The following is a 246,235-nucleotide window of genomic DNA, read 5'->3' on the forward strand; positions in this document are numbered from 1 at the left end:
TGCCCCTTTCTATGGCTCTAGGCCACCGGCACCTGGAATACTGTGTTCATGCTGGAGTGCTTATTAGAGACAAATTGGGGGAAATTGGGAAAAGAAAGATATAGAAGGTCCGAGTGATCATGACAGCTTACAAATACCTAAAGGGTGCAAACACTAAGGAGATACACTATCCTATATGATGTAAGTGGGCATTGCTAGGAGCAGTGATATGAACTTGAAAAGGGGGCAGTTAAGCTGAATGTGTTTTAGGCAGGGCAGGAAGAAAAGAGGAACGTCCCATTGCTTGGTCCATTAAAAACTCAACTGAGTTCCCTATTCAATAAGCTCTAGAGTCTGTCTCTTTCCTCCTGTCCTCTCCCACCTCCAAGGAAGCGCGGGTGGTAGTTACTACTCCTGAGTATCCTTACTACTCACAAGGACCCTGCTCCAGAAAAGGATTTAGGCACATGCTTAGAGTTACAGACATGTTTAAGTTGCTTTGCTGGATCAGGAGGACACTGAAGAATTAGAGGAAACTGGTGGAGTGGGCAGAGCAGTGTAACCTATAGTGTTGTTTGGGTTAAGAAATTACTTCTACCTAAGTTAGCCTCTATTTTTGGGCCTAAGTGTAGAGGAGTCTGGGAAATCGAAGTAGATAGTGTGAAAAAAGTCAAACATAAGTTGGAGACAAAATGTTATGGGAAAGTAAGAATCAGCAAGGACATGAGCCAAGGTTATGGTATGGTGATGTTTTTGTTACAACTATTTTGAGCAAGGTTTTAAAAGCGTTTTTAAGAACTGTAAATGTTTTATTAAAATGCTGTCTATATTGATGGAATGGGAAAGACTTTGGTGCAGATGTTAATTTAAATAATGTGTAATGTAAAACGCCAATAAGAAATGATGGAAATGTAACTGTGGTAAAGGACAGTTTAATATTAATTAGTATTATGATGGGGTATAAAAAGAATAGTTTTGTTAAACTGGAGAAAACTTCAATTAACATCCACAGGGTATAGTTAGCTCCCAGGCTGTACTTTACTCTGTTGTCAATGGACTGATGACCCATTGATACATCATTTCATAATCTAGTGCCAGTGTAATTGCACTATTGTGTAATGTGACAAAGTTCCTCCTCTGTCTTGGTGGGTCCTGCGCTTTTTGGCGGATTTGCTCGCCTCAGAGGTTCACGGCAGCCCTCAGTTTGGCCACTTCTGCTTGAGGCTCAAACGGGTCGTCCACTCAGCTAACCTCATCACTGGCCAGCATGGGGGAAACAGAGAACAAGCTCCGCAGTCTCTGTTGTCCCACCTAGTGGGTCGGGGCCAGACCAGATCCCTTTCCAAATCAGACCTTCCCTTCTGGTGTTTCTCACAGACCAGGTCAATTCTTCCTGTGTTCGATCAGGAGATGGGGGGGAACCCGGGACCACCCTCTACACAGGGTTCCAGTCCAGGGCGCTGTGGATAGCAGCTGTCTACAATGTCTCCTGTATCAGCTGCGTGACACCTACAACTCCCTGGGCTACTTCCCCATGGCCTCCCCCCAGCACCTTCTTTATCCTCACCACAGGACCTTCCTCCTGAAGCCTGATCATGCTTCAACTCCTCAGTCCTCCAGCAGCACACCTTCTCACTCCCTGCTCCTTGCACCCCACTCGTCTGGGTCTGTCACAGTAAGTAGTAATTGTATGCCTGCTTGTTTAACAAATCATAATTTTACATAAAGTTTGGTCGTGTCATTTACAGTGTTGCCGAGTTGTCCTCTACTAAATAAATTTCCTGTGACCAACCTAGAGGCTCGACCCTGAAAACTAAGTTGGGTTTTATTGCACCCTCATCTTTAACAACTTAATATTAAGTGGGAATATTTCAACCTAAAGGTTACAGCAGCAATTTTTGTTGCCATCCAATATCTGGGGTAAGCGCTGTCAGCAGCAGCCTCCGCTCAAAGGGTTGTATAGGCCTTGGACTGGCTGACTTTGAAGTGCTGAGAGGCCTCAGGGGCCTTGTGGGAAATTTCCTTGGAGCGGGATAGATCATTCCAAACCTCGTTACAGCTTGCTTACTTTTAAAACACAAATATATGGCCAGATGCTCTATTCCAATGATTCTGGAACAGAGGCACTAATTGGGAAGTATCTCTGCTTAGAGTAACAAACAGCCATGAAAAGAGCTTCTCCCTTATAATTCCATGGAAACCCCACTGTAAGTAAAATGTGGGACTGGACTCTAGGCTTGTCAACATGAGGGATTTTTTGCACTGAATTGTAGCTACCCTGGGGTTAGTTCCCAGGTATGGATGTTCTGCACTGGTGTTAAGAGGGTGGGGGAGGATACTGGTGTTAATTACCTTGGTTTCAAGCCCTGCTTTAAGATGATGCAAAAATGCCTGTAGGGGTGAAGCAGGGGTGTGACTAGGCTAGAAGGAGGCAGGACCAGGGCATGGCTTCATCAGCATTCTCCCTGCTCAGTTTTGTGAGATAGATGACCTGTCAGCAGTCTCTTGAACTGCATCACTCTCCACAAGTTGTCTTAAAGAGCCAGGGGAAGTGGTGAGAAGGGGCTGAGGCATTTTACAAAAGTTGACTCTTCCCCAATATAGCATGTTTATCGGTCTGACAATTCTGTTCTTTACTATAGTTTCAACCAATTTATCAGGTACTGAAGTTAAGCTTATTGGCCCATAATTGCCAGAATCGCCTCTGGATCTTTTTTCCTGCAAGTTCAGAAGCCCAGCACCTTACTCTCAGGAGCAAACCCAGGCCCCCATTGAAATGATCAAGGAAACTCCAAGAGTTTAAATGTATAGCTTCTAGGCCCTTATTTTCCTTTTTGTGTGTGTAAAGAACAATATGGTTCTTTTAAATTAATTCATGAGATATGGAAACAAATTATAAAAAGGCAGTATGTGAAAGTGGAAAAGTTTTTATTTATCTTAATTTACATCTAAGAATAGACATTTATCCTTGTAATTCTCCAGATTAAGTAACTAACTTGTTTGGTAAAATGTTTTAAAAAAAACCCTTTTAATAAACATGCAAAAACTTTAACCTAATAACTTCTCAATATATGAAAATGACCAGAGAATTGGGTCAGAAATACTTATAAAATTTAAAATGGCTCCCTTGAAACATTTCACTAATTTAAAAAATAGCTGCAGTAAGACTCTCCATTTAATTCAAAAGAATTTAAGACGAGTTTGCCCATCACGTCTTCCAGGGGCTTTTTCAAATGTTAGTCGCCTTTTTTTGAGCTGTGGTACTTGTGCAAAGCCTAAACCTACGAAAGAAAGCGGGGAAATAAGAAAGGAGCGATTAACTACAAAACAATGTCATAGTTGTGTAGACTTGGCAATGATTTTCTCAGTAGTAATAGCAGGCTGTAGCTTTTCCTAGCGTGCTACTGTACAAAGAATGACAAGATTGTAACCAGACTGAGATCTGTACAGATTACTATTTTTAGAATAAATTCCATTAATAGAAGTATCTTCACAAACATCTTGTGACTTTAAATTGGGAATTAATTTACACAAGCAATCTGTGATATACTTAAGGACTGCAACACTTTAGCATGCTTTTAATGTTTCTTTATATTAGATGAGTAATACATTTGAGACTCTTCAATAAATGCGTAATTAGAAATTTTTCATCAGGAACACACTGTTAATGTTCTCAAGTTAAAAATGTCTACACTTAAAATTACAAATAATTTTAAAAGCAAAATATTTGAAAATTTGTTCCTTAATCTTGCATAAGTCTTTCGTGCAGGAGTCTGTTTGTCCCTAGCAATACATAATATGGAAAAACAAAAAAAAACGTAGCTAGGAACTTCATCTGTTACAGAAGAAAAAAATAACTTGGTGCATTGACCCTAAGTGTTTTTAGATTTAATAAAACTTTATCTTCCCACGCTGATTTTTTTAAGGCCTATTTTGATTTTGTAGGAGCTTCTGAAATATGGAAGTTGCATGATATTTTCTTTAATGGGACAATGCTTTGTGAGCTAGTCTTTTATTTTTCCTCATGAATAGTGAATTAAAAATAACTTTTTCTGCCAAGAGCCAAGACAAAACCACGGCTCATCTCCTCCTCTTGCTTTAATCAAGTTTCATCGTTTTATGTATGGATTTGATATGACAGTTCTTGGTATTACACAAATCTGTTCAACTGGAGATCAGTGGTTTTCAGGACAGTGGGATACCTGGAGGCAGGTCATTGGTTCCTACCGAACTGGTTTACGGGAGTTAAAACTTTCTCTTCCGACTAGACAATTTCCTTTACAGTTACTGAAGTACTGCTAACCACCACGCTGTACCTCAGACTTACCCAGGTAGAGAGGAGTAGCAGCAGATTTGTTTACAACTTCCTTATGATCACCTTAATTCCCAAAGGTTGAGAAATAAAAGCAGTGTACCACGTTTCAAATAACTTTTCCCCTGTTCACTGCCAGCTTGCCTTAACCACCCCATGAACAAGATATCAATTAGTTACTCAGGTTTTCATAGATGATTTTGGTGTAATTACTTAGGTATCTCATCAGCTTCACTGGACAATGAAGAGATCAAAATGTAAAATAATTGTAATCAGTTATTACATTTATGAATACTGCAGGACCTCTCCTTGCCCCTGAATGTATTAGGAATATGTCTGGGACTAAATTTTCAAAAATTAGGGGTTAATAAAGAAAGTCGCATGCATGCATCCATATTTAAACATACAATGGTCTTATTTGTACACACAAAGCTGCCAATTCACATATAACAAAACTGATTTAGCTAGTGATTAGTTTGCATGAGGACTTAACCAGGTTTGTCCAAGAATCTCAGCTTTGGTGTTTTTTTAAAAATTTGGTCCATAATATCAAAATTAGATTGTAATTATCATTAATGGGCCAGATTTTGCCACCCTCCTACTTGGGACTTACTTTGCAAGTCATCTTATTGATTTCACTCTCTGAGTAAGGGTGGCAGAGAGAATATTTGAAGAGGAGAGGCATAATTTTTAAAAGGTTCTGTGGCGCATGGTACAATGAGAGTTACTGATAGAGATCAGTAATTACTATTAAATTATTACCTTTAAAATGCCATGGATATGCATTACACTTTACAAAAGAGAGAGACCATGCCTTAAAGAACTTACCACCTAAAATGAGAAAATAAACAGAAGATGGCACACCCAAGGAGGGGATGGGAGAAAGAACAGAGTGAAGACAATAAGGATATGAAGTCTCTTCTGTGAGTACTGTATGTCTTCAGGGTTAACAGGGTATTTTAATATTAATACATACATTAAATTTCATTGAAGAAGTGGGTTTTCAAAAGCACTCAAGAACAGAGAAGGGGTAGGTGCAGGAGGCAAAGCTAAGAAGGGGGCTCCAAGCATAGGATGCTGCATAAAATAGATATCATAACAAATATATGTCAGAGAACACAGTGTCTGGGTGAAATCTTGACCCCATTGAAGTCAGTGGCAAAACTCCCATTCATTTTAATGGGCTCAGGATTTTGCCTTCTGTGGCTGCTAAATTTAACACGACTGGTGAAAACAATTTCAGCCCGGGGTTGTCTTTATCCTAGGTCTATGTTTATTAAAATATATTTGTCAACACTTCTAAAAATAATTCTAGTAAGTTTATTAAATGAATTTCAAACACAGGTCGTGGGAATAAGTAGAAGTTTTGTGAAATCTGAGCACTAGTGCTCTTTCAATATTTTGTCAAAAGAAAAAAAAAAGGAATGATAATTAAAAAAAAACACTATTCCCCATTAGAGTAAAAAATGCACATATTTAAAATGCTAGGAACTCCTGCTTGCATTAAAAATACAAATAATATTTAGAATTTTCTACAAATTAGCTAATTAAAATGAAAGTGCAACTGATCTGTTTTGAAAACTATTTTAAAGAAAAATCTGTGACCTAGTCTTCCAGATATTCTGATTTTTAGTTTAATTAGAGATTAATCTCAGCACTTGTGTGTGATTTTACCACACCTGCTAAAACTTCCTTTTCTGTTAAGTTTGATAATGATGCACTGGGCCTTCTCTTTCCTGAAAACTCTCCAGCTATTTGGTGAAAATTCAGATTACGGTATTCATCTGGGTTTGCAACTGAATCACAGAATCTGAGGTCAGGTGTAAATGAATCCAATGCAAGGCTGGATGGATATTCACTCCAAAGTGTCTCCTCAACCTGAGCTTCTGGACAGCTATATGCCAAGCCTCCAAATTCTCCTTGAAAATTCTTAGAGCTTTGCTGGAATGGAAAGTCATTAAATAAATCTTTTTAGAGACAAGATACTGTGCATGTTTGGAAGCCTAATCAGAATTATAATGCAGCATGAGAGGTGGTCTTTGTACATCAAGTAAATTCTTCTTGATGCAGGGGTTTTCAAACATTTTTTACTGGGACCCCCCTTTGAAAGTATTTCAGGCTGTGACGACCCCCTCCAATAAAGTGTTGACCTAACACCCTCCGCCCCAATACCACGCCACACTTACTTCTGCACTGCTGCTGGCGGTAGCACTGCCTTCAGAGCTGGGCACCTGGTCAGGAGCTGCCACTCTCCAGTCGCTCAGATCTGAAGGCAGCACTGAAGTAAGGGTGGCAATACTGTGACCCGCCCCCACCCCCACAATAGGCTTGTGACACCCTTTTGGATCAGGACCCCCAGTTTGAGAAATGCTTCATTAGACAATACTTCTGCCTTCCCACAGAGAATGTATCTACTAGAGAGGCTTATATTTCTCTATGTATATGCTGTACATCTTTGTGTCCTTTCATGCATTAAAGTAGAGCCTAGAACCTACTATTGACTACATCAAGAGCAGAATCAGTCCCTTGATCCCTGAGAATTCACTATAACTGAGCACTTGAGGCTTCAAAATATAAAAAAAACATATGGTGCCTTCTAAAATGGTAAATAAGGATTTAACTGCATCTTTCTGAATGATCAGCTATAACATTTTCTGAACAGTCATCTTAATTGAGCGATAAAGCTAGGTTTCATTTGCAATGTCACTTAAGATCATTCAAGTATTATAAAGGAGCTGATTGATTTTGATATTTTTCTTTTCTGAAAATGTATCCTTCTTAATTCCGTCCAGGTTCTTCTAAATGTCTAATACCTTAAGATTTCTTCAGATTCTTTTTACCAAGGACACTCTCTTTACCTTGAGAACACAAAGCCCAGCTTTTTCAAACTGTTTTTCTTGGTCCTTGAATTCCTGACAGTATAAGTCTCCTTCTGAGATCTGGTAATGCATTTTGGTAACCCTTATCTTGTCTTGGAGTTTTTCTGGAGGATAATTAATTTCCAGTCGGCCTGGACACAAGTAACAGGATATATAATAATAATATAAGATTTTCAGATTGTTAAACTCACCCCAAATGCAGAAAAGTCAGTGGAGGAGGAAGTTAAAATTTTATTTTAGTTGCTTAGTTAAGAGAGAGGAGTGTTACATATTTTCCAAAGCAAGTTGTTTGGGTCATCTCGGTCCAGGGTGCTCCTTTACAGGATCTTTTGATGAGGGCAGTGATGACTTAGGAATTCTACTGAGGGAGGTTGGGATACTCTTTTTTTCTTTTGTGCTGTAAGGATTAACTGCTTATTGCCAGTAAGTAGTGAGTTTACCGTTAAATTAGATGTACTTTTAAGATTTCTGTTTTAAAAAACCATCAAGGACACTTGGGGCCGAATACAGAGCTCACAGAAGTCATTGGAAAGGCTTCCGTTGAGTTCAATGAACTTTGGATATGGATATGGACACTACCGCTGGGGTTCTCAACCTTTTTCCCCTCCCGCCCGCAACATGATATAAAAACTCCACGGCCCACCGTTTTTTTTTGCATCTAAAGCCAGGGCCGGTGATAGGGGGTAGCAAGCAGGGCAATTGTCTGGGCCCCTGCTACAGGCGCACCTGCAAAGCTACATTGCTCAGGCTTCAGCTCTGGGTGGCAGGGCTAAGGGCCCTGGGCTTCAACCCCCATGTGGTGGGGCTTTGGCTTTCTGCCCTGGTCCACAGCGAGTCTAACGGTGGCCCTGCTTGGCGGACCCCCTGAAACCAGCTCGTGGCCCCCCAGGGGACCCCGGACCCATGGTTGAGAACCACTGCACTACAGCATCTGTCTACATTCTTGTACATTTAAATAAAGTAACTATCTGTCCAGATCTAGAAATTCTTTAACTGATTCAAATTTGCTAAGGACTTTACAGCTTACATTTACATTTGCTGAATATATTATGCCTGTTAAATCAAGTTCTACCAAAGGAACTAATGAAAAAAGTCAGAAGCAGAAGAGACACAGGATGTATCCTCTTCACTGTGTATCTATCTTTTATACCATGGAACCCATTTTAAATGACCATCCAAATGACCAGGAAAAATGATTGCCTAATAAGGGTGGCTTTTAACTACAAGCCAAATAAAACTGACCTGGAAAACAGGGATATTTCAAAGACAGGAAGTTGCCCATTGAGGTGGTCTTTGGTACTGGTTTCAAATTAATTGTTGCAACTCCACTGAAATCAATTAATTTACTTAATTGACTTCAGTAATTTTTATATTGACTATTGACATCACAGTGCTTGATTCACTCCCACCAGAGCAAGTCTGTCTGTGGAACCCTGATAGCAGTAGGTATGCCAGGAGGGGAGTTGCAACAAGCTACTTATAAAATACGCAGGACCAGCTCAGAAAGGATATGCACTGATTCCACACATTTTCTAGGGAGTCTAAGCTGTCTGAGCCTTCAGGCTGCCTTTCCTAGTGGAACCACTAGAGTGAGGGCTGGCAGCACAATCACGTCTGCCTCCAATAGCATAGCTAGCCCAGTAGGATAAACTGCAACCCCCTGGAATCTTGCACAGTAAATCAACTGAAGTCAACAAACTAACACACAGTCTTTCAAGGCTTTGCATAGCGCCCATTACCATAGTATCTAAGCACATGGATTAATCTGACCCTACTGTATATTCTTCATACATACGTACTTGACAATGGTTATCATGTCCCCTCTGTCTTCTCTTTTCCAGACTAAACAAAAAGACTAAACAAAGATTGAAGTTTAGTCAACCTTCCCTCATAGTTCATGTTTTCTAGACCTTTAATCATTTTTGTTGCTCTTCTCTGGACTTTTTCCAATTTGTCCAAAACTTTTCTGAAATGTGGTGCCCAGAACTGGACACAATACTCCAGTTGAGGCCTAATCAGCACGGAGTAGAGTGAAAAATTACTTCTCGTGTCTTGCTTACAACACTCCTGCTAATACATCCCAGAATGATGTTTGCTTTTTTTTGCAACAGTGTTACACTGTTGATTCATATTTAGCTTATGGTCCACTATGATCCCCAAATCCCTTTCCGCAGTAGGCCTTCCTAGGCAATCATTTCCCATTTTGTATGTGCAACTGATTGTTCCTTCCATAGTGGAGTACTTTGCATTTGTCCTTATTGAATTTAATCCTGTTAACTTCATACCATTTCTCCAGTTTGTACAGATTATTTTGAATTTTAATCCTATAGTCCTCCAAAGCACTTGCAACCCCTCCCAGGTTAGTATCGTCTGCAAACTTTATAAGTGTACTCTCTATGCCATTATCTAAATCATTGATGAAGAGATTGAACAGAACCGGACCCAGAACCAGTCCCTGAGGGACTACACTCGTTATGCCCTTCCAGCATGATTGTGAACTCCTGATAACTACTCTCTGGGAATGGCTTTCCAGCCAGTTATGCACCCACCTTATAGTAGCTCCATCTAGGTTGCATTTCCCTAGTTTGATTATGAGAAGGTCATGCAAGACAGTATCAAAAGTTTTACTAAAGTCAAAATATACCACATCTACTGCTTCCCCCCTATCTACAGGGCTTGTTACCCTGTCAAAGAAAGCTAACAGGTTGATATGACAATTTGTTCTTGACAAATCCATGCTGACAGTTACTTATCACATTATCTTCTAGATGTTTGCAAATTGATTGCTTAATTATTTGCTCCATTATCTTTCCGGGTACAGAAGTTAAGCTGACTGGTCTGTAATTCCCTGGGTTGTCCTTATTTCCCTTTTTATAGATTGGCTCTATATTCCCTGCTTCATATTTATTTTTATTCCCTTAACTTCACTAACCTTCTGACTGCAGCCGTTCCTCTTGTTTGGCTCTATTATTCTCTTGCACATAACACAGTAATTTTTCGATCATAAACACTGCATCGATTATGGCACCAGGAGGACCTTTAATCTTTAATCTTGCTTTTCCACCAACCACTTCTTCGAATATGGATACACCGAAACGCTGCAGATGAGAAAGTTCTGCATGCTCTCTTTTGCTAAGGTTAAAAATGTGATTGTTTTCTATAACAATAAGGTGACTTTCCTGGACTTGCATTATGTCTTCAATCCATATTTTTGCTGCTTCCAGTTTTTCAGAGCAGTTCCCAATAAGTTCAATGGCTGGTCCAGTTTTTTGATTTTCTATTTCAGCTTGTCTGTCGGAGCGTGACCCTGTAAGAAGTACAGTTTATACAAGTACAATCAGTAGACTGAAAAGTTCACAAGTGCTGTCACAAATCTCTATATGCAGCCTTCAGACTCTGCAGCACAAGGAACCTTACTGCCTTTCTGGTATGTTCAGAATGGGGATATTATGACAGACACTAAGGGGTAGATTTTTAAAGATACAAATGGCAGTTGGGCATCTAACTCCCATTAACTTTCAATTTTGCCTTTGAAAATCTCCCTGTAAGGGCCTAATTCGGATTGATTTAAGTGGGTCCAGGATTTGCCCATAGTAATAATACAGTTCCAATCCAGATGTATAAACATCATTATATTTTGAAGTCAAATTAAATGGTAGTTGTTCTTCTGTGAACCATTTAGAAACTTGTTCTTAATTTTCATGTTTTCCCACATTCTTCTAATGGGTGGTTTAAGCAGAAGTTGCTATTTCAGGAGATACTGGAGATCATTAAATTAAATATTTACACAGACTGAAAATGTTAATGTTGCTTTTAAGTCTCTACTTAGGACCGTTTTTGTGTTAAGAGAATACATTGTAGTTCTCAGGGAAAATGAAGGAGAAGACACTGTCCTATTTACAAAGAAGCCCTTTTTTTTAAATCCCTGCTGGTGTTTGGCTCTGGATAAATGAGTACCTTTTGCATTTTAACTACATCTGTGTTCTCCCTGTGTTTTTTTTTTTTTAAGTAGGATGTAAATCAGTGCTAAAATCAATGTGTTTCACTCACACTGGCGTTGCATTGGCTAGTTAGAATATGTTTTAAATGACAACAATCTCAGCTTGACATAAAGAGTCCACTGATGGAAATGGTAAGGGGCTGGAGTGCTGCCCGCAATAATTTGAACATTGGAGACACAATGCAAACACAACTCCCCTGCCTGCAAGGAGGGAAGGAATGTCACCCATCACATCATCCTCACCTTCCTTGAACTGAAATTTTACCCTTTGGTGCCAGGGGCCCAGTCACATGAAGTACTTTGTGCCGTCAACTCCCACTGATTGCAGTTGGTAGTGATGGCCCTAACCAAAAGTTGAACAAAACTGTGCTGCAAATTTAAAGTGGTAACTGAAGACAGGGCACTGCCTACTGCAGGGGAACTTTTTACTGTGTTAATTAACCTTATACAATAAGCTCTGGAACTCTGTAGTAGCTACAATGCACTCAGCCAGGGTCCCCCAAGTTTAATTTATTTTTTTTTAAAGTTAAAAGTCAGGTGCACTAAACTTCTGGGCCTGGTTCTAGGAAAACTCTGAGAAAACCCCCCCCAACAACTTTCATCACCACCAGGTTGAATAGGGACAGCTGTGTTCATGTCCTCTCAGCAGCTGGCATCTGATAAAGCTGTCTACTATAACCTAGCCGGGTTTTCTCTCAAATCAACTAATTATGATGATTTTCACAAGGACCCCTTTCAGATTAATTAGAAACTACAACACAGGGCACGATTCAGCCCTGGTTTATGTCTGCAGCAGGGGACCTCTTCCCTCCCTCCCTCAGAGGTGGGGTGTCGCAGTGGGTGAATCAAACCCCACCATACCTAACAAAGGGTTCTGTTGGTCTTTCTCTTGATTTGAACTGGTTAAAGTTTATTTTTGTTCATTGGATCAGTGACAATTAACTAGGCTGAGGAGAGAACTGGTTAGATAATTTCATGGCCACTAACTAGACTTGTAGCCACAGTATACACAAGGGTGATTAAAACTTGTGCTTCAGGGTCAGAAAGGAACTCCTCTTGCCCCAGAAAAGGCACTGCACAATTATTGGAGCCCAGAAGGGTCATCTTCCTCTGAAGCATCAACTACCCAAAGATTGCTAAGGGAAGCAAGGACCTGAGCCTGGTATGACAAATCCTGTTTGCATAAACTGGAAAAAAAGTGTCAAAGCACAACAGTTAGAACCTTCTTTATCATACCCATTAGCTCCTTAAATAGAAGGAACTGGGATGCAGATGATTGATTAGAGAGAATAATTGATAACTGTCATAGTTTAGCTTCCTCCAGTCTATATTCACAGTTAAGAAATCCTCCTTTTGAGCTACCAAACCCTAAGATCAGTTGTATTCTCAGCACTCACACATAACATCAATGTGAATGCCATGGGTCTTTCAAGGGGCAAAAGACTGCAAAGTGTCTGAAGAGTTGAATAGTTCGCTCAACAGTTACATTTTTGTGTACATGAATGAGAATCTGATAAAAGTCAAAAGCAATCTAATTAAATATTATCATAACACTAAAACAAGTTTTGCAAAACACAACTTTATTAAAGGTAACATATTTTCCCCATTATACCCAAACCAGTCTTGTCTTTTTCTCTCTCTTATCCCCCAGTTTGACAGGCAATGAAACAGAATAAAAAAATTAAATGCAGAACTCCTATGTGATGGTTTCACCCCCAGATAATAGATGTTTATTAGGAGAATATAATTTTCAGAACCTTATTCATCCTTTGTGCTTCTTACTTACCCAAATAATCCCTTGTGTTGCATTCCATGTCTTCTATCAGTTTGTTTTTTGCTGAATCTAACTTGGTTTGGAAAGCCTTGAAAAAGAAAGATTTAGAATCAGTTCACAGCCAGCTATGTATCAAACCACTAACAAGTGAACAGAGTCTGTCTCTCCAGATTTCTGTTAGGTAAGCAATTTTAGTCAATCTTTTTTCACACAGGGCCTAATGGTGGTTTTCTATGCTAAGCCTGGTTCCAGGGTTTTGTACAGGGACATGGATGGCATCTTCTCCAATTCCATCTGCAGGCAGTATGTGGGGAACTCAGGCAGCCAGGCTATGGCAGCTATTACAGCTTATGGGCAGGAGTAGAAACTGCCCATAAGCTACTCTCTTCTGCTTGCGGTTTTATGCTGATGGATCCATGCTGTGCATTGATGCACTGACTATCCCCCTACCTAACTCACAGTCACAAAGCTCCTCTCCATAGCCTCATGTTGAAAGCCACTGAGGTGCACTGCTCTGTGCTGTGCAGTGGGTTTGGGCTTCCTGCAGATTGGCGTCCCTGAGCAGTGAAAATACAACATTCATGTTGTTTTTTTAGCCTTGAAGGCCTGTGGCGGGGAGAGGACAGGCTTTGGCACATTAGTGAAACAGCTGGCAGTGTGAGCATGTGGTCCAAGGAAACAGAGACAAATTACAACCAAATATAATTTGTCAGAGTTCTGGTGTATGGAAAAATGATAAAAATAATCTTCAGACAAATACCGAGAAAAGTACATTGTAAATTAATACTACACTAGAATACAAGATTTTACACTGAGCTATACTGACAAAAAGGTGAAGAAACTGCACAGCAGGTCTACAGCATAGATGAACAAAAGTCAATTAATTAAAATTGGAAATTCTTATTGTAAATACTTCTAAAATGGAGGGGCAACTTCAGAGTTTAGATGCAAGGTGCTGTAAGTTACATGTCAATGAGAGGGCGTAAGTTGGTTTATTTGAACCTAGAAGTCAAAATTGATGTAACCTACACATCAATCGCATAGAAGAGATGGTGTATCAGGAAAAGCAACTAACACGAAAGAGGAAGAAGGCAGGAGTGGCTATACCTTTTTTCTGTCCTTCAGCATGTAAGTTACACTAAGACTCCCTTACACTCAGTTACTGATACCACATTACATTTCACATCTGAATTTGGTCCTGAGTATGATTCAATTGTCCATGATAGCCTTTTAGAGCAGAAGTAAGAGCATAATGTTACCTTTTTACCAGTCCACTCTATTGCTTTGTATGTTACTTTTGCTACAGTATACAGGCTCACTCCTCACCTGCTGAAGTCAGTGGGAGTTTTGGGTTCAGAGAGAAAACGAGCAAACCTTATGTATGGATACCTAACACAGCCATATATAAATCACTTGGGCCAAATTCTCTGCTGGCATAAACTGGTACAGTTCCATTGAAATCACCAACAGAGAATTGGCCTCCTGTCTACAGCCTTTTCTACCATGGAAGGCCAAGCCCTTTGTGACAAGACATTGCCATGGGAGATGATGTGACAGAATTTGCTAAATGCATTTCCTGTGGCTTAACTTCAGTAAAAAGTCCCCACTAAGTGGGGAGCAGCACCTTCACTGTATGCTCCCTACCAGCCCCAGGACATACACCGGAGGCTTGCTATCTATTTTTACAAATGATATGTCTAGTTTGGTATATGAAGTACTTTAGCTTATAGCAATACACAGAAACTTTCTTCATGGCTATTGTGGGTTCTTCTACTAACTTATAGTTAATGCTAAGTTTTACCTTATAGACATAACTGTCATTTGGATGGATCACAAAATACACATCTGTCTTCTTCCAAGGATGTTCCTTTGCAAAGCTTAAAACTTTGTCAATCATAATATCTGCCACTTCATCATTTGGCAAATTTAACACTCCAGTCCCAATTGCAGGGAAGGAAATTGAGGGAAGTTGATACTCCTGAATCTTAAGCAAACATCTTGACATTGCAGTTTTTAGTCCCTGCAGAAAAAAAGGAGAGTTTTTAGACCTCACTTTACTTTTTGACCTGAAAAAGAGAAGTGAAAATCCACTGTAACTGAATGTCACCTTGCATGAATCACTACTGCTTTGTGAGGACCATACTATGTGGAGCACAGACTTGCAGGCAAGATTGTATCCTTTTGTCAATATGAATTTCTCACAATATGGAGGAAGTTTTTGTAACTCAAACAGAAATTCCTTCTGAAGAGATAGGCCTGCTTTTTCCAGAATTGCTTTTGAAATGTTTCCTCTTGAGAGATCATCATTCATGACCACAGAATTAACAATAACTGCAGTCTGGAAGAAAAGAACACAAGCTTTCAGTATATTTCACTTCAGCTAAATGCATATTTTATCTGCACTGCAGTCAGATCCCCACTTCAAATGTACCTGTGCAGCTGGTGAAGTTTTTCCTTATTAAAAATACCATCCCACCCAGACACTCCCCCTTTTAAGGTACATCTTCACTGCATGCTTCTTTCGGCAGTGTGTAGAACACATACCAGCATACCCCCCGCCCCACCTGGGTATAACTAGCAGTGTTGCTGGTAAGGCATGTAGAGTAAAAAACATAGTTGAAGCCTGTGGATATGTACATAAGTATATCCCTTAAACACTTTCTACTCACCCAAGCTGTGCCTCCCCGTCTACACTGGTATTTTTATCTGCTGAAACTTTCCCGCTCTGTCTCCCCCTACCAGAGCCTTTCATTGACAGGAGTACACACCGCAGCAGGTGGTGGAAACAACAGGCTTTTTGGTGTGGTGCACAGCTACACGTAGCCTACATGCCACTGACAATGGTGCATAATATAAATGTAGCCTTAGAGTAGTAAGCTCTGCCAGCCACACTAATAGTCCTCGCCATCTTGTGTACTCAGGAGGAATTGCAAAATTATGGCTGCCTTCTGTACAGGAGCACTGTGGGAGGATGGAAATCCGAGCTTTTTCCTTCTGCCCATCACGTACTCCCTAGGGCTGCTATAATTTGGAACTGAATTTGAGAAATGCAAAACTTTTGCTTATGGTATTTTGATCACAGAGATAATGAGTTGAACCTTAGCTTGATTGTTTAAGAGTAATTAAAAATACAAGGCTCTCGGCTACACCCATTCAGTTGCTCGGAAGGAATGTAACTTTTTATAGTCAGTCGGTAGAATTTCTCCCCCATCAACCAAAGGTCATAATTGCTGCCCTTTATTTCCACATCTATAAAAACAAACTTCGTAAGGAGTCAAGATGTTTCTTTAACACACAAAGTATGGAACATTTTGTAAAATACAGTATTTGTTAGAAACAAACTATCATTAAAGCTTTGATGCAGCTACCAGTCTAATCACCCTTTCTGGTTTGCCCATAACTAGGATTGCCATATTTTTTACCAGATTTTCCAGTTATAATAAGTGAAATAAGTCTATTTAAATCTTAAATCTGGTTAAAGATGATATTTACATTGTTTTTAGAAAATATCTTCAACTGTTGCAGTATATGCTGAATGCCTCAATAGTGAAAGAGGAGCATTCGTCCCATTCCTGAAAAAAAAGCAGGATCCATAGAATTATAGGACTGGAAGGGACCTCGAGAGGTCATCTAGTCCAGTACCCTGCACTCATGGCAGAACTAAGTATTATCTAGACCAGGGATGGCCGACCTGAGCCTGAGAAGGAGCCAGAATTTACCAATATACATTGCCAAAGAGCCACAGTAATACATCAGGTTTTAGAGTAGCAGCCGTGTTAGTCTGTACTCACAAAAAGAAAAGGAGTACTTGTGGCACCTTAGAGACTAACAAATTTATTTGAGCATAAGCTTTCGTGAGCTACAGCTCAGTTCATCGGATGCATTCAGTGGAAAATACAGTAGGGAGATTTATATACACATAGAACATGAAACAATGGGTATTACCATACACACTGTAAGGAGAGTGATCACTAAAGATAAGCTGTTATCAGCAGGTAGGGAGGGTGGGGGGAAGGAAGAAAATCTTTTGTGGTGATAATCAAGGTGGGCCATTTCCAGCAGTTGACAAGAACATCTGAGGAACAGTGGGAGGTGGTGGTGGGGGAAATAACACGGAGAAATAGTTTTACTTTGTGTAATAACCCATCCACTCCCAGTCTCTATTCAAGCCTAAATTAATTGTATCCAGTTTGCAAATTAATTCCAATTCAGCAGTCTCTCCTTGGAGTCTGTTTTTGAAGTTTTTTTGTTGAAGAATAGCCACTCTTAGGTCTGTAATGGAGTGACCAGAGAGATTGAAGTGTTCTCCGACTGGTTTTTGAATGTTATAATTCTTGACATCTGATTTGTGTCCATTTATTCTTTTACATACAGACTGTCCAGTTTGACCAATGTACATGGCAGAGGGCCCCCCCGATTCCTTTTGGTAATAGCTCATCTTAAGTGATAACTTTCCCTACAATGTGTATGGTAACACCCATTGTTTCATGTTCTCTGTGTATATAAATCTCCCCACTGTATTTTCCACTGAATGCATCCGATGAAGTGAGCTGTAGCTCACAAAAGCTTATGCTCAAATAAATTTGTTAGTCTTTAAGGTGCCACAAGTACTCCTTTTCTTTTTAGTAATACATCAGCAGCCCTGCATCAGCTCCCCCTGCTCCCAGCACCTCCTGCCCACCGACAATCCCACTGGTCAGTGCCTCCTGCTCCCTCCACACACCTTCCCATCACCTGTTTTGTGGCGTGCAGGAGGCTCGGGAGGGAGAAAGAGGAGTGAGGGCATGGCAGGCTCAGGGGAGGGGACGGGAAGGGGGTGGAGTGGGGGCAAGGCCTGTGGCAGAGCCAGGGGTTGAGCCGTGAGCACCGCCTGGCACATTGGAAAGTTGGTGCAAATAGCTCCAGCCCCGGAGTCGGTGCCTATACAAGGAGCTGCATATTGACTTTTGAAGAGCCGCATTTGGCTCCGGAGCCACAGGTTGGCCACCCCGATCTAGACCATCCCTGACAGGTGTTTGTCTAACCTGCTCTTAAAAATCTCCAATGATGGAGATTCCACAACCTCCCTAGGCAATTTATTCCAGTGCTAACCACTCTGACAGTTGGGAATTTTTTCCTAATGCCCAACCTAAACCCCCTTTTCTGCAATTTAAGCCCATTGCTTCTTGTCTTATCCTCAGAGGTTAAGAAGAACAATTTTTCTCCCTCCTCCTTGTAACAACCTTTTATGTACTTGAAAACTGTTATCATATCCCCTCTCATTTTTCTCTTTTCCAGACTAAACAAACCCAGGTTTCTTAATCTTCTCTCATAGGTCATGTTTTCTAGACCTTTAATCATTTTTGTTTCTCTTCTCTGGACTTTCTCCACTTTGTCCACATCTTTTCTGAAATGTGGCATCCAGAACAGGACACAATATTCCAGTTGAGGCCTAATCAGTGCAGAGTACAGCGGAAGAATTACGTCTCGTGTCTTGCTTACAACACTCCTGTGTGATGTGATAGGAGCTAGGAGAGTAAACTTCTAGGGGATACATGAAAAAAAAGTTAACTATTAAAATATTATATTAAAAAAGTAAATGTTAACATAACTTTATTGTATTGACTGTCCTGACTATCCGTTGTTTTCTCCTATTCTCTCATAACAGGGCTCACTCACACTTTTCATAACTCAATAGTATTATTATAAGAAGAGATCTGGGTATATAATGTATTGGTCCACTGATTCTAATGTTGGGTGGCTAAAGGCAAAAGGACAAGATGCACGTTTACTGGATCAATACAACATGCCTTCTAATCTCCTTGTGTCCAATCCTGCAAGGTGCAGGAATGCAATGCCATGCTCAGCACTTCACAAGATCAGGCGCCATTGGGAAGACTTACTTCCTGATCTTCAATGTGTCCTCTTATGATGTGTAGGCAGAGACCATTGATTGTGATGGAATCTGAAAGCCAGTTCGCTGAAGCTGGTGGAGTCTCCTGAAGTGCGTTGAGGTCACTCCTGCCCAGCAACTCTTCACAGGCCTTTCTCATTGCTGTAGCTGTGGATTCAGCAATGTTCACCAAGTGGATTTCTTTGAACCAGCCAAATAATGGAGCCAGCTCAACAAAATTCTTTACAGTCCGTACCATCACATGAGCACATAAATCTAGTGGGAAGCCAAAAATTCCTGAGCTCACTGCAGGGATTGCAACAGACTTTATATTATTCTCTGGAGTATTAACATATTTCAGGACATTTATAATGGCTGTCTCAAGCAAGTGACAACATCTCTCACTTTCATTTGCAGACCATCTTGGACCTACTGTGTGGATAACTTTCTTACAAGAAAGCCTGCCTCCGCCTGTCACTGTTATCTGGCCAATGGTGAGAGTTCCATGGCGCTCAATGTAACGTTTACTCCCTTGCTTAATTTCTGGCCCACCAGCTTTCACCAGGGCAAGAGCAAGGCCTCCAATATGGTGCAGATGTTCATGGGTTACATTCACCAAAGCATCAGCATTATGTCTTGTCATATCATCCATCCAAACAGATATCTCAATTCCTTCTTTCAGGCTTTTCCTGTATACTTCAAGGGGACATCTTATAGTCTTAAGGAGAGACATGCAACCAAACTTCTTTTCAATAAGGTCACGTAGACAGCTCTCTCTTCTTGTAAGGATTTCATAAACATCTTTACTGATGGGAATTGTTAAGTTCTCCTCTGTATCCTTGCTAGACACTAGATAATAAATCAATTTGAAGAGAAATGCAGTAATCCAATGAAAACACATTTTTAATGCAAAACATATTTTAAAGCTTTCAATCATTTTTTAAATTGAGTTGGGACGATAAAGGAAAATTACTTACTGATCATTCCTTTTGTCATAGTCTTCTCTTCTCCTATTCTACCTTAGAGACACAGCAAGGACAGATAGTTTGTGGCTCCCTTTACCAGTAAAGCAAGGAGGCAAAGGCCGTACAAGTGAGAGCTTCCCTATAGAAGCCCCAGTCTGGCCCCATTCTTGCCCATGTCAGCCATGACTAACTCTCCTCTTAACCCAGCCAGGCCAATTCTTTGTCTCCTACATCAAAGTGCAGCCTATGAGGACACTGTTGTATGGGCCAGTTTACAACTTACACCCTCACCTTTGTTCCAATCAGATGCCATTCCCTGACTTCCTAGGAGAAACTCTTCTTTCTTCCTCTGTCCATATGGACTTCCTGTCTGGACCCTGGGTCATCCCATTATCCCACCCTTCCAGGCCTTTTCTCTTTCCCTCCCTCCTTCCAATCCAATCCAAATCACCACTGATGAGAATTTCAGAGACGTGGGAAGCCCATTTTGATTGTGAAGAACAGAAAAGGCTAAGCATCAATATTTTGGAGCTGCCAGATATCCACCTCATCCTACAAACCTGTGGACACTTCGTTTTCCAGTCCCAGTTTTTAACCCAATAAGCTCACTCTTTAGTTCTGCAGCTTCTCAGAGGCCCTTCCTTTTTCCCACAGCAGAGCGTCCACATTCTCCCTACAAGTTTTAACTTTAAGTAGCGCAGCAGGAGAATAAAATGGGCCACCATCTCACCGTTTCACATAAGACACCAAACAGCTTTCAGATCAACATTTTTTTTATCACAACCCACTGAGAGTGAATCTCAACTAGCAACATAGAACTGCAAAGTTCTTTATACCATTAAAATATTATATAACCCCTGAGTTATATAATCCTCTGTATTAGTAGATTTTTATAGAACTACATACAGGAGATCTCTTGTTAACTTGTTTGTGTAAATCCTTACAATTTGCATGAGTTTACCATACTTTCCATCTGAGCTACAGTATCTAGTTCTCCTCTCAGTTATAGTCTAAAAATAGACTGTTTTGCATCTCATTGTTACTAAGGTGCACTGAATTTAAACTAAAAACAAAAGGAGTACTTGTGGCACCTTAGAGACTAACAAATTTATTTGAGCATAAGCTTTCGTGAGCTACAGCTCACTTCATCGGATGAATCCGATGAAGTGAGCTGTAGCTCACGAAAGCTTATGCTCAAATAAATTTGTTAGTCTCTAAGGTGCCACAAGTACTCCTTTTGTTTTTGCGAATACAGACTAACACGGCTGCTACTCTGAAACCTGAATTTAAACTGTTTTTCATCCAGGCATTTTTTCTTTAGCATACCTGTACTGTACTTTTACAGGTGTGGGGAAATCATGTAAAACTAATTAAACATAAAATTGACATCCTCGTCCAGGTTGTTCATTTTGGTTTACTTTCAACTAAACCATGTACATGCTTTCAAGTGTACTTATTTTAGCTGCAATGAAATTTAAGTTCAAAGAAGAAGGGAATAAATTCATAAATTCTTATTTGCTCCATAAAGTGAAAAGAAAGCTTACCTGAATCGTAATCCTCCTTAATGGTCTCTGGTGGTGAGATTCTGGTTTCATAATTCACATGGTTTGATACCAAAGAAAATACATCTGAATCACTCTGTTTTAAGAGTGAGGAACTAGCTTCTCTCTCTGTTCCCACATTTTTCAGAAAAGGAAGGTACTGCTGACCACTGATATTATGGTCTGTCTCAAAGCAACTGACCTGTCCACAGTAAGGCAGCAAAGATGTTAACTTGCTGTGCCTCTCACTTGATCTCAAAGGAGAACAAGAATCATTTTTGTAATAATTTAAGGACTGACTTGGGCTGTTCTGTATGTTGTCAAGCAATTCTGAATACTGATAATCTCCTTGAATATTGGAGAGCAAAGACTTGGAAAATGAAGCCTGAGGAAAGGTCATGTTGAAGCAGCTCCATTGTTCTTGGGGTGATATGGTTTTCTTGGGTGATTTTGGAGGAATGGAAGAATTTAGGTTGTACAAAGAAGTGATGTCACAAAAATGCTAAAATGAAAGGAACAGACTTAAGGAATGTTTATGGTAGAATTCAACACTATAAAATCCAAATATGAAAAAAAGTTAACTTAGTTTTCAAGATCCTAAGATCTAGATATATTTATCTGTCTGCCAAAAAGAAAAAGTTACCATTTCTCTGGTGCCCTTTCTGCACTAACGGGGGCATGGAGTATTTCATGCTGTGAGAAGATTTAATGGACAGGGGAGAACCAGATGAAAAGAAGAAAATGTAAAAGGAAAAAGGTGAGGAAACATTTCATTGTAAAAAGCCCCAAAATTAAGATTAACATTAAAGTAAACATAGGCTCTAGGTCAGGAGTGGGCAAACTTTTTGGCCCGAAGGCCACATCTGGGTATGGAAATTGTATGGCAGGCCATGAATGCTCACAAAATTGGGGGTTGGGGTGCGGGAGGGTACTCTGGGCTGGGACCGAGGGGTTTGGAGGGTGAGAGGGGGTTCAGGGCTGGGGTCAGGGGGTTGGGGTGTGGGAGGGTGTCAGGGGTGCAGGTCTACACAGAGGCACAGCCAGGCAGCTCTGCGTGCTCCCTGTCCGCAGGTGCCACCCCTGCAGCTCCCATTGGCCGCGGTTCCCGGCCAATGGGAGCTGTGGGGGTGCTGCTTGGGATGGGGGCAGTGAGTGGAGCCCCCTGGCTGCCCCTAGGCGTAGGAGCCAGAGAAGAGACATCCTGCTGCTCTCCCCGGAGGGAGCGCCGGAGCAGGGCAAGCCCTGGATTCAGCTCCGCAGCGGGAGCTAGAGGGCTGAATTAAAACATCTGGAGGGCCGGATGCGGCCCCCGGGCCATAGTTTGCCCACCCCTGCTCTAGGTAATAAAAGACACCTTGTTCTGAACACTCCAGAGAAAATGTTGATGGTTGGGGTATACACTGCCCCTCTTGAGTAACACTTTTAGAAGCCTCCAACACTGATGTAAAGGGGATCCAACTCAATGGTTAAATATTAGTATATATGCCAATTCAGATATGAATAAAAATACTCTAAAGCAATAAGGACTAATGCAGCTGGCAAGCAATGAAAAAAACATAATAACTTAGTTATCTGATTAGTTTTTAAAATAATATTAGAAAATATAAACATATAACCTCAGAAACCCTTATTTACTACACAGACAGCAGGACTGCTAGTAAAATATATAAATTCACTATGCCCAACCTTTAAAACTTTTTCTGGAACCTCAGGCAGGAGTTCCTGAAGTTGGTCAAAAGTTGCCAACAACAGCCACTTCAGTGAAGACCCCTTCTTTAGCAGGAGCTGAGCTACTAGAGGGTTTATACATGGAAAAGTAAGCAAACACTTCTCTGCCTGGGGGGAAAAAAGTCACTGTCAGCTTCCAAAATGATCCATTTGGGACATTCAGCTTGCTCTGTCATTAGAAGGCAAAGAGAATATCATCTTTATATAATCTCTGGACACAGAATCTGTCACAGAACCACAATTCTGAGCAGGCAGGCCTTGTATACACCACCTAAACATCTATAAATAGAATATCTTTCTAGTGGGGGAACAAATTATGCACAACTGTATGGTAAGAAAGGTGTATAGGAAGATGAAAGTAACAGCTCTATACCTAAGGTTAACAACAATGATCCATTTAATCTGGATTTTCAACACACATTCCAAATTTACTTACTTTGGACCCAAAAAGTCACATGTTTACTCTCAGGTTAGAATAGATTTTTTTTGCCTCAAGTTCAAGGGAAACTGCCCAAGCTGTGTGTTGTACTCTACATAAGGCCCTTCATTTTCAGGTTTTATATGGCTTAAAAATTTCTGGGAATTTAGGGGGAAGCGAGGGGTGCCCGGTACTCACGGGCGGCAGCAGTTGGGAGGTCTGGGCTGCCAGGATCCGGCTGCCTGCACATCTTGGTCCCCACCTCAGCAGAAGTAGATGAGCTGTGCTTAAGGCCTGGAGTCAGGAGGTGGCTCTGCCCGACAGGGAAAGCAAATGGGGACTATCACCCAGCTCCCCTGCCCATCATGGTCCCCCACTACACACTGGACTAGCTGGCAGGGACCCACCTGATAGGGGAGCCCCCACTCTCGGCTGCAGGGGCTCAGCTCCTTTCCCATCTTGTCATCTCACTTCCCCATGCATATAGGCTGATCAAGCATGTAAATATCTATAATCATTATCTGATGAGTAAATAAACAAACTTACTGTCTTGGGCTCCATACTGCAAGCACGTGACGAGTCCCATTGACTTTAATGGTATAAAATACATACTTATAGTTAAGCGTATGCTTAACTGCTATGTTGGCTTGGAATCTAAGTGTTCAGAACCCTGCAGGATTCAGCCATTGTTCTGTAATCTGGCTCAGTTTAGTTAGCTTTTAGAATTTGGTGCACAGGATTATAGTGTCACAATAAACAGGATGAGTCTTTTCCAGCCAAGATATTCAGATTGATTTGCTCCCTGGGATATTCTACTGCCTCTTAACACTGAGGATGAATCCCTTTTCCAGCACAGCTGCCCCTGAAATCACTGGGGAATGAAAATTGCATCTACTTGTGCCTGTATGGATGATTCAGGCCCATTGTGTTTATATTTGACAACAAAACAATAGAAAACTGGAATAATGAAAACAACCTAGCATTTTAAATTGCTTACAAACAGTAAAAGAACTGCTACACTTAGCACAAACAAACCTCAGATGGCAAGATAGAAAGCCAGGATTTGTCCAACCATTCATGAGGATTTGTTTTAGAAGACATCAAAATGTTGTCAGAAATCTGACGAATTAACAATGCTGTCTCTTCAACCCCTGGCACAAGAGCGACCTAAAATAATGTAAAATACTTTAGCTCAAAAGTTATACTTATACATTGGTTTGCAGCAAGCAAGAAACTAGAAAACTTAAAGATGGTCTTGAAGCCAAAGGCCCATAGCCATTAAAATTGTTCCATGCAAGTGATATGAAGGGCTATAGCCTCCATCTTCAGCCCTACACACTGGCTCTGGATTACTCCAACTTTATGTAGGTAAAATTAATTTCACTTCAACACCTTTTAGATATGATCAAGTATGTAGCTATATCAATTCTCCCTTTCAAAAAAGGTAATTCTTGTGAGCCTAAATTTGATATGTTATAGTAAAGTTGTAATAAGTTCCAGGAATTCAGGATATTTAGCATTTTGAATGCCTAAGTAATTTTCTAGTGAATTACTGAACATACATATTGAATTGTACAAGGACAGACTTTCAGATATGTCATTTCCCTACAGCTAATTTGACTAGGATAACTTTGCAGCAGATTTTAATGTATCTGTGACTTATCTTTGCAATTTATTTTATGCATTTATATCAGCTAGTCACACATACCAACTTGATGAATCACAAAAACTTTCCCCTCTTATTTTAATTTCTACTACTCCAAATATTGGTAAAATTGTTATAGGAAAAAAACATTTTTATAAATTTTCTTCTTAGTACACAATGGATAAAATTTCTTCTTAGTACACTTAGTATATCCCTCTGCCCAAATTATAAAGTTTGCTAGTGAAATGACACCCGTAAAGAAAGCTTTTTTTCTCTTTTAAAACAATAGATTTGTCTCTGAAGAATCTTGTAAATCACCATCTTTAGTATCTTTTTATAAACAGTGACATTGACTTTGACTTGTGAGTCAAAATGTAGAAGCCACACCACACTACAAAAACTAAGATAATACAGCTGTGTTCACATACACAATAATGGATTGATAAAATTATATTTTCTGAGTATTATGACCTCTAGTGGTAAAACAGCTGGGTTCACATACACAATACTGGATTGACAAAACTATATTTTTTGAGTATTATGACTTCTAGTGGTAAAACACAGCTATTTCTGATTCTTAGTATAAGCCCTATTCAATGTCCATTGAAATTAATCCGAGCCTCATCCAATGGCAGTGATCATGCTCCTACACCTCATTTTAATCAGGTATTTAAATTTAAACTATTTCATAAGTTTGATTTTGAGTACATGCTTTATCAAATGTTTTGGTAATGGCATAGAGGTGGTTTTATGATACTGAAGGTAAAAGTAGACTTACGGACATCTTTACTAAAGAAATTACCTTCACTTCAAAGTCTTCTGATTTCTGTGAAAATGGAACCAAAGCAGCATAAATTAAGGATAGATGATGCAGAGTCTTTCCTGTGAGGCTATACCTGAAACAGAATTGCATTATACTCGCTATAAATACACTGTACAAGGGGCAGCTTTCGCTTGGGTTCAATTGCACCTACAGAAAATCATGAAACTAAGGGTGCCGAAACTGAGTGGCACTGTGACCCTGTGTGCCACGTCATAACACCTGGAGTGGGGCAGTAAGCCCAAGCCCAGACCCACAGGACTGGGCTGTGGCTGTGGGGTGAGTGAGGGGCAGGCTTGCTCGCCAGGCCATCACCCCTACCTCCGGGGTTCTCACCTCTGCACTAGGCTGTGGGTATTTACTGGATTATTATCCAATATTATGCTTCCTAATTTTGTTCTTATTTGTTGAAATAACACATAAATGATAGATCATGCTCTCTTTGTATTTATTTTTTGTTTCGTTTCATACGGCAATGACACTAGAGTTATTGAATCAGGAGGTTGCATCCGCCCCTGCACTATACATTACAGATATTTGATAGCTGCATATAATATTTTCAAAATGACAGACAAATTCTTCTGGGACTATGTAGTTTGCCAACCAGAATTCTGAATATTAACTAAAGCTCTGTGAACATTAATTAATAAATAGCTCTGCAAGGAGCAACCGGAATGCAGCTGAATCACTCAACAGGAGAGGCTGCATGTGGGAAATACTGAGTATCAGATGTTTTAGAAATGTGTACCAAATAGTGGAAAAGAGCAGAACAAGAGTCGGGGCTGCGGGTAACAAGAGATAAAGGACAAGGCCAGAAAACTTTGGCTGAACTGAGGACTGATGATCTAAGCAGTGTCTGAGAGTCTTCACTACAACAAGATAATGGAACCGAAAGATAAGAACGTTGGGAACATTGGGTGATAAACAACAGAAAAGGAATAAACAAGTGCTGTATATATATGGCTGTGGGAAGGGAAATAAAGTGCTTTTTACCAGCAACTGTTTCAGTTGTCCTGTAAGCCAGCCTGCTAGCAGCAACAAATGGTGACCCCGATGTGATAGAATTCTGTGAATTTGGTACCACGGATGGAGGAAGAAATAGCAGGGACCGCCGCTGCCGGTGTCCTCCGTTCAGGTGAGGGACCAGGACGCCCTATTGAGGCGGGGGAGCTCCCACTGAAAGGTGAGTGGCGGGGAATATCTCTCATAATGGGAGCGGCAGCATCGGCAGATGAGCAGGCCGTGTTTAAGGTCTTAAGCAATCTGCTTAATAACCAGGGAGAAAAATTTTCCCCAGAAGCTCTTCAAAAATTGCTTCGGTGGGGAAGGCGACGGGGTTTCCTGGTTACTGCAAAGAATGTGTTTGACTTTTCTGCATGGAAAGCATTGGGGGAAGACATGTGGGACTCGGTGGGGGCCGGAAATAAAGAAGCTACTGCCTTGAGCCCTACCTGGCGGACTGTTCATCGAGCCGTTACCATCGCAGCAGCTCAGGCAGGGGCGCGTATTGCATTACGCGAGGCATTAGAATCATCAACGAAAGAGGTCTTCACGGTAGGAGCGAGAGACTTTTTTGGTAAAACAACGCCTGCGATTCCTTTGGCGCCATTGGAACCCAGTGAGGTACCATTGCCCGTGGAGGCTGACGACTCGGATCAGGACGAACCGATGGCCGTGGATCGGCCATTGTCGGGGGAATCATCATCGGGCAATGTAGAGAACCCGTTACAAGGGAAGTCAGGATTGCCACCCGCGGTTGTGCCATCAGCCCCTCCCCGACAAGTTCGGATTACCGACTTACCTGAAAATGGAGAGTTTGATAACTTGACGCAGGAGCAGATAATTCGGCGGTTCTATAAGGAAGGTATTGCGGCTCAACAGATGATGGACGAGCTGGATAGAAAGGAAAACAGATCGCAAGGATCGTCACGATCGCATTTGCTGCAACAGCTTCAAGAGCAGGGCATACCTGACCCCTCACAATAGTCCCGTGGTTGCCAGCTGTGTGGGCTTTATGATTGTACGGAGCACCTCACTCCCGAGGGAGAGTTGCGACTGACAGCAGAAGAAGAATATCGTAAAATTCATGCCCCCGCTACGCAACCGGTTCGACCAAAAGTGAAACCTCCGCTGCCTATGTATTCTTCCATTAAACGAGGACAAGAAGAACGGGGGACGGGGGTGATTTGGAGGGATGGGGGGGGAGGAGCGGGGCCTCCTGACCCAATTAAGCGCTGGCATGGATTGATAAAGGATGCTATAATTGAAGGGGAATTTTTGGATGCTATGCCAGCTACGTTCCCGGTTTCAGTATCACAGACCGGGGCTAGAACATGAGTACCGTTAGATTGGAAACTGATGAGGGAGGCTCAGAAAGCTATTATGGCGTACGGCTTGAAAAATCCCGTATGTACAAGCGTTATTAGAACAAATATTCTCAGGGCAAGCGATGTGTCCCTTTGATGCCCAGAAATTTGCAGATATGTTATTAACACCCAAGCAAAGATTATTATGGAAGGATTCATGGAGAAAGAAGGCTGAGCACGCGGCAGTGCTTAATTTAGACAGACCCCGGGACGACCCTCTCCAGGTAGCATCAATAGACATGTTGTTGGGACAGGGGCGATTTGGAGATCCTCAGCTACAGGCGCGATTGGTACCCCAAATATTACAACAGTCTCAACTTTTAGCATTGGAGGCATTTAAGGAGCTCCCTGATTTGGGCACCCCTTCACCCCCATATTTAACAATCACGCAGGATATGGGCGAATCCTTTGCCCTCTTCTTGGATCGTCTAAGAACGGCATTGGATAGGACCCCTAATTTAACACCAGAAGCCCGATCGGTGCTAGGATTAGATTTAGCCCTTCAAAATGCTAATCCCACGTGTAAGAAGATTTTGGTGACTTTACGAAAATCGGCCTCCCTAGTCGAAATGATTGAAGCCTGCACTCGTGCCCCCTTGGTGGAGGAGGAGGATAAGGCAAAGATTCATGCATGCGCCTTGGCGGTAGCCTTGAAAACCTCCAAGCCGAAATGGCGAAAGGGAAGGGAGGGGGCGTGTTATCAGTGTGGGAAGATGGGTCATTTAAAACGGGATTGCCCAAAGAAAAGAGGTCAGCCACAAAACAATGCACTTCCCTCCCCGTTTCCTGGGACGTGTAATAGATGTGAAAAATTCGGTCATAAAGCTACTGAGTGTCACTCCTGGTTTAAAAAGGATGGGACCCCTTTGTCGGGGTTGGGAAACGCCTCGCGGAGCGCCAACCGGCAGGGCGTGAGGACAAACAATCCTCCGGCTGCTTGCACAGCCTCTGCAGGGCAACTTCCGGCAGTGCCGGAGTTGATTTGGCCACCGCCACCGACGTTACATTAGAGAATGATGAGGTAAAACTTGTCCCTTCCGTGGCCTCTGGACCGCTGGGGCATGGGCTAAGTGTGTTGTTGATTGGCAGATCATCTTCTTCCCTTAAGGGGCTCTTTGTGCTTCCTGGGCTAATTGATGCTGATTATAGAGGGAACATAGGGATTATGGTACGAGCTATATGCCCGCCTATTACAATAATGGCCGGAACTAAAATTGCACAATTAATACCCTTTCGAGCGATTGTTCCTGTAAAGTCATCCCAGATAAGAGGAACTGGGGGCTTCGGGTCGTCCAGTCAGGTAGACCCCACACCACTCACAACGGCATTTGTTTTGTCAGTGGGATGGGATCGTCCCACCAGATTAGTTCAATTTAAAGGCCCAGATGGTGCTTCTTTTGAGCATCAGGTCCTTGTCATACTGGGGCAGATGTGACGGTGTTGCCCCTGCAAGGTTGGCCGGCGACATGGCCACTTCGACCGGTAACCACACCTCTTCAGGGCATTGGCGGACAGCGTGAGCCCATGCTGAGTGAATTTTTTATTGACATTACTGATGCAATCGATAATACGTTAAGGGGGTCAGTCCGCCCTTACCTTGTCGATACAACTATTTGGTTGTTGGGGAGGGATTGTTTGAGTCAATGGGGGGTGGTGATTAGCTCCCTCCCTTTCTACTAGCGGCCGCTGAGGAGCGGCCAACCCTGGCATTGGAATGGAAATCCGATGAGCCAATTTGGGTTGCTCAGTGGCCGCTGCCAACAGAAAAACTTGCCGCATTAACAAAACTAGTAGAGGAGCAGGTACGTCTTGACCATCTAGAACCCTCGGTTAGTCCATGGAATACACCTGTATTTACTATCCTAAAGAAATCAGGAAAATGGTGCTTGCTCCAAGATTTGCGTGCCATTAATGCTATTATGGTCGATATGGGTGCTCTACAGCCCGGTTTACCTGCCCCGTCCATGCTCCCCTCGGGGTGGCCATTACTAATCATTGACTTGAAGGATTGTTATTTTACTATTCCATTACACCCGCGAGACAGAGAGCGCTTTGCTTTCTCTATTCCGATGGTAAATCGTGAAGCACCTTCCGTACGGTATCAATGGAAGGTTTTGCCCCAAGGAATGAAAAATTCCCCTACCATCTGCCAGCTCTTCGTTGCATGGGCAATACGCCCAATCCGAATGAAGTATCCCCAATGGAAAATATATCATTACATGGATGATCTTTTATTTGCGGCACCCGTAGCTTTTGAACACATGGTTATTACGCAGATCACCTTTATGTTAGCAGAAGCTGGTCTGTTTGTGGCGCCAGAAAAGGTTCAGACTAAAGCCCCTTTTTTGTATTTGGGACTTCGGGTCACTGACTGCACCGTACGCCCCCAACAATTACAAATCTCTCCTCATGTTCGCACACTGTATGGTGCACAGAAACTGCTAGGTGAACTGCAATGGCTTCGCCCCCTTTGTGGCATCACAAATCAGGATATACTTCCTCTTCTTCCTTTATTAGAAGGGGGAGAGCCCCGGGAGATAAACGACAACTGTCGGTATTACAGAAGCAAGCATTACAACGAATAGGGCAGAAGGTGGGGGATGGTTATTCTGGGAGATATCGGGAAAACTTACCCCTCGTGGTAGCGGTCTTTAGCCTAGATGCAGTATTGGAAGCGCTATTATTTCAATGGGATACAAGGGATAAAGACCCCCTAGTCGGTTTAGAATGGATATTTCCACCGTGTAAAAATGTGTGTACGGTAACTTCCAGAATTGAGGCAATAGCCATGCTAATAGTGCAAGCACGGAAGAGAGTAACTGTAATGACAGGATGTGATCCGCATCAGATTTTGTTGCCATTTTCCAAAACGATGATTACACATCTGTTGATGTATAACACCGTGTTTGCTGTTGCCCTAGCAAATTATCAGGGACAATTGAGTTGTCATTACCCTCCCCACCACCTGTTTTCTTCCCCGTTGCACTTGGAAAAACACCTTATGAGACAGGAGAATCCAGTGACAGGAATAACAGTATTTACCGATGCGGCGGGGCGAACAGGGAGAGCAGAGGTAGTCTGGTGGGATGGACATACTTGGGCCCATAAGAAGGTTATTAGCGAGGGGTCGGTACAGATATTAGAACTCCTAGCTATACTTTTGGCATTTGACCACTGGAACCAAGAATCGCTCAACGTGATGAGCGATTCTAAGTATGCCGTGGGGTTAGTAAACAGGTTGGAGAGAGCTATGCTGGGAAAGGTTCATAATCCAGCATTGCAAAAGATACTCTTGCGCCTTTGGCATCGACTCAATGAAAGAAAGTATCCATACTTTGTAGGCCATATAAGGAGCCATACTGGCCTGCCTGGATACTTAAGCACGGGCAACAATCAGGCGGATGCACTGGTGGGATCCGTGGTAGTACCCAATCGGTTTGAGCAAGCTCGCCTGTCTCATGGATTTTTCCATCAATCTGCGAAAGCCCTAGCGCGACAATTCTCTCTACCTATATCCCAAACCCGAAGTATTGTAGCCTCTTGCTCAGAATGTAATAGGTTGACACCTACCTTTCCCGCCGGGGTCAATCCCCGAGGTCTAGAGGCTTTAACATTATGGCAGTCAGATGTCACCCAATATAACCAATTCGGAAAGCAAAAATACATCCACGTGTCAGCAGACACCTTCTCTGGAGTTAGCTGGGCTACACCCCACGTGTCCACAGGCAACAAGGATGTGATAAAACATTGGCAGGCATGTTTTGCTGCATTAGGGGTGCCCCGATCGATAAAGACAGACAATGGAGCTGGATATGTGGCCAGGTGCACCGCAACCTTTTTACAAATGTGGGGGGTAACACACAAAACAGGGGTGCCAGGCAATTCGACAGGCCAGGCCATTATTGAACTATCTCATGGTACTTTGAAAGGAATGTTGGATAAGCAGGCACAAACTGGACAGGATGCAGTAGTTCAGACACCAGCTGGGCGATTAGCTAAAGCGGTATATGTCCTTAATTGGTTGCAACCTAGTAGTGCTGATAACAATCATGTTCCAATGCAAAGACATCTAGGAAGTATTGGGATAGAACATGAGCAGAAGAAACCTAAGGTGAAATGGTTTGACTATGCCTCTCAACAATGGAAGGGGCCAGCACAATTGCTAACCTGGGGACGGGGTTATGCTTGTGTCTCCCTTGATGTAGGTCCTCGGTGGATACCTGCGAAGTGGGTGTGGCCCTGGATAGAGGTCCTGGGAAAAGATGAAACTGCAGCTCCTGTTGATAGCCCTATGGCTGCTTTGGCCGGCCTCTTCTCTCCCTACTCGAATTGATCCACGCCAGAATGTGTGGGTAACATGGGCAAATCAGACGGGGCAGTCATCATTTTGTTTGTCAATGGCAACACCAACAGACCCCTTTAGCACATGCCTTATTGGTTACCCTAGTATAAATTTGGAAAGGTTTCAAGGTTATGTAAATAATAACACTATTTTACAATCAAGTAATTATAATAATATTAACATTAATGCTACTTGTTATAAAATGTATAATGGAGCACCAGGAGCATTATGCCCGGAAGTGGGTTGGGAACTTCTACAGGGAACTATTATAAACTCATTAAACCGATCTTTGTACAATCCCCCGCAAGAGTTAACCTTATTGGGGTCCCTACCAGCTACAATTAATAATACTAATAATTATTCGATGGGTTGCATTGAGTTTGGAGGGCAATTTCCTGTATTATATTACAAGTATGGATGGAAGATGAATATGTCAATGTATCATAATATGCAAAATCTCACTCCTGTGGCTTCGTTTGTGGTAGGCAATTACTGTCACACTGGTGGGGCTAATATAGGTATTCAACTACCCCCTAAAGGAATTTGGAATAATGGGTCTGCAAAGGCCCTACCGCCGGGTACCTTCCTTATTTGCGGGAATCGTGCCTGGCAAGGTGTTCCTAGTTACCCTATAGGCGGACCATGTTATTTGGGCAGGCTTACACTTTATGCCCCTAGTCGTAGAATACTTGAGCCTACAATTAAATCGTACAAAAAGGGCACTGGAAGATTTTACCCCGGATTGTAAGGATACGGTGAATTTTTGGGACACTCCTTCAAAAGTATTTGCAGCGTTTCTTGCCCCTGGTGTTGCTACTATGGAAAATGCTTTTAATTTAGAGAAATTAGCTTGTTGGAGTATTAAACAGTTTAATTTAACATCTGAAATATTAACTGCGTTATTAACCGATATAGATAGCATTCGCCATGCAGTTTTACAAAATCGTGCTGCAATTGATTTTTTTGTTATTAGCACATGGACACGGATGTGAAGATTTTGAGGGTATGTGTTGTTTTAATTTGTCAGATCATTCTCACTCTGTTCATGAATTACTTGCAAAATTAGAACAAAATATTCATAAGCTGACAAAGGAGACCAACCCTATTTGGGATTGGTTGTCGGGATTTGGATGGCCTGTTTGGATAACATCGTTGTTGCACACCCTTTTGTTAATTGGTATCTGTATTTGTATAATTTGTTTGTGTGGTCCATGTACAGTTCAATGTATGCGTTGGGGAATGTCACGGATGATTCAAGCTGCTTTTAAACAAAGAGGGGGAGATGTGGGAAATACTGAGTATCAGATGTTTTAGAAATGTGTACCAAATAGTGGAAAAGAGCAGAACAAGAGGCGGGGCTGCGGGTAACAAGAGATAAAGGACAAGGCCAGAAAACTTTGGCTGAACTGAGGACTGATGATCTAAGCAGTGTCTGAGAGTCTTCACTACAACAAGATAATGGAACCGAAAGATAAGAACGTTGGGAACATTGGGTGATAAACAACAGAAAAGGAATAAACAAGTGCTGTATATATATGGCTGTGGGAAGGGAAATAAAGTGCTTTTTACCAGCAACTGTTTCAGTTGTCCTGTAAGCCAGCCTGCTAGCAGCAACAGCTGCATTGTGAGGGAGAAAAATGATCTCAGTCTTCAGTGCACAGGCAGTGCTATGACACAACTGGACTGGAAGGGAACCCAGTTAATAAGGGAAAGATCCCAAAAAGAAGGTAACCAGTGCAGGGAGAATGTACTGCTTACCATTAGCTTACAGGAGAAGGCTTATGGGAAGAAAATGGTGGTTACATGAGACAGCAGAATCAGAGATTCAGGTACTACTTATGAACGAGGCAGAGCTTCTGGAGCAAAAGCAGAAGGGTCACTGGAAATGACTGATAGATTTTGAGAATACATGCATAGCTGCCAGGCAGGATATAATGCTGATGCCATGATTAACGGGCATGCACTTGTAGGACATTAGTTTATTGTAGTGCATTACAATGCGCAGTTCCAATGGTTATTGTTGTCAAGCCAGTATTGTCTCCAGATATGTTGATTTTCCCTTTTTTAATATCAAAGGATGTCTGATCTAAGTATTAACTGCTTAGAAAAGTAAATTTCTTTTTAAAACTGAATAGTTTATCTCTTGAACATGACCAAAAATAATTTAAAAACTCAAAATACCCTGTTTTGATCCTTTAGGGTACCAAGAAATTAATTGCCATGTAAATCAGTCTACTGAGTCCCAAGATAAAAGTATGACAACACAGAAATTGAGTGAAAAGTCCAATGCAAACTAGAAACACACTGGAAGTTGAATATGTCGCTATTTATATTGTTGTAAAAGCAGTGCATGACTTGCAATTAAATTTTAACATTTTGTTAAGTTACTTAGTTCTAGTAAATCATTTCGCATAGTGCCAACTCTGCTTTATAACACCATGCTAGTAGAATGAATGTTTAACTTACTCTGAATTCAGTCTTTCTCTGGAATACAAAATGATCCAACAGCAACTGTATTGGAGTGATAGTGCCATCAGTCTTAGTATGATATTATCAGAGGATTTCTCATAATTCAGCTCTTCCAAAGTCTACAGCAAAATTAGCACAAAAAAGGTAAATAAATTGAATATATTTACAAGGCTGCTGTAAGATTTAAAATGTGCATCACTGTAATGTAAACTTTACAGTTGAGAAGGAGCCTTATTAAGTGGATAAAGCTCACTGGACTGGAAGCCAGGAGACCTAGATTCTATTCGGACTTTTATTCTGTGTGAATTTTGGCAAGTCAATTGACCTCATCATGCCTCAGTTTCCCCTTTTGTAAAATGGGGATATTTATGTACTGCACAGGTTTGTTCTTAGGCTTACAGAGAACTATAAAAGTGCAAATTATTATTATTACTCTTTACTTTAATCAACCTATACGGATTACACTATGGATATACTGGATTTATAAAGTACAATGTGGCTAAATACTACGCTGTAAGAGGGTGTAGATGTGTTCTGTTTTCAATATTAATATATGATTTTATACTCAATTTATCTTGCAATATCAGTTTTTCTAGCTGTAGAGTTTCAGTCGTACACTGACTAGATGAACAGACAAAGAATTTTAATAACAAAGTGCATATGATCATGTTCAGTTGTTCAGACCGTCGTGCAGGGCAAAGTCTTCTCTACATAAGTATGTATATCTTGTTTACATGAAAGGAATTAACATTCATATCAATGAGAGGATATAGTCATGTATAACTTGAATTGTTCACTATATATTTTCAATTATACAACCCCTTTTTCAAGTGTGGGGTCTTTAATAATAAATATTCTCAAAATCACTTCAGGAATTTTAGAACAGAACTGATGACAGGGATAATGCAGGTCAACATTGCAGGTATTCTATTATCAAGCATAAGTGTAGAAAGAAGATATAATACAAGATCAATCAGTAAATACCTCAATGACGTAAACAGAATTTTGGATTCATTCAACTATGGAATAACTTCTGGGATGAGAAGCTATTAGGATATGAAACTGTCATCTCAAGGAGGGGGTTAAAAGGAACAACAAAAATGGCTAGATGGCTGGAGAGACTGGCTTACAAGGAAAGATTAAGAGATGTAACTGAGTGCGGAATTTGACCATGTTGGTCTAATTTTGTACCTCAATAATTATGGCAGTGCATTCATCTATTGTTATCACGACATATCGATCTGTACCTCCAAAGAGCTGTAATGATTCACTGCAACTTCTCTCAACAAAAGTAATATTGTACCTACAGAATTCACAAACTGTCAGTAAATTTAATTTCAGTGAAATGATGAAATCTTCCTAAAAGGAGAGGAATGTTGTTGTGAACCCCCCAACTATACTTCAATTAAGACATATATATTCAAAGGTCAAAAATCAATATAGTGAGACTTAAATATTTCAATATTTATTCTGTTAGGTTTAATTCCACATTCATTTAATATTACCTTGATGTACTGCCATATTCTGCACAGGAGGTTGCAGTTTCATGAAACAACATTATGTAATGCAGAGACTGATATTTATAAGTCAGCAAAACATTCCGATGTTGAAATTTGCAGTGTAGCAAAGTCAATCCTTTTAACTTCTTGTTGAGAAGCTATAGCTGTATTACATTGCCTCTGACAACTAAAAAAGATTTTAGCAACCTGATAGCCATTCCTTCCTCATTTAGGGCCATATCCCTCCTCTCTACCACTGTGCAGCACAGAGAGACTGAAAGGAGTGAAATTCCCCTCTAGTGGCCCTCAAATTGCCAGAGTGAGGGAAGTGAACCAAAATAGCATCCACACTCCTTGTGTTAGTGAAAGACCCTTTGAATGAACACCACCTGCTCAGGGCTCTGAGAGAGTCAGTTGATTAGAGGGGGAGCCACTCTATGGGGCATCATCCTCAGCAAACACAAGGGAGCTAAAACTGACCCTGCCAGCATTAAGTCACATAAGAAACTTGCACCTTTTATGATATCCAGTGGAAAAAACGTATGTGTCCAGATATTCTTATCTGTACACTTGGAGGCAGTGTGACTGGTGGCCTGCTGTGAAATTCCAGAATTCTTTGCTGATCCATTCAATGGTTCCCCAATTCCAGGGAAATTTAGGTAAAAAGCACTGACTGGGTCTCGGGCTACTCTGCCCACAGTTAGTCTGTTGGGATCCTGGAGATGGGCAGGCAGAGCTCAGTGCTAAGAAGAACTCATTATGTAAATTATTAAATTTTTAAATACCGAAATTAAAAATGTTGGTTTTGGACTGTTAAATTGTTATTAAGAACAAGCTAGAAACTGTTTTGTCGTTCTTCTTCATTGTGCCTCACAGTCAATATCAAACCCGGCAATGCTTTTCAGCAAGATGCCACCACTAGCACTAGGCTTAAAAGGGCAAATTGTAATTAAACACTTCACAGAAATACACTTCATAATTTTTTTCCATAATGAAAAGTGCTGTTTACTCTGTGAACTTTTAGACTGTTGGGGAAAACAAAATGGATACTGACTGGTTTCAGAGTAGCAGCCGTGTTAGTCTGTATCCACAAAAAGAAAAGGAATACTTGTGGCACCTTAGAGACTTAACAAATTTATTAGAGCATAAGCTTTTGTGAGCTACAGCTCACTTCATCGGATGCATGCAGTGTATCTCACGACAGCTTATGCTCTAATAAATTTGTTAATCTCTAAGGTGCCACAAGTACTCCTTTTCTTTTTAAAATGGATACTGTTTCTGTTAAGAATAACAACACACCTATGCAGTGCACTATTTTCAAACCTTCAGAATTTTGTTATTGTTATAAAGGTATTTAAAGAAATTGAAGGCGCTAGTACTCATTCAAGATTATGTAAATGCCCAGTATCCTATCTTCTGACAGTGGCCAATGCCAGGTGCCCCAGAGGGAATGAACAGAGCAGGTAATCATCAAGTGATCTACTCCCTGTTGCTCATTCCCAGCTTCTGGCAAACAGAGGCTAGAGACACCATCCCTGCCCATCCTGGCTAATAGCCATTGATGGACCAATCCTCCATGAATTTATCTAGTTCTTTTTTGAATTTAAAGTAGAAGGGACCACCAGATGATACAGTCTGACCTCCTGTATATCAGAGTCCACTAAACACCCCCCCCCCCACTAATCACCCACCAAGACAACAACCAGAAGTAGACCAAATTATAACAGTCCTCAGGAGACTAAACTCTTTGCATGCCACAGGGTGAGAATACAAAGTTTGAACATCCAAAACAGTTTTTGACTTTGCTAACTTTTAAAATAACATTAGAAAAATGGGTAGCATCAGAAAAATGGAACATTTTTGTCTTCTAATATTTAAAGTAGTCCTGGTAATTAAAAAAAAAAGCAACAAGCAAAATACTTTTATGAAAACTTTTTAAAAAAATATTAAAATTTTTTTTTATTTTCCTAGGCAGCACCCAAGCATAACATATTTCAGCTCAAAGGTGATTTTTGGAGAACATTGTAGGACTGAAATAAGAATTTGGAATAAAAGCGCTATTTCACTATTAACATCTCTTTTATCAATATCAGTAGGCCACATTCTGCTCTGATTCACACCCATGTAACACCACTGACTTCAATGAGCCATGAATGTGATTGTCAAATTTGTCTTGTCGTCTTCACTATAATGCTAACACTGTAATTGCTAAGTGAACAGATAGCCTCATCAACCAACGAGATGATAAGTGCATTGGAAATACCTAAAATAAATAGAATTGATTAAATTCAGGGGCCTCATTTCAGAAAAATTCTAGGGGAAGAAAAGTTGTGTCAGCATATAGAACATTGTATGTGATTATATTATATCCTGAAAAATCAGTGGGGAGGGCCAAAGGGGAGCATACAGACCTATGAAAAATCAGGAGGCAAACACCTGTCTGGTGGAAGGGCAAATGCCCACATTGTCCCATAGCAAATGAGGCCCCTAATTAAATTGACAGATAGATGCATCAATAATCAGGTCAATTTCACTTACTTGGATTCTAGAAGCTGAAGGATTTCTGGTGCGTTAAGAAGTCCTTCAGATGTCAGAAACACATACGGAATTTGTACCTCTAGAAGGAAGCAGCCAAAATTTTCACCTGAAACATTTTCAGATTTAAAGATAAATAATGTAACAGTTTCACAAAACAGGGAATGTAAGAGGTGATAGTTTTAGGTATTCAAATGGACGTATCTTTTTGAAAATGTAGACTATATATATCTTCATTAAAAATATTTCTGTTGAATTTTCTTCTTGTGTGAGTAGTTTCAGATTCTAGAAGACCCTTCCTAGTTTTGTCTTGTATTCCCCCAGAATTGAAGCAAGGCTCTCACTGCATGAAGAACACTGGATACAGCCTCTATCAATGCTGAACTACCAGATATTCAAAGAGGTTCTCTCAGGAGCTCAATGCAATTCACTCCTTATCTTTGCCAGGATTGGGCTCAAATCAAAACTTCTTCCTATCTTACTCCTGTTATGTACATAATTCAAGAGACGATCTAGCTCAATATGCTTAGCTTTAGTCATTATTATTATTATTATTATTATTAATTATTATTATTCTCTCTCTCTTTCATGGGCACATATTTGTAAACATTTTAGAGAATACAAATCCCTTTTTTAGGTGCAAGACCAACCTTTCATTTGAATTCTAGGAGGCATTTACTTACCCACTACAAGTGTTTCTGGAAGAGTGGTTTTAAAAGTTATGTAAGTAATATTCAAATTTTTGCACAGCTCATTCCAACAGGAGTTCTCTGTATAATCATATTCCACCACTAATGAGAAAAGTGTCCAAGGAAAGTCAGCTCCAATGTGCTGATTATGTACAATAACACAGGAACATCTACTCAGACTGAAAGAGAAATATCCAGAAAATTATCTTTCAGCCTGATTACTCCCAGTACAAAATAAAAACTCGCAAACGTGTAACTTGAATAGACAATGTCAGTTGTTTAAAGGATAATTTAAAAACTGATTTTATCCTTTATTAGAAAATGTTAATAATTTTTATTAATTACTCCACCAACTCCAGTTATTTGCATTAGATCTTCATATTATCTGCTATCACCTTTCATTTCAGGCATGAGCTAACAAGTTAGGAGAGTTTCTACAACCTCAACTGGAAAGGGGTAGGGGGTCTTGTAAATTAGCTTTTCATGTTGCATCATCAGTATTATTAGAATGCCCATCTATATCTCCTTTTTTCCCTGGGGATTCTTCACACCAGTGATTGCAGTAGGACTACTCATACTTAAAGTTACTACTTAACTACTATACTTAACTGCTGATTTGGATTGGGCCAGAATGTTCGTCACCTTACAGAAAGAAACACATAGGCCCAAATCATGAAATACTTACCCAAGCCTTCGGCAAAACTCACTTTGAAATTAACAGGAGTTTCTCTGAAGTTAATTTTGATTAAAGATTGTAAGATTTGGGCCACAAAAATTATGAATTATACTCACCTGCTTATGACATTGTGCTTTAACAAAACTCCCATTTTCTCAGGATTCAAAACCATGGCTTTTAAACCTGTTTAAAAAGAATTAAACATCAATTAAAGAGATTGGAACTGATCTTCTGCAGGTGTAAATTGACATATAATGATAAACAGCAAACATGGGCTGAATCAGAAATTATAACCTCAGGGATGCAGCCTCGATGACAGTGCTGTACCTGAGGCAGTCATCAATAATTTCGCATTTCACTAGGAAGACAAGTTGTGACCCTGCCCATACTGAAAGCCTTGTATATTTAGGCCCAAGATGGGGTAAAATTCTGGACTCCTGTTGATAAGTCAAGAGCAGTCATATTGCTTAGCTAAATAATGTTTCTAATTAACTTAAAATGGGAAAACAGTGTTTTTTTTTCCCCTGGCATTTTAAAATTTTATATATGACAGAAAATATGTCAGAAAGAGATGTAGCTAACAGGTTGCAGAGGATGAAGAACAATATGTATTTTGTATAATATAAATGTCCTCAGAAGGTCAATGAGACAATCAGATTGATCTATGTTTCTAAGCCATTTAATAAATAGATATAAAAGAGCAAATGTTTATTTTCATTATTTATAGTATTGCAAATACACCCATCATTTATAAAACACTTTAGACACAGGGTCGCTGGTTCTAAAGAGTAAGCAATCTAATCTTAATACAAAACTCAAAAGAATAATTCAACACAAGATGGCACAGATATGTTGTTGGTGAGGCAATCAACCGAGTGAAAATCAGGGATTTAAGGAGGGATTTGAAGGAAGAGAGGGGTGTGCTTGATAGGCTGTTCTGATCATAAAAAGTATCAGGAATGAAAGCCTGGAGACAGAAATGGCAGGAGACAATGGGAGCAAAAGGGGACTTTATACAGAAGTGAAAAAGGGGCAGTATAAGATGAGATGCTGTGATAATTTGGGAATCTGTGTGTACAAACTTATGAATTCTGGCTGGATGGTATGAAGTGTTACTATGAAAACTGCATTTCTGTAGGTATCTTTACCAAGTGGCAAACTCCAGTTTGAAGGTGCAGCCTTTTGCTTTCTCCATTGTCTGTTTGCTTCTATGTTGGGCTGAAATTCTAAAGGTTGGGGGCAAAAGATTAGCAAAGGAGAACTGATGTTATATGGAATAGGAATAGCATCAAAATGGAATAGCTCTAAGAAGAGACTGGCTTCCAACCAGGTGAACCGGTTTAGCAGGGCAGAGGTTGTCTGAGCAATGCATTTACCTGGAACAAGTTTGTGATCACCTGTTGAAGTTGGCAAGGTATAGGTAAGCTGATAAAGGGGCTAAAAGTTGTAAAAAGGGAGGTACTGAGCTGTCTGGGGTTTTAGCCATTATTTTCCAGCTCAAGAGGAGAGAGAAGCAGCCCAACATGAAAGGGCCTGCATGAGGCAGGAGCGCCTACCTGATTTCTGAGCCCACTTGGTTGCCCAAGGGATGGGTGAGCTAGTAAACAGTATTGTGTGAGACTCTCGGCAAAGTGTCTCTGTATGTAATATGCTTCATTCTTACCCCAGGCCTCTTGAGAGAGTTCAAAGGGAAACCAGAAGGCTACACCTTCGGATGGGATTCTGGAAGAGGGTGCATTTCAGCTGAACTCAGCAGTGAGCTTGGGGATTAGGCAGCTGGATAGTGGGTTCCACGTCTCAGGAGAAGATGGTAGATAGTCTGTGCTCTGAAATAAGCCTAGGGACCGCAAAGATTGGGGTAGTGGCTAGACTCCATTCAGTCTCTGGGAGGCTTAAAAGATCCAGGGACCTAACAGCTATGTCCTTTCACAGCAATCTAGTGAGTGACCATGAGGGAGAACTTGAGTGGGATCTGTGACAGATACACACAACGATATAAGCAAGCAGAGTGGAGCACAGCCTTGATGTTACCTTTCTCATCTTCTAAAGATTTGCACAAAAGAGCAGCATTTACCTTCTACTGTACTAAGGGTTTTAGTGATGGCAGCTTTTTCATGATCAGAGTCCATTCTTGTTATGATTAGTACCTGATGTAAGACAAGTAAAAGAAATTAACATTTTAATTTTTTTCTGTCTACACAACTTTTCCTGGAACAATACATGAAAGATAGTATTAATTTTTTGCTGTCTGCTGAATCTGTTTCCTAAAGGATAATTGTGTGCTTACTACTAAAAGATATTAGAAGAGCGTTACTATGAAAGGAGATGCAGTATCAGCAATAAAGATATTCTAGAAAAAAAATTTCACACCTGAGTATTAACACACAAAAAGAAAATAAACTATTTAAAGGCAGTATTTAAATTGCTGTCATGGAACTGAATTCCTACTGCAGCACCAGATAGACCATCATGGGGAGGAGATTTTTCAAGCCAATCCCATACTCTATTTGCAGGTAAAACTCACACAGAAGATATTTGGAGTTTTGCTTGTGCTACAACAATGTGCTGAATGGGCTTTTAGGGACTCCTGAGAGCTCCTTGTTAAAATTATGACACCTCCAAACTGAAGAGCTGTTTGGAAAGATTTCCATAACAGAGCTCACTAAATAACTTATGTGTGAGGCTCATTAAACACTGTTGATGACCAAAGTCTTTTATTTTCAAATGGATCAGATTGCAGCAAAGGGCAGGTCTTTTTAAAAGATTCTCCCATGGGAGGAGATATTCAACCTTGTCTCCCAACCCAAATGAAACAAAGTGAACCATGTGCTATACGATCAATATGCTCAGTATAATTTTCAGCAATAAGCTAAAAAAACTTGACAAGTACACAACCAGTGAAAAGACTATACATTCAGCTCTACACAGGATTATCCTAGTAGATTAATGCCATTTTACTGGCACTGTCTGGGTACATTTATGGACCTGATGTTTAAGAGGTCGTCAACTGCCTCCATTTTTGTGGGCCCAATTCTGCACCCAAAATTAAATGTGTGAGCAAGGGGTAATATTTACAAGTCCAACTTCATATTTATGGGTCCAATGAGGTAGTTGCATGTGTAAATGTTATCATTGTGCTAAATGCTGTCATAGCAGAAATAGTTTCTGAATATTTGTCCCTTTGGATAAATTTTTAAAAATGGATGTTTAAAGTCAGGTGCTTAAAATAGTGGCCTGGTTTCCAAACCCCGCATATCTTCCACTGAGTGTAATGGGAGCATCTAGATGTTCAATACTGTTGTTGAAGGTTACTTAAATTTGTATTTAGAGGACTAAATAAATGGCCTAATTCTAAAAAGCTGAGCACCCAATAGTTCCATTAAAGTCAAGGGGCCTAACTCTGGGCACACATTTTTAAAAATTTTCATCGGTTTTCTTCTTAGTTTTCCAATGTTGTCTCGCTCATTACTACATCAATTGCTGACCTACATGTTGTACTAATATACTGCTGTTCCTGTGTAATCATGGATGCAAATGATGATGGAATAAGAATGGTAGAGTTTATAAGGTTTTTTTCTATGAGGTCCATCATATTCTATTTGTAACTTTTTGCTTATAAAGGAAATTTTCCATTATATCTTGCATCAATGGGGGGAGGGATAGCTCAGTGGTGTGAGCATTGGCCTACTAAACCCAGGGTTGTGAGCTCAATCCTTGAGGGGGCCATTTAGGGATCTGGGTCAAAAATTGACGATTGGTCCTGCTTTGAGCAGGGGGTTGGACAAGATGATCTCCTGAGGTCCCTTCCAACTCTGATATTCTATGATTTTATGAATAGCAATTCACTAATATGATATAAAAGTATAACCAGATTATCATACTTCACATCATATTAGCCAATGCTAATATGATACAACAGCAAATGGCTTATGCAATAGAATTTATACATCTTATTAATACAGGAATACTTCTGTTTGTTCTGGGTCACTCTAAAAACTGCCTCTGAATGTAAGTGAACTAAAGTCTTTACAAGTTTAAATTCCACTCAAAATATTCTAAAATATTTTTTTACTATCTTTTTTGCCTTCCTACTTTTATTATGTATTATGCTGCTTATGCACTATGTAAATAAAATGATCTGGTGATAAACCTGATTTTTGCTTCTGTTTTTTGTGGGGGATTTAAACACAGGAATGATATCACCAAAAATATCCATACTGCCAGGAAGAATACATTTTGGATATTTATGTCCAATTCCTCTGTTTACTCCCCACAAACCTATCCCACAGTGATCCCCAGCTGTTTTATGGCCATTTGTAACCGGTGTAAATTACAGTAGCCTGAAGGCTGCTCTCACTTATGTCGGGCAATTGGCCTTCTGCACAGGTGGCCAAGGAGCAGAGGAATGCAATGGCGGTTTAAAACCAATGTTGTACTTCAACCCACACGCTTGCGTGTTCTTTAGCCAGAGATTGGGATTGGGACTTTAGTGGCTAAAGTAATATTAAAAAGAAAAGGCGTATTTATGGCACCTTAGAGACTAACAAATTTATTTATGCTCAAATAAATTTGTTCGTCTCTAAGGTGCCACAAGTACTCCTTTTCTTTTGCAGATACAGACTAACATGGCTGCTACTCTGAAATAAAGTCATATTGTAATTTTCAACAAATGATGCAACATAGCAAAGGAACAATGTGTGCTTAATTCAAGAGCAAAACCATTTGGGTTCATATGGTCCTTGTTTCCTATTTGTGCAACTGCTGTTTCAATACAATTGTATGTCCATATTTAATTGATGTATCTGTACACAGGTAGACGTGCAGAGTGAGTAGCACCTTGTCTCTGCCCCCCACACCTCAAAAGTACCAGCCCAGCTGAGTTGGCATAGGAGAAATCTGTGCCTAGTAACAAGCTTGTGTAGATTACTTCACCCTTAGAGCAAGTGGGGAGTCAGCAGAGAATCCCAGGGCTATTCCTGAGGTGGTGCAGCTTCACACCATCCTTTACTCATAAGTATTCTCAAGTGGAGAGTCAAATAAAAAATTTCCTGTCGTAAGCCAACTCTTATTTAAGTAAGGTAGTTTTATAATGATTGCTCTAAAGTAGTTTTGATTGTTTAAAGAACTTGCTTAAATTGTTAACCTTATGATTCTGTTCATCTGTATCACTCTGCACCCACTTTAACATCTGACACTGAAGCTCTGTTATTTTGGGACTCATTTCATTCTTTTTCTGCCTGCTATACTGTACAATCTCCAGCTGCCTCCAAATAATATCCAAACAGGAACCTAAGATGCTTGTATAGATATCCTTTGCCTTGGACAAATACCCTGTTTAAAAACCAAAGCAAGAAACAATTACTTAAATTTGACATTCCAAAAACTGCATTGGCAAAAAGAGAAAGAAAATGGTAAAGATTTCTATTTGATCTGCACACACACTTTAGCTACATGTGAAAGCAACTCACAAAGGAAAGCTGAAAATTTAGCCAAAGACAGAAATATGTGCAGAATGCCCCCACTAACCAGACTTTGGAACCAGTTGTCATGTAAATAAATCTAAAATCGTAAGTAGCCTACTGGAACCTGAGATACCAGAAAATTGAGCTGTTACACTTAGCCAGCCGAGAAGCTACCAGCTAAATCAGGCTTTTTCTTATATGCCACATTTTCCGAAGTTTAATCTTTTAATTATTTTTTTAAAAGTGCGTTTACAAGATAAATGTGACAAATCTGGGTCCGTACTAGTTAGCTCATATTATTTCAAATATTTCTGCTACCTGTAACATCCCTGTGTGATGTATACTGTGGATCAACAGTGAACCTAAAGCAGGCCAAGAAATTGAATTATAAATAAAATATGTATGTATATATGACTAGTTTCCACTTATTTATGTGCTGAATGCTACCACAGCCTGACTGGTGGGGACATATAATATTTCTGTGCTTGGCTCGATTTTCAAATTTCTTTTTCAGTTCACCTTTAAATATGCTGACACCTCACAGAACTCTTAGACAAACATTATGAGTAGAGATGGTTCTGTTTACATATTCTATTTTCTGCATTCCCCTTCCCCATCATTTATTACTAGAGGCATTTCAATGAAGACATAATCGCTTTTTTAAGAGTTAATCTGCTCCTGTTGTTATGCTCTACATGAAATCATAATTTTGTAGAGTGTAAATTTTTCATAATAGAGATCATATATGCTCTAAATTCGGATAAACCTGTGTGTGAAATTATGATAGGTAGATGTGGAAATGAATGTGTGACAAATGGGATTATGACTTCAGGGGTGAAATTAGGAGCAGATGAACTGTTATCTCCTGAACCTTATCTGCATATGTAGGGGACTGCGGAAGACTTTGTTACTTTGTTACGGCCTAGCTAGGGAATTTCCACTTTCTCAAGCCGAGAGGTTACTGTAGGTCATAGATAGTTACTGAAGGACACAGAAACATAGATAGAAAAGGAGTACTTGTGGCACCTTAGAGACTAACAAATTTATTAGAGCATAAGCTTTCGTGAGCTACAGCTCACTTCACGAAAGCTTATGCTCTAATAAATTTGTTAGTCTCTAAGGTGCCACAAGTACTCCTTTTCTTTTTGCGAATACAGACTAACACGGCTGCTACTCTGAAACCAGAAACATAGATAGTTACTGAAGGATACATGAAAGCAGCTGGGACCAGTCCCCCTCTTTGGGAAGTACCTAATTCTATATTCATGAGCTGTTTTTCTGTAGTGCTTATTAAAGCTGATCACCTGCCCCTGTTGGACTCCGTCCCAGGCAGGGCTCCGGTGTGCTGGGTTTCCCGCCTCCGGGACTGCAACGCTTGGAGTCCTCGTTGTGGGTGGGTCACTAACTTTCAGTAAAGCCAATAATTCACAGCTATATGTAAGCCTTGTTTTTTTCAGAGTACTCCTGCTAGGCCTGTGGTGCTTCGAGCACCTTGGCCCAGAACACCATATTACTAAAAAATGGAATAATCTCTGAGGTTAAGGGCTACGGTTCAGCCTTTAGTCTTTGGTATAGCTTTACACAGGTCCAAATGTGTTAAATAATATTCCACATTTGTGCTTCAACCTGCCCCACTCTTTGTGTCTTAGACTCAAAGGAGTAGATGGGAAACTAATTTCTTAGGTATAAATTATTCCAAATGCACAGCATAATAAACAATGCACAAAGTCTCAGAATGTCAACAGGGAGTTGTCTGCCTATATGTCCTTTTTATATGTTTGCCAGCTAACTTGAAGATTCACATGCAAAATTCAGTGTTCAGGGAGACTGAGCAAAATCCAGACATGATGTAAGTGGGTGCAACTCCCATGGAAGTTTCTTGGCCAAACTGTGCAGTGACATAAATGGTGATATAAACTACGTGTCGGGTATTAATCGTAAAGAAATACAATTAGCACTGAATTGGCATTTAATGAGTAAAGGGTTACCAACTTTCTAATTGCACAAACCTGAACACCCTTGCCTGTCCCTTCTCCAAGGCCCCGCCCCCACTTACTCCATGCCCCCTCCCTCTGTTGCTCGCTCTCCCCCACCCTCACTCACTTTCAGGCTGGGGCAGGGAGTTGCAGTGTGGGAGGGGGTGAGGGCTCTGGCTGGGGTGCAGGCTCTGGGGTTGGGGTGCAGGAAGGGGATCCAGGCTGGGGCCAAGGGGTTTGAAGTGCAGGAGGAGGCTGAGGGCTGGGGCAGGGGGTTGGGGTGCAGGAGGGGGTGAGGGGTGGGAGCTCAGGGAGAGAATTTGGGTGCAGGCGGGGGCTCAGGGCTGGGGTGAGGGAGGCAGTGAGGGATGCTGGCTCCGGCCAGATGGCACTTACCTTGGGAAGCTCCTGGAAGTGGCTGGCATATCCAACTCCTAGGCTCAGGGGCAGCTACGTGGCTCTGCGTGCTGCCCCTGCTTGCAGGCACTGCCCCTGCAGCTCCCATTGGCTGCGGTTCCCAGCCAATGGGTGCTGTGGAGTCGGCGCTCAGAGCAGGGCACAGGGGCAGTGCGCGGAGAACCCTGGCCACCCCGGTGCCTAGGAGCCGGACATGCCAGCCGCTTCCAGGAGCCATATGAAGTCAGGGAAGTAGGGAGCCTGCCCTAGCCTTGCTGCATCACCGACTGGACTTTTGACCTATTAAAATCTCCACGTTTGCTTTTAATAGTCACCAGGCGATTGAGGCCGATTTTGGTAGACTCCCGGCCAATCCAGGAGGGTTGGCAACCCTAAATGAGTATGTAGAAATAGGCAGGCAGACAGGGGGCAACTCTCAAGAAGCTGTAAGTTAAGGCGTGATAAGTGTTTAGTTACACCACACAATCAAAAATGACAAAATATGAGAGAGGGATTGTAGAATTTCATGGTATATTAATTGTCATTCAGTGGCCTTTTGGATATTGCATTCCATGTTGCAATGACAATAAAGAGAGAAAACATTTTTATTGTTAAAACTAACCTAATGCTGTGTCCAAGCTACACATTAATAGGAGGTCTCGAACTGTTACCAACAGATGCACCAGAGCAGCATGTTTGAACAACATTATCTCTTTCTCACTATTTTTACCTATACAAAGGAAAAAAAGTTTTATATATATATATATGGTTTGCATAGAAACATCAGAAGCTATACTGAGTACATGAATTCATATAAAGGGTCCTGGCATCTCAGAACATTAATCTCCCACAATGAAATATATATATAAATATAAACATGTCATTGCTGCGGACCTCAGCAAGGCAAACACTGACTGTACATGAAGGAAAGCAGAAATTTTGCCTACCTTTTCTTTCTTTGAGCTCTTCTATACTAGTCTAAGTTATTTGGGTTATGTATACTCTCATACAGCAGATGGAGACAGATTACTAAATCTTTTGATGACATCATACCTCTATATAGAAAGGTCTAACAATCTCTGTGCAAATGACTATTTCAAAGCAGTTCCCAAGAAATCAAATTGACTCCATCCTCTGATAATCAGTAAATAACTTTAATTCAGTGATAACATGAACTTGAGTTTTCCAAAGAAACTTTGCATTAAAGTTTGAACCAGGGATACTCAATTATTTTTTTGTCAAGGTCCAAATTTCTTGGTCAAGCTCCAGACTCCAGAAAAAAAAAATGATAATAAGTAAACAAAAAGATTTCAGGATTTGTTCAAAAGCATCTGGTGGTCTGGATTTGGCCTGCGGTCCACCTATTGACTACCCTTGCCTTGAACCATAAAAAAGACATTGTTTTTCACTGGAGATTATCTGGGCTAGCATATAATACTTTAAAGGAAGAAAATTAACAGAGAGGAAAAATGTCCTCTTTAGTCTTCTGTACTATGCCGGATACTTGAAACCTCCCAAAGCAGCTCACATAAAGCTACAGGAGGGATGAGGATTTGACAGTCGCTAACCACACTCTCCTGTCAAAGACGGCCTCTATGGAAGCCTGTACATCTATCCTATAATGCTTGGCAAAGGTGTAAGCTGGTGCCCAGGTGTCTGTCTGTCTTACAATCTCTATTAAAAACAGATTCCTCACTTTCTGTCCATAACAATTGTACTAAGTGTGCCTTAAATGTTTCTGATAGCATCTTACCTATAATAAAGTAAGTTTTCCTGCTTAATACCTTAGTCCACTTTCAAGCGGTAGATTTGGAGTTTGATTGTTTTCTAATTTGGCCCTTGGTTCAAAAGAAATAGTCTCTGTGATCCATTGACCTCTGCGAGCCACTCTATGTAAATTTGCAGGGACCTTTGAATGTCCTGGTAATGAAGTCTTTGGATTCAGATACTTTGGATTGGGGAAGATTGTGAATAAGGTAAAATCTGCTATGGAGAAAAAATGCCTGAGGAATTTTAGGCTTGAATTTAGGCAGAGCTCTTGTGAAAAATCAAATACAGCTCTTTTCAAGAAAGCACTTGCAGCTTTCCCACCATTCTAGCCAAACATACTTCTGTAAGTGCCCATTGCTTGGGCCCTGTCTGGGCCCAGTCATGACTGTTATTTCTCAGCCTTCCCCTCATGACAGGTTCTGGCCCTGGGCTCTCACAGCATTAGGCTCCCTTCTTAAAACTCTGCCACTTGTTGCCTCTTCAGTGTGGGCAAGACGAGCTATTTCAGGGGGCCATCTTGGGGCAGACTCTAGTTCTTTGGAGCAGATGGGGACTGGTGAATCTTCTCCAACTCTTCCCGAAAGAATAGCCTGTTTTTAAAGGGAAGGACCGGCAGCCTGGCCCTGAAGGATTGTTCCACTGCCCACTATTTTAGCCACAGGAACCTCTTTACTGACACAGATAAGGCCATGGTTCTAGCTGTCATGTGGATAGTAGCACATCATTGCAAACCAGTGAGAGAGCAAAGACCATAAGTGGGAGCACCATGGCTAGGCTGGACCATAGTATCTGATTTCCTGGGTCCTGCTAAATTTCTGAAATCATCTGTCTTTCATAATATATAAACATTTTTGAATTCATCTTGAATTAAATTGAAGACTCTTAAGGATCCCTCACTCCTTCTGTTAGGATGATCCTGTAATGCTACACCTACTCATCTTGAGATTGTTGTCCTTTTTGTGATTCTCTTGATGGCAATATATTACCCTTGGGTTCTCCCTGAGCTTTCTGCATCCCACAAACTGAGAGATTAGTATTATAGCTTGCTTTTCTTGTACCAATCTGTGGCCTCCCCATAAATGTTCCTTACTAACATTTTGTCACTATATTTTGGTTTTAAATTTTGAAAAACATATTAAGCACAAAAAGAAGTAAACTTTAGAAAACTGAAGTTTATCACATAAACTGTACTGTGAGATAATATAGAAACTAAAGATATATGTAGTTATCCATCAGAGCTAATTTGTAATCGCGGTGGATTAAGCCTCCAAAATCCATCCAAAATACAGAGCCCTAAAGCTGTTTATGGTTTCCTGAGAGGATGCTTGTATTCTTCTAGGGGTCATTTCATTTATGCATGAATCTCCAGAGTTTACAGCCTAAGAATCCTTATTGAAGCACAGTGGGTATTTTTTCGAATCCCAGATCAGCCAAACCATGTGGTCCTGCCTTAGCCTACTTAGTTTTAGTAACATGAATGTTCATAGCTTATTTTGCCAGTTTTAAAAAAAGAAAATTTAAGGGATCTCTTTGCTGCTACAGTGATGAGTACATTTACAAATGCCAGACAGGAGAATAAGTAGATTAGAATTAGAAAAAAATGCTTAGTCATTCATCTTTTAGGTCCCTTTGGCCACAGGGACTGTGACCCTAAGCACCCCTGTATTCACACTGTAATAATCTTTGTATGGAATATGCTTTGTGAGGTATCATTTGAAAATTAATAACTCACTGCTCATTAATATTTTTGTGCCATGTATGTACATAGGGTGTATTAAGAGTTATGCATCTATGCTGAAATTATGGCTGAAGTGTGTTTAAATGAGGCATGTCAGGCAGTGCTGATAAACAGGTCTGCCTTAGACAAATGAATGTGTTTGCTTCCCTGGCCAGCCCAGTCATCCCAGGCAAAGACAATGACGATCCATTTTTACATATTAGGTAAACAAAGCTAACAAGTGGGGAGGAGACAGTATGGTGACTACACCCAGCAAGAGAGAGAAGCTTGGGTCTGGATTTTACTTTTCACAGAATACACTGCAAAGATTTAGGGACGATCTACACTACAAAAACTGTATTGGCGCAGCGGCACCAATGAAGCTGGGCCGCTGTAGCGCTTTGATGAAGATGCTCTAAGCTGATAGGAGAAAGTTCTTCCATTGGCTTGGTTACTCTACCTCTGCCAGAAGCGGTAGCTATGTTGGCAGGAGAAGCTCTCTCACTGACATAGCACTGTCTACACAGGGGGTTACGGTCGGTATAACTATATCGCTCAGGGGTGTGGATTTTTCGCCACTGAAGTAAGTATGTCATGTAGACCTATTGGTCTATAAAGATGAGGGGAGGGGGCTAAACTTCAAGTGATAAGCAATTGAATCAACTGAGGGCAAGTATACACTTAAAATGCTGCATGGGTGCAACTGCACCCATGCAACTATGCTGATGTAGCACTTTAATGAAGATGCTCTAAGCAGACAGGAGACAGCTGTCCCGTAGGCATAATTAATCCACCTCCCCGAGGGGCAATAGCTATGTTGGTGGGAGAAACTCTCCCGCAGACATAGCGCTGTGCAGACAGCGGGTTAGGTCAGTATAACTACGTTGTTCAGGGTCGTGGATTTTTCACACCCCTGAGTGATAATAGTTATATGAATATAGGCCTGTAATGTAGACCAGATTGTATACAATATTATTGTATTATAGTAGGCTATTGCATGAGATCTTTTATTAATATCATTGTGAATTGTATGTATTAACACCTTCTAAGGAATTATGAATACTTATTAATATTATGCTATACAGTCTGTGACCCAAACAAGTATTCATAATTCCTTATGTAGTGTTAAGACATGCAACTAAATTTCTTATTTCTCTGAAATGTCCAGGAGAGGGCTGTACGTTGCAGAACACAAGGCCTTGGAAAAATTTGGGACTGGGAGTGTGTTGGGGTCACCTTGCTGGTTGTAACCAAGGCTGGTGGAAGCCAGAGTGGGGCTGGAAGGCTGTAGACAGACTGCTGGGGTCAGAGTTTCTGAACTAGGGTTGGCTGTATAACACACAGACCACTCAGGCTGTGGCCTACATGTTTGTTGCTGACTGTGAGTGTTCCAGGCTGGAAGCTACTGTAGCAAAGTATTGTGAGGCACTCAGGGTTACTGGGTTAAGAGTTGACAACTGCTTCCTGGTTTGGAGTATACCATGAACTCCATGACACGGATATGACAAAAACAGCCACTGACCACAAAGAAAAGGACAACAAAAACATACTGGTGTTTTTCTCTGTAAATTACACATGTGGGAATGTCATTTAAACATTGCCTACAATGTATGATTAATTATGACCAACATTTCTGAAGCATGTGAAATTTAGATTTGGATTTGAATACTGTTTAGTATTCTGATATTCAAGTTATTAAAAATAACATGCCTAACTAGGACTGTATTAATGGAGACCTTTTGGAAGCAAAAAAGCAAGTCTGTTACCATCAGCCCTTAAGATGGGAAATGCTTGAAAGTTTGTGAATAATTTGCCAGACTTATTGAACCACAGTTACATATGAAATCAAATCAACTTTACAGATGAAAAATACAATGTATTTTACCTTGTTTAAAAATATCACAGATCACTTTCTCCTGCTGTTTTAAGAAAAATCTAGTGTGATCAAATTTAACTGTGGCAAACCTCCAATTCACTGCGGCAAGTATGCCAAGATGCATCAACTCTTTTAGAACAGGTGTGGCTGTTGCTTCTAACAGATGGTATGCCTGGCACTGGCTTTCTGGTTAATACAAACAAACGTACACAAGATAACACAATTTGGTTAAATATGCCACTGTTGGATAAAAGTACTCAAGTGTCTTGCAAAACAAAAAAGCATTATTTTCTTCAAGAGATCTGCAACAGGAAGTTCATTCTCTTCACATTAGTAATTCTTAATAACTTCTGGATGGCTGTTTTGTAACCCCTTATAAGGGAAGGCCTAACTTAAAACTCTCCACTGATACAGCTGTGCCACTGTAGCACTTAAATGAAGATGCTCTAAGCTGACAGGAGACCGCTCTCCCATCTGTGCAATTAATCCACCTCCTCGAGAGGCGGTAGCTATGTCTGACGGGAGAAGCTCTCCCGCTGACATAGAACTGTCTACACCGGGGATTAGGTTGGTATAACTATTGTGACAGGGTCGGGCCAGATGGCTACAGGAGAGTGACAGAAGGCAAACATATTAGCCCCAGGTTAAGCAGGTCCCTTTTCCTTGGGTAAGGTAACAGGGTGGTTCCAGAACAATCAGGAACTTGCTGGAACCAATTACAGCAGACAGGCTAATTAGGACACTTGGAGCCTATTAAGAAGCTGCTAGAATCAATTAAGACAGGCAGGCTAATCAGGGCATCTGGTTTAAAAAGGACCACACTTCAGAAGGGCGTGCAAGGAGCTGAGAGCAAGAGTGGCCAAACTGCGGGCTGCCGTGAATCTCTGAGGCGAGCAAATCCGCCAATAAGTGCAGGACCCATCAAGGCAGAGAAGGAACTTTGTTACACTATGTTGCGCAGGAGTATGGATATTTCACACCCCTGAGCAACATAGTTATACTGATGTAAGTCTGGAGTAGACCAGACCTAAGGCTCTTTCTACACGTAAAAGTTAAGTCGACGTAACTATGTCAGTTTAAAAAATCCACCCCTTGATCAACGTAGCTATATCAACCCCACTGCCAGTGTAGATGCAGCTATACTGGCGAAAGAATGCTTCGGTCAATGTAGATACCATCATTTGGGGAGGTGGTATTCCTATCTGAATAGAAAAAACCCTTTTATTGGGTACTCACCCACAAAAGCTTATGCTCCAATATGTCTGTTAGTCTATAGTTAGTGCCACAGGACTCTTTGCCCCTTTTGTTGGTGTAGGCTGTATCTACATTACATGGCTGTGGTGGCATAGCTGTGCCAGCACAATCTCCATAACGTAGACATGCCTTCAGAGATAACTGAGTTTTCATGACATCCAAGTAGGATGACATCCAGCAACACAGTAGTCTGAAGAACTCAAATATACCACTGATACTGAATTAACTGGAAGGCACGACTTGTTTCTCAATGGGATTCCTAGATCTCTTGAGTATCAATTTTTTCTTTTATGTGCTTAACATTATAGTTGAGTTAATCACATCATCAATGTTAAAACTCTATTATCTCCCATGTTCAAGGGTTTATCATTTCATTTTTAAAATATCTCAAGCTGACAGATAAGGTTGCCAGACTGGGCTGCGTTTCAGTTGCAGGTCTCACTACATTTGGTCATTTATGTCCTCATAATTATTAACTAATTAGTTAATATTTGTAAAGTACTTTGAAGATGTGGAGCACTATGTAAGTGCTCATTCTCATCATCTCCAGTTCTTCATGCTTTGTCAGGATAGATCAGATGCTATATTGTTTTTGCTACTCAGTGTAATTTCATTCATACATTCATTGACGAATCATTTTCTTTTTAAAGTGCTTAATATTTTCAGTAAGGTATCATAATGTATTGTTAATATTTCATTGTTGTTAAAATGTTTGTGTTTGTCTTTAAGTTCTCAATATTGTATATAGCTTATATCTGACTGAGAAACTCTTTTAATTCTTTCACGTATGATGCTACCATGGTGAAATATAGGGATTGTTATACAACAGTCTGCATGAGCATAAAGGTTCCCATATTGAATTTTTGCAGAATAAGAACCGTAGAGAGCAGAGAATAAAATGGATATTGGTTTTGTATACATGGATATTATTTAATGTAAGATTGCAATATTACAAAAAAATAAACAGACCATTCACAACAAAATTCTATACCTGATGCTTGAATTTTGACTGAGATGCTGCCTTGATTCTCCTGTTCTGTTTTCTCTGTCAATATAGCCTTACAAACAGCAGAACTGTCTTGCTTAAGAACTTCTGGACACTCTTTAATTTCCAGTGCTAAAACATTGGACGTAGATTATATAAAATTATCACAAGACGAATCCACAGAGTAAGTAAATTCTCTAACACGTTCCTCCACTTGCTAATTAAACATTTCAAATTCAGGAGGCTCCTGTGCCACAGAACAATAATTGTATATTTTACTTTGGAAAAAGAAAGTGAAAATATTTTATATTTTCTTTATTTCCTCCAAGTTCCCACACTTCCTTGCTGCAGCCACATGATACATTGGTCAGATTATGTTTGCCAAAAAGTGGGTGCTGTCAGGTCTGAATGGAATCAGACACCTCCCCTATCCATACCCTATCCACATCCTGGCAAAGTTTAGAAACTGCTCGGAGCGGCTTCTATAGCCTATTGTTTGTATAAAGGGAGATTCCTACATGAGCATTAAGGCAGGGAAACTGCTGAGTGGAAGAGCATCTGAGAGCAGGAATTCAATTGGACAGGAAAGATCAGGAACACTAGAAATAGGGTAAGTAAGAGAAGGGCTGGAAACAGTTTACTTAAAAGAGGTCGTTCTCACTCCCTTCATCTTTACTTGTAGCTGCACCTCAGCATTGATCCCTTCTGTGTTTTTTTTTCTCCTTCTCCAATACAAATAAGAAGTCACAAGCTATCCTAAGGGTCCCCCAGCATCTCTGTTCCCCTCTTCCTGGCAAAAGGGGGAGCAAGTGGCAGATTTGGAGCTAGCAGCCCCCACTTCTTGGCAAACTGAATTGATCCCTATATCATATGGCTGCAGCTGTGAAAATGAGACACTTGGGCAAAATAAAGAGGGAAAAGTAAAAAACTTTCCATCCCACAAAGGTAAAAGCCAAAGTTCATATTCTATTGTCAAGGAGCCTACTGAATTTGAAAAGTTTATTAGGGTTCAAAATTATGCAAACCAATTACTTCTACTAGTTCTCTCCTAAATACTAATTGGGTTAAATAGTACATATAACTGGTGTCTATAAAAATAACCCACAACAGCACTGTAATTTATTGGGAGACAGTAGGCCTTCAGCTAAAATTGGAACCATACTTAAGAAGGAATTGACATAAAATCTACATATGTTTGGATAGGCTAAACATTTATCAATCATCACTAACATACAACACTTGAGGATCACTGTCTACATTTACTTGTTTCAGAGTAGCAGCCGTGTTAGTCTGTATTCGCAAAAAGAAAAGGAGTACTTGTGGCACCTTAGAGACTAACAAATGCATCCGATGAAGTGAGCTGTAGCTCACGAAAGCTTATGCTCCAATAAATTTGTTAGTCTCTAAGGTGCCACAAGTACTCCTTTTCTTTTTACATTTACTTGTTTACACTATATTTAACTCAGCCTCTATCCATAGTACTACTCAGAGATGCAGTTCTAGTTAGAGTTCACTAGATGGTAACATAAGACCTTAGTTCATGTCTTGAGTTTGTACTTTTAGAACTGGGGTTGTCAATTTCTCAAGATCTGCATGTGTATCAACATAAAACAATAATAAATGGTTTTATTTTTAAAATTTTATTAAAATGTCTTGCATATTTTTTTTAAAATTATGTAAGGATACAATTAAAATCCATATTAATCTGTTACATAGCACCACTTCATGCTATTATAATTAGTGCTGTAACAGTGTTTATATTACAAACTTATTTTCCAAGGGATATATAACTCATGCATAATCTGTGTTGAAGCTCTGCTAACCAGAGTCTGGGTCCTGCAGCATTTTATTTTTTAGCGAGATTCTACTCTGAAAAGAGACTGACCTAACATTTCATTGTCTCTCAATGACTTCTGTAGCAAAGGTGGTCAATTTATAAGTAAAAGTTTTTTCTAAGTGTCAGTCCTGCATACACAGTCTATAAGCTAAGTTTTCTTTTTGCACATCATCAGCAGTGATAACAGATCTTCAAACCATATTCTGTCTTCACAGACAACTGTTCAGCCTCATTGCGTCACTGGGTTTGCACAGGTGTAACTAATTGGAATAGTTCTGCTGGGATAAGAAGAAACAGAATATAGCTCCCTCTTAACTGTGCTAGCTCTGCAGGACTAACAAGAGTAGTAAGCAATAGAAACTTACTTTTGTCACAAAAATCACCAGACTTGACTCAGAACATGCCAGGGGGAGCAGACAGTCTTAGTAAAAGGGTACCGTTTTCTTTTCAGAGTGGAACCAAACTTTAATGCACACTGTCTAAAAAAACAACTAAAAAGAAAAATACAAAATAAATACCATGGATGAAATACTGGATCCACTGAAGTCAATGGGACCAGGATTTCACCCCACGTTATTAATTCTATTGACTTGAATGGAGTTATACTTGATTTACAGAAGTGTAAGAGAGCAGAATTAGACCTAAATTACAGGACAGAATGGTTCACCTACCCTCTTTCTGCCTTTCCAAATTATTTTTTTCCTCATTTTGGGTGAACACGTGTTTAGATCTTAGCATGATAAAACTGCTCAGAAGGTCAGAATCATCATCACATTGTCTAGACTGTTCGAATGGTAGAGTCTTCTGGCTTTTTGTTGAGCTGTTTGGTTCAAAAGATCCTTCTTTACAGTTAAGTGAGTCAGACAAATCTTTTCTTTTCTTTTCTTGATATAAGAAATGCATTGGTCCTTCTGTCTCACTGTGCTGATTATCCTGTCTTGTTAGCCATTCAACAGATGTATTTGCATCACGTATGTTGACATGAGGTGCAGTTCCCAAATGTAATGGAGAGAATGGGCTCTTCTTTTCAGGTGAGAAATGAGAATTCGTTGTTTTGTCCCAGTGATATGCACTGACAGAAAGCAGTCCTTGATTAGTTAGGGAACTCTTCTCTTCAAGCCACCCTAAAAGATAAAATTAGTTTTCTCCACTGCAATTTTGATTACTCCTAGTAGAATCTACTGTTCTGGATAGAATATATAACCCAAGAATGTTCTTGTCCAATCCAATTGAATAGAACTCTGCAGAGTTCTTTTTTGATTTTTTTTTCTTCCTTCCTTAGATTGTTAGAATCCACTGCTGGCATGTTTGAACTGATATGTTATTCCCACATCAGAAATTCCAAAGTTGAGAAAACAGAAAGCTCCAAAGCCGTTATATCAACTCCGAAGTGAAGCTATACACAATTAACTTATAGATGGTGATAGATTTAATGCAACCTAGCATGATGGTTCTATCACCAATGCAGTCTACCGTAGTGTCACTGACATTTTGAGAACCTGTTTGACTTTCCCTTTCAACCTTACATGAAAGAATGTAAAAGACGATTCTGTGATCAGAAATTAATAAAACACTAAATAAGCACAAGGTTAGTCTGCCCAGAGTAGTGGCTCCATATTAGAAGAAATCAAAGTTAAAGGTAAGAAAACTCTTACTTTTTACCTATGCTGGATCCACTGCTCTGGACAAAAACCATAACTCATGGAAAGGAAGCAGGGACCATAATCCTCTTCACCAAGTAAGGAAGGTTCTGGTCTCCCATGTTTAAAAAGGATGAATTCAAACTGGAGCAGGTACAGAGAAGGGCTACTAGGATGATCTGAGGAATGGAAAACTTGTCTTATGAAAGGAGACTTAAGGAGCTTGGCTTGTTTAGCCTAACTAAAAGAAGGTTGAGGGGAGATATGATTGCTCTCTATAAATATATCAGAGGGATAAATACAGGAGAGGGAGAGGAATTATTTCAGCTCAGCACCAATGTGGACACAAGAACAAATGGGTATAAACTGGCCACCAGGAAGTTTAGACTTGAAATTAGATGAAGGTTTCTAACCATCAGAGGAGTGAAGTTTTGAAATAGCCTTCCAAGGGAAGCAGTGGGGGCAAAAGATCTATCTGGCTTTAAGATTCTACTCAATAAGTTTATGGAGGAGATGGTATGATGGGATAATGTGATTTTGGTAATTAATTGATCTTTAAATATTCAGGGTAAATAGGCCTAATCCCCTGAGATGGGATATTAGATGGATGGGATCTGAGTTACCCAAGAAAGAATTTTCTATAGTATCTGGCTGGTGAATCTTGCCCATATGATCGCCATATTTGGGGTCGGGAAGGAATTTTCCTCCAGGGCAGATTGGAAGAGGCCCTGGAGGTTTTTCGCCTTCCTCTGTAGCATGGGGCACAGGTCACTTGAGGGAGGATTCTATGCTCCTTGAAGTCTTTAAACCACGATTTGAGGACTTCAATAGCTCAGACATAGGTGAGGTTTTTCGTAGGAGTGGGTGGGTGAGATTCTGTGGCCTGCGTTGTGCAGGAGGTTGGACTAGATGATCAGAATGGTCCCTTCTGACCTTAGTATCTATGAATCTATGAAGGTAATAAAATAGCAAACAAATGAAAAACGGGTCACTAAAACAAAAGGTCAGAGGTACCTGTGGATAAAGAATAAGGAGTGAGGGTGTGATCCACAAAGATACTTAGAAATCCAAGTCCCATTTTTAGGCACTACTGAGATCAAGAAAACTCCCACTAGGCCGCCACCTAACCCTGTAGGTGCCCAAACTCACTAGGTGCTTTAATTAAACAATTCAATACTTAAATATTATTTGGCTACAGAAAGAGTTACTGACTCTATAGCCTAGTGGTTAGCACAATCACCTGAGAGGTGGCAGAAGGAAAGGGGACTTAAACGGGGGTGTCCCACATCCTATCCACTTGGCTAAAGATTGTAAGGGAGGTCCTGCTCCTCCTCTTCCATTTTGTTTCAGGTCCTGCATGCATCTTGGATGGCTGAATGCCTATTTTCCTACAGTTCGTGGCTTGCTAGCAGTTAGGTGCCTCCATGCAGCCTAGATTTAAGAGCCTATCTCTGAGAGAGGGGAAGGGCTTAGCACATACCTCTGCTCAGCGTCTCCCACTGGCTAGCTTAGGTGGCTCCTTGCCTTGTGTGCTGGCTTAGTGGACTGCAATCTATGGTGCCTCTCTCTCTTAATTCATTGTATAGGGACCTTAGGCACCTAACTCAGGCTTTAGGGATTCTGGTGTTCCTGTGATTTTTCTAGGATCCTTCTCCACAAAGGTGTTTAGGTTCCTAACTTCCACTGATTTGGTATTAGCATTAGAACTATGCTCTATTAGAAGGACTTTCCCTCTCACTTATGTTCTCTTCTCCTAATTTTTTCCTACTTTCTTCTGTTACTGATCCTTTACTAGCAGGATTACTGCAAAAAGGATGGACCAGAGACACTTGTAGGCTGATGATATGAACTGCTAGACCACTTTGATGCACTATTTATGGGCCTACCAGCAGTGTTCCTCAAAAGATAGCACACTGGGCTAGGTTGAACTTCTGTACACACAGAAGGACCCTGGGGGAGAGAACCAGGCTTAACTATTCAGGTTTGAGTGAGAGGGAACAACTGATGGATTGTTGAGGGAAATGGTGCTCAACCTGGGTCCCCAATCCTGCAGTCTCCTGAGCAGACTGGTAGTACAAGTTGGGCTTGCAAAGGGTGTTAAACCTCTCTCCTGGGGACTGGGGACCAAATAAGCTAGAAACTGTGGGTAGTGGAGAGGATCCAGAAAACCATTTCCTGCTCTTGTAAAGAGGATGAGGAAAATTGTGAAATGGGATCAGCACCGATGATGAGAGTCTTTTGGGGCTACAGGACCATAGAAACCAGTTACTGTGACTCATGACACCTTCTTAGCCTCTCCTACTGACTGTATTTCCATGCTATAAGGCTCCACAAGGTGCAGCAGTCTGGCTATGCCTTGCTAAAAAGTTCTGCAGCTCTGGATTAATAAGGACCCAGATCACTGCTGCTGTCAATGGGAGGAAGGAGTGGGCTCTTCCAAGTCCGACTGCAAGCTGCTCTCACCAATGTTGGCAAAGAGGTGCTGGGGAGAGTGCGGAGCAGGAGGAATCCCTTCCCAGTAGTCCTTCCTTCATGAGTGAATGATTTAGTAGGAAGGAGATGGGGCAGTTCAAACTTGAATCTGTTCTCCAAAAAGAGCTCCAGCTGGTGAGAGGAGACAGCAAGGTGGGTGCTACTAAGCTGCTGCTTCACATGATGCTAGACAGGGGAAGCCAGTGGAAGTAGTTCTTTCGTCTACCCAAAGCTGCTGTTGTAACAGGAGCATTCGGTAAAACTGCTGCTAAAGGAATCCTCAGCAAGCTCCACACTCCATATAAGAGAATCTTTGCTGCAAGATGCTGGCATTTCAAGAAGCCAAACAGAGACTAAAGAACCCAGGCTTATAGAGAGAGTAGAAAAGGAACTGCTGCTGTTCCAGCAGAGGTACAGAAATACTGGGGATAACATGGTCAGTTCAGCACACACATAAACTAGGGAAACTATCAACCTAAGGGAAAAAAAAATCCTGTGAGATTCCTGACCTCCCATTTCCTATCAACTGTATTGGGCAACAATACCCATAAGCTATGACTTTTATACAGAACAGTGAGTGCTGTGTAGGAGAACACAAGAATGATCTAGAATGGATTCTATTGTACCTGTTACATGTTCTAGTTGAAGGGACATTGTAAGATTATGAATGCATGAGAAATATAATATACTGTACTACCTATTCAGTACAAGCATATGACAGCTTCATACTAAAAATCCCCATAATGATAAACTGTGTGTGAAATAGCAAGGAATTTGACTATGAATGGGGGTAACTGTGCTTAATGCAAGTGTTTGTAATATAAGAAAATAAAAATGATGTGATTTGATGCATTTTAGAGCTGCAATTTCCCAAAATTATAACCTTTTGTATTACTTCTATATATTCATGTTAACAATACTGTAGCTAAATGCACTGCAATATGTTCTGTCTCTACAGAGCTGCCACAGTTAGGTGGTAGTGTTCTTCCATGTGAGTTGCACGCAAATAGCCTTGCAAATCTGCATAGTGAATGAATCCATGCATAATATTGTATACTGATGAATCTTCACTATAATAGAAGCTGAGTTAACTACAACAGGTCCTGTGCCACTGGCCTATCCTAGAAGAAGCTTGAACGATATAAGAGTCTGCTACATCAACATATTCACTATTATGGTGATATTAATTAATAATAGTAATTAATAATACTTTGAAATTATTATATTCCTTTCAAAAGTTCTCCTGCCAGGTATTTTATTAGAAACATTAAGGGCCTGAAGTGGCTAATTTGTGCTTGCAACTACCGTAATTTGCATATGCAATCATGGTAACCACAAACTAAGTATGCAACTGCACACATACTTTTATCCACGCAACTGACAATCTTAGCTTTTTGTAAATCAGACTTTAGAGTAATAGTGCTGACTAATTTATGCGTTTCCGAGTTCTTTTCTTTTTGAGAATGAGAATTTTTCTGATTCCTTTCTTTAGTTGGTGCTATGCTAGTATCCATCACTGAACTGCATGACGGATCTTCCGTTAAAAAAGATCTCCTTGCCATTCTTGTCATTGAACTTTTCTATCAAAAACAAATATACTTACTTTCTAACTGAAATTGTGTAATTTGTGAGAATACTTCCTCTTCAGTAGAAAACAGGCTATTTGCACTACCCAAATCAGTGCTTAGTTGCTCCAAAGAATCTGGTAATACCAGATTTAGTCCTGAATGAATCCACCAGTCTGATTTTAATGGGCTAAACACTGGAGCTTCCACATGGATGGACAACATCTTTTTCAGTTCTGTAACTGTATGATGTTGAAATGTAGGTTCAACAGTCTGATTCTCTATAAAAGACAAGACAAAAACTAGTATAAAGTATTAATGGACTAGAAACTTGAGAAAAGAACATTTTTGACAGCAAAATCACAAAAAAATATTCATGACTTATGTATATCCCTTGGTATATCTTTCCATTACTAATTCAGTATCATCACTTGCCTGAACAGCAAAGAAAGAAACACTTACATAGCTCAGTAAGATGTAAATTTTTTCACCTTGTTTTGTGTGTTCAGTTCCCCAGCTGTAATTATATCTCTAGTCTGTTGATATAAACCTGCATTACCCGGATTACAAATGATCTGAGATTTATTCATTATCTATGAGTTTACCTTCCATGCTTGCAAGCATCTATTATAATGATTATCTGAAAACTCTAAATAGTAAATAGACTATTTTACAAATGAGGATGTAACTCACTTATCTCACAGAAGTCTTTTGGTGTTGTTTCTTAACACTAACCGTTGGGGTCAGAAATAATTTATGACTTATTTGTTTTTGGTTCCATGTTCCACTTCCTAATGTGTGTGTTTGGCACTGGAAACTTATCACTTAGTTCTCCATGAATATGATTCCACTAAGGAATTTATTAGTATGGATTTTTAAAAATTATTTGAGGATAAGAACATACTCTATAATAAAAATTAATATTTCAACAGAGCTTGTTAAAAGCTTTGTTACTGAATTTTAGAAATTACTATACCCAGTAAAATAATTATCAGGAGGTGAACTGAAGATTTCCAAACTGGGGGGAAAGCTGTCATTATATACAAACTACCACCGTGGAAAGATAAACTAGTTATCTGCCTTACAAGAAGATTTATATAAAGGAAAAAATAAAACATCCCGCTTTAGATGAATTGGGATATATTTTTATTGTGCAAACAGGAGTTGTATTCACACATTCCTTGCATTCTACATTCATTTTATCGACATTGAAAATGTATCATCAGATATCTGCATTGTATTTCTTCAAGCACTTCCCAGATTAATTTCTATGTTGTTGTAATATTTCACATACAGCTCTTCTATATCAATTCAGTATATCGGAATTCATGCTTCCTTACCTTCAAGCAAAAGAGAGTTCACAGCATTTTGGTATTTCTCTGACTGCCACACCAGGCACTCTAAGTACTCCTTAGTCGACTCTGTAAGCAGAATACTAAAACAAAGAAACAAAAAAGGAGACACGTGGTAAGCTAAATCATAGCTTTAGATTTGCAAACCAACTTTCTTCCGGTAATACATTTAGAGAAAGTAATTTTGCAAAATTATTTACTTTCTCTCCAATCTTCTACTTTCTCTTATTGAGTCATTTGGGAAAATCTTTCCTCCTCATCTGTGGGTGCAGTGGGCTCTCTGGCTGCAGGACCAATGTGGTTCCACTCCTCAAAGAGGGGGAAAGAGTAGGGGTATATATACCCCTTGAATGGCCTGGAGGCAAGCAAGGGGAAGCTAGTGTGGATCACAGTGGTAGGGAGGGAGACTAGAAGTACCCTGTCAAGAGGATGCTTTAGTCCTTCCACGTCTGTGCACGGAGGATATTAAGACTGTGAAGGCTACTCTAGCAAATATAATAGAGAAGCAGCCATGAAACAGTCCTGCTGATACTTCTGTCACCACATGGATATCCCCAGTACTCGGCCAAGGTACTCACTGGGTGCTTCTCTGCTGAGGACTTTGGAGGATTCACTGCCATATAGGTATGAATCCTCACCTTCCCCAAGGAGGAAGCTGGATCTTCAGGATATTAAGCCTCCTTACAGGAGGACAGCCTTAAAGCAACTCTCTTGGTTTTTTCAAGCTCCATGCACTGAGACCATGCACAGGGTGTATTCCCTGGAGTAATGTTTCTCTCCAAGGCAAAGTACACAATGGACAAAACCATCGGCAATGAACATCTCACAGAATGAGGCCATAAATTAACAAAATCCAATGGAGCTAGTTTTGCACTAATTTGGAGGAGGTTGTACCAGTTGTATTCTCATTAAACTTTTACTTACCTGTTACCAACAGGAGAAATAGGTTCTGCCTGAAGTCCTGCATGAAGTGAATTCACATGTGATCTTTGTGGTCTGCATGGTGGAGTTAGCGGTATTTCTACTTCATATTGAGGATATAAAGCATAACTAACTGGGAATTGCAGAAAAATGACATCACATTTCACAAAAAAGTGAAAAATGTAAATATTTATGTATAACTGACACCAGTTACATTTTGTGTTTCAAAATTATTATGAAGATTTTATGTTTTATCACTTGAGCAATAAAGAGCAAATTGTGGTACTTTAATATCTAGACAATGGGGTAATAGTAATGCATAAGTCACACTTTTTTACTGCTTTTCTATGTGATTCTGGGAATCTCTGCACACCTAGCCAACCATTCAGAATTTAAAATCACCAGCTATTATTTTGGGGCATTTTTTAAAATTAAATGTTGATCAGCTGTGGCTCAGTTATGTAGCTCTTACATAGATGGAATGGCTCTTTCAGATTATATTTGTGATGGTTCTAATATCACTCACATTGACAGTGAAACCAGCAAGTCTGCAACTCAGATACCTCAAACTCTGAGGGAGTCAATTATTGTTTCATATGCAAATAAAATTCAGTGCTATTTACAGTCCTAGTCTTGTAAATGTCACAGAAGACTACCACTGAAATCAATTTCAATTGACGTTCCATATGCAGAGCACTTGCAAGATCAGACCCTATATTTTTAACCAGCTATGCAAACAAGATTGGGGAGTCAAAGCAATCTCTTGTAGGTCACATTTACTGCCCTATTTTTTACAGTAAAATGAATTTCAGACGTACTTATTGATTTTTCTAGCTTACAAGGAACTTGTTTTTTTTCTTTATTTTTTTAACTAATTTTTTTTACTAAGCTAGTTACAAACAAAGCTAGCCAAGTGCAAGCGGTAAGGATGTTCCATGCAGTTCTGTCTTGCAGTCACAGGTGGTAAAAACCTGAAGAACGACTGGCCTCACTCTGCCCTTTATGTACTCAGGAGGGGTGAGAGGCTAGGGTGCGAACTCATTCTGGGCACAAGTGCATCCCACCTGACATCTCTGGCCATAGAGTCTGATCTCAGATGCACAGGATATGTGTGCATCAAATAATTGAATACATATGGATAATCAAAGAATAATAGTTCTTAAAAACCACCACTGGATTTGCTTATATAGCACTTCCTACCTGTCTCACTGCATTCCAGTGGATTTCTGTTTTGATTGAAACAAACCTCTTCCATTGTGGGACAGTATTTTGAAATTTCTATTTCATTTGTAATATTTGCAGTAAGATCTGAAAAGAGATAAAAAAGTGCCACAAATGATAACCATTTTATTTCCTTTTTTCCTCAAAGCTGTTTCTTGAACAATGTTTTGTTTCTGTTTTTATTCATCCCCCATTATAATTTTGAATTTATCAATACAAAGTAGTGCAGTTACCATCAGTTACCATGCAAACAGCAGAAGGTGTTCATAAGACCATAACAATTGCCATATGTGATCAGGCCAGTGGTCCATCTAGTCCCATATCCTGTCTCTCACAGTGATTAGTACCAGCTGCTTCAGAGGAATATGTAAGAAACCATGTATTAGCTAGATATGAAATAACCTGTCCTTTGGGAAAGTTTCCTCCTAACTTATGGAACACCACTCCTATGGGTCGCTTGTCAGCAGCTGGGATCAAACAGACGACCTCTAGACATAAAAGCATGAGCCTCTACTGCCTGAGCTAAAAAAAACCCCTTTTTTAATTCTCTCATTTGCCAAAATGAATTAAATAGTCATTTTTTTCTGGCCAAGTTGAGACTTCAGCCACAGTCTACATGGCTGCACAGGTAAGTTACTGCCACAAGCACTGATTTAAGAACTGAGCAGTGTCACTGAAGATGTAACACTAATCCTGCAAAGCCAGAGGGTTTCTGATGCTTCCAAAACTCTTCTTTTTTAATATTTACTATTTGACTTTGAATATTCTTGTTATCCATATAAATATCTAATCCTTTTTGGAAACTTGCTAAGATCTTGGCCTAAATTATACCCCATGACAATAAGTATCACAGGTTAACTGTATTTTGTGTGAAAAATGATTTATTTTATCAGCTTTGTATGTCACTTTTCAATTTCACTGAATGTCTGTTTGTTCTTTTATTTAGAGAAAAAAGCTAATGCTTTAAAATGTCAATCCAAATTCTAGACAGATGTTGTTGATTCCTGGTAAAGGACTTCTTTGAGAGAGAAAGAGAGAGAGAGAGAGTTCCCTCCCTGTCCTGCCCTAGCTTCCCAGGGCTGAAAATAGATGTACTGACCTACCATATCAGAGCAGATACATATCATCCCATCCAGGGATGTATGAAAAGCTGCTCTGCTTTGGATACAAGAGGAAGGATATAAGATGTGCAGTGGGAATCCTGGGAAACAGCAGGTTCATGAAAGAGTTTACCTTGGTCTGTGTTTAAATTATTAATCATGTTATTCAGTTCATGGTAAACATTTGATAGACATATGGGAAGAATATTGGTCTTTGGCAGGGTTGTAGTGTTTTTATCTGAGCCACTAGAAGCCTCAGAAATACAAACATTGTAGAAGGGTATTTTACTAATTTTTGTTTTTCACTTAGATGTGTTCTGATGCTAATCTCAGGCTTTCCATAAGGTTTTGAAGGAAAACTCTAATATGCATGCTAAGTAATAACAACAATTCTTAGCACTCATGAAGTGTACAATTGAGATTACATTTTAACATGCATTGACAAAAGTTTGCTATATACATTTGTACTGTGAAAGTGCTGCCATCACTATTTATTATTTTGTTTCTCTGGTCTAATGCTTTAGATGTTGATTTTTCTTTTACTCCTTTGTATGTACAATTGTGAAAATTACAATTAGTTTACAAACATAGAAAATCCGATGTTTATAATAATAAGTTTATTTGTGTTTGGTAGATTCTACAATGCACTATTACATACAAAATATTGCATAAAAAGAATGTTGTTTAGGTTGCAAAGTCAAGGACTGAAAAGTTAGGAAATTCCAGATTTATGGTTGCTTGTACAGTTCTTTTTCATTTTTGTGGGTTATTTCTTAGAGTTATTTTTTAAAGGAAAAAGATGAAAAAATAATTCTATTACGTACAACTGAGGCATCCCCATGTCACGAGCAGGGTTTGACTCCTGGACCTTCAGCCCTGTAACACAAGCTACTACCACTGGAGCAAAAGGACTAAGGCCTAACTAGGTTAGTTGGCAGCAGGAGAAAGCTGTTAACCAAGAAAGTGATGGACCACTGGGTTCTGTGGATAGTGGTAGGGGGAACCCAGCTGGCTCTTTCTCTCCATGGTGTGAGATTAGGATGTCTGATCCCATACGGTATTCTTGGAAGATGAGGAGAAAATGGATCACTGGTCAAGTGCTGGGGGTTGCTCTGGGAGAAGCTGGCCTAGCTCTCTTTCCTGCCAATCAAGAGGTGGTGGGTTTCTGCCCCATGCAGCACATACAGCACTGGGGTCATGGACCAGGTCCAGAGGATATGGAACCCCGTCCATCTCTTACTTCCCCTCCATCACTACAGTTGCTTTGGTATTCACAATATAGTATCATCTGCCACTACTACTTTGGCAGCCTACAGAATATTTGTATTTTTAGTGATTATTTGGCAGGCTGCCAAAAATTTCCTGAGGCACAAAAGAGAAAATAAGGATTTTTAAAAGTTTAATAGAAAAATGCAAATGGAGTTTCATGGGATAAAGAAAAGGCACTTCAGCAGGGGAATAACTATCAGGCTACTGAATATCAAAGATCTGCTGCTAACAATGGAGGTGGGAGAACTTCTCAAAGAAAAGGTCATAAGAATATTTTGAAATAGAGATGGTAGTCAAAGTAAATACAGAGGCTGTTACCAACTCCCCCTGTGATATTGTGGACAATTTATATGGAGTGACTGTACTGCATGAATTATTGTAAACTACTCTGGGATGTCTAAAAAATTCATCTTAGCTTGGCTAACCTATTCAGTTATTGTCATTAGAATCACTCTTCCACCTCAATAACAATATCTCCTTCTGAAATAACATGGGCCTGAATTGAGGTGTACAGTATGTAAGAGATCACTTCCTTTTGGCTGCTTACAAGAAACTTTAATACTTTGAAATTTGATATGCCAAACCTGATCCATAATTTCATACACAAAATGGGCCTTATTCTCATCTGATTTGTACTAGTCTGAATCAGTAGTAATGGAAGTGAAGATAATGGAGTTAAAAAGATAATGGTGTGAAATCTGTGCAAATGAGAGGAGAATCGGGCTCAGCGTATCAAGAAAATAATTCTCACCTTTGATTTGCTTTTCACTCCTGCTTTCATCTGCTATAATTTCTGGTGCTAATTTTAATAACTCTTTCAGTTCCAAGCACGATGGAATCTCAACTTTCCGTCTGAAATTTATTGTCTTGTTGGATTCTAACTCAACAGGCAGCATTAATGACTGAAAAAATAATAAATAGAGTATACTGAGATAGGTAAGTTTTAAATTTGTGATTTTTTGCTTTTACTATTTAATTTTGATTTTTTTTAGTTTTAAATAGGTTGCAGAAATTTAGACTAAGACTGGCTTAAGAGTAGAAAGAAGGCTCAATTCATGGGAAAAAGAAATCAAACTAAAATAAGTTACTTTTATTCACAGAAAAAAAAGTCCAAGTCAAGTGCGGTACTGGTGTAAAAATAACTGGAGGAACTGATTAATGCTACAGGCAGTGCTGACATGATGCCTGCTCTTGGTGGTATGGTGTCAGAGAGGGACTATACCCTCACTCTCCCTTTGCACCATGGTTTGGCTATGCTGAAAAAGCACCAGATATAAATACTTGAATTAGGTTTAATTAGTCCTGCTATTCAGCATGCTCCCTGACTACTTTCTTCACTCCTTCAGTGATGCATCTACTCTGCCCTCCCCAGTGCCATTCTGCCTCTGCAGAGACATAATGTGCCTTGAAGTGTAAGAAATATTATTTTTAAAATGTTGCGAAACTGAGCATAATAGTAAAAAAGACACTTACCTGAACCTTCTCTTCCCCCTCCACCCACCCATCCAAGACATACACACAGAGGCTAGATCCTTCTCCACTTGGTTTCCACTTTTGATCTGATGTCACCAATCTAGCATGTGCTGATGCATCTGACCATAGCAGAAATAGACACCAAAAGTGGAGCTTCCCATCACAGGCCTCCAAGAAAACAAAACCAAAAAACCTGATTTAAACTAATACTCTTTTTTAAAAATCTTGGCTAATGGAGGCATTTGGCACATTTTGCAAAAATTAAGGGAATTCTATTTAAGTGACTTACAAGTCACTTTTAAGTCAGAAGACAATTACGTATATTGATAAGTGTATTAGGCAAGCAGTCACTAAAATCACTGTGATTAAACTTATTTATAATACCTCCTCATCCTTTAAAGACATTCGACAAAAAATTTCCTTAGTTACATGTAGTTCTTTTTCATTTTTGTGTGTCTCTGAGTTGCTTTGGAAAGTCAAACATTCCCTATAAAAGATCAGCAAAATAGCACAAGTGACTTCTCTTTAATTTGTTGTTTTATATTCATGATGCAAAGTTTTAATAGTAACCTTGATGACAATACATGTCAGAAAAATGATTAAAAACCTACAATTTTCTAGGAAAACAATTCTAAGGCATGCTGTAATAATTTGAACATTAAACTGACATGATACCTGTTCATCGTACTTTCCAAGAATTGCTACTTTTAGGATAGACCAGTTTCAGAATTAATCATTGTCAAAACATTCAAACTCCCCAGTCATTTGAAATTGCTTTACATTGCAAGATTGTAGAATCTCATTTTCTTACCAAATACGTTTTTCTGATATATGAAGAGCTTTTATGGTTTTGTACAAATCAAAATTTCTTGAATCCTTCAGTTTTTATAAACTTTAACTTTTCTTTCTGTGAATCACTGTGTATGTATTAATGCAATGAAATAAGACAAAGTCTGTTTAATATTAAATAAAATTAAAATCTAAAAATGTTCTTCAAAGGTGAACTGATAGGCTCTTAAATACAAAAGAAATAAAAAGGAAGAATTAGATTAACACTTGCTCTGTGAAGGAGTGCAGGAAGAAGGAGAGAGTGCATAGAGTCACTTCCCAGTGCCTTGTCCCCCAAGTTTTTAAAGGCTTTATGATTGTGAAATGCACTATTGTTCAGGGAGTACACTTCCTCACCAACTCTGGGGCACCACTACCTCCCAGAAATAATAATTTTGATTTAAGAGTATAAATTACTAAAGCCCAAATCCTGAGATCTTTATTTAGTTTTAATTTCAGTGGAAGTTTGCCTGAGTAAAGGATGGCTCTCCTTTGTGGATACTTCTCCCTAACTGTTCCACGGAGGAAGCATTGTTCCTCAGCTGGAGCAAGCTGCTCGGACTGCCAGCAAACTGTATGGATCAGCAGGAGGCCAGTGCCATCCACATGAAGTCTGCATGTCTTCATACCAGTTCTTGGCCTCCGGTTACCACCCTCCTCCTTTGCTTTCTACATTTTTGGCAGCATATTTCCAGTGGAGACAGTTGAAAAAGAAACTGACCTCTCACACAATCTGAGTGTCACATCTAGGAGCTCAGCCAAGGACAAGAGACAGGATGATGCTGAAAACTCCTCCCAGTCAGCATTGGAGGGAGAAGGAAAAAGGAACACATATAAACACAAACACTTTAAGGGCCAGGACATCTAGTAACTGGGGCCAGGATCACTCTCTCCAGCTGTTGGGGATGAATTCCTCCCCAGAGGAAGAACCTCTATTTTATTTATGGAGGGGTTTTTATTAATCCTTACTTCTCAGAGCATCATTTAAAAAACAAACAGCAGAAATGTCATACTATATTTTACCAAATGTATGTTTCATATAGTCAGTGTGAACCAGTATAAATGGATCTGCTTATATAATAAGATTAGTAAATGTTATGAATCAGACATGAATTATGGTGGCTATTGGATTACATTCCATACAAATGAAAGATGAATTGTAACTAAACTGCACATACTTTTAGAGATTGTACTCTCAGATATAAATACAGGTGTCCTTAACTGTATAAAATAAAATACTATAGCTGATTGTACAATATACGTATTAGTATGGTATACATATACTTATATGTATATATTGGTGGTATACTATTACTATAAGATGCTGAAAATCCAGCAATTCAGTACACAATTGGAAAGATTTTATAAAGACTGAGGGCCCAATATATGCACCTTAAGATATGCATATTATTATATTATCTAGAACTAAAAAAAAGGATTGAATTCCTCTTGCCCAACAGAGATGTGTGTGTGTCATGAATAAGGCGGCGATTTAGTCATGGAGGTCCTGGATTCTGGCAGACGCATGAGGCAGGGGAGACTCTCACAGCTGGGAGCTGCCAGTGGAGGGGGACCCTGGAGCTCGGAGCCCCCACGGGTGGTGGGGGCCCCTGGAGCTCTCAGCCTACCTGCAGCTGCCGAGGCTTCTCATTTTATCATGGATATTTTTAGTAAAAGTCAGGGTCAGGTCACAGGCTTCCATGAATTTTTCATTATTGCCTGTGACCTGTCTGTGACTTTTACTGATGTAAGCAGAGTCAGAATGAGCTCTACCTTGACCTCTGGTAGTGAGCTGTGGAAAAGGACTTCAGGGGCTGATCTCGTTTGCATGAGCACACCCACCCTGCCTAGCATGATGGACTGCTTGCCCAAATGGTCACTTTGGCTGCTGTGGGATCCCCAGTCTCTTTGTTATTGGAGCAGGAGTAATAAAGGGTTGTTATCCTGGTTATGTGACTCAAGGACAGTAGAACTGTACTTGGCATTTGATGACAGAGGGACTCGCCCTCAACTAAGTAGCACTGACTAGGCAAGGGACATGGGTTCCAAAACTCAGTGAATTGAGAGAGGTTGGGGATAGGGATCTGTACTTGATAGTGTGGGTGCCCTCTGAGGGCCTTGAACAGTGCTTTGACCCCTCTGCTCTCCACTGTGTAATAATAGAGCTAATTTTGACTCTATTAGGAGTCTTGTTCCATGCTGCAGAGCTGAAATCACTGATATCTAGGTCTAAGCATTAGACCTACCTTGAGCTAGTGGTGCACCAGCACTGAGGCTCCCCTACTAAAATCATTGAGAGCTGAAGTTACTAAGAGCTGAGCTCACTGAGAGTTGGGGCAGGGCTGAAGACAAGTTGGTGAGCGGCTAGCGGAGAGCCGCGTGGAGAAGATGGCAGGGTGGCTGGCGGAGAGGAGCGGCCAGCAGGACGGCTGGTGGAGAGGCGCAGCTGGCGGTGAATCCTGCAGCAGAACCCCACAGAGAGGTGTGGCAATCGGCCATCAACCTGAGCAGCAGAACACATAAGAGGCCCCCCCATACCTCCCCTCACTTCCACCCAGGCTGGGAGGTAAACTCTGCAGATGAACGTCTGAACTCTCGGGGCTACACTGACCAAGGTCAGAAACTGTGGGTGGGATGACTGTTGGGTTGCTGGACTTAAGACCCTGAGGGGAAAAGGACACTGCCAAACTTACTTGGGGGTGGGTCTTTTGCTCATGGTTTGTGTTATGAATCCTGTTTGTGATGTTTCCCCAATGTAATATCGCATTGTTTCCCTCCTTTATTAAAAGGCTTTTGCTACACTCAGACTCTGTACTTGCAAGAAGGGAAGTATTGCCTCTTAGAGGCACTCAGGGGGGTGGTATGTAATTGTCCCAGGTCACTGGGTGGGGACTCGAGCCGGTTTTGCATTGTATTAGTGAAATGGAACCCCTAGATACTGAACCCGGCCCTTGTTGCTGCCAACTCTGATGGGCAGATGGGTTACACTGAAAATATCTGTGACAAAATCTTAGCCTTAGTCATGAATACCGAATTAAAAAAAAATTAGGGACAAATTTTAAAACTTTATCTCCATTTGTATACAAGCAATTCTGTATGCACAAACTTCTGCTTGCACCGTTTTCAAGTGCTAACACATTTAAGTGAATTTTTCAGGTACTATCAGCTGTGCATACAAATAATAAATTCTAACACTTGCGCACACATAGGTGATTGGATTTGCGTAGGCAAATCCAATTTCAACAAACAGTTTGTGCATGTAAGTCTATATGCCTGCACATACAGTTAGCATTTAAAAAGGGCATGCACAAATCTGTGTGTGCACAAATGTAAGCCAGACTTAGACCCCTTTGAGAAAGTTTCACTGAATTAAAAGAGAAAACAAGGTATGTAATGATGTATCTGAAAGTACCCATATCGGAGGGCAGATTTGAACCGTGGTTGGTGACAGTCATTTGATTCATCTCTAGCTGGTTTCATTTATTCATGGTAACAAAGAGTTTTTTCTTTACTGTTATGCATAATCATAATGCCTAGTATGGCAACAGGAAATACTGATGCCATTATTTTTTCCCAATATCCATGCAGTTGCTTTCTTGAAACTGTATTCTTAAGCTCCACTGGTATAAATTCCAGAACAACTGCCATGCCACTGAAAGGAGAGAGTGATGTTTCTTGACACCACCTGCTTGAGAGGCCTTTTTCTTAAGCATTAGCTTGGTGGATATCTATGTCATAACACTACCTGCCTTTTAGGGGTTTCCCCATTGCACCTAAAGTCAGAGAGCATTCTAGCTTTTGAGTCAGCAATTGCTAGAGTCTGCAAATAGTTCCTTCATCTTCCTCCTCACTTCTTAAAAAAAATTGGCTCAAGTATTTTTTCTCTTGAACATTGTCAGAACTTGTGTAACTCACCTCCCCTACATTTTAATTCCTCTATTCTGTTGGTTTTGCTTTTTAGTACTTTATATTCTTCTATACACACACACAACCTGTTAAAAGAACATTATTTAGGATGGACCAACTTCTGTTGGTGAGGGAGACAAGCTTTGAGCCACACAGAGCAGTCCTTCAGATCTGGGAAAGGTACTCCAAGCATCACAGCTAAATCCATGTATGTGTTAACTACTTATGCTAAACAATCTGTTCCATCTTGCATTTAGGTGTGACAGTCAGAGTACCTTTCCCAGACCTGAAGAAGAGCTCTGTGTGACTCAAAACACTGTCTCTCCCACCAACAGAAGTTGGTCCAATAAAAGATTTTACCTTACCCACCTTGTCTCTGTAATATCCTGGGACTAACATGGCTACAACTACACTGCATTATTTAGTTTGCAAAGTCAAGTATTCAAAAGTTAGAAATGTGCAAACTTAATTAAGTCCCTTTGTGCATATCCATTCACAGTCTTTAATGACTATTTTTACTCATATTTTTTCTACAGTACCCCCAGCCTTGTTCAGTGCACAGAATGGATAATCCTCACTTAATAGCTATTAAACATTTTGTTTTCTTATTGTTTAATGGGTGGCCCCCGGCGTTACTGCATCCTATTCAAACCTTGCTCTGAAGACAGAATTATTCATCTCATGGGTACCTAGCCTCTGTTTGCCATAAGCTGGGAATGGGCAACAGGGGATGATGGATCACTTGATCATTTCCTGTTCTGTTCATTCCGATTGGGGCATCTGGCATTGGCCACTGTCAGAAGACAGGATACTGGGCCTGATGGACTTTTGCTCTGACCAACTATAGCCATTCTTATCTTCTTATACTGTTCATCAGAATAATGACTTAATTTTCACAACACCCTGTCAGATAAGGGGATATTATTATTATCCCCATTTTACAAACGGGAACTGAGGCATCGAGGGCCAATGGGAATGCGGTGCTTAGGTGCTTTTGAAAATCCCAATAGGTACCAGTCTGCATCTTTAGGCACACAAATACACTTAAAAATCTGTCCCAAAGAGGTTTAAGGTCAAAAGAATCTACTACATTGGATGCCCAATCTGAGATGCCTAGGACGTGACTTTTCAGATTACTTATATAGCACTTTATATGCTCAAAGCACAATTCCCATTGACTTCAGTTCCAGCTGTAAATGCTCAGCACTTCTGTAAATCAGACCCCTGGGTCTCAAGTTGAGCACAAAGAAAATGAGGAACATACAGCTAGTGACTGTTTTTGAAAAGTTTGGCTTAAAAGACTTGCCCAGCATTACATAGGAACTCTTTGGCAGAGACCGGGATAGAATCAAGGTCTCTAGGGCAGCATTCAACTGACTTAACCACAAGACCATCCTTTTTCCTCCTGCAGTCTCCTGCCTCATTCACTACATACCTTCCAACTTCTGCAACAAAAGGCTGGGTTCCTGCAAACAACATTCTCTTTCATTACACAACCCTGATTTATTGCCAGAGCATGTGCACTGAATGAGGCAGAGGTCCTACAGAAAAAGATTGTACAATAATGCATCTGCAAAGGGGGGTTGAATTACAGTTGCACAAGCTACCTTAATTCTGGCATTTCCTAACCTTTGAGTGCTTGCCTTTGTAATCTTAATAATGATTTTATTGTAGTTGTTTGAGTGTGTAATTTGATTGCTTAAAAAAAAAATCTAACTGAAAAAAATGGAAATTCCATCATGTGATATCATATTGACAGCCACATGTTTCATCAGCACGGTTGGAGCCTTTAGATCCACCCCTCAGATGTCTTCCACATCAGCATGATTTAGCTGCAAAGCTCTATTTAGCATGTGTGAACTGAGATTTTTCAAAGGCTTATAACTCGGCCAAATTTGTGTAGATATTAATGGGGATGACAAAAGACACATCCCTGGCAGAAAGGCAATCCCCCTGCCAAATTTCATATCCCTGAATTTTTCAATGTGAACAAAAGAAAAAAACAAACAAACATATTTTTCACTAGCCTTGTTCTCAGAAACAGGTGAACCATTCTGGCTGAAACATTTGCAAAAATAAACAGCCTGAGGCAGAAACTTGGTATGGAATGTTTCAACCCAAATGGTTAAAATTCGACAAAGATACAAGCAACTGAAAACAAGTTCTTATAATGAGGAGTATTGGAAAACCTTAATAATAGGCCTATAATATTTTCTTAATCATGGAGTATTTTAATTATTTGTTCTGTGCTTTTTCTGAGGAAAGTTGAGTATTTAATAAATAAAATTATTATATAAAAAGGTCAAAACATTAAACTAGCTAATGAACAATTTCAGATAACTTGGTGGGCAAATGAAGAGTATTTAATAGTCAATTGGATAAGTTTTGCATACTGCCCTACTTTTCTTTTTTCTTTTGTTTAAGTTAAACAGCAAGTTAAGATCTCGATCTGCAGTGAACTTTATGCAGGCATAAATCCAAATCCTGCCCATTTAACTCAGTGGGAGTTTTGACTGACTGAGGAGGACTGGGTTCTTTTAAAGCTGAACATTGTTTCAGCACTGCAAGCTGTATTTAAAAAACCACACAGAAACAATCAGACATGTTGGGCCCTAAAATCATATCACCTCTCTTATTCTATTTTCTTTAACAATGTATTTAACCTCCATCCTACACATTCTTCTTTCCATTACAAAGAGATTAAGTTTTTTAAACCAATTACATATCTTATTTCATTGCAATTACAAAGAAATCACAGCTGAACAAAATCCATAATGAAATAACATGAGTTAAGATGCTAAAGTGGCAATATTAATCACACTTATAATCCAAAAACAAGAGGAAGAGGTTTTATGTTCAAAATTATATAACAACTTTGCAAGTACCTGAAAAGGTTTTCTTCAGTCAAAATCTGTCCTTTAGAATTTAAGAGGGGATCCTTCACTAAGAAATTTTTTAGTCTAGACAAGAGGGTATGCAGAGTAGGTAGTTGTTTACGATATTCTTCCAAATTATCAACAAAAACAAGTTCATCTGCAATATATAAATCTTGAACAAGATAAGAAAAATAATAATACAATAGCAAGAAATGTAAAAGGGATAAGAAAAATCTAAACAGTTAAAATTGTGTAAAAGAACAGCTAAGTATTTGCAATTTTTAAATTTATTTTAAATGTTCATTGTTTGTAAAGCATTTAGAATCTTAAAGCAACGCTTTTTATGTTTCATTTGGCAAATACTGATTTCCCAGCCCCCTGGCTTATTTTAAAAAAAGCATATACTAACAAGATTTCTTTCTATTCACTTTCTTGTTTGTGTAGTAGCATCTGTCAGGTAAAACTTTACAAATAGGGTTTTGTTGGGTAATTTACACATATAAATGAAACCAGTGTCTAGGTACTGTATTCCCTTTGCTGGGAATGAAGTACTCTTATGTCCTTCATCTCTACAGTATAATGTGTATATATAGATACAACATAAAATTTACCCTTCCCATTCTTAAAATTTGGCAACAGCAGTGGATTTATTTAAAAATCAAGAAAACATTTAAAATGCTGAAGTACAGAACATCAGAATATAGCCGTTTTAAGATACTTCAAATTATGGGCCTTAATTATTGGATAAGGTCCCTTTTCATTCATACTTTTACACTTTTTATCCTGAGAAGTTAGCCAATATTCAGCACTATGAGTTGTTTCTGTTAGGAGGAGAAAATCGTGATGAAGTCAGGTATTTCTTTGATGCAATACTGTTTATTTACAAATAATGTACACAAAGTCCTGTATCTAGGGTGACCAGACAGCAAATGTGAAAAATCAGGACGGGGGTGGGGAGTAATAGGCGTCTACAGAAGAAAATGCCCCAAATATCGGGACTGTCCCTATAAAATAGGGACATCTGGTCACCCTACCTATCCCTGACCACAGTATGAATCAAAGAATTGGACACAATTTCCTTGCTTAGAATTATAAGTCTCTTTCCAGCCAGCATGCTGTCCAGAAAGCTCTCTCTCTCTCTCAGCTTTCTCTTAGTGTTGTGTCCAGTCTTGGATGTCTGCCTCTTTCTGACTGCTTCAGCTCACACAGGTTTTGTCTACACTGCAATAAAATAACCGCAGCCAGGCTGTGGGGCTATAAAACTTCACGTTTGGGCTCCAGCCTCTGAGATCCCACGATGGAGGAGGGCCCCAGAGCTTGGGCCCCAACCCGAGAATCTACACTGCAATTTTATATCTCCACAGCTCAAGCCCCACGAGCCTCAGTCGGCTGACTTGGGCCAGCCGTGGGTGTTTTATTGTAGTGTAGACATAGCTGCAATCAAATCAGTCCGCAGTCCCTGTCTTTGCATTCCGTCTAGTCTTTGGGCAGTAGCTTCCATTGTTTCATCTATTACTAAACAAAGGGGCACTTAATTTGTTTCCTCATAGCCTGAATGGAAGGAAGGGGGCCAGCATATCCAATAGTTTGAATGAGATTTGTGATTGCCCACAGATCAAAGACAAGCTTGCTGGGAGGCAGCCAACAACCTCCAGCATAACACCACTACTTCTAAAGAAAGATCTGACAGGTCTAGGGCTGCTTTCCACTTGCAGAGAGGCACAAAGCAGCTGGAGTATGACTCACAAGGGGAACATTTAAAGGAAGCCACTTTCAGTAACTTTAAAGCTTTGAACATTTAAAAATATCAATTTTGCACTTTCACATTAGAACTTTCCTAGACATTCTACTTTTCCTAAGGCCTTTTAAGGACACTCCATTTTGGGATACCATAGAGAGTTGCCAAAACTGTGCAGAGTTTGTCAGCTAGACAAAACAAATCATTTCATATAAAAAAACCCACCAATTCAACAAGTAATGCCTTACTAAGAGACACCTCATTGAAAGATGGCTCATTTAAAAATGGCTATGAAAGCTGCTAGGGCTGCCTACAAAGTTTACAATATCTCCCAATCATGGACTTACAATCTCTGCTGTAAAGCTTGTAAGATCCCCAACCAAATGGCTCTATATTTATTTATTCATTTATTCATTTATCAAACAAAGCATTTAAATGCAAAAAAATCCCCCAAACATTAATGCAAATTAAGGCTGAGAAATTAAGCACTCAAAAGTCATTCAGAAAGTTGTTTGTTCCCCAACATTAATTTGACTATACTGCACCAATGCAATATTTTCTATTACTCTTTTCCTTGCTTAATATACAAGTAGGGTATGAATTCAATGAAAAGATCCAGAAACACCACATACCCTAAAACAAGGCTATGCCAATAAGGCATAATTGAGTCCTCAATTTGCATAGCAATGCTGCATTTATAATCCTGATGTAGTTATTTTTCAATGGTCTGTTTTCATCAAATGGTTCTAAAGGGCTTTAAAGGTATGAAAAATGGCTTAGTTTCCAATTAGTCTTAATATTTAATTACTTTAATGCATTTTAATAATTTTAATTAGCATATTTGCTTGTTAGCTTTAATAACCTTGTTATCATTTAACAATTAAGCATGTGCTCAGCTACTTTACTGAACAGGGGTGGATATAAGCACATTCTAAATTGCTTTATTGAGATGGGGCCTTATAGCTGGAGCAACCTGTAGTTAAGGACACATAAATAAATGTCTGTTAAAAACTCCTATTTTAGCTTACAACTACTCAATTTTTATCTAGGGAGTTAAAATTTTCAGGCTTTACTCTCTACCAAAAATGAATATTTTGAGAACGGTTTAGTGAGGAGTTCATTTGTTTCCTCCATCTTTGAGTACTAGGAGAGTGGGGGGAAAAACATACATTTGCCATTTAAAAAAAATATTATTGCAATCAAATTATATTGCATTCTTTGAGACATAGTATAACTAAAAATTGTATCATAATGCATACGCACAAGAGAACATGGTTAAGGTTACCCATGGAACTTTCAAAAAATGGCATGAATAATCGTAAACTGTAACTGTGCAATCTTAATTGTAGTTGAATTATAATTCTGTAATATATCTGCTGTGTTATCATACACACTTTAGTCTTGATTCAGCATTCCATTCCTATTGATCAAAATACTAAAATTTGTGGGTAAATCCACTAACTTCATTGGGACATAAGCATGGGCTCAAGTGCTTCGCTGATTAGTTATAGATTTAAGCACATATTTAAATTAGGGCTGTTGATTCATTGCAGTTAACTCACGTGACTAACCCAAAAAAATTAATCACGATTAAAAAAAATTAATCATGATTAATTGCACTATTAAACAATAGAATGCCAACTGAAATTTATTAAATATTTTGCATGTTTGTCTACATTTTCAATATATCTATTTCAATTACAACACAGAATACAAAGCGTTATTTTTTATTACAAATATTTGCATTGTAAAAATGATAAACAAAAGAAATAGCATTTTTCAATTCACCTCATACAAGTATTGTAGTGCAATCTCTTTCTCATGAAAGTGCAACTTACAAATGTAGGTTTTTTTGTTACATAACTGCACTCAAAAACAAAACAATGTAAAACTTTAGAGCTACAAGTCTACTTAGTCCTACTGCTTGTTCAGCCAATTACTAAGAGAAATAAGTTTGTTTACATTTACGGGAGATAATGCTGCCCACTTCTTAATTACAATGTCACCTGAAAATGAGAACAAGCAATCGCATGGCAGTGTTGTAGCTGGTGTCGCAAGATATTTATGTGCCGGATGCCCTGAAGATTCATATGTCTCTTCATGCTTTGGCCATCATTCCAGAGGACATGCTTCCATGCTGATGACACTTGTTAAAAAATTAATGCGTTAATTAAATTTGTGACTGAACTCCTTGGGGGAGAATTGTACGTCTCCTGCTCTGTTTTACCCACATTCTGCCATATATTTCATGTTATAGCAGTCTCGGATGATGATCCAGCACATGCTGTTTGTTTTAAGAACACGTTCACTGCAAATTTGACAAAATGCAAAGAAGATACCAATGTAAAATTTCTAAAAAGATAGCTACAGCACTCGACCCAAGATTTAAGAATCTGAAGTGCCTTCCAAAATCTGAGAGAGATGAGGTGTGGAGCATGCTTTCAGAAGTCTTAAAAGAGTAACACTCTGATGTGGAAACTACAGAACCCAAACGACCAAAAAAGAAAATCAACCTTCTGCTGGTGGCATCTGACTCATGATGAAAATGAACATGTGTCGGTCTACACTGCTTTGGACGGTTATCAAGCAGAATCTGTCATCGGCATGTTCCCTGGAATAGTGGTTGAAGCATGAAGGGACATATGAATCTTTAGTGCATCTGGCACGTAAATATCTTGTGATACTAGCTACAACAGTGCCATGCGAATGCTTGTTCTCATTTTCAGGTGATGTTGTAAACAAGAAGCAAGCAGCATTATCTTCTGCAAATGTAAACCAACTTGTTTGTCTGAGCAATTGGCTGAACAAGAAGTAGGACTGATTGGACTTGTAGGCTCTAAAGGTTTACATTGTTTTATTTTTGAATGCAGGTTATTTTTGTATATAATTCTACATCTGTAAGTTCAATGTTCATGATAAAGAGAAAGCACTACAGTACTTGTATTAGGTGAATTGAAAATGCTATTTCTTTTGTTTTTTACAGTGCAAATATTTGTAATCAAAAATAAAGTGAGCACTGTACACTTTGAATTCTGTTGTAATTGAAATCAATATATTTGCAAATGTAGAAAATGTCCAAAAATATTTAATAAATGGTATTCTATTATTTTTAACAGTGCGATTAATCATGCGATTATTTTTTTTAATGGCATGATTAAGCGCAATTAATTTTTTTAATTGCGCGATTAAGCGCAATTAATTTTTTTAATCGCTTGGCAGCCCTAATTTAAATGCTTTGTTGACCTGGAGCTTTTATGCTAGTACAATTTGCACTGAACTGGACACAGCTGGAGTTGGGTGCAAAACAATTTATAGTCATCTCGATGTGACCTCTTGCTGAGAACAGACATTATAAACACAACAGAATGGCTATTAACATTTTAAACGAACAGGACCTGATTCTAATCTCACACAGAGATACATTTGGAAAAATTCCACTGAAATCATTGGTTTCAGAGTAGCAGCCGTGTTAGTCTGTATCCGCAAAAAGAAAAGGAGGACTTGTGGCACCTTAGAGACTAACAAATTTATTTGAGCATAAGCTTTCGTGAGTTACAGCTCACTGTAGCTCACGAAAACTTATGCTCAAATAAATTTGTTAGTCTCTAAGGTGCCACAAGTCCTCCTTTTCTTTTTACTGAAATCATTGGCTTTCTACACATAAAGATGATATGTGAGCCCTGGTTTACACTACAAACTTATATCAGTATAACTACATCATTCAGGGGTGTGGAAGATCACAGTTATACTGACCTAACTCCCAGTGTAGACAGTGCTAAATTGATGGGACGACTTCTCCCCTCTCGGGGATGTGCATTATCTACACCAATAGGATAAGCTCTTGGGGAGGTGCATTACCTACACCAATAGGATAAGCTCACCCATCGACAGAGGTAGTATTCATTAAGTGCTGCAGTGGCACAGCAAGTGTAGACAAGTCCTGAAAGGTGAATTGGGACAATTCTGTTATGCTAAAATGGAATACCGGACCCAAATTTGATTTTCAGCACGTCTACTCACCCTCCAGTTATGCCAACAGAACTGTACATCTTTTAATGATTGTCACAGGATTTCCCAAGTTTTACTTTGTTTATATTTATTCATGCTTACAGAATAATAATTCGGAAGTCAATGTGCATACATTTTTAAAATATTTGAGTAATTTGCTATGCTATGCTTTATATTCTTCATGCTGAAAAAGTTTGTTTTAAACAAGTATCTTCAAAAGATGCACATTGCTACATTTTTTATACTTGTCAAAATTAAAAATGATTAATAAAAACCTATGTGGGTCTGTGAAATTAAGTGTAGTATTAGAATCTGAAGGATAACCATAATAAATATTTAACATGCACAAACAGGCCTGGAAGGAATACTGCATTAATAAAACAAGTTCTTGAGGAATAAATCTTGGCTTTACTTTATTTGAATTACAAATTCAAAGAGGCGATTCAGAATTCCATCTCAGGTTTTCATTAATTTGACACTATGCATCTTTTAAAACCAAGGTTAGGATAACTATGTCATTAGAAGCATAATATTAATTCCTAATTACTTCTACTTATCCATAATTTTCTCTTTTTTTTTTTTTTTTGGCACTCTCTGCACAGATCTAAAGCCTCAGAGAATGCAAGCTGGTATTGCACTGCACACTGAGCGCTGTGCACTACTTCCCAACATTAGCAGTCTCTCTAGTAAGCCACTGATGAATTACTTTGTATGCCTTTCAAATACTTCAAAAGGGCACAGGAAGGTAGTTTATTAAAATGAGTCCGAAAAAAAGTTTTCCTTAATAATTAAATTGGTTTCTTTTTAAGTTTCTTTCTCAAAAAGCAATAATTGAGCAATATGTTTTGCTATTGGACATAATCATGTCTTAATTACTTTGTATACATTAATCAATGTTGAACTGTTAATTCAGTATAAGATTCAACAACATACAGAATAATTTACAATTCTCTCATATCAAAATACGTTTAATCTCTTTGGCTTGTCAATTCATTTTTGTATAAGTATAGTTGTAAATTATTTTTAATTTGCAGTTAAGTATCATTAAACATTTTTATTGTCCAAATTTCATAGTCTTCTTTTTCTCTTTCACAGACAGTTATATATGGAAATCTAGCTCTAGTAAAGTTGATTAAAGTGTCAAAGTAACAACTAGGTAATATAAAACTTGTAAAGTGATTGACCAAACTATGGAGCAAGCAGTTAGCCTCTCTTTGAACTCCTATAATGTGTATAATATATACAAATATTGAAGAGTAAATTAGACTGTGAACAGAAATAAATATCCTTGACAAAGTTTTCTGATATATGTAATATAACTTTAGGAATCTGATTTTTTTTAATGTGTATTTTTTAAAAAGTGCTTTTAATGTTATCAGGTGAATTAAGATTAGTGTACTTTCAATTATTAACCACAATATGCGTGCATTATTGATAAGAATAGTATCTTTACTAGTAAGCATTATCTGGATATCTTGTACAATGCTGTACCAAGAGCCACCTGGGTCCTCTGGGACATAACTCCGTTTAAGTGATCGAATTATTTCACTTTCCCAAAGTGGTAAACTTCTAGCAACTGCTTTGGATGGTGTTCATATGCAAAAACCTGTGATGCAATCTGAAGCAATAATTATAATGTGAATCATAATTTCAGATTAATTAATGAAGCCCTTATACATAATATTTGGGGTGTTCTAAGCACATTGTACTGTACATGTTGAGGCCTCACTAATCTGAAAGTTTATGAGAAGACACAGTATTATCAGGGAAGGAATTGCACTGTCTGAACCACCTTTCTCTCCAGTAGAGAAGCAAAAAAATAAACTGATTGGTCTTTCTCTTCCTTTAGGGAGAAAATGTGGAAGGGGGGTGCGGGAGGAGGAAGAATGTACAGTAGGCATCCCCTTCGTCCTGTACTCCAAAAGAACCTAAGTACTTTGAAGGGGCCCTAACAAGACCTATCAATTGCCATTCCTTTTTCCACAATGTACAACTGGGCCAGTCAGCCTTCAGGTTTATCTTGATATGCATCTGGTAGACAGGCTCTGCTTCTCCAGAAATAAGGGATTCTCGTGGCTTTATTGTTCATATTTGTGCTCTTTGTTCCTCTTTGGCAGTTTTATATATGCCACCATTTCCCATCTGTTGCTCACACTGTGAAATGTGGAGACATTCCTGGGAATTTTGTGAATCAGGACTGCAGTGGCATTGCTGATCGCTATGGAGCAGGCACTATGAGAGAATTAAGTAAGTTAGTCCCAATTATTTCAGGAAGAAAATTTAAGTAAAAAGAAAAGGAGTACCCGTGGCACCTTAGAGACTAACAAATTTATTAGAGCATAAGCTTTCGTGAGCTACAGCTCACTTCATCGGATGCATTTGGTGGAAAAAGCAGAGGAGAGATTTATATACACACACACAGAGAACATGAAACAATGGGTTTATCATACACACTGTAAGGAGAGTGATCACTTAAGATAAGCCATCACCAGCAGCAGGGGGGGGAAAGGAGGAAAACCTTTCATGGTGACAAGCAAGGTAGGCTAATTCCAGCAGTTAACAAGAATATCAGAGGAAACATTTCTGTCTGAATATCTGTGTGCACAATACCAATGAGAATTGAACTGCAGACACTGGGAGGCAGCTGCCTGAACAGAACATTAGAGGGATTAAAAATTGAGGGCCTCATTCTCCATTCAGTTACAGCAGTTTTACATTGCTGAAACACGATTGGTTTTGGTGGAGTTACATTTATGTAAAACTGGGGAAGTGGAGTGGAGAATCAAGTCCTGGATTTTTAGAAATTAAAATAATTAGAGAATTATCAGTTGAGATGTTTTTAATTGTAAGCTCCCTGCTAGACAAGACCTGGAAATGATATCAAGGAGGTTTTTCTGTTTATGAATTCCCATTAGCACATTTACTGGACTATGTGGAAAGAAAGTTCCTTTAAGTAAATTTTCAACAGTAGGTCATCCAAATAATGCAGATGTAAATGCTCTCTTTCTTCATTTGAGCTAACAAGACCTCATCAATTTGGACAACACTGTAGCAAAACATAATATGCCAGATGACATGGACATGAATAGATATAGTTTTCCCTTTAATTACAAGCTAATAGCTGGGAAAGGAAATGTAGTATTCTTGATCTGTTGAGACGTTTCTTGAATAAATCAAGGAATATATTCTGTATATAATCTTGTTTATATTATATAAACTCAAAAAGGTCTGAAACCACCTATCACTGCAGGCACTACATGAATAAAATACCTGGATGATGTTTTGAGTGTCATACTGGGATTATGATCCGATGTCTGAATAAATTTATTTCTTTATTTTTAATATACATTCCCTGGCATGGAAGATAGGAAAAAAAGAGAAAATCTTTGTTTTTTTCTGTCAGATACCACTTTTTTGTATAACACTTAGAATGCTTCGGTCTGATACAGCAGGAGAAAGGGAAATGCTTAATGGCAAATTTTCTTTATCTGTTGCTTAAGTTGTTGAAGGAGGAAATGTGTTGTCTTCTGTTCTGCAATGTTAGAAAAACGCATACTGACTGCAGGACATCAAAATGCTTGAAGAATTGGATTGCTGGACTGAGAACCCATCTATACTTTTGGTATAAGGATTTTTTTCATCCCCTATGAAAGAGCTGGACTGAGAAGGCAGGTTGTTCCATTTGAATCAGTCCTTAAGAGCTTTTTTCAAGGGATTGTCCAGATAACTTAGTCCAACTAAAAAGGGCATGATACTACTATTATCAAGATATTGTGACAGTTCAGGGTCTTGTATTTCAGATTTTTGTTGGTGGTGGTCTCTTTGGCTACAAGTAATAATGGCTACATAGTATCAGTCAAAGTTATGTTGCCTGAGTCCAATTTGGCCATGGAATAAAGGATTTTTTTTGCTGTTTTTTGTTTTTATTGAAGGAATACAATAGTAGTTAAATATATCTTAGTATTTTTTCCGAAGAAATTGGGAGCTCCTGCTTCATACGTTAAGATAATTTGGGGCTGATGGTGGATCAGGGTAAAAAGAGGAGATTACCACTGAGAAGAGAGGAAAACAGAGGCATGAGATAATTGGGAGAAACTCCTACTTGTTTTGCCCATTGATGGAAGAGTTTGCAGATGAAAGCTGATGATAATCCTTTGGGTCCTGTTAGGTGTTTGGAAAAGGTCACCATTTCTACAGCTAGTCACTACTGACCCAGTCAATGACCACCTTGTAGGGACAGAAGAATGTCTTCTGCCAAAGCAGAAGTTACTTGTGGCAGACTAGAACAGCTGAGCAGCTGTGTGAGAAGCTTCTCTTGCTCTAAAATGAACTGCCCAGTTTGTAAAGTGCCTAGCACAGAGATGGGCAAACTACGGCCCATGGGCCACATCTGGCCCACGGGACCCCTCTGGCCGGTCCCTGAGCTCCTGGCCCAGGAGGCTAGCCCCCACTCCTGCCCTCCCCGTGCTGTTCTCCCTTCCCCCACAGCCTCAGCTCATTGTGCCGCTGGTGCAATGCTCTGGGCGGCGGGGCTGCGAGCTCTTGCCAGGCAGCACAGCTGCCCAGTGCTCTATGCTGCACAGTGGCATGGCTGGCTCCAGCCAGGTGGCGCAGCTGCCTGTCTCAGTGCTCTGGGCAGCACGGCTGTAGCGCCACCAGCCACCGGTGCTCCAGGCAGTGCGGTAAGGGGGCGGGGAGGATGGATAGAGGGCAGGGGAGTTTGGGGTGATGGTCAGGGGGCGGGAGTGTGGATAGGAGTTGGGGTGGTCAGAGGGCGGGGAGCAGGGGGGTTGAATGGGGTCAGGGGTCCGGGGAGGAAGTCAGGAATGAGAGGAGGAGTTGGATGGAGCGGCGGGGGGCCCGGTGGTGATCAGGGGACGGGGAGGGGTGAATGGGGCAGGGGTTCCCAGGGGGCTGTCGGGGGACAGGGAATGGGGGTGTGTGTGTGGATGGGGCAGGAGTCCCAGTGGGGCCATCAGGGGGCAAGAAGTGGGGGAGGGGTTGGATGGGGGTGGTGGCCGGACCACATCTGGCTGTTTGGGGTGGCACAGCCTCCCCTACCTGGCCCTCCATACAATTTCGGAAACCCAATGTGGGCCTCAGACCAAAAAGTTTGCCCGCCCCTGGCCTAGCACAATGAATTCTGGTATTAACGGAGCAATCATATTCTTGAAACACATCATACTCCTTAGTTTGAGGTGTGTGTACACAGTATTATATTAGTATGCAGGTAATATTTTAATACTGCATTTGAGTGCTCTATAAATATGTTTTAAATGACTGGTTGGCCTAAATTGTTTATTTTTTAAAAAGTAACTTTAATGCAGATAATAAGGTGACAGCCTGGAGTCCCAAGTCAGCAAAGCATTAATTACATGAGTAATTTTAACCACATGAGTAGTCCTGAACTCAAAAGGGCTACTCATGTGTTTAAATGCTTTGCTGGATTAGGGCCATAATAGCAGTCTTCTTTTTATTCAAAGAGCACTGCAACATGGTGTGTCAACCTAGGGTTGCCAATTTTGGTTGGATGTATTCCTGGAGGTTTCATCATGAGACATAATTTTAGTTAAAGATTAATCTTTAATTCCTGGAGGCTCCAGGACAATCTTGGAGGGCTGGCAACCTCGCTTCTGCAAGACAAGGGTTAAGGAGCTTTTCTGTTTTTTTTCCACCAAATGCATCCGATGAAGTGAGCTGTAGCTCACGAAAGCTTATGCTCTAATAAATTTGTTAGTCTCTAAGGTGCCACAAGTACTCCTTTTCTTTTTGCGAATACAGACTAACACGGCTGCTACTCTGAAATTTCTGGACACAGGAAGCCACCCCCATTTTGCCTCTGCTGGGCATGCTCCCAATGGCTGGAGCATTCAAAAGAGAGCAGTGCAACTCAGTTTGAGCTGACTGTGGAGGACAGCAGTCCGTTGAAGCAGCCTCCCACCAAGAAGCCACCAGGACTCCAAGCTACTACCGGGATTGAGCATCATAGCCAAGCCACTGGAAGCCTGTTGACTATGGTAGCTGAAGATGAGGACTCACCATTGCCACCAGAGGAGATTCAAGACATGGATCAGAGGTGAACACAGTAGGGACATTGGAGGGACTGGAACAAGGGGTAGGAAGTGACCCCGGGAGCACACTTATGGATATCAGGCCGTAGTCCATGTACAAGGACTACTGCTTTGAAGGGCCCTGGATCAGAACCTGGTGGGGTAGTGTGAGCCTGGGTTTCCTACCTCCCCATCACTCCCACCAGAGGATGACACTACCCCAAATTATAGCCAATAGGCAAGGCAACCTTTGGACTCTCTCCAGTGGTCCTAAACTGTAGCTGCCAGGGAAATCGCCCCTTGGAATCTTGCCATGAGGTGTTACACTTTGGAGTACTGCTATCCCAGAGCACATCATCAACCCTCCAACAAGCAAGTACAAGATAGACAATGTCACTGCATGCTTCCTGATTCCAACATGAGTCTCTGCCTGATTTGGGGACCACCACTTAAGATTGTAAGGTAGTTTGTTATCCATTGGCCATTCAGTTCTTGGGTTGCTGAGGCTGCCAATTCATGTGAACTTTACAGTGGTTTCTGTTAAGTGGATATCAGTTCATTAAGAATTGAGCTGAGAATGTGACTACCAACTCCTTCCATACAGGTCAATAAACAGTGGTATTATCTTTCAGTCATGGCAGACGATTGTTCTAATCCTGCAAGCATATTTGAGTGAAAGGAAGTACCCATGTGTAAGGTTAAGTAAATGCATGTGTGTTTGCAGAATTGGGGCCTTGATCTGTTTTCAAACCAGTGACCTACAGATGAAAAACTATGAATGAATTAATCACTATAAGTAAGGGATAGTTACCTTGATCTTGTGCTTTAAGTACCGGGACATAGTCAGGCTTAACACAAATAACTTGGGTGAATTTTTCTTTGTAGTCATTCTTCATAAGTAAATAGGCTTCTTCTGTGTCAGTCTGTGAGTAGGGATTTGAACTTGGAACAACGTCTATTAGTTCATTATTAATATGGAATTCCGTGCATGAAATTGGTTTCCTAAAATGCAGAAAGTGAGTTTTTTTCAACGATTCTGATGCTCTTTGCAAGAACACTCTATGTAATATAAAGTTGTTGCATATTGTCATGATTCCTCAATCTATTAAACCCATTTATCAATAACTTACCTTTTTATAACCCTACCCCTTTTAACATTGAAAATGATTGTCTGACAAAGACTGGCAACGATACAGTGTACTTATATTATGATTAGACACAATCTAATTATGCCTGGTATGTGACCAAAAATATATACAGGAAGGCTAAATTCAGACTTGGTGACTGTGTACAGTTCTGAGTGTCATGTTTTAAGAAAGGTGTGGACAAACTGGAGGGATTCCAGAGGACAGCAACAAAAATGATAAGATTAGAAAACCTGACCTGTGAGATTAAAATAATGGAGCATGTGTAGTCTTGAAAAAAGTAGACTGAGGGGGACCTGATAACAATCTTCCAATATGTTAAGGGCTGTTATAAAGAGGACGTTGATCAATTGTTCTCCAAGTCCACTGAAGGTAGAACAAGGAATAATCATCTTAGTCAACAGCAAGGGAGATTTAGGTTAGATAGTAGAAAAAGCTTTCTAACTATAAGGGTAGTTAAATACTGGAATAGGAAGGTTGTGGAATTCTCATCACTGGAGGATTTTAAGAACAGGTTAAAGGAATACCTGTTAGGGATAGTCTAGGTTTACTTGGCCCTGCCTCAGTGAAGGGGATGACCTCTTGAGGTCCCTTCCAGTCCTACATTTTTTAGGATTCCATAAATCGGTGCATTGAACTGAGTTACATCTATCTGTACTTACAACAGGTCTGAATTTGGTTCAAGAATGGAAATGTTCACGAGACCTCAATATCACTGAATTTCAGTGCATGGTACCTCAGATTTAGCTAGAAATATAAGAAAGAAGCTAGAAAGAAGACATCTTTACTATATACTTTTATATCTTTGAATTTTCTATACTACAGAAAATAACACATATTACTAACACACAACCAGGCAATTTGCTGTCCCAAGTAATGGCAATGCAATGATGCTAGGGCCAAGTTCAGACATAATGTAAACAGGTGCAATACCATGGACCTCAGCGCAGTTGCACCAAGTGCTCAATTTCACCTTAAATTTACATGCAAATATGATTAGGGGCTTTTGCCAAGATTAAATTCTACATGAAACAAATTGGAAATCTTAAATTCTATTAGGAGCCTAAGTCTCATTGGAAGTCAGTGGGACTTAGGCACCACAGTAACTCAGATATTTTTGAAAATTTTACCCAAAAAAGAATTTTTAATTAGTCACAAATGAAAAATATTTACTCAAGTGTTTTGTTCTCATTTGTTGATACTTCTAAACCCATTCCAGCATGTCTTTACTAATTATTAATTACAAGTTTCCCAAATAGTATCAGCAGAATCCATAATACATTTTAGTTCATGCAGCACTTAAATATGGTGCCTTTGAAATTCCTAAGATAGACAAGTATCTTAACAATTTAATATTTTACTATCTATTTGAAATTGCAAGCATAATTCAATTTCATTTACACTATTGCAACCTCGCCTCTGGATGTAGTAATTTAAGATCTTTTATTGTAAATTAAAAAGAATTCACCTTAGGGAAAACGGACAGCTTACAGTTCTCAGTAATATCTACACATTACACAAAAAACTTTGTTAAAAAACATTACTGTGGAAAAAATCAAGCATTCTAAAGTTAGGAAATGCCAGAATTAAGGTTGCCTGCACAACTTTAATTCATGCCCACCATGTATACATTACGACACAGTTTTTAATTACACAGTTTTTAATTACATTATTTTTCCCCACAGTACTGCTGCCTCATACAGTGCACAGGATGGACGGTGCTCAATTCATGAAAAGCTGTTTAATATTTTGTTTTATCCTCATTGTTCAATGGGCAGCCCTAAGCCTTTTATACTGTACACTATTCAAATCCTGCTCTGAATACAGAATTATTCATTTCCTCTTGGGTTCTTCTATGGTGCTCATCGCTATAGTATCTGAGTTCTATAAAGCTTCACAAACTTTAGTTAATTTATCTTCAGAACATCCCTGTGAGATGAGGGAGTGGTATTTCACCTTTTTACAGCGCAGGGGCTAAGATTAAGGTCAAAAGTTTATAATAATTTTGAGTGCACAATTTGAGATGCTTAGAACATGATTTTGCAGAGTACTTAACATTACATAGCACTTTCTATATTCAAACCACATTTCCCCTGCACTTCACTTGCAACTGTAAGCCTGCAGATCAGATTAAGGGTCTCAAGTTGGGCACCCAGAAAACAAGGAACAGAAGTGTTAACTACCTATGAAAAGTATAGTTTAATGACTTGCCTGGCATCAAACAGGAACTCGGTGGCAAAGGCAGAAATAGAATCCATTTCCTCAGGATATCATTCAACTACCTTAACCATGACACTGTCCTTTCTCTTCCTGAAATCCCATCCCTCATTCATTCACACCTTCCAACTTCGGCAACAAATTAGTCAAGGGTTATATAGACAACATCCTCCTTCACTACATAATCCTGATTCCTTCCCAGAATAGACCCATCCTGTGCACTCAATGGGGTAGGGGTTCTGAGGAAAAATAGTATGGGATTATGTAATTAAAAAGACAATACATCTGCACAAGGGGGCCAAATTAAGATTGTATAGGCAACCTTAAACCTGGTATTTCCTAACTTTTGAGTGCTTGACCTTGCAAACCTAATGTTTAAATATAGGTTTTGGGTGTAATTTCCAAGGGTTTTTTAAAAATCAAACTGAAAAAACTTCCATCATGTGGCACCCTATTGACACCCTTGCAGTTCATCAGCAGGGTTGGAACTTTTAGATTCACTGCACAGACCACTGCCACTTGAACTAATAAAGTAACTGATAACAGTAGTGGGTTGCCATCCTTCTGTAGACCAGCACTAGAGGATGAAGAGACACAGAGGTTTACAGTGGGTTTCGCAGATATTTACTGGCAACAAAGGAATGGTGAGGAAAAGAAATCCTGAGTTCCATTCCAGGCTCTGGAGGGGACTGTTCTCTTGTGGACACAGACCTTCTGCCTGTTTTCCCCAAGCTTGACTCCTGCCCCACTGAAATCTGTCCCTGTCAAAGTAGTCTCTTCCCCAGCCTTGGTTCCTCCTCCCAATTCCATTTTCCTTGCTGATCCAGTCCCAGTCTCTACTGTTCAGGCTTCAAGTCTCAGTCCCCTAGCCCAGTCAGTCCTAGTTTCCTCCTCCAGACCTTCCACCCAGTCTATCCCCACAAATTCTCAGTCCCAGTTCCCTGCACAGCCAGCCCCATTTCTTCCCTCTTGTCTTCTTGTCTGATCTGTTACGTCCCTCCCCTCACCAGTTCTCAATCTCAACCTAGTCTCTCTCTCTGGCCCCTTATCCAATATCCATTGCTTTCCCATCCCCTCCCAGGCTCCTTGTCCCAGTTGCTTTGCCCAGCCAGTCCCTCTTCTTTTTCCACATTCTGGTTCCTTGTAAGATCTGTCTCTTCTGCCCACCACTATTTCCCAGTCCCAGTCTCCCCCCACTTGACACAATCTACACATTTCCCTCCCCTCCCAGTCCATCTCGTCCCCTCTGCATTTGCATCAGGTATCTTCCTCTTGCCCACTGTTCGCACGAGAGAGAGAGAGAGAGACTCCCTGCTCTCTGTTCTGGTGCCCAAACCCTTCTTGGCCCAGAGCAGGGGAGGGCAGCAGTTACAGAGAGTGTCCATCTTCACCCCCGCTGTGCTGGGCTGTAGCATGCTCAGTCATTCTGTGAGAATGGTGCATGTGATTCAGGCCATGTCTACACTACCACTTATGTTGGCAAAATTTATGTCGCTTAGGGCTGTGAAAAAAAACCCCAAACCCCTGAGTGACATAACTTTTGCCACGTAAGTGGTAGTATGCACAGCGCTATGCTGGGGAGAGAGCCTCTCCTGCCAACATAGCTACCACCGCTTGTGGAGGTGGTTTTAGTACATGAACAGGAGAGCACTCTCCCGTCGGAATAGAGCAGCTACACATGCAATCTTACAACAGCACAGCTGCACCAGTGCAACTGTGCTGCTGTAAGCTCACTAGTGTAGACATGACCTTAGTCACAAATAGGAGCTGTGAGGGACTGGAACATGCTCAGTGAGGATGGACTCTTCAGAGATTTTAGCTACTAAATTAAAAGTCGTCTCGGACTATTAAACATGTGCAAACAGATTTTTCAAATGCTTATAACTTTTCCAAATTTAAGCAGACATTCCTGCGAACAGTAAAAGGCATATCCCCACCACATGCCAAAGCACTATAGACTCTCAAAGAAAAGGTCACCTGAATGTTTTTTACATTGCAAAACAACTTCTTTTTCCAACCTTGTCCTCAGAAATGGCTGAACAATTTTAATTGAAACTTTATAAAAAGATTCCTGAGGCAGATTTCCAGCAAGGAAAATTTCAACTCTAATGGCCAAAGTTTGGCAAAGTTATAAGCAACTGATATCAGGGTCTTATAATGGAAACCTTATGGGCAACCTTAATAATAGGCAGTGATCCAACTATAAGTAAAGATGCAGAATATCTAATCACTGTTCTCTAGGTTAGAGTGAGTGGGAACAAATCAGTATCTACAGTGGCATACTTTGACAATTTACTGTTCTGAACTATGATTAAAAAAAAACAAGTACAACTGTCCAGTAAAACAAGCATATTGTTGCTTAAATTCCTGAGCTACACTTCTTTAATGTTAGCCTAGCCCAGAATCAAACACTGTATTCCAGGAGCAGGTCTACCACTTATTTTACATAAAGGCATCAGAACTTCTGAGTATTAGCTTCCATCCCAATCCTTACTAATCCTAATATTTGCTTCCTGCAGCTCACTGAGCACAGATTTTCACTGAGCTGTTCACACTGAGGCCCAAGTCTCTCTCCTGAGTAGCTACAGGTAAGAACCCCAGTAATGTGAATGGGTAATTTCAATTATTTCTTATAACGTGCATTATTTTGCATTTGTCAACATTAAATTGTATCTGACATTGTGCTGCCCATTCATCTAGTTTTCTTGAGGTCCCTGGAATTTCCTCCAAGTATTCTTTAGGTTTGACAATCTGAAATAATTTGATGTTATCTGCCAGTTTACTCACCTCATTATTCACTCACTTCTCCACATCATTAGCAAACATACGAAATACCACCAATTCTAGGACAGCCTTTAGGTACTCAGCATTAACTTTTGCCATGTTGAAAATTCACCATGTATTCCTGGTCCTTGTTTTCTGTCTCTTAGCCAGTTTCTAATTCACAACAGCACTTTACCTCTCATACCATGACTACTTAGTTTCCTAAATAGCCTCCTGTGGGGGATGTTGGGTGTTACTGCTGCATGCAATCTTTTGCTCTGTACAGGGTGCTCTCTTAAAATATCAAAATGATTTAGGTCACCATTGTTTGTTATTTACATTAAACAACATTGCAAAGCACATATATTACAAGTTGATCCTCTGTTCTTAATTATAACTCACAATTGTGATGCCAATTAATCTTTCCATTGCTATATAGGCCAAATCAAGATTTATTAAAAATTTGAAGAAGTGAAACTGTCAGAAACACTTCAAAATTGAAGACAGGGACTGATTTCCTCAACTTTATCAGGGCTGCACAAATAATGAATTAATGCAAAAGTATAAACAGCAAGTGTGCATAATATTTTTGGTGAAAAGTAAAGACCATTTTGTCTAATAAGGCATCTCCCTACTTAATATTTAATTTCCCCTGAGACAGCATCTAATTGATTCTTAAATCACTCACTGCTGTTACCTCAACTGCCCTGCCTCTGTATAAAAAGTGCTTTGAGGGCTTTTTTCTGATTATTTTTTTTTCAATTTGTGTTTATTGGTCTGTACAATGGTTTGGCTGGTTGCAGCACATGTTACCAAGTGAGGGGCATGGGATCACTAAAACCTCATAAGAATTATCACTCACTGTGCAAGGAGAGATGAGCAATGGGTTATAGCTGATTCTCTTGTCTTGGTAAGAGGCAGGATACAGGTTGCATTGCTTTTTTGTGTTAAACTAGCCTTATAACTGAAAGTATTCATTCTAAAGCAGAACCATTTTAATCACTATTCATTCTAGAATTACTTTTCTTCTCTGTACATTCTCAAATGCTATACAACTTTCTTTAGAAATACATACAACAATCCAAACTGAAAAGGATAACTGAATACTTCAGGTTAAACTTTTCAAATCAGAGTGTCTAAAATTAGGCACCTAAATCTCTATTTTGGAACCTAACTAAACTACCAAATTTTCAGAGCTGCTGGACAGTAGCAGTTCCCATTAACTTTAGTGGGAATTGCAAATTCTCAGCATCTTAGTAGCATTGGCACTTCAACATCATACTTTCCTTGTAACTGCATAGCTGCAGCCCTGATTAGAGAACAGTACAGTCACATCACCCCGGAAGAGTTTGGGCCTCCCCAGTTTCCCCAAGCTATACCATCCTTATTTTTTTTAATAGTCTGCTCTCTGTGGTGCTCATGATCTCTGAATTGTCTGAGCTGTAAAGGCTGGATACTTTGCAGGTGTTATTCACTAGCTTCCTCTATGGGGGAAGGAGGTGGAAGGTATATAGCAGACCCAAAGCCATGAAAGATGGCTTTCATTTCTTCAGCCTTCATGAGACTAGAGGTTTGCTTTATCACCAAAAAGATTTGCTCTGTCACATGGTTCTCAAGCTTCTGCTGAGACTGGTCCATTTTCAACAACTCTATCAAGGCTGGGGTAACTCGATATGTCAGTTAGTTGCTACCAGAAGTTGAAGGTTGAGTTGTTTGTGACTCAGAAGTCACATGGTCCTATAGAAAGACACAATACTTCAGAAAACTCTCACGTAGTGGGAGCACAGCAGCTATATCTCCTCGTACCTTTTTCACGTTGTGTACCAAATGCCTGATCCAGCAGCCGCTGACCGGAAGCTGGACTTTATTACTTGTTCTAATATTACAGTGAAAGGTAAATAGGAGTGCACAGCTGGCCTTTGCTATAGCACTTATATTTATCATCTCTTCTCTTGCTTTACTTTTTATTCAAACAAAATAGTTCTAGGGCCTGATTTTCATGTCATTTACAGTGTTATACACAAGACCAGGGGTTGGCAATCTTTCAGAAGTGGTGTGCTGAGTCTTCATTTATTCAGTCTAATTTAAGATTTTGCGTGCCAGTAATACATTTTAACATTTTTAGAAGGTCTCTTTCTATAAGTCTATAATATATAACTAAGCTATTGTTGTGTGTACAGTAAATAAGGTTTTTAAAATGTTTAAGAAGATTCATTTAAAATTAAATTAAATTGCAGACCCAGGCAGTGTGAGTGCCACTGAAAATCAGCTCGCATACCGACTTTGGCACATGTGCCATAGGTTGCCTATCCCTACACTAAACTAACTCCACTGACTTCAAGCTAGTTACAGCTGATTTTCCCTACTGTGAGGGGAGACCCAGGCCCTTAGATCTGGATTTCTGAAGATACTTAGATGTTGCTCTGCTGAGCATTACAAGACCTAAGTGACTTAGATGGCTACGTCCCACTTTCAAAGATGATTTAGACACTTAGTATCCTATGTCTTTCAATAAAACTTTAGAGTCCTAAGTGCTTCAGACACTTTTGGAATAGGGACGTAGCCAACTTAGTCACCTAGACCCAGATTTTTAAGGTATTGGGCATTGCTGTGCTCAGTGTTGCAATGCGTAGCTGATTTAGGAGCCTAAATATCATTTGGAAGTGGGATTTAGGCACTTAGAAGCCAAAATCCCATTGACAGTCAATGGGATTTAGACTCGAGTGCCTAAATCCCTTTTGAAAATGAAACATAGGCTCCTAAATCAGTTAGGCACTGTAAAGATGAGCACAGCAATGCCAAAATACCTTTAAAAATCTGGGTGTTAGTCTTTTTAGTATCCCCTCAGAAGGGAGCTTCCTCCCACACCCTACCTCTTATTTTTGTTACCCTCAGCTGGCCCTTTCCCATTTTTGATATAGTATGTCTCAACTTAAATTTACTTGAATCTCTAAATAAATTGTTGGCTTATCAGCAGTGGTGTCAGCAGCAAGCCAGCACTCTCTCTTAAATTAACTAGGAGGCAAAGGAAATAAGGTCAACCTCTACAAAGCAATTGTATCTATCCTGGTGCCTAACATTATATATATCTGTCAAAAGATAAAGAGTTTAAACCTGTTGACTCAGAGAAGCTTTTATCATTGCTTCGTGCAGATGTTAAAATTATATAAAAATTCTTAACCAGCTGACAATAAGCTATCTTAACAATACCGATTAGGCATATTTTCTTTCCGATAAATGGGATATCAATAAATAAATGCATTCCTTAATTTATGTTTCCACCTAGCTCACTTTTGAGCAGACAAGAACCACCTATCAAATTGCAGAAGTTTAGGCAGGAATAGTTATCCTCAATCAACTTGTCACCCAATTATGGAGAATGCCATAGCAATAAACAACTGATAATATACAGATGTTTCCTCGTTCTAGGATCTTACAAACAATTTTTAACTGTTTGGTTATGATTAAGAAGGCTTCTCAAGGAGTGTATCTGAATCACAGAAACATAGAATAGTAGGACTGGAAGGGACCCCGAGAGGTCATCTAGTCTAGTCCCCTGCACATTTGGCAGGACTAAGTATTATCTAGACCAGGGGTGGGAAAACTTTTTGGCCCAAGGGCCACATCAGGGTTGCGAAAGTGTATGAAGGGCTGGGGTAGGAAAGGCTGTGCCTCCCGAAACAGCCTGGCCCCTGCCTCCTATCTGCCCCCTCCCACTTCCCACGTCCTGACTGCCCCCCTCTGAACCCCAACCCATCCAACCCTCCCAGCTCCTTGTCCCCTGACTGCCCCCTCCCGGGACCCCCACTCCAACCCCCTCCGAGACCCCACCCCCTATTCAACCCCCCCTGCTCCGTGTCCCGACTGCACTGCCTTCTATCTACACCCCGCCCACTGACAGGCTCCCCGGGACTCCCACGCCTATCCAACCCCCCTTGCTCCCCGTCCCCTGACTGCCCTCCACCCCCGAACCTCTGCCCCATCCAACCGCCCCTTGCTCCCTGTCCCCTGCTCTTAAAAATCTCCAGTGACAGAGATTCCACAACCTCCCTCGCCAATTTATTCCAGTGCTTAACCACCCCTGACAGTTAGGAATTATATTCCTAATGCCCAACCTAAATCGCTGTGGCTGCAATTAAGTCCATTGCTTCTTGTCCTATCCTCAGAGGTTAAAGAGAACAATTTTTCTCCCTCCTCTTTGTAACAACCTTTTATGCACTTGAAACTATTATCACATTCCCCCTCAATCTTTTCTTCTCCAGATTAAACAAAACCCAGTTTTTTCAATCCTCCCTCATAGGTCATGTTTTCTAGACTTTTAATAATTTCTGCTGCTCTTCTCTGGACTTTCTCCAATTTGTCTACATCTTTCCTGAAATGTTGTGCCAGGAACTGGACACAATACTTCAGTTGAGGCCTAATCAGTGCGGAGTAGAGTGGAAAAATTACTTACACCACCCTATATCGGAAACCTACTGACCGCTATTCCTACCTACATGCCTCTAGCTTTCATCCAGATCATACCACTCGATCCATTGTCTACAGCCAAGCGCTACGATATAACCGCATTTGCTCCAACCCCTCAGACAGAGACAAACACCTACAAGATCTCTATCATGCATTTCTACAACTACAATACCCACCTGCTGAAGTGAAGAAACAGATTGACAGAGCCAGAAGAGTACCCAGAAGTCACCTACTACAGGACAGGCCCAACAAAGAAAATAACAGAACGCCACTAGCCATCACCTTCAGCCCCCAACTAAAACATCTCCAACGCATCATCAAGGATCTACAACCTATCCTGAAGGACGACCCATCACTCTCACAGATCTTGGGAGACAGGCCAGTCCTTGCTTACAGACAGCCCCCCAATCTGAAGCAAATACTCACCAGCAACCACACACCACACAACAGAACCACTAACCCAGGAACCTATCCTTGCAACAAAGCCCATTGCCAACTCTGTCCACATATCTATTCAGGGGATACCATCATAGGGCCTAATCACATCAGCCACACTATCAGAGGCTCGTTCACCTGCGCATCTACCAATGTGATATATGCCATCATGTGCCAGCAATGCCCCTCTGCCATGTACATTGGCCAAACTGGACAGTCTCTACGTAAAAGAATGAATGGACACAAATCAGACGTCAAGAATTATAACATTCAAAAACCAGTTGGAGAACACTTCAATCTCTCTGGTCACTCGATCACAGACCTAAGAGTGGCTATCCTTCAACAAAAAAGCTTCAAAAACAGACTCCAACGAGAGACTGCTGAATTGGAATTAATTTGCAAACTGGATACAATTAACTTAGGCTTGAATAGAGACTGGGAATGGATGAGTCATTACACAAAGTAAAACTATTTCCCCATGGTATTTCTCCCCCCCAACCCACCCCCCACTGTTCCTCTGATATTCTTGTTAACTGCTGGAATTAGCCTATCTTGCTTGTCACCATGAAAGGTTTTCCTCCTTCCCCCCCCCTGCTGCTGGTGATGGCTTATCTTAAGTGATCACTCTCCTTACAGTGTGTATGATAAACCCATTGTTTCATGTTCTCTGTGTGTGTGTATATAAATCTCTCCTCTGTTTTTTCCACCAAATGCATCCGATGAAGTGAGCTGTAGCTCATGAAAGCTTATGCTCTAATAAATTTGTTAGTCTCTAAGGTGCCACAAGTACTCCTTTTCTTTTTGCGAATACAGACTAACACGGCTGCTACTCTGAAACTTCTCGTGTCTTGTTTACAACACTCCTGCTAATATATCCCAGAAGGATGTTTGGGTTTTTTTGCAACAATGTTACACTGTTCACTCATATTTAGCTTATGACCCACTAGGATCTGGGGACCCCTTTCTGCAGTACTTCTTCCTATACAGTCGTTTCCCATTTTGTATGTGTCAATGGCTCCTTTTTAAGTGGAGTACTTTGCATTTGTTCTTACTGAATTTCATCCTATTTTCTTCAGACCGTTTCTCCAGTTTTGTCATAATACAGTTACCTACAGTTGTCCAAGGTAACTGTATTATGATTTAGAAACTGAATTAATATACGCAACCAGATCTTCAAAATATGCCTGTCTTCCCCAAGGCATTTTAGTTGAATGTACCCTACAGAGCAGCGTACATTCTCTTATTCCACCTCTATTCATACAGTAGGTGATTCAATAAGCCTTTTTAAAGTACTGTCAGACACTGCTACAAATGCACTAAATGTTGCAAAAAGCAATACCAAGTCCTTATTAAATAATAAACACACTAACTAACTAAAATATATATAAAGGGTTAAAATTCATTGCTGATGTAGTAACCTGGTATATGGATTTGTGTACAGGCCCAAAGTCCAGAGTTTGGTCAAGAGGTCAGAGGCCTAGCAATAGCTAAGAGAAAGCAGAATAACCAAAGATAACCTTGCTTTTGTTAAGACATGCCTGGTCAGCAAAACGCCAAATGTTGGGGGCAATAATTGTGTCTTATTCAAAGTTGCAAATAGAACAAAAAAGCCCTGTTTCTGTTTGTGTTAGTTTCTTCTGTAGGGAGATGTTCTTCCCACACATCCAACCTTGAGTTTATGAAAAGATTGGAACATGTCAATATAAGATATGGCCTCCTCCCACCTCTCTTTCCCAGGGCCCAGTGCCTGCCTTAAAACACAAATAAGCAACTTATAAGACAATCTTTATTGCCATATACTTTCACTGTTTCTTTGCTTTTACCCCTAGATATGTATCTGTTGGACAATCAAAGGAGCTACTTCATTCCTATGGACCCCAAATTGCATTCAACATGTATTTATACTAATACATTTATTAAAGTACTAATTAAGTGTCATGTGTTAACCTGAAGGCATGGGCAGAGACATTATGTAACCTTTTGAGCATTGGCTACTGTGCTTATCTTGTCTTGCTGCTAGACCTATCCAAGGGTTTGGGACTGCCTACCCCTTCATTTCCCACCGCCCCATGGAAAATCCATATAATCCATTGTAATCAATTGTTTGGCAGTGTCTCTGAGCCTAATAAGCGAGGTGACACTCCGTCAGCCCTGTACGTAATAAACCCACGTGCTTGATTCTACATGGTGTCCATATTTGTTCCTTCATATATATGAGAAGTATCAACTGAAAACAACATTCTGGCTAACTAATTATATACCAGCTCTGATATCAACACATAGGAAAATTCCCAGTGACTTAATTTAAAAGTAAATTCAAGTATTACATCTGCTCCTATGTTCCTCTACCAATTTTACAAGCACATTTTCCTATGTTTTTAAATTGTTTTTCTGTCTCCTGTTACTGTGCAAAAGACCCCACACAATGCACAAAGTACTGTAAATTGATTAACTAGCTATACAGAGGAAACAGGGAAGCTGACAATATATGAAGTGTTCTCAAGTGCCCAAAGTAAACAAACTGAAACTGAGATATACTTTTTCCTCTAACTCTTTAATTACAGTAATCTTAAACATTACTCATAACAATGTTCAATAAGTCATAATCAGGCAAAAGAGTCAAGAGTCAACATGGATTCACCAAGGGCAAGTCATGCCTGACCAACCTGATTGCCTTTTATGATGAGATAACTGGCTCTGTGGATATGGAGAAAGTGGTGGATGTGATATATCTTGACTTTAGCTAAGCTTTTTGATATGGTCTCCCACAGTATTCTTGCCAGCAAGTTAAAAAAAGTATGGATTGGATGAATGGATTATAAAGTGGATAGAAAGCTCACTAGATTGTCTGGCTCAACAGGTAGTGATCAATGGCGTGATGTCTAGTTGGCAGCTGGTATCAAGGGGAGTGCCCCGGGATCGGTCCTGGGGTTGGTTTTGTTCAACATCTTTATCAATGATCTGGATGATGGGATTAATTGCACCCTCAGCAATTTGGCAGATGACACTAAGCTGGGGGGGAGAGAGAGATAGAAGAAGAAGAAGCAGAAAGCATACAGGGAGTGGAAGATGGGAGGGATCAGCAAGGAAAGCTACCTAATTGAGGTCAGAACATGTAGGGATAAAGTGAGACAGGCTAAAAGTCGAGTAGAGTTGGACCTTGCAAAGGGAATTAAAACCAATAGTAAAAGGTTCTATAGCCATATAAATAAGAAGAAAACTAAGAAAGAAGAAGTGGGGCCGCTTAACACTGAGGATGAAGTGGAGGTTAAAGATAATCTAGGCATCGCCCAATACCTAACAAATACTTTTTCTCAGTCTTTAATAAGGCTAAAGAGGATCTTGGGGATAATGGTAGCATGACAAATGGGAATGAGGATATGGAGGTAGATATTGCCATATCTGAGGTAGAAGCGAAACTGAAACAGCTTAATGGGACTAAATCAGGGGGCCCAGATAATCTTCATCCAAGAATATTAAAGGAATTTGCACCTGAAATTGCAAGCCCATTAGCAAGAATTTTTAATGAATCTGTAAACTCAGGAGTAGTACCGAATGATTGGAGAATTGCTAATATAGTTCCTATTTTTAAGAAAGGATAAAAAGTGATCCGGGTAAACTGCAGGTCAGTTAGTTTGACATCTGTAGTATGCAAGGTCCTGGAAAAAATTTTGAAGGAGAAATTAGTTAAGGACATTGAAGTCAATGGTAAATGGGACAAAATACAACATGGTTTTACAAAAGGTAGATCGTGCCAAACCAACCTAATCTCCTTTTTTGAAAAAGTAACAGATTTTTTAGATAAAGGAAATGCAGTGGATCTAATTTACCTAGATTTCAGTAAGGCATTTGATACCGTGCCACATGGGGAATTATTAGTTAAATTGGAGAAGATGGGGATCAATATGAACATCAAAAGGTGGATAAGGAATTGGTTAAAGGGGAGACTGCAACAGGTCCTACTGAAAGGCAAACTGTCAGGCTGGAGGGAGGTTACCAGTGGAGTTCCTCAGGGGTCGGTTTTGGGACCAATCTTATTTAATCTTTTTATTACTGACCTTGGCACAAAAAGTGGGAGTGTGCTAATAAAGTTTGCAGATGATACAAAGCTGGGAGGTATTGCCAATTCGGAGAAGGATCGGGATATTACACAGGAGGATCTGGATGACCTTGTAAACTGGAGTAATAGTAATAGGATGAAATTTAATAGTGAGAAGTGTAAGGTTTTGCATTTAGGGATTAATAACAAGAATTTTAGTTATAAGTTGGGGATGCATCAATTAGAAGTAACAGAAGAGGAGAAGGACCTTGGAGTATTGGTTGATCATAGGATGACTATGAGCTGCCAATGTGATATGGCTGTGAAAAAAGCTAATGCGGTTTTGGGATGCATCAGGAGAGGCATTTCCAGTAGGGATAAGGAGGTTTTAGTACCATTATACAAGGCACTGGGGAGACCTCACCTAGAATACTGTGTGCAGTTCTGGTCTCCCATGTTCAAAAAGGATGAATTCAAACTGGAGCAGGTACAGAGAAGGGCTACTAGGATGATCCGAGGAATGGAAAACTTGTCTTATGAAAGGAGACTTAAGGAGCTTGGCTTGTTTAGCCTAACTAAAAGAAGGTTGAGGGGAGATATGATTGCTCTCTATAAATATATCAGAGGGATAAATACAGGAGAGGGAGAGGAATTATTTCAGCTCAGCACCAATGTGGACACAAGAACAAATGGGTATAAACTGGCCACCAGGAAGTTTAGACTTGAAATCAGATGAAGGTTTTTAACCATCAGAGGAGTGAAGTTTTGGAATAGCCTTCCAAGGGAAGCAGTGGGGGCAAAAGATCTATCTGGTTTTAAGATTCTACTTGATAAGTTTATGGAGGAGATGGTATGATGGGATAATGGGATTTTGGTAAGTAATTGATCTTTAAATATTCAGGGTAAATAGGACTAATCCCCTGAGATGGGATATTAGATGGATGGGATCTGAGTTACCCAGGAAAGAATTTTCTGTAATATCTGGCTGGTGAATCTTGCCCATATGCTCAGGGTTTAGCTGATTGCCATATTTGGGGTCGGGAAGGAATTTTCCTCCAGGGCAGATTGGAGAGGCCCTGGAGGTTTTTTGCCTTCCTCTGTAGCATGGGGCATGGTTGTCTTGAGGGAGGCTTCTCTGCTCCTTGAAGTCTTTAAACCATGATTTAAGGACTTCAATAGCTCAGACATAGGTGAGATTTTTCATAGGAGTGGGTGGGTGAGTTTCTGTGGCCTGAGCTGTGCAGGAGGTCGGACTAGATGATCAGAATGGTCCCTTCTGACCTTAGTATCTATGAATCTATATGATGGAGGGTAGGGATAGGGTCCAGAGTGACGCAGACTAATTGGAGGATTGGGCCAAAAGAAATCTAATGAGGTTCAACAAGGACAAGTGCAGAGTCTTTCACTTAGGAAGGAGGAATCTCATGCACCGCTACAGGCTGGGGACCGACTGGCTAAGCAGCTGTTCTGCAGAAAATGACCTGGGGATTACAGTGGACGAGAAGCTGGATATGAGTCAGCAGTGTGCCCTCATTGCCAAGAAGGCCAATGGCATATTGGGCTGTATTAGTAGGAGTATTTCCAGCAGTCTGAGGGAAGTGATTATTCCCCTCTATTCAGCACTAGTGAGGCCATACCTGGAGTATTGTGTCCAGTTTTGGTCCCCCCACTACACAAGGGAAGTGGACAAATTGGAGAGAGTCCAGCAGAGGGCAACAGAAATTATTAGGGGGCTGGGGCACATGACTTACAAGGAGCAGCTGAGGGAACTGGGGTTATTTAGTCTGCAGAAGAGAAGAGTGTGTGGGGGGGGATTTGATAGCAGCCTTCAACTACCTGAATGGGGGGTTCCAAAGAGGATGGAGCTTGGCTCTTCTCAGTGATGGCAGATGACAGAACAAGGAGCAATGGTCTCAAGTTGCAGTGGGGGAGGTCTAAGTTGGATACTAGGAAACACTATTTGACTAGGAGGGTGGTGAAGCACTGAAATGGGTTACCTAGAGAGGTGGTGGAATCTCCATCCTCAGAGGTTTTTAAGGCCTGGCTTAACAAAGCCTTGGCTGGGATGATTTAGTTGGTTTTGATCCTGATTTGAGCAGGGGATTGGACTAGATGACCTCCTGAGGTCTCTTCCAACCCTAATATTCTATGATTCTAAGAACTGTGATTTGAAGTTTACCAGGGCCCTTTATTACAGGTGGTACGGGTAATGGCACCTAAAGTTAAGCTTGCTTGACACTTCCCATTACATGCCCCTATTATCAGTTGCTTATATCTTTGCCAAACTTTAACTATTCAGGTTAATTCTGGTCTCACTTAAATCATTTTACATTGGTGTAACTCCACTGGCTTCAATGGAATTATTTCAAATTTACAATGCTGTGAGAGCAGAACCAGGCACCATTTATCTGTTTATTTGATTTCCCTTTCAAATCCTATGCAAACTAAAAAGGCCACGTTACAAAAAAAAGGAACTTTTTTTCAAAGAACATGTTTTTCATATCTCATTTGCTATGCCAGACATTTTTATTGCTATTTCTTGACTAGTAGAATAATTTTTGTACATATCTCTAAAATGCAAGTTGAGATCCACCACTACCCCCTGACATATTTTTAAAGATTTACAAAAAGCCTTTTTCTGAATAGGCTCATTCCAGTTTTCTGAGCTGTAACTGACTTTAAAAAAAAATAACCCCAAACCTTGACTCTTCCTTTTTATGGTCATGAACAGATTTCAAGGGCTTAGCTGAACAGCAGAAGGTATACTTTAGAGCTCATTATTCCACTATTTTTTCAAGTAAAGTAGGAAGCAGAAAATGCTCCATGTAAATGCAGTGCAATGTTTACCAAAAGTTTCAGGTAAATAAAAACAAACTGCAAGATGTTTGTTAATTAAGCCACACATACTCTGTACTATTAACAACAAAACCTTTCTATATAATTATTATAATTATTAATTTACGATTCAGGCATTATTCAGATGAACATCAAGAAATTAATTTTGATTGTAAATAAAGGGTACAGACTTCTCCAAGAAATCCTCTACATGTAAACTTTGCTTCCATTGATCCAGGACTGAAATATCCATCATTTTTTGTGTGGAAACAACTGAAACTAGAAGGGAGAAACAAATACAAAAAGTTCAGAGAAAAGACATGTTAAAATTAGTTTAATTTTTACAAGTAAGCCAAGCCCCTTCAGAGCCCAGCAATATTGTAGCTAGTAGGCAATGAAGAAACAATGTTCTCAGGCCATGTCTACACTACACAGCTAAATTGGCACTGTTGTGATCGATGTACGGCATCGATTTATTGGGCCTGGGTGAAGATATGCTAAGTCAATGGGAGAGCACTCTCCTGTCAATATCTGTAATCCGCCTCAACGAGAGGCAGAAGCTATGTCGCCAGGAGAACATCTCTCATTAACACAGCGTAGCATGGACACTGCTTGTAAGTTGATCTAAGATACCGCAACTTAAGTTACGTTATTTATGTAACTTAACTAGCGTAACTTAGCCTTGGTCTACACTATGAGTTTAAGTCGAATTTAGCAGCATTAGGTCGATTTAACCCTGCACCCGTCCACACGACCAAGCCTGTTTTGTTGACTTAAAGGGCTCTTAAAATAGATTTCTGTACTTCTCCTCGGCAAGGGGAATAGCGCTAAAATCGACCTTGCTGGGTCGAATCTGGGGTAGTGTGGATGCAATTCGACGGCATTGGCCTCCATGAGCTATCCCACAGTGCTCCATTGTGACTGCTCTGGACAGCACTCTCAACTCAGATGCACTGGCCAGGTAGACAGGAAAAGCCCCAGGAACTTTTGAATTTAATTTCCAGTTTGGCCAGCATGGAGAACTGATCAGCACAGGTGACCATGCAGAGCTCATCAGCACAGGTGACCATGGAGTCCCAGAATCCCAAAGAGCTCCAGCATGGACCGAACGGGAGGTACTGGATCTGATCGCTGTATGGGGAGAAGAATCTGTGCAGGCAGAACTCTGTAACAAAAGATAAAATGCCAATATATTTGCCAAAATCTCCAAGGGCATGATGGACAGAAGTTACAACAGGGACACACAGCAGTGTTGTGTGAAAGTTAAGGAGCTGAGGCAAGCCTATCAAAAAACAAAGGATGCAAACGGTCGCTCCGGATCAGAGCCCCATACATGCCGCTTCTATGATGAGCTGCATGCAATTCTAGGGAGCGTCCCTACCACTACTTCACCACTGTCCGTGGACACCTGCAAGGGGGGAGTCTCATGCAACAGGGATGAGGATTTTGTGGATGAGGAGGATGATGAGGAGGAGGAAGTTGAGGATAGCGCATAGCAGGCAAGCAGAGAATCCCTTCTCCCCAGCAGCCATGAACTGTTCATCACCCTGGAGCCAATATCCGCCCAACCCGGGATCCTGGACCATGAAGCCAGAGAAGGCACCTCTGGTGAGTGTACCTTTGTAAATATAATACAGGGTTTAAAAGCAAGCGTGTTTAACGATTAATTTGCCCTGAAGACTTGGGATGCATTCGCGGCCAGTATAGATACTGGAAAAGTCTGTTAACGTGTCTGGGGATGGAGCAGAAATTCTCCAGGGACATCTCCATGAAGCTCTCCTGGAGGTACTCTAAAAGCCTTTGCAGAAGGTTTCTGGGGAGGTCAGCCTTATTTCATCCTCCATAGTAGGACACTTTTACTACACCAAGCCAGTAGCAAGTAGTCTGGAATTATTGCAGAACAAAGCATTGCAGCAAATGGGCCTGGGCTTTGGTGGCATTCAAACAACATCTGTTCTTTATCTCTTTGTATTAGCCTCAGGAGAGTGATATCATTCATGGTCACCTGGTTCAAATATGGGAAATTCGTTTAAGGGGACATTCAGAGGTTTCCGTTCCTGCTGTGCTGTTTACCTTTGGCTTAAAAGAAATCATCCCTGCTGTTAGCCATGGGGTGGGGGGAGGCCCGTGTATGCTGAGCTGTTCACATTTGGCTGACAGGGATCTTCCCTGATACTCGCCACATGGTGGGGGGGGGAGGGGTGAAGCGATCATCCCAGAGAATTGGATGGGTGGGGGTTTGGATTGTGCTGCACGTTTACCCTAAAACAGCAGCCCCTCCTTTTAAATAGCCAACACAACGGGCTTTGCTTGGTACGGGAAAGGAGGGTGCTGCTGTTTGAAACCATTCCCACATGTTATCAAGGTTGAAGAAGCCGAAACCCTTTGCCTTACCATGGCTGCCTGCAAGCCGAATTCGGTTGCCCAGCCAAGCATATGTGATGTCTCACACCAAACCAGCAGGCACTCAATATAAGAGGCAAAATGCGACCTTGTACCAAAAGCACAAGTGCTATGTATTGTGAATCGCTTGATTCAGTGTGAAATAGTCTTCCCTTTGTTCTCTAAAATATATCTTTTTAAATACAACTCTCCCTTTTTTTCCTCCTGCAGCTGCAAATGTTTCTACACTGCCTCTATCATCTCCATCCCAGAGGCTAGCACAGATTAGAAGGCGAAAAAAATGCACTTGCGATGAAATGTTCTCAGAGCTTTTGTAGTCCTCCTGCACTGAAAGAGCTCAGCAGAATGTGTGGAGGCAAACAATGGCAGAGACCAGGAAAGCGTTAAATGAACGTGATCAGTGGAGGGAGGAGCGCAATGAAAGGAGGCAGGAGCACGATGAGAGGAGGCAGGATATAATGCCGATTCTAATGGGGGAGCAAACTGACATGCTCAGGCGTCTGGTGGAGCTGCAGGAAAGGCAGCAGGAGCACAGACTGCTGCTGCAGCCCCTGTATAACCGCCTGCCCTCCTCCCCAAGTTCCATATCCTCCTCACCAAGACGCCCAAAATCGCGGGGGGATGGGGGGAAGGGCTATGGGCACCCCACCACTATACCCCAGAGCATTGTCCAAGCAACAGAAGGCTGGCATTCAAAAAGTTTTGAACTGTAGTGTGGCCTTGTCCTTCCCTCCTCCCTTCATCCACCACCCCACCTGGTGCTTCCCTCCTCACCCACCCCTCCTGGGCTACCTTGCAAATTTTCCCCCTATTTCTGTGATGAATTAATAAAGAATGCATGATTTTGAAACAATGACTTTATTGCCTCTGAAAGCGGTGATTGAAGCGCAGAGGTTAGTTGTCTTACAGGGAAGTAGAGTCAACCAAGGAGGCAGATTTTCATCAAGGAGAAACAAACAGAACAAACAGAACTGTCATACCGTAGCCTGGCCAGTCATGAAACTGATTTTCAAAGCTTCTTTGATGTGCAGGGCGCCCAGCTGTGCTCTTCTAATCGCCCTGGTGTCTGGCTGCATGTAATCGGCCAGGTGATTTGCCTCAACTTCCCACCCAGCCATAAACGTTTCCCCCTTACTCTCACAGATATTGTGGAGCACACAGCAAGCAGCAATAATAATGGGAATATTGGTTTTGCCAAGGTCTAACCTCGTCAGTAAACTGCGCCAGCGAGCTTTTAAACATCCAAATGCACATTCTACCACCATTCTGCACTTGCTCAGCCTATAGTTGAACTGCTCCTTACTGCTGTCCAGGGTGCCTATGTATGGCTTCATAAGCCATGACATTAAGGGGTAGGCTGGGTTCCCAAGGATAACTATAGGCATTTCAACATCCCCAATGGTAATTTTCTGGTCTGGGAAGTAAGTTCCTTCCTGCAGCTGTTTAAACAGACCAGAGTTCCTGAAGATGTAAGCATCATGCACCTTTCCCGGCCATCTCACGTTGATGACAGCATTCTTGTCAGCAAGTTAAGGAAGTATGGGCTGGATGAATGCACTATAAGGTGGGTAGAAAGCTGGCTAGATTGTCGGGCTCAACGGGTAGTGATCAATGGCTCCATGTCTAGTTGGCAGCCGGTGTCAAGTGGAGTGCCCCAGCGGTCGGTCCTGGGGCCCGTTTTGTTCAATATCTTCATAAATGATCTGGAGGATGGTGTGGATTGCACTCTCAGCAAATTTGCGGATGATACTAAACTGGGAGGAGTGGTAGATACGCTGGAGGGGAGGGATAGGATACAGAAGGACCTAGACAAATTGAAGGATTGGGCCAAAAGAAATCTAATGAGGTTCAATAAGGATAAGTGCAGGGTCCTGCACTTAGGATGGAAGAATCCAATGCACCGCTACAGACTAGGGACCGAATGGCTCGGCAGCAGTTCTGCGGAAAAGGACCTAGGGGTGACAGTGGACGAGAAGCTGGATATGAGTCAGCAGTGTGCCCTTGTTGCCAAGAAGGCCAATGGCATTTTGGGATGTATAAGTAGGGGCATAGCGAGCAGATCGAGGGACGTGATCGTTCCCCTCTATTCGACACTGGTGAGGCCTCATCTGGAGTACTGTGTCCAGTTTTGGGCCCCACACTACAGGAAGGATGTGGATAAATTGGAAAGAGTACAACGAAGGGCAACGAAAATGATTAGGGGTCTAGAGCACATGACTTATGAGGAGAGGCTGAGGGAGCTGGGATTGTTTAGTCTGCAGAAGAGAAGAATGAGGGGGGATTTGATAGCTGCTTTCAACTACCTGAAAGGGGGTTTCAAAGAGGATGGCTCTAGACTGTTCTCAATGGTAGCAGATGACAGAACGAGGAGTAATGGTCTCAAGTTGCAATGGGGGAGGTTTAGATTGGATATTAGGAAAAACTTTTTCACTAAGAGGGTGGTGAAACACTGGAATGCGTTACCTAGGGAGGTGGTAGAATCTCCTTCCTTAGAGGTTTTCAAGGTCAGGCTTGACAAAGCCCTGGCTGGGATGATTTAACTGGGACTTGGTCCTGCTTTGAGCAGGGGGTTGGACTAGATGACCTTCTGGGGTCCCTTCCAACCCTGATATTCTATGATTCTATGATTCTATGTCGGTGAAACGTCCCTTGTGGTCCACCAGTGCTTGCAGCCCCATTGAAAAGTACCCCTTGCGGTTTACGTACTGGCTGCCAAGGTGGTCTGGTCCCAAGATAGGGATATGCGTTCTATCACCCCACCATTCAGGGAACTCCATTGCAGCAAAGCCATCCACTATGACCTGCACATTTCCCAGAGTCACTATCCTTGATAGCAGCAGCTCAGTGATTGCGTTGGCTACTTGCATCACAGCAGCCCCCACAGTAGATTTGCCCACTCCAAATTGTTTCCCGACTGACTGGTAGCAGTCTGGCATTGCAAGCTTCCAGAGGGCTATCGCCACTCGCTTCTCAAGTGAGGGCTGCTCTCATCTTAGTATTCTTGTGCTTTAGGGCAGGGGAAAGCAAGTCACAAAGTTCCATGAAAGTGCCGTTACACATAAGAAAGTTTCACAGCCACTGGGAATCATCCCAGACCTGCAACACTGTGCAGTCCCACCAGTCTGTGTTTGTTTCCCGGGCCCAGAATCGGCGTTCCATGGCATGAACCTGCCCCATTACCACCCTGATGTCCAAATTGCCAGGGTCCGTGCTTTGAGAGAAGTCTGTGTCCATGTCCTCATCACTATTGTGATCGCCCTGTCGTCGCCTCCTCACCTGCTTTTGTAGGTTCTGCACATACTGCAGGATAATGCGCGAGGTGTTTGCAATGCTCACAACAGCAATGGTGAGCTGAGCGGGCTCCATGCTTGTCGTGGTATGGCATCTGCAGGAGAGCAGAGTTGCAGCGGAAGCAGTGGATGACGACGGATGCCAAGAGAATAGATATTCATACAGAACAACGAGAGGACCTGCGAGGTGGATTCATGGCACCAGGAGAGCAGAGTTGCAGCAGAAGTGGTGGAGGATGACGGTTAGCAATGCACACATATCCTGAGGAAGAACACAAGTATCTGGGAGCACATGACAGACAACATGGAGAAATTTGCTACTGAGACCAGAGCAGAGTTGCAGTGGAATCGGTGGATGACGACGACGGTTAGCAGTTCTCCTGCACAGTCTGCTTACAGCAGTATGACATCTGCATGGAAAAAAGGTGCAAAACGATTGTCTGCCATTGCTTTCACAGAGGGAGGGGCGACTGACGACATGTACCCAAAACCACCCACGACAATGTTTTTGCCCCATCAGGCATTGGGAGCTCAACCCACAATTCCAGTGGGCAATGGAAACTGCGAGAACTGTGGGATAGCTACCCACAGTGCAACGCTCCAAAAGTCGACGCTAGCCACGGTACTGTGGATGCATTCCGCTGACTTAATGCACTTAGTGTGGACATATGCAATTGACTGTATAAAACTGATTTCTAAAAATCGACTTCTATAAGATCAACCTAATTTTGTAGTGTAGATATACCCTTAGATCAACTTACAGTATTAGTTGTAACGCTACTCTGTGCTTGGAACATTCTCCTTCGTTCTGTGCACCAAACCTCTGTACCACTCTTCAAATCTCTCCACAAAACTTTTTCTTCACTTTATCTTCTATCACTACTCTCCTTTACAGAAATGTCTGTGTCCCACTTGTACCTGATCCTTATCTGTTATGCTGTATCTGCCTAATTAAATTTTAAGTTCCTCAGAGTTTCTTAGAAGTTTGTAAAACAATGTGCTCACCTTTGGTGCTATACATATATATACACACACATTTAATAAGACACATCCATTTACTTGTTACTTCAGAAGGGTATGCATATTATCTTCACAGCTAGTGTGAGTTAATACACTGGAAGTAATTGTTGCAACCAGGATCATCAATTTTTGTATCCCAGCTACTAGTTTTTCACTAGGCTCAAAATAAATCTGAATGGAAAATTAAAAATAAATAGAACACCTCTTGTCCATGGCCTCCTGTACTTATCATCAGCAAAGACTCCAGTATGATGGTAATTCTCATCTTGATGTAAACAGGGAGGAACATGAAATGATAACCGATCAATAGAAAACTTCTGTCCTGCCACATTCTGCACAAGAAAAATAGTAATACATAATTATCAGTTAGATTGTTCCACCTTTACCCCCGCTGAATAGTACCTTCCTTCTCAAATAGTCCTACTGGTTTTAATGAGCTATTCAAGATGAAGGTGATACTTACTGTGAGTAATGGTTGAGCAATTTGGCCCTAACAGAGGATCTTAATTTTACCGAGCCAGATTTTTAGCCCTTGATGTCCACTTGCGCACATGCAAAATGCACTTATACCTAGTTGCACCTGCACTTTTGCATGTGCAATTACCCATGAGTATACAAACGCTTGTACATACCCACTGAACAATCTAACACATCTGGAACATCTGGAAGCTGGGTAGAGGCCACTGAAAATGAATTCTATTGTGTCTGTTGAAAATGCTCAGTTATTCACAAATGCCAGTTCACATATGCCTGCACGAGGTTACAAAAATTTCTCAACAAATCCTATTATTTTCATCCAAAATAACAAAGTAAAACAAAGTAAGCATTTATATAAATTTTATTTATATAGACACAATTTAAAATCTTTTGTAGACATGCTACTAATTTTACTTAAAATTCTCTGAAAATATTCTAATACTTATTGGTCATCCTGGCATCCTCAGTAACTCTTTATTTAGCACCAAATTCAATAAAGTATCCTCAAAAAATCTGTGCCACAGAAGCCCAAAAAGGAGAGCACAAACTTAAGGGGGGCAGGAAAGGAAGATGTGGGGATAGGGAGAATGGTGTTGAGGGAAAAGCTAATATGTGCAGAGCTGGCACCTTTTGGCGCCAGCCACTGTCTGTGCAGCACAGACCGCAGCACATTTGGGGAATCGTTTCAGGCCTTGAAACTGTTGTCCTTCCTGTCTTTGTGGTATGCGAGGCACGTTGTGTAACTGCATGTTCCGTTTTAATGATAAAGTTGTTGACATTCTCAGAACACGAGAAAGCACTCACCAGAGAGTGGCTGAGGATGGGGTGAGGATGGAATTCACTGGTTAAGGGTGCCGATGCACGAGGGCAGCACGCGATGTCAGATGGTATATAAGCTTTGCATAAACTGTATACGGTGTCCCCTCCTGACTAGCGGGGGGGGGCACCACGCTCGAGCGTAATACATTAAACACAGACTGGAAACTCTGCAGATCTGGACCTGGTTTTTGGTGCCTCAGCCTAAAAACTTGAACCGTGCGTGACCGATCAGGTATAATTCGCAACAGTTTTGGCACCCCAGATGGGACTTTAGGCTCGTCACAAAAGGCGTACTGAGGTCGCGTTCCTCCTCGCAGACAGTTCTAGCCGGCAAAAGGTGAATTTACCTTGGAGAATTCCGACGGGGGGAAACACGAACAGTCGCTCGGACGATAAGGTGGCACATTAGGTGTCCCCTCGGTTGCCCAATTATGGGCTCTGGGCAGAGTATCAAGAAGGGGACCCCTTTGGCGGAAATTCTAGAGAATTGGAAGAATATTTCAGGCACCCATGGGTTAAAGAAGAAAACTATTGTTTTATGTAAAGTAGAATGGCCAGTAATTCAGGCCCTTCCTCAGGTATCTATGCAATGGCCACCTGACGGGTCATTTGCAGGGGAAATATTGACTGCGTTGAGAAAGAGGCTGGAAAATAAGGCTCCAGCCCAGATGGATTACTGGTATGTATGGGACAATTGGGCTTATGCACGTGCGAAAGGACGTCCTCTTACTTCTTCTTTTTCTTATCTGTCCCAGGGGTCTTCGGCCCCACCCTATCCTCTGCCTACTTCCTCTCCCTTTCCTCCAGCTTATTCTCAGCCTTCTGATTCATGCCCGCAATCCTCCCGGTCGCAGCCTCCCTGTTTATGTGGACCCGTTCTGGATCCACCGATTGCTTTGCAAGCCCCTCTTATTCAGCAACCTCTTGTCTCCCATACGGTGGACGGAGGTGAACAAGTTGTTTTCCCCTATGTGCACCGCCCCTTTGGCCCAGGCGACTTGATAACATGGCAACAGCAGATGCCTCGTCTGCGTGATGATCCAGAACAGGTATTACAAACGATTCAATCTGTGTTTACTGCTTTTAATCCTGCCTGGGGGGGATGTTCAGGTAATTTTGGACACATTTTTTACTCCCGATGAGAAGTATTCAATCTTAGATGCCAATAGGCGCTGGGCAGGAGAGGATAATGTCCGTACTGCCTGGCCCCTTGTTGATCCTGGTTGGAACCCTAATGTTTCTGCCCAAATGGACCTCCTTAAAGCAGGCAGGGACGATCTCTTAGAGGTGGTGCGTAAAGCAGGTAGTAAGTCAGCTAATTGGTCTAAAATTCGTGAATGTCAGCAGGAGGTCACTGAGCATCCCTCTGCCTTCCTAGCCCGCTTGTCGAAACGAGTCCGCATATACGGCGGCGGCGGCGACCCAGAAGCAGAGACAAACCGTCCAATGATGGTTTCCTTTTATGTCGATCAAGCAGCCCCAGACATTAGAAAATATTTCTCTAAACATGTGCCTGATTGGCCAAGGAAACCTCTCCAGGAAGTAGTCCGCTTGGCCACTTTCGTGTTTAATGGCAGGGACGAGGAGAAAGCTAAGGAAAAGCGTAAACAAAAGAAGGAAGAAGTAAGTATGTTGGCAGCCGCGTTGCAGGTCCCAGTTGGGAGTCAGAATTGGCGGGAGCATGGCGGGGCGAGAGGCAGGGGGCGGGGACGAACAGAGCCAAGAGGAAATTGGGTAAATACGAAATTTGGCACTTGTAACTACTGCAAACAACCAGGACACTGGAAAAGGGAATGTCCCCTCCGCTCAAAGGGGGCCCCTTGGCAGGAGCCAGTGCACAATGGCCTGTCCGGTTTTTCCCAGACTTCTCAAGGGTATCCTCCCACCAACCCTTTGAATCAAATTGACCCCCAGTGACTGGAGGCAGAGATTTTGGGAATTTTGGGAGAGTTGGAGTGGGACCTGGGAATGCAGTCACAAATTTACCTGCAAATTGGGGAACGTTTAGTGCCTTTCTTGGTAGATACAGGAGCCACCCTTTCCACTATAACGTTTGTGCCAGGGCCCGTGTCTAATACTAAGGTGTGGGTGCAAGGTATAGAAGGAAACCCCTGCCTGGCTCGGTTATCTTACCCTATCCCCATTAAGCTTGGTTCTCTAAAGCTATCCCATAGGTTTGTTATAACGCCGGAGGGCCCAGCAAACCTTCTGGGACGAGATGTGCTGGGCAAATTAGGAGCACATATATATTGTGCCCCTGAGGGGCTTCATCTGATTGTTAAAGATTCGACAGTTGCCTCTCTTATGACATTGACTACGTCTGTTCCCAGTGTACCCTTTGAATTGTCTAGTGTTCCCCATTTTTTATGGAGTACAAATTCCACTGATGTGGGTCTCCTTAAATCTGCGGATCCGGTGAGTCTAACAACTAAAGATGGGCCGCCCCCTTCCGTGAAGCAGTATCCCTTGCCAAGGGAAGCGGAGGAGAGTATCTCACGTGTTATTGACAGCTACTTGGCACAAGGAATTTTGGTTCCTTGTAGTTCACCCTGTAATACGCCCATCCTTCCGGTAAGAAAACCTAAACCAGGAACTGACGGGCACCCGGTTTATCGGTTTGTTCAGGATTTACGTGCTATTAATGACTACGTTATAGCCCCGCATCCAGTTGTTCCTGACCCAAGTACTATTTTGACATTAATTCCTCACTTGGCCACTTGATTTACTGTAGTCGATTTGTGTGCCGCGTTTTTTAGTATCCCTTTGCACCCGGATTCCCAATATCTATTTGCCTTTACCTGGAAAGGTCAGCAATTAACATGGACGCGGCTCCCCCAGCGATTCTCTGGATCCCCTACTATCTTTTCTCGCATTCTCACAGCAGATTTGAAGGACATTGTTTTGCCCGGTTCTTTGGTTTTGGTTCAGTATGTAGATGATTTGTTGATTGCCTCTTTGGACTATAGCACATGTTTAACTGATTCTGTCGTTTTACTTACTGCATTAGCGAATAAAGGTCATCGTGCGTCCCCATCCAAGTTACAGCTGTGCCTAAATCAGGTAATTTATCTGGGTTTTGTAATTCAGCCTGGGGAGCGTTTATTATCTCCCTATAGAGTGCGGGCAATCCAGGATTACCCGCGCCCGACAACAAAAAGACAGTTACGGGCTTTCTTAGGGGCTACCGGCTTTTGTCGACCTTGGATCGTGGGGTTTGGAGAACTGGTAAAACCCCTGGTCCAAGCTACCACGTCATCAACCCTTGACCCGATTTCCTGGACTATGGAGAGGGAGACTGCCTTTACAGCGGTTAAAAAGGCTTTGGTTACGGCGCCCGCCTTGGGATTCCCGGACTACGGTAAACCATTTTTTCTTTTTAGTCATGAACAACAGGGAGTGGCTAGTGGAGTCTTCCTACAATATCTTGGAGACCGCCCACGCCCCATAGCTTATTATTCAGTACAGCTGGATCCTGTTGTCCGGGGCTCTGTTTCCTGTGTGCGGTTGATTGCCGCAGCGGCAATCATGGTTGAGTGTTCGCGACCCATAGTTCTGGGACATCCCCTGACTGTTTGGGTCCCCCACGAGGTTGAAATTCTTTTAAAACAGCATTCTACCCAGGCGTTGTCTCCACAACAAGCTCATAAATATGAACTAATTTTGTTGGCCACTGATAACATCACTCTATGCCGCTGCAACACTCTTAATCCAGCGACTTTGTTACCCCTCCCAGAGGATGGCACCCCTCATCATGTGTGTATGGACGTCGTCACCCAGAATGGTCAGCCCCGCCCGGATCTAACAGATTCTCCTTTAATGGAGTCCGATCTGCGTCTCTTCACAGATGGGTCCTCATATTATTTAGATGGCTATCGGGTTTCGGGGTATTCAGTGACTTCCCAGACCGATGTTATAGAAGCCGCTCCTTTACCACCATCATTTAGTGTCCAGGGTGCAGAGTTGTATGCGCTTACGAGAGCTTGCTTATTGTCCGCGGGAAAAACTGCTACCATTTACACAGACTCGAGATATGCTTTCGGAGTTTGTCATGCTACAGGCCAGCTTTGGAAACAGCGTGGATTTCTAACTTCATCAGGAGCAAAAATAGCTAATGGTCCCTTGATTGCCGCGTTGCTAGAAGCTATTTTAGTTCTACGCCAGGTGGCAGTGGTACATTGCTATGCACACAAGCACTCCGATAGTGCTGTTTCTCAAGGTAACGCGTTAGCTGATTCAGCCGCAAAAGTGGCAGCTCTACAACCTCTTTCTGTGTCGGTTACCCTCCCCTTTGATGGGTCTTTCCCACCTGCGGATTGGACATTAATGTACACTGATGTATCCTTGGAAGAATTGGGCGAGTGGAAACGTTGGGAGGGTGTGGAGGGCGCGGACAAAATTTGGCGAATCGGGGGCAAACCTATTCTTCCCCGTCCTTATTTACTGGCAGCTGCTCATTATTTTCATTCCCTGGGCCATGCTGGTATTCAAGGCACAGTGGCTGCCATACTCCAATCCTGGGCGGCACCACACATTTATCCTGCGGTGAAGCGTATTCTTGGATCCTGTTCAACTTGTTTGGCATTCTCTGCTATGACTCGGTCTGATGCCAGTTCGCGGGGGGGGGGGGAGACCTTGGGCGAATTTTCCGTTTCAGCGTCTGCAAATGGATTATGCAGACATGCCCAAGTGTTCAGGATTCCATCACCTTCTCGTTATAGTGGACCAGCTATCTGGGTGGCCTGAAGCGGTACCGACGAGGAAAGCAGATGCGAGGTCTGTAGTTAAGTTTCTAATGAAGGATATTGTACCTAGGTTTGGTGTTCCTGAAGTTATAGATACAGATCGAGGCTCGCACTTTACTGCGAAAATTTTGGAGGAACTGTATAAATGTTTGGGAATCACTCGACAATTACATACTCCGTATCACCCTATCACCGTATCATCAGTCTGCTGGTCAGGTGGAACGCATGAACCGAACAGTAAAGACAATGATAGCAAAATTCTGTAAGGAAACTGGACTTAAATGGCCGGAAATCCTGCCAATCGTCTTATGGCATATAAGGTGGACACCGTGCATGCCCCTGGGCCTGTCCCCATTTGAGGTGTTATTTGGTAGACCCACTTTAATTCCAGGAACCTACGTTCCAGCACATGCTAGTTTCTTGGATGGTGACGAAACTCTGGCCAAATATGTTGCTAGGTTACAAAAGGAGCTGATTGATAATCAATTTAAAGCTCAATTGTGTCAAACTGCACCGTTGGGATTGCAAATTCACTCATTTAAGCCAGGGGATTGGGTTATGGTAAAAAGGATTCCCCACACAGACCCCTTGGAACCTAGGTGGGAGGGGCCGTATCAAGTTCTGTTATGTACTTATTCTGCTTTAAAGGTTGCAGGAAAGAGCTCGTGGATCCACCACAACTACGTTAAAGCAGCGACAGCGCCTCCCCAGGACCCGAGTGATCCAGCATACGAGCCATTCCACGGATGAATATTACAACCAACCCGTGGACCGAACCCTCCAATTACTGGAATCTTCACAGCCCACCAGGACTTCTTGTATTTCTCTTTTGGACTTGTATATTGGGAATAGGGGTTTTTGTATGGTACCGGGGCGGATGTTATTATTGGTATGGTTGGCCCGGGGGCTTTTCCCCCTACTCCCAAGTCCAGCACAAGGGTGGGCAGGTAATAGTTTTTTGAATTTGACTCGGGCTATTACGCAGAATATAAATCAAACACAATGTTGGATATGTATCCATACCCTCACATATATTAGTCAGGGAATTCCATTGGTGGGGGTCCCTATCCCTACTAATGAAACGCGGTTGTCTACATTATGGGCTAATACTACCTTTCATTGGAATATCACTATTCAAACATGGTCTATTGACATGGTGGCCAAGGGCAATTATACAATCTGTGTTAGAAGAAATTGGAATCCTGAAAATGGGAATTTTGTGGGAACTTTTATGGGGTGCAATCGTACTATCAAAATTAGTTCGGGGATGGCAACCGTTTCAAATTATTCAAGGGCCCCTTGGCCCATCTCTGAAGGATCAGGGTGGTATTGGTTGTGTAACCACACGGCCTATAAAGTTCTTCCAGTAGGATGGTATGGTACCTGCACCCTAGGAGCAATAATCCCTGCTGTAACAGTTTATCAGAGTCTAACATGAAAAGAAATTCGCAATATAGTATGGAGGGATCGGCGAAGTATCCCTTTTAATTCCCTTATCGAGCGGCCCACGGGTTTTCATTCCTTTGCGCGCTGGTTTCTGCCATGGTTAGGAGTAAGTGAGCTAGAAAAAGCTATAGTTAATATTTCTGCTGCCTTAGAGCAGATGGCCAATGCCACTGCAGATGCTTTATCTGCCCTCCAAACTGAAGTCACACAATTATCTCAAACAACCCTGCAAAATCGCTTAGCATTAGATTACCTCCTCGCTAATCAGGGTGGGTTATGCGCTTTACTTAACTCCAGCTGTTGTGTTTTTATAAATCAACACCATAGGGTAGAGACTGATATCCATATCCTCAAGCAACAGGCAACTTTATTTCATCATATCAGTCTTGATAATACGAGTACTGGATTGCAGGAAGTATGGAATTGGCTCACATCATGGATGCCGGATCTCGGGGTCTGGGGAAGACGTGCTCTGTACATGTTCATATTGATTGCTGTTTTCTTTGCCGTGTTATTTGTATGCCTTCAATTTTGTAAAATGTGTTACTCGCAGTTATTTGTCCTTCCTCGTGGTTACTCAGCTCCTACATAGTGTTAACTGACGTACAAAAAAAAAAGGGAGGACTGTTGAGGGAAAAGCTAATATGTGCAGAGCTGGCACCTTTTGGCGCCAGCCACTGTCTGTGCAGCACAGACCGCAGCACATTTGGGGAATCGTTTCAGGCCTTGAAACTGTTGTCCTTCCTGTCTTTGTGGTATGCGAGGCACGTTGTGTAACTGCATGTTCCGTTTTAATGATAAAGTTGTTGACATTCTCAGAACACGAGAAAGCACTCACCAGAGAGTGGCTGAGGATGGGGTGAGGATGGAATTCACTGGTTAAGGGTGCCGATGCACGAGGGCAGCACGCGATGTCAGATGGTATATAAGCTTTGCATAAACTGTATACGGTGTCCCCTCCTGACTAGCGGGGGGGGGGCACCACGCTCGAGCGTAATACATTAAACACAGACTGGAAACTCTGCAGATCTGGACCTGGTTTTTGGTGCCTCAGCCTAAAAACTTGAACCGTGCGTGACCGATCAGGTATAATTCGCAACAATGGGAAGAAAGGGATTCTGTAATAGGAGTTTGGAGTGATGAGCAGGTGAATCACTGATAATTTGGGAGGCAGGGGGACACTGGAGACATCCAGAGTTCTGAGGGTAAGAGAGTGGTATGGAAAAGAGAAAGAAGCTCTGCACAGAAACATGGGAGAATGACAATGAGGAGTCTAGAGCTCCATATGTTTCTACACCTGTGCTCCCTACCCCACTAGAAATATCTCACAAAGCTTCTAGAAATGCCCCCCAACTTCAGGGTAGGCCCTCAGCCTCTTTGCCATAACACCCATGGTCTGATGGTCCAGCTGTGGTTCGTATAGCCAGAACTCTCAGCCGACAAATCTGAGGTAGTCTGCTAACAGGGGATGATGCAGAGAAACAAAGGTGGCAGCTGCCCCCCTAACAGACCTTCAGAAAGAGATCAGTTTTCCCCTGCAGCCTGTCAGGAAGCAAAAAATATTCCAATATATACGAACAAGTTTATTTGGTGAATATGATACTGATAAGCTATACAACCTCTTGAATGGGTCAGTCAAAGTTCTCCTATTTTCTGTCAGCCCTGAGAGCAGAAGACAAGAACTGGAAATTGAACCTGGGTTTACGGCATGCTAGTGCAGACAGACTATTAACCACTAGCCCATATTAAGCCTAAATAATTCATATTTAAGCCTATTGTTAAAACCTGCCTGGCTGTGCCTCCACATAGGAGCCAGAGGGGACATGCTGCTGCTTCTGGGAGCCGCTGAGGTAAACGCCACCAGGAGCCTACACCCCTGAGCCACCCCCCATGTCCCACCCCGCTGCCCCAGCCCTGATTCCCCCTCCTATCCTCCAAACCCCTCAGTCCCAGCCTGGAGCACCCTCCTACACCCCTAAATCCCTCATCCCCATCCCCACCCCAGAGCCCGCACCTCCAGCCAGAGCCCACCTCAACCTGGCCTGCCCCAGCCCAGAGCCCCCTCCTGCACTGTGAACTCCTCATTTCTGGCCCCACCCCAGAACCCGCACCTCCCACACCCCAACCCCAATTTTGTAAGCATTCATGGCCCGCCATACAATTTCTATACCCAAATGTGGCCCTTGGGCTAAAAAGTTTGCCCACCCCTGCACTAACGCTAATGTGGGGAATCTGGCTAATATATAAAGCTCTAGTGTTCCAAACACCCAGCCTTCTCCAATAACTCAGCCAAACTAGATAGGTTGAGAAATATAGCAGGGAGTGAAAGGAACAAGTAGTAAGTAAATTAGGACTATAACCCTCACTGAAATTGAACCACTGGAGGGTACAGGAATCAGAGAAAGCTTAGCAAGAAGTTGTCTTTGGCCTCTCTTGAGAACAGTATACTTTTGGCAACGGTGTTTGATTCAATAGTGCATTAGATCAAGAGATCGCGAAAGATCAGTTTAGGTCTATGTGCATCAGACTTTTTCAGGATGATGGAAATGAGGAGCAGCAATGGAACAAAGAATGGAACTTCAGTTTTGAAGCAGAACATCACTGTATTGTCAGACCAGAACTGGTGCTGGGAGGCGCAAGCTGATATTCAGCACTAACATGCAAACATTCCTACAATAGTCCCAGACAGTTTGACCTTCTGTTGCTACTATTCTGGAGCCTGTGAAAGATTGTGCTATCTGTGAGAAAAACAAAGAGAAAAGAGACTATTTTGGAAAATATAGAACTAATATAGAACTAAATCCTGTTCTTTTTTGCCTGACATAGGGAGGAAACTGCAGTGATGACAGCACACAACAAGACAGCTTAGGGCAGGTGGGAGAGAAATACATGATGGACACACCTGACTGCTGCTTCAAGAAGAAACAGGAGAAGTTTCATTTCAGCATGTGTTTTGCAGGGCCAGCAACCTAACCACATTCTAGGCCAGCTGGAGCGGCAATAGAAGTTAGCTGCTAGTACTCAAGAGACTATTAGGAAGGAATCCTGCTGCATGGGTATGCTAAGGAATACTCCTGCCTACGGGGAGAGGAATATGGGTGGAGTATTCATGGACTGTGGCCTTTTGTGTACCTTCAAGAACTAGCAGGACTATATTGGATGCAATGCAAGCTACATCTTCTTAAAGGATACTGCATACTGTTCTCCCACGGAACTCTTATCGCTAGTCTACACGGGCGAGGGGTGGGGGAATCGATCTAAGCGCAACTTCAGTTACGTGAATAATGTAGCTGAAGTCGACATACTTAGATGGACTTACCGTGGTGAGTCGACTGCTGCAGCTCTCCTGTCGACTCTGCCTGCGGCTCTCGTGGTGCTGGAGTACAGGAGTCGATGGGAGAGCGCTCGGGGGTCGATTTATCGCGTCTAGGCTAGACACGATAAATCAATCCCCACTGGATTAATCGCTGCTCGCCAATCCAGCGGGCAGTGAAGGCAGACCCTTAGACACATTATGTCTGAGGGCCTCTCCATACCACTCACAGACTAGAACTGCTCGCTCTTTAGATACAGCACTCAATTGGTGGACAGGTTTGTGATTTGGCCCCCAGTTTTTAGAAAGTCTAAAAAGAGAGAAAACTAAATTACAGTGGGACAACATGCTTCAGCAATGAGCAACTGACACATTCAATAACAATGCACAACTGAAGAAATGAAGGAAAACAAGACTTCATAATGACAGGTTTCAGAGTAGCAGCCGTCCTCCTTTTCTTTTTTCCAAGACTTCATAATGTTTCTATGTTGTAACTGATAAACAACTACAAAACTAAAATGCTCCTTGTAGATAAAGTTATGTCAACAAATTTGTACATTCCATGAGCCTGAATTTTACTGAAAACATTATACAGAAATAAACACCTTTCCTGTTATTAAAGCATCAAGGGAGAATAATATATTGTGGAAATGCTATTCTACTGCATATTAAAGTTGAAAGAAAACTGGATTCCTTCTAGGAAAAAAGTAATTAAGAGTTTTATTCTTTAAAAGACTCAGGATGCTCTCCAAAATGATCTATGAGCAGGAAACAAGCTCTAAAACAATATCATAAGTGCAGCAGACCATCAAAAGGTGGATGCTCTTCAGTTTTGGCAGGATTATATTTGGACTCTATTGTAAAATACCAGCAATCACTTCACCATAATATGCCAGAGAGAGAATTAAGGTCTTGTGTGCAGCAGCAGTGCAGTAAAAAGAGCTCATTTAAACTGAATCCTTAAGTAATTAGTTGCTTTATATTATTTCAAAAATGCATCGAAGGCTGTGTGTAATTATTCCCATCACATTTCCTATAGAGCAAGGGAAGTGCAACAGTAAACTGTACCTCATATAAATAGTCTACTGCATGATATTTAAGAGCTGCAAACATTATCCTCCTCGTTTGGCAATGTATTCAAAACTTCACTTATCTGAAAGATACATAAAATATAAATTACTCAAAAACCTTTTGCAGAACACAAAATCTTAAAACAGAAATGCTGTTCCTCTGATTCAGTAGATTAACCTCTTAACTTCTGCATGCACATTATATACTGTAGCATAAGTTTTTATTAGAATAGTGTTTCCCAAACTGTGGGGTAAGTCACCATGGGGGGTTCCAAGGAGTCTGGTGGGGCATGGACACTCAAGTCTTTTAGTCTCATTTTTTTGTTTGTTTGTTTTTAAGTAAAGCTCTAGCTGTTATGGTTTCAAAGATTACCTTTCAAACATGAAGCAAGTGTAATCAATGTAGAGGTGTCTTCCTGTCTTTTTAGAGAGCCTGAATAATAAGTCTGAGAGGTTTAAACCGCCTCATTAATTTCAAAAGATGCTAACTCTGTTATCAATGATGATACTTTAAATGTCTACATTGTTAAATATTTCATTGATCATCAAAGCATACAAGGAAGGACAGCAAGTTATCATATTCTGAAGCTCTGTGACAGATACTGCAACCCCATGCAATATCTTTGAGGACCACATGAATAGTTTATGAATCACTGTGGACCAGGGACTGTATAAAACTCCAAACAGGGAGGATTACCCCAGCTCTTCCAGAAGCCAAAAACAGTAGGGGGTAGTTATGGAGAATCATGTAAGTATCACCCCTTGGTGACACTTGCATATACTGGTTGAGGCTGGGTTTTCCCAAGACTAGCAGACAAAGAATGGGCTTTTGATATAAAAAGGGCCTTCTTTCTGATCCAGCAAATTAACATAACTCCTCTCCAAAGGCGGCCACAAACTGCAGAAGAGTTGGAAAAACTTGGCCTACAGGGCCCCATAAGACAGATGGGTGACGCCTGGGATATTCAGTGTGTGTTTAAATCCATTTATTCTTTTGTTATGTTTTCTCTAGAATGCTTTTACCTTAAGAGTAAATGTGCTTTGTTAGAAAGAGCTGTGTGGATACTTGTAACTGCTGGCAATTACTATTCACAGCTCTGAGAGAGAAAGCTGGGGTTATCACAGTGTAAGGTAAGAGGCTATGCAGCCTTAAAACTCCCCAATCAGAATGAAGTGGGAGAAGGGTCACTGCCCAGAAACAGATGACAGCTGGAGACCTAAGACCTGACTGGGCACTTGGAGTGGATCCCAGAGGAGGAATACAAGTGCAATTATAGTATTTCTCAAGGTGGAGAAAAGAGGAGTGGAGGAGGAAGCAGAAGGTGCAGAAATTAAGATGTGTAGGCCTTTAACAATACATGATGGGATTGCAGGGGAGTATGATTGCTTTCGTTTTACCTGAAGGGGAATCAGGTTTCAAAAGTTTGGGAAACTCTGCTTTAGAATGTCCTTTCAAGTGAATGAAACATCAATATATACAGTACCAACTGCGTCCAACAACACAAGAATATGTTTGCAGTAGGGCTGTCAAGCGATTAAAAAAATTAGTCGAGATTAATCGCACGATTAAAAAAATGAAATCACAATTAATTGTGCCGTTAAACAACAATAAAATACCATTTATTTTAAATATTTTTGGAGGTTTACCACATTTTCAAATATATTAATTTCAGTTACAACACAGAATACAAAGTATACAGTGCTCACTTTATATTTATTTTTTATTACAAATATTTGTACTGTAAAAATAAAAATAAATTATTTTTCAATTCACCTCATACAAGTACTGTAGTGCAATCTCTTTATCATGAAAGTTGAACTTAGAAATGTAGTATTATGTCCAAAAAAACCTGCATTCAAAAATAAAAAAAATGTAAAACTTTAAGAGTCTACAAGTTCACTCAATCCTACTTCTTGGTCAGTCAATCACTCAGACAAACAAGGTTGGTTATACTGTGCAGGAGATAATGCTGCCTACTTCTTGTTTACAATGTCACCTGAAAGTGAGAACAGGCATTTGCGTGGCACTGTTGTAGCTGGCATTGCAAGATATTTACGTGCCAGATGTGCTAAAGATTCATATTTTCCTTGATGCTTCAACCACCATTCCAGAGAACGTTCTTCCATGCTGATGATGGGTTCTGTCTGATAACGATCCAAAGCAGTGCAGACTGACATGTTAATTTTCATCTTCTGAGTTAGATGCCACCAGCAGAAGGTTGATTTTCTTTTTTGGTGGCTTGGATTCTTTAGTTTCCGCATCAGAGTGTTGCTCTTTTAAGACTTCTGAAAGTATGCTCCACACCTCGTCCCTCTCAGATTTTGATTGGCACTTCAGATTCTTAAACCTTGGGTCCAGTGCTGTAGCTATTTTTAGAAATCTCACATTGGTACCTTCTTTGTGTTTTGTCAAATCTGCTGTGAAAGTGTTCTTAAAACGAACATATGCTGGGTCATCATCCGAGACTGCTATAACATGAAATATATGGTAGAATGTGGGTAAAACAGAGCAGGAGACATACAAATGTAATTGACGCATTATTTTTTTAACTAGCATCATCAGCATGGAAGCATGTCCTCTGAAATGGTGGTTGAAGCATGAAGGGGCATAGCAATGTTTAGCATATCTGGTATGAAAAACCTTGCAACGCTGGCTACAAAAGTGCCATGTGAACGCCTATTCTCACTTTCAGTGACATTGTAAATAAGCAGCAGGCAGCAATATCTCCTGTCAATGTAAACGAACTTTGTCTTAGTGATTGGCAGAATAAGAAGTGGCACTGAGTTGACTTGTAAGCTCTAAAGTTTTACACTGTTTTGTGTTTGAGTGCAGTTATGTAACCAAACAAAAAAAATCTGCATTTGTAAGTTACACTTGCATGATAAAGAGATTTCACTTCAGTACTTGTATGAGGTGAACTGAAAAATACTATTTCTTTTATCATTTTTACAGTGCATATATTTGTAATCAAAAATAATAATATAAAGTGAGCACTGTGCACTTTGTATTGTGTTGTAACTGAAATCAATATTGAAAATGTAGAAAAACATCCAAAATATTTAATAAATTTCAATTGGTATTCTATTGTTAAGTGTGATTAATCACAATAAATTTTTTTAATTGCGATAATTTTTTTTTTTGAGTTAATGGTGTGAGTTAATTGCGATTAACTGACAGCCCTAGTTTTCAGGAAAAGTGAAAAAGTAGATTTTTAGGTTTTGTCTATATCAAGATTAATTTGGCAATAATCCTTATCCTGCATATTTTATGGCATACGCTTAACAGAAATAAACTACATGCTTAACAAGAAAAATTAGTATTAAATACTATAATTTAGCAATGCAGCCAGGTAAATGCTGTATGGAATCAGTGAGCCTGATTCTGATCTCATTTACATTAGTGTATGGAAACCAGGACTGACTTCATGAAGTTCCATTGGTATAAAGAAAATGTAAGCTAAGCAGGAGTTTTTATTTTGACTGACTGCACAACTATAATACTGCATTAATGTACCTTTTGGAATATACCAAACGAGGGCCCACCACGGTGACTTTGGACACTAATAGATACTACACAAAGCAGTAAGTGTTTGCAGGATAGTATACATATTTTGTAAACTTGTGTACCTTTTTGGTTAAATATCTTATATAGTTATCTAAAATGCCATTTCCAAATAATCCTCTCTCAACCCCAAACAAATAATGCTGGAATTATGAATAAGAGGAATGCGTGTATCAAAACCTGACCTTAAAAGATTTGTACTTTTAAATAAATCTGATTGTAAATTTAAACAACTATACATTGAGAAAAATGCTGCCTTAAGTCTGCCAAGTATAAGAGTTTTTGTGTGGGTCTTAATTTTACTGTGTCCTTTCATGCAAACAGTGACCCCCAAACCAACCACCTCTCCCACATTGCAACTTCCCTTCTTGACGGAACAGACATTGCAGCGGGGTCATGCAGTTCATTTTCCCCCTCTCCTATTTGTGCCACTGTAGCTCTCCTCTCCCCGTGATGGTGTCACTGCAGCTCCCACTCACCTTCCCCTTCTCAACTTCACCGCAGCCCCCGCCCTGTGTCAATGTCCCTGTAGCCCCCCCTCTGTGTCAGCATCACTGCAGCACCCCTCTCCTTCCCTGTGTCAGTGTCACGGCAGCCCCCCCCCATCAGTGACACTGCAGCTCCCACTCACCTTCCCTGTCTCAACCACACTGCAGCCCCCCTTCCCTGTGTCAGTGGCACTAACATTGCAGCCCCCCTTCCCCGTGTCAAACACACTGCAGCCCCCCTTCCCTGTGTCAGTATCACTAACATTGCAGCCCCCCCTTCCCCGTGTCAAACACACTGCAGCCCCCCCTTCCCTGTGTCAGTTCACTGCAGCCCCCCTTCCCTGTCAGTGTCACTGCAGCCTCTTCTCCCTGCCAGAAACACTGCAGCCCCCTGTCAGTGACACTGCAGCTCCCACTCACCTTCCCCGTCTCAACCACACTGCAGCCCCCCCTTCCCTGTGTCAGTTCACTGCAGCCCCCCTTCCCTGTCAGTGTCACTGCAGCCTCTTCTCCCTGCCAGAAACACTGCAGCCCCCTGTCAGTGACACTGCAGCTCCCACTCACCTTCCCCGTCTCAACCACACTGCAGCCCCCCCTTCCCTGTATCAGTGGCACTAACATTGCAGCCCCCCTTCCCCATGTCAAACACACTGCAGCCCCCCCTTTCCTGTGTCAGTTCACTGCAGCGCCCCCGTGTTAAACTCACTGCAGCCCCCCCTTCCCTGTGTCAGTATCACTAACATTGCAGCCCCCCTTCCCCATGTCAAACTCACTGCAGCCCCCCCTTCCCTGTGTCAGTATCACTAACATTGCAGCCCCCCCTTCCCCATGTCAAACTCACTGCAGCCCCCCTTCCCTGTGTCAGTGTCACTGCAGCCCCTTCTCCCTGCCAGAAACACTGCAGCCCCCCCGTCAGTGACACTGCAGCTCCCACTCACCTTCCCCGTCTCAACCACACTGCAGCCCCCCCTTCCCTGTATCAGTGGCACTAACATTGCAGCCCCCCTTCCCCGTGTCAAACACACTGCAGCCCCCCTTCCCTGTGTCAGTTCACTGCAGCACCCCCCCGTGTCAAACTCACTGCAGCCCCCCCTTCCCTGTGTCAGTATCACTAACATTGCAGCCCCCCCTTCCCTGTCAGTGTCACTGTCTCTCCACGCACCGCCTCCTTCAGGCTCTTCCTCCCACCACGGCCGGTCTCACGCGCTCCCCTGGATCCCAGAGCGGGAAGCTGAGCTGGGCCCTGATTGGTCCCCTGGAGCCTCGCGGCAGCAGCGCCCGCCGTTGGCCGGAGTCACGTGGGACCCCCTGTCGCGATCACGCGGAGGCAGGCGAAGCCCGTGACGTTGAGGGGAACTGATCAGGGGAGTGGCGGGACGGGGCGAAGTGAGGAGCGCGAGACCCGCCTAACTGGCTACAATGGGGAGGGGCCCCCGCCACGCGGAGCTGACACAAACCCCTCCCCATCGCCGGGTGTTTGATCCCTTGCCACAGCGCCCCCTGTCGGCTCAGACCAGGCCACCTGCTGGGCGCTCCCCCCCCCCCGCCCCATGCGCCCTTCCCCCATGTTAGCCAGGCGCAGTGCAGCTGCTAAGAAGGCCCAGCCGGGGACACCCCGCCCCCAGCAATCTGTGCCCAGTTTGCCCTCTCGGGGCAGGGGGTACTCAGGGCAGGAGCTCCCCCTCCACCAGCACAGCACTGGGAGGGGTGAATGGCGGGGACACATGTTCCCCTCCCGCTCCCAGACCTCTGCTTGTACATCTGCACGCCTACTTCCCAGGTTGCACCAGGGAAACTGGCGGCTCTTAACAGATACACAATAGTGGTGAGGTGGTTGGATGAGTAACACAGAAAATAGGGAGCCATCCCGTTCCTGGTGGCTAGCTTTCTACACAAGTCATGCAAGCAGCTGCTGGGGCCTGGGCCTTAAGAGCAAACTGCAGCACTGGGCAAGAGCAGCCCCATTTCCCAGATTTGTCTGGAAGAAGCATGAAACTTATCAACAGACGTTTGTGTGCATGCACATTTACCCAGCTCATCACCACACAACTCACACCGACCTCATAATCACCCCTACACTTACACAAAACTCATTGCACATGCACAGCTCATCACCACGTATGTGCATGCATGCACAGAACTCATAATTGCTCATACCCACACACACAAAATTCATTGCACATGCAGCTCATCATCACATATGTGCCACACAAAAAACATCATCACACATGCACACATCAAGAGCCACATGCGCACACACAAAAAACTCATCACCACACAAATAAATACCTCCACAGACATGCACCATCACATATACACACAACTCATCACCACACACAACTCATCCACACCCAAACCAGGCAAAAGGCAGGAGGAAGCCAGAATCATCCCGGTACCCTCCGTCAATGGAATTTGAATAGGAGAGCAATCATGAAATCTTGACAGCAACTTTGGATCTCTACTTGGATTGGTAGGGTTTGCCTAGCTGGATTTCCAATGGGAGGTATTTGTTATTTATTCTGGGCTACTTGAGGCTTCTTTTGTAATTCAGGTACTAAAATCTGAATCTCGTGAGCAAAGGGGAAAGGGGATTAATTCTCCAACCTCCCCCAGGAATTCAAAGGTATAGATGGAAAGCACCAGTTTCTCCTGTACGCCCATAGGTTATTCTCAATCAGATAGTGTCATGTGCAGAAGGTCGGAGATGATCGTAATGGTCCCTTCTGACCTTAATGTCTATGAATCTATGAAGAACAACAAAGAAAAGGCATAACAAATCTAGATATTACATAAAGATAAACAGAAAGACTTCTCAGGCCACTGTGACCTAAGGTTGAAGGAAGAAGAGAATCTTTATTTCACTATGAGCTCCCTTGTCTATGCAGGGATTGAAAAGGGAGAAAAAGAAGCAGGAGAATGAAGGATGGAGAAATTGAACTAAAATAGAGTGAGAAATAGGTGAATGAGGGTTAGATTTGTATGCAGGGACAAGGAGGCTGAGAGGGGGTAAGAGGAACAGATCAGGAGAAGGAGGGTTAACCAAAGGCAGCAGAGAAAAAACTAGAATAAATGGAAAAAATTGTATAAAGTAATACTAAATATTAGGAAAAAGGAAAAAGACAATAATAAATGGAAGAGTAGAAGGTGAAGAGGGATGAGAATTCAAAACTGAAGAGAAAAGAGACAAACTAAAAAAAGAAATCCCTTAAAGATAGTGGGCAGCAAAGATTGCACAATGTGAGACTTAAGTTAAAAATAAATGGAACATTTTATGAAGTATTAAACGTGACAGGAAAATGAGTCTAAAGAAAATACATTCAAGAGAGTTGGGGCCAGATTAAGATCTATTGTAAATCTGGAATAACTCAAATGAAATCAATGGATTTTTGTCTAATTTACACCAGTACACATCCAACCAGAATCTGACCTTTGGAGTTTAAAAGAGACAAGAGACAAGGAAAGGAGGGAAAGAAGATGAGCAAAAAATGGTAGGTAATACTGTTAATTTACTCTTTTATTGGAAGTTTGGTGGAAGTATTTTATATGATAAAATACATTCACAAATAATGATAATATGTGTCTGTATGTAGACATTTTCATTTAATTATATATGTTGTAACATCACAAGACACATCCATCTGACATTTTGTCCTGTCTTCTTATATTTTAAAACTACCTAAAAGAAAAGTGAAGAATTTGCTACCTGTCATGAATAAAAAGACTTTTTATCCACAACTCATCTATATCTAAGACTGCAAATATCCTCTTGGTTTTATTGTTGGTGATATTTCACCCCCATTTCTTTTTTCTTATTTCATGATGTTCAGCTGAGAGAACCTTATTGCTGTAATTGCAGCTGCTGTTTCTACTTGTTCTCTGACAAGGTGGCAGTAGTACACTTAAATGTTTTATATTTAATTGTCAGTGTAATACCTAGGGTGAGCCTACGGGATAGTTGATGATCTCTGATTATATATTGGGTGTGTGTGTGGGGGGGTAAACTCTGTTCTTCATTTTAAAGGATAACAACAAATTTCTAGTTTCAGAGTAGCAGCCGTGTTAGTCTGTATTCGCAAAAAGAAAAGGAGTACTTGTGGCACCTCATCGGATGCGTGAGCTGTAGCTAACGAAAGCTTATGCTCAAATAAATTTGTTAATCTCTAAGGTGCCACAAGTACTCCTTTTCTTTTAACAAATTTCTAATTAGTGATGCTAGTCTAGTTAGGGTGCATTGTAACTACTGTGCTGTAACACTTTGTTTTGGAGTGTTAGTCATAAAAAGGAATTTGAAATTATTAACTGTGTGTATGCATAACTGTCTTATGGTAAGGAGTGGTACTGGATTCCTAAGGAGAGAAAGATAGTGAATCCTAAGTCACCACAAGAGGGAAAGGAGTCAAGGGCATGACCAAACCCCACTTCCTCATTGGCCTTCAGATTTGGAGAGCTGCAGAGGGAAGCATTCACCCACTGCAACAGCCTAGGAGATGCTGCAGCGGCAAGTATATTCCCCCTGTACACTGGAGCTCCAAGAGACACACTTCCTCACAAAACTCTGGGGTGGTGCAGCTCCAGTTGGAACCAGTGGATAAAAGCTACAAATGAGTCTCTTGCAAGAACAGATTTTACAGGGAGAGGGTGGGGATATTAAATAAAAGATATAGTTATAGGTTGTAATTTCATGTATATAGTTATGAGGCTGAAAATATGTCCTCCTGGCTTAAACAAGCCCAGGCAAAAACTCTCCCAGAAGCAGAGGGGCAGTTCACACCTCATCAGGGCATGTATGGGACAAACCCAGCCCAGCCTCACAGGAACAAAGGACACTGGCCTAGACAACAACAAAGTGGAAGGTGATCAGGAACAGTCAACATGGATTTACCAAGGGCAAGTCATGGCTGACCAACCTGTTTGCCTTCTATGATGAGATAACTGGCTCTGTGGATATGGGGAAGTGATATATCTTGACTTTAGCAAAGCTTTTGATACGGTATCCCACTGTATTCTTGCCAGGAAGTTAAAGAAGTATGGGCTGGATTAATGGACTATCAAGTGGATAGAAAGCTGGCTAGATCATCGGGCTCAACGGGTAGTGATCAACGGCTCGATGTTTAGTTGGCAGCCGATATCAAGTTAAGTGCACCAAGAGTCGGTCCTGGGGCTGGTTTTGTTCAATATCTTCATTAATGATCTGGACGATGGCATGGATTGCACCCTCAGCAAATTTGCAGATGACACTAAACTGGGAGGAGTGGTAGATACGCTGGAGGGTAGGAATAGGATACAGAGGGATCTAGATAAATTGGAGGATTGGCCAAAAGAAATCTGATGAGGTTCAACAAGGACAAGTGCAGAGTCCTGCACTTAAGACGGAAGAATCTCATGCTGCGCTACAGACTAGGGACCGAATGGCTAGGCAGCAGTTCTGCTGAAAAGGACCTACGGGTTACAGTGGACGAGAAGCTGGATATAAGTCAACAGTGTGCCCTTGTTGCCAAGAAGGCTAACAGCATTTTGGGCTGTGTAAGTAGGCGCATTGCCAGCACACTGAAGGACATGATCATTCCTCTCTATTCGGCATTGGTGAGGCCTCATCTGGAGTACTGTGTCCAGTTTTGGGCCCCACACTACAAGAAGGGTGTGGAAAAATTGGAAAGAGTCCAGTGGAGGGCAACAAAAATTATTAGGGGGCTGGAGCACATGACTTATTAGGAGAGGCTGAGGGATCTGGGTTTATTTAGTCTGCAGAAGAGAAGAATGAGGGAGGATTTGATAGCTGCTTTTAGCTACCTGAAAGGGGCTTCCAAAGAGGATGGATCTAGACCAGTGGTTCTCAAAGCCAGTCTGCTGTTTGTTCAGGGAGAGCCCCTGCCGGGCCGGACCGGTTTGTTTACCTGCCGCGTCCATAGGTTCAGCCAATCGCGGCTCCGACTGGCCATGGTTCACTCCTCCAGGTCAATGGGGGCTTCGGGAAGGGCGGCCAGCACGTCCCTTGGCCCACGCCACTTCCTGTGTCCCCCATTGGCCTGCAGTGGCGAACTGCGGCCAGTGGGAGCCGCGATCGGCTGAACCTGTGGACGCGGCAGGTAAACAAACCACTCCGGCCCGGCAGGAGCTTTCCCTGAACAAGTGGCGGACTGGCTTTGAGAACCACTGATCTAGACTGTCTCAGTGGTAGCAGATGACAGAACAAGGAGTAATGGTCTCAAGTTGCAGTGGGGAAGGTTTAAGTTGGATATTAGGAAAAAAAATTTCACTAGGAGGGTGGTGAAGCACTGGAATGGGTTACCTAGGGAGGTGGTGGAATCTCCTTCCTTAGAGGTTTTTAAGGTCAGGCTTGACAAAGCCCTGGCTGGGATGGTTTAATGTATATAGTATATATAATGTATATGGGGATTGGTCCTGCTTTGAGCAGGGGGTTGGACTAGATGACCTCCTGAGGTCCCTTCCAACCATGATATTCTATGATTCTATGATATAGGGAAGGATGACTAAAATGTTTAAATGTTTATGGTTTTGACACATTTTGCTCGTTCCATTTTTATTTGTATTTTTTGGTTTGTTGCTTTTATTTTTGAAAACACTTCACCAAGGAAGCAGCAGCATTTGAATCTCTTCATTCCACTAACAGTTTAGATTTTTTTAAGCTTCTTTTCTATTCTAAATCCATAAGTCTTATATCTTACCTCTACACAGGTTTTGTACCGCTATAACTAATCTTTGCAGGATCAGGGCTTTACAACATAAGGATGATAATTTCTCAATACATTTTACAAACGTATGTACCTGGAAATAAAATTTGAGTACAGAAGTGTTGATGTTACAGAAGAAAGTCTTTTATTGAAAGAGTTAATTATTTCTCTACCTTCTGGCCAGAAGGATTGGCACGCTGATATTTGCAAAATGTTTCCTTTTCTAACTACTCTTGATTAACTGGCTATTTTCAACTTCAAAATTTATATTAGGTTTCTAAACAAAATCTATCCTTTTTTTCCCCTCTTTTTGTCACCAAACTAATTAACACCATTTCTTTGATCAGGAAAAGCTTATTAAAACAAGTCCACGTATTCCTGTGGAGTACTGATCTCTCTCTCTTTTCTCTTTGTAGGTTATGGCATCAATGGCTGAAAAGTCTTCAATGGGTAGACATTCTTCACTGAGAGCTAGCACTAGAAATTCACAGGAGAAGAGGTTGGTAAATGTATGTTGACAATATGTCTGTCTTAACTCCCTGTTTGCATAAATTCTATGTTGCCTATGTACAGAAGTGATCAGAAAACAAAAATAAGTGTGCACTCTGCAAGCAGCCTTTTCACTCTTCCCTCCCCACTATAAGTGCTGATTGTGGTTTTAAAGGAGTATTTCTTTACACCTTCGCAGAATGACTTTTTTTTTTTTGCCCCTCTTAAAGAACCGGGAGTTTGGGTGAGTCATACATCCTTTGGAAAGACCATTTCACCAACAGACAATAAGATATTGTATGACAGCAGATTTTCAGGTCAGCCAGCACAGCTGAGACTGTGAAGAATTTGTGAGACGATGAGAGAGAGCTTATGATAAGGAGAAAGCCTAATGCTCAGAAAATGTCTGAGGAGCAAAGTCAACAACGTGACCTCCAGAAGAACTCTGCATCACCCTGCAGGACATGCAAGAAATATTCAAAATGTTGGCAGCTATGGAGATACTTTAGCTGAATTTTTCAGCAGAAGCACTGCACTTCTTCACTGAATTGTGAAACACAGTGAAAGCATAAACTGACAGTCTGATCTGGTGCTGATTGGCTAAGAGCCAATGATTAGCTAAACAGACACTTCAGTGTTGTGACTGAAGATAACGTGGAGTGTCACATCTTTGCTGAAGAGTCACAATCTTCCTTGCTCCATTACACTGACAATTTTTTTATCTGAATTCATCACTGTCATCCAATCTCCCTGTAATGTGCAATCACATGGTCGATTTGCTGCTTATGATTATGCCTTTCCTTCAAATGAAAACAGAAGCCATCTGTACTCAGTTATTACAGTAACTCCAAATAAAGCAGATTCAGAATAAGCATATGCCAGTGCCTCCACATCAAGTATTAATGAGGCACCTTTTATTTATGAAACTCCAGGGCCATCATATTACAGTTCAGAGCAGGGTCATGATATTGTGTGTTCTTTGGACACTGTTGTTAGTTCAGATAAAGAAACTATTAGAAGTGGAGCTAGTTTTCAAATGCTGTTACAGCCTGACCCAGGACCAAAGGATGGTGATAGTGGCTCTTTTTCCTATAACAATATAATTATGGCAATTTTATGTAAATTTTATTCAATTATATAAGTAAAAGCCCTGTAGGGTTTTTAGTCAGTTTAAGAAAAAGAGAAACAAAAAGAAAAACTCAAATCCTTGAAGAGCAAAATTAAATGTTTCTTGCTTTTGAAAATACTAATAGACTCAAACAAGTCTTCATTCAGAAATTCATACAGGGGAATTTTTATGTGTGTGTGGGTTTGTTTTTGTTTTTTAATAAATCCATGATCAGCATACTGGTCCCTACTGTGCCACTGATTTTTAAGTGGAACTCTTTATTGGCCTGAATGGGAAATTCTACTTAAAAAATTGATGGCATGAAAGGGACCACTATATTTTATTTAAATAATTTTCATAAAATGTTTCTCCAAACCATGGCACTTACTTGCCTGTGTTATGATTAATTTTTAATTTTTACATTCAATAAACATAAAAGTCAAAATACCCTGCAAATAATAAATGTCTGTGTTACAAGCTGGCCAAGTCCTCTCTTTTGGATAGTCAGCAGTCTGTTGTAAGTGTGCCCAATCTGGGGCGCTATGTGCTTCTAAATCCTCTGGGTCTGACTGAGTCCACTCTCAAGGGTACATTCCCAGGCACAGATCTCTTGTCCAAGTTCTTCCTTGGGTTGTGTGGTTCTGCCGCCCGGCTGCTTAGGTTCTGAAACCAGTGTCTCAGACCTCCTGAGCCCTAGTTACATCTATACACTCTGCTAATGTTCCACCTGGATGTGGGTACTCTCTTTCCCAGTTTATCTCCTTTGAAGACAACATGCCATGAAAGCAATCCAAGACAGGATTAGCAAAGGAATTTCTTAACCATCAGACACTTTACTCTTCAAAGCACAAGAGAGTTACAAATTTTTGAAAACAGCAAAAGGCCTAAGATGTACACCCTTTGCCATCACTTAGTCTGGTCTCGCTCCTTTGATGAGTCCGAGGTCTGGTTCAGGCTAGGCAGAGTCTTTCCCTCCAGCCTTTTCTTCTGGCATATAGTACTAGACTCACCACCCCTTCCACAGAGTGCACTCTTCCTTAAAAACAGTCTCTGATCCTTGTTGCCATGTGTCTAGGCAGAGAAATTCTAATCCAGGGGTGTCAAACTCATTTCACATGACGGGCCTGATCCAATACTCTGCCACTTGGCATGAGCCACATTCAATAGAAGTTATTAAACTAGAAATAAAGATAAAACACATCAGTAATTGCTTACATTCACACTTTGATTTATTTGAAGTCTCCTTTTCTTTGACTTGCCAGCTTGAGGTATCTACTCTCCAGTCAGTGGGTAAGCACTCGAGTGCTTTTTCCCCTCAGCCAGACAGATGCTAGCTTCCATCAGACTTATGCACTTCCAGCATCTCTTAAACACAACCAAGTGATTCTATAAAAAGTTTTACAGGAGGTCTTGAAACAAAATGGTGATCAGAAAGCTAAATGGAGTTCACAATTTGATGCAGACCTATCCCACTCTGTCACAGTATGTACAACTTATACAGAAGTATAATAATATTTTTACAGTGGAATCACCGATGAGAGAAGGAGCCAAGGCCAGTAAGACTAGCCATAGTCCGTAATACAGTTTTTATTTCACCGTGAAGCTAAACATCCACTTCTCATTCGTGTGCAACTGTTACTGAAAGAAATTTTTTTTAAAATGAAGTATACGTGCCAAATACAAGGTGTGTCTTTGACATGTTTTATCAGCTGCATCTTCCTATTTAAGGCCTTTATCTGTATAATCTACAGATTTCTGAGTATTTGTTGGCACTTGGCTTTATCATGTCATGCCCCAAAAGGATGTGCAGATGCTACCATTTTGATCAGCACAAAGGAAATCACGATAGTAGCAGACCTAATTAATAAAATAAAATTATCTGTGTCTTCCAGAGTGGAACAATAGATGGATGAGCCCTAAGACAAATGCCTCTTCTTGTCACTAGCATAGAGCAATAAGACCAATTGGTCCTGAGAATAAAATAAAATTATACCAGCCTAATTTGAGTAAAAGTATTAACTCAGTAAACAAAGAAAACTATTCACTGACACTAGGTGAATTGCCCCTGATTCAGTCCGTGTTGTGGTTCCCGTGGTCTGTGAAAGACTTTCTAGACTGTCTTCCATATTGTTGCAATTCAATAAATGGTCCATTTTGATTTCAGCAGAAGTCACCAAGGACTTGTGCTGCTCCTGGCTTGACCTTTCAGCCCCTTTGATAAATACTGACAGCTGATCGCCTCAAAGAAAACAGGTCTTCCCTTGAAATCTCACCCATCGTTTGCTAGAAAACATGAGGGAAGATTCAGCCTATGTTTAAGTATCTCTTGTTTATGTACATTAACAAATATTGGTGTTTTCAATCTTGTATAGATTGGAAGACATTTGGCAACATTAGCAGATCTTCTCCCATAAGAAGTATTTTGGCATTATTAAAATACTTGAAAAACAAATCCCAGTTGTAAGAGAAAACTAACGTAGCCTCCTAAAACTCAGACATCCAGAGTCACTGTGGCATTTTCAGAGGAAATTCAATTGAAAATCCTTCCTCACTAATGGTTGTTTGGGAACTATGTGAAATTAAATTGGTAGACTTCATTCCTCATTGGACAACTGCCAACATTCCCCATATCCACCACCTTTAGCATCTTTGTTGACATTTTCAGCAAAGAGGATAAAGATTTTTAGCAGCATTGAACTGCACTGTTCTGTCTCTGAGAGCTTGTCCTTTTAGGTGAGGCTTCAAATACATGGATAGGGTAGAGTTTGTACTCCCCCTACCAATGCAACAGTGTGTGTTCTGTGGATAAACAGATTATGCCATTATTCAGAGCTCTCACTCTGGTATCTTTCACAATAACTAAATTCACATTTTTTTCCCCAAGGAGTAGTAAAATATAAACTAAGATGCTATTTTTGATGGCCTTAAATATTCTGAAAAGAAAAATGTTAATCTTTACTTAATATCTATGCTATGGGGCCCATTTGCTGTAGACTTTACTCAGTTTTTAATGAAGCAAAACTCCCATTTAATTCAATGATACAAGATTGTTAAGGAGTGTGTATCCCTCCCTGAAAGTGTTAAGGGGAGCTAGAGACTCAATTAGGACACCTGATGGCAACTACAGGGCATGGCAAGCCTAATTAAGGATGAGACCCAGCTGGGTAGCTACTATAAAGGAAGAGCTTCAGGGCTAAAGGAGGAGGTGAGGTGGGCTGTGGTGGTTTCCTGGCCTGGCCTGGCCTGGCCTGAACTGAACTGAACTGAACTGAACTGAACTGAACTGAACTGAACAGAAGAGGATATTGGCAAGAGGACAGCAGAGAAGCCACTGAGATGGAGCAAGGTCTGCTGGTTAGCCTTGATAAATGGGCATAATTTAGATCTCCTGGGGGGTGTTCAGCTGAGGAAGAGAGCAAAGGGGAAACTTAGGAGGGGTGAAAGTTCAAGGAGTAAGGCAGAAGTGATTTAAGTTTCTATTTTCATGTGGGATTTGTTGGGGGATGCTAGGGCCCGGCTGCAAATCCCTATCCTGGAAAAAAAACCTTGAGAGATTGTGGAGCATGGGACAATAGAGAGGTTGTGGGTTCAGAGGAAAAAACACAGATACACAGTGAGCCCAGGAAGGAGCTGTGGGAATTGTCTGCAGACAGCTGATGTGGGAGGAATCCGAACACCACTGGCCTGGAGTATGTGTTGGCATGGGGACTGAAAACTGGAGAGCCTTCCAGATCTAGCCACATGGGAGCATGTAGTCAGTGAGGTCATGTGTCTTCAAAGACTATCCTCTAGAACAGGCTTGACTGTAGACTGGATTTTCAGCTGGTGTAAATCAACACAACTCTATTGAAGTCAGTAGAGCTATACCAGTTGATGCCAGCTGAGGATTTGGCCCTCTGTATTATAATGTCACATTTGTTTTGTGTCAAAAAATATTGACTCAAAAACACCCTTAGGGCAAGTTAAAAACAAACATTAATGTATGCAAACACATCACTGTGAGAAGACCAAAATAGTTTCAAATATTGGCTTTTAGAGTTGAAAGAAGACTCTCCTTTTGTTTGTTGGAGGTTTCAATTAATTCTGTAGCAGAATAGGATTTACAGACAACACATAATGGAGTTATCTGTATTTTTCTAATGCAAGTTGTTCAAAATCTCCATAGAAGGATAAAGCGATGTAAATATTTTGTTGTTCATTATGCACATGTATAAATAAGCCTAAATGAACAAACTGAATATACAGTAGACTAGAATTTTAAGACAGCTTTGCAGAGGCTGAACCAAGCCATGCAGAAAAGCAAGACAAGTGGAACAAAAATAATAGCTATCCAATATGTTTTATAAATAACAAACTGTATTCTATCCACCAATTCATGGGTAAAGCTTCCTATGGTGACTTTTAATCAGCAAACTGCTGTTTTACATCAGTAGATGGAGATAGAACTCTCCAGCTTAACTTGTAATTAAGTTTTAGAAAAGAAATGGATGCTGGAAAAGGGGATTCACCTTTTTGCTTTACCAATCCTGGAATAGATTATTGAAGTATGGAAGGTAGTCACAGTGGAGAAGTTGGAACTATTACTGAGAGAGAAAGCAGACAGAGCACAGATACACCTGAGGATCTAGTCCATGTATCTTTTTTATTCCTTGTTGCTAGATCATTGAAATGATTAAAAACGGCAAGAATCTAATGTACTTTCCTAGAATCTATGCTGTTTACTTTTTGCATTTTACATTGGACTGATCCATGAGAGTAATTGCCCCCATATAATCTCCCCCCTTCCCCCCCAGTTCTGAGGGACCCAGAGACTGAGGATCACCATCAGCACTTGGGGACAGGAGCCAAAATGAGATCCTAGAGTGCCACTCCTCCTATCTGATCTGTTGGGACAGAAGCAGGAAGTACCCAGCTATTATTAGAGTGATGGGCAACCTATGAAATCCTAGACCAGGGGTAGGCAACCTATGGCATGCGTGCCAAAGGCAGCATGCAAGCTGATTTTTAGTGGCACTCACACTGCCTGGGTCCTGGCCACCAGTCCCGGGGGCTCCACTGCTGGCCTGGGGTACTGTCTGCCGGCCCCGCTCAGCCTGCTGCTGGTCCCAGCAGCTCTGCTGCTGGCCTGGGGTTCCGTCTGCCAGCCCCGCTCAGCCCGCTGCCAGTCCCAGGTTCTGGCCACCAGTCCGGGGGGCTCTGCTGCTGGCCTGGGGTCCCAGCTGCCGGCCCCGGCCTGGGGCAGTGAGGGGTGCAGAGAAGGGCAAGAGGGGGCGCTGCTCAGTACCCCCACCTTAAAAGTTGTTCCAGTGCCACGGTACTGGGATATTTTTAAGTCCTGATTTGCTGCTTACATCACTATCATACCACATGGAACAGTGCACTGCATTTGACGTTGAGATTAGTCTGTACATGCAAGAACTGGAATCAGAGTTTTCTGACAGATTTCAAGATTTCTACCTATTTGGCCCAATGCTTTCTTTTCTAATTAAACCTGAAAGGTTCAATGAAAGCGACTTGGATTTGTCTGTATTTCAGTGGATGGGTGTGGAAGACTTCAAAATGAAGCTCATTCAGTTTAAAAGCTCAGAATTGTGGGCATCAGAGTTTGGAGATCTGCGGAGTGCACTTGAAGCTACTGAGAGAGATCATGGGGCCTCTATTCTGACTTGCTGGACGTCCCTGCCTCTGAAATTTAACTGTGTGAAGAAAATTGCATTTGCAGTGCTTTCAGCATTTGGATCCACATACCTATGTGAACAGGTATTTTCACACATGAAATCTGTCCTCTGTCCCTCTTGGAGCCAGTTAACAACTGATCACTCAGAAGCCTGTGTGCAGCTTAAAGTATCCAAATATGTGCCAGACATTGGAAAACTCAGCAAGGAAAAGCAAGGATCACAGTAAACTGATAAGATCTGCATTTTAATTTAATATTAAATGAAGCTTCTTAAACATTTTAAAAACCTTACTTTACATACAACAATAATTTAGTTATATATTAGATTTATAGGAAGAGACCTTCTAAAAATGTTAACGTATTACGGGCACGCAAAATCTTAAATTAGAGTGAATAAATGAAGACTTGGCACACTACTTCTGAAAGGTTGCCGACCCCTGTCCTAGACTGATAGAAGGATGGGATGATGATGAGGGGACAGGATGTGTCCATCTCAGGCTCTAATGCCATTTCATTCCTGCTACTGTTAGGGATGTGGGGAAGCAGCTGGCAGTTCCTTAAAGGCTTGCTGCTCCCCTGCATGGCTCTCTGATCCGCTCCCCAGCTAGCTGCCATGGTGGCCCCTGATGCAGCCAGCTCTATGAGCTACATTTGGGGAGAGAGCTGCTAACCGTCTCCTGCCTCACGTGTGCTGTGATGGGGGACTGTTTGGGGTTGTCTTGTGCTCTACAGAGCTATCAATGAGCTGGATAAGCGGGGAGGCTCATATTTAGCTTAACGTGCAAGGACATGGGAATGAGGGGGACAGCCTCAAGTGGAAGAAGGGTGGAAAAAGAGAGCCATGGTGAGAAAGGGAAAGATGGCAGCTGCCAGAGAAAGCAGTGAGTTGAACTGACTTATGTGAGGGGAACGGAGCATGGGAAAAGCTGCTCTTATAAACTGTTTGAAGGGACTCTATGAACTTATGCATGCGGTCCACTTAGTGTTATGTCCTTGGACTCTGTAGAGGAGCATTTAAATGCTTACATTTATTTGTTGACAGTAGTTAAGTGCCTTCTAGGCTGACAAGAAGGCATGGTCGCTCCCCCAAGGAGCTCCAAATCGAAGGACTGACAGACACAGGTTAAGCAGAAGAACATACAAGTAGTGTGGTCAGCATAATACTTGGAAATGCCTTGAAGAGGTCATGTAGATTCACTGAAGGCAGCAGATCAGATGGGTTTTCAGGAGGGACTTACAAATATTCAACTTAATTTTGAAAATCATGCTTTTAATAAAATTCTGAAAACTTCTGTTCATGAAAGGTGTGTGCGCACATGGAACCTGTCCTTCTACCCCCTCCTCATCCCAAATATTGTGGGTATAATCTACCATGACAGGATCGGGCCAGATTGCTACAGGAGAGTAATAGAAGACAGATATATTAGCCCCAGGTTAAGTAGGTCCCTTTTCCCTGGGTAAGGTAACAGAAGGGTCCAGAACAATCAGGAACCTTCTGGAGACAATTAAGACAGACAGGCTGATTAGAACACCTGCAGCCAATCGAAGCTACTAGAATCAATTAAGGCAGGCTAATCAGGGCACCTGGGTTTAAAAAGGAGCTTACTTCAGTTTGTGGTGCACATGTAAAGGAGCTGGGAGCAAGAGATGCTAGGAGCTGAGAGTGAGAATGCATGCTGTTGGAGGACTGAGTACAAGCATTATCAGACACCAGGAGGAAGATCCTGTGGTGAGGATAAAGAAGGTGTTGGGAGGAGGCCATGGGGAAGTAGCCCAGGGAGTTGAAGCTGTTGCACAGCTGTTCCAGTAGGCACTCTAAACAGCTGCATTCCACAGGGCCCTGGGCTGGAACCCGGAGTAGAGAGTGGTCCTGGGTTCCCCCAAAACCTCCCAACTCCTGGTCAGACACAGGAGGAGTTGACCTGGACTGTGGGTTCATGAAAACAGCCAAACGGAAGGCTGTTGTGAAGCTCCAAGGTGAGCAAATCCGCCAATATGTGCAAGACCCACCAAAGTAGAGGAGGAACGTTGTCACACTACATATATACTCTGTTGCTCCTTTTAAGTATTGGTTGCTCTTCTCATACTTCTATAAGAAGAAAAAAAGTTGGAGAGACAAAGACCCTGTATGGACCAAGCTCGTGTGGCCTCACACCTCTGAGATCTGAAGGTGGTACTACCCATCTTAAAGATAATGATTCCATCAAAGAGCGCTGGACCAACCACCCAAAAGCTTCTAAATTGAGAATTGACTGACTGATGACACCAATGTCTCCATCCCTCAGCACCCAATCTGGGAAACTCTTGCCAACCCATCAAAACCTGAGGAGGTCTGCAAAACAACAATTAAACAAATGAACAATAAAGCACCAGGTCCTGATGGCATACCAGCTGAAGTACTGAAAGTGGGGGTAGAAACACTGACTACTTCACTTGTAGCTCCTCAAAAGCTGGTGCACTGAAGAAATCCCTGCTGACTTAGCATTATGTAACATCACCATTTTCAAAAAGGGAGACGGCTGACTGACAACTATTGAGGCATTGCCCTCCTTTCCATCGCTGGGAAGATTCTTGCTAGAATCTTACTGAATTGCCTGCTGCCTCTTGCAGAGGAAGTAATTCCACAGCCGCAGTGTGGCTTCAGACCCCCACGGGGCACTACCAACATGATTTTCACAGCCAGGCAGATCCAGGAAAAGTGTCAAGAACAGCACCAGGGGCTGTATATGGCCTTTATTGATCTGACCAAAGCCTTCGACTTAGTCAACCGTGAGGCTCTGTGGAAAATCATGCTAAAGTTTGGCTGCCCAAGCAAATTTATCACCAATGCAAGACTCCTCCACGACCAGATGACTGCCTCCATCCTGTGCAGTGGCTCTACCTCTGAGCCCTTTGTCATCAGAACTGGTGTAAAACAAGGCTGTGTACTGGCACCCATCCTTTCCTCCATCTCAGCAGCTATAAAAATATTAACCCAAGACCATCTACCACAGCACATTGACAGCAACCTCTTCAACCTTTCCCATCTCCGTGCCATAACTAAAATATTGGCAACAATAACTGAACTCCACTATGCGGATGATTGTGCTGTAGTGGCACACAAAGGAGGGTCTATGAACAGCCCTTAACCGCTTCTCTGAAGCTTACAAAAACCTAGGGCTAACTCTGAAAGTCATCAAAACAAAATCTCTCCACCAGCCAGTTCCCAGTCAATCAGACCCAGCAAGGAAGATCTACAAATTGACAAAGAACTGGAAAGTGTAGAATACTTTGCCTATCTTGGCAGCCATCTCACAGGAGGGCAGATATGAACGTTGAGATTCAGCACAGAATCCGCTGTTCCAGCCTTGCCTTTGGCAGACTCTTGTCAGGTGTGTGTTCAATCACAACATCAGAACACACTAGACATAGTTTGTAAAGCAGGGGTAATCCAACTCTCCTCTATGGCTGCGAGACTTGAGTGACCTATAGAAAACACCTAAAATGCCAGCACCAGCACTTTCTTCAGAAGATCCTCAAAATAGAGTGGGAGGATCACCACACTGATGTCAATGTCCTCACAGAGGCCAACATTTTCAGTGCTGAGGCCCTGATTATCCAGCAACAGCTGAGGTGGAGCAGGAATCATGTGTGCATGCCTGATGCAAGTTTACCAAAACAGCTGCTGAATGCCCAACTGACAGGGGTAGCCCTAGACTAGCTGCCAGCAACTGGTGCCCTAGCCGAACCATGCAGTCGGCACCCCCAAACCCCAAGGGCAAATCTAGGCTGAGGTTTTTGGTAAACTGGGAAACATTTTGCCCCTTTTTTCCTTTTACTGTTTTTTTTTTTTAAAAGTGGGTGTTTTTAAACAGGCTTAATATTCGGTTTGTCTGTACACCTGTCTGTCCAACCAATGTTTCTGAGATCAGATAAGAGACAACATTTTCAGAATAGATTTGTACACGACAGCTAGATGATATTTCAGTCCAATTTCAAATAATGCATTAAAAATGTTAATTTTAATTACAAAACCAAAATCCATTTTGCTATCCTGCTTTGTCATTACCACCACATCCAATATAGAAAGAAATAAGAAAAAACTCTTCAATGAGCTTTAACCTGTATTTACAAAACACTGAATAAAACTGTGCTCTTAAAATATGATTTCTTGCTTTAAGTTTTGAAAATTCAGTCACTAGTTCTTTTAGATCTAGTTTTCCAGCTATTTCATGCTCTACTGACATTGTGGCAAGTCGAGCAAGTCTCTTGCACCATTGTTGAATGCAGATGTTATCAATTTTAACTTTGAGAAACTTTGTTCCCCACTAGCTACAGAAACTGGCAAAGTTAAAAGAATGTGTAGAGCTATAAAAATGTTTTGGAAAACTGTCTGGAGTTTGTTTTCATAAACTTCAGTACTTCAGGAGTGGAATGTTTAAGTCATCTTGAGAACCTGAAGCTCACTACACAAAACTGTAGCATCAATGTTTTTTTGAATTTTCATGAGTCAATGCCAACTCCAGTTTTATACAAAATTCTCTTATCTGTTTTCCTGTTTTCTTTTGCAAGCTGTGGATATAATATAGAAAGCCAAATACTGACTCTAGCTGCTGCATCTGTTGAAATCTTTTGTCAACCGAGTGACTAGCAGTATCAAGGACTGCGAAGTAGAAATTCACTTTGCATCTTTGTTTTGGGTTCTGAATGGGTATGTCATCCTTCATACGAAAACTGCTGTTTTTTGCCAAATGTGAACTGGCTCTGATTCAAATTCTGTTGGAAAGTCTTTCTTCAGCAAGCTTGAGAGAATCTACCAGTGTTCTTCCGAACCCTTCATCACTTCTGAATTCCTCCAGAATATTTTTAGTTTGCTGCAGTTTTTGAATAGCAGAATGTATGTTTAAAGTTTTTCCTGAAGCTGCTTACTAGTGAGGTTAATCTTGAAAAGGATGTTATACCACAAAATGAGTTAAGTCAAATTTGAACGTGGAAAGGCCATTTGCAAGAGCTTCAGCATCTGAACATGCCATATTGCCAGATGATCCAGTAAAGGTCGTATCATCAGAAATTTCAATTAGGGCATCATAAATGTTTCCAAGTTCATAGCAAAGAGGCTTCAAAAACATCAATGCGACTCTCCCATCTTGTCTGACTAAGTGGTTTCACAGTTAGAGAATTCACATGGTGAGTCAGAATCTCCCAATGGTGTGTTGAGCCTGAGGAAAAACCACATAAACAAGTTGCACCAGGTCAAAAACTGCTTGCCTCCAAACAGCATCTAGCAGCAACGTTGACAACCAAATTCAGAGAATACACACTTCAAGGAACAAAAAAGGCCCTAGGATGGATTTCCATCATTCTCCTTTGCACACAATTGTCTTTACCCTTCATATTACTCTCATTGTCATAGCCTTGTTTTCAACAGATAATGACATTGTTTCAAGCTCTTGTAGAATAGTTTCAGTCAAATGCTTCAGTCATCTCCTTCAGTGGTACAAAACCCAAAAGTGTTCCTTTTATGAGCATTTCAACATTATCTTCATCTGTGGACTTCCATATCCACAAAACGAATGTTCAATGACTCACATCTGATGTACAGTCCAATATTATTGAAAAGTATTTTTCAGAATGGGCAGCTTCTACAATTTTTTCATAGGATTTGAATTAGTTCATTGGGCATATTTTTTCCTAAGTAATGAACCTGTGTGTTTCATGATCAGTAATTTTATGTAGATGCTCCTTCATGACTGGATCAAACAAAGCTAGATATTCAACAAATTTTAAAAAGTTTATTACCTGGAGTGTATAATTTTTCATTTCTACCGTGGCCACAGAATGCTAAATTTTGCCCTCTGAGAACTCACTAAAGCAATCACTCTAATATTTGTTGCCAATATTCTTTTTTCCTTGATCACAAGTAAACTTTCTTCTATCATTTTTCCTTTTTTTTCCCCCCCAATCATAAAGTTCTTTCAAATTTTGAAAACATTCCAAATGTTCTGTACTTTCATGTGAAGAGAATTGAAGATATGTTTTTCCAGTCCTTCGAACCATTTTCAGTAAGCAATGTACAAATTGCTTGATTTCTAAACAACTTGCAGCAAAAGCAAAACAGAGTCCTTTGACACTGAATATTGTAGCCAGTTTTGATGAATTTCTTCCCCATTAATGAGTTTCCTCTTGTAATGCTGAGCAGAGAATTTCCATCCTTGGGAAAGGGAAATTCATGAACTTGTTCGGGTCCATGTTCCACGAGAATTTGCCGCACACTGTCATCACATCTGGGTCATGAAGCTGGGTCCCCATACTGTAACTTGTTTAACTTCCTCATCCTTTCTTCCTTCTACTTCATTTACTTCAATTTCTGCATGTGTCTCTAAAGGTGAATAAATTTTCTCCACTTCCATATCAGTCTGATGCTGTGAGCTGCCTTCATCTAGAAGTTTCCATCATCTTGAGTTTCCAAACTGCTTTTTTTGTGGTTTCAGAGTAGCAGCCATGTTAAGCTGTATGACCTACTGACCGCTATTCCTACCTACATGCCTCTAGCTTTCATCCAGATCATACCACACGATCCATTGTCTACAGTCAAGCTCTACGATATAACCGCATTTTGCTCGAACCCCTCAGACAGAGACAAACACCTACAAGATCTCTATCATGCATTCTTACAACTACAATACCCACCTGCTGAAGTGAAGAAACAGATTGACAGAGCCAGAAGAGTACCCAGAAGTCCCCAACTACAGGACAGGCCCGGCCCAACAAAGAAAATAACAGAACGCCACTAGTCATCACCTTCAGCCCCCAACTAAAACCTCTCCAACGCATCATCAAGGATCTACAACCTATCCTGAAGGATGACCCATCACTCTCACAGATCTTGGGAGACAGGCCAGTCCTTTCTTACAGAAAGCCCCCCCAACCTGAAGCAAATACTCACCAGCAACCACACGACAGAACCACTAACCCAGGAACCTATCCTTGCAACAAAACCCGTTGCCAACTCTGTCCACATATCTATTCAGGGGACATCATCATAGGGCCTAATCACATCAGCCACACTATCAGAGGGCTCATTCACCTGCGCATCTACCAATGTGATAGATGCCATCATGTGCCAGCAATGCCCCTCTGCCATGTACATTGGTCAAACCTGACAGTCTCTATGTAAAAGAATAAATGGACACAAATCAGACGTCAAGAATTATAACATTCAAAAACCAGTTGGAGAACACTTCAATCTCTCTGGTCACTCGATTACAGACCTGAGAGTGGCAATACTTTAACAAAAAAACTTCAAAAAACAGACTCCAAGGAGAGACTGCTGAATTGGAATTAATTTGCAAACTGGATACAATTAATTTAGGCTTGAATAGAGACTGGGAATGGATGAGTCATTACACAAAGTAAAACTATTTCCCCATGGTATTTCTCCCCCCACCCCACCCCCAACTGTTCCTCAGATGTTCTTGTTAACTACTGGAAATGGCCTACCTTGCTTGTCACAATGAAAGGTTTTCCTCCTTTCCCCCCCTGCTGCTGCTGATGGCTCATCTTAAGTGATCACTCTCCATACAGTGTATATGATAAAACCCATTGTTTCATGTTCTGTGTATGTATAAAAATCTCCCCACTGTATTTTCCACCAAATGCATCCAATGAAGTGAGCTGTAGCTCATGAAAGCTTATGCTCAAATAAATTTGTTAGTCTCTAAGGTGCCACAAGTACTCCTTTTCTTTTTGTGGTTGTGAGCTATCCTCATCTTGAAGTAATATACCTTCATCTTGATGTTCCAAACTGCTTCCATGCAGATGTGACCTAACCTTCTCTCCAAGTAAAATTCCTTCATCTGGACTCTGAACTGCTTCCATCTTTATTTGGATTAAAGAGAAGATATTTCAGAAAAGATCCCTGCTGTTTTGCTTGGTCCTTTTCCTTCTCAGCCTTTCATTTATGATACTCAGCTCCTGAGGTTTTTTTCCCCCTCTTTCTACCATGGGGCATTTGAATATTACATACTGTGCTCCTGACTGCAAGCATTATAGCATTAAGGATGGCTGAGACACCATGTGGTTGGCGATTTAAGCCACATTGCAGCCATCTGAACACATCTTTTCACTGCTTAAAGGTTCAATTATTAGCAACATACACTCACTTACCTATTAAAACAGTTACAGTTTTTAACACGGAAACAAAATGACCTTTCAACATTAACCTGACACTGGTTGTTTGGAAAGTAATCCCCTTCCTCATGGTTACCCACTTGGAGTGTGATGTCATCACTTTCATAGTCTAAGCTTTAATACTGTTTTCTTTTATGGACTTTATTACATGCGAACCATTTATAACAAAGAAAAGTTCATAGTTATACCTCCTGATAACACTAAGGTTTGATAATGCTTAAAGATACTCACATTTTGGATTTATAATGCTGAAAGATGTTCTTTATTCTTTGGCACCAAGAAACACAATTTTCCACAGTATTCTCTCCATTCTTAACCATCTACCTGTGATGTGTGTTAAAATGACTGTTTGACATGCATCAACTCAAGATATCTCCGCTCTACATGAATTTCTGGCTATGTGACCTTGATGTATATTTGAGTTAGGTGTCACAGCATTGCAGCTCTTGCTGCTGGCGGAGGTGTTTCATTGTGGCTGAGTTATTGCTTATCAAAATTGCGGAGTGGGTCATCTTGACCCTTCGTGGTAAATTGAAAAAAAAATTGCTACAATATTTTTGCAGTAAATAAAAGATTTGACATATTTAATTCACAGAAATGTAGAGAAATTATAATTCATATTACCTCCGTATGTGCATGGGAATTGAAATAATGACATCTTTGTTTTATTTGGGTTTTTCCATCTTTTTTTAAATTTGATTTTTTTCTTTGAATTTGGAGCCCCATTTAACTTGGCACCCAAGATGATCACCCAGTTCGCCTATATGGATGGGCTGCCCCGCCAGCTCACCAAAGGAGAAAAGAAAGGGGGAGGCCAAAAGAAATGCTTTAAAGACACCCTCAAGATAAACATCAAGAGATGTGGCATCAACGCCACATGCTGGGAGACAGCATCCCAGGATAGGGATAACTGGAGAAGACTTGTCAGAGAGGGAATGTCCACTTTTTGAGGAAAATTGCCTTGCCCTGGTCACAGAAAAACACCAGAAAAGAAAGGAAAGACAATTGTCACGCAATAATCACAGCCCAACTCTGTATTCCAACACCACCTGCCAATGTCTGCCAATGAGCCTGTGGCTGAAAGATCAGACTCCTCAGTCAAAGAACCCATAAAAAATAAAACTTGTGAAAGATCATCCTTGACCTCTAGGGATCGCCAATGATTGAAGATGGAAAAATAGAATCAAAGCAAGAACATTTATCTAGATGGTTTGCTTTAACTGCCTATTGGGAGCTGAATAGAATAAGCAGAACACTTTGCTAGGGCTATAGATTCAGCTCTGTTAGAAGAAGTGGTGAGATGCACTGCACCACTTTCCTTATTTTGCACAGAAGCTAGTTAAGAATATGACTTGTGTGGAGTTAATGTGAAGTGTTCTAAACAAGAATAATGTGGCTGCTGCTGCACATGGTAAAAGTCCACATGCAACTACAGTACTGCCCACATACACCTGGATGGATAACTAGTCTGCTCAGGGGATAGCGATATTTCCTCCAAAAAATAAGTAACCTTGTGGTTCTGGTCCTGCAGTCTCTTCTCGGGCAAAACTCTCATTGGGCTACTGTGACGTTCCCCTCTAGTGTTATCTGGACCAGTGATCTACTAGGTCACTTCAGTCCTTGACACTGGAAGCCACCCTTACCCTGCTTTGCTGTGAGAACCCTCATCCCTGGGCTGTTCTTGCACAGCCTCTAGCATGTAAGCTGCTCCTTGGATTGTGCAACTGAAAGACACTAGCCAATATCTCCAGTCCCAGACATAACCCTAGGAACCTCCATCTCGCAGTGTTCAGTTATGCCCGCTGGATGCTGCAAGCTTATACGAATTTGTCAATTTAACAAAAATTTATATGTACCAGGCTTGTTATCCCAAGGGGAGACTCATACACACTTAAAACCAAACGCACTGCTTCAGTAGAACAGATAGATTTATTAACTACAAAGATAAAATTTAAGTGATTATAAGTCAAAGCATAACAATTCAGATTTGTTCAAATGAAATAAAAGCAAAATGCATTCTAAGCTGATCTTAATACTTTCAGCGTCCTTACAAACATAGATGCTTCTCACCACAGGTTGGCTGGTTGCTCTTCAGCCAGGCTCTCCCCTTTGATCAGCGCTTCAGTCGCTTGGTGGTGATGTCTGTAGATGTAAGTGGAAGAGAGAGGAAGAGCATAGCAAATGTCTCTCCCTTTTATCATGTTCTTTCTTCCCTCTTGGCTTTGCCCTCCCCTCCTCCCCCCGCATTCAGAATCAGGTGAGCATTAAGTCATCGCAGTTCCAAACTGACCAAAGGAAGGGGGGTGACTCCCTGGAAAGTCCAACAGATTCTTTCGTTGCTGTCGAGGCCAGCATTCTTTGTTCCTGTGAGACTGGGCTGGGTTTGTCCCATACATGCCCTAAGGAGGTGTGAACTGCCTCTCTGTTCTTAGAGATTTAGCCTGGGCTTATTTTAAGCCGTGAGGATACATTTTCAGCCTCATAACTACATACATGAAATTATAACCTTACTATAACATTACTGTAACAATGCTCAGTGTATCATGAGCCTTCCAAAGACACCCATCATGACAAACTTACAAGGGTGAACATGGAGGTGCTGGGTGTTCCACTGAGGTACAGAGCGTCACAGCTACATTTAACTAAGTGGGCCCAGAGTTGCAATTGAAGACTGACAGACATTGGTACATTAGCATGCCACCACATTTAAGAGTAGTAACCTCAACTCATATTCCTGCAGGGAAATGGCACACAAAAGCTGTAGTATGTGGGATGACTTGACCTTCTTATGAAATGACAATTTCATGTCTGGAAAGCACTAGCTGACAAGAATGGTCTGGGGTTAGTGTGGGGCTGATGTGACATATGCAAGGGGAGCACTGTCACTGAGCATGCAGAAGTGTTTGCAGGATCAGGACTATGGAAAATAACTGCTAAACTGGCCAATAATATTTTTGTAGCTGCTGTTGTGAAGTGTGTGGAGTGTACCCTCTACAGATCAGCAGCTCGAGGAAGACTGGCCATGTCCCCAGAGATCTGCTTTGGCTGGGGCATGAGCAGATGCGGAGCTGGCTTGAAATCTTGCCCCTACTACATGTTGCCAGCTCTGCTCACTCCAATTAGGGAGAACAGGATTGCCATTTTGGAAAAGGGATTGCAGGCTTTAGGACGGGGCATGTGTTGCTACAGAGGCACTGTGGGCTTGGGGTCTGTGCTCAGGCTGTAGGACAGATCCAGAAAGCAATCTGAGCGTGTATCCCTGTGAGCCTGCCCCACACATGGGAATCAGCAAAGCCTAAAGAGGAGGTGGCCCCTGATCAGTGACTGTTGGATTCCAGGCGATGCTATCTGTTTGCTGATAGTGAGGAAGGGGTTGGAATGATTTCTGGGTGAATTCCTGCATCAACAACGGGGTCGGAGTCTGGAACTGATTACCACAGAGGGCAGCCCCCACTGCCACCTTATTCATACTGATTTGAATTACATTATTTTCCCCCTCATCTCCTTACCTTCCACAGGCATGCTTTGTGAGTCAGGACCTGTGCAACAGACGTGGCTTTTTAATTGCTTCTCTTGCTTTCCTTGTGAATGTCTACAAAGAAATTTAAGAAAAAAAGAGTTAGTAACTCTCCAGCTTCACTTCACAACCATAGCTTCTCTTCTCACTGCAAATCCACATCTGCAGCTTTTTTTCTTCATGTTACTTTGTGGCAAGGAAGACCCTAGCTGCCAACTGTTAACTTCATTGTGTTAACTTTGAAAAATAAAACTAGGGCAAGAAGGAGTGTTTGTGTGGGGGGAAATCTATTTTATCAAACCAAAACAGTTATAAAATATGCACGTGGGCATGGGAAGTACATGCTGAGCTTAGACAACAACTGGCATTGCTTTTTAACTTAAAAAGTAACATGTTCCATGTGCTCTGCATTTCAGATACCCATAGCAAGACCAAGTAATGTTGTGGCAAGTGCTTGTCTCATACTGGATAGAGTATAGTAAATAGCTATAACATATTCATGTGTTGATTTTAAGAGTCAGTAACAGTAGCTTCATCATCATCATCACTCCCAAAACCGCATTGGTCGTTGGGGCACCATCATTGATGAGCAATCAACCAATTGTCTCCACCCCTGACAATTGTGTCAGTGCTTGAGTCTCCGAAGTCCATTTCTGTCCATTCTTTTATGTTGTCAGTCCATCTCTTCTTCTGTCTGCCTCTTCTTCTCTTACCCTGTACTGTCCCTTGGAGGATGATCTTGGATAGGCCAGATGATCTTGTTACATGGCTATATCACTTCAGCTTGCGCTTCTTCACAGTTGTCAGAAGATCTTCACGTGACCCAGCGCATTGGGTGATGTTGTGGACCTCTTCATTAGTAACGTGGTCAAAGTAGAAGATGCTCAGGATTTTACATAAGTATCTCATTTCTATCTGTATTTTCTGTTCAAGTTCTGCTATAAGGATCCATGTCTTGCACGCTACAGAAAAATGGAGATGACCAATGCATGCAGCAGTTTCAGTTTGGACTCCAGGGAGATGTTCTTATTCCTCCAAATTGGCTTTAGCTTTGCCACTGCTGCTGTTTGCACAGTTCTTGCCTCAATTTCTGCCTTGGATCCTTCATCAGTGACGATTGCTCCCAAATACTTGAATTGTTTCACTGTCTCCAGCTCTTGTCCACTGACAGCGATATGTGAGCTGATCCCATCATGTTTGTCATCAGCTTGGTTTTCTCTGCACTGATTTCCATACCATATTTTGCGGAGGTTTCATCCAATTGTTTCACAGGGTTGGCATGTTCATCTTTGCTGCCTGCCAGGCCATCAATGCCATCAGCAAACCAAAGATTTGAGATTGTTTGCCCCCAAATGCAGACTGTGCATATGTGATCTTCTAGGGCATCAGTCATTATGTGCTCCAAGTAGATGTTGAACAGTGTGGGCAAAAGAAGGTGGCCTTGCTGGACTCCAACAGTGGTGCGAAACCATTCTTATTGTGCCATTGACGAGAACTGCACTGCTGGCCTTGGCATAAAGTTGTTTAATGGTAAGAAGCTTACGACCAACATTGTACTTCATGGTTGCCCAGGGAGCTGTGAGTCATACTTTGTCAGACGCCTTCTTGAAGTCAAAGGCGTGGTAGATGTCCTGCTGGTGTTGTAAGTACTTCTCACATAAAACACAAAGGTTAGAAATCTGTTCTGTGGTACTTTTTCCAAGCAAGAAAGCCATCCTGTTCTTCAGCTATGATATTCTCTGCTTGTGGCTTCAATCTGTTCAATAAGACTTTCAACATCACTTTGCTGGGATGGCTAATTAATCTTATGGTCTGGTAATTGACGCAATTGAAGATTGCCTTTCTTTGGGAGAGTGATTAGTGATTGTATCCAAGTGGAGGGCCACTCACCGGTCTGCCAGATCTTGGTGAGTACATCTATTACTATTTCTCCTCCGAATTTCATCAGTTCAGCTGGGATGTTGTCACTATGTGTAGCCTTTCCCTTCTTGAGTGATTTCACAGCTGTCTCCACTTCATGTAGTATTGCAAAGTTGTCATTCTCCTCTGTTGAATCTGGGCTGTCTAAGACACTTGGATCGCTATTTGTCTGGTGGTTGTATAGATCAGAGCAGTAGTTTGTCCACCTATTGATGATGTCCATTTCTTTTGTAAGACTGTTCCCTTCTTTGTCTTGAATTGCTTTAGCTTGGTCCATCTTTCCTTCGTCAGATCTTTTACAACCTGGAAGGCTCGTTTGCTATTTATTATTGATACAATGCTTTAAAATTGAAGAGTGTTTTTCAATCCATATCTCCTTGGCCACCTTCATTCCTTTCTTGATCTGTATTTATCAGCTCCCTCAGTGCTGTTCTTGTCTCTCTGAAGGTCTCTTCTAATGTCACACATCTGTAGTATTTCATTTGTAACCCATGGTTTTGTCTTCTTATGATGTTTCCCAAGGATTTGCATTGCTGTCTCATTCATTACAGCGTTGAAATTGTTGGTCATTGTTTCGACATCTTCCTCTAGAGGAAACAGCAGGGCAGATTTTACACCAATCATTGCTTGGAATGACTCTGCAATTTTTCAGTCTGAGTCTTTCTAAATCAGACTTGGTTCTGGTGAGCTTTGGCCTGACGATTTTCCTTAGCCGCAGCCAAAGATTTTGCATCACAAGGTCGTGATCACTTCCAATATCAGCATTGGTGAAGCTCCTTGTTTTAGCTCTGTTAATCCCAGAATGAAATCTGTCCCCTGTGGATCCAGGGAAAGAATAGGCCCACTGCTCCTCCTGCATGTCAGAGGTGGCGATTAAAAGGGGGCTGCCTAGAGAGGGATGGGCTCCGCAAGGTTAGAAATTTGCCCAAGAATCACCATATGATGAGCAAGTCAATGATGTCCATACCAGATTGATCGCAGCCTGGGTTAATAATGATCGTGCCATCCATTTCCCACTAGGGCAGATGCGACAAGTAGACTACTGGTGTAACCCCAACAAAGAGGATCTGTGGAAGAGTTATCACCATAGCCACATGGAATGTAAGGACACTGAGACAAATAGGGAGGTTGAAAGAACTTACGAACGAAATGGAACAATACACCTGGCACCTCCTAGGAATCTGAGGTCAGATGGAAGAACTTTGGAGAGATACTAACGGAAGAAGGCCATGTACTCTATTACAGTGGAGAGGACAAACATATCAACGGCATAGGATTTCTTCTGCATAAAGATATCAAGAATTCAGTATTAGGAGGCCGCCCAATGTCCAGCAGCCTTATTTTCATCCGTCTAAAGGCAGTACTGTTTCATATCACAGTGGTACAAGTCTACGGCCCTACAACAGACTATGATGAGCAAATTGAAAATTTTTACAATCAGCTTTGAGACATCATCAATAAAGGTACACAAGAAAGATATCCTGATTGTACAAGGAGATTGGAATGCTAAAGTCAGTACTGACGCACAGGCAGATTGGTGAGATTATTGTGGCCCTTTCTGTAAAGAGAAAGGATTGAGACTTGAGTTTGCCAGCTATAACAATCTGGTTCTTGCAAACACATTAGGAGCACATAAAGCATCCTGACAATTAACATGGCACACACCTAAATGATCTACATCACAGCCAGATCGATTACATCACATTGCAAATCCAGTTTTGTTCTGGGACTAACAGAACAGTATTTTACATTTACACAAAAGAAGATCTAATTAAACAACATCTAATGTAAGAGGACAAAAGCAGGAAAAAAACCCTAAACTAAAAGGACACTTGCAACTTCCTGGGATGAAATATCTTTGTGTAGTGTCTGGGGTGTACCTTACTCAGGTCTGACTAAAAAAGCCACCACAAATGAGCCCTTAATGAGCTATCAGGTTTGATGTGAAGTAATTGAGCTGAAAAAGGTGCTATTCAATGCAAGTTTGATGGAAGGGGGAGGGAAGGGCAGAGGGGAGGCAAAATCTGGCTCAAAGTAATTTGAGTAATTTGAGTGTTTCAATTTTCAGGGTTTCAAAATTTTCTGTTGAGCCTATGGAGAATGTAATAGAACAATAAATATTATGAAACAGGCACTCAAGCATGTGCATTTAAATGGTCAAACTAATAAGACATTAGGCTAATTTGCTCCTCCTTTCCTAAAGGAGAGACCACGTTTGTGGATTTATGAATTAAACCCCTGTTGTGTTATGTTTTACTTGACCATTTCAATAGCCAGACTTTTTTAAAAAAAGGCTGTTTTTATAAATAGCATTTGCTTGACTGAAATGAACAATTGTAATGACCACTGTCAAATTTTAGTGTCTTTGCATACCATGTCTGCTGATGAACAATACAGGGAAAAAATATTGAGGAAGACATGACTCATGATCATTTTTCACTATAGCACAGTAGTCTGGCAATAGCACTGCTGTCAATATTGATTGTCACTGACTTGGCTCCACCAGTTGGAACTGAAGATAACGTGTCTAGAAAATGTGCTTTGCTGATAAATGTGACTCTTAAAGAGTCAAACTTGTCTGCTTGACCTTTGGCTAAGTTCTCCATAGGAAGCAAAACCAGTAGTTATCTTTTCTGCAAAAAAATCAAGTAACTTTGAATGAGTAATGTTAGATTCAGGATACCAGCATTCTATATGGATAGTTAGCTGATAATGACTACCAGCACAAAGTGGGGAAAATGAAGTATTGGAGCTGTTCTGCTCAGCATATGGAAATATTTGTACCCATTTTGGAATGTGAATTCCTGGCAAGTGCTCTACTCTTGTAACTTTCATCCCTAGAAGGAACTCTCATTCTTAATATTGCAACTTAGAAGCATGTTAGCCTTACTTCACTAAAAAGCTGGTAACTAGCAGCTAAATCCTGACATCCTTATTCTGGTGAAACTCCCATTGAGCAATGGGAATCTTGCCCAAGTGAGGGCTGAGGCACTGAATTGACACTGTGGGAGTTTTGCTACTAACTTCAGTGGGAATGGGATTTGATCCTAAATAAAGACTGTAGGGTTTGGGTCTACAATAACTTAGGTCTATTAATTAACAGATCTAACAAATACTTACTTCTTCTGTGCCTGCTGAAGACGTTTATCTTAAAAGCAGAGGCCTTTGGTATTCTCATATCTGATACTGCTTGGATTGTGCTGCCACTGCTCATGCTCTTCACCATTTTTATTTAAGATATCATTCTGGAAAGTTTGACAGCAGTGTGAGTCACTTCACACTGCCAGACATGCTGAGTAAGTTCTGATGGTCAGCTGAATTCAGTGAAGTGTCCATTTAAGACATCAGCCTGGTCATATGTAAGCTAGTGAAGATTTGGTGTGTGCCAAAGCTGGTAGCCTGTGTCAAGAAGTTATGTCTGCATTGTCTAGCTTCTGTGCATTTGAGTCACCCCTTTATTATTTAGCACTGGGCTTTTTTTTGGTAATTGTTCTGCAGAGCTGCAATGTATATCAAACACCAGCAGTGAGGAAAAGATGGAACAGGCAATAGGTTGCTTCCTCCTTCCTTAGCAAAGAAATAGGGATGATTATGCAAACAAACAATAGCTATTCCCAAACACCCTTTGCCAACAATGGTAGGATTTAGACGGAACCAATTTCTGAGGCCAGCCAAGGCCAAGATGATCTCACCTGGCCAAAAGGAGTCATGAATAGTCCCTGCTGATGTAGCTTTGGGTGCTTAGAGATGGCTATGCGTTAGTCACCCTGGATGCTGCAGGGGCCCAAAGCAGTTCTTATATCACTATGGTACCTTTCAATGACTATTTACATGGCCTGATTGTCCTCCAACACCAGTTTGACACTACTGTATCTTCATTGACTTCTACAGGCTCACTCCTGATTGAGTATGATGCAAGAGAAGAATCTGGCTCTGGCACACTGTCCTGAGAAGAAACAACTTAGAAATTCCAGACTGGATTAGCTACATACTAGTGAGGGAAAATGCTCTTTTTTTTACCCAGAAGCTCATTTTCAAAAAGAGCTAAAGGCAGAGCTAAAAATGACCTTTTTCCTCCCCCCTCTCCCTGTATTGGGTATATTTCACCATCCTGTGAGAAAGCCCATCCATGCACTAACCAAGAATAGAGCATTATAATACAGATGTCTCACCCTGTGCACTTTTACAGTCCAGCGTGCCATCTATTCCATTCTGGAGTGAGGAGTCTGGTCAGCATTGCTGCATGGACGTGGGCTGATTGGACAATATGTATTCTAGGTGTTAGCAGTGGTCATCTCATTGTATAGAAAGGGGTAACCAATATCCCATCATTTTGATTTAAATAACACATTCAGGTTGCTGACAGGATTTGACTCACCACTGTGGCATCTCCTGCTGGCCATCCTGGGAATTATCTTGGGGTTGCCAGTCATCCAGGACCTGCATTGCTCTCTGGACCATGTCACCCTCTTCTGGGCACAGTCCTCCAGCTGTGCCCCACTTGGTTCTTTCTCCCCTTCCAGGGGACCGACAGTCCTCAGTCCAGCCACTTGCCTCAGTGGCAATCTGCAGTCCAGGTTCTGGCCACTTATCTCAGTGGTAGACTGCAGTCATTGCACTGGCCACTACCCATTGGGGAAGGGGGGAAGCCTGGGCCCACCCACTACTCCAGGCCCCAACCCAGGGACCCTATAGTCAGCAACCAAGTATTGCCTCTCCTCCAACTCCACCATCTCCTTCCTTGGGCTACTTCCCCCACAGCCCCAGCACCCCCTCTGCCCTTGTATCAGAGCCTCAGTCTGGCAGTCATCAGCCTGGTGCTCCGCTCCGCTCCTCTCCTCTCCTCTCCTCTCCTCTCCTCTCCTCTCCTCTCCACAGACAGTCCTCCTCCCTCAAACTCCAGGGAGTGACTACTCCCTCAGCAGCCCCTTCTTATATGGGCCAGCCTGGCCCTGATTGGTTCCTCCAATAAACCTTCCCCTAATTGGCTGGCACGACAAGCCTTTTCCTTATTGGCTGCCTCCTGCACAGCCTCCCCAGGGTTGCTTTAACCCCTTACATATCAGTGTGAGCAGCCGCCCCATCACACTGATCCATATGAAATGTGTTGGTTGTCTGAGTTTTTTGAGGATAAGTGTCCACCTTACAAAAACAATCATGTACAATCTCAGTAAAGGGGCAAGACCTCAGTGATTCTGGGCACTGAACTACTCTCTCATTCCCAGGTGGTGCTCCCATTATGTCATAGACCAGGGGTCGGTAACCTTTCAGAACTGGTGTGCCGAGTCTTCATTTATTCACTTTAATTTAAGGTTTTGCGTGCCAATAATACATTTTAACATGTTTTAGAAGGTCTCTCTCTATAAGTCTATATATTATATAACTAAACTATTGTCGTATGTAAAGTAAACAAGGTTTTCAAAATGTTTAAGAAGCTTCATTTAAAATTAAATAAATTAAAATGCTGATCTTACGCTGCCAGCCCGCTCAGCCTGCTGCCGGCCTGGGGTTCCGTTCACCTAGCAGGCTGAGCAGGGCCTGCGGCTTGGACCCCGGCTGGCAAGGGACCAGCAGCCAGAACCCCAGACCGGCAGCGGACTGAGTGGGGCCAGCGGCTGGGACCCCAGACCAGCAGTGGACTAGGTGAACTAGGAGTCAGAGCATGGGGTGTGGGGGTGCTGGAGTCAAGGCTGGGGTCTTGGCGGGGTGCAGGGGTCAGGGCAGAGGGCTGGGGGTATGGGCTAGGGTCTTGGCGGTGCTCCCAGCCTCCTGCCCAGAGCGGCTCATGGCAGGGGGCTGGAGGGAATATGCTCTGATTCCACCCCCCCCTTCCCCAAGGCCCCGTCCCCACCTCTTCTCCGCCTCCTTCCTGGAGCAGCAAGCGCGCTGCAGCTCTGCTTCTCCCCCTCCCTCGCAAGGGCCATCAGCTGATGGGCGGCAGGGCGGAGGAGGAGGAGGGGTAGGAACCCCGCACACTGCGGGAAGAGGCAAGGGAGGGGGGATCTTGCCTGCCCTGCAGCAGCAGCCGCCAGCTGGACCAAGCTTCTTCACCCTGCTTCCATGGGGGGAGGGGCAGGGAAGAGCGGGCCCGGGTGGGCAGGATTTTTAATGGCACGCTGCTGCCTGACGGGGTCCCGGCCTGGGTTCGGCAGGGGGCTGAGTGGTGTTTTGGTGTTTTAATTCTGCTCAGTGGCAGCTTTCAGTGGTCTCAAGGTTGGTGTTACTTGAACAACTAGACATAATACACTCTTTGAACTGGTGCCACAATATAAAGAAATCCAAGTTATCCACCATAGGATTATGTTTCCCATACCAATGATCGTGTTATCTGATTTAAAATTGTCATTTGTTTAATTTAACTGTTTGTTTTGCAATACTGCCCATACCTCTAGTATTTCTCTGTTTGCTTTTCATCTGTGCCTAAGGAACACTTTGGATTAGATTGTATCAGTGCTGAATGTGTTACATGTTAGGATCTTTTAATAAATAATCTCCTATGGCATTGGAGCATCTTCAAGCAGAATTGCCAAGTTTCCTGAGTAGTTGTAATAACCTCTGCGTTAAGGTGAAGATTGTATAAGTTATTGCCATGGAGCACTAAGACATTGGCACACAGCTATTGCTTTATCAAGGAAAGCAAGATGAATAAAAATTCAGCCTTGAAACAAGAAGACTAAAGATTGCAAAGGAAAGCAAAGATATCTGTTAATAATTAATGAGTATGAGGTAGCTCAAGTGAGAGTCAGTGCCAAATGCAAACATTTGATGAATAAATTATTATGTTGCTGAACCTGACTTCATGGGAAAACAATAAAACTAATTACCTGTTTGCTTTAAACAAAATGTCTTAAATTTCAGTTGGTAAGATCAGAAATTACAAAGGAAGGTCAACAAATGGAAGGTTATAAGCAAGGCCTTACTTCATTTGCAATACTGCAGAAATTGTGGATCCCACATTATTAGGCTTCCACCGCAATTTTGATTTTAATTAGCTTTAGGGCTGTCGATTAATAGCAGTTAACTCACATGATTAACTCAAAAAATTAATTGCGATTAAAAAAATTAAACAATAGAATACCAATTGAAATGTATTAAATATTTTTGATGTTTTTCTACATTTTCAAATATATCATTTCAGTTACAACACAGAATACAAAGTGTACAATGATCACTCTGTATTATCTTAGATTACAAATATTTGCTTTGTAAAAATGATAAACAAAAGAAATAGTATTTTTCAATTCATCTCATACAAGTACCATAGTGCAATCTCTTTTCATGAAAGTACAACTTACAAATGTGTGGGTTTTTTTAACATAACTGCACTCAAAAACAAAACAATGTAAAACTGTAGCGCCTACAGGGCCACTCAGTCCTACTACTTGTTCAACCAATTGCTAAGAGAAACAAGTTTGTTTACATTTACGGGAGATAATGCTTAACACTTCTTAATTACAATGTCACCTGAAAGTGAGAACAAGTGTTCACATGGCACTTTTTTAGCCAGCATCACAAGATATCTACATGTCAGTTGCACTAAAGATTCATATGCCTCTTCATGCTTTGGCCATCGTTCCAGAGGACATGCTTCCATGCTGATGACGCTCATTTAAAAAAAAATTGTTAATTAAATTTGTGACTGAACTCCTTGGGGGAGAATTGTATGTCTCCCACTCTGTTTTACCCACATTCTGCCATATATTTCATGTGATAGAAGTCTCAGATGATGACCCAGCACATGTTGTTCATTTTAAGAACACTTTCACTGCAAATCTGACAAAATGCAAAGAAGATACCAATGTGAAATTTCTAAAGATAGCTATGGCACTGGGACCAAGGTTTAAGAATCTGAAGCGCCTTCCAAATCTGAGAGGGATGAGGTGTGGAGCATGCTTTCAGGAGTCTTAAAAGAGCAACATTCTGATGTGGAAACTTACAGAACCGGAACCAACAAAAAACAAAAATCAACCTTCTGCTGGTGGCATCTGAGTCATGATGATGAAAATGAACATGCGTCAGTATGCACTGCTTTGGATTGTTATCGAGCAGAATCTGTCATCAGCATGGACGCATGTTTTCTGGAATGGTGGTTGAAGCATCAAGGGACATATGAATCTTTAGCGCATCTGGCATGTAAATATCTTGCAACGCCAGCTACAATAGTGTCATGTGAACACCTGTTCTCACTTTCAGGTGACATTGTAAACAAGAAGCAGGCATTATTATTTTCTGCAAAATGTAAACAAACTTGTTTGTCTGAGCAATTGGCTGAACAAGAAGTGGGAGTGATTGGACTTATAGGCTCTAAAGTTTTACAGTGTTTTATTTTTGAATGCAGGTTTTTTTTGTACATAATTCTACACTTGTAAATTCAACTTTCATAATAAACAAACTGCACTACAGTACTTGTATTAGGTGAATTGACAAATACTATTTCTTTTGTTTTTTACAGTGCAAATATGTGTAATAAAAATAAATATAAAATAAGCATTGTACACTTTGTATTCTGTGTTGTAATTGAAATCAATATATTTGAAAATATAGAAAACACCCAAAAATATTTAAATAAATGGCATTCTATTATTAATAACACGATTAATCGTAATTATTTTTTAATCATGTGATTAATTGCAATTTTTAAAATTTCTTGACAGCCCTAATTCACTTATTTTGCACAATCCACAATTGTGCATACATTTTGAGGTTTGCAGCACCCTTTTTTCCCCCATTTGTGCTTTTGACTTTAATTATGGTAGTTTTGGCAATACAGTACACCACCTGTATAATGCCCTTTGCAATAGTGAACCTTGGGCTATACTGAACCCTGGATCCCACCTGGAGTGGGTGAGGGCAGAGAGCTCCTGTGACATTCTCTACCTTGGGAGAGCACTCTGTAACCCCCATATTCCTCATTTATATATAATTATAATCTTGCATATAAAGCAGGCCATGTAAGGTATCAGGGGAAAGGTTTGATCTGGTGAAAGTCACTGTTCTATCTAATCTATCTATCTATCTATCTATCTATCTATCTATAATCATTAGTGCATATGAAGTTATGAGGTTGTATTGTATGGTTGTCAGTAAAACATGCTGTAAATTGGGAAATCGGCCAGATATTAGCTCCCCAGAGACAACAGCAAGGAAAGTAACCGACACCTGGGCAGGTATTGAACAGCCATCAACAGTCATCATCCAGGAAGGGAGCTACAATGCAATGTCTCACTTGCACAAGGCCACACCAGCGGAATTACTTAATCTTGCCTGGGGACTCAGCAATGCCCACCAGACATGCCTGGACTTGTGTTCTCCAAGCACACGGACTAAGAGTATAAAACACAACACAGGGGCCCCAGGCTTGGCCTTTTCTCCTCCCGCCACGTACGCTGCAAGCGACAAGAACACTCAGAAGACTGAAGGCTCCAGGAAAGGAGACTGGCCCAGATTTCAAGGGTGAAACCCATGTACTATGAACTGCAATATCCAGTGGGGTGAGAAAAACTGCTTAATCTAGATATTACCCAGTCTAATAGGGTTGAAAGTTTAGACTGTGTGCTTATATTTTCTTTTCTTTTGGTAACCACTCTGACTTTTTGTCTAAAGCTTATAATCACTTACAATATATGTTTTGTAGTCAATAAACTTGTTTTACTGTTTATCTTTACCAGTGAGTTTGCCTGAAGTGTTTGGTAAATTTGCTCAGGTTTACAAAGGCTGGTGTATATCCACTTTCCATTGATGCAGCGGTGAACCAATTAATAAACTTGCACTGCTCGTCTTGAGCAGTGCAAGACAGGTTATTCCTGGGGTACAGTGCTGGGAGCTGGGGGGATCTGGCCAGTACCTTTCTCTGTGTGATTCATGAGTGGCTCTGGGAGCATTCATGCCATCTAGCTGGGTGTGGGGGCTCCACATGCGGTTGTGCTGAGTGATCACAGCGCCTGGAGGGGTTTGCTGCTTGTCGCTAGCACAGCACTGTGAGGGACAGCCCCTGCTGGAGAGTTAAGGGGGCACAGCGGTCCTACAGTCCCAGGCTGCACCTCAGGGATCCCGTCACAGCTCCCGCCATAGCCCAGGGGCTGGAGGAGCTGTTGACCCCCACACCCCCCTTATGCTATAACAAGCCCCTGGGTATGTCAAAGGATTTGAACAAGGGTTCAAATTTGTATCTTCTTCTCTGGGTCTCCCATGTCCCAGGTGCATGGTCTAACCTCTGGGCTAAAAGTTATAAGGTGGGCAGTGACACTACCACAACCATCTTGAGTTTGACTATAACCTGCTCCGGTAGGTGGCCTGTGAGCACGTGTTCCGGCTCAGGTGCCCCGTGTGAGCTGGGGGCCAAGTAAGTTTAGGCACTATCTGGTTCGGCAGGAGTTTTGGGAAGTGCAGTGGAGCCAAAAGGGAGACTTAGGTGCTTAAGTCCATTTGTGGATCTTGGCCTGGGCACCGTGATTCTCAGCATTGCAACATCTAAGTCCTTTTGTGCATCCCACCCTTAATAACTTGGAAGTAACAAGGAGGAGAAGGACCTTGGAGTATTGGTTGATCACAAGATGACTATGAGCTGCCAATGTGATATGGCCGTGAAAAAAGCGAATGCGGTCTTGGGATGCATTAGGCGAGGTATTTCCAGTAGAGATAAGGAGGTGTTAGTACCGTTATACAAGGCACTGGTGAGAGCTCACCTGGAATACTGTGTGCAGTTCTGGTCTCCCATGTTTAAGAAAGATGAATTCAAACTGGAACAGGTACAGAGAAGGGCTAGTAGGATGATCTGAGGAATGGAAAACCTGTCTTATGAAAGGAGACTCAAAGAGCTTGGCTTGTTTAGCCTAACCAAAAGAAGGCTGAGGGGAGATATAATTGCTCTCTATAAATATATCAGAGGGATAAATACCAGGGAGGGAGAGGAATTATTTAAGCTCAGTACCAATGTGGACACAAGAATAAATGTATATAAACTGGCCGTTTAGGAAGTTTAGACTTGAAATTAGATGAAGGTTTCTAACCATCAGAGGAGTGAAGTTCTGGAACAGCCTTCCAAGGGAAGCAGTGAGGACAAATGCATATCTGGCTTCAAGACTAAGCTTGATAAGTTTATGGAAGAGATGGTATGATGGGATAGCCTAATTTTGGCAATTAACTGATTCTTGACTATTAGCGGTAAATATGCCCAATGGCCTCTGATGTGATGTTAGATGGGGTGGGATCCGAGTTACTACAGAGAATTCTTTCCTGGGTGTCTGGCTGGTGAGTCTTGCCCACATGCTCAGGGTTTAGCGGATCACCATATTTGGGGTCGGGAAGGAATTTTCCTCCAGGGCAGATTGGCTGAGGCCCTGGGGGGTTTTCGCCTTCCTCTGCACCTTGGGGCACGGGTCACTTGCTGGAGGATTCTCTGCACCTTGAAGTCTTTAAACAGTGATTTGAGGACTTCAGTAGCTCAGACATAGGTTAGGGGTTTGTTACAGGAGTGGGTGAGTGAGATTCTGTGGCCTGCGTTGTGCAGGAGGTCAGACTAGATGATCATAATGATCCTTTCTGACCTTAAAAGTCTATGATTCTATGATTCTAACTAGTTAGGGTGTATGAAGAAACTTTATTGTCTGATTCATTAGCAAACACCATGTATAATATAAGGCAATAATCTCATTCTGAAAGAAAGCAAATCCTCTCATCTGTACTCCTTGTAGAAAGGGTCTTGTGAAATGTTGTTGATCCACATATGCTCCACTAGAGGCTGTCATTGTCACATATGTAAACAAACAGGTATATCCTAGGACAACAGGTTAACTATTTCATGGGGACATAGTAGGGGTGACACAAGTTTCAGTCTACCCAAGCAAGGGTTCTTGCCACCGAGCTGACGAGGCAGCTTGGCTGTGAGAACATAAGAGGCTTTAGTTCCTGAAACTGGATAGGAGTTGAACAAAACGAATACTTGCTGTGGAAACCAATTGGTGTTCTAATAGTGGACCCTCCTTAGCTAATCACCACCAAAGGCAGTTTCCCTGGTCACTGGGATAAAATATGAGCATTTTTATGGAGTTTGATTTCTTCTTTGGAAAATACAGAGGCCAAATAATGCAAACTTAAGGCCAAAGGTGTTACTGCGCTACCATAGAAGCTCCATGAACTTTGTTACACTCACCTGAACACTTCTTGGGTGCTGACAGTTACTAAGCTGCGAGCCTGATACCATAATGCCTCCAAGGTATGTGATAGTTACAGCAAGTACCAATGGTGCATCGCTGTGAACATTATTGGTCGGTTATGAAATGTCAGTGTGGTCACTTTATTTATGCTTTGGTTTTGAATAATATTTTGGTCACAGATGCCTCTCAGATGCCCTTAAAAATATAAACATTAACTGGCTAATCAACTAAATATCCCACTAAAGGATGGGATTTTCAAAAGCACTCAGCATTGCCCTCTGTTCCCATAAAGCCGTGGTCCCCAAACTTTTGAGGTTTGTACCTCCCCTTACTCCTGTCCGTGCCTCCCTGCCCTTCTCCCAAAGCTGGGAGTGGGGCCGTGGCTCCGGGGGAGATGTGGGGAGGAATGGGGACAGGGTTAAGGGGGCCAAGGCTGGGGCCTGAGGAGGATCTGGGGTTGGGAGCGGGGCTGCAGCCAGGCTGCCATGGGGGCAGACAGGTGGTCCCGGGGCCAGGAGCGGCTCCACTTCCGGCCTCGTTCCCTGCCTCAGCCCCAGCCCCAGCTCCAGCCCCAGCCCCAGGCTGGAAACGGAGCCACAGCCAGTAACTGAGGCTAAGGGCGGGGCCAGGTGTGGGGCTGGAAGCTGGGGATGCGGCCGGGGACAGGGAGGGGCTGAGTGATGCTCCCTCCCCACCCCTGTGGGGGCTGGCCCAGGCCTGCCACGTGCCCCCAAAGGTTCCTCCATGCCCCCCCGTGTGTGTGTGCGCACGCGCCCCACAGTTCAGGGATTTTTGTCATAAAGGGAGCACTTTTGAAAATCCAATCTTCATTGTGCACTCAAAATTAAAATAGAAAATGGCTCCAATCATGTTCTCAGGTGAGGAGCCCTGTTTACTTTAATGAGACTACTCATATAAGCAAGGACTGCAGGATTGGCCCTGATATTACTTTGCAGGGGGAATAAAGGAGAAATTATTTTTCTTCCACTAATATTTGTACAATTGGAGTTTTAGAATATTTCATTTTATAATTGATCTAAGGCCAGTATTGCAAAGTACCATGACTATGGTGGCTATAAAAACTTAGCTAAACTGTAAGACAGAACTCAGATGATATTTGCACTACAGGCTAGGTTGGACCTGATTTTTCTGTAGTTGTGAAAATGGATTCAGTTAAAAAGTAAGTGGCACATCAGACTGGTAAATGTGAAGCTCCAAATGTACTTTAGGAATATAATCATATAGGGGGTAAAAGAAACATAACATTTAAAAGGAGAAACAGAATATAAGAAGGGTCTTGGCCAAAGACCTCAGTTCAGTGACACTCCTAGCTAAAGAAACAACACCCACCTGCTGAAGTGAAAAAACAGATTGACAGAGCCAGAAGAGAACCCAGAAGTCACCTATTACAGGACAGGCCCAACAAAGAAAATAACAGAACATCACTAGCCATCACCTTTAGCCCCCAACTAAAACCTCTCCAGCGCATCATTAAAGATTTACAACCTGTCCTGAAAAATGATCCCTCACTCTCACAGATCTTGGGAGACAGACCAGTCCTCGCTTACAGACACTAACCCAGGAACCTATCCTTGCAACAAAGCCCGATGTCCATTTATTCTTTTGCTTAGAGACTGTCTGGTTTGGCCAATGTACATGGCAGAGGGGCATTGCTAGCACATGATGGCATATATCATATTGGTAGATGTGCAGGTGAACGAGCCCCTGATGGTGTGGCTAATGTGATTAGGTCCTATGATGGTGTCACTTGAATAAATATGTGGACAGAGTTGGCAACGGGTTTTGTTGCAAGGATAGGTTCCTGGGTTAGTGGTTCTGTTGTGTGGTTGCTGGTGAGTATTTGCTTCAGGTTGGGGGGCTTTCTGTAAGCAAGGACTGGCCTGTCTCCCAAGATCTGTGAGAGTGATGGGTCATCCTTCAGGATAGGTTGTAGATGTGTTGGAGAGGTTTTAGTTGGGGCTGAAGTGTTCTCTGACTGTTTTTTGAATGTTATAATTCTTGATGTCTGATTTGTGTCTATTTTTTCTCTTGCGTACAGACTGTCCGGTTTGGCCAATGTACATGGCAGAGGGGCATTGCTGGCACACAATGGCATATATCACATTGGTAGATGTGCAGGTGAACAAGCCTCTGATATTGTGGCTAATGTGTTTAGGTCCTATGATGGTGTCCCTTGGATAGATATGTGGACACAGTTGGCAATGGGCTTTGTTGCAAGGATAGGTTCCTGGGTTAGTGTTTTTGTTGTGTGGTGTGTGGTTGCTGGAGAGTATTTGCTTCAGGTGGGGGACTGTCTGTAAGCAAGGACTGGCCTGTGTCCCAAGATCTGTGAGAGTGGTGGGTTGTCCTTCAGGATAGATTGTAGATCCTTGATGATGCATTGGAGAGGTTTTAGTTGGGGGCTGAAGGTGACAGCTAGTGGCGTTCTGTTATTTTCTTTGTTGGGCCTGTCCTGTAGTAGGTGACTTTTGGGTACTCTTCTGGCTTTGTCAATCTGTTTTTTTCACTTCAGCAGGTGGGTATTGTAGGTTTAAGAATGCTTGATAGAGATCTTGTAGGTGTTTGTCTCTGTCTGAGGGGTTGGAGCCAATGGGGTTGTATTGTAGAGCGTGGCTGTAGACAATGGATCGTGTGGTGTGTCCTGGATGGAAGCTGGAGGCATGTAGGTAGGAATAGCGGTCTGTAGGTTTCCGGTATAGGGTGGTGTTTATGTGACCATCGCTTATTAGCACCGTAGTCATAACATCAGGAATCATAACATTCAAAAACTGGTAGGAGAACACTTCAACCTCTGTGGCCACTCAGTAAAAGATTTAAGGGTGGCAATTTTGCAACAGAAAAGCTTCAAAAACAGACTCCAAAGAGAAACTGCTGAGCTTGAATTAATATGCAAAATAGATACCATTAACTTGGGTTTGAATAGAGACTGGGAGTGGCTGGGTCATTATACATATTGAATCTATTTCCCTAAGTTAAGTATCCTCACACCTTCTTGTCAACTGTCTAAATGAGCCATCTTGATTATCACTACAAAAGTTTTTTTCTCCTGCTCATAATAGCTCATCTTAACTAATTATTCTCTCACAGTTTGTATGGCAACTTCCAACTTATCTGTATGTATGTATATATCTTCTTATTATATGTTCCATTCTATGCAGTGGGCTGGAGCCCACGAAAGCTTATGCTCTAATAAATTTGTTAGTCTCTAAGGTGCCACAAGTACTCCAGTTCTTTTTTTTAACTGTGAGTTGATTTTAAATGCTTCTGAAAGTATTTGTGGGCCATGTACTGTACAAAGCCAATAACATAAGTAAAGCCAAGGGAGAAAGTTGCTGGGCCAACTTTTGTCCCTGGATATGTGCGTTCAGCTCATACAATTTCCACTGAAATCAATGGATGCTCATCTAATGGTAGAATTTGATTGACCTTTTATGAATACACAACAAGGCCGGCATTCCATTGATTACTGTTTTATCTCTAGAGCACCCTAGGTGTTCATGGAACTTTACATGAACTTTACTGGGGGCTAAAGGAATAGAGGGGCAGGGTATTGACAGCAGAAGTTAGAGGAAACTGAGTTAGCATCTATAGAAAAGCCTGGCTAAACAGGTTAGTCTTGCAGCAATTTCAGAATGTGGACAGGCCTGGCTTTAGACAAATAGCCTAAAGTGAGTTCCAGAGGTGAGGACCTGTCACTGAGATGTGAGCTGGTACGACATTGTGCATCAACTATGAGAAAGGGACCAAGAGACTTTTTCCATTGGACCATATGTACTGGAACCGTAAACTCACTGAATGTTAAATCTCACCAAATGAGGGTAAATCCATCCTCATCATTGTATCCACTCATTATACTCCACACCTGAATATAGCCATTATATGAACAACATACCCTCATATCTCAATGTCTGGACTTTGACCTGTTAACCTTTTACCCCCAATCGGGGAGATTGCAGATTATGTACTTTTTACGCCATCTGATTTTAAACCAAACTTCGTACACCTTGATAATCTGTACCTTATTCCTTGATAACCAGAAACTTCTATGCTTAAACTCTGTACTGTTTTCTTTTTATTTTACATCATCTTAATAAAATTATTTAAATCTGTTCTTGTCAGTGAGCCCCACTCAGGAGGTGGGAAACGATGTTCTGCACTAGCTGAAATTTCCAGCGGACTTGTACACTTATTTCTTGGTAAAACACTTTGCCACAATCTATTTTGATGTCAGAAATGCATGGATGATGGAGGTAAGATCTTCACAGGAAGAAAAGGGGGGGGGGGGAACAGTCTTTTGGCTAGCCTAAAGCAGAGAATGGCATTTATCTGGGAGTCAGAGAACACAGATCTAGTAAATCTCTGAGCTTGTGGATAGTTTTCATGATGGATGGACAGATAACCTCTATAGTGTTGCCAGTTCTTCAGGGTGCTTCCACTTCCTAATCAGTATCACCTTCAACTTGTTTGAGCAGATTTTAAGCCAACTGGCTTTTATCCAGGCTTTCTCTTTCTGCCACACAGTGGGACAACCAGGAAAATGCTTCTCCGAGGTCAGATGAGAAGGAGAGGTTGAGGGGACTTCCACCAGCCCGCTGATGATGTTGGAGCTTGTACTGCCTCATGCATTCCAGTGGTGGGATTATACCTGTTGAAAAAGACGGGGGATGAGTTTGAATCTTGAGGGATTCCACAGCTGAGAGTGGAATTGCCTATTACTAGCTTGGGAGATTGCTCAGACAGGAATGAGTAGGACCATTTTAAGAGAACTCTATTTGCTCCTGCTACATGCATTAGCAGCACCTAATGCCTGACGGTAAGGAAGGCTGCAGCTGGATCTGGCAGAATTATAAGGAAATGTGGGAAGCAAATGGCTAAGAAGAAACCTGTGATCTGAAAACCCATTCCCGGAGAAGGAGAAGAGGACTGCATACTTACCCTGCAGGTCAGAAGGATCCTATGATCCAGCACCCTATCCATGGAACACAGGCAGGAGAAGGAGAATGGGCTTGGGTCCTGCAAGATGGCTGGACTTTGTGGTGAGTGCAGAACCTGACCTTCTGTGGGTTTGCCTGCCCCAAATTAGGGCTTTAGCTAACAGTAAAAACTTCAGTCTGCCCAGTGCTTGAGCCAATAAGGAGACACACTGTAGCTGTGAAATCATGATCTCAGTGCCTCAATCTGGGAACATCTGGTTGTAAATTCCTTTTAGTTTTCATGGTGCTGATCACACAATGAACTGCTTCAAAAATGACCCAATCTTGGCAGCCTGTCCTGGAGTCTGTAATCTAAGATCAATGCAGCTTTTGCAATGTAAGTGACATAAAGTATTAGGTAACACCCTAGTGCCTGGACTTTCAGTGCACCCAACAGGGAACAGTGATTTCCACTTGCAATGGTATATTCAGTCCTCCCCTGACAGTTCTGACCCATAAGACACCACCCTGATGGAGGTACTTGCTTTGGTTAATACCTATAAACCAGGGCTCTGTAGCTAAACATTCCAGGATCTGGATTATCAATGGTGACAACAATCAGTGTTGATCTACTGCAGTCCATGTCCTGACCACAGCTATTCTAAGTTACTAGCTAGCCATAGGCCTGCCAACTTTGGATCAGGATCAGAACTTTGCTAAATGTAAGGGGGCTGTTGTCCCTAGCTCTCAGTGCCAAAAGAAAGGGGAAGGGTCAATGGGAAATCAGGACCCTGAGATTGACAGTCCCCAGGAACAGTGGGAAGAGGCCAATGCTCCAGGTCAGCCTGATTGCCAGGGCGAGCAGGCTATCAGGGAGTCAGGTGGCCGGGGGGTCCCGTCCTCTGTATGAGCTGGAATTGCTGGGGTCAGACAGAGTGGGGCCGAGCTAAGGAGAAAGCAGCGGCCCAAGGTGAGCTGGGGAGCAGAAATGTGCCAGCAAAGGGGGCCAGAAAAGCAGCCCAGGGAGCAGACCTGTGCTGGGAGCAGAACTGCAGCAACCAGAGCCAGAGGGACGGGAGAAGCAGCCCAGGGGGCTGGAGGCAGAGCAGCAGCCGTGCTGAGGCAGAGTGGAGGAGCTGGAGCTGAGGCTGGAGCAGTCCGGAGGTGGGTGCAGTGAGCAGCTGGGAAGAGCGAGGGGACCCTGGGCAGCGGGCCCAGCACAGGGAGACGCCCCTAGCCAAGAGGCCTTGCAGGCCAGACTTGGAGGGGGATCATACCCCCGATGGGGTGGGGGCGATGCTGGGAAGAAGGGTCCTGCCACCTAGAGGTCAGGGCAGGGGTCGGCAATCTTTCAAAAGTGGTGTGCCGAGTCTTCATTTATTCACTCCAATTTAAGGTTTTGTGTGCCAGTAATACATTTTAACGTTTTTTAGAAGGTCTCTATACGTCTACATATTATATAACTAAACTATTGTCCTATGTAAAGTAAACAAGGTTTTCAAAATGTTTAAGAAGCTTCATTTAAAATTAAATTAAAATGCAGAGCCCCCCGGACCGGTGGCCAGGACCCGGGCAATGTGAGTGCTACTGAAAATCAGCTCACGTGCCGCCTTTAGCACACGTGTCATAGGTTGCCTAGCCCTGGGTCAGGGTGTGTGGCCACCGCCAGAGCAAGTGCTGACCCGCAGCATCCCTGCAGCACAGCCAGGGCCTGGGCAGGAGACCTGGACTTGTGAGGAACAGACTGTGAACTGCTCCGGACGTTTCAGAGACGCTGGTGGTGATGTTTCCTTTAACATCCTTGTGATGTTAAAGGTGATGTTTCCTTTAACATGATGTGATGTTTCCTTTAACCTTTCCCATTTTTTTCCTTATTTTAAATTGATTGCTGTTTAATAAATTGTATTTGCTTTGAATGTATGTAATGATCAATGGGTCAGGGAAGCATCGAGTGCAGAGAGAGCGCCCTGGAGTGGGGACACCCTAGCCCCTGCCCTAAGTGACCACGACAAGGTTGGAGAGGTCAAGCCCCCCAGGAATCCTGGACCCAGCCTTGTTGGGGTTACCAGGACTCTGCCATACGGAGAGTGGAAGGGAGCCCTCGAGGTTCAGGCAACCTCTGGGTAAAGGAAGGGAGAATGATGGATTCAGATCCCATTCGCTTGCCCGCTTCACCGGGGTCGTGTATAAGCCAGGAAGTTCCCCACAATAGTGGGACCATTCCCCCGCTTACATAATGTTCAGGAGATGTTCATAGGTAGGTTCAGGCCTTCCCCCATTCCTAACCTTGCCTTTGCTACACTCTATCAGGCCATGCTCTGTGTAGGGGAATGTGCAGCGAGGAAAGCTTTACACACAGGGGTCAGGAAAGAATTTCTCTCTTCCCCTCCACCTTTCCCCCTCCATTGTCCAGCACTGCATTGCTAATCTAATGTATTGCAGGCTTTTTCCTCACCTTCCTCTGTAAGCATAAGTATTGGTCCCTGCTGAAAGCAGAGCAACCAGCCTAGATGGGTCAATGGGTTGATCTAAGATGCTTCAGAGTAGCAGCCGTGTTAGTCCGTATTCGCAAAAGAAAAGGAGTACTTGTGGCAACAATTTGTTAGTCTCTAAGGTGCCACAAGTACTCCTTTTCTTTTTCCAAGATGCTATATCCCAAGTTTCACATGACTCTCCAGCTATCATTCAAACCCTCTGAAAGTGGATAGCTTGGATTATTATTCTATGTGAGTTTAGGTGACACACCGTAATGCTATATGGAGGGACTTTGGGATTGACATAAAACTGCTGTGAAAGGTTAATCACAGAAGGGCCGATCTCATTTGTTCCTAAATCACAGTATCACTGAAGCAGTAAATATTGTGGAGAACTGTGTCCCCCGGAAGTCAATGGCAAAGCGCCCATTGACTTCAGCAGGCCCAGGATTTTACCCTATATTGGTGAATTAAATTTAGTGGCAAGATTATTTTTACAATGTTTGGAAATAGCCCTGAAGCCCTGAAAGAGGTTAGGACAATGACAGTTTTGAGGAAGTCTCATGACAAGCCTGTGACTCATTAGCGCCCACCCTGCTAGAATGAGGGAGTAGCTTGTTTAATGCAATTAGAGGGACTGGTAATGTTAGCTAAGGATCTTTGTTATTTCCCAAGAGCCAGGGATGGTGCTAATGGTATAGAATGTGCTTTATTTTAGCCTTTCCTTTCTGTTGTCTTGTCTTCTGATTCTAATCTCCACCACAACTCACTGGGCGGACCTTGGCAAGTTGCTTGAGCACTCAGTGCTTAGATGCCCCTCTGTACATGGGGGGTACTAATGCTCTGTGAAGTGCTTTGAGAGCTATGGATGAAAAGTGCTATATCATTGCAAAGTTTTAGTAATATTGAGTCAGGTTTCTGCGGTGACATTCTGATGTCTTCCAAGGGCATTTCTCATTCAGTGCAGGTATTCTCTCTCCCTATCTTGCCTGCAGTACTTGAGGGTGGTTGTTTGATCTTGCAGAAATTAATTAAACTATGTGGTGCTTAGGTTCCTGTTAAAGCATTGCACAACAGCGTGGCAGCGGGGAGGGGGAGGGGAAGCAACATGAGGTGACTGATGTGTTTAAATATAACATGAAAAATCCCTGTTCAGCTCCCTCACCCTCCGCCCCCACATCACTGTCCCCACACACTGCACATTTCTGTAGGAATTTGTAAGTGGTCCATATTATTTCTTGTTGTCTTCTAATGATACATGGAGGCCAGATTCTTAGCTGGTGTGAATGGGCAAGCCACACTTCATTTAAATGGAGTGCCACCAATTTATGTTAATTAGCATCTGGCCCTATGTGTTAAATAATCCTCTATACAACGTTACTTGCCAGATAGCTGAGAGAAGGGCATCTAGGAAAGTGTTTGGGCACATGTGGGATTGTCTGGGCCCATTCCTTTCCATGGTTGGAGTCCCTGTACTTTTTAGCTTAGTAGCATGGGTCAGTTGTAGTTGTTGCACTGGCTTGGGGAGTGCCAAAGAGGAGAGGTTTAAGCGTAGCAGCCGTGTTAGTATGTATTCGCAAAAGAAAGGAGAACTTGTGGCACCTTAGAGACTAATAAATTTATTGAGCATAAGCTTTCGTGAGCTACAGCTCACTTATCGGATGCATCCATACATAAGCCCTCTGTTTTTTCCACCAAATGCATCCGATGAAGTGAGCTGTAGCTCAGGAAAGCTTATGCTCTAATAAATTTGTTAGGTCTCTAAGGTGCCACAAGTACTCTTTTTCTTTTTGCGAATACAGACTAACACGGCTGCTACTCTGAAACCAGTAAAAGATAGTATCTCTTCTCCCCCCAACCCCCCCAAATTTGTCTCTCTTACACATAAGTGGTAAGTTCTCTTAGCAGGATACAGCTTAGATGGCAGGCTAGGATGTTCAGGGATGTTGGACTAGCCAGCATATCTTGGTAGCATCATAGGGTCTGGTTCTGAAGGGCTTCTGTGGAATGCCATTGAGGTTCCCTCTGCGGAGATTTTAGGATAGGACCTAGGGTGCACAGACCCACTTAATCCCAGCCCATTTGGGGCCCTTTACCATGGTTTAATGTATCAGATATACCTGGTTCTCATGGGAGGCTATTCTAATGCAAGGAACTTTTAGTGTTCTTAAGAAGAACAAAATGTGAGTGTTAGTGTGTTGGAAATGTAGGCTAAATAGCATAAACAAAGACGTGTATGATATGCCTGTTCTTCCGGCACTTCCAGCCACAACTTTTTGGCTCCAATTCACCAGACCAGCCAGTCATCATTTGGGGCAAGTCCAGTGAAGGTGGGAGCAGAGCCTCAGAACTACTCTACTTTACACTGGTGGCTGCCTCTGACTCCAGGAGCTGTTAAGCAGCTGGGGAAAAGATGGCAGCAGTGGTCTGGGGCTAGGTGAGGACCCACTATCATTATTATTGTTTGTATTAGCTGAGCACTGAGGAGTCCAGTCATGGACCAGCTAGCTCAATGCCACACAGGAATTCCCTAATGCAGAAGGAATTCTCCCTAGCTGATTAAGCCAGTTTTACATCTGCTTTGGTTGCTGGAGTAGCTCCAAAACAGACTTAATGGCTGGTGCCTCTGGAGCTTTGTTTTTTTGGGAGGTGGGGCCTCGTGTAAGGCATTTGAATACCACCGAGGAACTGGGATATACTTACCCAGGAAAGAAACAAGTAGATTAATCTTCGTAGTTTAAAATAGCACCTACAACTGTGCTACCTGCATAGTGTCCAGGCTAAACATTATACTTGCTACTAATTTAATGAGATCGTGATTATAAACTATTCCAAACACATTAGGTCATAGATCATAGAATATCAGGGTTGGAAGGGACCTCAGGAGGTCATCTAGTCCAACCCCCTGCTCAAAGCAGGACCAATCCCCAACTAAATCATCCCAGCCAGGGCTTTGTCAAGCCTGACCTTTAAAACTTCAAAGGAAGGAAAGGTCTCCATGTTTCTGGGGAAATAATGGGTTTGTTTACCATTATAAGAACTCCTTCCTTTAGATTGAAAAACTAATGCCTTCAATTGCCTCCCCCATCCAGGAAGGATCCACAGACCAGACCCACAACAACAATGTAAATCCAAAGAGAACATTTGCAGGACAAGCTGTACAAATGTTACCAAGGTTCACAGGGGGTATATGGGAACGTGTGAGAAATCAATACAGTACACCAATGCTGATCTGCTAAAGGATAGGCCTCATGGCACTATGTAGATGGGGATTTTAGCAGCGTTACCAATTCTTCTGATTTTTGTCAGGAGCTTCATTATAATTATTGGTTTCAGAGTAGCAGCCGTGTTAGTCTGTATTCGCAAAAGAAAAGGATGTACTGTGGCACCTTAGAGACTAACAAATGTATTGAGCATAAGCTTTCGTGAGCTACAACTAACTTCATCGGATGCATCTGATGAAGTGAGCTGTAGCTCACGAAAGCTTATGCTCAAATAAATTTGTTAGTCTCTAAGGTGCCCAAGTACTCATTATAATTATTGTTTTCCTTAAAGTTCTCGCTCCTGGAGTCAAGTAGGTATGTGATGATTTCAGCCTTCCTTCTTAAAAAGAAAAAGCTAGTTTCTAGCCCTCATGGAGAAAGCTTTTAAAATGTGACCCCAGTGCACTGTAAAGGCTCAAAAAGCAGAAGAAAATAAAAATCTATAATGTTTACATAATCTCATGATTTTAAAGCCAATCTCATGATTTTTGGTGAGCCTGACTCATGGTTTTTGAACAGTTGGGGTGTCAATATGTTTGTGCGGCTATCCTTTTAACAAAAGGGTCCATTTCTGAGTTGGTGACAGGCTGTCCCAGAACACAAACATGCTGCTGTGTCATCATCCTTTCCTGGTATTCCTCTTCCTTTAATTTGCTTCGGTTTTTCTTTTAGGATTCCTGATGATTTGAGTAACAGTAAAAGGAGTGAAGAAATACAGACAGTAAGAATAAGTTACCAACCAAAAAAAAAAAAAAAGCTAAGGGTTTTTTCCACTAAACCCTGTAAAAGTGAGCAGAATGCAGTTACAAGTGCAGTCCCTACACACAGGGAATTCACTCCACCCAAATCCACCACTGCAGTGAGCACTAGGGATGAGTGAATTACATGAAATTACTGCCAAATATATGCCAAATATGGAACACAATTGGCCAGTCAAATACGACCAGGTGGTATTGACTGATTTTCCACATTCTAGATAACTCAGATTTATTTGCTCATCTGATTCATTCATCATTTATTTGCCTGGTTCTTCTCTTCTGCCCACGTTAACGTTAGAGAGTGCTCAGTGTGTTGCCTGGCTGGTCAGCACTCTCTGAAAAAGCACTAGTTGGTCATTCTGCCTTGTCCTGACCATGCAGAGATGGAGAGAGCATATCTGCTGCCCAGTGCCCCCCACTCCTCATCTCCCTTTGCTTGGGTATGGAGTGGAAGAGGACTCCTGTCTTGGCACTCTGTTGCTGGGCTTCAAAAACAGGAAGGTCCTATTTAGCTTGTGAAGAGGGTATCAAATATCCTGATGGTATCCAGGGATACAGCATCGTGCCAACAAAATGGCAGAGCCGGAAGGCTTGGGAAGGAGGAGGTTAGGGGAATCTCCACATCTGAAATCCCCTGATACAAATATTGCCTGAATCTCAGTCTCTGTGCACACCTGATTTATATCCTTTTTGACATCATCACAGAGGCCAAGGACTGGATGGGTCTGGGGATGAACGCCCCTCCCCTTCAAAAGGTGGTTCTTTCCAGTTAGGGATGAGGCATAGTGGCAGATCAGTGTGGGAAAGGCTGCCCTGCTGCTGCCTGGGAAGTGTGTCTGCTTTGGGAAAAAAAGCCTTTATTCTCTAGGGTTATCGGTGGGCGCCTTTCATAAGCACTTAAATTCTTCTGATCTGATAAGAACACATTATTGCTCAGTGCTGCGTTGCTTGCTTGGTACCAGTCTGTTCTCTGGAGCTTGGGACAGGAGAGCCAGCATTGTTCTTCACAAACACAAAAGCTTTTAAGAGAAAAAACAAACCAAACGTGCTTCCTTTATTTATAAAGGCCGAAGAAATACTTCAATGTCCTGCCAATTATTGTATGGTACACCCTTTCTTGGGACGGAGACATATTTTGCCTTTTTAGTGGATCAGACTGCTGCAGACTGTGGATGAAAACTGAGCTGCAGACTTAATTATAAGGAGTTCCTGTGGCACCTTAGAGACTAACAAATTTATTTGAGCATAAGCTTTCGTGAGCTATAGCTCACTTCATCGGATGCATCTCCACTCTATACGGCTAAATTCAGTGCCCGATGAAGTGAGCTGTAGCTCACGAAAGCTTATGCTCAAATAAATTTGTTAGTCTCTAAGGTGCCACAAGTACTCCTTTTCTTTTTGCGAATACAGACTAACACGGCTGCTACTCTGAAACCTGTCATTATGCAAGACTTAATTATGAGGAGGCTGATTTTGACATGGAAAGCTGGTGAAATATTCCCAATGATGCAAACAGTCATTCCAGAATGTAGCTGTTGGGGGTTAGATGTCCTGTCTGCTTTCTGTACTCTATTGCAGAAGGGTCAAACCTGCCAGAAGCATGCGTCAATAGCCCTGCACACATCATGGAGCTCACCTATGTGCTATTTTGCCACCATCAGCTTCTTCAAGAGCAATCTAGACCTTTCTTGATTAGTGTGTCACACAGGAGGCCTTCTTATAAGGCTTGTAGCCAGGTTGGCCTGAACTGAGATTCTGGTGCTGGTAACCATTTAGGGGGATAGGAAATCCAGGCCCAGCTGAACTCAGTCATTGAGAACACACTAGTCTAGGAGATGATATCAAAACACCTATCAGAGCTGGGCATCACCCAGAGTGGCAAAGAATTCTGGGAAAAGGCAGTGGCTTTGAAGTCCAATATAAGGCAGCCCAGGATAATAACAGCATCTAAGCATAGCAACTGATCAATAGAAGGTGAATGCCCTTGTAGCTATTCCCCTGGTAATGTCATCTGTAGGGATTGACTCTGTGACCTCTGGATCTAAAAGCATGAGTCTCTACTGTGTGAGCTAAAGAACCAGATATGATAGTTGGGAGGCAACAACAGAGCCATAAACCCTTTAAGTGGTTCAGCCACTAGTGGGGACAAAGACACAGTTGGTCAGCATGTCATACCCTCAGCAAAAGGAGAATGTGAAGCCAGTGTCCTGGCTGTCTTCTAGGAGCTCCTTCTCTGAGCAGCATCACTTCTCCCTCCCTCCATCCCCATGTGTATACTCTGTATGTTTATCCTCTCAAGGAGTCATTTGTCTGGCAATCTGGAAGATATCCGAATTCTAAGGGTTAATATAATAAATAGGCCCTTTTAGAATTGTTTTTATGGTCTGAGTTGCAAATGAGATTGACATTTTGATGGCAATCTTTTTATTAAAATTGTAATGGGTGTCATAAGAAAAACATGACAGGTTTCAGAGTAGCAGCCGTGTTAGTCTGTATTCGCAAAAAGAAAAGGAGTACTTGTGGCACCTTAGAGACTAACAAATTTATTTGAGCATAAGTTTTCGTGAGCTACAGCTCACTTCATCGGATGCATTTGGTGGAAAATTTCCACCAAATGCATCCGATGAAGTGAGCTGTAGCTCACGAAAGCTTATGCTCAAATAAATTTGTTAGTCTCTAAGGTGCCACAAGTACTCCTTTTCTTTTTATAAGAAAAATATATTGGCATCTTCTTGGATAAGGAATAAACCTTTGATATTCTCCTGTGTATTTTACACATATAGTATTCTCTGGCAAGAAAGCAAGCAACTTTCCATTGCATCTTTCACATTGTAAATTAGAGTGTTTTGGTTTTTTTAGAGAGAGCAGTCATACAAAACCCCCTTAAAACTAATGCAGGGAAGCATGCACATTGTTTCAGTGAATCTGTAGCACTTAAACAAAAGTAGGGGGAAAAGCAACACTGAATCCATCCTTATACAGTGCTGGGCCTGAGTCTCATTTACAGTAGGGCCCATTTATACTAACTACTCTGGCAATGTAAAGGAGCCTTAATGTGGGTGCAAATTTTGGTAGCACCGATACAGTGAAATTTAGCAGACAGGAATGTAATAGCAAGAAGTGTTGTTAAGTGAGGGGACTGGAACCTTTGCAGGCTTCAAGCTATAGGCAGGACTTGATATTTCTACTACAGCTGACCCAGGCTAAAAAGGTGGTGCTGGTAGGAGGGAAAAAAAAAAAAAAAACCTTTGAAAAGGTTTGGATTCAAATATCCTGTGCTCGCCCATATTTGGCTCTCACGGACACTGACATCTGAACATGGGAAGAGGAGCGTTTTTCTCCCCAAGACTACTTTGCTTTTCCTGTTTTACACACCCAACCTCACATCACAGCCACTTTCTTTTTGCTGAGGTCTGGACAGACCTTCCTTGTTGAGTCCACTGGCACTGTTCTATCGAAGGACAGTCCCAAGGACAGTCCCAACAGTTCCACTGTTCTATCTTTCACAGCCCCAAGACCTGCTGGCCCGGCAATACAAGGCCAGAACTGGAAATCAAAAACAGTTATACCCATCTTCAGTATGGCTGTGCAGAACACTGCCACAGAGCCACTGGGTTGGCCAAAGAGTACAGTGTGCTCCACTAAACTGTATAGGACTGATGGGGGGAGGGATCACTCAGTAGTTTGAGCATTGGCCTGCTAAACCCAGGGTTGTGAGTTCAATCTTTGAGGGGGCCATTTAGGGATTTGGGGCAAAAATTGGGGGTTGGTCCTGCTTTGAGCAGAGGGTTGGACTAGATGACCTCCTGAGGTCCCTTCCAACCCTGATATTCTGTGATTCTCCACTGAAGTCAAGAGGAGCTTTGCTATTGATGTTAATGGCAGCAGGAGCAGGCTGGAGGAGTATATACAAGATAATTCCAGTCTGTATGAAAGCTGGTTTCCAAAACTGAATCAATTGAAAGTATGGCTTATTATTTGTAGAACAGTAGAGTCTAGAGGCTGCAACCAGGATTGGGACCCCATTGTGTTATATGCTATACAATCGCATATAGGAGTACATTTTAAAACAATCTGAAATTATTTTTTTCTGGACTTTTCCCTCATGTTTCTCTTCCACTTTAGTTTGTGAGAGGGGAACAGCATTAAGAAACAGAAATAGCCAGGTTAAAGAATGTAGTGCTTAACTAAGAGAAAAGGAACATAGGGAAGAGAAAATAAATCAGATGAGAAGTTCTGCTGGAATAAAGGTGGGTAAAACCAGCTCTTCTCCACCTATGCATCAATTTGCACAACAGGAAATTGCTTTAAATCACTAGTGAAGTAAGAAACAATGTTGGAAACTAAAGAACAAGCAAAATGTGAACTCCCATGTTCTCAAGGAATAAGACAGGATGAAATCACATTTTTAGCACTGTAACTGTTAGCTCATTTTTCTGTGAACAGATTCTGCAGCTACATTACATCCATTCACCCCTGAATGTTTTAGAAGCCAATCAAAAACCTGATTCTGAACAGAAGAATGAGATCCAGAGAAATAGGAAAGATTGAGCTGATAAGTGGGTATTTAGCCAAGTTATATCATGCGGGGGGGGGGGGGGGAAGAGGGTATGCTAACGGTTTTCAAGAAGGTCAAGATTTTAAAAAATAGGGGCCTTAAGTTAGTTTAGGGTCCTAAATGTTTACTTAGATGCTAAAATAACAAGCCATATCTTCAAAAGCTCCAAGGGAGCCTAACTTTAAACATCTATTTCCTGAAAATCTCTGCTCAAGACCCCTTGCAGTTCCAGCATGGGCTAAAATCACTCTGATATCAGTGGGAGTTCTGACAGAGTAAGGGCTGCAGGATCAGGAAGGGAATGGAAATCTTCACTTTGGTCCAAGAAAGTGTAACTAGATGAAACAAGCACAGGAAATTTAGGGTGACTACTGGAAAACAGTTCCTGATCAGGAGGTCAGGTAGAATCGGGGTCAGTCACGCAAGGGAAGTGATGGAAATCCTATTGCTGGAATGTTCAAGCCAGGACTCTGCAAAACACTAAGGAGTATTTTGTATTGGCAGCAACCCTTCACTGGCAGGGGCTTTTCAGCCTTAAACTTTTGTGAAACAAAGTGAGTTTGGTTCAAACAAAAAAAGCCAATGCTCCCCCTGCTGCCTCAGGTTCTGAGCTTGGATTGCTGTGTGGTTGGCTATGGTTCACTGAAGTTTGAAAAGTCTGCTGAGATCCTCAGATGGAAGGTGCTATACAGGAGTCAGACAAAGTGAAGGGCCTCCACAGTTCTAGGCAGCTCATGGTAAAAGGATTCTCATTCATTTTGTTAGTTTAGGCTTTATTTCAGTTTAGAGTGTAAGCTCCTTGGGGTGGGGGCTGCTTCTTGGTTTAACATGATGGGGTCTGGGCCATGACAAGGGCTTGTAGGCACTCCAGCAGTACAAACAATAAATAGTAATAAGGAGAGGAAAATGTGTGTTGGTAGATCTCAAAACTATACTGTAGTGTGGAAGGTGTATCGATGAGGATTTCCAGATGAAATAAATGACTACAAAACGCCTGCCTGTTGTCTGGTTCGTGATAACGTACCTAGACAAAGTCCAGAGAACAAGTGTAGTATTTAATAAAACTGGATGTGCTATAGAGCCCTGTTCAAAGAACTGTTTCCTTTCATTCCACTGGGATGCTAAAGTTAGCATAACTAGCATTATCACTTTCTTTATGAGACCGGCCCATATTTGGAAGTGTCAGGTTGGCCCTGACTGTGCTCTCACGTGACTGACTGTGTTTTGGTTGATTTTGAAACTGTTTGACGTCAAACTTTCCAAAACTGTCTCTCAACTTTCCCAGCAGCTGAGCGCACACTCATTAGGGTTGTTGCATTACCCAGAGGCTCAGATCTCTACAGGTGTTCATTGGCATAACTCTAGTGATGTCTTGTCAGGGCTGATTCCCCACTCTGGCACTTCGAGTGCAAAAGATGGGGGTCCTCAAGGATTTTAAAAATTAATACTTGCCACCCCAGGGTTGTATTAAACCCCCAAGGTTACAGCTTCTCTCTGACCTTGGCTTGGTAAACGCTGCCACCACCTAAGTGAAAAAACTGCCTCTTACAAATCCTGGGAAAACTCACTTGGGAAGTTTTCCCTGAGGCCCCTCAGCTTTTCCACCATTCCCTCGGGGAAGCAGAGAAGAAAACAAACAAAAGGGAAACCTAGCTTTGCCACCAGCTAATTGAAAAACATATTCACTGACCTTTTAAAGACACAAAATCAATCAGGTTCTTAAAAAAGGTAGATTTTATTAAAAACAAACAACAACAAAAAATACATCTGGAACTTAGGCTTTTGCTAGATTTTAAAAGAGCAGTTCAAAAAATTAAGCACCCAAAATAGCTTTTTTGGGGGTTCAGCTTAAAGGTTACAAGCAAACAAAAGCATCTGGGGTTGGCACAGAGGAGTCCAGAAGCCTTACAGAAAATAAAAAGAAATAACCCTAATCACGTCTATCTAAACATTCCCTGTCCCAATGAATTCTTCCACGTATGGACAATGAATTTTCATACCTGGTCTGAACTTTACACAGCATTCCAGCTGCCCCCGTCTCTTCAGCCCAGAGAGAACAATAGAGAGACAAAGGGAAAGCTTCCTGCTCCCCAATTTTAAAAAGTTTTAGCCTTCCTATTGGCTCTTTTGGTCAGGTGCTTACCTGAGGGACTTTTTAACCCTTTACAGGTAAAGCAAGCAGCCACCAACAGGGACTTTATAGCTAACTGGCTGGCTGGGTATCCATAAAAGGGAGCTACTCCTCTCCCCTTCATTTATCACACGCCCCCCAAATCACAGATGGTGCTAGCCAGCCTGGGTCAGGTCGTGTCCATATCACCTGGGGTTTCTCCCTGGAGGTTTAGGGAACAGAGTTAATAAGATACATGCACCTCTAATTTTACTAATAATTACATGAAGAACTAAACAGTACTTTTTACATTTCAAGGACTACAATGACTTAGAATGCAGGGACATTTTTACCTGGCTGATTCCGGGAAACCTTCCCAGGAGGGTGCATCAGCCACTTTGTTAGAGGCTCCTGAAATGTGTTGTATTTCAAAATCAAAGTCTTGAAGAGCAAAACTCCACTGACGAAGTTTTTTGTTAGTTTCTTTGACTGAGTGAAGCCACTTCAGTGCAGCATGGTCTGCAGGTGGAAATGCTGTCCCCAAATGTATGGGTGTAGCTTCTCCAGAGCATACGCGATGGGGTAACATTCTTTTTCTGAGACTGACCAGTGCCTTTCTCTCTCAGAAAGTTTTTTTTGCTGAGAAACACAACAGGTTGGAATTGTTGATCTGATTCTTCCTGCATTAAAACTCCTCCTACACCACACTCAGATGCATCTGTGGTTAAGACGAGCAGTTGGTCGAAGTCTGGGGCCCTTAGTACAGGGTCAAATGTAAGGGCCGCCTTAAGCTGGTTAAGGCTTTCTGACACTTTTCAGTCCACTGAACTGCATTTGGCTGTTTTTTCCTGGTTAAGTCTGTCAGTGGGGTGGCAATTTGGCTGTAGTGTGTTACAAATCGTCGGTAATATTCGACCAAGCCCAAGAAGTATTGAACCTGCTTCTTTGACTTAGGGACAGGCCAATTTTGGATAGCATTTACCTTAGCCTGTAGGAGGTTGATAGTACCTTGACCCACCTGGGGTCCAAAGTACGTTACCCTGTTTAGGCCTATTTGACACTTCTTGGCCTTAATGGTTAATCCTGTCTCCCTTATGCACTGGAAGACAACTTGGAGGTGTTCCAGGTGTTCTGCCCATGAATCTGAGAACATGGACACATCGTCAAGGTAGGCGACTGCAAATTCCCCAAATCCAGCCAGAAGGCTATCTACCAGTCTCTGGAAGGTTGCCGGTGCATTTTGCAGTCCAAAAGGGAGCACATTAAATTCATACAGCCCTACAAGGATGATGAAGGGTGACCTTTCCTTGGCGGGGTCATCTAGCGGCACTTGCCGGTACCACTTAGTTAAGTCTAAGGTAGAGAAACTGGGCATGTCCCAGTTTCTCCAATAGCTCATCTGTGTGTTGCATTGGATAGTTTTCTTGTCAGCATTTACCTTATGGTAGTCCATGCAAAAGCGGATTTCCTGGTGGCTGGGTATCTATAAAAGGGAGCTACCCCCACACCTTCATTTATCACATGTCTGTACATCTGCACTGCTTTACACCTGCTGAGGAGCTGGCCCATGAGTTTTGCCTGCTGTTTTAGGTGCACAGAAGTGGCATTTTGCTAATATAGATGCCTATGTGCTTGTAGAGGTCAGGTTTGAGGCTTCTTTGGAAATTTGGTCTTTTGGGGGTTAATTTGAAGTGATAAGTGAACCAGATAATCTCAAAGCAATTTATAGACATAAAGCTGTCAAACTGTACAATAACCTCGTCAGGGAGGTAAATTATAATTATCTCTCTTTTGCATAACAGGACATAGACACACAGAGATATTATGGTGGGGGTTTGCCTGTGGTGTCTCAGAAAGCCTGTTGCAGACCTAGGAAAAGTACCCAGATCTTCTGACGTGTAACTCTGTGCCTTAACTACAGGGCCTCTTTCCTCTCAAATGCATATGCGGTCTGAAGGTAAAATAATAGAAAGAAGGTGCTTTGCTACAGTAGCTCAGTGTTTCATTTCCCCAAATGTGGGGCCCTTCCCCTTCCATTTTCACTGCATCTCGTACATGCGCTCAGAGAGAATCTTTCTAATTGCAAGAGAACCACACTCAGCACTTAATGTCAGTTGATTGCATTGTAGGGGATATTTGGCACCAAAGAGAGAGATTAGTTTTTGACATTGGCTTTCTTTGGCTTAGATAAAATGCAGCAAAGGATAAAGAATTAACAAGTTGGCTGTCATCTTCTAAGTGCACTTTTGTTAAATGATGATTGTTATTCACTCTCTTTCTTCTTCATGTCAGCTCTGGCCAAAAAAAAAAAGTTAAATAAGACATACAGTATTTGTGGCTAAATCACTTCTTCTAGTATGTGGCTTGTGTCCATTTTAGGACCTCTCAGGATGCCCTAAAATGGACACTTGAGGGTTTCCTCACTCTTGACTTCCATGCAGGGGCAGCGAGTTATATGGGCCCGTGGTGCCCGGGCTCCAGCAAATGCAGGGTCTGGGGGCCAGGCTCCACCAATGTTTGAGGCTGGGTCCCTCCCCCGGCCCTGCTTGCCGCCCCCATGCGCCTCCCCCTGAGCGTCCCTGCCTGTGCCCTGGGCAGCCGGTGCTGCGCTCCCTCGCTGGCCGCTCCTGGCTACAAAGGCGGCGGCAGGACGAGGCAGCGGCACAGCTGCCGCCTGCAGAGGGAGGAGGCGCACACGTGATGACAGCCCCCTCCCACCTCAGCACCCACCACAGTGGAGGTGAGGGGGCTTCCTGGACCAGAGAGGGGCCCGACCCCTAGGAGCATGTGCAGGGCTGGGGCCGCGTTCCTGTGCTGCCAGCGGGGAGAGGGCGGAGGGGACTTTGGAGTCCTCTCTGGCCCCAGCCCCAGGGCACCCTCCTGCACCCCAAACTCCTCATCCCCAGCCCGACCCCAGAGCCCACGCCCCCAGCTAGAGCCCTTATCCTCCCCCCCGCACTCCAACTCTCTGCCCCAGTCCTGAGCCCCTTCCTGGACCCTGAATTCCTCATCCCTGGTCCCACCCCGCAGCCCTCACCCCTGCACCCCAATCTTCTACTCCAGCCCTGAGCCCCTCCCACACTCCAAACCCCTTGGCCCCACCACATTAATTTTGTTATGTGCACCAATATGCAGGTGGAGGGGGGGAGGTGAGACTTGGACCCGTTCTGGGCACCACCAAAAATGATACAAACCTGTCTCCCTTGCCTCCATATCCTAAATTAATCAATTGAGCAAGTGTTGCTGCTGGTAATGGTGATCTCTGCTGGTACCTATAATCAAGCATTCCTAAGGATTTGTGTGGTAATACCCTGTTTTGCATAGCAAGGCAATTTCCTCATGAATTTCTGCATAATTTGGTACTGAATGACTGCCTCTCCATAAGGAGGTTTTTATGTCTGTAATCTTGACAACCAACTCTGTACCAAACATCCTGGAGGGGAAGAACTTGATGAAGGTGTTTGTGTAGAAGGGCCTATACAAGGGTTTCACAGATTCAGAGATTTTTCAGGCCAGAAGGGACCATTAGGTCATGTAGGCTGATCTCCTGCACATCACCATAGAATTTCATCCAGTTACCCTATATTGAGTCCAGTAACAACTTGTGTTTTGACTAAATAGATCTTCTGGAATGGCATCAAGAGACGCAGAATCCACATTCCCCTTTGTAGTTTGTTCTAATGTCTCATCACCCTCACTGTTAAATTTGTGTTTAATTTGAATTTGTCTGGCTTCAACTTCCAGCCCTTGCTTCTTGGTCTGCCTTTCTCTGCCCTTTAGTACCCAGTAATTTGTCCACATGAAAGTACTTACACACCATAATCAAGCCACAAACCAATCTTCTTTTTGATAGGCTAATTCTGTAATTCTCTCACTGTAAGGCATTTTCTCCAGCCCTTAAAAAATGTTGTGGCTGTTTTCTGAGCCCTTTTCAGTTTTTCAACATCCTTTTAAAAATGAGGACACTAGAACTGGATGCAGTATTCCAGTGTCAGTCTTACCAGTGCTGTAAACAGAGGTAAAATCACTTCCTGCTCTAACGCCTTACTCCAGTTTACAAATCCCGGGATCACATTAGCCCTTTTTGCCATAGCTTTGCACTGAGAGCTCACGTTCCATTGCTTATCCACTTCATTTAATTACTTGGATAATGGAGTGGAGAGTTCGCTTGTACAATTTGCAGATGACACTGAGAGGAGTGGAGTTACCAGCACATTGGAGGATAGGATTAGAATTCAAAATGACCTTGATACATTGGAGAATTGGTCTGACAGCAACAAAATGAAATTGAGTAAAGAAAAGTGCAAAGTTCTACACTTAAGAGGGAAAAATCAAATGCACAAATACAAAATGGGGAATAAATGGCTAGGCAGCAGTACAGCAGAATCTGGGGGTTATAGTGGATCACAAAATGAATATGAGCTAACAATGTGATGCAGTGGCAAAATAAGCCAATATTGTTCTGGGTTGTATTAATTGGAGTGCCATGCATAAGGTACGGGAGGTCATTGTCCCGGGCCTCAGCTGGAGTATTGTGTCCTGTTTTGCGTGCCACACTTTTAGAAACTTGCATAAACTGGAGAGAGTCCAGAGGACAGCAACAAAAATGATAAAAGATTTAGAAACTCTGACCTCTGAGGAAAGTTTTAAAAACCTGGGCATGTTTAGACTGAAAGAAGACTGAAGGGGGACTTGATAATAGCCTTCCAACATGTTAATTGTTCCCTATGTCTGCTGATGGTAGGACAAGAAATAATGGTCTTAATCTGCAGCAAGGGAGATTTCACTTAGATGTTAGGAAAAACGTTCTAAGTATAAAGATAATTTAGCTCTGGAATAGGTTACCAAGGGAGGTTGTGGAATCTCTGTCACTGGAGGTTAGATAAACACCTGTCAGGGGTGGCATAGGTTTACTTGGTCCTGCCTCAGTGCAGGGGCTGGACTAGATGGCTTCTTGAGGCCCCTTCCAATCCTACATTTCTGTGATACATATTGAAACATTGGACACATCAGTCCAATGAACTGTCAGCCTGCTCCTTCCTTAGAGCCATGAGGGTGACTCCCAAACACTGACCACACACGCTGTTTCTTAATCTATGCCCTTCTTGCCTCCTCTCTGTTGTTCCTAACTTGACTCAACTTCCTGTGTCACCCTGGGCAGGTCACTTAGCCTCTCTGTGCCTCAGTATGGTGAGGATAAATACATTACAGATTGTGAAGTGCTTTGAGATCTAGCATTGAAAAGTGGTATCTAAGAGCTAGGTATAACTAATTCCTAACAGACTTAAGCTAAACCAAAATAAATGTGTCCCCAGAGTCTTTAAAACCCCTTTAGTTAAGCCAGTGCAATTTAGGTATAGGCAAGCCGTTAAGCCCAGATCCCACAAAAGTATTTTGGCTCCTAGCTTCTATTGACTTCAATGGCAGTTAGGAACTTAAATACCTTTGTGGATCTGGGTCTTAGTCTGTACAATAATTGTGTGAGCTTTACTCTCCTGTCTCATACTATGGATACACATCCAGATCCCTCTTCAGCAAAGCATTACGCATGTGCTTAGCTTGAAGTCAACGGGATGTAAGCTCATCCTTAAAGGGAGGCACATGTTTAAGTGCTCCGCTGTATCTGAGCCCAAATGTTGTGATTCCTCCTTACTTGTTTAAACTGTAAAAAACACAAATATCTACAGAATGAAATTAGAGCATCTGCATAGGGAGGCTCTGAGATACGTGGAAGGCTTCCAGCTGTTTCAATAGGTCTTCTTCTGATTCTATTGAATGCATGTCTTTGAACATGCACGTTTGCAGAAAATACTGAGTGAGTGTCTAGGGCTAGCAGTTTTGTACTGATAACTCTTGAAACCACATGCGTGCTAGAGCGGGAGTATGTCATGCCATGCTGAGATAGTCCTAATGAGAACATTAAATGTTGAGCAAAAGTACCAAGAGTGATATAGGGAAAGGAGGTGACAGGGAAAGGAAAATGCTGCAGAAAGTGATGGAGAGTTCAAAGAAAGTTAATTCCTAGTTCACACTGGCCTCCATGTGCATGTGTCAATGAGCCACTGGGCCGAGATCTGCCACAGGAGGTCCCGTTGGAGTCAAGCCAGCAAAGGTGAATAGCATGTAGCTCACAAGAATGGCCCTAGTGGGTCAGACCAAAGGTTCATCTAGCCCAGTATCCTGTCTCCTGACAGTGGCCAATGCCAGGTGCCCCAGAGGGAATGGACAGAACAGGCAATCATCAAGTGATCCATCCCCTGTCGCCCAATCCCAGGTTCTGGCAAACAGAGGCTATGGACACCATTCCTGCCCATCCTGGCTAATAGCCATTGATGGACCTATCCTCCATGAATTTATCTAGTTCTTTTTTGGACCCTGTTATGGTCTTGGCCTTCACAACATCCTCTGGCAAGGAGTTCCACAGGTTGACTTTGCATTGTGTGAAGAAATACTTCCTTTTATTAGTTTTAAACCTGCTGCCTATTAATTTCATTTGATGACCCCTAGTTCTTGTGTTATGAGAAGTAGTAAACAACACTTCCTTATCTACTTTCTCTACACTAGTCATGATTTTATAGACCTCAATCATATCTCCCCTTAGCTGTCTCTTTTGCAAGCTGAAAAGTCCCAGTCTTACTAATCTCTCCTCATATGGAAGCTGTTCCATACCCCTAATCATTTTTGTTGCCCTTTTCTGAACCTTTTTCAATTCCAATATATCTTTTTTGAGATGGGGCGACCACATCTGCACACAGTATTCTAGATGTGGGTGTACCATGGATTTATATAGAGGCAACATGATATTTTCTGTCCTATTATCTATCCCTTTCTTAATGATTCACAGCATTCTGTTTGCTTTTCTGACTGTCGCTGCACATTGAGTGGTTGTGTTCAGAGAACTATCCACAAGAACTCCAAGATCTCTTTCCTGAGTGGTAACAGCTAATTTAGACCCCATCATTTTATATGTATAGTGGGATTATGTTTTCCAATGTGCAATACTTTGCATTTATCAACATTAAATTTAATCTGCCGTTTTGTTGCCCAGTCACCCAGTTTTGAGAGATCATTTTCTAGCTGTTCGCAGTCTGCCTGGGTCTTAACTATCTTTAGTAATTTTGTATCATCTGCAAATTTTACCACCTTACTGTTTACCCCTTTTTCCAGATCATTTATGAATATGTTGAATAGGATTGGTCCCAGAACAGACCCCTGGGGGACACCACTATATACCTCTCTCCGTTCTGAAAACTGACCATTTATACCTACCCTTTGTTTCCTATCTTTTAACCAGTTACTGATCCATGAGAGCACTTTCCCTCTTATCCTGTGGCAGTTTACTTTGCGTAAGAGCCTTTGGTGAAGGACCTTGTCAAAGGTGTTCTGAAAATCTAAGTATACTATATCCACTGGATCCCCTTAGTCCACATGCTTGTTGACCCCCTCAAAGAATTCTAGTAGATTAGTGAGGCATGATTTCCCTTTACTAAAACCATGTTGACTCTTCCTCACCAAGTATATTCATCTATGTCAGTGGTCTCCAAACTTTTTGGCTCGCGCACCCCCAGGGTGAAGACCAGAAGACCTGCCGCAGACACACTGCTGATGGAAGAAAACCGGAAGACCAGCCGCAAGCGCACCGCCAACGGAAGAAGAATGGAAGACCAGCCGCAGGTGGGCCGCTGGAAGGGAACACCAGCCGTGGACGTGCAGAGCTGCCACCGAAGAAAAAAACAGTGGAGTGCCGTCCAGCAGCGCTCCTGCTGCCACGCAGCCCCTGGGATCATCTCGCGCACCCCCTGGGGTGCACGCACTCCAGTTTGGAGACCACTGATCTATATGTCTGACAATATTGTTCTTTATTATAGTTTCAGCCAGTTTGCCTGATACTGAAGTCAGGCTTACAGGCCTGTAATTGCTGGGATCACCTCTGGATCCCTTTTTAAAAATTGGCCTCACATTAGCTAGCCTCCTGTCATCTGGTACAGGAGCTGATTTAAATGTTAGGTTACACACTGCAGTTAGTAGTTCTGCAATATCATATTTGAGTTCCTTCAGAACTCTTGGGTGAATTAATATCATCTGGTCCTGGTGACTTATTGCTGTTTAATTTATCAATTTGTTCCAAAACCTCCTCTAATGACACCTCAGTCTGGGACAGTTCCTCAGATTTGTCACCTAAAAAGAATGGCTCAGGTTTGGGAATCTCCCTCACATCCTCAGCCATGAAGACCGATGCAAAGAATTCATTTTGTTTCTCCGCAATGGCCTTATCCTCCTTTAGCACTTCGATGGTCAAGTGGCCCCACTGGTTGTTAAGCAGGCTTCCTGCTTCTGATGTACTTAAAAGTAAAAGCAAATTTTTTTTGATTCTTTGGCTAACTGTTCCTCAAATTCTTTTTTCACCTTCCTAATTGTATTTTTACACTTCATTTGCTAGCGTTTATGCTCCTTTCTATTTTCCTCACTAACTTCCACTTTTTAAAGGATGCCTCTTTGTCTCTCACCGCTTCTTTTACTTTGTTATTCAGCCACGGTTGCTCTTTTTTGGTTCTCTTATTATATTTTTTAATTTGGGGTATACATTTAAGTTGAGCCTCTATTATGGTGTTTTTAAAAAGTTTCCACGCAGCTTGCAGAGATTTCACTTTTGGCGCTGTACCCTTTAATATCTGTTTAACTAACCTCCTCATTTTTGTGTAGTTCCCCTTTCTGAAATTAAATGCTACAGGGTTGGGCCTCTGTGGTGTTTTTCCTGCCACAGGGCTATTACATTTAATTATATTATGGTCATTATTACCAAGTGGTCCAGCTATATTCACCTCTTGGACCAGATCCTGTGCCCCACTTAGGACTAAATCAAGAATTGCCTCTCTTCTGGTGGGTTCCAGGACCAGCTGCTCCAAGAAGCAGTCATTTAAGATGTCAAGAAAGAAGGTGACAGGAGTGGGAGCCATGTCCTTACACCAGTTCCACACCCATTACAGAGGCTCTCTGTTCAAGGGGTACATTGACAGCCCCCCTTCCAATGCTCCTTTACAATGCCATAGCAGCATAAAGGGGTCTTAGTGTAACTGAGAATCAGCCCCTCAATTTATTTTTGCTCCTGAATAGATGTTAGCTTCCTGAAGAGATGTTTAGTCTTAGTAAGGGAAGGGAGGGGGATAGCTCAGTGGCTTTGAGCATTGGCCTGCTAAATCCAGGGTTGTGAGTTCAATCCTTGAGGGGGCTATTTAGGGATCTAGGGCAAAAATTGGGGATTGGCCCTGCTTTGAGCAGGGCATTGGACTAGATGACCTGCTGAGGTCCCTTCCAACCCTGATAGCCTATGACAAGGCACAGAAAAGAGTTCAATTAAATGCTTGAGGTTTTTTAAGCAGTTTTTTTTCTAATTGCAGTCATCCAGCTTGCTAATAAACCCTGGCATTCCAGAAATCCTTTCTTTTTATTCTGCATAAAGTAAGAGATTGGCTTAAGCCCGGAAACACAAGGTTTAATATCTCTTCCAAAAATGCTGTTGTTTATTATGATATCTCTGGGTGTTCTTGTTATCCATGTGAATGTCCAGGAGTTTAGTGGTATTCAAGAAGGACCAGACTCCATGACTTCCTGGGTTTTACACCCATTTTGCAATGACTACAAGGGTAAATGACTACAAAAGGTGCAGGTCAAGGGAAAAGAAGCCCCTACTGCTTCTAAGTTAGAAGCAGGCAGGGCCAGCTCAGGCCTCCCAGTTTGAGAGGGTCCCAAACTAAGCGCCATTGTACTCTGGTGCACAGGGTTGCAGTGCCACTCAGGTTCAGACTGGCCACCCTTCCATCGTGACTGGGCCAAACCTGAGGGGCATTGTGACCCCCTACACCAGGTCGCAACACCCGATGTGGGGAGCTGGCTCCAGCCCCGTGGGACAGGAGTAACCACTGAGTGGTGAGTGCAGGGGGCGGGGCTCACTTTCCCACACCCTGTCTTCTCCCATTGGCCTCACCTCAGTGATAATTTTTTGGAAGGGGGTGGGGAGATTAATATCTGATTTTGCCGCAGGCCTCCAGAAACCTCTGAAGGCAGGTGCAAACAGTAGTTCTCACAATAATTATATGAGGCCAAATTCTGAAGGGGAAACTCTCATGGCCGCTACTGGGAATTTTACTTAAGTAAGCACAGAGGAAGGATTTCTGGGTTTGTCCTGTATTTTTTTTTTAATTCCAAAGCTCCATATTAAGCATGGAAAATCTCATTTTGCTGCAAGGACCTTCCACCTTAGAACAATGCCACTGCAGCAATCAGGTAGTTAACTCCTTGCATCCTTTCCAATAAATCTTTATTCCTTTTTTAAACAGACATATAAGTGTAGCTCTGTGCAAACAGGACTGGGAGAGTGGGAGAACCACAAAGGGATGTTTTAGTTCAGAGAAGCATCATCTAAAAGTTTAGATGCTTATCTAAGTGGCACTGAAATAAGACTGCAAATCTCACAATATCCGTGAGATTTTTTTTCCCCTGGTTCTGGCTTGATTGGAAATACTGTGACATAAGCTTTTCTTCCCTTATATTGATACCGGTATTTACAGATGTGGTCCTTAATGAATCCAGGAAGTGGAGAAGTATAGAAGAAAGTAGAATGAAAAATAGTTAAATGAGAAGATTGTGAATGGGTCCTAGTCCATGAATGGGGCTTCTAGGAACTACTGTAACTGCAACAAATAAATAATAAAACAATGAGTATTTTTATAGTTCTCAAAATGAGATTTGATTTCAAGTGTAGGGGAAGATTCAGATCAGTCTGTATTTTAGCCAAATCACTTTGCCCATCCTTATACGTTACCTATTGAAAGACTCATGCACTTTTCAGTATTTTGTGGGTTTGGTTTACACATTAGATTTCCCCATTTTACTCCACATGCAAAGCATATTTACAGCTGTTGGAAATTGACCGGTGTTTGTTTACTATCGGCTTTGCCACCCCACTTTGAAATCATCCCCACTTTCCATTGACAGGAAGATGAACTTTTAATAGTTAAATACATACCTAATTCAAGGTAGCTGAATGTGTTTGCTGCCAAAGCCACCTGTGTCCCAAGGGAGGATTAACCCAATTATATGTTGCAAATTGAGTGTCTGGCTGACTACTTGATACACAGAGTAATCTGCAGGCTTCATTGTGGGTAAGTCTACACTTCTCACTGGAAGGTGTAATTTCCAGCTTGAAGAGATGAATGCCAAGACTCAGGGTAGCTAATTCTGGTTGTTGCTCTTGTAGCCATGGTTACACTCCATGGGCTTGTCTACACTGACAGCACTGCACTGGTGCAGCTGCACTGCGGTAGCGCTTAGTGAAGATGCTACCTATGCTGATGGGAGCGCTTCACCTCCCCAAGAGCAGAGGCGGATTAAGATTTATTGGGGCCCTGGGCACAAAGAACATTCTGAGCCATGGTAAGACCTATCCAGGGAGCCTGGGTTGCTGTGGAAGCCCTGGACCCTCCACTTGCCCTGGGTGGCGCACCCCAGTGGGCAAGGACATGGGTCGGGGGCTGGTCTCAGGCCCCCCATTCCCTGACCCAGGGCAGAAGGTGGATCCGGGGCTCCCCACAGGGGCCCGGGCTTCCTGGGTGACTCTTAGCACAACCTAGGGTGACCATACGTTCCATTTTGGCTGGGACAGTCCCCTTTTTAAGCCCTGCTCTGGACATCCCGACCTTTTTGGTGAAACTGGGCCTTTGTCCAATTTTGCCAAAAAGGGGCTGGGGGGTGGTGGTGAGTGGTGGAGCTCAGGCCAGCTCTGCATGGGGAGTTGGGGGTGGGGTGGGAAGAGGGACTCCGGCCAGCTCCATGTGGGGTGGGGTGGGGGGGGGGAATATGGTCACCCTACCACAGCCAGGTTCTGGCTTCTGGCCTGGCCATGGGGCAGGGCCTCAGGGGGAAGAGGAGCAGGCTGCAGGGGCCCAGGGGGAGAGAGGAGGAGTAGGGGGTGGAACCACAGTTCCAGCGCTCCTACAGGGGTCCCCAAATTGGCTGGTTAATTCGCCTCTGCCCAAGAGGCAGTAGCTGTGTCGACAGGCGAAGCCCTCCTCCTGACAACACAATGTCTCCATGAGGAGTTAGGTCAGTATAACTACATCACTCAGGGGTGTGGATACAGTAGTTATCCTGACATCGGTTGATAGTGTAGACCAAGCCTCTATTTAATGTGCTTGCTTGATTAGAGCAAGCAGGGTATGTCTCCTTGAACTGGGAATCGCACCTCCATCTTGATGTCTAGACATACCCGAAAATCAACAGCCCAGAGGTTTGTAACAAAAGGCTCCTGTGCCTTCTGTACACAAAAAGTTAATGTCCAATTCCTTCCTGCTTCTTCTTTTCTGCGTTGCCATGGCATTCTGCAGGGAGCGCACTCATTCCTATTCAGCACGTGCAGTTTTACTTACTTATCTTGTTCTTTCAATGTCAAGTGATTATGCAAATTGGGGAACCAGCACTGATGACAACCCTGGGGCTGAAAAGTTTCCAGTTCACACAGCAGATGAGGAACTTTCCAGCCTTCGTGTTAGGCTGACTTAAAACACAACCTGTACTTCTACCCCTGCAAATAGTACGACCTCGCCTGGTTTTTCCATTCCTTTTTGTTAAATTTTAAAGTAAACTACTATTGGACGCTGTTCCTCTATAACGTCCACTCCGATGTATATAGACACGGACTGACAACAGCCAGGCTCTGAGGGGACATTGGCAACAGTGCCTGAGAGTCAGATTTTTTAGGTATTTAGGTGCCTAATGGAGTAGGTAGGTATCAAGTGGGGTTTTCAAAAGTGCCTGGCGCCTAACTCTCTGAACACAGTGGGAGTTGGGTGCCTAATTTGCTTAGGTGATTTTGAAAATCCCCCTTGGTGCCTATCTGCATCTTTAGGCATCTAAATAGGGAAATAGAACTGGTGGAAGCAATTCTGCCACCTGGACAGAGCAGAGCAGAGGTTTTTATAAAGTTCTACTTGTTCAAGTTAACCGGCATTCGGCATCTCTCTATGCAAACAGTGGGAAGCAGAACAGAAGTTAGAACAGTTTTGAGGCTGTTTATAGCGGGGGCCAGGCAGGCCTTGGTGTAGCCCCAGAACAGGGAGATTGCACAGGTGATTTAAAGCCACACCCTTCCCCAGACCTATTGCTGCCCCATGTGCAGGAAGGGAGTAAATGAGAATCTGGCCCAGGTCTCTACAGCCTGTCCATTCATCCAGAGAGTAGGTCCCTACCCTGCCTTTCCCTCCACTCCTGCCCCTTCACAGGATCTCTAAGGAACTCCTGCATGACTAACCAGCTCCCAGTCACTAGCTTCTCTAGCTGAGCTGACGTTCCCTAGCAGGTTTTGTACTTGTTCATCACAGCACAAGAGCCACTTCCACTGCCCGGGAGTGTGGGAAGAAGCACCAAGCCTGCAAGGGTGTATGCACCAGTTTCCAGGGAGGCCATTAGCGCATGCAGGAACTTTGGAGGCAAGTTGCAGGTGCCGAGAAGTGGTGCAGCAGAAGGAGCAGGAAACTAAAGAGATCTCCAAAAGAGGAAAGGGAACACACTGGCACCCAAGCCCGTTCTCCCATTCTAAACTCTCAAATTCTAAACTCTAGAGATGTGGCAACACCCTCCCACTTGCTGACTGCTCCACCTTTGCCCAGAGGTGCAAACTGTACCGGTCTGGTTTAGATAATGAGCTACTATGGGGACCTGGCTTCTTGCACGTTTGTACAGCACCACATGCACCTAGGGCACTATCTGAATAATCATAGATGTCACACCTACACAGCCACCTGCTGCGCTCTTTTCAGACAGCTCTCTGGGAAACCACGTAGAATAGAATTATTCTGTCATTATTCAAAGAGCACTGCCCCCCTTTCCGGACACCAGCTCATCTTTGTACGTGTGGCAGAGTGCTGGAAATTAACCAATGAGCCTGCACTCTGATTAGTCTGGCCCCAGTTAATCCCCCCCCAGTCCCTCCCACCATAAGAAGGCTGATTGGGGTAATGGAAGTTAATTATCTAATCCTGTGGGGGACCTGGAGGAGATAAAGAGCCAATTAGCCCATCAACTCAAGGCTGATAAGAGTGTAGGAAGGAAGTGGGGAGAGAGGACTAGCTGAGCCCAGTCTCACAGAGATCTCAGAGAAGGGGGACCTCTGCTCTTCCCTGTGGAAAGGGCCAACAGCACAGGGGACACTGTAAACAGCATTGCTGCAACGGTCTGTAAAGGTGTTGGTGGAGGGAAGATAAATAAATGGCACCGGTGGATACACAGCCAGTGGAGTCGGCGCAGTTTCTGTGGTGTGAGAAGGCAGCTGGTTACAAACAACAATAATCAGAGATACCATTGCTCTTTCTGTTACTGATTGTTGTTTAGCAGAGACAATGTGTTCAGCACTGTACCAAATTTAGTCTCTGCCTCACAGAATTAGCACTACTAGACTAAGCAGCAAGTGAGCTTGGGCTTTTAAAAGCCTGAGGCATTCAATTTACCCTACTTGTTTATTTTGTACGGTGTATCTTACTGACCAATATTGTCTCATTGTTTACTTGTGCTCCCCCTGTCAGTCTGTGTCCATCTATTGTCTCTTGTTTTATATTGTAAGCTTCTTGTTTTTATGTTCTGTGTTTGTACCGTGCCTAGCGCAACAGGCCTGGTCCAAGACTAGACCCCCCCTAGGCTCTACGGTAATACAAATTATATTCTTCTTCTTCGCCTTCACCTTGTCCCATTAGTCAGGGTCAGCAGCTCTTGTTCTCCATCTCCAACCATTCCTATTGCGTGCGTAAACTGATACCGGCCTTTTCATGTCCTCCTTCAGTGTCTAAAACCACCTTTATCTGGGTCTTCCTTATGGTCTTTCTCCCATGATTAATTCATCTTGTACTCTCTCGCCAACATGTTCTGCACCTTGTCATCTCCTATGATCAAAAAGTCTCAGTTCATAGTCCCTCAGCTTTCCCGGGATGGGGCTTCCTTCATCGTGGCTTGTACCATTTCATTGCATAGCCTGTCAGCTCTTGTCTTACCCTGTGTCCACCTGAGCAGACACATGTCAGAAGTGTGAAGTAGTAGTTGTTCTCTCTTCCTCACTGGCCAGCATTCCGACCCATACGTCATGACTGAATTAATCCTGGTTTTATACATTTTCTCTTTAGCTTACTTGGTATATTCTTATCACAGAGAATTCCCATCAACTCGCTCCATTTGCACCAAGCACTCTTCATGCAATGTCCAACCTCCTCATCCACGTTCCCATCATGGCTCAGCACTTAACCGAAGTATTTGAATGGTTGCACAGATTTTAACTCTATACCGTCTAGTTTTACTGGCTTCTCATTGTCCTGCTCAATGACGCATCACATGTGGTTCTACCTTTGCCAGCTGATTCGTAAACCATTTTCTTCTAATGCAGTCCTCCATAGTTCTAGATCCCTTTCCCATTCATATTTATCTTTGCGGCACAACATAGCGTCATCAGTGAAAAGCGTGCTCTGGGGAGTTTCTCCCCTAATCCCCTACATCAAGATATCCACTACAATCACAAATAGGAATGGTCTTAAGACTAAGCCATGGTGTAGACCTACCCTCACAGTGAATGACTGTAGCTGCAGCTGATTCCCACTACTGTTATACTACTAGATATACATGTTTACTGGTCCATAATAATCTGAACATATGTCTCTGGCAGATTGTGTGACCGCAGGCACCATCATATCAATTCTCTCGGAACTCTAAGTCCACAAATACTTAATGCAATTCTTTGTGTTATCCCTGTATTTCTCCTGCAATATCTGGACTACAAACACCATATCCATTGTTGACCTTCCTGGGATAAACCTGAATTGATTGTTGCTTATTGCATGCTCCAGTTCCTCACAAAGTCTTCTCTCAATAATTCTCTCCTGTCAGTTCATCGTGTGACTCATTAACTTGAAGGGTTGCTAATTATTACATTCTTGCACATCTTCTTTGCATCTGAAGATAGAAACCAATGTATTCTTCCTCCACTCATTAGGCATTTTTCCAATACAGAGGATTAAATTGAAGCCGTTTGTCATGACCACCACTCCCTTATGGCCTAATGTTTTAAATGCCTCAATTAGTACACCATCTAGTCCCACTGCCTTCTCACATTTCAGCATCTTTAGCACTGACAGAGTCTCCACTGCAGTGATAGGTCTTGTGATGTTGTTGCTTAAGCACACCTCCCTCAATGGTTTCTTCATGTTCTCTTCATTAAGCAGTTTCTCGTAAAACCACTGCAATTTCCTACCAATTTTGACATCTTCTACCAGTACTTCTCCGTTTTTGTCTTTGACAAACTTCATAGCTCCCAAGTCATCCATGCATCTTTGCCTGATCTAAGCTAATATGTATATTCCTTTCTCCCTTTCCTTTGTAAGTAGCCCTGCGTATAAGGCTTTAAGTACTTGACTCTTGGCTTCCACAACTGCTCTTTTTTGCCTTCTTCTTTACCAGTTTGTATTCCTTACAACTTTCTGACATTCTTACTTTCTGCCACCACTTACGCCTTTCCTTCTTCTTTACTGCCTCCTATCTCAGACCATCACCACGTCTCCTCACCACGAACTCTCTCTCCTTTTATTTGGCCACAGATAATGTGTGCATTTTCTGTAACGTGTTTGAGTATTTTTCCCCAAACCTCACTGGGGTCTTCATGGTTGGTTTGGTTTTTATCCAACCTCCGTAGAACTTCATCCTTAAATCTCAGACTAAGTTCCCTAGCTGCGGGTCTCCACCACTTTATCTTTTGTCCCCACTAAGCCCTTTTCACCCAAAAGTCCATTACAAACAATCTGTGTGCTATCCCAGAAATCACTTTACAGTCTCACATTTTTTAGATCTTTATTTTTTAGGACCAGGGCCCTGCTGGCATGGCTCTTGTATGTAATTAAGTGCTCCTCCCTCTTTACAAGCATGTACAGGCAACAATCCGCCCATGGGCTCTGGCTAATTGTAAGTTATCCTCACCAGCTTTATTTCAGATTCCTAAGCCTTGTCTTCCCTGGCAGTTGTCCACATGTCCATTGAGATCTGCTCAAATAAACTGTGCTGACTCCACTGGATGTGTACCCACCGGTGCCATTTATTTATCTTCCCTCCACCAACACCTTTACAGACCGTTGCAGCAATGCTGTTTACAGTGTCCCCTGTGCTGTTGGCCCTTTCCCCAGGGAAGAGCAGAGGAGCAGAGGTCCCCCTTCTCTGAGATCTCTGTGAGACTGGGCTCAGCTAGTCCTCTCTCCCCACTTCCTTCCTACACTCTTATCAGCCTTGAGTTGATGGGCTAATTGGCTCTTTATCTCCTCCAGGTCCCCCACAGGATTAGATAATTAACTTCCATTACCCCAATCAGCCTTCTTATGGAGGGAGGGACTGGGGGGGGGACTAACTGGGGCCAGACTAATCAGAGTGCAGGCTCATTGGTTAATTTCCAGCACTCTGCCACACGTACAAAGATGAGCTGGTGTCCGAAAAGGGGGGCAGTGCTCTTTGAATAATGACAGAATAATTCTATTCTACGTGGTTTCCCAGAGAGCTGTCTGAAAAGAGCGCAGCAGGTGGCTGTGTAGGTGTGACATCTATGATTATTCAGATAGTGCCCTAGGTGCATGTGGTGCTGTACAAACGTGCAAGAAGCCAGGTCCCCATAGTAGCTCACTATCTAAACCAGACCGGTACAGTTTGCACCTCTGGGCAAAGGTGGAGCAGTCAGCAAGTGGGAGGGTGTTGCCACATCTCTAGAGTTTAGAATTCGAGAGTTTAGAATGGGAGAACGGGCTTGGGTGCCAGTGTGTTCCCTTTCCTCTTTTGGAGATCTCTTTAGTTTCCTGCTCCTTCTGCTGCACCACTTCTCGGCACCTGCAACTTGCCTCCAAAGTTCCTGCATGCGCTAATGGCCTCCCTGGAAACTGGTGCATACACCCTTGCAGGCTTGGTGCTTCTTCCCACACTCCCGGGCAGTGGAAGTGGCTCTTGTGCTGTGATGAACAAGTACAAAACCTGCTAGGGAACGTCAGCTCAGCTAGAGAAGCTAGTGACTGGGAGCTGGTTAGTCATGCAGGAGTTCCTTAGAGATCCTGTGAAGGGGCAGGAGTGGAGGGAAAGGCAGGGTAGGGACCTACTCTCTGGATGAATGGACAGGCTGTAGAGACCCGGGCCAGATTCTCATTTACTCCCTTCCTGCACATGGGGCAGCAATAGGTCTGGGGAAGGGTGTGGCTTTAAATCACCTGTGCAATCTCCCTGTTCTGGGGCTACACCAAGGCCTGCCTGGCCCCCGCTATAAACAGCCTCAAACCTGTTCTAACTTCTGTTCTGCTTCCCACTGTTTGCAAAAAGAGATGCTGAATGCCGGTTAACTTGAACAAGTAGAACTTTATAAAACCCTCTGCTCTGCTCTGTCCAGGTGGCAGAATTGCTTCCACTAGTTCTATTTCCCTGGTGTGCCTTCAATAACACCTCCAGGGCACATGGGCCCTCTGACTCCTGTTCCCCCAATCATGATACACCCATGGCCCTCTCTGGGCCCTGGGAAGCAGAGAATAACTGTAATGCAATACACTCTGGCTATGTCCTGATCTGTTCCCTATGCCAGAGGCTGGGATCAGGGCCAGTACAGAACCTTTAGCTAGCAAGGGAGGCCCCACTTGCAGAGGGTATCCTCAGAGGTCTGGTTCTGGCACAGTGGTATGAAAGGCCCTTAGAGTCTAAGGGCATGGCTAGACTTGCAGATGTAGAGCACTTTGAGTTAAACCAGCCTTTGTAGAGTGCAGTAGGGAAAGTGCTGCAATTTGTCCACACTGACAGCTGCAAGCGCACTGATGTGGCCACATTAGCAGATCTTGCGACGGCCACAGAGAGCAGTGTATTGTGATAGCTATCTCATCATGCAAGTGCCTGCAATGTGCTTTTCAAATGGGGGGTGGGGTGGGGTGAAGTATAACAGGGAGTGTGTTGTGTGTATGTGGTGGGGAGAGAGAGTGGGTTTTTGGGTGGCTGAGAGCATGTCAGCATGCTGTCTTGTAAGTTCAGACAGCAGCAGACCCCCCCCCACCTCTCTCACACACACAGCATTCCACAGTAATGGTTGCTTTGTCTCAGAGCAGATAAGCAGCCGGCTGTCAGAAACGGAGCTTTCAAAGGGCATTTCCGCATTCCTGCAGCAATTCCAAAACAAATGACAAGAGTGGCCAGTTCACTTAAGGGAATTATGGGACATTTCCGGAGGCTTATCAGAGCGCAATAACGCAACCCCTAGTTCACACTGCCGCCCGGGTGTTTCAGCCAAGGTGTACTAAGCGTTAATCTTCTTGCCGAGGTGGAGAACCAGGAGCGCTCTAGCCGTGGAGTCAGAGCACTCCACGTGCCTTGCCAGTGTGGACGGATAGTGAGCTAGTGCGCCCGGGGCTGCTTTAATGCGTTCTAACTCGCAAATGTAGCCAAGCCCTGAGAGAATCAGGCCCTTACTAAATAAGTTGCCAGCAGTGCAGAGTAGGTGGGGTTGGCTCCTTTTATAGTAGGGATGGGCATATTGCAAAACTCTTTGTTAGGATAAGCTTTGGATTGTTATCTCGCCTAGTCAAATATTTTCTGGTTTCAGTTCTCACTCCCTCTCCCCTTTCAGTGCTTCCTGCTTTTTTCACACCTTCCTCCAGCTCAAACAAGTCCTTTTTCTTTTCCTAGGAGGGCACCCTCTCTTTGATCCCATGGCCTGCTCCCTGCTTGAGCAGCCTCACTGACAAGCCCACTCCCCCGCCAACTACTCTATTCAGACCTTTTCTGCTGTGAGTCTTCTCTGGTCAGCTCTGCCTTAGAATCTCTTCCCAGCCTTTGACTGTGAATCACTGTGCCCCAGAGATTTGAGTGCAGCAGTCAGCTTATGGCTCAGGAGAGAGGTTATTTGGGTGGAAATCCCGTTATGGGACCTTAGAAGTAAAGAAGCTGTCCTATATAAAAGATCAATGTGCTGTTAAAATAGGCAAGCAGCATGGAGAACTGAGCCTGCTGGAAGGAAAAGATGTTTCCAGACACTTTTGACCCTTTCACATGACAGATACTTTGTTAATCAAGTGTTGTACTGGTTTGACCCTGTCCGCCCCAGCAGGGACCAGAACTGCACTTGAGTATAGAGCAAAGGGATCTAGAGAGAATACAATTGTCTCTATTTTCTGGTGTAGATAGGCCCATAGCCGCATTGACCTTAGTTTGTGCCTGAACTTAAACCAGGGATGAACCCAGTTTCTTTGCCTGGGAAAGACATCCGTTATTTTACAAGGACATTCTGTTTGTACAGAGCTATTTACTCTTTATCACTTGTTTTAACAGTAGTTTCATACCTGCAAATTACTGTAAAAGGATATGAAATGAAAAGAAATGTGCATGTCCTTCTTGTTATGATTTTAACAAGTGAAAGGCAAACAGCATTCAGGCTGCTCTGCAGTTAACAGTTAGTCTAGAGTCTCTTATGTGAATATACAGAAAATGTTTTCGCAAAAAGAAAGAAAAGGAGGACTTGTGGCATCTTAGAGACTAACAAATTTATTTGAGCATAAGCTTTCGTGAGCTACAGCTCACTTCATCGGATGCATTCGGTAGAAAATACAGTGGGGAGATTTATATAGACACACAGAGATCATGAAACAATGGGTTTTATCATACACACTGTAAGGAGAGTGATCACTTAAGATGAGCTATTACCAGCAGGAAGGAGGGGGGAAAGGAGGAAAACCTTTTGTGGTGATAATCAAGGTGAGCCATTTCCAGCAGTTAACAAGAACGTCTGAGGAACAGTGGGGGGTGGGATGGGGGGAGAAATAACATGGGGAAATAGTTTACTTTATGTAATGACCCATCCACTCCCAGTCTCTATTCAAGCCTAAGTTAATTGTATCCAGTTTGCAAATTAATTCCAATTCAGCAGTCTGTCGTTGGAGTCTGTTTTTGAAGTTTTTTTGTTGAAGGATAGCCACTCTCAGGTCTGTAATCGTGTGACTGGAGAGATTGAAGTGTTCTCCGACTGGTTTTTGAATGTTATAATTCTTGACATCTGATTTGTGTCCATTCATTCTTTTACGTAGAGACTGTCCAGTTTGACCAATGTACATGGCAGAGGGGCATTGCTGGCACATGATGGCATCTATCACATTGGTAGATGCGCAGCTGAACGAGCCTCTGATAGTGTTGCTGATGCGATTAGGCCCTATGATGGTGTCCCCGAATAGATATGTGGACAGAGTTGGCAACGGACTTTGTTGCAAGGATAGGTTCCTGGTTAGTGGTTCTGTTGTATGGTGTGTGGTTCCTGGTGAGTATTTGCTTCACGTGGGGGGCTGTCTGTAAGCAAGGACTGGCCTGTCTCCCAAGATCTGTGAGAGTGATGGGTCGTCCTTCAGGATAGGTTGTAGATCCTTGATGATGCGTTGGAGAGGTTTAGTTGGGGGCTGAAGGTGATGGCTAGTGGCGTTCTGTTATTTTCTTTGTTGGGCCTGTCCTGTAGTAGGTGACTTCTGGGTACTCTTCTGGCTCTGTCAATCTGTTTCTTCACTTCAGCAGGTGGGTATTGTAGTTGTAAGAATGCATGATAGAGATCTTGCAGGTGTTTGTCTCTGTCTGAGAGGTTGGAGCAAATGCAGTTGTATCGTAGAGCTTGGCTGTAGACAATGGATCGTGTGGTGTGATCTGGATGAAAGCTAGAGGCATGTAGGTAGGAATAGCGGTCAGTAGGTTTCCGATATAGGGTGGTGTTTATGTGACCATCGCTTATTAGCACTGTAGTGTCCAGGAAGTGGATCTCTTGTGTGGACTGGTCCAGGCTGAGGTTGATGGTGGGATGGAAATTGTTGAAATCATGGTGGAATTCCTCAAGGGCTTCTTTTCCATGGGTCCAGATGATGAAGATGTCATCGATGAAGTGAGCTGTAGCTCACGAAAGTTTATGCTCAAATAAATTTGTTAGTCTCTAAGGTGCCACAAGTACTCCTTTTCTTTCTTTTTTGCGAATACAGACTAACACGGCTGCAACTTTGAAACCTGTTAGAAAATATTTTGTGTTTTTCAGAGGAAAAAGGGCCCTTGAAGTCCTTAAGTCTGGACTGTTTTAATTCTATTTGGAGAAATGTTGCGTCTCAAGAGACATTTCAAACAGCTACACTTCTGATTGTGAGAGTTTGACCTGAGTACGAAAAGAAAGGTGACATTTTAACAGCTTGTATGTGTTCTGAGGACAGTGGTCTCGATCCCGGGGCTGATGGGTGTGTTACAAATGCAGGTGACACATCAAGAGAGTGCTGATTCTGGCAGGAGGCTTTATCAAAAAGGGGTATTTATGGTCTGAAAATCATCAGGGTTGGGTTCGGTTTGATTCCTTGTAGCAAGGAATTGTACAGGTGCCATATTGTTTCCAGAGGCTGATATTAGGAAGCGGAACCCTTAGTGGCAGTTGGTTTAGAATCCAGTTTTCTCAACCAAGCAGGCTGCTGAGAGCTCTCACCCCGAGCTCTGCTTGCTGCACTGATCCCCATGGAAAACAGGATCAAGTTCCATATCTTGGTTCTGATTTCATTAGATTTTAAGGCCAGCAGGGACCATTATGACCCGCTAGTCTGACCTCCTATCACAGGCCATAGATCCTCACCCAGTGATTCCTGCATCAAGTGCTTAACTTTTGCTTGCTATTACAAGGCCCTCCAGGCAATTAACACATGCAACCTGAGGGTCATTCCTGACACCTCGGCCTCCCACAATAGGTATGTTCCACTGAACAACTGAACTGTCAGCATCTTCAGAACAGAAAACCAAACTGCCTTTGACCCAGCCTGTGGTCAGCAACAACAGAAAATCTGCCGCCAACAGGGGAAGGAGAGAGACAAAAATAAGAACGTGAAATATGTATTTTTATAAGATGCTCGGTTACTGTGGGGATGAAGAGAGAGTCAGTCTAGATCTTTGAATAGAAAATACCAGTATTTATTTAAACTTTATTTATCCAGCCCAGAGACTCAGATCCCAGGATGAGTTTGCAGGAAAGGCAGTTAGAAAATCATCTCACTGGCAAAGGGGGCCAGTTTAATCCAGAAATCCCTGAGAGACAATAAACATATGAGTTTGGGCTTCTGCTTTTACACAGTGACTCTTCAGGATAGGACCACTCGTTAAAGATGCCCTACCTCTGAAAATCCCTGAATAGGGCAGCAGGGCCTGCTCCCCTTGTCTTCACGGGGGCTGAGTCCCACCTTGAATGTGAGAGCCCTTAGCTGGCTCAAGGAGTCTAAGAGTGGTATGGAATCAATCAATCAATCTTATTTTAACAGGAGTTTGAATCAATCTTCCTTTTATACTCCTTGAGGCGGAGAGCATGGTTTAGTGGTCTCGAAATCACTTTTGAAATTCTCACAATCCCTGCAACCAAACCTCAGCAGGGTCTATTCAGCCTTTGTTCCTCCTCCTAGATTGCATTCCAGGCAGCTGATTGCATTGGGGTCTCTCACTGTGGTCTTAAAAACTGAGATCCTGTTGTCCCACATACACTTTGAAGTCCCCTGAAAATTAAAATCTGGGGATTTCGCCCACACCGTTGTGCAGCACCTTTGATTGTAAGCTTCTTGGGAGAAGGACCATCTTCTTGTACAGCAGCTACCATGGAGGGGTCCTGCACCATGACTGGGGTTCCGACCCGCTACCAAACTGCACATAATAAATAGTAACGCTGTGTTCTAGTTGTCCAGGGAGCTGCATTTCAAGGAGTTGTTTTTATGTCTTTCTGGAATCCTTGCGCTACGTAAATGGCAGATCTGAAATCCTTCAGGGTTTTGCCTACATGGTAACATTTTATTGTTTTAATTATTTATTTTTACAGACATCTGTGTGCATTTGTAAATGGCAATGCTTTGTCCAGATCAAATTTGGGAATAAAACTCCACAAAAGAATCGGTTCCCCCCTCCGAATGCTTGGGGACAGACAATGGTAGTTCTCCACAACTCTAGTGTCAGGTGACTCCTATTGTGGCAGTGATGACATCCAAGCCCTGACAATGTTCATGAGATACACTTGATGAAAGACTGCGCCAGCAATGCTTCCTAAGACACTACTAGGCCCCGCAGTCACAGTTCCTAGAAACCTCTCATTGGCAGTCGTTTGCTGATTTCACAATCCGGGGGGAGGGGAGGAGGGAGAGAGTGTTAGTCCCCTATTTAAATGTTTGCACAGTGCTCTATGAACTTGACCCAAAGACCACTAAAGGCAGAGGAAAGACTCACACTGACTGATGGGCTATGAATCAGGCCCTCTATGACTTTGGCCCAGCTCCACCAAGGCAGGAAGCAAAGTATTGTTCCGGGATGCAACTTGAGTTCAATGAGATTACTGTTATGTTTTAGATCTACTCATTGAGTCAGTGTTTGCAACATTGGGGCCTGCGGGTGGAACAGATTTACAGTGAACTGGAATCTGCACAAATCCCGAGTACTGAGTTTATGGCGTGGTAATACAAGACACAAGTAATGAGGGTAAATGAGGATGAAATTGCTTTTTTTTTAAAAAGACAGGATTGTGAAACTTTAGGTATTTCAGGTTTCAGAGTAGCAGCCGTGTTAGTCTGTAAGAAAAGGAGTACTTGTGGCACCTTAGAGACTAACAAATTTATTTGAGCTCATCCATTCCCAGTCTCTATTCAAGCCTAAGTTAATTGTTTCCAGTTTGCAAATTAATTCCAATTCAGCAGTCTCTCGTTGGAGTCTGTTTTGAAGTTTTTTGTTGAAGGATAGCCACTTTCAGGTCTGTAATCGAGTGACCGGAGAGATTGAAGTGTTCTCCGACTGGTTTTTGAATGTTATAATTCTTGACGTCTGATTTGTGTACATTTATTATTTTACGTAGAGACTGTCCAGTTTGACCAATGTACATGGCAGAGGGGCATTGCTGGCACATGATGGCATATATCACATTGGTAGATGCGCAGGTGAATGAGCTTCTGATAGTGTGGCTGATGTGATTAGGCCCTATGATGGTGTCCCCTGAATAGATATGTGGACAGAGTTGGCAATGGGCTTTGTTGCAAGGATAGGTTCCTGCGTTAGTGGTTCTGTTGTGTGGTGTGTGGTTGCTGGTGAGTATTTGCTTCAGGTTGGGGGGCTGTCTGTAAGCAAGGACTGGCCTGTCTCCCAAGATCTGTGAGAGTGATGGGTCGTCCTTCAGGATAGGTTGTAGATCCTTGATGATGCGGGAGAGGTTTTAGTTGGGGCTGAAGGTGATGGCTAGTGGCGTTCTATTATTTTCTTTGTTGGGCCTGTCTTGTAGTAGGTGACATCTGGGTACTCTTCTGGCTCTGTCAATCTGTTTCTTCACTTTAGCAGGTGGGTATTGTAGTTGTAAGAATGCATGATAGAGATCTTGTAGGTGTTTTTCTCTGTCTGAGGGATTGGAGCAAATGCGGTTGTATCGTAGAGCTTGGCTGTAGACAATGGATCGTGTGGTATGATCTGGATGAAAGCTAGAGACATGTAGGTAGGAATAGTGGTCAGTAGGTTTCCGATATAGGGTGGTGTTTATGTGACCATCGCATATTAGCACTGTAGTGTCCAGGAAGTGGATCTCTTGTGTGGACTGGTCCAGGCTGAGGTTTTCATGTGTTTATACAAATCTCCCCACTGTATTTTCCACCAAATGCATCCGATGAAGTCAGCAGTAGCTCACGAAAGCTTATGCTCAAATAAATTTGTTAGTCTCTAAGGTGCCACAAGTACTCCTTTTCTTTTTAGGTATTTCAGTGGTTCTGACAAAGTTAATGTAGTGGTTGGGAACAGACGGTCACCTCACCTAATCTTTATAGTTCCCATAATATAGGCAGCACAAAAACATGGGTTGGAGACAAGATCCCCTTTACATTTTTGCTTCAAAATGTTGAATTCTGCAGCAATAAAGAATGAAGTTGATCAGTTCTGTCTCACTAGCAGATGTTACTATGGAAATGGGTAAAATATAATAGCTCCTAAGGATTACAAGGATGCACTGAACAACAGAGGAAAAAATGTAACATATAACCTGCCGTGAACCAAGGTGCTAAACAATAATGTGGATACACAGCTAATTTAGAGGGGCCAGTCTGTTACCGTTTATTTGTTGCTCTATAGTTCTTTAATTATGACTGTTCAAAGTGATATATTTTATTGGACCAACTTCTGTTGCTGTGAGAGAGACATGCTTTCGAGCTACACAGAGCTCTTCTTCAGGTCTGGAAGCTTGTCTCTCTCACACCAACAGAAGTTGGTTCAATAAAAGATATTATCTCACCTACTGTGTCTCTCTAATATCCTGGATCCAACATGCTACAACAACACTGCATAGTTCAAAGCATTGTCCATTAAACAACTACAAAACAAAGGCGTTCATTCAGTAGTGCTCAGTCTGTAAATCCTTCACAGCCTGAAGTTTCTGTATGAGCTGTGTCTCTCAGATGCATATATAAGGGAAAAGGCGAGATTTACAGAGCTTGGCTGAGCAGGTGTGGTTGACTGCAGAGACTGAGGGGCTGCAAGCTGCTAATTTAGCTGAGTGCGGACAGCCCCAGGATAGCTTTAGCAGGAGACAGGACGGATGAAGATAATGACTTGTTACCAAACAAATCTGTATACAGTAGGCCACGCAGCAGGAGATGGGGATGAGTTAGGGCTGTTAGCATACAGGTTCTTTTAGGGCAAAATTCACTCCAGGGTGAAAGGCACATGCAATGACTCCATGTATCACTGAAAGCCAAATTAGGGACAACAGTTATTTCACTGCATAAACTGCATGAAATAAGGCTCTGTGTGAGTAGAGTGCTGCTGTCTAGGAGGTAAAATCCATACCTAGTCCCTGGCCAGAGTGTGGGGCTGCAGCCGCTACTCCAGCCTACATCCTAGGCCCTCCCCCATCATACTCCCTTTTTGTCAGCCTATGTGGTGCCAGGCAAACTGCCTTCTCCATCACACAGGGACTACTGTCCCCTCAGTCCATGGCAGCTTTGCTTCTGCTCTCCCTCCATAGCACAGCAGTAAGGCTGGGCCTGCATACCAGTGGTAAATTTTCACCCTGAGGGAGCTAAAGTATTGCACAGAACCTTGCGAGGCCCTCTGCACTGGATTGAATTTCCCTCCTAGTTAAGCTGTGACTCCAAGGGTATATCCATACTGCAATCAGAGTGCAGCACCTGCAGACATATCCTTGTTCAAATAATAATAGCAGCAAAGCTGGCCTGCAGTAGCAGGGGCTCGCTAACTGCTTGAGTATGTACCCAGGCTCCCAGGTGGGGTTTTACAGTCCAGGCTGCTGTGACTTCACTTCTGTCATTGTTAGAGATAGCCAGATCAAAGTTACCTTGGGTATAGCTACACATGCTGCAATCACACCTCGGACTGCAGCTTACACCACCTCAAGAAGGAGCAAAAGACACTCCAAGTATAGTCCATAAACAACTCCATGGACTGAATCTGTTTTTTTTTAAGAAAAAAAATTACTCAAGCGCTGAGATCACTCATTACTAGGATGTAGGCCTAGGATGTAGGCTGGAGTAGTGGCTGCAGCCCCACACTGTAGAGTATGTCTAATGGGCTCAAATAATTAGATCCTGAAAATTTATAAGGCAGTAATTATTCTACTTGGAAATTAGAGACCACAGTAAATGTTGATGAGTCTGTTCTCTGAATGTGCCTGCCACACTCCCATTAACGTTAATGGAAATTACACCAAGAGGGTATCTAGAGTGTTGATGTTTTCTTAACTGTGTTGCCAGGTGCTTAGGTATATGAAAATTCAAGGTTAATACCCTGACCCCTTCCCCCATAAAGTCTTGAGTTTTCCTCTTTGATCCACCACAACAGAATAAAATCTGTTTTAATATAGTGCTTTTCATACTGGCTGTATCTCAAAGAGCTTTAGCAAGAAATATGTTTGGTAGTGATATTGCAATGTCTTATTGGCACCAGGAGCACCTTTGGGTGTAATTTTGCACACAGAGATTTGGGTGTGAGACCCTGTTTACTTGAGAGAGGGACTGTCAGCCAGGACGTCAGAGCTATGGTTCCTCTAATGGTTGTCATGATCTAGATTAGGTGATTTCTATAATCAAAGTTGCACCAATTTAGCTAAGGGTGTCATTTTTAGACTGGTTTAATTAAAACTGTGCAAAGCCCTTTCAAACTGATTTAAATCTGACTAGTATTTCTTTAATTTAAGTCAATTCCTTATTGAGTTAAAGTGAATGGATATAAACCAGGTTTAATTTGAGTGAAGATAATCCCATGGGATTTTGCACTGGTTTAATTAACTTATTTTTAAAATCCATTTAAATTAAACCTTTGTTAAGTTAATTTAAGTGCAACTTTGAATATAGACAAGGTCTTATTTGCTGCATGGCTTTGGGCAAGCCACTTAATCGCTTTATCAATTATCCCACCTATAAAATGGGCCTAATTGTACTACTTTTCCACAACAGAGTGTTGTGAAAACGAATTAGTTATTGTTTGCCTTGAGGCTGAAAAGTGCTAATCCTTATTATCATTCAAAAAGAGCTTGGGAAACTTTAAGGCCTTATCTACACTACCAAGTTTTGTCACCAAAAACTGCCTTTTGTCAACCAAACAGTGCATGCATACACACTGTGATGCGACTTTTGTCGGGGAAAATGCCCGCTTTTGGCGATAAATACATCCACCCTGATGAGAGACTTATGTCTTTTTCCTCTACGTTTTTCTGGACAAAGTGCCAATGTAGACACCACGCTTGTTTTCATAGCTTTTATTGGCCTCCAGGAGGTGTCCCATAATGCCCATCGTGATCGTTCTGGTCAGTGGTTTGGACTCCACTGCCCTGCAGCCAGGTAAACAACCATCCCACCCTCCCCATTAGAAGGCCTTAGAATTTTTGAAATTCCATTTCCTGATGGCTCCGCGTGGAGAGGTCTACACCACTGATGGTGATGTTTGGCTCAGTGATAGTGGTTGATGGAGCTGGCTGGAAGTGGACTTTGGTTTTTTTCCAGGCTGATGGTGAGTCCAAACTGTTTAGGTGCCTCTGAGACTGTCAAGGATGAGCTGTAGGTCACTTTCATTTTGACTAAGTAGACACAATTATCTGCAGAAAGTTCCTCAAAAAACTTCAGAGACACCTCTAATGGTACACATTCTGCCAATCCAATACAGCAGTTTCCTCAGGATAGAAAAAACAAGGCACATGAAATTGACGTTATGACACTCGCTGACAGAACTTTCAGCCCGCACCAACACCACCACGCTGGATGCTTCATCGACTTGTCAAGAACACTCTATGCACAATAAAAGGATGTTTTTATAGAAGAGCTCAAAAGTTTGGATCCTGAAACAGAGAGGCGAGTGCAACTCATTTATTTACAATTGCATAACAGAGTAGGCTTGTGCAGTATCTCTCCCATGCTTCCTTGAATACACCATGGCACCTGAGTGTTTTCATATGCAGCAGTCACAGGATGCTGTAGTGAGTTCATACTTCTTGGCGAGCTGTAGGAACATATAAGACTCCAAAGGTTTATGTATAGCTTCACACGTTATCAGGTGAAGGGGCATGATTGCTTCAGATGTATGAATAGTAAACATGGCATGTAACTACATCTCCTCAGGCACTGATTCATTCAAGAACTGGATGGTGATTCTAATGCCACAGTTAAAATCCACTTGCACTTATTCACAAGGTGCAAGAATGTAATAAGGAATAGATTTACAAAATGTCCCCGTCAACATGTTAAGGACACTGTACAACATAAAGACAATATAATATTAAATGTACATATTATAATAAGAAACAACCCTCTGAGAATTCAGTCTCATTAAATACTAATGTCGGCAATGCTGTGCTGTAGGTACTTACGATCTCAGCTCAAGGAGCAAACCTATCCCACTGCTCGGACTCAAATCATGGGTGAGGATTAGGAAAGACTCTTGTTGGGATGACAGAAACCAGGTTTGGAGTATGTTCCATATCCTCTGGTACAGTCCTGGAGCTAGGGGACATACTAAGGCTCCAGGAGTATAAGGTGGTTTCATTACCATACATACATTTCCTATGATAGTGAAATGTTTCAGAGATTGGCCACTTGTTTTCTTGGTATTGGCAGAGCAGTTATGCCCTTGTTTCAGTCTTATATTCATCCTGCCCAGAGTGCAGCAGCAAAATCAATGGACAAGTGGCGTACTTTTGATATAACCCTAACACTCGGCCTTAGCATGTGGATGGGGAGTAGATAGTCTAGTGCACACTGGACTGGGAGCATCTCAACCTCGTCTCACTTCTGCAAGCTATTGTCTCTCTAGAAACTGGGCTATTCAGGAGCATACAGCTGGAGGAGGAAAAGGAATTTATTTTGCTATGAACACGAGGAAACACATGCAGGTAGTGTCCTAGTAGAAGCTTGTTTAGATACTAAGCTATTTGAGGGTGGGGGTATTGGACAGTATTTTGTGTCTTTTACAGCACTGAACTTGTTGTTGCTCAGCAAATGAATAGTAATTAATAATACTTACAGATATGTAAGTGTACACTGCAGATAGTCTCATCTCAGTAAAACACTTCAGTCCAGTGTTGACTTGCAGTACTGCACGTTGTTACATATCAGCTGAAATATGTAAATCAGTGAGCCACAAAAACTCGTGCGTTCGGATGTGCAGCTTTATTGTTGTTCAAAAAGGGAAACGGAATCTTTAAATTTTCACCTCAGCATTCCCCAAAACCTGGGAGCGATGGATCAGAACGTCGATAGCACAATGACATTGTCGAGCCAGCGTGAGCAGGCCAAAGCAAAAGCAGAGAAAGCCAAGGAGGAAGGAGAGGCACAGCTCTCATAAGTGTACCCACCTGCATGCCCAAAGGCAGAACATGGATCAGCGTGTGGCATATCTGTTTGGCAATCAGCATGCACAGAGCTTATCACAAACAAAACACATGCCCCTTTGCTTTGTAAAAATGCCTGCATGCCAGTGCCCTCTGGTCTATGCAGCAAACAGTGGTCAAGGTTTCCAACCAATCTTCCTCGGTTTTATTTTCTGTGACACAGTCATCCTGTTTATTCTGGCTACTGCCAGGGCTTCGGAGAAGAGGGGCTATAACTATGGTCTACCCATGCTGGCTCTCTAATATCAGGGTGCTATCAGCATTCTGAGGTGAGCCAGGAACAGAGGCAATGGAGCTCTGCCTGCCTGTGTGCTTGGACCGTATGACTAAGGGATGTTTATAGAGTGGATTGAGTCAGCCAGCCAACCAGCAGCATCTCTCTGCTTTCAAAAGCACCTCAGGCTTTCCAAAGCCGCTTTTTATTATTTATGACCTCTGCTCTCTGTATGTTTATTGTACCCTCCCCCCCCGTCCATTTATCATCTGGTTGTACTGGACCCCCCTCCTCTCACCTCTCTGGGGTGAGATCGTCACTCTACTCTGACCCCTTTAAAAGGGCCCAAGAGGTATAAAAGGGCTCTAAAAGGGCCTCTCCAAGGGCCCTCTCACAAGCCCTCCTGGTGTGGGCAGGACCAGTGACGGGAGGGCAGGTTGGAGACTCTAGCATCCAGCACTGTGGCCTATAGGGCAGCCCAGAGAGGCTGCTGTCACTTATATAAGCCCCCAGGATTGTCTAGGCTCTAGGAGCTGCCAAAGCTTTAAAACCACCCGAGTTCCCCATCTCCCAGGGCTACAAGTTCTGGGCTACCCCTGAGGCTCAGAATGTCACCCCTGGATTTTAAGCAGGAGTTTAAATGTGTTTCACTGTATTTCATAGGAGCCAGAGTGTCTTGGCTGGCTATTTTAAAAATGAGTTAATATCATAACTGTTGTTGTTAGTAAATAAGAACAATAGGCCATTGTTATTTCACTTTGGGATTCACAGTTATGCTGGGAAGACTGTATCCAGTCCTAGTATAAGTGCCTATGAGGAATACTTACCGTGTTCAAACCTCCAGAGTACTGAGGCCGTGTGTTCAGCACAGCATAGGACTACATGGTCAGATTCAGTAACGCTTTGTTTAATCATTTAAGGCCTGATCCAGCTTCCACTGACTTCAATGGGAATTAAAACAGTCAGAGGACTAAGCCTAGAGGTCTCTCTGTCTCTTTTCCGAGGCTTGGTGTACACTAGAAAATTAGGTTAGCTTAACTACATCAGTCAGAGGGTGTGAAAGTTGAGCTGGGCTCAGTCTCCATGTAGACAGTGCTAGGTCAATGGAAGAATTCTTCCATTGACCTAGCTACTGCCTCTCTAGCATCTTAAGTGTAGATGAGCCCTTTCATATAAGATTTTAAGGAGCATCATCTCTCCTGTGCGTCGTTCTGTCTGTGCAGTTTAGTGGCTGTAGGAATCAGTAATGATTTGGATACCCTATGGAACCATTGACTCTGTGTGTGGGGGAGCATGTACTGTGGGGACAGGCTGGGGTCAGCTTTGGGAGAGGAAGCTTATACAAAGAGCAGGTGGAGTGCAGGGCAAGAGTTGTAGCCTTCCTCTGTCCTTGCCTACAAGACACCTAGAAAAATGTCAAAGAAAAGTACCAATTCGCTTGGTACTTTGTGAGTACCAGATTTCAACCAAAGGTGGCTTTTTGTCTTTCTGACAGAATAACCATTTCCACCTGAAATATTGCAGAAAGAGACAATTTTAGGAAGCCCAAATAACATGACATCTGCTCTATGTCTTTTTAGTGTTTTAATTTCCTCAGCAATTTCATCCTCAAGTAAAGTATTTTTATTTCTTGCACTGCTGCTCTGAGGAGCAGTTGTCACTGAAAAACAAGGCCTTAGCTCATCTGCACAGTGAGTAAGGATGATACATGAATAGGATGGCATGCAGTGCTACAGGGTTGCAGAGATCTAGGGGACTGAATCACAGTCCATTGGAGTCTATGCGAGTTTTTCCATTGATTGTGCTGGGCTTTGGTTTAGGTTTTGAGAGACTGCCCCTTTTGAAATTAGTGTTTAACCTTTAGCATCTTTTAGATTTTTGTTTCTTTTTTTTCTATTCAAGCTTTAAAACATTTATGGCTGGATGTTGAAAGGATTACGAACAAGTCCTTTTGTCCGACAAACCTGCATGTGGAGAAACATTATGTATATGACTGGAAAACTTGCTATATCATCACAGGATGTATCTGGCACAAATGGAACAATTGCAAATCTGGCTTTCTGCTTATGCAAATATGCATGTTACAGTAACACAAGGCACTTCCTATATGCACAGAGCCAGGTTCTGTGACTTTAGCTCATGGTGAGTAGCACTTGCTCGCTTGTGAGGGATCTTCCTGAAATTATGTTATCTTCCCATTCTTTTAAATTTCCCATTTATAGACTAAGGGCCCATCTGAAGCACATAGCCTAAGTAGCACTTACTATTGTAAATAGTCCCACTGGCATTTTAGTATTCATTGGTGTGATGGGCTGGACCCCCTGGGATATCACATGAGGTGCTGGGACACCACTGAGTCAGACTGTTCTGCCAGCCTGGGCCCCCTTTTACCTGGTCTTGCTGGGCTAGGCTCCCCTGCCTTTTCCAGCCAAGCACACAGGTAGGGCCACACACAGCTGCACAGAGAGACAGAGATCCACTCTGAGAAGGCTCAACTTAAGGGGCCTGCCACAGCACCCAGATGTCCACACCCCCTACCTCCACCCTTGGAGTACAAACCCAAAATTATATGAAATTCGCCTCTTCCCTCAATGTGGAGGACGGTATGCACACTTCTTTCCCCCCCCAGTTAGAAATCACATAAACTGGGTAATATTGTAAATCAGAAATAAATTTATTAAGTATAACTATAATTTTAAGTAGTTAAGGAGGTAGCAGACAGAACAAGGCAGATTACTAAGAAAATAAAACAGAGCATGCAAACTAAGCTTAATATACTAAAAAAACCTGGTTACATATAAGTTCTCACCCTAAATGTGGTTCTAATAATCTTCTTCACAGGCCAGATGCTCTTCCAGCCTGGGTCCAGTTCTTTCCCCCAGTTCAGTCTTAGTTGTTTCCAGCAGTCATCTTGGGTGGGTTAGCCAGGGAGAACTGATGACCTGGATTACCTCACTCCCCACCCTTAAATAGGATCTCCATAAGATGGGAGTCCTTTGTTTCCTAGTTTGACCCCCTCAACCCCAGCTTCTCGTGACAAAGTACAGAATTCAAGATGGGTTCTGGTATCAGGTGACATGGTCTCATGCCTCTGTAGGGCCCCTGTAGTCATTCTTCACGTGCTGACCCACATGTTCACAGGAGGACTAAGCTCTTTTACAGTCTATTGTCTCTTGATGATGGGCCATCAGCACTGTCCAGCTTTTTCATTGTTGTACTTGAACTATTAGCAGGGGGCATCACCCAAAGTAGCAAAGTTGAAATACAGATACATAGTCAACATTCCTAACTTGAGATACAGAAATGATACAGGCATACAAATTGGATAATTGCATTCAGTAAATTATAACCTTTCCAATGATACCTTATAAAATCCATTGTGTATAAAGTACATCTCAGTTATGTCATATTCATATCATAAGCATATTTGCATAAAAAATATGGAGCAAAGCGTCACAATGGGATATTTCAGATTTCTATGGGGCGTTTTTATCAAACCTCCTTTTAGCTTTCAGGTCCAAGCTCCACATACAGAGCTGGAGACCAAACCACCAACAATGACAGCACCATTTATGTGTTAGCTTGTCACATGCCAAGCTCTGTGTCTTCTTCCCCAATGCCCCTTATGCACAGAATACCCTTCCGGAAGTGATCTGTAAGGTCACTATTCTCGTCTCCTTCAAATCCCTCTTCAAGACCCACTTCTGCAGGAATGCTTATGAGAAATCAGCCTAAAAATGATGGTTTGGTTGAGGGCCAGTTGGAGATAATTGACACTTGCTTTATCTAGTTATAATAATGATAATGAAAATGCACATATGTATGTAAAGATTGTATATATTTTAGCCATCTTCTCTTTCCTTTCCCCCACATCCTCTGCATGTTGATTGTCTTCTTAAATCAGCAAGGCCTGTATGTTTGTACAACACAATATGGTCCAGATCCTGACTTGGGCGTCTGAGTGCTACTGCAGTATATATATACTGCAGCTAAATAACATTGATGCATACTCAGAAGTCTCTTTTTATTGTGTTATACACTGCATGCTCAGTATGGTCAAATACCTTATAAAGTAATTGACCCAGATAAATAAAACACTAACTCTGGGAAGAGGCCCAAGAGAGGGCAATATCATGGAAGCCAAGGGAAGTCAGGATGTCTAGGAAGGGGAAGTGATCAAGATTACTGAAAATGGCAGAGAGGTTGAGGAGGATTAGGGTGGAGGATGAGAATAAGTATTACCTATTTTGGCCAGTGTCCATGCTTTTTTTTCTTGCCAGGAAAAATGGCTGGGAAAAATCACTGGCAAGATCAGGACCAAGTTATGAACAATAACAGGAACAAAAAGGGCCAGGCAGTGGTGGGAAGTGAGCAGGGGAGTTTCCAGGATGGAGTTCTAAAAACAAGATACAGGTTTAAACAAGAAAGATGTAGGTAAAAGGACGGGAGTACAAGCGTTGTAGTTAGAACTCTGACGGTGAAATTGGTTCTGTGGAGCTTTACTGCTGTTTATGCTGTCTCAAGATAAGCAGGGCTTGTCTGCATAGCGTGTGTTTCATGTACCATGTGGGTACCATGTGTTGGGTAATAACATTAAAGGACTCCATGCTTGTAAAACTAAACTGGCTCTTTAATATGAGAGCTATTTACAGAGATTCTGCAAGAGCAACTAGCATTCTAGCTATGTGCATACAGACTGACTTTCTGGTGCTGCTTCCAAACTCTTCCCTTGTGCAACCTGTAGTCCTCCTTCCAAATCCCATGCAGGTTGTAAATTGAACAGACTAGGAGGATTATGCTAAATCTCTGTCATCAATTTCTCTCCCACTGAGGAACTGATATGCCCTGAAGTCCTATACTTTAATATATGACTCCCCACCTTCTTTCTTCGATCAAGCTTAATGATGCCCATTGGCTCTGTGATAGAGCTCCTTCACTCTCAAGATGAGCATTGAACCTGTGATCATGAATGTAAAGTAGCATGGTCACCGAGGAGATGCATTTGCAGTGTGCTCAACCAGGATCGGCAAGTAATAGTTAGTTGTGGGGCAGCATCAGCCTGAGGAGACAGAATGGGAAGTCATTTCCAAGATGGAAGGACCTCCCATCGCATCCTGGAACCAATAAATGTGAGGGGCTGAGCTTTGTGAAGAAGGTAGCAGAAAAGAGCACAAAGACACTAGGAATAGTGAAATATTTAGGGAGAGATGATCACTGTAGAGAACATCAAAAGTCTCTTAGGTGGTCCAACCAAAACCTGGATCAATATATAACATACAGTGTGAAGTACAGAAGAGGTAATTAGCATCAATTCACAAAGGATGACTCTTAGGAAGAAATTACATCTCCACTTAATGATATGTGTTTTGAATATGAGTTCAATCTTTGCATAGCAGTGGTCTTTTAACTGCCGTTTTTCCAGTGGGACCTCAAAGATGATGCACTGTGCCAAATACATGGGGCAGCACTGGAGATGCATTTTGGTCTCCATTGCTAGTACAACAGGCAGAACTCAAGTGGTCAAAGATGGCAATGAAAAGTTGGATAATAGACTTGCTTTCAGAGAAATGGGGCTGTTAAAAGAGACAGCAAAGCATAGCATGCATTGGAAACACAGGAGAAAAGACTTAAAAGATCATAAGCACCCCACAGGATAAAAATGTTGTGTATAAGCAGGGAAAAGCTAAGCTGAAAACTAAAAGGTTCTAAACAGCCATTTCTTCCAAACAATGTACGGTTCACTGGTACCTGAAGATGGGAACCTTAGATGCTTTCTTGGAAAGTATGAGGGAGAGCTCTGAAACTAAATGCATTGTCAGAATATCCAATGGAGAGCCAGAACCGGAAAGTCACCGGTTTATTTTCTTATATTTTTTTATAATAATAAGAAGAAAATAAAAAAGCAATGATGTATCTAATCCAAATGGACAGTGAGTGAAGAATAAAGTTGTTTTCTTAAGAAGGAGACTTACATGCATTAGTTGTTTGCTGAATTGTCTAATCATACCACACGCGCTGAAATAAAACAACCCTACTCTACTGATGTGTTGGAAAGGACAGAAGTTTGATTTTTATATTGTAAGTACCTTGGGGCACAGACTACCTTTGTGAGTGTCTTTGTGTGATGCTGAACACATCCTCAGCTCTTAACAAATAATAATTGTGACGGGTTTGGGCCCTTTGGGGTGTGCTGGGGTTTATCTGAGCCTCCCCTGCTCAGTCAGCCTGGCTTCCCTCTTATCGCTTTGCTGGATTAGGCTTTCCGGCCTCTTGTAGCACACACACACAGGTAGGGCCACATCCCGCTGCAGAGACAGACTGAAGTCAGCTATATTCAGTGTAGGTATGTGCAGAACTGTGTGATCTAGACTGCAAAATCTGTGTGTTTCTTAGCACTTAGCAAACTGGATACTCACTGGGGCCTCTAAGCATTAATGTAATATAAATAAATAGTACTTTTGTAATAATCTTCATCCTACGTCTCCCTTTGAGCCTCCTTTTCTTCGTTTGTTGTCCTTCCATGTTGTGCCATATCTAAAATCTAGACTGGAAGTTCTGTGAGGCATGGACCAGTCTGACTTGTTCTGCAAAGTGTGAAATACAGTTTTGAGTAGAATCAAAATATATAATAATTACAATGAACTCAGAAGATTTGTATACCATTAGCATATTTGTTGCAATAAATAAAATTTGAGATCACATTTATCAAATTAGGCTTATTGTATGGACTTGTGAATTAGTTTACTAATAAAAAGAAAAGGAGTACTTGTGGCACCTTAGAGACTAACAAATTTATTTGAGCATAAGCTTTCGTGAGCTACAGCTCACTTCATTGGATGCATTCAGTGGAAAATACAGTAGGGAGATTTATATACATAGAGAACATGAAACAATGGGTGTACCATACACACTGTAACCAGAGTGATCACTTAAGGTAAGCTATTACAAAAAACTACAAATAATTGAAATTCATACATGAAAAGCTGAAAGTGTTCACTGTCAATAAGGAAATGGCCTGATCTGTTAAGTGAAAGGTCATTGTTTAATTACATTTATATGGGAAATTGATTTTTAATTATTAATATAGCTGAAGTGGGAAAGGATCACAGAAAGCCATAATGATCAATGCTAGATACAGATGAGGACCAAATCCTGCAGTTCAGATACTGACCTCAGTGGGAGCTACAAAAGCAGGTAATGAATCTACTGTGCTTTAAATGTATCCCTAGAGCATATCTACTGAAGCTTTTTTAAAACTTGAGAGGATGAAACCAGAACATTTCAAAGGGATGCTCTAGGTCAGGGGTTCTCAAACTTTTTTTTCCCCCCATGGACCACTTGCAAATTGCTGAGTGTCTCAGTGGACCACTTAATGATCTTGTACCGTTAGCTAACTATTGTAAAGCACTTTGGATAAAAATGTTATATTAAAAAAATTAATTAAAATGTTTTGTTCTACAAATAAAAGCACAAACTCATATATAATATCGGTATTCTTACCTTTCTAATGCGATGGATGTGCCCTCTCTCCCACACCACGGCAGCCCCCGAGCTGCGGCTGGGAAGGAGGCGGGTCTCTCCCTGGCAGCCTCAGCCCTGGAGCTGGGGAAAGTCACCTCTTTCTCTGGTCGCTGCAGCCCTGCACATCCCAAATTTCCCCCACCCCATCTTCTCACCCCACTTCCCACTCACCTCCTATTCCCCCCAAGGCCACCACCTCACCTTACATATGCATCTTCCAAGGGGCCAGGCACCTAATTAGTGCGCCTGTGTGGCTCCACTAATTAGGTGGGAGGCCCTTCATTCTCTTGTGTGCAGCCACCTAGGCACACACCTTGGAGGGAACTATCTGTGGACCACCGGAATGGAGCTCACGGACCACTGGTGGTCCACAGACCATAGTTTGAGAACCTCTGCTCTAGGTGCATGGTTTGGGAATGCTTTTTTCATTTCAATTTTTAAAAAAAATTTTGGGCTAGATCCTTAGCTGATATAATATGACATAGCTGCATTGGAGAAAATGGAGTTGCATCAATTTACCTCAGCTGAGGAACTAGCCCATTTTGGTTAATATTCTCTGTAATCAAAAAGAGCACTGATTCAGCTCTCGAGTCCTGTTTATTAGGTATTATGAATAACATCTACTGAGACTCCATTCTTTGTCTTTTGGCTTTGCTGATAGTCAAACATTGGATTGCTCTATATTTAATGCATAGGATACCCTATCACAACCACTCCTGCATTCAGAACTTGGTTAATTGTGCTGATGGCTTTTTTAAAAAATGATCTGGTATGGGTAGCCATACGAAAATAAGGGAGAGCTATGTGTTCTGTCTTTTCTGGAATTAGGGGAATACTGCAAAAAATTATTCTTTCACATTTCTGAACCAAATTTTCTTTGACTGTTCACACGCCTTTCCTGTTTGCTGTCTGTTAATATTTTAGTGAGCAGGTTTATGAGCCAATCAGCAAATTGTATTCAAATATGATTGAATTACTGTGGACACAAGTTTCAAATGTGTAGCTAAGCATCAGACTGGAAACCTGTTTCTAATAGTTACACTCTTCCAGTTAGGGAAGAGATCCATACCATGTGTCCAATCCAAACAGCTCCCTGAGAGTGGACCTGTCTGGGTCCCCAGGGAGAATGCAAGCTTTTTGCATTGTGACCCCCATTCCTAGACTCACTGAGCAACAGCTAAGTTAGAATCAGAGCTTCTGCAGTTTGGTTCCATGCTATGATCCCATCCCACTTTTTTTCTGCCCCACACCTGGAGGAACCTGCACTGTGTCCCTGTTCACTGGGGAGCCATGGGAGGCATTGTGGACAACCATTTCTGGACTACCTTAAGCACACTGCCACTGGTGTGTAAGTCAGTGATCAAATGCCTGAATCTGGCCAGACAGCTTTGGGGTTTTGTTACCTGTTGAGAAAGCCCATTGCTTCATTCTGTTCTCAGCAATATTGCCCAATGACAATCAGTTTACTAACTCCACTTTCAGGATGTAGCTTACTCTGTGAGCAATCCCATTTTCATCAGTGGAAACACCTGCAGAATAAGTACTATGCCATGATTAAGGATGGCCATATCTGACCCTGAGTTTGCAAAGCTCTTCAGATAGATCAGTGTGGTGTAAATGTGAAGTGGAACTAGGGGCTCAGAAATATTGTGGCTGGTTATTTTTAGAATTTTGCATGTCTAGACCAAATGTTTACTTCTCAGCCATTTCACTCTTGCCAGTAAGTCACAGTAATTGTACATTCCCATGAATAAGGAAATGTGTTCTATTACATAACATTGAGTGAGTTTCAAGATACCAGCGGAAGTCTCAATAGTTCACTGAAACTTCCTATGATCTTTAAGCCAGATAAGTCACACCAACTCCAGTCAGTAGGACATATTTAGGTGCAATTGACATCCAGTGCAAAGTCAGAGCAAGCAGATACTGGAAGGGCCGGTCTCAGGGATGAGCCAACGGGGTGGCCGCCCAGGGTGCCCGGTGGTCAAGGGGGCACCATGCGGCAGCACAGAGGTGTGAGGTGCCAGTGTAATGTCAGAAACTGCTCCTTGGGGAGCGCCACTTGGAGAGGCACCCAGATTCCTCCCTGCTTCCTTCTGGCAGAGGAACATGGGGCTGGAGCGGTGACACTCTGGTGACAGATACTGCTCGCCCCCCAGCGTTCCTCTTCACCCCACTCGCGGGCTGGGAAGAGGCAGAGCGAGGAATGACACCAAGTGCTCCGTGCATCCAGGTCATTTTCCCCACCTGGGCTGGGCTGTGAGGTGAGCATTAGCAGCTGCTGCTCTGCTGCCCTGCCCTCCCCTTATGCAGACCAGGTGGGGAAAGTGACCTGGGTGTAAGGAGCGCTGATGTTGCTCCTTGCTCCCCCCCTCACAGTCCCTTAGGACTGCAGGGAGGAGCAGCATTCCGAGTAGGGGGGGAAGCAAGCAGCAGTAATACCTGTCAGTTTCCCCACATGGGCTCAAGAGGGGGGTGCACTGGTTGGGGGTGCAGGAGGGAGGTGCAGGGTTTGGGGGCAAAGAGGGAGGTGCAGGGGTTGGGGTGCAGGAGAGGGACAGGAGGGAGGTGCAGGACTTGGGGGCTCAGGAGGGGGTGCATGGGTTGCAGGTGCAGGAGGGATGCAGGGGTTAAGGGGGGAGTGCAGGGGTTAGGGGCAAAGGGAACACAGTTCAGGGGTTGGGGGCAGGAGGGGAATGCAGAGGTTGGGCAAAGGGTGAGTGGGAAGCCCACAGGGGCCCAGGGTAATGGGGGGGCCCTGCATCCACGCGGGTCAAGGGCACCAAAATATAAGTTCGCCCAGGGCACCATTTTCCTTAAGGCTGGCCCTATAGCAGCCACCGCCCACATTGTGTCCTTTGTGAGGTAGGTGACAGTGTTTTGGCTGACAGCCACAAATCTAGTAGACCCAGTGGCTATGTTCCTGCCCCTCTTCTTGTTTAATATTCCCATTTTCCATTCTCCCACAGTCAGCTGCTGTGGAGTTTATCTCCAAGGCCCAGGGCCTGTGCAGCATCCCTGCTTCCCACCCCGAGCCTGAGAAACCACCACAGTGCTGCTGCATTTTGGCCCTTCTTCAGTCAAAGAGCTGGCCTGGTGGGTGTCCCACACCAGATGGAAAGTATAGACTGCCCTAGCACCCAGCAGCGGCTCCTAAATAATAGCGCTTTAAAAAAAATGGAAAAGAAGGAAAGTTGAATGGACCCAATAGTCATAAATACCAAAGTTTAAATTCTGCCCAAGATGTTTGGAAGGAACATGGGGGGCTGTGTGTGTGTGTGGGGGGGGGTGCAAACTGCCAGTAGACATCCTGCTGCTGTAGGACAGAATAGCGCAGGGTGCTCCTGGGGAAAATGTGTTTGGACTTCATCCAAAGCTCACTGAAGTCAATGAATGGACTCCCATTCATTTCAGTGGACTTTGGATCAGACCCTTAGTGAACAAGATGACATTCCTTTAAGGCGGAACATCATCCACCCCAGCTTAACACACACTGCAGTGTACATGGTGAGAGGGTGACCAAGCCTCCCAGATGGCAACCCACGAGCTTGGGGCTGTGGAGCACAGTGGGTATAGTAGCCCCTTACTTGCTTCTCCTTTGAGCATAGGGACATAGGAATTGCTGGTCTGGATCAGACCCAAGGTCCATCTCATCCAGTCTCCTGTCTCTGATGCTGGCCAGCACCAGATGCTGCAGAAGATGATGCAAGAAACCTCTCATTAGGATAATCTGGCCCCACAACTAGGTTTTATTCTGATCCCAAATAGTTAGAGATTGGTGTAAAGCCCAAAGCATGAGGTTTAATATCCCTTCCAGAATTTACATTAGCATTAACAATTGTAACTTTGGGTGTTCTTCTTATCCACAGATCTAGCCAGTGCCTTTTTGAACCTTACTAAGTTTTGGTTTCAACAACATCCTGTGGCAATGAGTTCCACAGCTGAATTACATGTTGTGTGGAAAAAGTATTTCCTCACAAGGTGAGAATTGTGCCGTTGTGTTAATTGAGGTGCACTGGGTGGGAGTGGTAGGTGGAGGGAGAAAGTATCTCAAGGCTTGATTGGGCCCTGAAGATATCCATACCACAGACTGTGACACATGCATTGCGCTTGTGAGTGAGGGGGCCAGTGAAATTCTCTTTACTTATTTTTTTATAAATTTTTGAATTGGGGAAGTGGGGGGGGATTTTGTTTTATTACATTTTATCCCTGGGGGTGAGGGGAGTTGGGTCCTGCTCTGGAAAGTGGGAGGCCCTGGGGCCATATCAGGTCCTGCCATGGAGGGGTGGGCTGGAGACTGAGCCTGCCCCATTCAAGTGAAGAGAGGAGGGCAGAATTCACTCCTGTGGAAAGACCCAGCACAAGGTCTCTGCACCATTTCAAGTTCCATGTAAACCCTCAAAACAGGCCTTTAGTGGTGCACAGGTTTTGTGCTAACGCTTGTCTCAGGGATGAATTTCCCCCTTATTGAGGTTTTGTTGAGGAAGGTTCATGTGAAGGAAAACCTATGTTTGTTTTAAAACCATATGATCACTTTATGTGGGGGCAGAAAAGTGTGCAAATCACCAATCATTTTTAAATTGTTAAGCATAATGAAAATGGAAAGTTGCTCAAGAAGGAGGAAGCCGCCATCTTGACTCTCAGCTGGCAGTTTGGAACAAAGGAATGTCAGTGCAGGAGAGAAGCTAGAGAATTTCACAGATGTTTTAGGTAAGTTCTGTCGTTTAATGCATTTTTTTTAAAAAAATAGTGGTTTAATATTAATATTTTCTACGGATGCTTTTCTAGTAAATCTTCCAAGTGAGAAAGTGCTTTGCAAACAATTAATTTACTCTCACGAACACTCCTGTGAGGTATGGCAGTATTATTAGCCCAATTGTGCCAACAAGGAAACTGAAGCACAGAAAAGTTAAGAGCTTAAGTAGAATTCCTGCTTGAAAGCAGCTTAAAATGGCTGCACTCATTGAGGGACACTAGAACCATTCACGCTTTATTAAAATATGATGATAGCTCAGGTGTTTTTACAAATATTTTTAAAACGTGTATTGAGATGGATTCTTTTGTGTAACAAATATAATGCCTTGGACAGCCAAATGAATACTGCAACTTTCCTCTTACAACCTTGACAATGTCCTTTTACTTCAGGCTATGTTATAAATTGTCTTTATATTTTAATTAATGTAGGAAAAGCAAAGATTGGAAAATATGAATATAGAAATTTCACAGTGGAGGAAAAAAGAAGCAAACAACCAAATGCACTTATTTTGTATGCAATATTCTGTGATTACCTGCAGCTGACTCATAATGTCCCTGTAATTCTAGGAGACTGTTATTCAGTAACTGAACTATTTAAAGCCCTTAATAACAATAACAATAACAATAATTAATAAAATGCTTATTTAGAAAGCCCATTCTGGAATGCGCATCTTAGAACTTATTAAAGTGGATGTAGTCAGAGACAAATTCAGTGCACACACATCTGCAATTTTAAGAAAATATTTAGCATGTGAATGTTTATGCTCATAAAGGGTGCATACATTAACAGCACTAATAAATGGCAAATCACAATGACAGGATGATAAAATATCGATCACTATAAAAGAGAATGATATTAAATCCAGTGATGCCATGTCCAGCCATGTCACCATTTCTCTGGACCCACACTTGATCCTCCCCTTTCAGTCCTTGGCCTTTCCCTTCAGTTTACCCCTTCTAGCTCCTGGTTCTGTGCGTGGAACCACCCCTTTCTATGCTTGCTCCCAACTTTGTTCTTCCCCTGCTGGTGAATGGCCTCAGCCCTTGCCCTCTTTGTCCAAGACAAACCCCCATTGGCTCCCCTTCCAGCCCTTGTCATATCCCTTTAGTTCCTGTCCTCATGACCAAGCAGAAGACCTTCATTATAAGAGGAAAGTCAGTAGATTTGGAGGTAAGATTCTTGATTGGGCATTCAATTGGTTAACCTCAATAGGATAGGTTCAAATCCTGGGCAGAAAAAGCTCAGGGGGGCCAAGAGCCAGGAGAGGTGGGATCAGGAGTGGGCCTCCTATGAATTTGAGTGAAACCCATGAATTTGCTTTGTCAGGGTTAGCAACCTTTTTAATTTTTTTCTGCAAAAGTTTATATGTGTGATTTGTTTGCAGAAAGGTTTGCAATAAGTGAAAATCTCACAAATACCCACATGGATATTTGAGTCACCCAGCTAGGGAGTTGAAACAATATCACATGATTTATGTGACCAATCGCATGGCACAAATAACAAAAAGCCAATGGTCAAAGTGAATAATTCATGGATAATCCATATTAGGCTGGACAGTGAGTCGTGTCAGGTAACAAACAAACATTTTTAAAAAGAATCAAAGACTGTTCTTTAGCTAATTCATGAACAGAAATAACGAACTGAAATATTATGTGCAATGAATAATCATCCATCTACAGCAATAGCTGCAAGGTTCAGCTTGCCCTCACTTTTCCCACCCAAAGTCCCTTTTTGGTTTCACAGCTCTCCCTATAATCAATGTAAATGCCTTTGTGATCACGAAAGGAAATAAAATAGAATTACATTTTCTCATATGCTCTTCTCAGCATTCAAACTTCTGTGGATACACCTGCAAATGGACCTAGCTATTAAAGGGACTGTTTGCTTTATGAGCCTTAACGGACAAGGGTCAACTTTTCAAAACTTGGGGAGCAAGGGAATGTTTTTTAAACTTATCCCATTACCAAAAAGCAAGAGAAGGAATAGTACATAATGTTCTCCTATTCTCCTTAGCCTTCATCTCGTATCTAGCTCCACACTTCGGGTCTCATTTTTGCCGTGGAGCATTCATGTGAAACTCATGGGGGAAAAAAACAACCAACCAACCAACCCTCTCAAATGGAAAAGATTAGGACTCTCTGGCAGTCTCTACCATGTGATTTCGATTACTACGTGGACAGCCCTGGCCCAATCTCTGGTTCACCTCTTTTCTCATTGTACTAATGAAAAAATTATGCTGGCAATAAGGTGAGGCTGCAGCAAGGTGTTCTGTTTTCTCCCAGGCTGGGTTTTTGTGTGGGGCTCGTCGTTTGCTGCAGGGATGATGAAATGATTCAATAAGAACATTTGTTCCTTACATTGAGCTTAAGAGCAAAATGAAACTCATTTTATTTAGTCTACATCTTTGAGATGATAGTGAAGTAATTAATGCATCTGTATGGGAAGGAAAACACTGATTTCTTTTCAGCTGTTCTTGGAAATGGGGATAAAGTATGGTGACCTGTAGGTACAGCAGCTATTTATGGATGCTAACCTTCAGGGGCAGTGTTTTAACAAAGGTCCTACCTATCATGGGAAAATGACTCATAGGGCTGCTCCTGTTCCCCCATCAACAGAGGTTGGAAGTAGCTTGGCTGCTGTTGACAGAACTAAACTGTATAAGACCCTTTAATAATAGTAACAAATAATAATAAATATACATGTTTGAAGTGAAATAATGGCATGATTCACATAGGTTTAAAAAGAAGCCATAGTCCCTGCCCTGAAGACCTTACAGATTTTATAAAAGCAAAGCAAAAGGTGAGATGAAGGAATTTTCCTCCAGGGCAGATTGGAGAGGCCCTGGAGGTTTTTCGCCTTCCTCTGTAGCATGGGGCATGGTTGACTTGAGGGAGGCTTCTCTGCTCCTTGAAGTCTTTAAACCATGATTTAAGGACTTCAATAGCTCAGACATGGGTGAGGTTTTTCATAGGAGTGGGTGGGTGAGATTCTCTGGCCTGCGCTGTGCAGGAGGTCGGACTAGATGATCAGAATGGTCCCTTCTGACCTTAGTATCTACGAATCTATAATCTATAAATAGATCTGTACACACATCACATTACATAGAACGCAAACCATAAACTTTGTGTTGATTTTTTTAAGCAGAAACTTAAGGGCAAGAAGGGAGAAGACAGTACAAGAGGAGTAGTCAGCAGTGGGCAGCAAGCAAGGTGAAATTAGACTGTTTGTAGGAACGATTTCAAGAATGAGCATGCTTGGTACACAAGCCAAGGAATGTAGTATCAGGTTTTGGGAGCACCATGATAACTGGCAGGGAGGAAAGAGTGGAAGAAATACAGGGCACGAGACGATGAAAAGATTGGGCAAGTTGGAGAGTAAGGGCAAGGGAGTTATAGTATAGGCAGGACCAAGCCATACGAAGCCTTACAAAAAAAAACAAACAAAATGGTGCTTGAACTTTGTGTGGAAGGAATAGGGGAAGAAGCAGGAGGAAGAGTTTACACTACAGCAATTGTACCAGGTCTGATTCTCTTCTCATAACAGTATTACACACATGTAAGTACTCTGACTTTTAATTAAGTTATTTCAGATTTACACCAGGGTAAGCTCAGAATTGGACGAACGGTGTCTAGCCTGCTTTCCCCAAAGGCTGCCCAGCACAGTTTGATGCTGTCTGCACTAACAATCTGTTTTCAACACCAGTTCAGTGGGGCACAGCGCTCAAGGTTGGCTGCAGCTGTCAACAGGTCATTTTGCTAACATAAACATAGCCAAAGTGGTGGCACTGTAGCTACCCCATTATAGCCCAACTTGTGGATTGTTCATTTGGTATTATACAGCCCCTTGCATGTTTTTAAGGCCCACTGAGCTTTTTCTTATCCTAAAGGGAGGGGTTTCATATGGGAGCAAACTTGGAGGAGGGAAAGGAAAGGACATTTACACAAAAATAAGTATATTTGACCAGAATATCTATATTCCTTTGATTATTTAAGAAATATGGTTTAATAAAGAGTTTTTTATACTGATGCAAACTTCTGCTTGATCTCTGTGGTGGACGCTTCAGCGATAGATTTCTTGTTTTTTAATTTAATTTCAAAGCAAAGACAAAGTTAATTCTGATGGATGTGTGGTATCTATATAACAAGATACAATACAGAGCAGCTTGAGAGTATACTTTTGGGACTGGGGCAAGCACCAATTATATTTAGGACAAAATTCTGCTTCTCTTTGCTTCCCCCTGTCCCCTTCAAAAGGTAGAAATCAACATGACACAGTGCTAATTTATGTCTGTATTCTGGCTCCCCATGACCCTATGCACAACTCCTACTGCACATTATTCCCACCACAAGAAGTTGTAATATGTGGAAGCAGTTGTGGAAACACAAGGACTATGGCATGTTCCAAAATGGCTGAATAGCAGCCTGGAATGACCTTCTACAACCAGAGGTAGGGAGAAGCTGTGGAGTGGTATTTCCCTGAGTGTGGAAGGGAGCCAAAATGGGGCGGGGGGATGTGGGGACCATTCTGCCCCACCCACAGTTCCTCGTGTGGCTGCAGATTTACAGACATATGTGAAAGTGTAGCCCCAAACAAGAATATGACTCATTGTGATAGGTAAAGAGGAACCTGGAAGGACCAAAATTCTAAGCATCCCACAGAAAGGTTAGCCAGGGATGTCAGTCACCCAAGTCATTTAATATATGTGTATATTCATCTACACATACATGATGTTCTTTTTGCAGTGTTCTAAGAATAGTTTTCTTATGAATTCAAAGTCCCGCAGCTTGTTCAGGGTCTGTAATTTCCTTGCTCCCATATATGCACAATCCACCATTAGGGTGGCTGCGTGGGGGACTTCCATTGGATTTAATATTTCTTTAGGCCCCAACAAAGCTATATTCAAACATTTCTGTATTTAATTAGCAATAGTTCACCTAAACAATATACAGGAGGGACAAGGTGGGTGAGGTAATATATTTTATTGGCTCAACATCTGTTGGGGAGAGAGAGAAGCTTTTGTGCTTTCACAGACCTCTTCTTCAACAAAGATACAAGCCAGGAATGGCAGCTGTGTCCTGAGAGCTTCTAACAAAATGGAATTAATATTCCATCACAAAGAACGAGGAGTACTTGTAGCACCTTAGAGACTAACAAATTTATTTGAGCATAAACTTTCGTGGGCTAAAGCCCACTTCATTAGATGCATGCAGTGGAAAATACAGTGGAAGATATATCTAGATATAGATATATACACAGAGAACATGAAAAAATGGGGGTTGCCATACCAACTCTAATGAGAGTAATCGATTAAGATGGGCTATTATCAGTAGGAGAAGAAAAAAAACTTTTGTAGTGATAATCAGGATGGCGCATTTCAAACAGTAGACAAGAAGGTGTGAGTAACAGTAGGGGGAAAATTAGCGTGGGGAAATAGTTTTTAGTTTGTGTAATGACTCAGACACTCCCAGTCTTTATTCAAGCTTAATTCCAGTTCTGCAGTTTCTCGTTGGAGTCTGTTTTTGAAGATTTTGTTGAATAATTGTGCTTTTTAGGTCTGGCAATTGAGTGTCCAGGGAGGTTGAAGTGTTCTGACTGTTTTTTGAATGTTATAATTCTTGATGTCTGATTTGTGTCTATTTTTTCTCTTGCGTACAGACTGTCCGGTTTGGCCAATGTACATGGCAGAGGGGCATTGCTGGCACACAATGGCATATATCACATTGGTAGATGTGCAGGTGAACAAGCCTCTGATATTGTGGCTAATGTGTTTAGGTCCTATGATGGTGTCCCTTGGATAGATATGTGGACACAGTTGGCAATGGGCTTTGTTGCAAGGATAGGTTCCTGGGTTAGTGTTTTTGTTGTGTGGTTGCTGGTGAGTATTAGCTTCAGGTTGGGGGGCTGTCTGTAAGTAAGTCCTCGATGGGTTTCTGAACATTAAACTGCCACGTTGACATGAGATACAATTACAGTGTACTCTCAGACATCCAAAACCCTATAATCCAAACCTTTGCATTATTCAAGTCCCTTTTTTGTCCCCCACCATGAGATACATGCCCTCTGCAACATATATTTTATGCTAGAGGATAATCAAGGGATTTGGATAATGCAGAGAATTGGATAATAGAGCAGAGACCCCCAGCCAGGACTGCGAAGATAAGCAGGAGAAGGGAAATGCTGTGCCACTGCTGAATGGCTCCTGCTCTTTCAATTATCTGAACTCCCAATTATGCAAATAAAATCCCCCATTCTATTCAGATAATTGGAAGTATACTGTAGTGCTGTTGGCTCCATGAAGAACTGCTTCTTCACCCATTCTTATGTCTAGAGTTAACAGCTTTTAATTCTTTTTTAAAAAAAAAATTCATCTAACCAACCTTTCTCCTGTCAACAGCACATGAGATCCCTTATATATATAACTGTGAAATCTCTACTTCCTATTCTCATTAATGATGAGAACACCTTTAAGTTTCATTCGTGCTAAATTTCAAAGTGTTACGGTGCTTAGCTTGAAAAAAAACCCTTTGAAATAAATATAGTATATTCTTAAACCTAGCTGAGCTCTTATGCAGTATTCATAGGTACTCTTTAATCTAAATTAATAATTGAGGTTCCCAAGATGGCAAAGTAAAAATACTCCTAGAGAAATGGAAGTAAAAAAAAAAAATCTCATAACTTTTAGTTTGTGATTCTGGGCCTGCGTGTATATTTTGTAAATACAACTCTCCTCGGGCTCAGATTGTAGAAATTTCAAACCTAAAGTTCTAATGGGTGGTTCTACTCTGACAAGTATCTCTGTACGAACAAGAGAAACAAGATGGGTGAGGTAATAGCTTTTATTGGACCAACTCTGGTTGGTGAAAGAAACAAGCTATTGAGCTACACAGAGCTCTTCTTCAGGTCACAAATAGGGTTGCCAATTTCCTAATTCCAGAAAACTGAACATGCTGGCCTGCCTTCCCTGAGGCCCCGCCTCTTCCTGAGGCTCCACCCCTGCTCACTCCATCCCCCTTCCTTCTGTCGCTTGTTCTTCCCCACCCTCGCTCATGTGCTTATTTTCACTGCAAGGCCCAAACAGGCATATTTATTGTTTTGACAGATATATTATGCTAAGTTCAGGTTTTATTTGTTACAGGACGCTAGAGCTGGCAGCAAAATAGTCAAAAAGGGTAATTAAAAAAAGAGAATTTTCACAAAGTTTTCATGATTCTTTCCCTCCCCTCTTCCCATTTTTCGTAACCAGCTCTATGTTTTTTGTTCACTAAAGTTATTGTAATTTTGTGTGTGGAATTAGGACCACACCTTAGCACAGCTACAATGGGTCCATTAAAGGCCCTCTCCTGAAGCCCAAATCCAAATCCATAGAGCACCACCACAGAAATGCACACCTGTCCAGATACCTATATAATTAAATCTGTAGAAACTGACTCACACCTACATGCAGATACACACATGTATTCATGTGTACACATCTAACATGCACTAACACATGTACTTCCACATTATTTATTATTACAATGGTTGTTTAGTGCCTAGAGACCCCAACTAAGATCAGGGCTCCAGGGTGGTAGGTGCTGGACATACACATAAAAAAGAGTTTATAATGCAGCTAGACAAAGGTGGGGAGAAATGTATGATACATTGGCTCTTCTGCAATTACTAGTCAACAACATTCACTTTTTAAGAAATAATACATTTCTTTTGGCATTCTCTTCTCTTTTAAAAACTTGTTATGAAATGAATACACACACATTTTATGTCATCAATTTTTTTTGCACAAGCCAGCAAAAGGGATAAAAGTCAGAGGTAGGCTGCAAATTGTATTCACACAGGTATACACACATGCGGCAATACACGCACCTCCCTATACAAAGATACACAGTTTCTTACACACATACAATGCATGCACACACTTGCCTACACAGAGACACTTTTTCATACACTTTTCCAAGGGCTGCCTAAATCACCCAGCCGGGAAGGGAGGAGGGTGGGCTGGAGGGGAAAAGATGAGGGCTGGAGGTGGGGTGGAGGAAAGAGGCTGGGGAGGGAAAGAGGCCAAGGATGAGAGCAGGGTGGGGGGTGAGAGGGAGCAATGAAGGAGAGAGGAGGGGCTGTGGGGGGGTACGTGGGGTGGATAGAGATGCAGGGGGAGGCAGAAGGCTATAGGTGCATGAAGATGTGGGGGGCACAGGAGTGTATAGGGACATAATGGGCGTGCAGCAGTGTATGGAGGTGAATGGGGTGCAGGGCAGTAGGGGGTTAGGGACATGGGGGTGGTGGCTCTGGGAGGTAGAGAGGATGGTGGGAGAGTGCTGTAAGGGTTGGGATGTGGAGGACAGGATGGGATGGGATGCAGTGAGGGGGATGGGAATGCAGGGGGGTTAGGATGGGAAGGGATGTAGTGACGGAGGATGGGGGTGTAGGGCGGGACAGGGAGGGATAGAATGACGGGGGGAGTGTGGGAGGTTGGGACAGGGAGGGTGCAGTGATTGGGATGGGAGTGCGGCGAGGTTGGGGCAGGGAGGGATGCAGTGACGGGGGTTTGGAGTGGGGGGGTTGCGGCGGGGAGAGATGCAGTGAGGGGGTGGGGTTGGGGCAGGGAGGGATGGGAGTGCAGGGGAGTTGGGCGGGGAGGGATGCAGTGACGGAGGATGGGAGGTTGGGGTGGGGAGGGATGCAGTGACTGAGGGATAAGGGTGTGGGGAGGGGGAAACAGGGAGGGATGCGGTGACGAGGGTGCCGGGGATTGGGGCGCAGAGGGATGTAGTGAGGTGGATGGGAGTGCAGCCCCATTTCCCAGCACTTGGAGATGGATATACACATACCTCGAACTCCTGGGTGCCGGCAATGGGGTGACAGACAGACTGTGGTTCCCTGCAGGGCACACGCCGCAGCTCAAGCCCAGCCGCGCGAGGAGAAGAGGGCTGGGCAGCAGTGGGAGAGGCGCATGCCACACGACCCCTCAACATCCACCTGCTGCACATTTGTGAGTCACGCTTATTCTTCCCCTACCCTGAGCCAGCCAATGGGAGCTGTGCCTGGGGGCGGGGCAGCACGCGGACCCTTGTGGCCGCCCCTATGGCTAGGAGCTGGACATCCCAGCTGCTTCCCAACCTGGGTGCCATGCGGCGCAGCAGCTAGCAGGGAGCCTGCCAGCCCTGCTGTGCAGTGCCACCAACTGGACAGTCAGCGGCCCCTGCTGCCAGGATCCCTTTTTGACTGGGTGTTGCGGTCGCAAACCGGACACCTGGTCACCGTAGTCACAAACGATGTAACAAACGATATCTTCTTAGTCAACAGACCTGTTCCCTATATGTATCACAGTCATCAATCAAGCATAGTGACAAAAACAAATATTTACTGCTTTTTACTTCTGTGAATCCTTTAGTACTAACACAGGTAAAGGAATGCAAACTGAAGTCTATTCCTATTTGTGCATCACGTTGATTTCATTTGAATCAGTTTGAAGACAATGAGGGTGAGATTCTGTGCTGCATCTCCAAAAAATGCTTGCAGACCCAGAGAAGGAAGTGTACCCTCCTGATTCCAAACTGCTCTGGCAGCTGCAAAGCCCCCCTGTGTAAATGATGGCAGCCTGTATTGAATTGTAAATAAGCAGCAGTGCCAGTACCACCCACGATCCCCATAGTGCTACTCGCAACATCTCTCTGGGCCAGGGTTTGCAATGGAGCCTGTCAAGGACTGATAAGCCTGTGTCAGGAGAATTATTTCTGGTTGACTGCAGGGCTTTTACAGCCCCTGTCTAATCCAGCACTAGTGTTCACGGGCTGTCACAGGACTTACAATCTCACCCTGGGATTTTACAGGTGTATGTGAATGCTTAGTTCAGCCTTAACTGTTATTACTGGTGATGATGTGTGAGAAGGAAAGAATCCATCCTGAATCATTCAAGTTTCCAGGGCTGGTCGGTAGAAAAAAAAAAAGTTACTTTTAAATTGAGTATGTTTGATGTAGAAATAATTGAGACACAATAACCAGGGAACCCAACACTAACATTTTTACATTGTTACTTTGCCAAGTAATATCACCTATTTATCTATATGGTCCTTACCACCATGATAGCTGAGTGTCTCACCAAAATAAATTAATTTATCTTCACAATACTGTATCCGTGTGACACTGAGGTGTACTATTATCCCCATTTCATAGATAGATGGGGAACTGGGACAAAGGGAGACTGAGTGACTTGCCAAAAGTCAGAGAGGAAGTCTATGCCAGAACCAGAAATTAAACCCTAATTTCCTAACTCACAGTTCAAAAGACCATCCTTCCCCCTTTTGCATTTTCTAAGGTTTCAAGTTGCCGAAATTATACCAAATAGGGCTGTAGCTCTGCAGCTGCTCATTCAGTGCGCCACATTCAATTTATCTCCCAAGGGCACTCTCCGACCTCTGGACCCAGAAGTGAATAAAGCTTCCATTGTCAAAAATAACATTCAGTGTATCAATCATGTATAAATGTAAGTATATGATATAGATACTGATTAGCTGTTGGATGCAGAATAAAGACCCCTTGAAAAAGATATAAATTACAACAAAAGAGGGAGCAAATATAAATACTATCTAACAGGATGGAATGGATGGCCCAGAGGATCAGTATTGTGCTAAAGTGCCTTTTACCTACAGGGCACCAGTTCAAATCTAGCCTAGGCTGGTAACAAGTATATGTTGTGACTAGGCCTGCCAATTAATTGCAGTTAACACCTGCGATTAACTGAAAAGATAATTAACACATGAATTTTTTATCTCTGGGTGGAGAGGGAGGCATCGGTGGCAACGGGGTTGAAGAAGCCCAAGTCCACAGCTCTGCAGGGTGGGGGAGAAGGGGCCCAAGCCTGCAGCTCAGCGGGTGGGGCTGGAGACCTGAGGGAGACTGGAGCTCCAGAGCGGCTGGAGCCCAGCTCCCTGGGCCCCAAGCCCTGTACCCTGAGGGGGGCTGGAACCCGAGCCCCACAGCTCACATCCCGAGGGGGGCTGAAGCACAGCGCCCTGAATCTATATTTGAAACTATAGCAAATGTCCAAAAATATTTAAATGGTATTCTGTTATTAACAGTGCAATTAAAACTGTGATTTTTAATCGCTTCACAGCCTTAATTGTGACTATATAAATTAATAGCGTAAATGAAGTTCTTATTTGTCCACATTATAATTGACATCTATTTTCACCCTTGTTAGAAAAACCAGCATATCTGAAGACTAAGTTACCCTTCAGAACCAGGATGAGACATATTGACAGGATGGCATAGGTTAGCGAATGTCCAGTTATTTCCAGGGGTATTTTGTTTGAATAATCTCATAAGCAGCGTTCAAAATTTGCTTTCAAATAAAAATCTGTCGTGATCTGATAACATCAGCGATCATCCCATTCACTGAGCAAACTCGAAACCCTGGTGCTTGCGTAGCACCTGTTCTATGCTTACAAGCCTTTGCTCTCCTAGCTGCCAAGCCTGCACCTTCTGCTTGCAATAAATGTTTTAAAACCTCCTATAAAGATTTTTTTAAAAGGTCACTTTGCAAATGAGTAACATGCTGTAACTACCTGCTTGAATATTCTTCACAGTCACACCTACCCAGCTCTCTCTCTTTCTGTCTCTCCTTTCTGAATCTCTAGCTTCCCACAGCCTGTGTCCCCTGCCTCCCCCTTCCATTCCTCTATTTAATACTGGTTTGTTCACAGGCTTTGCCATCCCTTTCCCCCCATATTAGAGCACCAGTCTAGGGCCTCAGCTATACACTCCTCCCTCCCTCCAACCATCCCTTCCCAGCTCCCCCTTCTTTGCTTCCTCTGGCCCCTCTCTTCGCAGTTCCCGTTCCTCTGTCCCTCCCTTCCCAGCTCTCCCTCTCTCAACTAGGGTTACCAGCTTTCTAATTGCACAAAACCAAACACCCTTGCCCTGCTCCCTGTCCAGCCCTGGCCTTCACTAAGGCCCCACGACCTGCTCACTCCATCACCCCCCCGCCATCGCTCACTCTCCCCACCCTCACTCACTTGCTCATTTTTACCAGGCTGGCTCAGGGGGTAGGGGTGTGGGAGTGGGTGAGAGCTCCGGCTGGGGGTGTGGGCTCTCGGGTAGGGCTGGGGATGAGGGGTTTTGGGATGCAGGAAGGTGCTCTGGGCTGGGACCGAGAGGTTCAGAGGGTAGGAGGGGGATTAGGTCTGGGGAAGGCAGTTGGGGCATGGGGGTGAGGGCTCCAGATGGGGGTGCAGGCTCTTGGGTGGAGCTGGGGATGACGGGTTTGGGGTGCAGGAGGGTGCTTTGGGCTGGGATCAAGGGGTTTGGATGGCAGGAGGGGAATCAGGGCTGCGGGATGTTACAAGATTTGCCTGTTACTTTGGATTACATTAGGGTTACTCTTCTGGGGGGGGGGGGGGAGGGTTCTCTAATTCTATCAATGTACTACTTGTGTTTTCATATGGAGCTCTACTTCCGCAAGTCCCCTCCCATTGGAGCTATCCTGCAGGACCTAGATTCCCCAGGACTGGGTTCCTCCCACCCCAGAATCAGAGGAACACACACACACTCTCTCTCTCTCTCTCTCTCTCACAGAGCAAGCACTCTCAAGCTGACCCCTTATATGTCCCTGGACTCAATAGGCTGGGCTAAGCAGCACTTCCAAGCTGCCACCCTTATATGCCACAGCTACCACACCGGAATAGAGTAAGTCTGAGCAGACTGGGTGAAACAGCATTTCCAGGCTGCCACCCTTATATGTCCCAGGTTCAGCACGTCCCTATCCCCACTTCCACGTTATAATTGTTCTGGTAGTAACCCACTTGATGAGCAAACCCCACAGTATTTTTGGGCGCTACAGGGATCTTTAGCTTAGGTAAGAGGAGTGTTGCTGCAGAGTAAATGTGGAAGCCAAAAACACAAAAGAGTAAAGTTCAGAGAGAGAGAGAAGGAGGGAAACAATCAGCTTAACCATAAAAGTTATTTATTGAATAACAGTAATAACCACACAAGGAGAGCCAAACAAACATAACAGTTATATTATTAAAGATTACAAAAGTCAGATATAGAAAACTATACCTAATCACACAAGTCAGGGTTAAAAAAAAAAAAGGTTATACCTGAGGTAGAAAAGAAAACAGAGAGAGAGCACTCAGGTCTCACCACTCCATGAAGCTTGAACTAGTCAGGGTTCCCAGGTGATGGTGGTAGCTCAGGGTCCTGAGTGCTGGAGACAGACTGAGCTCCCAGCACGATCAGTCAGAAGATGAAGTCCCAGTGCAACTGATACAGAGTTTGGATCCAGGCATCAGAACACTTACTTGAGCGTGGGTAGGGGTTCTTGTAGGGAACAATGGTTCAAGGGGAGAACACTAGATTTGTTTATGGATAAACTGATGACTCAAGGGTTTTCCTTAGGCTAGACAATAGGAACTGATCATTACTGGCTATGGGTAGTATTCCTTCAAGGGAGCTCACAATGTAATTAGGCAGCTTCAGTATTTAGATATCAATCAAGGATTCATTACTAGAATTGGTCTGATAACTGCTGAGCTGAGTGTGTGCAGGTGTAGGTTCATTAACATCTGAAGCAGAGAGCCCCCATCATGCAATGCTTCCCTGCTTTTCTGGTCTCAGAGTTCAGTGAGGTTTTTGCCTTGGAATCTCTGTTCTCCATTCTGTATGCTAATAGAGATGCCTCCTCGTCTTTGATGCAGATGAGGCTAGGGGAGTTGCCTTAATCCTGTCACCTTTGTCAGGAGGCGTTTAGGTGTGTCTCCCACTGCCTTTTCATTGCTTTCTGTAAGTCTTTCTTCTGATTGGTTTTGGTTCAAGCAAGAGCTTGGGGCATCCTTCATGACTCAGACAGGCTGGATACTGCATCCTGGTTCCCCAAGAACACAGAGCTGACTGGTATCAGGGAGGGGATCAGGGCTGCAGGCTCCGGGCGCACTTACCTCCACCAGCTCCCGGAAGCAGCAGCATGTCCCTGCTCCGGCTCCTATGTGGCAGCGTGGCCAGGAGTCTCTGCACACTTCCCCATCCACAGGTGCTGCCCCCGCAGGCCCTATTGGCCATGATTCCTGGCCAATAGGAGCAGTGAAGTTGGTACTTGGGGTGGGGGCAGCGCATGGAGCCTCCTGGATGCCCCTATGCATAGGAGTCAGAGAGGGGACATGCCGCTGCTTCCGGGAGCCGCACAGAGCCACAGAAGGCAGGGAGCCTGCCTTAGCCCTGTTGCGCTGCCGATTGGACTTTTAATGGCCCAGTCAGCGGTGCTGACGGG

At 42.4% G+C, this 246,235-nt stretch overlaps 1 protein-coding gene and 1 long non-coding RNA gene across 2 annotated transcripts; one reads left to right on the forward strand and one right to left on the reverse strand.

The window, feature by feature from the left end:
* Positions 1-2,745: 2,745 nt before the first annotated feature.
* On the reverse strand, positions 2,746-132,047 carry SHOC1 (shortage in chiasmata 1). Its single transcript, XM_043514997.1, has 35 exons — positions 131,895-132,047; positions 126,681-126,765; positions 115,018-115,147; positions 108,294-108,381; positions 91,013-91,203; positions 78,415-78,577; positions 71,180-71,282; positions 70,074-70,224; positions 66,933-67,040; positions 65,736-65,865; positions 64,800-64,894; positions 63,498-63,740; positions 58,454-58,906; positions 55,952-56,077; positions 53,716-53,892; positions 48,966-49,073; positions 45,653-45,840; positions 42,584-42,656; positions 40,626-40,692; positions 39,828-40,012; positions 39,148-39,253; positions 36,302-36,413; positions 35,108-35,229; positions 25,916-26,009; positions 24,504-24,635; positions 23,009-23,158; positions 21,326-21,824; positions 18,827-19,665; positions 15,052-15,282; positions 14,746-14,964; positions 12,957-13,032; positions 10,103-10,477; positions 7,150-7,301; positions 5,971-6,232; positions 2,746-3,260 (listed from the first exon to the last, which is right to left on the reverse strand). Exons 2-35 carry the CDS (start codon positions 126,723-126,725, stop codon positions 3,160-3,162), a joined length of 6,294 nt encoding a protein of 2,097 aa, XP_043370932.1. The 5' UTR covers positions 126,726-126,765; positions 131,895-132,047; the 3' UTR covers positions 2,746-3,159.
* Positions 132,048-231,088: 99,041 nt separating this feature from the next.
* Positions 231,089-232,569, forward strand: LOC119855379. The gene is made up of 3 exons (XR_005292852.2): positions 231,089-231,200; positions 231,808-231,929; positions 232,404-232,569. It is a non-coding gene; the product is annotated as an uncharacterized LOC119855379 (long non-coding RNA).
* The last annotated feature ends 13,666 nt before the right edge of the window (positions 232,570-246,235 follow it).

The sequence above is a fragment of the Dermochelys coriacea genome, chromosome 5 (genome assembly GCF_009764565.3).
Source record: "Dermochelys coriacea isolate rDerCor1 chromosome 5, rDerCor1.pri.v4, whole genome shotgun sequence".
Lineage (NCBI taxonomy): Eukaryota > Metazoa > Chordata > Testudines > Dermochelyidae > Dermochelys > Dermochelys coriacea.

Bases quoted from the DNA above. Each gene is read 5' to 3' on its own strand.
- SHOC1 (XM_043514997.1), bottom strand. From the start codon at position 126,725: ATGTTTGCAGCTCTTAAATATCATGCAGTAGACTATTTATATGAG. The intron at 64,895-65,735 runs GTAAGTAAAAGT...TCTTTGTTTTAG, and splicing joins ATTTCTCCTGTTGGTAACAG to TATTCTGCTTACAGAGTCGA. The intron at 15,283-18,826 runs GTAAGTCTTCCC...CTTTTCTTCCAG, and splicing joins GACACATTGAAGATCAGGAA to ACTGCAGTTATTGTTAATTC.